Genomic DNA, 288358 nt, shown 5'->3' on the forward strand with positions numbered 1-288358 from the left:
TGTTGAGCTTTAAGCCAACTTTTTCACTCTCCACTTTCACTTTCATCAAGAGGCTTTTGAGTTCCTCTTCACTTTCTGCCATAAGGGTGGTGTCATCTGCATATCTGAGGTGATTGATATTTCTCCCGGCAATCTTGATTCCAGCTTGTGCTTCTTCCAGTCCAACATTTCTCATGATGTACTCTGCATATAAGTTAAATAAACAGGGTGACAATATACAGCCTTAACGAGCTCCTTTTCCTATTTGGAACCAGTCTGTTGTTCCATGTCCAGTTCTAACTGTTGCTTCCTGACCTGCATACAAATTTCTCAAGAGGCAGATCAGGTGGTCTGGTATTCCCATGTCTTTCAGAATTTTCCACAGTTTATTGTGATCCACACAGTCAAAGGCTTTGGCATAGTCAATAAAGCAGAAATAGATGTTTTTCTGGAACTCTCTTGCTTTTTCGATGATCCAGTGGATGTTGGCAATTTGATCTCTGGTTCCTCTGCCTTTTCTAAAAGGCAGATACTAATTTTGACTGGATGTGGGATGTAACCATGAAAACTACTCAAGGACTGAATGTTATACGTTGTTAGTTGACACTTAATGGAGTACCTAGGGTATAGAAAGTTTTAGAATGTTTTAGAAGTGTTATTAAACTAGTAATCCATATTAATACTTGTAATAGTGGTGATGATGAATAGAGGTTCATTTTCATGAAGTGCATACTAAAGATAATATTGTAGACTTAAACAATATTCATAACCTCAAAACTGAGTTATGTTTTATTCAATGGGAATTTTTAGACTTCAATCCCAGGAAGCAGCTTCTCAAGTAACCCTGAGGGAACTGCTCCAGGTGGTTAGGAGGGGACCTTGGTTATATAGAAGTTTTGCAACAAAGGGCAGGTAGTTGAATCATGAAAAGATGATTGTTAAAGAAAACTAGATATTCCAAGTGAAGAAATTTATCGCTTTTCTGTGTATGGGAAGATGCAAAAGTCTTGGTTCACTGAAAGCATTCCTTTGATATGGACCTCAGCTCTGTGGGGCCAGTATTGCTTTCAAATCCTGAGTTCCCTTTGGACACACCATAGCGAGTGGCTGTAGTTTGATGGCTGCTAGATGGCAGGTATTCTTTCCTTCCTGAATTTGCTCAGGGCTCACCAGCTCACTGTCAGTGGTAGCTGCAATCACTGATGACTACAATCCTTTGTTTACTGATAAGGCAGAAAATGATTCAATTTCTCAGTATCAAGGATGTAGGTATTAAAATATGTTGAATCAGTATATCAACAAAGCCAAGGTGGGAAGAATTTCAATAAGAAAGATGTAGAAAATGTCAGTAGCCATAAGGGATTTATTAAGAATATATGTTGCAAATTATGCATTGCAACTGATAGCAAGGTTATCAGAGACCATGGTGAGAAGAGTTGCTATGCAGGACTGGGGACAGAAGCCAGGAGCAGTTACCTGAAACATGTCTTAGGACCTAAACAATTACTTTTGTTCCACTGTTGTCATTGGAGGCACTCCTGTGGCTACCAACCTTTAATATCCTTATAGGACAGCTGCCTAAGAATTTGTGATAATTTTCACAGGAGTCTAAGGTCTTGGGCTAATAATTCAGCTCACTTAATTGATTCTGTGCTTGGTATTCCCAATTGGATCACAGAGATAGCACTGGAAGTCTGCATCTCTCAACCCTTTAATCAACAATCTGTATTTGACACACTCTTTTGATATCTCCTGTAGTGTGTGACTAATTACTGCTTGGTGCCTCCAGGCACTGAGAGACCCACCAGGGACTCCCTCTGTATATTTTAGCACAAACAGAAATTTGCACATATTAGCTTGCACAATCAGTTTTAGAAGCTTAACAGCTTTAGACATTTCCATCTCGAGCATAAAGGCTGCACCTTGTGACAGTTTTAAATGGTGCGTAAGGATGTTGAATGATAGGTGTGAACCGTTTCCAAAAAGCCAGAGCTGTAAACAGAAGGGCAGAGAGAGGGTGGTAACTAGAAGGACACACAAGAATAAGATAATTCTCTTTTCAACACAAGTAAGACTTGAGTACACTCTTAATGTTTTTGACACATTAATTAGAAACTTGACTACATTTTCAATATCAGGGAATTATAAATAACACATTAACTTGAAATGATCTTGTCATTTAGCTTTTCTCTTTGCTTTATTTGTATAACAAAAGAAGATTTACAGAAAGGACTTTTATGCTACTTTTATTTCTTTATTTCTAAAATTCTGACTCAACAGGTCAGCTTTTATGCAGAACAGAATCCATATAATTTTGCCGATTTAAGAAATTAACAATTGTAACATTTGTATGTTTGATAATGTAAATAAGACTGTTCCCTTAACATATATAGACTGCATTAAATAAAGCTGTTATTTCCCCCTCCCCAGCCAATTTCTCTTGAGATAAAAATTAGGGCAAGAGTTATGACTCAAGAGTTATGATTACTGAATTATTGCTGGCTTTTTAATTAATAACAGTGTTCCTAGGTTCATGTATTTGTGGGAATGATTAGAAAAATTGTAAACAATAGCTTTTTAACATGTTATTAATTGACTTCAAGTTTTTGAAGGTTTCACAAAGATATTTATGAAACTAGTTTGGAGGTGCCTAGGACAGAAATGTCAGTTAATAATCTGAAAGTATTTAAAAACGTTATCAGAGTGTTGACTTAAAAATTAGTCACAACCTGTAAGTAGACTGAAAGCAGAGAGTGTTTTGTTTGGTGTTTTATTTGAAATATTAGAACTTCAAGCCTGGGAGAAGGCATATGAAGTAGCCCCGAAAGACTGCTCCGAGGAAGCAGGAAAGGAATAGGGGTATATAGAAGTTCATAACAAAAAGGGCAGACCAGTCTGAAAAATCAAAGATTATGGTTAGGTATTAAGTAATTTAGCTTTCTTCCCTGCATGGGAAGATGTTAAGAGTCTGGGATTATTGAAGTCATTCCTTTCACATGCATTTCAGCTATCTGGGGCCAGCATCCTGTATTTTTACTGAGGTATTCTCTTTCTTGAATTCCTTTTGTTTTTCCGATTTGTTAAGTATATAGAACTTAAGAGTAGTTGTTGCCTTTTACTTGATATATTTTCCACATAGGACGTAACTGCACATAGTTCCTGGTAGATAAAGGCAAAGTCTTGCTACACCACAGGCCTTTTATAATCAAGCTCACATATGTTCAGGAACAATTAGGACTGTCTCTAAATATGTTTCCATTTAAAAGATTACATAATTAGTTTGTGATAATTCCTACATACGCTGTATCAGCTGAGATACATCTTTATTCTGGAAAACTTAAGTGTCCAAGGTGTCCCTGAAGGATGGTATTTCAGTCTTCAAGGCCAGTTTCTCAGCAAGCCTGTTTCCTCCCATGATTGTGTGTAACACATGTGCCTGTACTTACACATGCACACACTATTGATTTGTCTGTCTCTCCTGGCCAAGAAAGATAAAAAGAGCAGACTCTTCATTACTACATTAAAATACAGAGATAAAACACTGCCAGTATACAGAATACACTGCAGAGGCCAACTTTGGTATAAATTTATTTTTATTATTTATATTAATGTCTACATTTTATTTTCGTCACTGTAGAAAAGATTCAGATCTTTGACACTAATATTACATTTCATAAGGTTACATTTTGCTAGTAATGAATTGGATTCAGCATTAAAATCTTTTTACTCAATTTAAGGTACTTTGTGTATTATAATTCAATTGAGTTAATATATACAGTGTTCCTTTTTCAACTCCTATAAACATTTTCCAGACATTTAGAATACAATGTCCTATGCAGACTAAAGAACTGATTAACATTGCAGATTTCACATTACAATGCTCACTGTAAGGTAATTAAAATAATTTTATTTTCCTGCAGACTGACAAAATGTAAAGAATTAAGGCAAATAAGAAAGTGCCATCTCTTTACTTCTAAAGCTAACTCAAGCCCATAGATGCTTCTAGCCCATATATGCCTCTAGCAAGGTTGGTGTCAACCTTGGGTGACTTTTAAGTCACATATTTAAAGGCTCAGTTACATAATGAAGAGTGAATAAGACTACCCAAAACAAAGCTACTTATGCTTAGAACAAAAACAACACCGTGGATCTAAAAGGTTTTAAAATCCATAAACTGATGTAATTAAATGAGCCTATTTGTTGTAAACTTAGGTTCAGGATATCCTTGCCCATTTTTTTTAAGGAACAATATAAAGAAATATATCCAGATTTTCTATATAGTTTTGTTCTGCTTGGTTCATCGATTTAATTTCTTGCCTAATAAAAAACAAGCATTATAGCTCTGATATTTACTCTCAAAATGCCTCAAGGGAGGGTATATATGTATTAAAGATACCTAATAAACAAAATCACTACAGATTGTGACTGCAGCCATGAAAGTAAAAGACGCTTACTCCTTGGAAGGAAAGTTATGACCAACTAGATAGCATATTCAAAAGCAGAGACTTTACTTTGCCAACAAAGGTCCGTCTAGTCAAGGCTATGGTTTTTCCTGTGGTCATGTATGGATGTGAGAGTTGGACTGTGAAGAAGGCTGAGTGCCGAAGAATTGATGCTTTTGAACTGTGGTGTTGGAGAAGACTCTTGAGAGTCCCTTGGACTGCAAGGAGATCCAACCAGTCCATTCTGAAGGAGATCAGCCCTGGGATTTCTTTGGAAGGAATGATGCTAAAGCTGAAACTCCAGTACTTTGGCCACCTCATGAGAAGAGTTGACTCATTGGAAAAGACTCTGATGCTGGGAGGGATTGGGGGCAGGAGGAGAAGGGGATGACAGAGGATGAGATGGCTGGATGGCATCACTGACTCGATGGACATGAGTCTGAGTGAATTCCGGGAGTTGGTGATGGACAGGGAGGCCTGGTGTGCTGCGATTCATGGGGTCGCAAGAGTCGGACACAACTGAGCGACTGATCTGATCTGATCTGATAGTATCCTAATGCAAAAATGTTAAATGAACTAAAGGGGTATAACAATGTGAAAAACAAATCAGTATACTTTACTTCTATTTCATCAAGCATTTCAGTATTCCTTACATTGCACCTCTGCATTTTAATTCAAACAATATTATTTTATATCTGTTATACTCCAGATATTTCATGATTCACAATGAAGGAAGACCTGCCCTACCCCAGGTCAGTGATTGGTAGGATGGAAATTTAATTGTATATCATAATGATGGTATAAAATCTGTCACATTATTGTCATAGTGCTGTGTGTGCTAAGTTGCTTCAGTCGTGTCTGACTCTTTGGGACTCGATGGACTGAAGCCCACCAGGCTCCTCTGTCTATGGGATTCTCTAAGCAAGAATACTAGAGTGGGTTGCCTATTTCCTTCCATGCAAATAAAAATCAATATGTATACTGACAGGTGGTTAAAGTATTAGTTTAAAAGTTATGAGGAAAACTGACATTGTAGTTATAGTCAGAGGCAACATGGAATATAATAATAAACACATGGCTTAGATTTTGTAAAGCTGTAAAATTGTAAGGTTGGACAAAATTTTCAAGCTCACAAGTTAGTGAGGAGAACATAAAATAGCCACAGTACAATGTGGTAATGCTATATCCAATCCCACACAAGTAAACAAAGCTCTCAAGGGTGTGAAGAGAGATGTAAGATCAATGTTTTGCTAGTTATTGTTGCTGAAAACCTGGATCTTATTCACTGGTGCCAAATAGAAATGTGGAGACAGAGCTTTGGAGTAGAACAGAGAACTTTATTACTTTGCAAGGCAAAGGGGCCACACCAGCCTAAGGTCCTCAAAACTGTGCTCCCCAAAACCCAGAATATAGCAAATGGTCTTACAATGTCAGGGTGGAAATAAGCCTGTAGATAGGGCTGAAGTAATCTTGCATTCTTCTTTCCTTCTGGAGACACTGAGATTTTTAGGGCTGGTGTCAAGTGGTTCCAGATCAGGTTCTGGTGTCCTCCAGGGTATGGTTCCATGACCTTCTTTCTGTAATAAAAGATGCCCACAAAGGAAAGGAGGGTTGGGGAATGTTGTCTTGCAGAAGTAAACATCAGGTGCAATGTACAACTTTAACTAGAGGGCAATCACTATCAGAGTGCAATTAAGTAAGAAAGAGAAGGGGAAAAAAAAATATAGGAGACCAGCTGGATGGGTGGAAAGAATAAGAGCAAACATAATAGGGGTGTCTCAACCAGTTTCTGATACAGCATTATCTCCACCTAATAGGTCTGCCAGAGACTCAAATGAAGGATGTAAAAATAAGTGCATTACATTCAGATTCACATATCTTCTGCCATCAATATTTCCCAAATGAGGCTATCATTTTCCCAGGAATGAAAGTTCAAAATTTGGAGCCTTCTTTGTCTACTTACTCCTTTATTTATATATACAGTCTTGTACAATCTTAATTTATTTGTATTAATGCAGCTTATTAAATGTATGCTATTTTTAATGTATACAAACACAACTATAGTTCATGTTCTCTTAAACAAGTATTCATAGAGTAGTGTGTGTTAGTTGCTTAGTCGTGTCAACTCTTTATGACCCCATGGACTCACTGTAGCCTGCCAGGCTCCTCTGTCCATGGGATTCTCCAGGCAGGAAAACTGGAGTGGGAAGCCATTCCCTTCTCTAGGGGATCTTCCTGACCCAGGCATTGAACCCATGTCTAATTTAGATTCCTAAATTAGTTCATGAAACTTATGCCAGTCCTTTCTTCAGTAAGTTGTATATTTACTTCTAGTTCCTTTACTATTAATAGAGGAAATAAAACAATATGATTGCTTTAGTTTGCTTTACATATTAGAACCCATGGGGCCTGCTTCTTTGTCTTTTTAACTGTGGCATAATAACTCACAGTAAATGTGTACTGTAGTTTATGCAGGCATTTCTTTATTGGCTATTAATTTTTTTAACTGTTCCATAACACAATAAAACAATTATCACCTTTGAACATGCCTTCTAGTGTACATTATCACATTTCCCTAGGGTAAGTATCAAGTTTATTTTCTTGGGCTCCAAAATCACTGTATACAGTGACTACAGTCATAAAATTGAAAGACAGCTGTTCCTTAGAAGAAAAGCTATCACAAACTTAGTGTATTAAAAAGCAGAGACATCACTTTGCTGACAAAAGTCCATACATTCAAAGCTATAGTTCTTCCAGTAGTCATGTGAGAGCTGGACCATAACGAAGGCTGAGCGCCAAAGAATTGATCCTTTCAAACTGTGGTGCTGGAGAAGATTCTCAAAAGTCCCCTGGACAGCGAAATCAAACCAGTCAATCCTAATGAATATTCATTGGAAGGACTGATGCTGAAGCTCCAATACTTTGGCTACCTGATGCAAAGAGCTGCCACTTTGGAAAAGACCTTGATGCTGGGAAAGACTGAAGGCAGGAGAATAAGAGGGCAGAAGAGAACTGATGGTTGGATGCCATCACTGACTCAATGAATGTGAGTTTTAGCAAACTCCGGGAGATGGTAAAGGACAACGAAGCCTGGCGTGCTGTAGTCCATGGCGTCACAAAGAGTCAGACACGACATAGCAACTGAACAACAACAACAAAGTACTGAGGTGTGGCTTGGCTTTTTAAAAACATTAGTAGGTAGTGTGAAGCTGCTCTTCAGACGAACAATTCCAGTTTTAAAATCTTCAGTTCAGTCGCTCAGTCGTGTCTGACTCTTGTGACCCCATGAATCACAGCACACCAGGCCTCCCTGTCCATCACCAACTCCCGGAATTCACTCAGACTCATGTCCATCGAGTCAGTGATGCCATCCAGCCATCTCATCCTCTGTTGTCCCCTTCTCCTCCTGCCACCAATCCCTCCCAGCATCAGAGTCTTTTCCAATGAGTCAGCTCTTCGCATGAGGTGGCCAAAGTACTGCAGTTTCAGCTTCAGCATCATTCTCTCCAAAGAAATCCCAGGGCTGATCTCCTTCAGAATGGACTGGTTGGATCTCCTTGCAGTCCAAGGGACTCTCAAGAATCTTCTCCAACACCACAGTTCAAAAGCATCAATTCTTTGGCACTCAGCCTTCTTCACAGTCCAACTCTCACATCCATACATGACCACAGGAAAAACCATAGCCTTGACTAGACAAACCTTTGTTGGCAAAGTAATGTCTTTGCTTTTGAATATGCTATCTAGGTTGGTCATAACTTTCCTTCCAAGGAGTAAGCGTCTTTTAATTTCATGGCTGCAGTCACCATCTGCAGTGATTTTGGAGCCCCCCAAAATAAAGTCGAACACTGTTTCCACTGTTTCCCCATCTATTTCCCATGAAGTGATGGGACCGGATGCCATAATCTTCGTTTTCTGAATGTTGAGCTTTAAGCCAACTTTTTCACTCTCCACTTTCACTTTCATGAAGAGGCTTTTTAGTTCCTCTTCACTTTCTGCCATAAGGGTGGTGTCATCTGCATATCTGAGGTTACTGATATTTCTCCCGGCAATCTTGATTCCAGTTTGTGTTTCTTCCAGTCCAGCGTTTCTCATGATGTATTCTGCATATAAGTTAAATAACATTCCCTAATACATGATAATGCCAAAATTTTGATTTTTTTTCTTTTTCTTTTTTTTGCTTTTCTTTAATTTTATTTTATTTTTAAACTTTACATAACTGTATTAGTTATTAGTCCCAGTTAGAATAAAAACAACATGTATTATCCAACTAGGAATCTTTAAAAGGAGAAAGAAGGTGCTATTAACAATTTTCCTGGGGTAATAAGCCTAAACAAGGGTGGTTAGGACCAAACTAGTACATACTGTTACCACAGTTAGAACTAAATTTCCAAAATCCCAATCTTATTATTTCAATAACTGCTTAATTCTTTTTCTTTATAAACAGTATGTATAAAGTCCAGATGTTTCATCTAAAATATATAACTTTTCATGATGTGAATTTACCACCTTTGAATTCTAATCGCCTACTTCCTTCTGCTGTTTACTATGAATGACTTAGTCACTGTCGTCCCCAGGTTCTTCTGGCTTGGTTGGGCTCCTGCTGTGTGTCTTCTCTTCCCTGTCTGCCTTCCTGTCATGTCCAGTGTCAGTGCCCTACATTTCCTTAAAGGTCCAGCTTAATTCTACTTCCTTTAAGGAGCTTTTGAAGACTTTCCTATTCAGAATTACTTGCTTATAATGTTGTGCTCTATCGGCTACTACTCTTGCATTTTTATGTCTTCCTCTTCTGCTCTGGGGACAATATACATAGTGATTAAGATAATAGATGCTGGACTGGAATCCTAGATCTGTAATTTGCATGTTGGGCAAGTTACTTAATGATGCTGTCACAGAATCCTCGTGGTAAAATAGGGATAATACTTCCTAACACCTAAGACCTTCGTAGTGGTTAAATAAGTAATACATGTAAAGTACTTAGAAATAAGCACCTTACTGTACACTTGTAAATAATAAGATTTCTCTTAACTTTTGGTTTTCCCTGGAAGTAGGTTATAGCTTTTCTAAAATTCTCTTCAGCTTAGAAAAACAAACGTGCATCTATACCTACTATATCTGAATTATCTCATGGGGCCCCAGAATATGGAGTTGAAAGTTTAATTGGGGAATAGGCTTGGCTCAGGCTGATATATCTGCTACCAAATACTGTGCCCTTAATCTCTGCTTCTTTCCCTCCTCTCTAAAGTGCAAATAATAAAAACACATACCTTGTAAGTTTGCAGTGATAATTAAAATAAGTTTCTAGCATAGTACGTGGCAGTGCTAGTTAAATAAATAATAACTATAGACAATGTACTTTGAACACAGTGACTCTAGACACTGAGGTGAAAGATCTCTTTGTTTACTATCATCAACCAACCAACAAATATATAGGATGTTTAATTATCTACATTAACTAGAATGTAAACTCATCTAAAGGATTCACTGAAATCATTTGTAATGTTATGAAGCAAAATGTAGTGATTTAATAGAAGTTCTTCACATGTTTTCCTCAAAATTCAGTATAATGAGGAAGGAGTTTCCCTCTCAATCATATGAATATTACCAAATATTCACATTCAAAGGAAAACCTAAATCTGAGTGGCACACCAGAAGGCTTCCTGAAGTAACTTAAGATTCCCACAGTATTACAAGAGATTTAAGTAAATTGTGCCCACATTTACTTTTCTGATGTCATATATTTGTGGTATGTGTAGCACTTCTTCAACTTTATATACATAAAAAAGAATGGAATTATGTTTTTGACCCCAAACAGACTTTCATCATAATGAGAAACAAGTTGCATATCACACTGCCATTAAGTGACAACAATGTTTCTTCATAATAAGGGATAAAATTTGACAAATAGCATAATATCAAAGTTAAGTATTTTTTATGTTTTAAAATGAAACAACATGATTTTATAATTACCTTCTACTATGGCGATTCATGGGGTCGCAAAGAGTCGGACATGACTGAGCGACTGAACTGAACTGAACTGACAGAGAATAAAGTTGGTTTTGGTGAATGATTTTCTAAATATTTTTATTTTATATTGGGATTTAGTTGATTAACAATATTGTTAGTTTCAGGTATATAGCAAAGTGATTCAGTTATACATATACATGCTTCTATTATTTTTCAAATTGTCTTCGAATTTAGGTTATTACAGAGTATTGAGCAGAGTTCCATGTACTATCCAGTAGGTCTTTGTTGGTTATCTATTTTAAATATAGCACTGTGTACACATCAACCCAAAACTCCTAATCTTAAGTATCATTCAGTTCAGCCATTCAGTCTTCTCTGACTCTTTAGAACCCCATGGACTGCAGCACGCCAGTTTTCCCTGTCCATCACCAACTCCTGTGCTAGCTCAAACTCATGTCTATTGAGGAGGTGATTCCATCCAACCATCTTATCCTCTGTTGTCCCCTTTCTTCTCCTGCCTTCAGAATTTCCCAGCATCAGGGTCTTTTCCAATGAGTCAGTGCTTCGCATCAGGTGGCGAAAGTATTGGAGTTTCAGCTTCAGCATCAGTACTTCAAATGAATATTCAGGACTGCTTTCCTTTGGGATTGACTGGTAGTATCTCCTTACAGTCCAAGGGACTCTTAAGAGTCTCCTGCAACAACACACTTCAAAAGCATCATTGTTCAGTGCTCAGCTATCTTTATAGTCCAACTCTCACATCCATACATGACTACTGGAAAAATCACAGATTTTACTAGATGGAGCTTTGTTGGCAAAATAATGTCTCTGCTTTTTAATATGCTGACTATATTGGTCATAGTTTTTCTTTCAAGTAGTATCTTTTAATTTCATATTTCACAACACATGGAGATTAAACAACAGGTTTCTAAATAACCAGTAAGTTACTGAAGAATCAGGGCAAATTGGAAGTGGTCAAATAGGAGATGGCAAGAGTGAACATCGACATTTTAGGAATCTTTGAACCCAAATGGACTGGAATGGATGAATTTAACTCAGATGGCCATTATATCTACTACTGTGGGCAAGAATCCCTTAGAAGAAATGGAGTGTGGCCATCATAGTCAACCAAAGAGTCCAAAATGTAGTACTTGGATGCAATCTAAAAAATGACAGAATGATTTCTGTTCACTTCCAAGGTAAACCATTCAATATCACAGTAATCCAAGTCTATGCCCTAAGCAGTAATGCTGAAGAAGCTGAAGTCGAATGATTCTATGAAGACCAACAAAACCTTCTAGATGTAACACCGAAAAAAGATGTCCTCTTCATTACAGGGGACAGGAATGCAAAAGTAGGAAGTCAAGAGCTACCTGGAATAACAGGCAAATTTGGCCCTGAAGTGAAAAATTAAGCAGATCAGGGCTAACAGAGTTCTGCCAAGAGAACACACTTGTCATAGCAAACACCCTATTCCAACAACACAAGAAAAGACTCTACACATGGACATCACCGGATGATCAATACTGATATCAGACTGATTATATTCTTTGGAGCCAAAGATGGAGACGCTCTATACAGTCAGCTAAAACAAGACTGGGTCCTGACTCAGAACTCCTTATTGCCAAATTCAGACTTACATTGAAGAAAGTAGGGAAAACCTCTAGACCATTCAGGTATGTCCTAAATCAAATTCCTTATGATTATACAGTGGAAGTGAGAAATAGATTCAAGGGATTAGATTTGATAGACAGAGTGCCTGAAGAACTCTAGACAGAGGTTAAGAACAATGCGCGAAGGACAGGGATCAAGAAAAAGAAATGCAAAAAGGCAAAATGGTTGTCTGACAAGGCCTTAAAAATAGCTGTGAAAAGAAGAGAAGCAAAAAGCAAAGGGGAAAAGGAAAGATATATCCATTTGAATGCAGAGTTCCTAAGAATAGCAAGGAGAGATAAGAAAGCCTTCCTCAGTGATTAATGCAAACAAATAGAGGAAAACAATAGAATGGGAAAGTCTAGAGATTTCTTCAAACAATGAGAGATACCAAGTGAACATTTCATGCAAAGATGAGCACAATAAAGGACAGAAATGTTATGGACCTAAGAGAAGCAGAATATATTAAGAAGAGGTGACAAGAATATACAGAAGAACTATACAAAAAAGATCTTCATGACCCAGATAACCACAATGGTATTATCACTCAGCTAAAGCCAGACATCCTAGAATGCAAAGTCAAGTGGGCCATAGGAAGCATCACTACAAACAAAGCTAGTGGAGGTGATGGAATTCCAGTTGAGCTATTTCAAATCCTAAAAGATGATGCTGTAAAAGTGCTGCACTCAATATGCCAGCAAATCTGGAAATCTCAGCAGTGGCCACAGGAAAGGAAAAGATCAGTTTTCATTCAATCTGAAAGAAAGACAATGGCAAAGACTGTTCAAACTACCGCACAATTGAACTCATCTCACATGCTAGCAAAGTAATGCTCAAAATTCTCCAATCCAGGATTCAATAGTATGTGAACTTTGAATTTCCAGACATTCAAGCTGGATTTAGAAAGGCAGAAAAACCAGAGGTCAAATATTCAACATCTGTTAGATCATCAAAAAAAGCAGGAGAGTTCCAGAAAAACATCTAATTTTGTTTTATTGACTACGCCAAAGCCTTTGACTGTGTGGATCACAACAAACTGCACAAAACTCTTAAAGAGATGGGAATACCAGACCACCTTACCCGCTTCCTGAGAAATCTGTATGCAGGTCAAGAATCAGCAGTTAGAACTGGGCATGGAACAACACACTGGTTCCATATTGGGAATGCAGTATGTCAAGGCTGTGTTTTGTCACCCTGCTTATTTAACTTATATGCAGAGTACATCAGGCAAAATGCTGGGCTGGATGAAGCACAAGCTGGAATCAAGACTGCTGGGAGAAATATCAATAACCTCAGATATGCAGATGTCACCACCCATTTGGCAGAAAGTGAAGAAAAAAAGAGCCTTTTTAAAAAATTTTTATTTTATTTTTAAACTTTACAATATTGTATAAGTTTTGCCAAACATCGAAATGAATCCACCACAGGTATACCCATGATCCCCATCCTGAGCCCTCCTCCCTCCTCCCTCCCCATACCATCCCTCTGGGTCGTACCAGTGCACCAGCCACAAGCATCCAGTATCATGCATCGAACCTGGACTGGCAACTCATTTCATACATGATATTATATATGTTTCAATGCCATTCTCCCAAATCTCCCCACCCTCTCCCTCTCCCACAGAGTCCATAAGACTGATCTATACATCAGTGTCTCTTTTGCTGTCTCGTACACATGGTTATTGTTACCATCTTTCTAAATTCCATATATACTGTATTGGTGTTTTTCTTTCTGGCTTACTTCACTCTGTATAATAGGCTCCAGTTTCATCCACCTCATTAGAACTGATTCAAATGTATTCTTTTTAATGGCTGAGTAATACTCCATTGTGTATATGTACAACAGCTTTCTTATCCATTCATCTGCTGATGGGCATCTAGGTTGCTTCCATGTCCTGGCTATTATAAACAGTGCTGTGATGAACATTGGGGTACATATGTCTCTTTCCCTTCTGGTTTCCTCAGTGTGTATGCCCAACAGTGGGATTGCTGGGTCATAAGGCAGTTCTATTTCCAGTTTTTTAAGCAATCTCCACACTGTTCTCCATAGTGGCTGTACTAGTTTGCATTCCCACCAACAGTGTAAGAGGGTTCCCTTTTCTCCACACCCTCTCCAGCATTTATTACTTGTAGACTTTTGGATCGCAGCCATTCTGACTGGTGTGAAATGGTACCTCATAGTGGTTTTGATTTGCATTTCTCTGATAATGAGTGATGTTGAGCATCTTTTCATGTGTTTGTTAGCCATCTGTATGTCTTCTTTGGAGAAATGTCTATTTAGTTCTTTGGCCCATTTTTTGATTGGGTCATTTATTTTTCTGGAGTTGAGCTGTAGGAGTTGCTTGTATATTTTTGAGATTAGTTGTTTGTCAGTTGCTTCATTTGCTATTATCTTCTCCCATTCTGAAGGCTGCCTTTTCACCTTGCTAATAGTTTCCTTTGTTGTGCAGAAGCTTTTAAGGTTAATTAGGTCCCATTTGTTTATTTTTGCATTTATTTCCAATATTCTGGGAGGTGGGTCATAGAGGATCCTGCTGTGATGTATGTCGGAGACTGTTTTGCCTATGTTCTCCTCTAGGAGAACATAGTTTTATAGTTTCTGGTCTTACATTGAGATCTTTAATCCATTTTGAGTTTATTTTTGTGTATGGTGTTAGAAAGTGTTCTAGTTTCATTCTTTTACAAGTGGTTGACCAGTTTTCCCAGCACCACTTGTTAAAGAGATTGTCTTTAATCCATTGTATATTCTTGCCTCCTTTGACAAAGATAAGGTGTCCATATGTGCATGGATTTATCTCTGGGCTTTCTATTTTGTTCCATTGATCTATATTTCTGTCTTTGTGCCAGTACCATACTGTCTTGATAACTGTGGCTTTGTAATAGAGCCTGAAGTCAGGTAGGTTGATTCCTCCAGTTCCCTTCTTCTTTCTCAAGATCGCTTTGGCTATTCGAGGTTTTTTGTATTTCCATACAAATTGTGAAATTATTTGTTCTAGCTCTGTGAAGAATAACATTGGTAGCTTGATGGGGATTGCATTGAATCTATAAATTGCTTTGGGTAGTATACTCATTTTCATTATATTGATTCTTCCAATCCATGAACATGGTATATTTCTCCATCTATTAGTGTCCTCTTTGATTTCTTTCACCAGTGTTTTATAGTTTTCTATATATAGATCTTTAGTTTCTTTAGGTAGATATATTCCTAAGTACTTTATTCTTTGTGTTGCAATGGTGAATGGAATTGTTTCCTTGATTTCTCTTTCTGTTTTCTCATTATTAGTGTATAGGAATGCAAGGGATTTCTGGGTGTTGATTTTATATCCTGCAACTTTACTATAGTCATTGATTAGTTCTAGTAATTTTTGGTGGAGTCTTTAGGGTTTTCTATGTAGAGAATCATGTCATCTGCAAACAGTGAGAGTTTTACTTCTTCTTTTCCAATTTGGATTCCTTTTATTTCTTTTTCTGCTCTGATTGCTGTGGCCAAAACTTCCAAAACTATGTTGAATAATAATGGTGAAAGTGGGCACCCTTGTCTTGTTCCTGACTTTAGAGGAAATGCTTTCAATTTTTCACCATTGAGGATAATGTTTGCTGTGGGTTTGTCATACATAGCTTTTATTATGTTGAGGTATGTTCCTTCTACTCCTGCTTTCTGGAGAGTTTTTATCATAAATGGATGTTGAATTTTGTCAAAGGCTTTCTCTGCATCTATTTAGATAATCATATGGCTTTTATTTTTCAATTTGTTAATGTGGTGTATTACATTGATTGATTTGCGGATATTGAAGAATCCTTGCATTCCTGGGATAAAGCCCACTTGGTCATGGTGTATGATCTTTTTAATGTGTTGTGTTTTTAATGTGGATTCTGATTGCTAGAATTTTGTTAAGGATTTTTGCATCTATGTTCATCAGTGATATTGGCCTGTAGTTTTCTTTTTTTGTGGGATCTTTGTCAGGTTTTGGTATTAGGGTGATGGTGGCCTCATAGAATGAGTTTGGAAGTTTACCATCCTCTGCAATTTTCTGGAAGAGTTTGAGCAGGATAGGTGTTAGCTCTTCTCTAAACTTTTGGTAGAATTCAGCTGTGAAGCCGTCTGGACCTGGGCTTTTGTTTGCTGGAAGATTTTTGATTACAGTTTCAATTTCCGTGCTTGTGATGGGTCTGTTAAGATTTTCTATTTCTTCCTGGTCGAGTTTTGGAAAGTTGTACTTTTCTAAGAATTTGTCCATTTCTTCCACGTTGTCCATTTTATTGGCATATAATTGTTGATAGTAGTCTCTTATGATCCTTTGTATTTCTGTGTTGTCTGCTGTGATCTCTCCATTTTCATTTCTAATTTTATTGATTTGATTTTTCTCCCTTTGTTTCTTGATGAGTCTGGCTAATGGTTTGTCAATTTTATTTATCCTTTCAAAGAACCAGCTTTTGGCTTTGTTGGTTTTTGCTATGGTCTCTTTTGTTTCTTTTGCATTTATTTCTGCCCTAATTTTTAAGATTTCTTTCCTTCTACTAACCCTGGAGTTCTTCATTTCTTCCTTTTCTAGTTGCTTTAGGTGTAGGGTTAGGTTATTTATTTGACTTTTTTCTTGTTTCTTGAGGTATGCTTGTATTGCTATGAACTTTCCCCTTAGCACTGCTTTTAAAGTGTCCCATAGGTTTTGGGTTGTTGTGTTTTCATTTTCATTAGTTTCTATGCAAATTTTGATTTCTTTTTTGATTTCTTCTGTGATTTGTTGGTTATTCAGCAGCGTGTTGTTCAGCCTCCATATGTTGGAATTTTTAATAGTTTTTCTCCTGTAATTGAGATCTAATCTTACTGCATTGTGGTCAGAAAAGATGCTTGGAATGATTTCTATTTTTTTGAATTTACCAAGACTAGATTTATGGCCCAGGATGTGATCTATCCTGGAGAAGGTTCCATGTGCGCCTGAGAAAAAGGTGAAATTCATTGTTTTGGGATGAAATGTCCTATAGATACCAATTAGGTCTAACTGGTCTATTGTATCGTTTAAAGTTTGTGTTTTCTTGTTAATTTTCTGTTTAGTTGATCTATCTATAGGTGTTAGTGGGGTATTAAAGTCTCCCACTATTACTGTGTTATTGTTAATTTCTCCTTTCATACTTGTTAGCATTTGTCTTACATACTGCGGTGCTCCCGTGTTGGGTGCATATATATTTATAATTGTTATATCTTCTTCTTGGATTGATCCTTTGATCATTATGTAGTGACCTTCTTTGTCTCTTTTCACAGCCTTTTGTTTAAAGTCTATTTTGTCTGATATAAGTATTGCTACTCCTACTTTCTTTTGGTCCCTATTTGCATGGAAAATCTTTTTCCAGCCCTTCACTTTCAGTCTGTATGTGTCCCCTGTTTTGAGGTGGGTCTCTTGTAGACAACATATGTAGGGGTCTTGTTTTTGTATCCATTCAGCCAGGCTTTGTCTTTTGGTTGGGGCATTCAACCCATTTACGTTTAAGGTAATTGCTGATAAGTATGATCCCGTTGCCATTTACTTTATTGTTTTGGGTTTGATTTTATACACCGTTTTTGTCTTTCCTGTCTAGAGAATATCCTTTAGTATTTGTTGGAGAGCTGGTTTGATGGTGCTGAATTCTCTCAGCTTTTGCTTGTCTGAAAAGCTTTTGATTTCTCCTTCATACTTGAATGAGATCCTTGCTGGGTACAATAATCTGGGCTGTAGGTTATTTTATTTCATCACTTTAAGTATGTCTTGCCATTCCCTCCTGGCTTGAAGAGTTTCTATTGAAAGGTCAGCTGTTATCCTTATGGGAATTCCCTTGTGTGTTATTTGTTGTTTTTCCCTTGCTGCTTTTAATATTTGTTCTTTGTGTTTGATCTTTGTTAATTTGATTAATATGTGTCTTGGGGTGTTTCGCCTTGGGTTTATCCTGTTTGGGACTCTCTGGGTTTCTTGGACTTGGGTGATTATTTTGTTCCCCATTTTAGGGAAGTTTTCAACAATTATCTCTTCAAGTATTTTCTCATGGTCTTTCTTTTTGTCTTCTTCTTCTGGGACCCCTATGATTCGAATGTTGTAGCATTTAATATTGTCCTGGAGGTCTCTGAGATTGTCCTCATTTAATTTGTTTTTCTTTTATCCTCTCTGATTCATTTATTTCTACCATTCTATCTTCTAATTCACTAATCCTATCGTCTGCCTCTGTTACTCTACTATTTGTTGCCTCCAGAGTGTTTTTAATTTCATTTATTGCATTATTCATTATATATTAACTCTCTTTTATTTCTTCTAGGTCCTTGTTAAACCTTTCTTGTATCTTCTCAATCTTTGTCTCCAGGCTATTTATCTGTGATTCCATTTTAATTTCAAGATTTTGGATCAATTTCACTATCATTATTCGGAATTCTTTATCAGGTAGATTCCCTGTCTCTTCCTCTTTTGTTTGGTTTGGTGGGCATTTATCCTGTTCCTTTATCTGCTGGGTATTCCTCTATCTCTTCATCTTGTTTAAATTGCTGAGTTTGGGGTGTCCTTTCTGTATTCTAGCAGTTTGTGGAGTTCTCTTTATTGTGGCATTTCCTCACTCTGTGTGGGTTTGTACAGATGGCTTGTCAAGGTTTCTTGGTTAGGGAAGCTTGTGTCGGTGTTCTGGTGGGTGGAGCTGTATTTCTTCTCTCTGGAGTGCAATGAAATGTCCAGTAATGAGTTATGGGATATCTATGGTTTTGGGGTGACTTTGGGCTGCCTGTTTCTTGGAGCTCAGGGCTGTGTTCCTTGTTGCTGTAGAATTTGCTTGGTATGTCTTGCCCTGAAACTTGTTGGCCCTTGTGTGGTGCTTGGTTTCAGTGCAGGTATGGAGGCATTTGATTAGCTCCTGTCAATTAATGTTCCTTGGAGTCAGGAGTTCCCTGGAGTCAGGGTTTGGACTTAAGCCTCCTGCTTCCAGTTATCGGTCTGATTTTGACAGTAGTTTCAGAGCTTCTCCTTCTATACAGCACCATTGATAAAACATCTACGTTAAAGATGAAAAGTTTCTCTACCGTGAGGGTCACCCAGAGAGGTTCACAGCATTATATGGAAAAGAGAAGAGGGAGGAGGGAGTTAGATGTGACCCGAATGAGATGAGGTGGAATCAATAGAGAGAGTGGGCTGTCCAGTAATCTCTTCCTTATGTGCACTCCACAACTGGACCGCTCAGAGTTGTTCACGGAGTTATACAGAGAAGAGAAGAAGGAGGAAGGTGACAGAGGAGGCCAGGAGGATAAAAGGGGGGAATGAAAAGGAGGGAGACAGACCCAGCCAGTAATCAGTTCCCTGAGTGTTCTCCACTGTCTGGAACACACAGAAATTCACAGAGTTGGGTAGAGTAGAGAGGGGTTAGGGAGGAGACACAGGCGACCTGGTGGAGAGAAAGGAGAGTCCAAAGGGAGAGAGAGCAGTTAAGCCAGTAATCTCGCTCCCTAGTGAAAAATGGGTACTGAAGATTGGGTTCTTAAAGGTACAAAATTGGTAACAAATACATAAAAGCAAAAATTAAAAAACTAGAGTAGAATTTGGAATTTCAAAAATGTGATGTTAAAGAAAAGAAGTAGGAAAAAGGAAGAGAGAAAAAACGAACAAACAAAAACAAACAAGGTCACGAAAACTATAAAGACAATATAGGTACAAAATTGATAAATAATGCCAACAAGCAAAAGTTAAAAATCTAGAGTAGAGTTTGGAATTTCAAAAATACAATGTTAAAAAAAGAAGAAGAAAAAGAAAGAGAGAGAGAGAAAAAAACAAACAAGAACAAACAAAGTCGCATAAATTATAAAGAAAATACAGGTACAAAATTGATAACAAATACCAAAAAGCATAAATTAAAAATCTAGAGTTTGGAATTTCAGATATACAATGTTATTGAAAAGAAGAAGAGAAAGAAACAGAGAAAAAGAAAAAGAAAAAAGAAAAAAGGGTCACAGAAATTATATATATAAAAAAAAACTATAGGTACAAAATTGATAACAAATACCAAAAAGCTAAAAATCTAGAGTAGAGTTTGGAATTTCAAAAATATAATGTTAAAGAAAATAAGGGAAAAAAAAAGGTCAAAAAATTATAAAATATATATATATATGAGTGAAGTAAGCCAGAAAGAAAAACACCAATACAGTATACTAACGCATATATATGGAATTTAGAAAGATGGTAACAATAACCCTGTGTACGAGACAGCAAAAGAGACACTGATGTATAGATCAGTCTTATGGACTCTGTGGGAGAGGGAGAGGGTGGGAAGATTTGGGAGAATGGCATTGAAACATGTAAAATATCATGTATGAAACGAGTTGCCAGTCCAGGTTCGATGCACGATACTGGATGCTTGGGGCTGGTGCACTGGGACAACCCAGAGGGATGGTATGGGGAGGGAGGAGGGAGGAGGGAGGAGGGTTCAGGATGGGGAACACATGTATACCTGCGGCGGATTCATTTTGATATTTGGCAAAACTAATACAATTATGTAAAATTTAAAATTAAAATAAAATAAAAAAATATATATGAAGTTTGCTTTAAAAAAATGGGGTCTTTTTTTTCTTTTTTTTTGCAAAGTAATCGGTTATAAAAGTGAAAATTAAAGGAATAATAGAGGACTTAAAAATTTTTTTTAAAAAATTAAAAAAAAAGAAAGAAAGAATGATCGTAAAAATAGTAAAAATATATCTAGGACTTTCTCTGGTTTTGTTGTGAGTATTGCGGGTTCAGTTCATTTTTGGCTAGTTCCTTGGTCCGACTTATATTTCTCAAGATCTATAGGCCCTTCCTATGTAGTTGGTACTAACCACAGGGTTTTAATCTATTGCCTGTAGCTTCCAAGGCGGTTCCCTCTGTTATAGCTTCTTCTGTTTGCTAGTCTCTTCAGTGTCTGGTTTCCGCCCTGACACAAAGGGGACGGTGGAGGACACTTTTTTTTTTTTTTTTTTTTTTAGGCTCACTTGTTCAGTCGCACTGAAGGGAGGTAGGGAGGGATGCTGCAAACAAATAACACTGGCGTGTGCTCGCAGTGCCTCAGCCACACTGGGTCTGCTTCCAGTTCATGGCGCGTGTAGCCTCCCTGCCCATGCTGCTCAGGCTCTAGGTTGCTCCTCCGGGAACCATCCTTGGCCGGCCCTGGGCTGCCTGCACTTCCCAGGTCCAAGCCGCTCAGGTTCAGGCACTCGGGTAGTCCTCAGAGGCGCAGACTCTTGGTTGGGCCTGCGTTTTGTGCCCTTCCCAGATCCAAGCAGCTCAGGTGGTGAGGTGTTTGGCGCACGCGATTGCTGTGACTTATCGCCTCCCTGCCGCTCGGTTATCTAGGAGTGCAACAGGCGCACCTTCTCAGGCAGATGTTGACCGTCCAGACCCCCAGGAAGTTTTAGTTAGCAAAGAAGCCTGCTTACAGTTTTATAGATAATGTCTCTCTGGGGCTGCGATTGTCCCCTTCTGGCTCTGGCTGCCTATCACCAGAGGGGGATGGTCTGCCGCCGGCTATCTCTGTTCAGTCCTTTGTTCCATGCTCGGGCCTGGCAGTGTCTAGGTTAGGGCTGGCTTTTCACGTGGTAGATATCCCACAGTCTTGGTTTGCTAGCCCAAATTATTTCGCTCAGATAGCGCTTGGGGTATTCAGGCCAGATCCTTGCGATGCAGCCCGCGCCGCGCCTCCCTGCCCAGCCCCCGCTTGATAATAGCGGATGCATGCGTCTGCGTTGCTTCTCCGCTGGGGGAGTTACCATAGGGCTCGCAATGTGTGGGTTTTAATTGTTTATTTATTTTTCCTCCCTGTTATGTTGCCCTCTGTGCTTCCAAGGCTTGGCACAGATCCGGCAGTGAGAAGGTTTCCTGGTGTTTGGAAACTTCTCTCTTTTTAAGATTCCCTTCCGGGGACGGAACTCCATCCCTCCCTCTTTTGTCTCTTTTTTTGTCTTTTATATTTTTTCCTACTTCCTTTTGAAGACTTGGGTTGCTTTTCTGGGTGCCTGATATCCTCTGCAGGCATTCAGAAGTTGTTTTGTGGAATTTACTTGGCGTTTAAATGTTCTTTTGATGAATTTGTGGGGGAGAAAGTGTTCTCCCCGTCCTACTCCTCCGCCATCTTAGCTCCTGCCCCAAAAGAGCCTCTTGATGAAAGTGAAAGAGGAGAGTTAAAAAGCTGGCTTAAAACTCAACATTCAGAAAATTAAGATCATGGTACCTGGTCTCATCACTTCATGTCACATAAATGGGGAAACAATGGAAACAGTGAGAGACTTTATTTTTTGTGGGGCTCCAAAATCAGTGCAGATGGTGACTGCAGCCACAGAATTAAAAGACACTTGCTCCTTGGATGAAATGCTATGACCAACCTAGACAGCATATTAAAAAGCAGAGACATTACTTTACCAACAAAGGTGTGTCTAGTCAAAGCTATGGTTTTTCCAGTAGTCATGTATGGACGTGCAAGTTGGACTATAAAGAAAGCTGAGTACTGAATAATTGATGCTTTTGAATTGTGGTGTTGGAGTAGACTCTTGAGAGTCCCTTGGACTGCAAGAAGATACAACCAGTCCATCCTAAAGGAATATTCATTGGAATATATTCATTGGAAGGACTGATGCTGAAGCTAAAACTCCAATACTTTGGCCACCTGATGCAAAGAACTGACTCATTTGAAAAGACCCTGATGCTGGGCAAGATTGAAGGCAGGGGGTGAAGGGGACAACAGAGGATGAGATGATTGGATGGCATCACAGATGCGATGGACATGACTTTGAGTTGGCTTCAGGAGTTAGTGATAGACAGAGAAACCTGGAGTGCTGCAGTCCATGGGGTCACAAAGAGTCGGACATGACTGAGCAACTGAATTGAACTGTACTGCTGAATAAATAAAAAGGAAATAAAAAAATTCTAGAAAAAAATGACAATGAAAATATAACAACTCAAAACCTATGGGTTGCAGCAAAAGCAGTTCTAAGAGGGAAGTTTATAGCAATACAGCCCTACCTCAACAAAATAGCATTGTATAGACAACCTAACTTTACACCTATAATGACTGGAAAAAGAAGAACAAAAAACTCTCAAAATTAATAGAAGGAAATTTGAAATCATAAAGATCAGAGCAGAAATAATTGAAAAAGACATGAAAGAAACAGTAGTAAAGATAAAGAAAACTGAAAGCTGGTTCTTTGATAAACAAAATTGGCAAATGTTTAAACAGACTCATCAAGAAAAAAAGAGAGAAGACTCAAATCAACAAAATTAGAAATGAAAAAGGAAAGGTTACAACAGAAAATGCAGAAATACAAAGGGTTTTAACACATTATTATGAACAACTATATGGCAATAAAATGGATAACCTGGAAGAAATGGACAGATTCATTCAAGAAGAAATAGAAATAATGAACAACCAAATCACAAGAACTGAAATAGAAGCTGTGATCAAAAATCTCTCAAATCAAAGGCCCAGGACCAGATGGCTTTACAAGAGAATTGCATCAAACATTTAGAGAAGAGCTAATGCCTATCCTTCTAAAACTCTTCCAAAAATGCAGAGGAAGGAACACTTCCAAACTGATCCTACGAGGCCACCATCACCCTGATACTGAAACTAGACAAAGACAACACAAAAAAAGAAAGCCATAGGCCAATATCACTGAGGAACATAGATGCAAAAATCCTTACAAAATTCAGCAACACATCAAAAAACTTATTACCATGATGAAGTTGGGTTTATTCCAGGGATGCAAGGATTCTTCAATAGACACAAATCAATCAATGTGACACACAATATTAACAAATTGAAACATAAATCTCAATAGATAAAGAAAAAGCTGTTGACAAAATTCAGCACCCATAAATGATTAAAAATGTTCAAAAAATGGGAATAGGAGGAACATATCTCAACATCAGTTCAGTTCAGTCGCTCAGTCATGTCCAACTCTTTGCGACCCCATGAATCACAGCATGCCAGGCACCCCTGTTCAACACCAACTCCCAGAGTTTACCCAAACTCATGTCCATCGAGTTGGTGATGTCATCCAGCCATCTCATTCTCTGTCATCCCCTTCTCCTCCTGCCCCCAATTCCTCCCAGCATCAGGGTCTTTTCCAATGAGTCAACTCTTCACATGAGGTGGCCAAAGTACTGGAGTTTCAGCTTCAGCATCAGTCCTTCCAACGAACACCCAGGACTCATCTCCTTTAGGATAGACTGGTTGGATCTCCTTGCAGTCCAAGGGACTCTCAAGAGTCTTCAACAATACCACAGTTCAAAAGCATCAATTCTTCGGTGCTCAATTTTCTTCACAGTCCAACTCTCACATCCATACATGGCCACTGGAAAAACCATAGCCTTGACTAGATGGACCTTTGTTGGCAAAGTAATGTCTCTGCTTTTTAATATGCTATCGGGGTTGGTCATAACTTTCCTTCCAAGGAGTAAGCGTCCTAATTTCATGGCTGCAATCACCATCTGCAGTGATTTTGGAGCCCAGAAAAATAAAGTCTGACACTGCTTCCACTGTTTCCCCATCTATTTCCCATGAAGTGATGGGACCAGATGCCATGATCTTAGTTTTCTGAATGCTGAGCTTTAAGCCAACTTTTTGACTCTCCTCTTTCACTTTCATCAAGAGGCTTTTTGTTCCTCTTCATTTTCTGCCATAAGGGTGGTGTCATCTGCATATCTGAGGTTATTGATATTTCTCCCGGCAATCTTGATTCCAGCCTGTGCTTCTTCCAGTCCAGTGTTTCTCATGATACACTCTGCATATAAGTTAAATACGCAGGGTGACAATATGCAGCCTTGACGTACTCCTTTTTCTATTTGGAACCAGTCTGTTGTTCCATGTCCAGTTTTAACTGTTGCTTCCTGACCTGCATATAGGTTTCTCAAGAGGCAGATCAGGTGTTCTGGTAGTCCCATCTCTTTCAGAATTTTCCACAGTGTATTGTGATCTACACAGTCAAAGGCTTTGGCAAAGTCAATAAAGTGAAATAGATGTTTTTCTGGAATTCTCTTGCTTTTTCCATGATCCAGTGGATATTGGCAATTTGATCTCTGGTTCCTCTGCCTTTACTAAAACCAGCTTGACCATCTGGATTTTCATGGTTCACGTATTGCTGAAGCCTGGCTTGGAGAATTTTGAGCATTACTTTACTAGCGTGTGAGATGAGTGCAATTGTGCAGTGAAAGTGAAAGTGAAGTCGCTTAGTCATGTCTGACTCTTTACCTCCTCATGGACTGTAGCCTACCAGGCTCCTCTGTCCATGTGATTTTCCAGGCAATAGTACTGGAGTGGATTGCCATTTCCTTCTCCAGGGGATCTTCCCTACCCAGGGATCAAACCTGGGTCTCCCACATTGTAGACAGATGCTTAACTGTCTGAACCACCAGGGAAACCCTAATTGTGCAGTAGTTTGAGCATTCTTTGGCATTGCCTTTCTTTGGGATTGGAATGAAAACTGACCTTTTCCAGTCCTGTGACCACCACCGAGTTTTCCAAATTTGCTGGCATGTTGAGTGCAGCACTTTCACAGCATCATCTTTCAGGATTTGAAATAGCTCAACTGGAATTCCATCACCTCCACTAACTTTGTTCATAGTGATGCTTTCGAAGGCCCACTTGACTTCACATTTCAGGGTCTGGCTCTAGATCACTGATCACACCATCGTGATTATCTGCATCGTGAAGATCTTTTTTGTACAGTTCTTCTGTGTATTCTTGCCACCTCTTCTTAATATCTTCTGCTTCTGTTAGGTCCATACCATTTCTGTCATTTATTGAGCCCATCTTTGCATGAAATGTTCCCTTGGTATCTCTAATTTTCTTGAAGAGATCGCTAGTCTTTCCCATCCTTTTGTTTCCCTCTATTTGTTTGCATTGATCACTGAGGAAGTCTTTCTTATCTCTCCTTGCTATTCTTTAGAACTCTGAATTCAGATGCTTATATCTTTCCTTTTCTCCTTTGCTTTTCACTTCTCTTCTTTTCACAGGTATTTGTAAGGCCTCCTCAGACAGCCATTTTGCATTTTGCATTTCTTTTCCATGGTGATGGTCTTGATCCCTGTCCCCTGTACAATGTCACGAACCTCGGTCCATAGTTCATCAGGCACTCTGTCTATCAGATCTAGTCCCTTAAATCTATTTCTCACTTCCACTGTATAATCATAAGGGATTAAAGACCATATATGATAAGTCTACAGCAGACATTATTCTCAATGGTGAAAAACTGAAAGCATTCCCTGTAGGTCAGCAACAAGACAAGACTGTCCACTTTCACCACTATTATTCAACATACTTGTGGAAATCCTGGCTATAGCAATCAGAGAAGAAAAAGAAAAAAGGAGTCTAGATAAGAATAGGAGAAGTAAAGCTCTCACTGTTTTCATATAACTTGATACTGGTACATAGAAAATATTAAAGATATTATCAGAAAATTACTAGAGCTAATCAGTGAATTAGATTGACTACTTTTCTGTGAGTATGGTTTCAGTGTGTCTGCCCTCTGATGCCCTCTTGCAACACCTACCGTCTTACTTGGGTTTCTCTTACCTTGTGTGTGGGATATCTCTTCATGGCTGCTCCAGCAAAACGCAGCCTCTGCTCCTTACCTTGGACGAGGGGTATCTCCTCACCACTGCACTTCCTGACTTTCAACCTGGGATAGCTCCTCTAGGCCCTCCTGCGCCCATGCAGCCACCAATCCTTGGACGTGGGGTTGGTCCTCCCCACACTGAAACCATAGTCACAGAAAACTAGTCAATCTAATCACACTAGGACCACAGCCTTGTCTAACTCAATGAAACTAAGCCATGCCCTTGGGGCATCCCAAGATGGGCGGGTCATGGTGGAGAGATCTGACGGAATGTGGTCCACTGGAGAAGCGAATGGCAAACCACTTCAGTATTCTTGCCTTGAGAACCCCATGAACAGTATGAAAAGGCAAAATGACAGGATACTGAAAGAGGAACTCCCCAGGTCAGTAGGTGCCCAATATGCTACTGGAGATCAGTGGAGAAATAACTCCAGAAAGAATGAAGGGATGGAGCCAAAGCAAAAACAATACCCAGATGTGGATGTGACTGGTGATAGACAAGGTCCGATGCTGTAAATAGCAATATTGCATAGGAACCTGGAATGTCAGGTCCATGAATCAAGGCAAATCGGAAGTGGTCAAATAAGAGATGGCAAGAGTGAATGTTGACATTCTAGGAACTAGCAAACTAAAATGGACAGGAATGGGTGAATTTAACTCAGATGATCATTAGATCTACTACTGTGGGCAGGAATCCCTCAGAAGAAATGGAGTAGCCATCATGGTCAATAAAACAGTCCAAAATGCAGTACTTGGATGCAATCTCAAAAATGAAAGAATGATCTCTGTTCATTTCCAAGGCTATTCAATATCACAGTAATCTAAGTCTATGCCCCAACCAGTAACGCTGAAAAAGCTGAAGTTGAATGGTTCTATGAAGACCTACAAGACCTTTTAGAACTAACACACAAAAAAGATGTCCTTTTCATTATAGGGGACTGGAATGCAAAAGTAGGAAGTCAAGGAACACCTGGAGTAACAGGCAAATTTGGCCTTGGAATATGGAATGAAGCAGGGCAAAGACAAATAGAGTTTTGCCAAGAAAATGCACTGGTCATAGCAAACACCCTCTTCCAACAACACAAGAGAAGACTCTACACATGGACATCACCAGATGGTCAACACCAAAATCAGATTGATTATATTCTTAGCAGCCAAAGATGGAGAAGCTCTATACAGTCAACAAAAACAAGACCAGGAGCTGACTGTGGCCCAGATCATGAACTCCTTATTGCCAAATTCAGACTTAAATTGAAGAAAGTAGGGAAAACCACTAGACCATTCAGGTATGACCTAAATCAAATCTCTTATGATTATACAGTGGAAGTGAGAAATAGATTTAAGGGACTAGATCTGATAGACAGAGTTCCTGATGAACTATGGAATGAGGTTCGTGACATTGTACAGGGGACAGGGATCAAGACCATCCTCATGGAAAAGAAATGCAAAAAAGCAAAATGGCTGTCTGGGGAGGCCTTACCAATAGGTGTGAAAAGAAGAGAAGCGGAAAGCAAAGGAAAAAAGGAAAGATATAAGCATCTGAATGCAGAGTTCCAAAGAATAGCAAGAAGAATTAAGATAGCCTTCTTCAGCAATCAATGTAAAGAAATAGAGGAAAACAACAGAATGGGAAAGACTAGAGATCTCTTCAAGAAAATTAGAGATAGCAAGGGAACATTTCATGCAAAGATTGGCTCAATAAAGGACAGAAACGGTGTGGAACTAAGAGAAGCAGAAGATATTAAGAACAGGTGGCAAGAATACAAAGAAGAACTGTACAAAAAAGATCTTCACGACACAGATAATCACAATGGTGTGATTACTGACTAGAGCCAGACATCCTGGAATGTGAAGTCAAGTGGGCCTTTAGGAAGCATCACAATGCAGAAAGCTAGTGGAGGTGATGGAATTCCAGTTGAGCTATTTCAAATCCTAAAAGATGATGCCATGAAAGTGCTGCACTGAATATGCCAGCAAATCTGGAAAACTCAGCAGTGGCCACAGGACTGGAAAAGGTCAGTTTTCATTCCAATCCCAAAGAAAGGCAATGCCAAAGAATGCTCAAACTACCACACAATTGCCAGGCTTCATCAATATGTGAACTGTGAACTTCCAGATGTTCAACCTGGTTTTAGAAAAGGCAGAGGAACCACAGATCAAATTGCCAACATCTGCTGGATCATGGAAAAAAGCAAGAGAGTTCCAGAAAAACATCTATTTCTGCTTTATTGACTATGCCAAAGCTTTTGACTGTCTGGATTACAATACACTGTGGAAAATTCTGAAAAAGATGGGAATACCAGACCACCTGATCTGCCTCTTGAGAAATCTGTATGCAGGTCAGGAAGCAACAGTTAGAACAGGACATGGAACAACAGACTGGATCCAAATAGGTAAAGGAGTATGTCAAGGCTGTATATCATCATCCTGCGTATTTAACTTATATGCAGAGTGTATCATGAGAGACGCTAGACTGGAAGAAGCACAAGCTGGAATCAAGATTGCTGGGAGAAATATCAATAACCTCAGATATGCAGATGACACAACACTTATGGCATAAAGCGAAGAGGAGCTAAAAAGCCTCTTGATGAAAGTGAAAGTGGAGAGTGAAAAGTTGGCTTAAAGCTCAACATTCAGAAAACGAAGATCATGGCATCTGGTCCCATCACTTCATGGGAAACACATGGGGAAACAGTGGAAACAGTGTCAGACTTTATTTTTTTGGGCTCCAAAATCACTGCAGATGGTGACTGCAGCCATGAAATTAAAAGACGTTTCCTCCTTGGAAGAAAAGTTATGACCACCCTAAATAGCATATTGAAAAGCAAAGACATTACTTTGCCAACAAAGGTCCATCTATTCAAGGCTATGGTTTTTCCAGTGGTCATGTATGGATGTGAGAGTTGGATTGTGAAGAAAGGTGAACACAGAAGAATTGATGCATTTGAACTGTGGTGTTGGGGAAGACTCTTGAGAGTCCCTTGGACTGCAAGGAGATCCAACCAGTCCATTCTGAAGGAGATCAGCCCTGGGACTTTTTTTGGAAGGAATGATGCTAAAGCTGAAACTCCAGTACTTTGGCCACTTCATGTGAAGAGTTGACTCACTGGATAAGACTCTGATTGGGGGCAGGAGGAGAAGGGGACGACAGAGGATGAGATGGCTGAATGGCATCTCTGACTCGATGGACATGAGTCTGAGTGTAGTCCAGGAGTTTGTGATGGACACCGAGGCCTGGCGTGCTGCAATTCATGGGGTCGCAAAGAGTAGGACACGACTGAGCTAGTGATCTGAACTATTTTTTTAGATATAATGTGATTGTACACTTAAAAGACTACAGTATAGTAGTAATATAAAAATAACATTTATATGCACTGGGAAACCAAAATTTATGTGATCATCTGTATTGCAATATTCACATTTTTAAGGTGGCTTAGAACCAAACCTAAAATGTCTTTAAATTATGCCTCTAATATCATTCAGGAGTACTCATCCATATGTCATTATGTAATCATTCTATTTATCCTTGCAAAACTTTGTCATTTTGAAATTAGCTTTGTGTAATATTAATGCAGCTATTTCATCACTCTTTTGATTAGCATTAGAGTGTTACATTTTTCTCTTCCCTTTTACTTTTCATCTGACTTTTTATATTTAAAATGAGTTTCTTGTGGGCAACATATATTTGGGTCTTTTATAAAATCCACTCTGACAATATGAATTAGATCAATCACATTTAAAGTGATTGATATTTAATGGATTAATTAAATATTAATCTATACCAAATTTGTAATTATTTTCTATTTATCATAGTACTTTTTTTCTTTGCCAATCTTTTTCTTTATCATCTGGTTTTAACTGAACATCATTTATGATTCTCCTTTAACTCTTCTCTTAGATATCAATTATCAATTTTTTAATTTTTAAAATGTAATGTTTTCTCTTGAGTTTTTAATATATATTTTGACACTATATCACTTAATATGCCATTAGAAATTATATAAGTATTCCTAATTCATTTCTCCCATCCTTTATTCCATTTAGCATTCATTTATATTATACAAATGTTAGATAGAGTAAGTCAATATAATATTATTATTAATCAGTTATCTAATACTCTATTAATAAGAAAACCAAGAGAATTTATTTAACCTTTATTAGAATACACAGAAGAACTGTACAAAAAAGATCTTCATGACCCAGATAATTATGATGATGTGATCACTGACCTAGAGCCAGACATCCTGGAATGTGAAGTCAAGTGGGCCTTAGAAAGCATCACTACGAACAAAGCTAGTGGAGGTGATGGAATTCCAGTTGAGCTATTTCAAATCCTGAAAGATGAGGCTGTGAACGTGCTGCACTCAATATGCCAGCAAATTTGGAAAACTCAGCTGTGGCCACAGGACTGGAAAAGGTCAGTTTTCATTCCGATCCCAAAGAAAGGCAATGCCAAAGAATGCTCAAACTACCACACAATTGCACTCATCTCACATGCTAGTAAAGTAATGTTCAAAATTCTCCAAGCCAGGCTTCAGCAATACATGAACCATGAACTTCCTGATGTTCAAGCTGGTTTTAGAAAAGGCAGAGGAACCAGAGATCAAACTGCCAACACCCGCTGGATCATGGAAAAAGCAAGAGAGTTCCAGAAAAATATCTATTTCTGCTTTATTGACTATGCCAAAGCCTTTGACTGTGTGGATCACAATTAGCTGTGAAAAATTCTGAAAGAGATGGGAACACCAGACCACCTGACCTGCCTCTTGAGAAATCTGTATGCAGGTCAGGAAGCAACAGTTAGATCTGGACATGGAACAACAGACGGGTTCCAAATAGGAAAAGGAGTACATCCAGGCTGTATATTGTTCCCTGCTTATTTAACTTATATGCAGAGTACATCATGAGAAATGCTGGACTGGAAGGCCACAAGCTGGAATCAAGATTGCCAGGAGAAATATCAATAACCTCAGATATGCATATGACACCACCCTTACGGCAGAAAGTGAAGAGGAACTAAAGAGCCTCTTGATGAAAGTGAAAGAGGAGAGTGAAAAAGTTGGCTTGAAGCTCAACATTCAGAAAACAAAGATTATGGCATCCGGTCCCATCACTTCATGGGAAACACATGGGGAAACTGTGGAAACAGTGTCAGACTTTATTTTTCTGGGCTCCAAAATCACTGCAGATGGTGACTGCAGCCATGAAATTAAAAGACGCTTACTCCTTGGAAGGAAAGTTATGACCAACCTAGATAGCGTATTCAAAAGCAGAGATACTACTTTGCCAACAAAGGTTCGTCTAGTCAAGGCTATGGTTTTTTCTGTGGTCATGTATGGATGTGAGAATTGGACTGTGAAGAAGGCTGAGTGCCGAAGAATTGATGCTTTTGAACTGTGGTGTTGGAGAAGACTCTTGAGAGTCCTTTGGACTGCAAGGAGATCCAACTAGTCCATTCTGAAGGAGATCAGCCCTGGGATTTCTTTGGAAGGAATGATGCTAAAGCCGAAACTCCAGTACTTTGGCCACCTAATGCGAAGAGCTGACTCATTGGAAAAGACTCTGATGCTGGGAGGGATTGGGGGCAGGAGGAGAAGGGGACCACAGAGGATGAGATGGCTAGATGGCATCACTGACTCGATTGACGTGAGTCTGAGTGAACTCCGGGAGTTGGTGATGGACAGGGAGGCCTGGCGTGCTGCAATCATGGGCTCGCAAAGAGTCGGACACGACTGAGCAACTCAAGTGAACTGAATTCTGTTTCCAGCACTTTTCCTTTCTTTATGTATATCTCAGTTTCTGACATATCATTTTCCTTCTGCTCTAAAACCTTCTTTCAATGTTTGCTTTAGGACTGGTTTACAAATGATAAATATCCTCATTTTTTTTTGAGGGTCTATATTTCTCCTTTACATTAAGAAATTATATTTATTTATTTACTATGTTGTGTTAGTTTCAGGTGTATAGCAAATTGATTCAGTTATAAACATATATCCATTCTTCTCCAGATTCTTCTCATATAGATTATTATAGGATATTAACTACAGTTCCCTATATTATACAGTAAGTCTTTATCATCTATTGTATATATAGTAGTATATATATTTTAATCCCAAACTGCTAATTTATCCTTCCCCATTTTCTGTTTCCAAAACCTGCGAGTCTGTTTTGTTCTTAAGTTCATTTGAATCATTTTGTAGATTCCATATATAAGCGATATATATTTGTCTTTCTCTGACTTCACTTAGTACAATAATCTCTAGGTCTATCAATGTTGCTGCTTTTTAGAAAAACATAAATAAACAAATGTGACCTAATTAAACCTAAAAGCTTTTGTCCAACAAAGGAAACCATAAACAAAATGAAAAGCAACCCACAAATTGGAGAAAACAGCTCGTATAAAAGTAAAGCAGCTCAATATTAAAGAAAAAAAACAAAAACAAACCCTCCCAAACAACCCAATCAAAAAATGGGTAGAAGATTTAAATAGACACTTCTCCAAGGAAGACAAATATATGGCCAAAAAGCACACAGAAAGATATTCAGCATCACTGTTACAGAAATGCAAATCAAAACTACAATGAAGTATCATGTTATGGCTCAGAATGGCCATCCATGAAACGTCTACAAGCAATAAATGCTGGAGAATATATGGAGAAAAGGGAACCCTCCCACTCTGTTAGTGATACTGTAAATTGGAACAATCACTTTGGAGAACAGTATGGGGGTCCCTTAAGAAACTAAAACTAGAACTATCATACGATCCAGCAGTCCCACTCCTGAGCATATAGCTGGAGAAAACTATAAATTGAAAAGATACATGTACTCCATGTTCATTGCAGCATTATTTACAAATAGCCACGACATGGAAGCAGGCTAAATGCCCATCAACAGAGGAATAGAAAAAGAAGAGTTGGTACATATATACAATGGAATATTACTCAGTCATAAACACGAATGAAATAATGCCATTTGCAGCAACATGGATGGACGTAAGATTACCTCTTTTATTTTTAAAAGTTATTTTAAAAAATTACTTTTAATTGGAGGATACTTGCTTTACAATATGTGTTGTTTTCTGCCATACATCAATATGAATAGGTTAAGGTATCAGGGCAGGTACATATGTATACCTCCTTTACTTTTAGGGGATAATTTCAATGAAGATAAGATTCAAGACAGAAGTGCACACTGTTTATTCCCATTCTTCTGTAGGTAAAGTGATCCCCATCACAATTTCTTTCAAGAATTCTCTTTCTTTAGCTTTCTTCAGGTTGAAAATAACATGTCCAGATGTAGAATTTTTTTGTGTATATAGCCTCCTGGACCTGCCATTTGGTCTCTGTCATTAATTTTAGAAAATTCACTATAACTCAAAAGGAAACAAACAAATCCACTTTATAGATGGTTTTTGTTCAGTTGTTCAGTTGTGTCTGACTGTGACCCCATGGTCTGCAGCACACCAGGCTTCCCTGTCCTTCACCATCTCCTAGAGCTTGCTCAATCTCTTGTCCATTGAGCTGGTCGTGCCACCCTACCATTTCAGCCTTTGTTGTTCCTCTCCTACAACCTTCAATCTTTCCCAGAATCAGAGTCTTTTCTAATGAGTCGGCCCTTTGCATCATGTGGCCAAGTACTAGAGCTTCAGCACCAGTCCTTGTAATGAATATTCAGGACTGATTTCCTTTAGGGTTGACTGGTTTGAATTTCTTGCTGTCCAAGGGACTCTCAAGAGTCATCTTCACCACCAAAGCTCAAAAGCATCAGTTCTTCAGTGTTCAGCTTTCTTTATTGTCCAGCTCTCACATCCATACAAGACTACTGGAAAAACTACACCTTTGACTATATGGAACTTTGTCAGCAAAGTAATGTCTCTGCTTTTTAATATGCTGTCTAGTTTTGTCATAGGTTTCCTTCAAGGAAAGCGTCTTTTAATTTCATGACTGCTGTCACCATCTGCAGTGATTTTAGAGCTCAAGAAAATAGTCTGTCACTGTTTCCATTGTTACAAGTTGCCATGATCTTTGATTTTTTAATGTTGAGTTTTAAGCCAGCTTTTTCACTCTCCTCCTTCAACTTCTTCAAGAGGTTCTTTAGTTCTTCTTTGCTTTCTGCCATAAGGGTGGTGTTATCTGCATATCTGAGGTTATTGATATTTCTCCTGACAGTCTTGATTCCAGCTTGTGCTTCATCCAGTCGGGCATTTCACATGATGTACTTTGCATATACGTTAAATAAGCAATGTGACAATATACAGCCTTGACGTACACCTTTCCCAATTTGGAACCAGTCTGTTATTCCACTTCTGGTTCTAATTGTTGCATCTTGACCTGCATACAGGTTTCCCAGGAGGCAGGTAAGGTGGTCTGGTAATCCCATCTCTTGAAGAATTTTCCAGTTTGTCATGATTCACACAGTCAATGGATTCAGCATAGTCAACAAAACAGAAGTAGATGTTTTTCTGAAATTTTCTTGCTTTTTCTATTATCCAACAGATGTTGGCAATTTCACCTCTGATCCCTATGCCTTTTCTAAATCCAGCTTGAAAATTTGTAAGTCCTTGGTTCACATACTGTTGAAGCCTGGCTTGGAGAATTTTGAGCATTTACTTTGATAGCATGTGAAATGAGTGCAACTGCGTGGTAGTTTGAACATTCTTTGACATGGCCCTTCTTTGGGACTGGAATGAAAACTGACCTTTTCTAGTCCTGTGGCCACAGCTGAGTTTTCCAAATTTGCTGGCATATTGAGTGCAGCACTTTCACAGCATCATCTTTTAGGATTTGAAATAGCTCAACTGAAATTCCATGACCTCCACTAGCTTTGTTTGTAGTGATGCTTCCTAAGGCCCACTTGACTTCACATTCCAGGACGTCTGGCTCTAGGTGAGTGATCACGCCATCATGGTTATCTGAGTCATGAAGATCTTTTTTGTATACTTCTTCTGTGTATCCTTGGCACCTCTTCTTAATATCTTTGGCTTCTGTTAGGTCCATACAATTTCTTTCCTTTATTGTGACCATCTCTGTGTGAAATGTTTATTGGTATCTCTAATTTTCTTGAAGAGATCTCCAGTCTTTCCCATTCTATTGTTTTCCTCTGTTTCTTTACACTGTTCACTTACTAAGGCTTTCTTATCTCTCTTTGCTCTTTTCTTGCAACTTTGCATTCAGATGGGCATATCTTTCCTTTTCTACTTTGTCTTTTGCTTCTCTTATTTTCTCAGCTATTTGTAAGGCCTCTTCTGACAACCATTTTGCTTTTTTGCATTTCCTTACCTTGGGGATGGTTCTGATCACTGCTGCTGTACACTGTCAAGAACCTCCATCCAAATTTATTCAGGCACTCAATCAGATCTAAACCTTTGAGTCTATTTTTTGTCACTTTCACCATACAATATAAGGGATATGATTTAGGTCATACCTGAATGTTCTAATGGTTTTGCCTACTTTCTTCAAGTCTGAAATTGACAATAAGGAGTTCATGATCTGAGCCACCATCAGCTCCTGGTCTTTTTATTTATTTATTTAGTTTTTTTTTCTGACTGTTCAGAGCTTCTCCATTTCAGCTACAAAGAATATAATTAATCTGATTTTGGTATTGACCATTTGGTGATGTCCATGTGTTAAGTCATCTCTCATGTTGTTGGAAGAGGGTGTGTGCTATGATCAGTATATTCTCTTGGCAAAACTCTGTTAGCCTTTCCCTGATTCATTTTATACTCCAAGTCCAAACTTGCCATTATTCCAGGTCCCTCTTGACTTTCTACTTCTGCATTTCAGTTTCCTATGATGAAAAGGATATCATTTTTTGGTGTTAATTCTAGAAAGTCTTATAGGTCTTCACAGAACCATTAAACTTCAGCTTCTTTGGCATTAGTGGTTGGGGCATAGACTTGGATTACTCTTTTGTTGGATGGTTTGCCTTGGAAATGAACGGAGATCATTGTCGTTATTGAGATTGCACCCAAGTACTGCCTTTCAGACTCTTGTTGACCATGAGGGCTACTCCGTTTCTTCTAAGGGACTCTTGCCCATAATAGTAGATACAATGGTCATCTGAATTTATTTTGCCCACTCCAGTCCATTTTATTTCGCTGATCCCTAAAATGTTGATGTTCACTCTTGCCATCTCCTGTTTGACCACTTTCAATTTACCTTGATTCATAGACCTAACATTCCATATTCCTATATAATATTTTTCTTTACAGCATTGGACTTTACTTTCACCACTGGGCACATTCACAACTGTGTGTTGTTTCCACTTTGGCTCAGCCTCTTCATTCCTTCTGGAGCTATTTCTCCACTCTCCTCCGGGAGCATACTGGACACCCACCAACCTGGGGAGTTCTTTCAGTGTCATATTTTTTGCCTTTTCATACTGTTCATGGGGTTCTCAAGGCAAGAATGCTAAAGTGGTTTGTCATTCCCTTCTCCAGTGGACCACGTTTTGTCAGAATTCTCCACTATGACCTGTCCCATCTTGGGTGGCCCTACATGGCATGGCTCATAGTTTCATTGAGTTAGACAAGGTTGTGATCCATGCGATCAGTGTGGTTAGTTTTCTGTGATTCTGGTTTCATTCTGTTTGCCCTGTGAAGGATGAGGATAAGAGGCTTGTCTATAAGGTGGCGGAGTAGAAGGACGTGTGTTCATCTCCTGCTCTGAGTGTCTGGGAGTCTCCAGTGGAGGTGTGGATCAACAGTGGCCTACCACAGGGTCAGAGGCACTAACTACAGCAGTCCTTGGAGCCGTGATGTGCTGGCAAGTCCTTTTGAAGGAGGTCACCATTACCACCATTACCCTCGTTCAAACAAGCTGAAATCCACACGGAGACGAGGTTGAGGCTCATGTCCCCATGACCCGAATGGCAGGGATGCTTTTTCTTTCTGGAAAGAGAGCAGAGGATACTTTTGCAGGCCAATTAAGTAGGAAGATGGCTCTTCAACTCTTGCCTGAAGCCAATTCACCCTGACTGCTGGGCCCTCACAGGTGGAGACTTCAAAAATATATATATTAAAAAAAAAACCATATATATATATATATATATATATATATATATATGCTTTGTCTCTATCTTTACATATTCTAATTATACATATGTGTATCTATTTACACTGTCCCACAGTCCTTTGATGGTCTGTTCTATATATATATATATATATATATTTTTTTTTTTTTTTTCCATTTTTACTCTCCTTTCATTTTGTGTAGTTTCTATTGATGTATCTTAAAGCTCACTGATTCCTCAGTTGTGTCTAACTGGTGTACCAAAGGCATTTTTCATTTCTGTAATGTTTATGATTTCTATAGTTTTCTTTTAAATTATTTCTTAGAGTTTCTTTCTCTTTGCTTACATTATCCACCTGTTCCTTCATAGTTTCTATTTTTCCCATACAGTCTTTAATATTTTAATCATAAATCTTTCACATTTCCTACGTAGTTATTTTTATTTGCAAAACCTGCACCATATCTGAATCTTTCTGTTGTTTGTTTTGTCACTTCAGGCTATGTTTCTCTTGTCTTTAACATGCCATGTAATTTTTTTGTTGTTTAAATTTGTATACAGTGTATTGGATAACAGGAACTGAGACAAAGATTTTAATGTAGCTGTATGTTACTTTGGCTAGGAGTTGGGCCTGCTTAATTTCTGATACTTCTGTATGTGTTAGACTTTAAATTCTACTAGTTTCCTTAATTTTTCCTCTTCTCTTGTTTTCAAGCTTTCCTAAGAACTCTTCCATGTACTGAAGCTCTTTCAATGGTTCTACACAGGTTTTATCCTGGGGCCCTCTTAGTATGGTGGTAAAGCTGAGGGAAGAGTAAGTATTGTAAAATTTTACAATTAAATATCTGTCTTTTAATGAGACGTGCTCTGGATTGTGACATTCACATGTGTCTCTTAGTTTTCCCCATCCAGCATTTTAGGTAAGGTAGTTTTTTTTTTTTTTTTTTTTTTTTTTTTATATTTTATTTTATTTTTTAACTTTACAATATTGTATTGGTTTTGCCATATATCAACATGAATCTGCCACAGGTATACACGTGTTCCCCATCCTGAACCCTCCTCCCTCCTCCCTCCCCGTACCAGTTTTGTTATATGTGTGTGTGTTGAGAATAGACCTTTGTGTAGGCTCTAGGTGTACTTCACAATAGCTACATTTGCCCTCACTCTTCAGATCTATGAGTAACATTTCTTGACACTTGACTGTAAGAAGTGGGCAGGATTCCTGAAGTTAGTATCCATGAAAATTTTGGTGATCTCATCCCCTCAAGGTGGTGGAAATCAGGAATTTTTAACTCTCAGGCTAACCCACACTTAGCTTCAATCAATTTGACAAAATTACCGTTCTGTGTTACTTAAAGTTTATAGCTCCAAAACCTTCTGCTTCAGGTAAGCAGTTCTTGGAGGAACTCTCTGGATTAATCCAAATATCCAGATTTTGGAGTGATAAATGTATCCTGCAGACATGTTTTTCTGATGAGTTTAAGACTAGTCATTGCTTTCCAATTTATTAAGCTCTTTTCTTGTTTCAAGAATGGGAATGACAACTTCAAACTCTTTATATGTTACAGCTAAAATAAGTTGATTGGTATATTTTAATGTGAAAATATTTATATTGTTAAGAATTTTAGTGCCTTGAATTCCTCTATGTGATCCTAATTTACTTGTTTACATGTGGGTATTTTGCACATAATAAATTTTGATTGAATAGAATATATCTAATAATTCAATATGTAATTGAGAGAATTTTATATTTAAAATTTTATTTTTAAAGTATTTTTGTAGTGTAGAAATTTCTTTGTGAATTGTTCATAATAACATATCACTCATCTCTGAAAATTTTAATACTATGTGTTAGGATTTTTATAAGTAAGTAAATAATCTGGGACTGGTCACCACAGAAGCATTAATCACAAATTCATAATAAACAACATATTCATATACACTAGTGATGAGAGGTAAAATGCTATTGAGTGATAACCAATGTGATAGCAGAATTAGTTCAAAGATTAAAAAGCTCATATATTTCCTCTAAGATGGGTATTATTTGATTTCCAAATAATAATACAGAATATATTAAAATATTATGTTCTTATTAATATAATCAAGTGCTTTCATTAAAGAGCTTTGCAAAATAGTTGTGTACTATCTCATAAACAGAATTTGGTCTTATTATTCTTTCCATTTAAAAAGAACTAAAGGATGGACAAGATCAAGACAGCAGAGGAGTAGGACATGGAGCTCATCTCCTCCCAAAAATACATCAAAAATAGAGCTACAGGTTGTACAAGGCAGAGCCAAGATGGCAGAAAGGGAAGACATGCAGTCCATGTCTCCCCACAACTAGGTTACTTACCAGACACTGGTGGGGGACATCTGATAACCAGGAAGATGGCAGAAATTCCAGCAACCAGGTAGGATGTCAGGGGAGCAAGGAGAAGAGGGGAAGTGGAAGCCAGACAGGACCAGCACACATGAGGGGCAGCCGAGGGAGGGGAGTGGTTCTCACACCCAGAGAGGTACATTTGTCTCTGGGGATCTGCATAGGGAAGGAGGCACCCTCATGGGTTGGAGGGCCATACTTGGAGTTCGTTTCCCCTTATACACTTGGCCCAGGGAGCTACCTAAGGCTCCTCTGTCCTCCAGCACCCCTCTGCCTGAGTTGGTACAAGGGCCATGGTAGGGAAGTGGAGGAGGAAAATCTAGGCCAGCTGGGGGGACCTTTACTGGGTTGGAGGATCAGAGGAAGCGCTTGCAGTTCTGTGGCCCACTCAGCCCCAAGCAGCCTCCAGAGGCCCCAGGCCTAGTTCTTCACATTTTCCAGGGCCCTCTCCACCTATGGAGGTCCTGTAGGCATAACAGAGGCTCCCTCTGGAGTTAGAAGATCAGGGTAACCTGCCTGGTGTTCCCTGTCCACATGGCCCGGGGCACCTCCTGGGGCCCCAGGCTTGATCCTCTACATCCTGAGGCCAGAGGCACTTCAGACTCCCCTCTCGGGGTCTTTTCTTGGCATAGGTTCTGAATCTACATCCCACTCCCCCATAGCCAAAGTTTTTTCTGGTTTTTTTTTTCTTGTCCTTTCTTATTGGAGTTAGGTTTTGCCCTCTGGTGGTTGTTTCATATATATTCTGATTTTTTCCCCTAATATACCTGTTAGCTTTTACAATTTATTTTTTATTATGTTATTGTTCTGTCCACCCCCCTCTTTTTATTTTATTTTTTTCTGCACCCGGTGGCTTCCAGGGTCTGTTTATGGGATGGAAATTGGGCCTGAGCTCTTGTGGTGGGAGCTCCTTGGACTTGTTAGTCCAAGTCTGAACTGCTGGACTAACAGAGAATGTCAGGCCCCAGGGAATATTAATCAGAGTGAGGTATCCCAGAGGTCCACATCTCAATACCAAGACCTGGCTCTACCCAGCTTACTGCAAACTCCACTGCTGGAAACCTCAGTCAGAACAACTAATAAAACAGGAACACAGTCCCACTCATCAAGAAATGAGACAACAATAAATATGTTACAGATAAAGGAGCAAGGTAAACACATACAAGACCAAATAAATGAAAATGGAATAGGCAACCTATCTGAAAAAGAGTTGAATATAAAGAATGTACTATCATTCTTTTTCAAGAATGATAGTAAAAGATGTTCCAAAATTTTGAAAGTAGAATGTAGAAAATGCAAGAAACATTTAACAAGAATCAGGAAGAACTAAATAAAAAACAATGTCAAACAACACAATAACTAAAATTAAAAATACTCTAGAAGGAATCAATAGCAGAATAATTGAGGCAGAAGAATGGTGAGCTAATAAGTGAGCTGGAAGACAGAATGATGAAAATAACTGCTGAGGGACAGAATAAAGATAAAAGAATGACAAGATTGAGTATAGTCTCAGAGCCCTCTGAGACAATATAAACACACTAACATTTGATTTATAGGATACCAGAAGAAGGAGAGAAGGGGTCTGAGAAGATTATTTGATGGGATTAAAGTGGAAAACTTCCTTAACATGGGAAAGGAAATAGCCACCCAAGTACAGGAAGCACAGAGAGTCCCAGACAGGATAAAACCTAGGAAAAACACACCAGAACACATATTAACCAAAGTAACAAAAATTAAATACAAAGAAAAATATTAAAAGCAGCAAGGAAAAAGCAAAAAATAATATACAAGGGAATCCCCTATGGCTGTCAGGTGATTTTTCGGCAAAAACTGCAGATCAGAAGGGAGTAGCAGGATATATTTAAAGTGATGGAAGGGAAAAACCTTTAACCAAGATTACTCGAGCTAGCAATGATCTCATTCAGATTTGATGGAGAAATCAAAAGCTTTACAGTCAAGAAAAAGCTAAGAGAGCTCAGCACCACAAAAGCAACTGTACAACAAATGCTAAAGGAACTTCTCTAGCCAGGAATCAAAAAAGAAGGAAAAGGTCCACAAAAACGAACTCAAAACAATTACGAAAACGGCAATAGGAACATAAACATTGATAATTTTCAGATAATGTGTCTGAAAGTAAAAATGGAATTAATAGAATAACTGAGGCAGAAGAATGCGTAAGTAAGCTGGAACACAGATTGATGGAAATAAATGCTGAGCAGCAGAATAAAGATAAAATAATGAAAAGAACTCAGACCTCAGACAATATTAAACACACCACCAACAAACACTGGGGAGGATGTAGAGAAAAGGGAATCCTCTTGCACAGTTGGTGGAAATGTAAATTGATACAGCCACTATGGAGAACAGTATGGAGGTTCCTTGAAAAACTAAACATAGAAGTGCCATATGACCCAGAAATCCCACTACTGGGCATATTTCCCAAGAAAACCATAACTCAGCAAGACACATACACCCCAATGTTCACTGCAGCACTGTTTATATTAGGACATAGAAGCAACCTAGATGTCCATCGACAGAGGAATGGATAAAGAAGATGTGGTATATATATACAATAGAATATTACCCAGTGATAAAAAGAAAAAAATTCAGTCATTTGCAGTGATGCGGATGAACCTAAAGCCTGTCATACAAAGCAAAGTTAGAGAAAAACAAATATAATATATTAATGTATATATATGGAATCTAGAAAAATGGTACTGGTGAACCTACTTGCAGGGCAAGAATAGAGATGCAGACATAGAGAACGTACCTGTGGTCACAACTGGGGGAAGAAATTGGGGGACAAGTGGAGAGAGAATAGCATTGACACACACACACACACATATATAAATATATATATATATATATACACTGCTGCTGCTGCTGCTGCTGCTGCTAAGTCGCTTCAGTTGAGTCTGACTCTGGGCAACCCCATAGACGGCAGCCCACCAGGCTTCCGCATCCCTGGGATTCTCCAGGCAAGAACACTGGAGTGGGTTGCCATTTCCTTCTCCAATGCATGAAAGTGAAAAGTGAAGGTGAAGTCACTCAGTCCTGTCCGACTCTAGCGACTGCAGCCTACCAGGCTCCTCTGCCCATGGGATTTTCTAGGCAAAAGTACTGGAGTGGGGTGCCATTGCCTTCTCCAATATACACTGCTGCTGCTGCTGCTAAGTCGCTTCAGTCATGTCTGACTCTGTGTGACCCCATAGATGGGAGCCCACCAGGCTCCCCCGTCCCTGGGATTCTCCAGGCAAGAACACTGGAGTGGGCTGCCATTTCCTTCTCCAAGGCACGAAAGTGGAAAGTGAAAGGGAAGTCGCTCAGTCATGTCCGACTCCCAGTGACCCCATGGACTTCAGCCTACCAGGCTCCTCCATCCATGGGATTTTCCAGGCAAGAGTACTGGAGTGGGGTACCATTGCCTTCTCCGCTGATATACACTACCATGTGTAAAATAGACAGCTGGTGGGAAGCTGCTTATAGCACAGGGAGCTCAGTTTGGTGCTCTGTGATGACATAGAGGATGGAATGGGAGAGTGGAAAGGAGGCACAAGAGGGATGGGATGGGATACACACAGCTGATTTGCTTTGTTGTACAGCAGAAACTAACACAGTATTGTAAAACAATTATATTCCAAGAAAAAAAAAAATTACTGCCTGAGACACCTTCAGATCACCTCCAACCAAGTGATCGATCCACAAATATAAAGACTTAATGTATATTATTATATTTATGTTTTAAGGTTGGGGAAGGGAAGAAGCAGTCTTTAGTTATCTTCTATTGCACCCTCTAAAACTTGATGTAATAAACTATATGGGGAAAGAATCTGAGAAAAAATGGATCTATAAATAACTGAATTACTTTGCTGCACACTTGAAACTAATAAAACTTTATAAATCAACTACATGCGAATAAAAAATAAAAATTAAAAAAAAACACACAAAGGAAATACCTTGAAACGAATACACAATACAGTAATCTAGGAGTTTTTGTTTGTTTTTTTAATCATGATGCCTACATTTCACATCCATTAAATTAAATAATTCTTTGGCAGTATGGATTCTGTTACTTTGTTTTTAAAAATTGCTTATTTTGTTTTCTAACCAGCTCTGTTCAATCTGAATCAAAGGGATAACTGATCATCTTCATTATAGAAGAATATAAAGGCAGGAATATAACTAGGAAGATGCAAATTGTTCTGTCAGAGGCTGTTTAGTTCACTATTGATGTTTTATGCTATACTATTTAAATGGTTTTATTAAATAAATGAAGGAATGAAACAAAATTTCAAAACTACATAAAATAAAATTTATGTATTTTTTTATTATTTGACATTAGGATAAAAATTCTAACAATTTCCCAAAGTTGCATTAAAATGTTTTCCTTTTTTGCCGTAGAATCTAAATTTTATATCAGATCAGATCACATCAGATCAGTAGCTCAGTCGTGTCCGACTCTTTGCGACCCCATGAATTGTAGCACGCCAGGCCTCCCTGTCTATCACCAACTCCCGGAGTTCATTGAGACTCATGTCCATCGAGTCAAGTGATGCCATCCAGCCATCTCATCCTCTGTTGTCCCCTTCTCCTCTTGCCCCCAATCCCTCCCAGTATCAGAGTCTTTTCCAATGAGTCAACTCTTCGCATGAGGTGGCCAAAGTACTGGAGTTTCAGCTTTAGCATCATTCCTTCCAAAGAAATCCCAGGGCTGATCTCCTTCAGAATGGACTGGTTGGATCTCCTTGCAGTCCAAGGGACTCTCAAGAGACTTCTCCAACACCACAGTTCAAAAGCATCAATTCTTCAGTGCTCAGATTTCTTCACAGTCCAACTCTCACATCCATACATGACCACAGGAAAAACCATAGCCTTGACTAGACGGACCTTTGTTGGCAAAGTAATGTCTCTGCTTTTGAATATGCTATCTAGGTTGGTCATAACTTTCCTTCCAAGGAGTAAGCGTCTTTTAATTTCACAGCTGCAGTCACCATCTGCAGTGATTTTGGAGCCCAGAAAAATAAAGTCTGACACTGTTTGCACTGTTTCCTCATCTATTTCCTATGAAGTGATGGGACTGGATGCCATGATCTTCATTTTCTGAATGTTGAGCTTTATGCCAACTTTTTCACTCTCCACTTCCACTTTCATCAAGAGGCTTTTTAGTTCCTCTTCACTTTCTGCCATAAGGTTAACCAAAGCTATAAGACATGCAATCATAGTTTCAGAGATCATTGCAATATATCAATGATATGGAAGCTTCAAGAATTGGTAAAAGAAAAGATTTGTCATATATTCTATAGATGGCTAATGCTAAAATCATGGTGTGCAATGTTGATAAACCAATAGTTTCATCTACGTAAATATTAAATTTCTGTTAGGTAAAAAGTTAATGCATTAAAGTTAATGCTACCTAACAGAAATTTAATATTTATGTAGATAAAACTATTGGTTTATCAACATTGCATACCATGAATCTTTTCTTTTACCAATTCTTGAAGCTTCCATATCATTGATATATTGCAATGATCTCTGAAACTATGATTGCATGTCTTATAGCTTTGGTTAACCTACCAAAAATTTACTGACAAGCCTATGCCAAAGCAAATTTCTGTCACATTTTTTCCCTCCGTTCTTTTTCTAATACCTAGTTTAGAATGGACATTAATACCATTTTCCATTTTTTAAAAAGATTAAATGCTTGCAAGTCCTCATCAGGAAAGAAATTAGTTTTAGGACTAATAATGCTTTTGATACAAAGTGCTTTCTCCAAAAGGAATTTAATAATATTTGGAGTTTTTGAATGAGTTGCTTTAGGACTTAGGAATTATTTTTGCCAAGTTTTTAGGCTTATAAACAGAATTAAAGAAAAAAATATCTTAAACAGTTCAAAAATTGTGTTTAGATTAACAAACCAAGGTTATTTTCAGATGAATATATTCTGGGTTTTATCATGCTGAGTTTTTATTTTTTTGTTAGCACATTAGATGAATATATCTACAGATCTAAAGTGGTATAATACTGAATATATCTATAAGGAAGAAATCCTTTTTTTTAAAAAAAGTGCTTTTCTGAGACCCTTCAGAGAGTTTGGGACTTTTGGAGGCATGAGCCACCCTGTCTCCTTGCCTACATAAAATCCTTCCTCTGCTTCCACCCCCCCCAAAAAAAAATCCCTTAATATTGAATAACTTTTGATATTCTATATGGCTGCTTTTCAACATGCAAAAGGTGAGGAAAAATAAATCTCTGGGCTAAAAATTTCCTTTAGAGCCTTAACTATAATCAGAGTGAAATTTCCACCTGTCCAGAGTTCAAGACCTAGGGCGATAATTTTCTACCTGTAGAATATTTCCATTCCTTACAAATTACCAGTAGTACTGTTGACATTAACATGCATTAGTAAGAGGATGTATGCACTAGAGGGAGATGGGTGGAGTAGAAAATAAATGACTCTACTTCTCCTCTAATGTTAATAGTTTTAAATCTATCTCTTTTCTCCTTGCAATCATCTTTTCTAAATTCTGTCCCATCTTATACCATTTCCAAGTACTTTTTCATGGAAATAAATATGTACATAAAATAGAAGAAAATAAAGTATGTTGAATGAAACATAAAAGACAGTAAAACAGTAGGCCATCATTTAAGCAATTATGTTCAATGAATATATTAGAGCTTAGACTACCCAATTTGAGAATGGCATTGAAATATGTATAATATCATATATGAAACGAGTCGCCAGTCCAGGTTCAATGCACAATACTGGATGCTTGGGGCTGGTGCACTGGGACGACCCAGAGGGATGGTATGGGGAGGGAGGAGGGAGGAGGGTTCAGGATGGGGAACACATGTATACCTGTGGCGGATTCATTTTGATATATGGCAAAACCAATACAATATTGTAAAGTTAAATAAAATAAAATTTTAAAAAAAGGAAAAAAAATAAAACAATATAAAATAGTGCTTTCTTTATATAGAATACATTCAATGTTGTGTTTGTTTCCAAATAAATTTAAAATAAAAAAGGAGATAGTTACAAATAGTACATTTTTACAGGCTACATTTAATAGAAGACAATGCTAAATTAAGAAAAAATATATATTATGATCATTTAGGCCATGGTAGCTAGTTACCTGGTCAAATACTCATCTTGATATTGCTGTGAAGGTATTTTGTAGACATTATTTACATTTAAAATTACTGACTTTAAGTAAATCTTCAAAGACTGAAGCTTATTCAATCAGCTGAAAGATCTCAAGAGCAAGACCTAACATTTCCTGAAGAAAAAGCAATTGTGCCTCAAGTCTGTAATAAAAGTTCTGCCTGAGGCTCTAGCCTGCTGACCTGCCCTACAGATTAAAGTCTTGCCAGCCCCCATAACAGTATGAGCCAATTAATTAAATTTGCACTGGTCATAGCAAACACCCTCTTCCAACAACACTAGAGACAACTCTACACATGGACATCACCAGATGGTCAATACCAAAATCAGATTGACTATATTCTTTGCAGACAAAGATGGAGAAGCTCTATACAATCAGCAAAAAACAAGACTGGGAGATGACTGTGGCTCTGATCATGAGCTCCTTATTGCAAAATTCAGATTTAAAGTAGGGGAAACCACTAGACCATTCAGGAATGACTTAAATCACTTATCATTATACAGTGGAAGTGACACATAGATTAAAGGGATTAGATTTGACAGACAAAGTGCCTGAAGAACTATGGGTAGAGGTTCATAACACTATACAGGAGGTGGTGACCAAACCCATCTGCAAGAAAGAGAAATGCAACAATGCAAAATGGTTGCCTAAGGAGACTTACAATTAGCTGAGAAGAGAAGTGAAAGGCAAAGGAGAAAGGGAAAGATATACTCATCTGAATGTAGAGTTTCAAAGAATAGCAAGCCTTCTTAAATGAACAATGCAAAGAAATAGAGGAAAAGAATAGAATGGAAAAGACTAGAGATCTCCAAGAAAATAAGAGAATTGCAGAGGAAGGAAAACTCTCAAACTTATCCTACGAGGCTACCAACATCCTGATACCAAAACCAGACAAAGCTGCCATAAAATAGAAAAGAAAAGAAAGAAAGAAAGAAGGAAAGTGAATCACTCAGTTATGTCTGACTCTTTGCGGCTCCATGGCCTGTAGCCTACCAGGCTCCTCCATAGCATTGCCTCAAAAATGGGATTTTTGAGGCAAGAGTACTAGAGTGCATTGCCATTTCCTCTCCAGGGAATCTTCCTGACCCAGAATCAAACCTGGGTCTCCTGCATTGTAGGCAGATGCTTGACTGTCTGAGCCACCAGGGAAGTCTTTAACTAGAAAACTACATGCCAATATCACTGATGAACATAGATACAAAAATCCTCAACAGAATTCTAACAAACAGATCCCAAAAACATATTAAAAATATCATATGTCATGATCAAGTAGGCTTTATTCCAGGGATGCAAGGATTCAATATTCACAAATCAATGTGATACAAAATATTAACAAATTGAAAGATAAAAAAAACACATATGATTGTTTCAATAGATGCAGAGAAAGCCTTTGACAACATTCAACATCCATTTATGATAAAAACTCTCCAGAAAGTAGGCAAAGAAGGAACATACCTCAAGATAATAAAAGCCATATACAACAAATCCACAGCCAACATAATCCTCAATGGCAAAAAACTGAGAGCATTTCCTTTAAAATTAGAACAAGACAAGGGTGCCCACTTTCACCACTACTATTCAACATAGTTTTGAAAGTCCTATCCACAGGAATCAGAGAAGAAAAATAAAAGGAATCCAGATTGGAAAAGAAGAAGTAAAACTCTGTTTTCAGAGGACATGATCCTCTGAATAGAAAACCCTAAAGATGCCACCAGAAACCTACTAGAACTAATCAATGAATCTAGTAAAGTTGCAGGATATAAAGTGAATACACATAAATCCCTTGCAATCCTATACACTAACAATGAAAAATCAGAAAGAGAAATTAAGGAAACAATCCCATTCACCATTGCAATGAAAACAATAAAATACTTAGGAATAAACTTATCTAAAGATATAAAACACCTGTATACATAAAATTATAAAACACTACAAAAAAAATCAAAGATGACACAAATAGATGGAGAAATATATCATGTTCTTGGATTGGAAAAATCAATATAGTGAAAATAAGTATATTATCTGAAGCAATCTATAGATTCAATGCATTCCCTATCAAACTACCAATGGTATTTTTCACAGAACTAAAACAAATAATTTCAATATTTTTATGGAAACATAAAAGACCCCAAATAGCCAAAGCAATTTTGATAAATAATGGAACTGGAGGAATTAACCTTCCTGTATTCAGTCTATATTACAAAGCTACAGTCATCAAAACACTATGGTACTGGCACAAAGACAGAAATATAAATCAATGGAACAAAACAGAAAGTCTGGAGATAAATACACACACCTATGGGCACCTTATATTTGACAGGAGGCAAAAAATATACAATGGAGCAAAGATAGCCTCTTCAACAAGTGGTGCTGGGAAAACTGTCAACTGTGTGTAAAAGAATGAAACTAGAACACTTCCTAACACCATACACAAAAATAAACTCAAAATGGATTAAAAGCCTAAATGTAAGACCAGAAACTATAAAAGTCTTAGAGGAAAACATAGGTAGAACACTCTCTGACATAAATCACAGCAAGATCCTCTGTAACTCACCTCCCAGAGTAATGGAAATAAAAACCAAAGTAAAGAAATGGAACTTATTAAACTTTAGAGCTTTTGCACAATGAAGGAAATTGTAAGTAAGGTGAAAAGACAGTCTTCAGAATGGGAGAAACTAATAGCAAATCAAACAACTGACAAAGAATTAATCTCCAAAATATACAAGTAGCTCATGCAGCTCAATACCAGATAAGTGAACAACCCTATCAAAAAGTGGGCAGAAGACCTAAACAGACATTTCTCCAAAGAAGACATATGGATGGCTAATAAACACATGAAAAGATGCCCAACATCACTCATTATCAGAAAAATGTAAATCAAAACCACAATGAGGTATCATCTCACACTGGTCAAAATGGCCATCATCAGAATCTACAAACAATAAATGCTGGAGAGGGTGTGGAGAAAATGGAACCCTCTTAAACTGTTGGTGGGAATGCAAACTGGTACAGACACTATGGTGACGAGTGTGGAGATTCCTTAAAAACTGAGAAAAGAACTGCCGTATGACTCAGAAATCCCACCGCTGGGCATATACTGCAAGGAAACCAGAATTGAGAGAGACACATGTACCCCAATATTCATTGCAGCACTATTTACAATAGTTAGGGCTTGGAAGCAACCTAGAATGTCCATTGACAGATGAATGGATAAGAAGTTGTGTACATGCACACAATGGAATATTACTCAGCCATAAAAAGGAACACATTTGATTCAGTTCTAATGTGGTGGATGAACTTAGAGCCTTGTATACAGAGTGAAGTAAGAAAGAGAAAGACATATACTGTACATTAATGCATATATATGGACTCTAGGAGAAGGCAATGGCACCCCACTCCAGTACTCTTGCCCGGAAAATCCCATGGACGGAGGAGCCTGGTAGGCTGCAGTCTATGGGGTCGCTAAGAGTCAGACATGACTGTGCGTCTTCACTTTCACTTTTTACTTTCATGCATTGGAGAAGGAAATGGCAACCCACTCCAGTGTTCTTGCCTGGAGAATCCCAGGGACGGGGAAGCCTGGTGGGCTGCTGTCTATGGGGTCGCACAGAGTCAGACACGACTGAAGTGACTTAGCAGCAGCAGCAGAAGAAGAATAATACCAAGGATCCTACCTAAGGGGCAGCAAAGGAGACACAGACGTAAAGAACAGACTTTTGGACTCAGTGGGAGGAGGAGTGGGTGGGATGATTTGAGAGACTAGCACTGAAACATATATATTACCATATGTAATACAGATGACCAGTGAGAGACTGATGCATGAAGCAGGGCACCCAAAGCTGGTGCTCTGTGGCAACCTAGAGGGATAGGGTGGGAGGGAGGTAGGAGAGGAGTTCAGGATGGAGTGACACAGGAACACTTATGACTGATTCATGTTGATATATAGGAAAAAAACATCATAATATTGTAATTATTCTCCAATAAAAATAAAATTAAAAAAATATGAGTGACACTAAGGGAACATTTAATGCAATGATGAGCACAATAAAGGACATAAATGGTAAGGACCTGACATAAGCATAAGAGATTAAGAAATGTCAAATACACAGAAGAAATACACAAAAAAAGATCTTAATGACCCAGATAAATATGATGGTGTGGTCCCTCACCTAGAACCAGACATCCCAAAATGTGATGTCTAGTGGGCCTTAGGAAGCATTACTATGAACAAAGCTAGCGGAGGTGATGGAATTCCAGCTATTTCAAACCCTAAAGATGATGCTATAAAAGCACTGCACTCAGTATACCAGCAAATTTGGAAAACTCAGCAGTGGGCACAGGACTGGTAAAGGTCAGTTTTCATTCCAATCACAAAGGAGGGCAATGCCAAAGAATGTTCAAACTACTGCAAAATTGTGTTCATTTCACATGCTAGCAAGGTAATGCTCAAAATCCTTCAAGCTAGGCTTCAACAATATGTGAACCAGATGTTCAAGCTGAATATAGAAATGGCAGAGGAACCAGAGATCAAATTGCCAACATCTGTTGTATCATAGAAAAAGCAAGAGAATTTCAGAAAAAATCTACCACTGCTTCACTTATTACACTAAACCCTTTGTGGATCAAAGAGATGGGAATACTAGAACACCTTACCTGACTCCTAAGGAACCTGTATGTAGGTCAAGAGGCAACAGTTAGAACTGAACATGGAACAGTGGACTGGTTCAAAGTTGAGAAATGAGTACGTCAAAGCTGTATATTGTCACCCTGTTTATTTAACTTATATCCAGAGTACATCATGCAAAATCCCAGGCTGGATGAAGCACAAGCTGGACTCAAGATTGCCGGGAGAATTATCAATACAGTCAGATATGCAGATGACACCACCCTAATGGCAGAAAGTGAAGAAGAACTAAAGAACCTCTTGATGAAAGTGAAAGAGGAGAGTGAAAAAGCTGGCTTAGAACTCAACATTCAGAAAACTAAGATCATGGCATCCGGTCCCATCACTTCATGGCAAATAGACGGGGGAACAATGGAAACAGTGACAGGCTTTATTTTCTTGGGCTCCAAAATCACTGCAGATGGTGACTGCAGACATGAAATTTAAAGATGCTTGCTGCATGGTAGAAAAGCTATGACAAACCTAGACAGAGTATTAAAAAGGAGAGACATCATTTTGTTGACAAATGTCCTTATAGTCAAAGCTATGGTTTTTCCAGTAGCCATGTACGAATGTGTGAGTTGGACTGGAAAGAAGGCTGAGTGTCAAACAATTGACGCTTTTGAACTGTGGTGTTGGAGAAGACTCTTGAGAGTCCCTTGGACAGCAAGGAGATCAAACCAGTTAATCCTAAAGAAAATCAACCCTAAATATTCACTGGAAAGAATGATGCTGAAGCTGAAGCTCCAATACTTTGGCTACCTGATACAAAGACCCAACTGACTGGAAAAGAACCTGATGCTGGGAAACATTGAGAGCAGGAGAAGGGGGCGGCAGAGGATGAGATGGTTAGATGGCATCACTGACTCAATGGACATGAGTTTGAGCAGACTCAGGGAAATGGTGTCAGACAAGGCAGCCTGATGTGCAGCAGTCCATGGGCTATGCAAAGAGTCAGATATGACTGAGTGACTGAATAACAGGAAATTAATTAAATTTCTCCATCTTTCTTGAAATAACCCTCAGTATATGTTAATCTGATCAGCATAGAAAGAATCAGAAATTATGGGAATAAAGAGGCTTATCAAAGATGCTTTTAATTTACTGTTTGGGTGATGTTTTTAGCCAGTAAACCCAGCATTTATTGCGGAGGAAGGCTTGGTATACTGGTATAGTTAATTCTACTTAAAGTTCACTTTTAAAACCCAAATTGGTAATAGATATTAGTATTTTCTTGTAATTTGTCACATATTTTTAAATCATGACTAATGTTATGCTTACTTTCAAAATTATACATCTATATTTTATCTAGGGAAAGCAATTTAGCTTGTCCATTTTTGACACCTGTGTTAAAGTCAAGTCCATGACATTATTTGTGATAGCAAGAAAAGTAGAAACCACCTAAATGTCCAGTAAATGATGAATGGATGAACAAAGTATGGTATGTCCACACTATGAAACATTAGTTAGCAATACAAAGAAATGAGCTACTCATTTATGCTATAACATGGATATACCTGAAAATATTTTGTGAAATGAAAGAAGCTAGTCATAAAGGGCAACATATTGAATAATTTCACTTCTATAAAATGTCCAGTATATATAAATCCACAGAGACAGAAAATCAGTGACTTGCTGTCAGGAGAAAGAGAAGGAAATGGGGAGTGATTGTTAATGATTATGGGGTTTCTTTCTGGAGAGATTACAGTCTTAACTAGAGAGCGATTATATTGGCACTATTTTGTGAATGTCCTAAAAATGAACTGTACATTTTAAAAGGCTGAATTTTATATTATGTGAATTATATCTCAGTGAGGCTACTATTCACATAGTAATACAAACATTTTTCGAAGCATGGAAATTCCTGATTTCAAATTATATTACAAAGGTAGAGTAATAAAAAAGTGTGGTACTGGTACAAAGACAAATAGACCAATAGAACAAGATAGACCAAGAATAAACTGTCTCATATATGGTCAGGAAAAGGGTGCCAAGACCACAGTAGGAGGAAAGGATAATCTCTTTACCAGTGTTTTGAAAACTGAACATCCAGAAGCAAAAGAATAAAATTGGAGTTTTTACAATATTACAAAAATTAACTCAAGATGATTAAAGACCTAAATATAAGACTTAAAACTATAAAAGTGCTAGAATATAGGGAAAAAGCTTGATGACACTGGATTGACATTATGTCTTAGATATGTCACCAAACACAGTCTGTAAATAAAACAAATTGAACTGCATTAAAATTACAAACTTCTTCATATCAAAGGAAACAACCAACAAAGTGTAGAAATTCAACGTGTAGAATAGGAGGAAACATTTGAAAATCATGTTTGATAAGGGGTTAAATATGTAGAATAATCAACTCCTACAACTCAACAACAAAGCAACCTGATTAATAAATGAATAAATGTACACAGGGCTTGAATAGACATTCTCCAAAGAAGATGTGCAACAATCAAAACTCTTGTGCACTACTGGTGGGAATGCACAATGTTGCAGCCTCTATGGAAAACAATATGCATGGTTTTTGAAAAAATTAAAAATAGAATTGCCAGATGATCCAGAAATTCCACTTCTGGATATGTACCCCAAATAACAGTCAGTAGAATCTCAAAGAGATATTTGTACACCCATGTTTGTTGCAGCATTATTCACAATAGCCAAGAGGAGAAAGCAAACTAAATATCCACTGTTGGGTGAAAAAACAAAAAACTATCATGTAGACAATCAGTGAAATATTACAGGCCTTGCAAGAGAAGGAAATTGTTGTATATTACAACATAGATGAACCTTGAGAATGTTTTGCTAAGTGATAAAAGCCAGTCACAAAAAGACAAATACTGTATAATTCCATTTATATGAGATATCTTAAGTATGTCAATCTATAGAAATAGAAAGTTGAATGGTATTTGCCAGGAACTGAAAGGAAGAGAAAATGGGGAGTTGTTCAATGGGTACAGAGCTTCAGTTTTGTGAGATGGAAATGTTCTAGGGGTCTTGGTTGTACCATAATGTGAATATAGTTAATACTGCCAAACTGTGAGAAAGAAAGATAAACCAAAACCATATAATTATAAAAAAGTATGAAATATAGAGAAAATAAAATTCATAAGCAAAATCATCTACAATTGTACTGCCCCCAAACTAACACTGATTCAACTCTGACATAACACATAAGGTTTCTGAACAGGAGGGAATCTCCCTTTTTTCCATCTAGGGAAACAGGCTCAGAGAAGGGAAGTGCTTGAACTTCCCAGGTGGTGCTGGTGGTAAAGAACCTGCCTGCCAATGCAGGAGACATAGGAGATATAGGTTTAATCCCTGGGTTGGGAAGATCCCCTAAAGAAGGGAATGGCAACCCACTCCAATATTCTTGCCTGGGAAATCAACAGAGGAGCATGGAAAGAGAAGCTTGGTGGGTTTCAGTCCATGGGCTCACAAAGAATTGGACACAACTGAGCAACTAACACTTAACTAACATCACACAGATTTGATAACAGAGTCAGGACTAGAGTACATATAATTTGAGTTTCAGATAAAACCAATAATATTTTTACAATGTGTTATTTTTTTATAATATGAAGTTTGAAAATACAGAAAATTCTGAGGAGTATGGGGAGGGAGGAGGGAGGAGGGTTCAGGATGGGGAACACATGTATACCTGTGGCAGATTCATTTTCATATTTGGCAAAACTAATACAATTATGTAAAGTTTAAAAATAAAATAAAATTTAAAAAAATAAAAAAATAAAATGGATAACCAACAACAACAAAAAAAAACAAAAGGGAGATTTGACAAAAGTGCCTGAATGGGGTGGGTTTAACCAAGTTGTTTTTTTTTTTTTTTTAATATATTTTATTCCCACACAACTGTAAGAATGACATATTTTTTTCTTTGTTCCAAATTTATAAATGAGGAAACAAAGCCACCAAAAGATTAAATAACTAGCACTAGGCCCTCTGGGTGTTGTTGTTCAGTTGCTAAGTTGTGTCTGACTCTTTGCAAACCCATGGACTGTAGCATGCCAGGCTTCTGTCCTTCACCATCTCCCAGAGCTTGCTCAAACTCATGTCCATGGTGATGCCATCCAACCATCTCATCTTCTGTTATCCCCTTCTCCTCCTACCTTCAATCTTTCCCAGCATCAGAGTCTTTTCATAATAAATCAGCTCTTTGAATCAGGTGGCCAGAGTATTGGAGCTTCAGTGTCAGTCCTTCCAATGAATATTCAGATTTGATTTCCTTTAGGATTGACTGGTTTGATCTCTTTGCAGTCTACAGGACTCTCAAGAGTCTTCTCTAGCACCACAGTTCAAAAGCATCAATTCTTTGGTGTTCAGTCTTCTTTATGGTCCAACTCTCACATCCATACTTGAGTACTGGAGAAACTATAGTTTTGACTATATGGACCTTTGTTGACAAAGTGATGTCTCTCCTTTTTATTTTATTTATTTACTTTTGATATATATATATATATATATATATTATTTATTTTAATTGGAGGCTAATCACTTTACAATATTGTGGTGGTATTTGCCATATATTCACATGAATCAGCCATGGATGTACGTGTGTTCCCAATCCTGAACCTCCCTCCCACCTCCCTCCCCATCCCATCCCTCAGGGTCATCCCAGTGCACCAGCCCTGAGCACCCTGTCTCATGCATCAAACTTGGACTGGCGATCTATTTCACATATGAAAATATACGTTTCAGTGCTATTCTCTCAAATCACCCCACCCTCGCTTTCTCCCACAGAGTCCAAAAGTCTGTTCTTTACATCTGTGTCTCTTTTGCTGTCTTGCCCAAGTTTTAAATGTTGATTTACAAAAATGGATTCCAGGGCTTGTGAAACCACACGTTTATACAGTCTTGGTGGCCACTAAGAGGAATGAAATGACCAAATAAACACATTGCAAAGGCTAATCCTATGTCATCAGAAGGGATCTGTGCAAACGAGAGTCTTTGAAGCTTAATTTTCATTATCTCAACTAGAAATTTGCTCTGAACATTTCAGTAGCCCAGGTCTGCAATATCACTTTAGGAAATGGTGACCAAATTACTTGGAGATCTGGTCTTTATAAAGATTTTTATGTCAAAGGCAAAGTATTAATGACATAAGAATTCTTTTTATATGAATATATAACATTAAAATAAATCACTTACATGAATTAAGGGGGTCCAGTCAATGAAGACAGCATATACTAAATAAAATGAAAAGCAAGGAGCTTCCTGGTGATTAAGACTCTGCACTTCCACTGCAGGGGATGTGGGTTCCATCCCTGATTGGGAAAGTTCTGCATGCAATGAGGTGCAGCAAAAAAAAGAAAAAAATTAAAAGGTAAAATCAAGCTGTGTCTATATAATAAAAAATACAAACAAACACACATTTTTAAATATTCCAATGAAATCAGTAAAGTATGTTATGTATTTAGGTTGGTAGTTTTAGGTACTATATTCTGTTCAGTAATTTTACTACTTCACATTGAGTAAGTAATCTGTTCCCTATAAGCTTTGGTTTCTCCATTTGTAAAGTTATCATAATGCCAACTTCAGGGGTAATTACCACAGATATATGCTTATAAGTTTTTTAAAGGGGATACGTATACATATAAAATTGCTGGGACACACAGAAACTACTTAAAAATATTTAGGCCATGTGTTGAATAACTGTTAGTGATATCCTATACCTTTAACAAGGATTTAAATTTGATAATTTTTAAATATCTACATCCAGTTCAGTTCAGTCGCTCAGTTGTGTCCGACTCTTTGAGACCCCACGAATCGCAGCACGCCAGGCCTCCCTGTCCATCACCATCTCCCGGAGTTCACTCAAACTCACGTCCATGAAGTCGGTGATGCCATCCAGCCATCTCATTCTCTGTCATCCCCTTCTCCTCCTGCCCCTAATCCCTCCAAGCATCAGAGTCTTTTCCAATGAGTCAACTCTTCGCATGAGGTCACCAAAGTACTGGAGTTTCAGCTTTAGCATCATTCCTTCCAAAGAAATCCCAGGGCTGATCTCCTTCAGAATGCACTGGTTGGATCTCCTTGCAGTCCAAGGGACTCTCAAGAATCTTCTCCAACACCACAGTTCAAAAGCATCAATTCTTCAGTGCTCAGCTTTCTTCACAGTCCAACTCTCACATCCATACATGACCACTAGAAAAACCATAGCCTTGACTAGATGGACCTTTGTTGGCAAAGTAATGTCTCTGCTTTTTAATATGCTGCCTAGATTGGTCATAAATTTTCTTTCAAAGAGTAAGTGTCCTTTAATTTCATGGCCATAGTCACCATCTCCAGTGATTTTGGAGCCCCCCAAAATAAAGCCTGTCACTGTTTCCCCATCTATTTGTCATGAAATGATGGGACCAGATGCCATGATCTTAGTTTTCTGAACGTTGAGGTTTAAGCCAACATTTTCACTCTCTTCTTTCACTTTCATCAAGAGGCTCTTTAGTTCCTCTTCACTTTCTGCCATCAGGGTGGTGTCATCTGCATATCTGAGGTTATTGATATTTCTCCTGGCAATCTTGATTCCAGCTTGTGCTTCTTCCAGCCCAGTGTTTCTCATGATGTACTCTGCATATAAGTTAAATAAGCAAGGTGACAATATACAGCCTTGATGTACTCCTTTTCCTATTTGGAACTAGTCTGTTGTTCCATGTCCAGTTCTAACTGTTGCTTCCTGACCTGCATATACGTTTCTCAAGAGACAGGTCAGGTGGTCTGGTATTCCCATCTCTTTCAGAATTTTCCACAGTTTATTGTGATCCACACAGTCAAAGTTATAACTAAAATGAAATCAGACCCATTCTAATGATTCAAGAATATGACCAAATTTATTTTAGCTGATATAATCTTGATATTGTTATTTTCTTTTTTTAAGTCAAATCTAAAAAATACTCAAAAGCTTAATTCAATATGGCTTCATTTCAGAGGACAGGAAAAGAAAAGTATCTGTTATGGAAAACATTGGCTTTTTAAAATTGTATTTTGTATGTTGAAATGTTTATGACAGTTTTAGGGCTCTTTGGAAGTTTACTATTTACCACAAATCTACTGCTTATATAATGATGCATACTGTAATGAAATCATTCAGGATTGAATCCTTGAGTCAGCCTTGAAGGAGACTGTTGACAAAAATGCTAAGTGAAATCATCTCTTATTTCTTATCTAATATAGTGTAACTTGTTTAGAAAAAAATCTTTTAAACATATACCAATATTTTTTAACTTTCTGGTCCATAATAAATATTTGCTATGAGTCTAGCTATCTGAATTTTGTCTCCATCTCCCTAAATACATAAATGACACATAACTGGCATCATTTGACAGATTAATTGATGACTTTTACTGTATGCCACTTTTTGGATACTCTTAGCATTCTGTTGAATATTCAGTGCCATTTCTCAGAATTTAGAAAAATACACTTTCTCTGAAGTTCCTTTGCTTCTTTTACTCAGTCTCTTTTATGATCATATGACTTTCTCTTTAAAACACATGCTCTTCTGAGCAGAATCCTCAGTTTTTATAGTCACTCTAAAATGTAATTACATGTAATTATAGTACTGACATATATTCTACACTCTAGATCCATAGAGAGACGGACACAGAAAGGGAGAAACAGAGTGATTTTAGTATGTACCTAGCATTTTGCAGGTCTTTGCAAGCATTAATATATTTAACCCTTACAAGAACTCTGTAAGAATCATAATTGTATGACTATCAGAGAAGAACTAAAGTTTATTCAAGTTGTGCACAGTCATACACATGCATAATAGTAAGGTAGATAGCAGAAGTGTGAACATAATTATTTTTGATGCTAGGTCATGAGAATTTAATTAAGATATTCTACTGCCTCAGAATGCCTCACCTAGCTTTAACCTATATGAAAAAAAATCTTTGTTTACCACATAATCTGAAATCTATAAACATATTTCCAGTTACTATTTATTGCTTACTATAGACATCTAATTAGTTATCAAGACCTAAAAATAAAAATACAAATATTAATACAGAGACTGTTGAAAGAACTATAAATATATTAACTTCTTTAATCACCCCAAAATCCAATGTAGTGGGTAATATTTTCATTAACATCGTATCATAAATCATCTTTTCCAGACCCTTAGTTGTACTGCTATTTACATACTCAATGATTTTCACGTCTCTAGCTCTCAGCTTTCCGCATGTTTCTGGATTCAATTTCATTGCTACCTACATGACACCTACCTTAATTTTCATTTCTGGGTCCCTATTTCAGTGAATATTGCTATAATTTGCCAACTGTTTAACACCACAAACTTAAGTAAGTATCAGTCACTCTTTTGTGTCCAACTCTTTGCAACCCCATGGATGGAAGCCCGCCAGGCTCCTCTGCCCACGGGATTCTCCAGGCAAGAATACTGGAGTGGATTGCCATTCCCTTCTCCAGGAGATGTTCCTGACCTTGGGATAGAAACCGAGTCGTCCTGCATTACAGACAGATTCTTTGCCACCTAAGCCACCAGGAAAGCTAAATTTCCTTCTCTGTATCACATCCCCAACTCAATACCCTTCTAGTCTTGTATGCTTTTTACTCCACTTTACAAACCATTCCACTTCTTTTCCTCCCTACTACTATCAAAAGTTTCCTAGAGACATGTCAACTCTTTCTTCCACTCTATAGTTCTACACATACATTTTTTCAATTTGCTCTCTACCCAAAAGGTGGAATAAATACTTTAAAACATAAAAAGGTAAGTTTACTCTGCTGCTCATGTTCAATTGTTTTAAACTACACTTAGAGGAAAATCCAACCTCCTTAATCTGACTTCCAAATCTAAAATCACTTGACCTTTGCTTAGAAATACAACTTGTACTATTCTTTTTATCCACTCTGACTTTATTTTCTGTTCCTGAAACACGCTGTAGTGGTGTTAGTTGCTCAGTTGTCCAACTCTTTGCAACCCCATGGACTGTAGCCTACAAGGCTCCTGTGTCCATGGGATTATCCAGGCAAGAATACTGCAGTGGGTTGCCATTCCGTTCTCTACAGGATCTTCCTGACCCAGGGAATGAACCTGGGCATACTGCATTGCAGGCAGATTCTTTACCATCTGAGCTACAGGGAAGCGGAAACATGCTGTTCAGTTCAGTTCAGTCACTCAGTCGTGTACAACACTTTGCAACCCAATGGACTGCTGCACACCAGGTTTCCCTGTCAATCTTCAATTCCTGGAGCCTACTCAAACTCATGTCCATTACATTGGTGATGACATCAAACCATCTCATCCTCTGTTATCCCCTTCTCCTCAGGCTTAAATATTTCCCAGCATCAGGGTCTTTTCCAATCAGTCAGTTCTTTGCATCAGGTGGCCAAAGCTTGAGCATCAGTTCTTCCAATGAATATTCGGGACTGATTTCCTTTAGGATGGACAGATTCAATTTCCTAAGAGACTCTCAAGGGTCTTCTCCAACATCAAAGTTCAAAAGCATCAATTATTCAGTGTTCAGCTTTCTTTAGAGTCCAACTTTCACATCCATACATGACTACTAGAAAAACCATAGCTTTGACTAGATGCACCTTTATTGGCAAAGTAATGTCTGTGCTTTTTAAGATGCTGTTTGGTTGGTCATAACTTTTCTTCCAAGGAACAAGCGTCTTTTACTTTCATGGCTGCAGTCACCATCTGCAGTGATTTTAGATCGCCCCCAAATAAACTCTGTCACTGTCTCCATTGTTTCCCCATTTATGTGCCATGAAGGAATGGGACCAGATTCCATGATCTTAGTTTTCTGAATGTTGAGTTTTAGGCCAACTTTTTCACTCCCTTCTTTAACATTCATCAAGAGGCTCTTTAGTTCCTTTTTGCTTTTCTGCCATAAGGGTGGTGTCATCTGCATACCCGAGGTTTTTGATATTTCTCCTGGTAATCTTGATTTCAGCTTGTACTTCATCCAGCCCAGCATTTCACATGATGTACTCAGCATAAAAGTTAAATAAGCAGGGTGACAGTATACAGCCTTGACATAATCCTTTCCCAATTTGGAACCAGTCTGTTGTTCCATGTCCAGTTCTAACTGTTCCTTCTTGACCTGCATACAGATGATTTCTCAGGAGGAAGGTCAGGTGGTCTGGTATTCCCATCCCTTTAAGAATTTTTCAGTTTGTTGTGATCCATGCCGTCAGAGGCTTTGGTATAGCCAATAAAGCAGAAGTAGATGTTTTTCTGGACTCTCTTGCTTTTTTTTCAATGATCCAACAGTTGTTGGCCATTTGATCTCTGGTTCCTCTGCCTTTTCTAAATCCACTTTGAACATCTGGAAGTTCACAGTTCACAAACTGTTGAAGCCTGACTTGGAGAATTTTGAGCATTATTCTGTTGGTGTGTGACATGAGTACAATTGTGTGGTAGTTTGAGCATTCTTTGGCATTCCCTTTCTTTGGGATTGGAATGAAAACTGACCTTTTCCAGTTCTGTGGCCACTGCTGAGTTTTCCAAATTTGCTGGTATATTGAGTGCAGCACTTTCACAGTACCATCTTTTAGGATTTGAAATAGCGCAATTGGAATTCCATCACCTTCACTAGCTTTGTTCATAGTGATGTTTTTTAAGACCCACTTGACTTTGCAATCCAGGATGTCTGGCTCTAGGTGAATGATTTCACCATCGTTATTATCTGGGTCATGAAGATCTTTTTTGTATAGTTCTTCTTTGTAATCTTGGCACCTCTTAATATCTTTTGCGACTGTATGTCCATCCCATTTCTGTCCTTTATTGAGCCCATCTTTGCATGAAATGTTCCCTTAGTATACCTAATTTTCATGAAGAGCTCTCTAGTCTTTCTCATTCTTTTGTTTTCCTGTTTCTTTGCATTGATCGCTGAGGAAGGCTTTCTTATCTCTTCTTGCTATTCTTTGGATCTTTGCATTTAGATGGGTATATCTTTCCTTTTCTTGTTTCCCTTTCGCTTCTCTTCTTTTCTCGGCTATTTGTATGGCTTCCTCAGACAACCATTTTGCCCTTTTGCATTTCTTTTTCTTGGGGATGGTCTTGATCACTGCCTCCCAAACAATGTTATTAAACTCCAACCATATGTCTTTAGGCACTCTATCAGATCTAGTCCCTTGAATCTATTTGTCACTCCTACTGTATAATCCTAAGGGATTTGATTTAGGCCATACCTGAAAGGTCAAGAGTTTTTTCCTACTTTCTTCAATTTCAGTCTGAATTTTGCAATAAGGAGTTCATGATCTGATCCACAGTCAGCTCCCAGTCTTGTAGTTGCTGACTGTATAGAGATTCTACATCTTTGGCTGCAAAGAATATAATCAATCTAATTTCAGTATTGATGATCTGGTGATGTCCATGTGTAGTCTTCTCTTGTGTTGTTGGAAGAGGATGTTTGCTATGACCAGTATGTTCTCTTGGCAAAATGCTATTAGCCTTTGCCCTCCTTCATTCTGTACTCCAAGGCCAAATTTGCCTGTTACTCCAGGTGTTTCTTGACTTCCTACTTTTGCATTCCAGTCCCCTACAATGAAAAGGACATCTTTTTTGAGTGTTAGTTCTAGAAGGTCTTGTATGTCTTCATAGAACCTTTCAATTTCAGCTTCTTCAGCATTACTGGTCGAGGCACAGACTTGGATTACTGTGATATTGAATGGTTTGCCTTGGAAACAAACAGAGATCATTCTGTCATTTTTGCGATTGCATCCAAGTACTGCATTGCAGACTCTTTTGTTGGCTATGTTGGCTAGTCCATTTCTTCTAAGTGATTCTTGCTCACAGTAGTGGATGTAATGGACATCTTAGTTAAATTCACCCATTCCAGTCCATTTCAGTTTGCTGATTCCTAAAATGAAAACCACAGTCACAAAAAACTAACCAATCTGATCACGTGGACCACAGCCTTGTCTAACTCAATGAAATTATGAGCCATGCTGTGTAGGGCCACCCAAGACCAAGGGTCATGGTGGAGAATTCTCACAAAATATGTTCCACTGGAGAAAGGAATGGCAAACCACTTCATTATTCTTTCCTTGAGAACGCCATGAAAAGTATAGAAAGGCAAAAAGACAGAACACTGAAAGACAAATTCCCCAGGTCGGTGAGTGAAGTCGCTCAGTCGTGTCCGACTCTTTGCAACCACATGGACTGTAGCCTACCAGGCCCCTCTGTCCTTGGGATTTTCCAGGCAATAGTACTGGAGTGGATTGCCATTTCCTTCTCCAGGGGATCTTCCCAACCCAGGGATTGAACCCGGGTCTCCCACATTGTAGACAGATGCTTTACCATCTTACCAGGTTGGTAGGTGCCCAATATACTACTGGAGATCAGTAGAGACATAGCTCTGGAAACAATGAATACATGGAGCCAAAGCAAAAACAACACCCAGTTGTAGATGTGACTGGTGATTGAAGTAAAGTCTGATGCTGTAAAGAGCAATATTGCATTGGAACCTGGAATTTTAGGCCCATGAATCAAGACAAACTAGAAATGCTCTAACAGGAGATGGCAAGAGTGAACATCAACATTTTAAGAATTAGCGAACTAAAATGGACTGGTTTGGGTAAATTTAACTCAGATGAAACATCCCAAACTTCACTTAAATACTGCAGTCTCTCAGGATCTTTGAAAGACTGGTTCTAGGATCCCTGCAAATGCCAAGAGTCTTGGATGCTCAAGTCCCTTTATAATATGATATAGTATCTTCATATAACCCTGCACACATCCTCCCATATCCTGTAATTAATTCAATCCATTGTGAAACTACCTTCAATAGTTTTAAATATAATGGTAAATCTATGGACACAGTTGTCAGAATATGATAAATTCAAGTTTTGCTTTTGGAACTTTCTGAATTTTTTTTTCTGAGTGTCTTTGATCCTCTGTTGGTTGAATGCATGAATGCAAAGCTTGCAGATAGGGAGAGACAGGTGTATAGAGCTTATTTGTTCTTCTTCTTATTGTAATTATAATATTTCCCCCCTACCGCATATATGTTGCTTGGCTGGTTCCTTGTCTTATATATTTCAACTAAAATATCATTCCACATAGAAACCTTCCATAACATGATCTTTCTGCATCACTAATATGATTTTTTTGAGCACTGCTTAAAATTCTGCATTATCTCTCCATTGATTTCAGAATAATCCCCAGATTAGCACAGCAAGATACTTTATAAAGTAATCAGTGTTGAAACTTTCTTTTTGCATCTCCTGTAATTCTCTGAAATACTCTAATTTATTTCAACCATCCTCAAAAACTGTAGTTCACTGAATACTTTCTGATGTTTCAACTGTCATATAAACAACTTACATATAAACAACTCAGAAAGAGCTTTTGTTTTTCGCTATACTTTGTTTTATAGACTTGCTTACCTACAGTTGCTATGAACTCCTTAAGAAAGAAGCCTCACATGAAATGGATATAAAGTTTCAGTTATTCAAGATGATTAGGTTCTAGAAATCTGTATAACATTGGGCCTATAGTTAATAATATTTATTTTATACTTAAAATTTTGTTAAAAGGATAGATCTCATGATGTGTTCTTACTGCAGTAAAACCCAAGAAGTTTTGTTTATTCTATGTTTGGTAAAATATGTGGTACAATATATGAGCTTGGCAATATTTTAAAACAAATTAATAATACTTCTTGTCAATATAGCTAAATACTGGGCTCAGCTACTGGATCAAGGGTGAAGAATCTGTCTGCCAATGAGGGACACATGGTTCAATCTCTGAGTTTGGAAGATCCCCTGGAGTAGAAAATAGCAACCCACTCTAGTATTCTTGCTTGGGAAATCCCATGGACAAAGGAGCCTGGCAGGCTACAGCTCATGTGGTCACAAAAGAGCTAGACATGACTTAGCAACTAAACAACAGCCAAATACCAACCTCAAATTGTAAGGTCACCTGTGGTATAGCTTGGTTATATTCCTCCTAACTGATCTCCTATATTTATCAAGGTTTACTCACATATTTCTTTTACTCCTGAATTACAACTACATGAAAATACAAAAAAGGCAGGTTGGCAAAATCTGTCATTACTCAAAGAATAAAATGATGATGTTAGAATGTGTAGAAATTATTTTAGAAACACTGCTTAAGAATAATCTGGACCAGTGTTGAACCCTTTTGAGATATCTCCCTCCACTCTGTAGGTTGTATTTTTGTTCATTTGATCATCTATTTTGATAAAATTTTCTTAAATTTTTAGAAAGATAAAATCTACCATGACTGAATTATAAAGAAAGAGGAAGTCTCAACAAACCACATCAAAAAGACTGAAGCAGTAATCAAACACCTCCCAACCAAAAAAAGACCAGAACTAAAGTGGAAGCCATAATGCTTTCTGATTTCAAACTATATCTCAAAGTTACAGTAACTAAAACAGTATGGTACTGGCATAAACACAAACACATAGACGAATGGAACAGAATAGAAAGCCTAGAAATATATATGTATGTATGTGTGTGTGTATGTGTGTATGGAACTGATAGGAAAATGTAGAAGGTAAAAATTTTTCAAACAATGCTTCAATCTTTACCCTTGTCAAATTTAAATAACCTTGGGAGATCATCTAACTTTTTTCTTAACCAAGAATAAAATTTTGTGTCTTGCCTAATATGCTTACTATTATTAAAAACGACAACAACAAAACCCTCTTATCAGTCAATAACAAAAAAGGCAAAAAGAGAAAAACATTAAAAATGGGTTATCTACTTCAACAGAAATCTCAAAATCAAAGATATATAAATTGCAAGTAAGCATATGAAAATGTGTTCAAAAGTATTACTCCTAAGGGAATGCAAGTAAAATCTATGGTAAGATACGACAATCTACCTATTAGAACCACTAAGTTTTAAGGAGTGACAGCACCAAATATTAGCAAAGATATAAAGAACTTTGAATGCTCAAACACTGTTAGTGAAGGAGCCAAATAATATATCTTTTACTTAAATTGTTTGGCAGCTTCTTTTACTATTAACATATGTGTACACCGAGTCAGCAATTCTATTCCAAGGTAGAATTTGCCAAAGTGAAAAGAAACACTTACATGTGTATAAAGTTTTCACAAGAATGATCAACAGCAAGACTATCAATAATAATCAAAGTATTGGAAGAGTGCAAATGTCCATCAACAAAAAAATACACTAATTGTGAATTTCATAAAATGGAAAATTGTTTGTCTGGTAAATACAAGAACATAAATGGATTGCAAAAACATTATTTTCAAGGATAGAAATCAGACACCAAAGAGGGCACAATATATGATTACATTTAAATTAAAGTAAGCAAAATAACAAAGTAATAGGAATCATAGCAATGGTTTCCAATGGAGGTGTGCATACTAACTGGAAGGGGATAAGAGGAAGCTTCCTTAAGTGACGTGAAAGTTGCTCAGTCGTGTCGGACTCTTTGCAGGAATTCTCCAGGTCAGATTACTGGAGTGGGTAGCCTTTCCCTTCTCCACAGAATCTTCCCAACCCAGGGACCAAACCCAGGTCTGCACATTGTAAGTAGATTCTGTACCAGCTGAGCCACAAGGGAAGCCCCTTTCTTAAGTATGGAAGGTATTACATAGTTTGGTTAAAGTATTATTTTATGTGGCAGAGTACATTTTGTCAACATCCATTGAGTTGTGCCCTTTAGTTAAGTTCAGTCGCTCAGTCATGTCCTACTCTTTGTGACCCCATGAACCACAGCACTCCAGGTCTCCCTGTCCATCACCAAGTCCCAGAGTCTACCCAAACCCATGTCCATTGAGTTGGTGATGCCATCCAACCATCCCCGCCTCTGTCATCCCCTTCTCCTCCTGATCTCAATCTTTCCCCGCATCAGGGTTTTTTCAAATGAGTCAGCTCTTCACATCAGGTGGCCAAAGTACTGGAGTTTCAGCTTCAACATCAGTCTTTCCAAAGAACACCCAGGACTGATCTCCTTTAGAATGAACTGGTTGGATCTCCTTGCAGTCCAAGGGACTCTCAAGAGTCTTCTCCAACACCACAGTTCAAAACCATCAATTCTTCAGCACTCAGCCTTCTTTATAGTCCAACTCTCACATCCATACATGACCACTGGAAAAACCATAGCCTTGACTAGACGGACCTTTGTTGGCAAAGTAATGTCTCTGCTTTTTAATATGCTGTCTAGGTTTATCATAACTTTACTTCCAAGGAGCAAGAATCTTTTAATTTCATGACTGCAGTGACCATCTGCAGTGATTTTGGAGCCCCCCAAAAATAAAGTCAGCCACTGTTTCCACTGTTTCCCCATCTATTTCCCATGAAGTGATGGGACCAGATGCCATGATCTTAGTATTCTGAATGTTGACCTTTAAGCCAACTTTTTTACTCTCCTCTTTCACTTTCATCAATAGGCTCTTTAGTTCTTCTTCACTTTCTGCCATAAGGGTGGTGTCATCGGCATATCTGAGGTTATTGATATTTCTCCTGGCAATCTTGATTCCAGCTTGTGTTTCTTCCAGCCCAGCATCTCTCATGATGTACTCTGCATATAAGTTAAATAAGCAGGGTGACAATATACAGCCTTGACATACTCCTTTTCCTGTTGGAACCAGTCTGTTGTTCCATGTCCAGTTCTAACTGTTGCTTCCTGACCTGCATACAGGTTTTCAAGAGACAGGTCAGGTGGTCTGGTATTCCCATTTCTTTAAGAATTTCCCACAGTTTATTGTGATCCACACAGTCAAAGACTTAGGCATAGTCAATAAAGTAGATTTTTTTTTCTGGAACTCTCTTCCTTTTTTGATGATCCAACGGATGTTGGCAATTTGATCTCTGATTCCTCTGCCTTTTCTAAAACCAGCTTGACCATCTTGAAGTTCATGGTTCACGTATTGCTGAAGCCTGGCTTGGAGAATTTTAAGAATTACTTTACTAGCATGTAAGATGAGTGCAATTGTGCAGTAGTTTGAGCATTCTTTAGCATTGTTTTTCTTCGGGATTGGAATGAAAACTGCCATTTCCAGTCCTGTGGTCCCTGCTGAGTTTTCCAAATTTGCTGGCATATTGAGTGTAGCACTTTCACAGCATCATCTTTCAGGATTTGAAATAGCTCAACTGGTATTCCATCGCCTCCACCAGCTTTGTTCATGGTGATGCTTATTAAGGCCACTTGACTTCACATGTCTGGTTCTAGGTGAGCTATCACACCATCGTGATTATCTGGGTCGTGAAGATCTTTTTTGTACAGTTCTTCTGTGTATTCTTGCCACCTCTTCTTAATATCTTCTGCTTCTACAGAAATGTCCCTACCATTTCTGTCCTTTATTGAGCTCATCTTTGTATGAAATGTTCCCCTGGTATCTCTGATTTTCTTGAAGAGATTTCTAGTCTTTCATTACTTTCTTCTATTTCTTTGCATCAATCCCTGAGGAAGGCTTTATTATCTCTCCTTGTTATCCTTTGGAACTCTGAATTCAAATAGGTATATCTTTCCTTTTCTCCTTTGCTTTCTCTTCCCTTCTTTTCACAGCTATTTGTAAGGCCTCCTCAGACAGCCATTTTGCTTTTCTGCATTTCTTTTCTTGGGGATGGTCTTGATTCCTGTCTCCTGTACAATGTCACAACCCTCCACCCATAGTTCATCAGGCACTCTGTCTGTCAGATCTAGTCCCTTAAATCTACTTCTCACTTCTACTGTATAGTCATAAGGGATTTGATTTAGGTCATACCTGAATGGTCTAGTGGTTTTCTCCACTTTCTTCACTTCAGTCTGAATTTGGCAATAAGGAGTTCATGATTTGAGCCACAGTCAGCTCCCGGTCTTGTTTGTGCTGACTGTATAGAGCTTCTCCATCTTTGGCTGCAAAGAATGTAAACAATCTTATTTCAGTGTCGACCATCTGGTGATGTCCATGTGTAGAGTCTTCTCTTGTGTTGTTGGAAGGGGGTGTTTGCTATGACCAGTGCGTTCTCTTGGCAGATCTCTATTAGCCTTTGCTCTGCTTCATTCACTCCAAGGCCAAATTTGCCTATTACTCCAGGTGTTTCTTGACTTCCTACTTTTGCATTCCAGTCCCCTATAATAAAAAGGACATCTTTTTGGGGTGTTAGTTCTAGAAGGTCTTGTGGGTCTTCATAGAACTGTTCAGCTTCTTCAGCGTTACTGGTTGGGGCATAGACTTGGATTACCATCATATTGAATGGTTTGCCTTGGACACAAACAGAGATCATTCTGTCGTTTTTGAGATTGCATCCAAGTACTGTATTTCGGACTCTTTTGTTGACTATGATGGCTACTCCATTTCTTCTAAGGGATTCCTGCCCACAGTAGTAGATATAATGGTCATGTGAGTTAAATTCACCCATTCCAGTCCATCTTAGTTCACTGATTCCTAGAATATCAATGTTCACTCTTGTCATCTCGTGTTTGACCACTTCCAATTTGCCTTGATACATGGACCTAACATTCCAGGTTCCTATGCAATATTGCTCTTTACAGCATCGAACCCTGCTTCCATCACCAGTCCCATTCACAACCAGGTATTGTTTTTGCTTTGGCTCCATCCCTTCATTGTTTTTGGAACTATTTCTCCACTGATCTCCAGTAGCATATTGGGCACCTACCGACCTGGGGAGTTCATCTTTCAGTGTCTTATCTTTTTGCCTTTCATAGTGTTCATGGACTTTCCTGGTGGCTCAGACAGTTAAGCATCTGTCTACAATGTGGGAGACCTGGGTTCAATCCTTGGGTAGGGAAGATCCCCCGGAGAAGGAAATGGCAATCCACTCCAGTATTATTGCCTGGAAATTCCCATGGACAGAGCAGCCTAGTAGGCTACAGTCCATGGGGTCGAAAAGAGTTGGACATGACTGAGCAACTTCACTTTCACTTTTCATACTGTTCATGGGGTTCTCAAGGCAAGAATACTGAAGTGGTTTGCCATTCCCTTCTCCAGTGGACCACTTTCTGTAAGACCTCTCCACCATGACTTGGCCGTCTTGGGTGGCCCCACACAGCATGGCTTAGTTTTTTTTTTTTTTCCTTTATTTTTTAACTTTACAATATTGTATTGGTTTTGCCATTTATCAACATGAATCCGCCACAGGTATACACGTGTTCCTCATCCTGAACCCTCCTCCCTCCCCGTACCATCCCTCTGGGTCGTACCAGTTCACCAGCCCCAAGCATCCAGTATCGTGCATCAAACCTAGACTGGTGACTCGTTTCATATATGATATTATACATGTTTCAATGCCATTCACCCAAATCATCCCACCCTCGCCCTCTCCCAGAGTCCAAAAGACTGTTCTATACATCAGTGTCTCTTTTGCTGTCTTGTACACAGGGTTATCATTACCATCTTTCTAAATTCCATATATATGCGTTAGTATAGTGTATTGGTGTTTTTCTTTCTGGCTTACTTCACTCTGTATAATAGGCTCCAGTTTCATCCACCTCATTAGAACTGATTCAAATGTATTCTTTTTGATGGCTGAGTAATACTCCATTGTGTATATGTACCACTGCTTTCTTATCCATTCATCTGCTGATGGACATCTAGGTTGCTTCCATGTCCTGGCTATTATAAACAGTGCTGTGATGAACATTGGGGGTCCATGTGTCTCTTTCCATTCTGGTTTCCTCAGTGTGTATGCCCAACAGTGGGATTGCTGGGTCATAAGGCAGTTCTATTTCCAGTTTTTTAAGGAATCTCCACATTGTTTTCCATAGTGGCTGTACTAGTTTGCATCCCCACCAACAGTGTAAGAGGGTTCCCTTTTCTCCACACCATCTCCCGCATTTATTGCTTGTAAACTTTTGGATTGCAGCCATTCTGACTGGCGTGAAATGGTACCTCATAGTGGTTTTGATTTGCATTTCTCTGATAATGAGTGATGTTGAACATCTTTTCATGTGTTTGTTAGCCATCTGTATGTCTTCTTTGGAGAAATATCTATATAGTTCTTTGGCCCATTTTTTGATTGGGTCATTTATTTTTCTGGAGTTGAGCTGTAGGTGTTGCTTGTATATTTTTGAGATTAGTTGTTTGTCAGTTGCTTCATTTGCTATTATTTTCTCCCATTCTGAAGGCTGTCTTTTCACCTTGCTTATAGTTTCCTTTGTTGTGCAGAAGCTTTTAAGTTTAATTAGGTCCCATTTATTTTTGCTTTTATTTCTAATATTCTTGGAGGTGTGTCATAGAGGATCCTGCTGTGATGTATGTCGGAGAGTGTTTTGCCTATGTTCTCCTCTAGGAGTTTTATAGTTTCTGGTCTTATGTTTAGATCTTTAATTCATTCTGAGTTTATTTTTGTGTATGGTGTTAGAAAGTGTTCTAGTTTCATTCTTTTACAAGTGGTTGACCAGTTTTCCCAGCACCACTTGTTAAAGAGATTGTCTTTAATCCATTGTATATTCTTGCCTCCTTTGTCAAAGATAAGGTGTCCATAGGTGCGTGGATTTATCTTGGGCTTTCTATTTTGTTCCATTGATCTATATTTCTGTCTTTGTGCCAGTACCATGTTGTCTTGATGATTGTGCCTTTGTAGTAGAGCTTGAAGTCAGGCAGGTTGATTCCTACAGTTCCATTCTTCTTTCTCAAGATTGCTTTGGCTATTCGAGGTTTTTTGTATTTCCATACAAATTGTGAAATTATTTGTTCTAGCTCTGTGAAGAATACCATTGGTAGCTTGATAGGGATTGCATTGAATCTATAAATTGCTTTGGGTAGTATACTTATTTTCACTATATTGATTCTTCCAATCTATGAACATGGTATATTTCTCCATCTATTAGTGTCCTCTTTGATTAGTTTCATTGAGTTAGACAAGGCTGTGGTTGTGCCCTTAAGATTTGTTTATTTTTATTGTATGAAATTTACCACCTCCCACCCTCTAAAACTCAATCAGTTATAATGGTTTGGCCAAAAAGTTCTTTTGGGTTTTTCCATAGGATGGTGTAGAAAACTCACACAAACTTTTTGGACAATGAAATATTTGTTTTTAAAGTTCATCTATTTTGTTTATTTATTTATTTATTTATTTTTTAAATTTTATTTTATTTTTTAAACTTTACATAATTGTATTCGTTTTGCCAAATATCAAAATGAATCCGCCACAGGTATACATGTGTTCCCCATCCTGAACCCTCCTCCCTCCTCCCTCCCCACACCATCCCTCTGGGTCGTCCCAGTGCACCAACCCCAAGCATCCAGTATCATGCATTGAACCTGGACTGGCAACTCATTTCATACATGATATTTTACATGTTTCAATGCCATTCTCCCAAATCTTCCCACCCTCTCCCTCTCTCTCAGAGTCCATAAAGTTCATCTATTTTGAACAGCATAGAGTTGATATTCTGAAGAAGGACAAAGGCAGAAGATTCTCCAAGTTTAAGTGACAGAGCTGAGAATCTGGGAAAACCAAGGGGGCTAGAATTTATAAGGCTGAGTTCTGGAAATGAGAGCTGCACAGAGTTAGAACTCCAAAGACCTTCAACAGGTGGCCCTTTAGTATTCATCAGAGTATTGATAAAATTTGTGATAAAACCACCCAAGACGTGATCAACTTGTGAGGAAACCACCCAAGATGTGAAAGGATTAGGGGGAACAGTACCTGATATTCCCTGGAATAGTACTTAGAATAGTTCCTGTTGCCAAGAACCAGGCTAAAAAATTACGTAACTCAAGAACTTTGGCTAGAGTATTCAAAACTGTCTTGCCATTATAGTGGGGAATAATTAGTCTTAAACCAAATGCTATTCTGGTTTTACCTAACAAATCTTAAAACCAAGACCTAAAATGTCAAACTTTATTCAAGTTACTTTAATGTGTTACAGAACAAAGAAGATAAATGGGAATACAAAATATTCAGGACCCTAAAATTCTGAATTTATAATGGCTAGCATTCAATTAAACTATAAAACATGTAAAGAAATAATAAGACCTATGAAAAAGAAAAAATACAACCAATCCAAACTGATCCATCACTGACACATATGAAACATACAGATATGCAATCCACAATATCAGAAGTTGAAAGAACTAATGTATTAATATTATTTTGCTAGGGCCATAATAACAAAATGCCACAAATGTGGCACAAATTAATGCCACAAATGTGTGGCTTAATGAACAGCAATCTGTTTTCCCACAATTGTGGAGACCAGAAATCTAAGATGAAGGTGTTAGCAGTATGTTTCCTGGTGAGACCTCTTTTGCTGGCTTATTGAAGGTGGCCTTATCATAATGTCTTGACATAATCTTTCCTCTGTTGTTCAGTCACTCAGTTGTGTCTGATTCTGTGACCTTATGAACTATTGCATGCCAGGCTTCCCTGTCCTTCACTATCTTCTGGAGTTTGCTCAAACTCATGTCCATTGAGTTGATGATGACTGTTCCTCTATTCACATGCATTTCCAGTGTCTCTTGCTTTTCTTAAAAGGACACAAGTCAGATTGTCTCCTAATGGCTCATTTTAACTTATTTTTAAAGCCCTGTCTTCAAATGCAGTCACTTTCTAAGTACTAGGGGTTAAGGCTTAAATATATGTTTTAGAAGTGAAGAAAACAACAGTTTAGTCCGTAACAAGTATATTACATAACAACGGGTTCATTTAAAAATGTTTCATAAAGACATATAAGAAAAATGTTGCACATGTATCTGCAAGTATGTATGCATGTGCATATATACATATATATATGTATATTAGGTATCTCAAATTGAAAATATGCCTGAGATGAAAAATTAGATGGGCAGATTAAAGACAGATTTTATATCAGGATGAATAAATTTTATGAAAAAAGTAGCATGTAGGGCTGGTGCACTGGGATGACTCAGAGGAATGGTATGGGGAGGGAGGTGGGAGGGGGGTTCAGGATTGGGAACACGTATACACCCGTGGTGGTTGCATGCTGATGTATGGCAAAACCAATACAATATTGTAAAGTATAAAAACAATAAAAAAAAAGAAAAAAAAAAGAAAGATATAAACAGAAATAAGTTACAAAAACAGTTCAGTTCTTATTGTTTCTCTTTGTTAATCTGGATGAAAAAAACAAATGTGAAGTAAAAAGTTCAAGTTCATTATATAGAAGGTATTAAGGAACAGCCTTTGGTTTTCCAGAATATAGTATTCTATGACAGCCTTGTAAATTTATCTCTCAAGGCTATGAAGAACGTTTATCATAAGAACTGCGATCTGACTAACAGCTTTAAACAGAAAATCCCAAGTACTGTTTTGGAACAAGCAACACCCTAGACTGGGCCCAATTAATGTTGAATTCCAGTTCTAGCATTAACTTGTTGGAAAATGTAGTCGTCACTTAGTATCTCTGAAGCCTAAATTTTTATTGCTAATAAGGTAATCATACCTAGCTCATAAGCTTGTGAGATGGATTAATAAAGCAACATATTTTACAGATGCACTCCAGTGCCTGGTTTAATTTATTAACAATCATTTCTCATTAATAATTGGGGTAAAATGCCCAGGAAAACAAGTTTTTAACCAGATAGCTTTTTTTTTTTGGGGGGGGGGTGGAAAGGTATGACAAACCTAAACAGCATACTAAAAAGTAGAGACATTACTTTGCCAACAAAGATCTCTTTAGTCAAAGCTATAGGTTTTCCAGTAGTCATGTATGGATATGAAAGCTGGACCATAAAGAAGACTGAGTGCTGAAGAAATAATGCTTTCGAACTGTGGTGCTGAAGAAGACTCTTAAGAGGTCCTTGGACTGCAAGGAGATCCAACCAGTGCATCTTAAAGGAAATCAGTCCTGAATATTCATTGGAAGGACTGATGCTGAAGCTAAATCTCCAATACTTTGGCTACTTGAGGCGAAAAGCTGACTAATTGAAAAAGATCCTGATGCTGGGAGAGATAGAAGGCAGGAGGAAAAGGGGACGACAGAGGATGAGATGGTTGGATGGCATCACCGACTCAATGGACATCAGTTTGAGAAGGCTCTGGGAGATGGCAGAGGACAGGGAAGACTGGTGTGTTGCAGTCTATGGGGTCACAAAGAATTGGACATGACTGAGTGACTGAACAACCACCAGATAACATAAAAATTAAGACACATAGCAATTTCCAAGTATTGAAAATGGAGAATGCAATTTGGAATAATACATATATTGCTACAAAATATCAAACATACAAAATAAGCTTGAAATTTGAAGAAAAAATATAACTTGCATTACATGTATAGTCACGCAGTTTTTTTTAGTATCTTCCAAAGATCTTTATGAGTAAAACAGGCTAAGAAGAAACAAGAAATAAAGTGTAATTAAGAATTAAGATCATCAATGTAAGAATTCAGATTGTGAACTATTATTTTATTGGAAATATCTCCAAAAATAGAGAAATAGTCACACACATATATACATGCAATAATAAACACAAGTGAGTTGCTGAAGCTAATAGAGAACAGATCTCCATATAATGGAAGATATATTACGTGATCTTAAACTCTAAAAGAGGAGATCTCCACTTAACTTGTAGAATTAAATAAACAACTAATTTGTATATCACATATTAAAACTGAAAGCTTAACCCCAGAAATGGAGGGGTAGAGAGAATTCAAGGCCTCAGCAGGTCTTAACACAGGCTAGAAAGAGAGGCAGTGTTAAATTGCAAGAATCAGGAATCAAAGCAAAAAATAAGATGCTGACAGGCCTAGAACTGAGGAAACTTAATTGTGGAAGGCTAAAGTTGGCCTGTGTTGGCAGAGATAACGTAACTCCTCTGAACAAATTTAGAAATAAAGAATCTAACAAATCGGGCCTGGGAGGAGTGTGGTGTTTCCTTTAGTGTTGGAATGAGTGAAAATGATGAAAATGACAAAACTAATTGCTTGGTCAGGATTGTTGCCAAGGGTGAATATACTACGGAAGGTTTCACTTCTTTGTTTTACCATGGTAAATCAGAATAATAAACTTTCCCTATAATGAACAATTTAAGGGGTCTGTAAAATACGATGCTATTTAAAATCTTCTCATTTGGCTACAATTCAATAGTTGGAGTCAGCCTTCAAACTGAATAAAAACATTCCTATTTGGGTTACAGAAGGGAGAACAGTGACTCTTAAGCATAGGAAGCAAGAGACAGATTTTCAAAGACAATGGGGAGATAAACTGAGACAAGCTCATGTACAGAAACATGGGCTGTGGTGCCCTGAGGGTGTGGTAGAAGGAAAAGTGGCTTGAGATGAAGATGCCAAGGATCTGAGAGGACACAGATATGTCATTTCTAACAACAAAGACAACATGTGTGAATATATGGATAGATGTGATGTAGATAGATGCACTCAGCCTTCTACTCATAAGAAAGAATAAAGAGGAGATCACAGCAGCATGGAGCTTCCTGGGTAGCTCAGCTGCTAAAGAATCTTCCTGCAATGCAGGAGACCCTGGTTTGATTTCTGGGTTCCCTGATGGCTTAGACAGTAAAGAATCTGCTTGCAATGCAGGAGACCTGGGTTTGATCCCTGGGTTCAGAAGATCTCCCGGAGGAGGGCATGGCAACCCACTCCAGTATTCTTGCCTGGAGAATCCCCATGGACAGAGGAGCCTGGCGGGCTATAGTCCATAGGGTCACATAGAGTTGGACATGACTGAGCGACTAAGCACAGCACAGCATCATGACTGTAATTGCGATGTACATGGATCCCATGATTTTCAGCAAAACTGTTTTTTTTTTTTTTAAGACAGAAAATGATGAAATGATAATGTCTGGATGGTGGCCATGAAGAAGGTCTATACAGATCATCTTCTGGCACAGTGCTGTGTGTGGTGTGAGTTTCATTTTGAGATGTTTTTAGGGATCCTGGCCAGTTGAAGTGAGAGGATGTATCCAGGGAGATTAAGGCTGATCACAAATTCAGCGTCACAACCATACAAGTGGCAGGGTTTAGTAGGGAGAGGAATAAGGGAGGAGTGGGGATGATGTGGTTAAGAACTGATAGAAATTGTCTTAGGGATTGGGTAGTCTCACAAGAAACACATAAGGTATGGCAGGGACTTTCCTGGTGGCCCCATGGCTAAGACTCTCTGCTCTCAATGCAAGGGGCCTGGGTTTGATCCCTGATGAGAGAACTAGAATCCACATGTTGCAACTCAAATAAGAGTTCACATGCCGCAACTAAAGATCCCATATACCTCAACTAGAAACTAAGTCCCAGCACAACTAGCTATCTGAATGAAAAAATGAGTGAATAATTGAATAAATAAATATTAAAAAAGAAAAGTATGGCAGCCTCCTGATAACTGTTCTTTGTTGCTTCATCTTCTTGGAATAATTCCTTCAACCCTGCAGTATTTTCACATATTCAGAAGTTTTCATTTGCTTCTTAGTTCCTTCCATCTGATTGTAAAATTAGCAAATTTCAACATACAAAATACAATTTTTGAGGGATATACTTTAGCATGTAAATCTACTTGGATTTTTGGAATCATCGCCAAATAACTATCTCTTATTCATTCTTTGTGAGTGGCTGTGCTGGAAGAATGTGATTTAAAAACGATGTTCTCTATCTGATGTAAAACATACATCTTCCTTTACATTTTGAAGAAAATCAGTGTCATCACCAGAATTTACAGTTATACCTTTATGAGCTATTTATTGCCACCATATTCTATTGCTTATGGTAGGTTACTTGGTAAATTTAAGTGACATAATATTTACTGTAGTTGCACATGTATACCTGTGGCGGATTCGTTTTGATGTTTGGCAAAACTAATACAGTGTTTCAGGTTTAAAAATAAAATAAAATTAAAAAAAAAAAAAGAATGTCATTTTCAAAAATCCCTAGTTATCTTTTTAGTACAGTGTAAATGTACAAAGAAAACTCAATAAGTACTATTGAATCTATCCTTGTGATATAGGAATTTCCCAACTATCCCCAAACATTTTTTCTACTTTTTCTCTTGTTTGAACATATTTATATATGCACAGACATTCATTTTACTAAGGATAAAAATCCTTAAAATCACCAAAGACAAGGTAGATTGCTTGTTCTATGTGGACACATCCTATATGCATTTAATCCTGGAAATATGCTTTAATTGTGTGAAAAAAAAAAAAAAAAGGCTCTCAGACTTCAAGCTGAATGTTTCTTTTAAATCAGAAACTGACATATGAAATGATGAAACATGGGCTTGGGAATTCTCTTTATTTTTTTACTTCTTCAGAAAAATGCCTCAGGACTTTTCTATTGCTGTTGCCACTTTCAACTTGGATAGCCACTGGGGAAGAGTTGAAAAGAGATCTCATCTAAGTCAATGCTCATTTTTTCATTATTTAACTCCATTGTCAGCTATTTCTTTCCTTCAGGAGATTATTTTCCCAAATTGTTCTTCTGACTTATAGTTAAAAGACCAATGTTTCTACAGTTACAAGTTAAACAGGAATTTCATAAATGCCCCAAAAGTGTTAAAATTTTTATCTTTTGCTTTTTTGATGAATCAACTATACTAAAAATGTGTAAAACCATTTACTGAGAACTTTGTATGTGATAAGCATTTTGCTAAGCGCTTACATATTTTTCTTCTAAGCTGTGATTGACAGAAATGCAACTAAGATTAGTTTACACAAAACTGGAAATTTATTGGCTTAAAAAAACCAAATTGGGCATGAAGATATAGGCTTTCTTAAAAGCAAAGTTAAAGGCAAGTCTCATCAATGACTAGACTCTGGGATTTAGCAGTGATCAGGAGTCTGTCTCAGTTTCTCATCTCTATCCTTTTAAGCAAGTCAGAGTCTCTCTTTTCACAGAATGTGTTTTCTCCATATGATAGGAAACAAAGTCAATGGCAACTTCTGGCTTTTATAACATATCTTCAGTTCCCAGGGCAGAACTCTTTCTTCTTTTTAGTTCAAAAGTGTCCAAGAAAAACTTTGATTAAACTAGTCTTGTTTATATGCACACATGTAAGACAAATCACTGGTGTATAGAATCTGTATCATATATTACAATGTTGAGTATGCTTATTTAATCATGAATTTAAATGGAGAGTAGGGAGATACTTAACATAAAAGGGTTGAGTTCACTACACACAGCTATTCAAAAGGTAGTTTATATATTTCTTACTTATTTACTACCTTTTCTCTCTTTATGTGTTATCACTTTTTACAGATTATAAGACTGAGGATCACAAAATATTAGATGATGTTCAGGGACATATTGCTGATAGGTAACTGAGATTTAATTCAAGTGGGTGCTTTAAAGTTCATATGCTTATCTGCTGATATATATATATATATATATATATATATATATATATATATATAGAGAGAGAGAGAGAGAGAGAGAGAGAGAGAGAGAGAGATATGCTTCCCAGGTGGCACTAGTGTTAAAGAGCCCGTCTGCCAATGCAGGAGACGTAAGAGATACAGGTTTGATCTCTGGGTCAGGAAGATCCCCTAGAGGAGGGTATAGCAACCCACTACAGTATTATTGCCTGAAAAATCTCATGGACAGAGGAGTCTGGCAGGCCACAGTCCATTGGGTCACAAAGAGTTGGACATGACTGAAATGACTTAGCGTGTGTGTGTGTGTGTGTGTATATATATATATATACATACACACACACACACATGAATATATAAATATTTAATGTCTCAATAAAAATCCAGCAATAGACTACTCTATTAGTCTTGATCCTCTAAAAAACTGAAACTAATACAAGGATTAACATGTTCATATATTATTTGAAAGGTTCAAAACAAAAGCACATGTAAAAAGTCAAAGAAAAGAAAGTTCAGAGGCAATGTAAAAAACTATGTTACTGTCTAGGCTAATGCTTCCGGTACACTGCAATGGAAACAGATCATCAAAAGGTACATTTACTTGGCATATAGGACTTCTCGGAAAAGATGACTGGGAGCAACTGTCTTTTGGAGTACTTATGGAAAAAAAGGAAAGAAAGAGGATTCCCTGACAAACTTCTCCATTTTTCCTAATTTCTTATTGGTTAAACTTTACTGCATAGAAAGTTAACTTCTCTTGTCATCTAATTTGCATCATATGGCCACTTAAGTGACTGTCCAGGATGTCATATACCATGATTTCATATACATTTCTTCCAAGTTTGAAAATTTCAAGAAGACACACAAACAAAACACAGAGTATAAGCTGGTTGGCTGTGCTTTGCTGTCCTTGAACAAGTGATTATGCCATGGCTGTGGCTGCATGGTCTAGAAATGACATATTCAGAAGGAAAGGCAGTTAAGAAAACTAATGCAGTCTACTTCTTGCACCACTCAAATCACTCATGCCCTTCCATAAAGGATAGATTTCATTTAAAAATACTGAGCCTCCATCTTTTGTAAGAATAAGGAAGTCTTTACTCCTCCCTCATAGAAGAAGCACACATTCTTTGAGTTAGAGCCCAGTTATTATCCCCAGGAAGATTCTAGTAAGAGAGTTACTGAAACAAGATAAAAATCTCTGCTGCTCTATCTGGTCTTAAAATCATAATTAACATTCATCCTCCTTCGTCTCTACCCATTCTGTATTCTCCTCATTTTCTGCTAATATTTTTGATGGTCTTTGATGGCTTACATAAACCAGGTCTTCATTCCTAAGATTTAGGATTTTTGTTTGTGCTGACCTCCTTGTACTGTGGTTGTTGCTGCTGATTATTGGTGTCCTTCCAAACATGGAAATACAAAGAAAAGCACCAGTGAAGTTCTAAACATTTATGGTTAGCTTTGTTGAGTAGGAACAATCCTAGTTTTTTTTTTTTTTTTTTTTTTTTTTTTTTAAATCAGGATCTATTATTTAACCTAGCAGTGTTAAGTCCTTTCTTCAAACATTTTTCTACAACATGGGGTGCAAAAAAGTGACCAGATAGTGGTTACAACTTCAAGCTTGGTATAACTTTTATTACATCCCCTGCAGGAAGTCTCATTTTCCTAGGAATCAGAAACTTTTATCAAGAGCCAGAGTTGCAGAACAAGGAAGCATAGATTTCATAAGAGGGTAAATAGTGCACTGGTGTGTGATGACAGGGGTCAATCCTAATCACAATTATTGGTTCCCAGGCAACGTATGCTAGCAACAGAAACCACAGTACTGTGTAGCCATAGTTGGTTTAAAGATTATACTGCAGCCTGAAGGAAAATGCCTTAATTCAAATTTTTTTCTCAATATTGATACTGAACTATGTCTTCAACAGATCATTCCATTTTTCCAAAAGGTTAACTCTTTCTGGGTCATGAGACCATTGTTATATTTTTGCAGTAATATGAGTCCCTTGGATTGAAGGACTTGTATTGAAGGATTGTATAGCATCTTATGGATGGCTAAAGTGAAAGTGAAAGTGAATTCGTTCAGTCATGTCCAATTCTTTGTGACCCCATGGACTGTAGCCTATCAGGCTCCTCCCTCCATGGGATTCTCCAGGCAAGAGTACTGGAGTGGGTTGCCATTTTCCTTCTCCAGGGGATCTTCCCGACCCAGCGATCAAACCCTGGTCTCCCGCATTCTAGGCAGATGCTTTAACCTCTGAGCCACCAGGGAAGCCCAGCTAAGGCTTTTCAAATTAAGGCCTAGCATGGTGATAACTGTAAAGACACTGGAAATAAGAAAGGAAACCTATATCTGGAGATTTTAACAAACTGACTCAATGGATCTGAGTTTGAGCAAACTCCAGGAGATAGTGAAAGACGGGGAAGCCTGGCATGCTGCCGTCCATGGGGTCCCAAAGAGTCAGACATGAATTAGCAACAGAACAAATAAGAATAAACTGTAGTCCTCTTTTGTCCCTTCCTTACCACCCACCTCCTTGGTGACATGGTTTGGAAATTATCATCCTGTAATCAGGTGGTAGCTTGTTAAGCCAATAAATTTTGCTTTATTGAATGATCAGTATTGATGTCTTCTCTGGCAGGTTGGGGTGAGGGAAATGCAGTAATACAGTAAGTAGTAGGCCAGCAGTATAGATCACCCTTAACATATGATTTGCTTGTACATTCCAAACTTGCCCAAGTCCACTCCTCAGTAGCTAATTTCCAGCTCATATAGTTTGGTGTTGCAACTATCTTCCCACTCAGAATACTAATATACCTCTGACTACAAAGTCCCTTGGTGTGCCATGGCCAGAAGCTAAGGCTTAATCAAAAGACAAGCTAAGCCTTAATTCAAAAGAAAAACAGGAGTTCTTTTACGAACAGGAGACTATATTTTTTTCTGGCTGGAGACTGAATAGCCTGCTCCTTCCCAATATTCTATCACTGGAACCACTGGGTCATATGACACATAAGTCAGGCAACCGTGCACTGATAGCCTGACCTACTTTATCTTTCTCTGGGTCTTACTCAGATTTGCCAGTTTTCTTGGTTGCCTAATACAAGTCTAGAGCAATAGTCCAAATTTTTTTTTTTAATTTTATTTTATTTTTAAACTTTAAAATATTGTATTAGTTTTGCCAAATATCGAATGCTTTCAAAATCTGAAGTAGCTCCAAAGGTATCTGCCTCCTTTTTTAGTGGTAGACAGTACAAATCAAACAACATTGTTTTTTATCAAAGTGGATATGCTGACATACCCCAGATCCCTGACTCTCTAAAAGCTTCCCTAGGAATACCATGATCTATTAGCCACTGTCATGGGATTCCTGTGGATCTAGTTTCTCTGACTGTCACTTTGACTCTGTGACCCTTTTGGTGATTATGTCTACCTTTCTTCTGATGGTTAACTACTGTCACCCAGCTTTACCATTGCAGGATTCCATGATTCTCACTGATACTAAAGAGTACAGATCTTTGGCAGTATCACTTATTAAGATCTTTAGCTTACAATAGAGAGTTACTATTGTTGCTTTTGTAGAAAGACCAATTCCCTCCACACAGCACATTATTAACTGCCTTGGTGAAGGGGATGTCCTGTGGACACTTCTGGGACACCTAGGGACAGGTTTCTCTGTGGCTATGTCAATATTATTATATCTACTCCCATAAGACAAACCTAGAAATTGTATTAAAAAGCAGAGACATTACTTTGCCAACAAAGGTCCATGTAGTCAAATCTATGGTTTTTCCAGTAGCCATATACGAATATGACAGTAAGACCATAAAGAAGGCTGAACATCAAGGAACTGATGCTTTTAAACTGTGGTGCTGGAGAAGACTCTTGAGAGTCCCTTGGACAGAAAGGGGATCAAACCAGTCAGTTCTAAAGGAAATCAACCCTGAGTATTCACTGGAAGGACCAAGGCAGAAGCTGAAGCTCTAATGCTCTGGCCACGTGATGTGAAGAGCCAACTCATTGGAAAAGACCCTGATATTGGGAAAGATTGGGGGCAGGAGGAGAAGGGGTGACAGAGGATAAGATGGTTGGATGGCATCACTGACTCAATGGACATGAGTTTGAGCAAACTCTGGGAGCTAATGAAGGACAGGGAAACCAGGTGTGCTGCAGTCCATGGGGTTGCAAAGAATTGGGCACAACTCAGTGACTGAACAACAACAACAATATGTGTTTACTGGGTTCTTCCCAGCATTGGGCCTAAAATTTCTTTTATATGTTGTTTTTTTCCCCTCTGCAACAGTTTTCTACTTCTTTTCCCCAATAGATCATAGAGTAGACATTAGTTATAGAGCTAACTACACACAAGTATCTTACAGGCACTATGGTAGGGGAAATAATTACCCTTTATTTACCTGAGGGGAGGCTAAACTCTTCAGGAAAGGAGTATAACACTGATTTTTACAGCAAGGCATGTTCAGGATAACTTGGACCATCCCCAAACCTCCATCCCATGTCTTGGTCCTAACCTGTCCTGACCAGATGCCTGAAGTGTACATAGAAAATCTTTTGCGACTGTCCAGTTAGTCTAATTTGCAGCTTTACTATCATTAGAATCTTGGACTTTTGCTAAATTTCAGGTGATATTTTAAGGCAGTTTCTCTTGAGGCTGCAATAGATAAGGCTTTCCTTTAAAGGTGTTATAGTGACCTTCTGTCTTTTAAAGGATATTCTGAGTGAGCAACTGATTTTTCTGAGTTTATTTTCTTTTCCTAAATCTCTAGTTGTGTCTGAAGCATAGATTATTCCATAATCCTAAATTTCCATGTCAATTTACACACTACTCTCACTTGTTAATTTATTTGTCAATGCCTTGACTTCTTCCTTCAAGTCATCCTACTTTTCCACAGGTGAAAAATTAAGGGTGATATTACTACACAACAGGAGTTATTAGAGTCTTTTGTACTGAAGATAGTGGTGTTGCTCTTTCTTTCAGATAAATGGACAATCTAAATAAAAAAATTCCACCTTAAGAGTAAATATTTTATAGAACCATGCCAATCCAATTAACTCATATCTTCTAAGATCCAAAGACAAGAGGTAAGATGCTGAAACTTTATATGAAGCAACTGGAAATTTTATGTTTTCTTGATGTCTACTGCTTCAGTATAACCCAGGTAAAGGTCCAGCAGGACATTTAGTAGGTCTGTTTGTTCAGCGTGCAACACTTTTTCACACAGGCTACATGGAGTAGCCATGCTTTGCAGAAGTCCATGGTAGTAAGGAAGAAATGAAACAAAATCCTTCATTCCATCCCATTTTCTATTGGATAGAGTTCATCTCACGGAACCTTTTTGTTCTTACAGGTTGTATTATCTGGCACTTTACATTGCTGCTTATGGCACTAGATCCTAGGTCATAAGATATGTTGTTTCTTCTACCACCTAGAAGTGATGGGACGCTGGAAACTCCCCAGCTGGTTGAGCCAAATGCACTTTCAGGATGAGTGACTGATTAGCTCCCTCTGGTACTTGCTGGACAGGTCTGTAGGTAAATAGGATATTGGGTATGTGTGCATGCTCAGTTGTTAGGTTGTGTCTGACTCTTTGTGACCCATGTAACCCGTCAGGCTCCACTATCCATAGGTTTTTCCAGGTAAGAATACTGGAGTGTGTTGCCATCTCCTTCTCCAAGGGATCTTCCCCACCTAGGGACCGAACCCAGCATCTCCTGCATTGGCAGCCAGATTCTTTAACACTGAGTCACCTGGAAAGCCCAAACAGAACACTAAGGCAGGAAAAAACTACTGGAAGAAATTGAGGATTCATGCAAGACTTTTGTCTGAAATAACCACCGCCTTCCTGAAATTCTGTTCTTCACTACAATTATTTTTGGAAAGCATTAAGATTACACATTTCTGTGTCCTTCACTGGACTGTGAGTTTCTGAGGGGAAGAACTTAGTTCTGTATTCATCTTTGTACTTGTAGGGAGTAGCACAATTCCTGGTAGCACAAAGTTCATTCTCAAATAATAATAGTTTTTATAAGCAATACAGGAAGCTTTATAAAGATAGTATGGTTTCCAAAGCAACCCATTTTTAACCTTCCTTACTCAAGAGGAGAATTCTCTTCAAGAACATTCATATTATATATTCTTAAACTGAATAGTAGGTTATTAAGTCCATGGCTCCAGGACTCACCCTTGATTCATACTGAGACCCAAGGAAGTCTCATAACACTTGCCCTAGCAATCCAGAGCCAAGTTCAGATAAAGCCAGAATTCTTAACAGGGCATGTGTATAGTAACAAAAAAACAGAATGTCATTTAAATGAAGAATAAATTGAAGTTAGCTTAATCTCATAATTATGCCCTGCAGTATCTAGAAAAATAAGAAGGAAGGGTTCACTATGTCAGGTGAATGTATGCTCCTTGGTTCTGTCTCATCACAACAAAGATTTTGAGTGATGGACATTAAAGCCCTCAGCGTGTCACAGTTCTTGGGTCTTGGACAGACCATCTCATAGCTCTTAGACAAATCAGCGTTACAGCTCCGTGTTATAGCTCTATTTTATTTAGAAAATAGCAGGAAAATCCATCCTCGAGGCTTGAGGGCATGTCAACCCAAAGACATGAAAAGAGTGCCCCAGTGCATGGGTGAGAATGAGAGAGCACGCGCTTTGGCTCCTCTTTTTATGTTTTTTCCTCCCCCTGTGGACCTGCCCTATGTAAATTGGGCTAACCAGGAGTGCTATTTATTCTACCTGAGGTCCTCACGCAGGTCCTCGGACCTTCCTTTGACTTTCCTTTTTTTTTTAATCTCTATATTTATTTATTTATTTTTTTAGGTTTAATTTGTATTCTTTTTTTTTAATTTAATTTAATTTTATTTTTAAGCTTTACATAATTGTATTAGTTTTGCCAAATATCAAAATGAATCCACCACAGGTATACATGTGTTCCTTTGTTTTATTTTCATGGGCTTTTCCCTTCATTGCCTTTTAGCCACCACCATTTTGGACTCCTGTTTCCTATTCTAACTACCTAACAACTGAAATAAAAATTATTGGATAATCATGAGCATTCATGGAGACCAGAATACAATTTTAAAAAGCTATTTACTTTATCCACTAAACCAGGCCATCAAATTCTGAATCTTTTGACTGTTTTTATTTTTTCTTTCCTTCCATTTACTTTCTTGGATATCCCTCTCCACCTTCATTGTCTACACCTGTCTGCATGGGGTCAGCAATTTCAGTTAATTGTTGCATGGGATATCTCTGACAAGGTGGGAAGGGAAACAGAAGATTTTTCCAATGTGGATGTCAAGGAGAGGAACTGGAAGAGGATTTTACATTCCTCAGGTCTTGTGGTCTACAAAGGTTCACTGGCTCTTCAGAGTGAAACCCCACACCCTTTTCTTCCTAATGATAATTGCTTCTTACACTATTACTTGGTGATTTTGTGTTAACAAATTCTTCAATTTTCCCCCATTTAACCTAAAACCTGCTTCCTAAAAATGGTGGAGAAAGCATGAAAAGAATAAGGTCAGCTGCAATGAGAGATAAATGAATACAATTCTGTATTGCTTCACCTATTCTATTTTTAAAAAGGTTTCAGGTAATGTAAATTTGAATAATTTTGTATTTGGCATATTTATGGTTGATAAGCTAATGACAGAAATTATTAACCTCAGAGTGCTTTAAATACAGGCTTTGCTTTATGATTAAAAACCTTAAATATTTGTATAATATTCTATATTCTGAATGTAGATTTTTCTATCTGAGGTAGAAATTGGGATTATAAACTTGAAATACAGATTTTATGTCCCTGTCTTCATACTTAATTCCCTCAATCCATGATGCTAGTGAAAGGTTGTTGCTGAACCACAAAAATGCCAGGATTCTTCACCTCTGGAGGAGAAGAATTCAATCTGGGGCCAGAGACAAGGCTTGATTGCTCAGAGCTTTTGTGTAATGAAGTTATATTAAAGTATAAAAGATAGAGAAAGCTTCTGATATAGGCATCAGAAGGGGGCAGAAAGAGTACCCTCCTGCTAGTTTTTAGCTGGATGAGAGATAAGAAAGCCTTCCTCAGCAATCATTGCAAAGAAATAGAGGAAAACAACAGAATGGGAAAGACAAGAGATCTCTTCAAGGAAATTAGAGATACCAAGGGAACATTTCATGCAAAGATGGGCTTGATAAAGGACAGAAATGGTAGGGACTTAACAGAAGCAGAATATATTTAGAAAAGGTGGCAAGAATACACAGAAGAACTGTACAAAAAAGATCTTCACGACTCAGATAATCACAATGGTGTAATCACTCACCTAGAGCCAGACATTCTGGAATGTGAAGTCAAGTGGGCCTTAGAAAACATCACTATGAACAGAACTAGTGGAGGTGATGGAATTCCAGTTGAGCTATTTCAAATCCTAAAAGATGATGCTGGGAAAGTGATGCACTCAATATGCCAGCAAATTTGGAAAACTCAGCAGTGGCCACAGGATTGGAAAAGGTCAGTTTTCATTCCAATCCCAAAGAAAAGCAATGCCAAAGAATGCTCAAACTACCGCACAATTGCACTCATCTTACACGCTAGTAAAGTAATGCTCAAAATTCCCCAAGCCAGGCTTCAGCAATACATGAACCGTGAACTTCCAGATGTTCAAGCTGGTTTTAGAAAAGGCAGAGGAACCAGAGATCAAATTGGCAACGTCTGCTGGATCATGGAAAAAGCAAGGGAGTTCCAGAAAAACATCTATTTCTGCTTTATTGACTATGCCAAAGCCTTTGACTGTATGGATCACAATAAACTGTGGAAAATTCTGAAAGAGATGGGAATACCAGACCACCTGTCCTGCCTCCTGAGAAACCTATATGCAGGTCAGGAAGCAACAGTTAGAACTGGACATGGAACAACAGACTGGTTCCAAGTAGGAAAAGGAGTACGTCAAGGCTGTATATTGTCACCCTGCTTATTTAACTTATATGCAGAGCACATCATAAGAAATGTTGGGCTGGAAGAAGCACAAGCTGGAATCAAGATTGCTGGGAGAAATATCAATCACCTCAGATATGCAGATGACACCACCCTTATGGCAGAAAGTGAAGAGGAACTAAAGAGCTTCTTGATGAAAGTGAAAGAGGAGAGTGAAAAAGTTGGCTTAAAGCTCAACATTCAGAAAACGAAGATCATGGCATCTGATCCCATCACTTCATGGGAAATAGATGGGGAAACAGTGGAAATTGTCAGACTTTATTTTTTTTTTTTTTTGCCTCCAAAATCACTGCAGATGGTGATTGCAGTCATGAAATAAAAAGATGCTTACTCCTTGGAAGGAAGGTTATGACCAACCTAGATAGCATATTCAAAAGCAGAGATATTACTTTGCCAACAAAGTTCCATCTAGTCAAGGCTATGGTTTTTCCAGTGGTCATGTATAGATGTGAGAGTTGGACTTGAAGAAAGCTGAGCACTGAAAAATTGATGCTTTTGAATTGTGATGTTGGAGAAGACTCTTGAGAGTCCCTTGGACTGCAAGGAGATCCAACCAGTCCATCCTAAAGGAGATCAGTCCTGTGTGTTCCCTGGAAGGACTGATGCTGAAGCTGAAACTCCAATACTTTGGCTACCTCATGCGAAGAGTTAACTCATTGGAAAAGACCCTGATGCTGGGAGGGATTGGGGGCAGGAGGAGAAGGGGATGACAGAGGATAAGACGGCTGGATGGCATCACTGACTCGATGGACATGGGTTTGGGTGAACTCCGGGAGTTGGTGATGGACAGGGAGGCCTGGCATGCTGTGATTCATGGGGTCACAAAGAGTCAGACACAACTGAGCAACTGAACTGAACTGATACAGTTACTAACAGTCTGTTAATTAAAGAAATGTCTTAAAACTCAGAGAAAGGCACCAGGCCCCTCATCCATAATATGTATTTTGGGATAATCTTGGCACCAGGTGAGTCATCCATGCCATAAAAGGATTGATTTGAATCTTGTAGAAAGGCAGATTACCATGCAAATAGTTTCATTTACATAGATTAGGGTAACAATGTCTGAGTATAACATACTGGTTTGTCAAGTGGGTTCTGAGCCATTAGGCTGAACCAACTTGAAGACAGAGTCTGGGGTAAATGCATAGTACATTAATATAGCATAAGACAAACATAAGAAAAATGCATTGGTTAACTCAAATTTGAGAAAAGTTAAGTTCAGGTGGAACCAGGTGTCATTATGGCAACACAGTATTTTAAGAGAAACCTCTTTTTAAGTTTGTATAGAGAAGGGGAAAAAAATATATCACTAGTTTGTTTCCTCCTGCATCTTAAGAGAGAGAGAAAAAATATCTGACATTTGCAGCCTATTTCCTCTGTTTGGAGACCCCTGGCCTTCTTGCCTTTTACCCTCTCACTAGCAAATAAGTATTCTATCACTGCTTTCCTGTTCTGTATTCAGAATGATATAAAATCAGGTAGGCAGGTTATTAATGAAATAAATTATAGCTTTTTAATTGATGGTTACTACTACCTCAGGTCAGTTCAGTTCATTCCCTCAGTCATGTCTGACTCTTTGCGACCCCATGAAGCGCAGCACACCAGGCATCCCTGTCCATCACCAACTCCCGGAGTTCACCCAGACTGATGTCCAATTAGTCAGTGATACCATCCAGCCATCTCATCCTCTGCCATCCCCTTTTCCTCCTGCCCCCACTCCTTCCCAGCATCAGAGTCTTTTCCAATGAGTCAACTCTTCACATGAGGTGGCCAAAGTACTGGAGTTTCAGCTTTAGCATCATTCCTTCCAAAGAAATCCCAGGGCTGATGTCCTTTAGAATGGACTGGTTGGATCTCCTTGCAGTCCAAGGGACTCTCAAGAGTCTTCTCCAACACCACAGTTCAAAAGCATCAATTCTTCGGCGCTCGGCTTTCTTCACAGTCCAGCTCTCACATCCATACATGACCACTGGAAAAACCATAGCCTTGACTAGACGGACCTTTGTTGGCAAAGTAATGTCTCTGCTTTTGAATATGCTATCTAGGTTGGTCATAACTTTCCTTCCAAGGAGTAAGCGTCTTTTAATTTCATGGCTGCAGTCACCATCTGTAGTGATTTTGGAGCCCAGAAAAATAAAGTCTGATACTGTTTCTCACTGTTTCTCCATCTATTTCCCATGAAATGATGGGACCAGATGCCATGATCTTCGTTTTCTGAATGTTGAGTTTTAAGTCAACTTTTTCACTCTCCTCTTTCACCTTCATCAAGAGGCTTTTTAGTTCCTCTTCACTTTCTGCCATAAGGATGGTGTCATCTGCATATCTGAGGTTATTGATATTTCTCCTGGCAATCTTGATTCCAGCTTGTGCTTCTTCCAGCCCAGCATTACTAGCTGCTTCTAAATTGCTTACTTGCCCTTTATATTGAATTGATACAAAAATATAGATAAAAAGTTATATCTATAATGTAAGAGATTAAAGATCAATTAATGACATGAAAACCTCTGGAGAGAAATATTGTTTGCTAATTGAGAAATTGTTGATTCCTCACATAAGCTTAGACATAAAACCGTAAAGCCAAGCTGGAAAGAAGAAACAGGAAAAACGTGTTCTTTTCATCTCTGTGTTCCTGTATGAAGAGAAACTTGCTAGTTCCTTCTTTATTATGCAGGGGCATTCTTTCAACTTGGTAAACCCTTTTTTTTCCCCTACTTGACTTTTCACTTTCAATATCAGTTTGTGAGAGAACTTACATTGAAACAATCTGCTTGAGGTTATAATGTGTGACATTTCTTATAGAATCTCTTTAAAACATCTACTTTGTAAGTTAAGAGTCAGAAGAAGAAGATGTAGGAAAAGAGCATTCTGAGGACTAAAGTTCCTTTAACCAGTCACATCTACCAAACACACACACACACAAACACACACAAATGTATCAGGGAAGTCAGACATCTGGGATCTCACCTATGGAAACAATCCTCTAAGATTCTGAAGTACCCAGTAGGTGGCTCCCCTTCATAAGAGACATAAATGTTAGATTCTGACAATACAACTTCTCTTTTATTTGTATAGCCCTAAAATGGTAGCTGTTTCTTGAAATTACTACCTCTGTATCACTTCACTGTTTCTGTTGCTGCTGCTACTGCTAAGTCACTTCAGTCGTGTCCGACTCTGTGTGATCCCATAGACGGCAACCCACCAGGCTCCTCTGTCCCTGGGATTCTCCAGGCAAGAATACTGGAGTGGGTTGCCATTTCCTTCTCCAATGCATGAAAGTGAAAAGTGAAAGTAAAGTCGCTCAGTCGTGCCTGACTCTTAGCGACCCCATGGACTGCAGCCTACCAGGCTCCTCCTCCGTCCATGGGATTTTACAGGCAAGAGGACTGGAGTGGGTTGCCATTCTGTTAATCCTTTTCAACTCTTTTAACCTTTGCCCAGCTTCTTAAAGGTCATCTTTTTTGGTGGTAGTTCTAGAATGTCTTGTAGATAATCATAGAACCTTTTAACTTCAGCTTCTTTGGCATTAGTGGTTGGGGACAGACTCGGGTTACTGTGATATTCAATGATTTGCCTTGGAAACAAACAGACATCATTCTGTCATTTTTGAGACTGTACCCAATTACTGCCTTCCAGACTTTTGTTGAGTATGAGGGCCACTCCATTTCTTCCTAGAGATTCTTGCCCATAGTAGTAGATATAATGGTCATCTGAATTAAATTTGCCCAGTCACTGATTCCTAAAATGTTCACTCTTGCCGTCTCCTGTTTGAAAACTTCCAGTTTACCTTGATTCATGGACCTAACATTCCAGGTTCCTATGCAATACTGTTCTTTACTTCCATCACCAGTCATATATCCACAGCTGAGTGGTGTTTTTGCTTTGGCTCCATCTCTTTATTCTTTTTGTAATCGTTTCTCCACTCTTGTTCAGTTGCATATTGGGCACCTACTGTCCTGGGCAGTTTGTCTTTCAGTGTCCTATCTTTTTACCTTTTCATACTGTTCATGGGATTCTCAAGGCAAGAATACTGAAGAGGTTTGCCATTCTCTTCTCCAGTGGACCATGTTTTATCAGAACTCTCCACCATGACCCATCTGTCTTGGATGGCCCTACACAGAATGGCTCATTGTTTCATTGAGTTAGACAAGGCTGTGAACTATGTAATCAGTTGGGTTAGTTTTCTGTGACTGTGGTTTTCATTCTGTCTGCCCTCTGATGAATAAGGATAAGAGACTTATGGAAAAGTCTCTCCCTGATGGCAAAGAGTGGGAGAAACTGGGTCTTGTTCTAATGGGCAGGGCCATGCTCAGTAAATCTTTAATCCAATTTTTTGTTGATGGGTGGGGCTGTGTTCCCTTCCTGTTGTTTGGGCTGAAACCAAACTGTTGACCCACCTCCACTGGAGATTCCTGGACACAAACAGGCAAGTCTGGCTCAGTCTCTTGTGGAGACACTTCTCCTTTCTCCTGGCTCCTGGTGAGCGCAAACTGCAGAACAATTATACCAAAGAAATTTTTGCACTGTTAAGAAAGTTCTAGGACCCACAACAGATTTCCCAACCTGGGCACCTGGCAAAGGGACACTGAGAACGCCCAGGTAATTTGACTTTGGAGGCCAGTGGGATTTGATTACAGAACTTCCACAGGACTAGGGAAACAGACTCTTGGAGGATACAAACAAAACCTTGTGAGCATCAGACAATACTACAAAGCTACAATCATACAAACACTAGGGTACAGAGACAAAAACAGAAATATAGATCAATGGAACAGGATAGAAAGCTCAGAGATAAACCTACATGCCCATTGTCACCTAATCTATGACAAAGCAGACAAGAATATACAATGGAGAAGACACAGTATATTCAATAAGTGGTGCTGGTAAAACTGGACAGTTACATGTTAATGACTAGAACACTCCCTATACCACATGCAAAAATAAACTCAGAATGACATAAATGTAAGACTAGATACTTTAAAACTCTTAGAGAAAAACATAGAACAGTTTTTGACATAAATCACAGCAAGGTCTTTTATGACCCACCTACTAAAGTAAGGAAAATAAAAATAAACAAATAGGATCTAATTAAACTTTAAAGCTTTTGCACAGCTTTAAGGAAAGGAAACCATGAACAAAATGAAAAGACAACCCACAGAATGGGAGAAATATTTGCAGATGAAGCAACTAACAAGTGATTAATCTTCAAAACATACAAATAGCTCATTCAGTTCAATTTAGTCGCTCAGTCGTGTCCGGCTCTTTGCGACCCCATGAATCGCAGCACACCAGGCCTCCTTGTCCATCACCAACTCCCGGAGTTCACCCAGACTCACATCCATCGAGTCAGTGATGCCATCCAGCCATTTCATCCTCTGTCATCCCCTTCTCCTCCTGCCCCCAATCCCTCCCAGCATCAGACTCTTTCAGGCTCAATATTTGAAAAAAAAAAAAAGGCACAACAATCCAATCAAAAAATATGCAGAAGATCTAATCTCTCCAAAGAAGACATACAGATGGCCAAGAGGCACATGAAAAGATGCTCAACATCACTAATTATTAAAGAAATGCAAGTCAAAACTATAATGAGGTATCACCTCACACTGGTCAGAAATCTACAATGAATGCTGGAGAGGGTGTGTAAAAGAAGATCCCGTTTAAACTTTTGGTGGGAATGTAAATTGGTAGAGCCACTATGGAGAAAAATGGAGGTTCCTAAAAAACTAAAAATAGAACTACCATATGACCTAGAATTTGACCATTACTTTACTAGCATGTGAGATGAGTGCAATTGTGCGGTAGTATGAGCATTCTTTGGCATTGCCTTTCTTTGGGATTGGAATGAAAACTGACCTTTTCCAGTCCTGTGGCCACTGCTGAGTTTCCCAAATTTGCTGGCATATTGAGTGCAGCACTTTCACAGCATCATCTTTCAGGATTTGGAATAGCTCAACTGGAATTCCATCACCTCCACTAGCTTTGTTCGTAGTGATGCTTTCTAAGGCTCACTTGACTCCACATTCCAGGATGTCTGGCCCTAGGTCAGTGATCACACCATCATGATTATCTGCATCATGAAGATCTTTTTTGTACAGTTCTTCTGTGTATTCTTGCCATCTCTTCTTAATATCTTCTGCTTCTGTTAGGTCCATACCATTTCTGTCCTTTATCGAGCTCATCTTTGCATGAATATTCCTTTGGTATCTCTGATTTTCTTGAAGAGATCCCTAGTCTTTCCCATTCTGTTGTTTTCCTCTATTTCTTTGCATTGATTGCTGATGTTCAAGCTGGTTTTAGAAAAGGCGGAGGAACCAGAGATCAAATTGCCAACATCCACTGGATCATAGAAAAAGCAAGAGAGTTCCAGAAAAATATCTATTTCTGCTTTATTGACTATGCCAAAGCCTTTGACTGTGTGGATCACAATAAACTGTGGAAAATTCTGAAAGAGATGGGAATACCAGACCACCTGATCTGCCTCTTGAGAAATTTGTATGTAGGTCAGGAAGCAACAGTTAGAACTGGACATGGAACAACAGACTGGTTCCAAATAGGAAGAGGAGTTCGTCAAGGCTGTATATTGTCACCCTGCTTATTTAACTTATATGCAGAGTACATCATGAGAAATGCTGGACTGGAAGAAACACAAGCTGGAATCAAGATTGCAGGGAGAAATATCAATAACCTCAGATATGCAGATGACACCACCATTATGGCAGAAAGTGAAGAGGAACTAAAAAGCCTCTTGATGAAAGTGAAAGTGGAGAGTGAAAAAGTTGGCTTAAAGCTCAACATTCAGAAAACGAAGATCATGGCATCCGGTCCCACCACTTCATGCGAAATAGATGGGGAAACAGTGGAAACAGTGTCAGACTTTATTTTTATGAGCTCCAAAATCACTGCAGATCGTGACTGCAGCCATGAAATTAAAAGACGCTTACTCCTTGGAAGGAAAGTTATGACCAACCTAGATAGCGTATTCAAAAGCAGAGACATTACTTTGCCAACAAAGGTTCATCTAGTCAAGGCTATGGTTTTTCCTGTGGTCATCCATACATGTGAAGAACTGTGAAGAAGGCTGAGCGCCGAAGAATTGATGCTTTTGAACTGTGGTGTTGGAGAAGTCTCTTGAGAGTCCCTTGGACTGCAAAGGAGACCCAACCAGTCCATTCTGAAGGAGATCAGCCGTAGGGTTTCTTTGGAAGGAATGATGCTAAAGCTGAAACTCCAGTACTTTGGCCACCCCATGTGAAGAGTTGACTCATTGGAAAAGACTCTGATGCTGGGAGGGATTGGGGGCAGGAGGAGAAGGGCAGGACAGAGGATGAGATGGCTGGATGGCATCACTGAGTCGATGGACGTGAGTCTGAGTGAACTCCGGGAGTTGGTGATGGACAGGGAGGCCTGGCATGCTGTAATTCATGGGGTCACAAAGAGTTGGACATGACTGAGTGACTGATCTGATCTGATATGACCTAGAAATCCCACTCCTGGTAATACAGCCAAAGAAACCATTAATCATAAAGATACACTCAACCCATTGTTCACTGCAGCACTATTTACAATAGATAGGACAGAATAAACCTAAATATCCATCAATGGAGGGAATGGATAAAGAAGATGTGATATATATGTAAAATGGAATATATATCAGTCATAAAGTAAAATGAAATAATGCTATTTGCAGTGACACGGATAGACCTAGAGATTGTCATAGTGAGTGAAGTCAGACAGAGAAAGACAAATATATCGGGCTTCTCTGGTGGCTCAGATAGTAAAGAAACTTCCTGCAATTGCCAGAGACCTGGGTTTGATCGCTGGGGTTGGGAATATCCCCTGGAAGAGGACAAGGTAACCCACTCCAGTATTCTTGGCTGGAGAATCCCAATGGACAGAGGAGCCTGGTGGGCTACAGTCCATGGGTCGCAAAGAGTCAGACATGACTGAACAATTAAGCACAGCACATATTTGGAATCTAAAAAGAAAAAAATTATACAAATGAGTCTATTTACAAAACAGAAATAGAGTCACAAACATAGAAAACAAACTTATGGTTACCAAGGGGGGAGGGCAGCAGGGAAACACTGCAAAGACTGGGACTGACATATATACACCCCTATATATAAAATAGATTACCAAGAAACTACTATATAGCACAGGGAACTGTATGAAATACTCTATAATGATGTATATGGGAATAGAATCTAAAAAAGGGTAGATGTATGTATTTGCATAGTTGATCCACTTTGCTGTACAGAAGAAACTAACACAACATTGCACATCAATGATACACTAATAAAAATTATGAAATAAAAAAATAAAGGAGTACCTTCCATTCAAACCAAGCATCTCATTGTTAGCTACTCTATAACACTGTCTATTGAAATCTCCATTTTAAAGTTCTGCAAGTATCTCAAACTGATCAATTTAAAATTAACTTTTCCTTATGCTCCTTCCATTAAACTTATTCCTTTAGCTTTCTCTCTGCCAATAAACAGCATCATCATCCACTTAGTTATTCCAATCAAATATCGAGATTATTAGTGACTCTTTAAGCATCAATCATGAAATATGTGACTTCTATCCTTAAGTAGCCCTAAAATCTGTTTACTTTTTCCATCACCAATTACTACTTCTATCACATTCCTTGCCTTGATTGCTAGGGGAATTTCCTAATTGTAATTCGTGACTGCAGGTGTTATCTCATTAAATAATTCTCCATTTTGCGTTTGCCACACAATTAAAAGGTAGTGTAATCACATCATATGCTGCTGCTGCTGCTGCTAAGTCACTTCAGTCGTGTCCAACTCTGGGCAACCCCATAGGCAGCAGCCCACCAGGCTCCCCCATCCCCGGGATTCTCCAGGCAAGAACACCGGAGTGGGTTGCCATTTCCTTCTCCAATGCATGAAAGTGAAAAGTGAAAGGAAGTCGCTCAGTCGTGTTGGACTCTTAGCAACCCCATGGATTGCAGCCCACCAGGCTCCTCCGTCCATGGGATTTTCCAGGCAAGAGTACTGGAGTGGGGTCACATCATATACACTAGCTTAAATCCTTTAAGCATCAAATTCATGCTTGTTTCTTCGATTGTCTGGGTCAGAAACATCCATATATAAAGTTCTAAAAAGACAACAAAACTGAAGTAGAACTGTTCCTGTGAAAGTTTATACCGGCTGCCTGGGTTTGAATCTTAGCTGTACCACTTACAATATGTGTGACCTTAGGGAGCTTACAACCTACTTATTATGTGTGTGTGTTGTGTGTGTGTGCATGTAAGTATATTCATCTACAGTATGAGAATAAAAATGATATTTACTTCATATGATTGCTATAAATTTAAAATAGTTATATAAATATATGTACATCTATATATAGTATTTAGAACATCGCCTAACAAGTGACAATGGCTTGATATCATTAAACAATGTGTAGCTGTATGTAGCTTTATATGTTTACATATATAAACATATAGAAATATACAGTAAACACAACTAATTCCCAATATTCATCTTAGTCAACTGTTAGGGGAATTTGGCATAGTTGGTTGCTCGCGTCTTCAAACAGTTTCTTCACTTGGCTTCTAAACTACTATCTTCACTTAATTTTCATTCTATTTCTCAGGTTTCTACTTCTTGATTACTATTTGCTGGCTTTCCCTCATCTTTTTGAGTTCAAAATTTGGAAATGCTCTAGAGCTCGATCCTTAGCTTCTGTTTTCTATGCCTATTACTCTATGTGATATAATCTTTATACTTTAAATCCTTATGAATATGTTTGACATATTTCATTTCAACATTTCAAACAAATCTCTAAGATTCATATATGCTTGGCGAGTTGGACTATAAAGAAAGCCAAGCGCCAAAGAATTGATGCTTTGAGCTGTGGTGTTGGAGAAGACTCTTGAGAGTCCCTTAGACTGCAAGGAGATCCAACCAGTCCATCCTAAAGGACATTAGTCCTGGGTGTTCTTTGGAAGGACTGATATTGAAGTGGAAACTCCAATTCTTTGGCCACCTGATGCAAAGACCTGACTCATTTGAAAAGACCCTGATGCTGGGAAAGATTGAGGGCCAGTGGAGAAGGGGACAACAGAGGATGAAATGGTTGGATGTCATCACCAACTCAATAGACATGGGCTTGGGTGAACTCCAGGAGTTGGTGATGGACAGGGAGGCCTGGTGTGCTGCAGTTCATGGGGTCGCAAAAGGTCGGACATGACTGAGCGACTGAACTGAGCTGAACTGGATAGACTTAGATAGATAACTATTCTTTTTTTTCACTTGTGGTAGGAAACTTGTGGATGGAAAAAGTAAACAGATTTTAGGGCTACTTAAGGATAGAAGTCACTTTTCTTACTGTGTCTAAAAGTTAGCTCCCCATACTTTACCATTCCAAACCTGCTAACTCTGCAGTCTGATTTGGCTACAGATTGGAAAACTCATGAGAGAGAACTGAAGAGTATTGATGAAATTTTATTATATGTATTTTAAAATAGGTAAGATGTACTTTAACATGTGTTCAGATTTTTATTGAACTGCTGCTTTAATCTGTTCAGACTGCCATAACAAAAAACACATAGACTGGGTGGCTTATAAAGAACACACATTTATTTCTCACAATTCTGGAATCTGGGGAATCTAAAATCAAGCCCTCACCAGATTTTGGGCCTGGTGAGAACCTGATTATTAGTTTATAACTGGCCATCTTTTTGATATTTTCTTAAAAGACTGAAGAGTGGAGAGAGATCTCTGGAGTATCTGTTTTTTTTTGTTGTTTTGTTTGTTTGTTTTGGTGGGTATTTATCTGGGATTGAGGCTCAAAGCATCATACACAGGGAAATGTCTCTTGGATCTTTGGTGAATGCTTAATATTACATAGGGATTTCTTTCTAACTTTTTATTTTCTGTTGAGGTATAGCCGATTAAAAACGTTGTGATAGTTTCAGGTGAATAGCAAAGGGACTCAGCCATACATACACATGTATCCATTCCCCACTAAGGGCTTCGCAGGTGGCTCAGTGGTAAAGAATCTGCCTGCTGATGCAGGAGACACGGGCTTGATCCCTGGGTAGGGAAGATCCCCTGGAGGAGGAACTGGCAATCCACCCCAGTGTTCTTATCTCTAAAATCCCATGGACAGAGGAGCCTGGGGGGCTTCTGTCCACAGGATCACAGAGTCAAGAGCCAACTAAGCATGCATGCTTACATTCTCCAACAAACTCCTGTCCCATTCAGGCTGCCATAGAACATTGGTTCTCTAAGTTGGAGCCTCTTTTATAAGAGTACTAATCACATTCACGAGTGCTCTGCCCTTTTGACCTAATTACTCCAAGAGTCCCCACCTCCCCACCCCCTAATACCATTAGAGTGGGATTAGGTTTCAGGACAGTTTTTTGGGAGGACCATAATCATTTGTTCTTCAGCAAATATTGTATCTAATTTAATCTGCAAAGTATTTTCTATAGCTATAAAGAAATCAGTTGTTCTAATAACACAATAATAGTGGAAGACTTTAATACCCCACTCACACCTATGGATAGATCAACTAAACAGAAAATTAACAAGGAAACACAAACTTTAAACGATACAATAGACCAGTTAGACCTAATTGATATCTATAGGACATTTCATCCCAAAACAATGAATTTCACCTTCTTCTCAAGCGCACATGGAACCTTCTCCAGGATAGATCACATCCTGGGCCATAAAGCTAGCCTTGGTAAATTCAAAAAAATAGAAATCATTCCAAGCATCTTTTCTGACCACAATGCAGTAAGATTAGATCTCAATTACAAGAGAAAAACTATTAAAAATTCCAACATATGGAGGCTGAACAACACGCAGCTGAATAACCAACAAATCACAGAGGAAATCAAAAAATAAATCAAAATTTGCATAGAAATGAATGAAAATGAAAACACAACGACCCAAAACCTGTGGGACACTATAAAAGCAGTCCTAAGAGGAAAGTTCATAGCAATACAGGCACACCTCAAGAAACAAGAAAAAAGTCAAATAAATAACCTAACTCTACACCTAAAGCAATTAGAAAAGGAAGAAATGAAGAACCCCAGGGTTAGAAGGAAAGAAATCTTAAAAATTAGGGCAGAAATAAATGCAAAAGAAACCAAAGAGACCATAGCAACAATCAACAAAGCCAAAAGCTGGTTCTTTGAAAGGATAAATAAAATTGACAAACCATTAGCCAGACTCATCAAGAAACAAAGGAAGAAAAATCAAATCAATAAAATCGGAAATGAAAATGGAGAGATCACAACAGACAACACAGAAATACAAAGAATCATAAGAGACTACTATCAACAATTATATGCCAATAAAATGGACAACGTGGAAGAAATGGACAAATTCTTAGAAAAGTACAACTTTCCAAAACTCGACCAGGAAGAAATAGACAATCTTAACAGACCCATCAGAAGCACGGAAATTGAAACTGTAATCAAAAATCTTCCAGCAAACAAAAGCCCAGGTCCAGACGGCTTCACAGCTGAATTCTACCAAAAATTTAGAGAAGAGCTAACACCTATCCTGCTCAAACTCTTCCAGAAAATTGCAGAGGATGGTAAACTTCCAAACTCATTCTATGAGGCCACCATCACCCTAATACCAAAACCTGACAAAGATGCCAAAAAAAAAGAAAACTTCAGGCCAATATCACTGATGAACATAGATGCAAAAATCCTTAACAAAATTCTAGCAATCAGAATCCAACAACACATTAAAAAGATCATACACCATGACCAAGTGGGCTTTATCCCAGGGATGCAAGCATTCTTCAATATCCACAAATCAATGTAATACACTATATTAACAAATTGAAAAATAAAAACCATATGATTATCTCAATAGATGCAGAGAAAGCCTTTGACAAAATTCAACATCCATTTATGATCAAAACTCTCCAGAAAGCAGGAATAGAAGGAACATACCTCAACATAATCAAAGCTATATATGACAAACCCACAGCAAACATTATCCTCAATGGTGAAAAATTGAAAGCATTTCCTCTAAAGTCAGGAACAAGACAAGGGTGCCCACTTTCACCATTACTGTTCAACATAGTTTTGGAAGTTTTGGCCACAGCAATCAGAGCAGAAAAAGAAATAAATGGAATCCAAATTGGAAAAGAAGAAGTAAAGCTCTCACAGTTTGCAGATGACATGATCCTCTACATAGAAAACCCTAAAGACTCCACCAGAAAATTACTAGAACTAATCAATGACTATAGTAAAGTTGGAGGATATAAAATCAACACCCAGAAATCCCTTGCATTCCTATACACTAATACTGAGAAAACAGAAAGAGAAATCAAGGAAACAATTCCCTTCACCATTGCAATGGAAAGAATAAAATAATTAGGAATATATCTACCTAAAGAAACTAAAGACCTATATATAGAAAACTATAAAACACTGGTGAAAGAAATCAAAGAGGACACTAACAGATGGAGAAATATACCATGTTCATGGATTGGAAGAATCAATATAGTGAAAATGAGTATACTACCCAAAGCGATCTATAGATTCAATGCAATCCCTATCAAGCTACCAACAGTATTCTTCACAGAGCTAGAACAAATAATTTCACAATTTGTATGGAAAAACAAAAAACCTCGAATAGCCAAAGTGATCTTGGGAAAGAAGAATGGAACTGGAGGAATCAACCTACCTGACTTCAGGCTCTACTACAAAGCCACAGTTATCAAGACAGTATGGTACTGGCACAAAGACAGGAATATAGATCAATGGAACAAAATAGAAAGCCCAGAGATAAATCCATGCACATATGGACACCTTATCTTTGACAAAGGAGGCAAGAATATACAATGGATTAAAGACAATCTCTTTAACAAGTGGTGCTGGGAAATCTGGTCTACCACTTGTAAAAGAATGAAACTAGAACACTTTCTAACACCATACACAAAAATAAACTCAAAATGGATTAAAGATCTAAATGTAAGACCAGGAAGTATAAAACTCCTAGAGGAGAACATAGGCAACACACTCTCTGACATACATCACAGCAGGATCCTCTATGACCCCCCTCCCAGAATATTGGAAATAAATGCAAAAATAAACAAATGGGACCTAATTAACCTTAAAAGCTTCTGCACATCAAAGGAAACTATTAGCAAGGTGAAAAGACAGCCTTCAGAATGGGAGAAGATAATAGCAAATGAAGCAACTGACAAACAACTAATCTCGAGAATATACAAGCAACTCCTATAGCTCAACTCCAGAAAAATAAATGACCCAATCAAAAAATGGGCCAAAGAACTAAATAGACATTTCTCCAAAGAAGACATACAGATGGCTAACAAACACATGAAAAGATGCTCAACATCACTCATTATCAGAGAAATGCAAATCAAAACCACTATGAGGTACCATTTCACTCCATTCAGAATGGCTGCGATCCAAAAGTCTACAAATAATAAATGCTGGAGAGGGTGTGGAGAAAAGGGAACCCTCTTACACTGTTGGTGGGAATGCAAACTAGTACAGCCACTATGGAGAACAGTGTGGAGATTCCTTAAAAAACTGGAAATAGAACTGCCTTATGATCCAGCAATCCCACTGCTGGGCATACACACTGAGGAAACCAGAAGGGAAAGAGACACGTGTACCCCAATGTTCATCGCAGCACTGTTTATAATAGCCAGGACATGGAAGCAACCTAGATGTCCATCAGCAGATGAATGGATAAGAAAGCAGTGGTACATATACACAATGGAGTATTACTCAGCCATTAAAAAGAATGCATTTGAATCAGTTCTAATGAGGTGGATGAAACTGGAGCCTATTATACAGAGTGAAGTAAGCCAGAAGGAAAAACACCAATACAGTATACTAACGCATATATATGGAATTTAGAAAGATGGTAACAATAACCCTGTGTACGAGACAGCAAAAGAGACACTGATGTATAGAACAGTCTTATGGACTCAGAGAGAGAGGGAGAGGGTGGGAAGATTTGGGAGAATGGCATTGAAACATGTAAAATATCATGTATGAAACGAGTTGCCAGTCCACACGATACTGGATGCTTGGGGCTAGTGCACTGAGACGACCCAGAGGGATGGTATGGGGAGGGAGGAGAGAGGAGGGTTCAGGATGGGGAACACATGTATACCTGTGGCGGATTCATTTTGATATTTGGCAAAACTAATACAACTTTGTAAAGTTTAAAAAGAAAATAAAATTAAAAAAAAATAATAATTAAAAAAAGAAAAGTAAAAAAAATATATATATATATATATTTGAGATTATTAGGCCTAAACCAATGGAGAGGAAGAAAATGCATTAACTGAGTTCTTTCTAAAGAGACCAGAAAAAGCAAACTTTGCAAATGGTCAAAAATCCCCTCAAAATTTCTTTATGAAGAAATCATTTAAAGATAGACATAGTGGTCCGCTTTAAAGCTGCTGCTGCTAAGTCGCTTCAGTCGTGTCCTACTCTGTGTGACCCCATAGACGGCAGCCCACCAGGCTCCCCTGTCCCTGGGATTCTCCAGGCAAGAACACTGGAGTGGGTTGCCATTTCCTTCTCCAAGGCATGAAAGTGAAAAGTGAAAGCGAAGTCACTCAGTCGTGTCCGACTCTTAGCGACTCCATGGACTGCAGCCCACCAGGCTCCTCCGTCCTTGGGATTTTCCAGGCAGGAGTACTGGACTGGGGTGCAATTGCCTTCTCCATCTTTAAAACTAACAACCAATTTTGCCTTCACTGTTGGATAGATAGCTGTTTGTTTGGCTAAGCACTAGATGAAATAACCAAAGGTCTTGTTTTAACAATAAGTAATCAACATAATGAGATGTTCACATTATAAGAGATACATAGGTACTGGAGAAATAAAATTTCAGTTCATATAATTTATGAACTGATCATATTTCCTATGTCACACTTACTCTCAGGCATATTCTCATTCCTCCCTCCTACCCTGTCTCACTGATTAATTTTTTGCAAGCCAAATATAATTGAATTTCCTAAGTGAAAGATGATTATGATATAAATATACTATAATGCAAATCAGACCATCCTAAAAGTCAGACATGGAAACACTTTACCTCAGACATTTATGCAGAATTATTATTATTATTACAGCATGCATTTCCCTCTGTTAAATTTATTTCTGCTTCCTAGGTTTTATCTTGCTTTCATCATCACTGTATTTACTGCCAAAATAAATACTTTGACTAATATAGAGTGTAGGAGTATTAACAAAATTTAGAGCTAAATAATAAGATGCTCTTCTATAAGACTCTTATCTTAATTATTCATAGTTGTTTGTATTCCACTGAGCCTAAAGACATATGTTTATTTATTTTCCACTAACTATAAAAAGGAATGGGTTTCCAAAAAAAGACAAGTCAGTAGATACAGGATTAAGAGCGGTAGCTTGAGATAATTAGACCAACGTCAGAAAACCCAGTGTTGTTTCCTCTTCTCATAGGTCCAATTTCCAATCTAATAAAACATTATTTTCAGACTCCTACAGAAAACTCTTTTCTAAACACTGACAAGAAAACATATGGTCCAGAGTTGTCATCAATCTTCTGAATCTATGGGCCTCTAAGAGTGAAACTAAATAGGCCTAGAATATATCAGTCTGTAGCACTGTGGAACATTTTCCAAAAGCATGAATCAAAGCACATACACTAAAGATGTTCTCCAATTTGCATGCATGCATCTTCACTGTGATGTTGATTAGGCTGTTGGAAACTAGATACTTTATACACGAACAGATTTCCTTTTAATTTGGATTTTAAAGGTATAAAACACAAAAGAATTATGTAAAAATTTAATGGTACTTGAAATTATTTCCAACTTCTTATTCTTTTCTCTTCTAGTCTATTGGCTTTAAAATACAAAATATCTTTCTAATCAGTTTTTCCTTATTAACTTATCAGATCAGATCAGTTGCTCAGTCATGTCCAACTCTTTGCGACCCCATGAATCGAAGCACGCCAGGCCTCCCTTTCCATCACCAACTCCCTGAGTTCACTCAGACTCACGTCCATCGACTCAGTGATGCCATCCAGCCATCTCATCCTCTGTCATCCCTTTCTCCTCCTGCCCCCAATCCCTCCCAGCATCAGAGTCTTTTCCAATGAGTCAACTCTTCACAGGAGGTGGCCAAAGTACTGGAGTTTCAGCTTTAGCATCATTCCTTCCAAAGAAATCCCAGGGCTGATCTCCTTCAGAATGGACTGGTTGGATCTCCTTGCAGTCCAAGGGACTCTCAAGAGTCTTCTCCAACACCACAGTTCAAAGGCATCAATTCTTTGGCGCTCAGCCTTCTTCACAGTCCAACTCACATCCATACATGACCACACGAAAAACCATAGCCTTGACTAGATGAATCTTTGTCGGCAAAGTAATGTCTCTGCTTTTTAATATGCTATCTAGGTTGGTCATAACTTTCCTTCCAAGGAGTAAGTGTCTTTTAATTTCATGGCTGCAGTCACCATCTGTAGTGATTTTGGAGCCCAGAAAAATAAAGTCTGACACTGTTTCCACTGTTTCCCCATCTATTTCTCATGAAGTGGTGGGACCGGATGCCATGATTTTCGTTTTCTGAATGTTGAGCTTTAAGCCAACTTTTTCACTCTCCACTTTCACTTTCATCAAGAGGCTTTTGAGTTCCTCTTCACTTTCTGCCATAAGGGTGGTGTATTCTGCATATATGAGGTTATTTATATTTCTTCCAGCAATCTTGATTCCAGATTGTGTTTCTTCCAGTCCAGCATTTCTCATGATGTACTCGGCATATAAGTTAAATAAACAGGGTGACAATATACAGCCTTGACGAGCTCCTTTTCCTATTTGGAACCAGTCTGTTGTTCCATGTCCAGTTCTAACTGTTGCTTCCTGACCTGCATACAAATTTCTCATGAGGCAGATCAGGTGGTCTGGTATTCCCATCTCTTTCAGAATTTTCCACAGTTTATTGTGATCCACACAGTAAAAGGCTTTGGCATAGTCAATAAAGAAGAAATAGATGTTTTTCCGGAACTCTTGCTTTTCCCATGATCCAGCGGATGTTGCCAATTTGATCTCTGGTTCCTCTGCCTTTTATAAAACCAGCTTGAACATCAGGAAGTTCACAGTTCCCATATTGCTGAAGCCTGACTTGGAGAATTTTTAGCATTACTTTACTAGCGTGTGATGAGTGCAATTGTACAGTAGTTTGAGCATTCTTTGGCATTGCCTTTCTTTGGGATTGGAATGAAAACTGACCTTTTCCAGTCCTGTGGCCACTGCCGAGTTTTCCAAATTTGCTGGCATATTGAGTGCAGTACTTTCACAGCATCATCTTTCAGGATTTGGAATAGCTCAACTGGAATTCCATCACCTCCACTAGCTTTATTCGTAGTGATGCTTTCTAAGGCCCACTTGACTTCACATTCCAGGATGTCTGGCTCTAGGTCAGTGATCACACCATCGTGATTATCTGGGTCGTGAAGATCTTTTTTGTACAGTTTTTCTATGTATTCTTGCCATCTCTTCTTAATATCTTCTGCTTCTGTTAGGTCCATACCATTTCTGTCCTTTATCGAGCTCATCTTTGCATGAAATGTTCCTTTGGTATCTCTGATTTTCTTGAAGAGATCTCTAGTCTTTCCCATTTTGTTGTTTTCCTCTATTTCTTTGCATTGTTCGCTGAAGAAGGCTTTCTTATCTCTTCTTGCTATTCTTTGGAACTCTGCATTCAGATTTTTATATCTTTCCTTTTCTCCTTTGCTTTTCACTTCTCTTCTTTTCACAGCTATTTGTAAGGCCTCCCCAGACAGCCATTTTGCTTTTTTGCATTTCTTTTCCATGGGGATGGTCTTGATCCCTATCTCCTGTACAATGTCATGAACCTCATTCCATAGTTCATCAGGCACTCTATCTATCAGATCTAGGCCCTTAAATCTATTATTAATTTATACTTTAGGCTAATTGAGATTCTACATAAGTTTTAAACTAATCTGTAGTGACAGAAATCAGTATTTATGAAATTATTTTCATATGCAGGAGAGTTAAGAAGTCAGTGTGAGAAAGAAAAAAGATGAATTGCTCTGAAATATCCTCTTTTGGTAAAATGATATAGACTAAGGAGTTTGAAGACAGGGGTTCAAGTACAAATTCTGCCATTAAATGTACATGTAAAGGAAGTGGCCTAATTCTCTGCATGTGTTTCTTCAAGTAAATAAATGGATAAATGTTTTCTTTTGGAAGATGTTTCAGGACTGTTACATAAATGAAAATTTATAAACTGTGTGCAGTTATTGTTTATAATATAAATTCTGTAACGTTAAAAATAATTACAGAAGGGAATTCTTACTGAGTCAAGTTGTAAGAATTATGGACTGGTGCTACGGAATTACTTAAGAAAATTTGTCTTTCTTAGCTAACAGGAACCTGGAATGTTAGGTCCATGAATAAAGGTAAACTGAATGTGATCCAGGAGGAGATGGCAAGATTGAACGTTAACATCTTAGGAATCAATGAACTAAAATGGACAAGAATGGGCAAATATAATTCAGATGGCCATTATATTTACAACTTTGAGTAAGAATCCATTAGTAGAAATGGAGAAGCCCTCATAGTCCACAAAAGAGTCCAAAATCCAGTATATATGTGCTCAGTCACTAAGTCATGTCCAATACTTTGTGGTGCTATGGACTGTACCTGCCAGGATCCTCTGTCCATGGGATTTTCCAGGCAAGAATACTTGGATGCAATCTTAAAATTGACAGAATGATCTTGGTTAATTTCCAAGCACACCATTCAACATCACAGTAATCCAAATCTATGCCCAATCACTGATCCTGAAGAAGCTGAGGTTGACCGGTTCTATGAAGACCTATAAGACCTTTTGGAACTAACCTCAAAAAAATATATATATATATATGTGTGTATATATATATATATATATATATATATATATATATATATATATTATTTTCCTCACAGGGGATTGGAATGCAAATGTAGGAAGTCAAGAGATACTTGGAGTAACAGGCAAGTTTGTCTTTGGAGCAAAAAATGAAGCAGGGCAAAGGCTAACAGAGTTTTGCTAAGAGAACATGCTGGGTATAGCAAATGCTCTTTTCCAACAACCCAAGAGACAACTCTACACATCAGTTCAGTAGTTCAGTCATGTCTGACTCTGTGATCCCAAGAACTGTAGCACGCCAGGCCTCTCTGTCCATCACCAACTCCTGGAGTTCACCAAAACCCATGTCCAGCAAGTCAGTGATGCCATCCAACCACCTCACCTCTGTCATCCCCTTCTCTTCCTGCACTCAATCTTTCCCAGCATCAAGATCTTTTAAAATGAGTCAGCTCTTCGCATCAGGTGGCCAAAGTACTAGAGTTTCAGCTTCAACATCAGCCTTTCCAAAGAACACCCAGGACTGATTTCCTTTATGATAGACTGGTTGGAACTCCTTGCAGTCCAAGGGACTCTCAAGAGTCTTCTCTAACAGCACAGTTCAAAAGCATCAATTCTTCAGCACTCAGCTTTCTTTATAGTCCAACTCTCACATCCATACAAGACCACTGGAAAAAACATAGCCTTTACTAAACAGACCTTTGATGGCAAAGTAATGTCTTTGCTTTTTAATATGCTGTCTAGGTTGGTCATAACTTTCCTTCCAAGGAGCAAGTGTCTTTGAATTTCATGGCTGCAATCACCATCTGCAGTGATTTTGGAGCCCAGAAAAATAAAGTCTGACACTGTTTCCACTGTTTCCCCATCTATTTGCCATGAAGTGATGGGACTGGATGCCATGATCTTCCTTTTCTGAATGTTGAGCTTTAAGCCAACTTTTTCACTCTCCTCTTTCACTTTCATCAAGAGGCTCTTTAGTTCCTCTTCACTTTCTGCCATAAGGGTGGTGTCATCTGCATATCTGAGGTTATTGATATTTCTTCCGGCAATCTTGATTCCAGTTTGTGCTTCTTCCAGCCCAGCGTTTCTCATGATGTATTCTGCATATATGTTAAATAAGCAGGGTAACAATATACAAAATTGATGTACTCCTCTTCCTATTTGGAACCAGTCTGTTGTTCCATGTCCAGTTCTAACTGTTGCTTCCTGACCTGCATACAAATTTCTCAAGAGGCAGATCAGGTGGTCTGGTACTCCCATCTGTTTCAGAATTTTCCACAGTTTATTGTGATCCACACAGTCAAAGGCTTTGGCATAGTCAATAAAGCAGAAATAGATGTTTTTCTGGAACTCTCTTGCTTTTTCGATGATCTAGTGGATATTAGCAATTTGATCTCCAGTTCCCCTGCCTTTTCTAAAACCAGCTTGAACATCTGGAAGTTCACAGTTCATATATTGCTGAAGCCTGGCTTGGAGAATTTTAAGCATTACTTTACTAATGTGTGAGATGAGTGCAATTGTGTGGTAGTTTGAGCATTCTTTGGCATTGCCTTTCTTTGGGATTGAAATGAAAACTGACCTTTTCCAGTCCCGTGGCCACTGCTGAGTTTTCCAAATTTGCTTGCAAATGCACAGCACTTTCACAGCGTCATCTTTCAGGATTTGAAATAGCTCAACTCTACACATGGACATCACCAAATAGTCAATAACGAAATCAGACTGTTTATGTTCTCTGCAGCCAAAGATGGAGAAGCTCTAAACACTTAGCAAAAGCAAGACCAGGACCTAACTGTGACTCAGATCATCAGCTCCTTATTGAAAAATTCAGCCTCAAATTGTAGAAAATAGGGAAAATCGCTAGGTCATATTCAGTTATGTATGCTGAGTCACTTCCGTCATACTAACTCTTTGGAACCCTATGGACTTAGGCTCTTCTGTTTATGGATTCTCCAGTCAAAATAACTGGAGTGGAGTGTCATTTCTTTCTCCTGGGGATCTTTCTGACCCAGGGATCTAAACTGCATCTCTTATGTATCCTGCATTGGCAGGCAGGTTCTTTACCACTACAGCCACCTGGGAAGCCCTAAATGACCTAAATCAAATCCCTTATGATTACAGAGTGGAGGTGAGAAATAGACTTAAGGGATTAGATATGGTAGACAGAGTGCCAGAAGAACTATGGATGGAGGTTCATAATATTGTACAGGAAGCGGTGACCAAAACCATCCCAAAGAAAAATAAAGGGAAGAAGGAAAAGTGGTTGTCTGAGGAGGCCTTACAAATAGCTGAGGAAAGAAGGAAAGTGGAACTCAAGTGAGAAAGGGAAAGATATAACCAACTGAATGCAGAGTTACAGAGACTAGCATGCAGAAACAAAAAGGCCTTCTTAAATGAATGAGGCAAAGAAATAAAGGAAAATATAATGGGAAAGATTAGAGATCTCTTCAAGAAAACTGGAGCTATCAAGGGAACATTTCATACAAGGATGGGCACAATAAAGGACAGAAACAATATGGACCTAATGGAAGTAGAAATGTTATGAAGAGGTGGCAAGAATATACAGTTATACAAAAATGGTCTTAATGACCCAGATAATTGCAGCAGTGTTGTCACTTACCTAGAGCCAGACATCCTGGAATGTGAAGTCAAATGGGCCTTTGGAAGTATTACAATGAACAAAGCTAGTGGAGGTGACAGAATTTCTGCTGAGCAATTTCAAATCCTAAAAGATGATATTCTTAAAGTGCTGCATTCAATATGCCAGCAAATTTGGAAAACTCAGCAGTGGTCACAGAACTGGAAAAGGTCAGTTTTCATTCCAATCCCAAAGAAGGGCAATGGGAAAGAATGTTCAAGCTACTGAACAGTTATGCTCATTTCATATGCCAGCAAGATTATGCTCAAAATCCTTCAAGCTAGCGTTCAGCAGTATGTGAACTGAGAAATTCCAGATTTACAAACTGAGTTTAGAAAAGGCAGAAGAAAAAGAGATCAAATTGCCAATACTGGTTGAATCAGGGAGCAGCAAGGGAATTTCAGGAAAACATCTACTTCTGATTTATTGACTACTGAAGTCTTTGAGTTTTGTGGATCACAACAAACTATGGAAAATTCTTAAAGAGATGGGAGTACCAGACTGCCTTACCTGTCTCCTGAGAAACCTGTATGCGGGTCAAGAAGCAACAGTTAGAACTGGATATGGAACAATGGGCTGATTTAAATGTGAAAGGAATAAGATAAGGTTGTATATTATCACTCTGCTTATTTAACCTCTATACAGAGTGCATCATGTGAAATGCCAGGCTAGATGAATCAAGCTGGAATCAAGATTTCAGGCATAAATATCAACACCCTTAGATAAGCAGATGATACTACTCTAATGGCAGAAAGTGAAAAGGAACCAAGGAGCCTCTTGATGAGGGTGAAAGAGGAGAGTGAAAACGCTGGCTTGAAACTCAACATTCAAAAAACTTAAGATTATGGCATCCAGTCCCATCATTTCATGGCAAATAGAGGGGGGAAAAGTGGAAACAGTGACAGATTTTATTTTCATGTACTCCATAGTCTCTGAGAACAGTAACTGCAGTCATGAAACTAAAAGATGCTTGCTCCTCAGAAGGAAGGCTATGGCAAACCTAGACAGCGTGTATACCTGTGGTGGATTCATTTTGTTATTTGGCAAAACTAATACAATTATGTAAAGTTTAAAAATAAAATAAAATTAAAAAAAAAATCAGAGACATCACTTTGCTGATAAAAGTCCATACAATCAAAGATATGGTTTTCCCAGTAGTCATGTATGAATGCAAGAGTTGGACCATAAAGAAGATTGAAAGCCAAAAAGTTGACACTTTCAAATTGTGGTGCTAAAGACTCTTGAGAATCCCTTGGCCTCCAATGAGATCAAACCAGTCAATCCTAAAGGAAATAACCTCGAATAGTCATTGGAAGGAATGATGCTGAAGCTGAATCTCCAATACTTTGGCCATCTGATGGGAAAAGCTGATTCACTGGAAAAGACCCTGATGCTGGGAAAGACTGAAGGCAAAAGAAGAAGGGTGTGGCAGTGGAGGAGGTGGTTAGATAGCATCACTGACGCAAGGGACATGAATTTGAGCAAACTCTAGAAGACAGTGGAGGACAGAGGATCCTGGCATGCTACAGTCCATTTGGTCTCAAAGAGTTGGACATGACTTATCAACTGAAGAACAACAAACAGCCAACAGGAGCTTCTATGTCAGGTAAAATATAGAACAAGAAGATATTTTGTATGACTTTTAAGGATACAGTGGCAACTGCAAAATTTTATTTGGAAAAAATAAATTGATCTTTGGTCATGGATATCCCATGCTTTGTTACCTGATAAATATATAATTTTATTGTTTCATATGAGCGAAATCCAGTAATGATTGCAATGTATTATTAAAAATAGTAGGCAACATCCTTCTAAGCACTTGGGTTAACAGCTGCCATTTTCCCCTACTATCAATAAATGGGATCTCATGCCTTCCTTTCTTAGTCTCTCCCTGCTCCAGTGTTTAGAACCAATCTTGATCTTAAACAAGAACTTTTTAAACAGTAGTATAAGGTTGTGTTTAACAGTATGAGTTTGAGAAATACAGAGTGTATATTTTATATTGCCATTTTACTTACATTGGTATTAGTTAATTTTGCTCTGGTAGTATATGGTCCTCAAATCTCAGTGACTTATAGTAACAAATTTTAATTTCTTAGCTGAAGCTGGATTGTGAGTCAGCTAAAGGCTCTACCTCTGAAGTGGGACCCTTGGAATTGTCCATATAAAGATCATACTTTTTTATGGCTACATGTTTAAGCTTATGCTGCATCTTAAGTTTCCACTGGACATGTTATTTATCTACCTGCTCAGAATTCACTGATCAAGACATCACATGGGCAAGTCAAGTCTCTTGGATAACCATGAGTTTTGGACTTCCAAAATGTGTTATCTTCCAATAGGAGGCAAGGAAAAGTCACAAGGCAATGGGAAGGGTTAGAAAATCTTACAGAGAAGGGACAGAGAAAAAAACTGTGGACAAAATACAGGAATTTTGCTGGCATCTATTACCATATGTTAGATCAACAAATTTTCTGGAACTTCTCAGGGTTATTTTATAACCCCTTCTGCCAACCATTTGAAACTTTCTTAATGGAAATTCTTCTGAGTTCACATAACTGGACATATTTTTTACTTTATCCTGATAGATAAGACTTGATAAAGACTAGATTCATACAATTAAATTAGAGATATCAAAGGAACATTTCATGCAAAGATGGGCACAATAAAGGACAGAAATGGTATGGACCTAACAGAAGCAGAAAATATTAAGAAAAGGTGGCAAGAATACACAGAAGAACTATACAAAAGAGATCTTAATGACCCAGATCACCATGATGGTGTGATCACTCACCTAGAGCCAGACATCCTAGAATACGAAGTCAAGTGGGCCTTGGGAAGCATATACAATTCCAGTTGCTGCTGCTGCTGCTGCTGCTGCTGCTGCTAAGTCACTTCAGTCACGTCAGACTCTGTGCGACCCCACAGACGGCAGCCCACCAGGCTCCCCCGTCCCTGGGATTCTCAAGGCAAAAACACTGGAGTGGGTTGCGATTTCCTTCTCCAGTGCATGAGAGTGAAAAGTGAAAGTGAAGTTGCTTAGTCATGTCTGACTCTTCGTGACCCCATCCATGGACTGCAGCCTACCAGGCTCCTCCATCCATGGGAGTTTCCAGGCAAGAGTACTCGAGTGGGTTGCCATGGCCTTCTCCTGGAATTCCAGTTAAGCTATTTCAAATCCTAAAAGATGATGCTGTGAAAGTGTTGCACTCAATATGCCAGCAAATCTAGAAAACTCAGCAGTGGCCACAGGACTGGAAAAGGTCAGTTTTCATTCCAATCACAAAGAAGGGCAATGCCAAAGAATGTTGAAACTACTGCACAATTGCACTCATCTCACATGCTAGCAAAGTAATGCTCAAAATTCTCCAAGCCAGGCTTCAACAGTATGTGAACTGTGAACTTCCAGATGTTCAAGCTGGATTTAGAAAAGGTAGAGGAATCAGAGATCAAATTGCCAGCATCTGTTGGATCATAGAAAAATCAAGAGAATTTCATAAAAACATCATCATCTGCTTTTTGATTATCACAAAGCCTTTGACTGTGTGGATCACAATAAACTGTCGAAAATTCTCAGAGAGATGAGAATACCAGACCACCTGACCTGCCTCCTGAGGATATCTGTATGCAGGTCAAGAAGCAACAGTTAGAACCAGACATGGATCAGCAGAGTGGTTCCAAATTGGGAAAGGATTACGTCAAGGCTGTATACTGTCACCCTGCTTATTTAACTTCTATACAGAGTACATCCTGTGAAGTTCAGTCTGGATGAAGCACATCTGGAATCAAGATTGCTGGGAGAAATATCAGTAACCTCAGATATGCAGATGATACCACTCTTATGGCAGAAAGAGAAGAAAAACTAAAGAACCTCTTGATGAAAGTGAAAGCAGAGGGTGAAAAAGTTGGCTTAAAACATCCAGTTGCATCAGTTCATGGCAAATAGATGGGGAAACAATGGAAACAGTGACAGACTTTATTTTCTTGGGCTCCAAAACCACTGCAGATGGTGAGTGCAGCCATGAAATTAAAAGATGCTTGCTTCTTGGAAGAAAAACTATGACCATCCTAGAGAGCATATTTTAAAGCAGAGACATTACTTTGCTGGCAAAGTTCTGTCTAGTTAAAGCTATGGTTTTTCTAGTAATCATGTATGGATGTGAGAGTTGGACTATAAAGAAAGCTGAGTGCTGAAGAATTGATGCTTTTGAACTATTGTGCTGGAGAAGACTCTTGAGAGTCCCTTGGACTGCAAGGAGATCCTTCCAGTCAATCCTAAAGGAAATCAGTCCTGAATATTCATTTGGAAGGACTGATGTTGAAGCTGAAACTCCAATACTTTGGCCACCTGATGCAATGAACTGAGTCATTTGATAAGACCCTAATACTGGGAAAGACTGAAGGCAGGAGGCGAAGGGGAAGACAGAGAATGAGATGGTTGGAGGGCACCACCTACTTGATGGACATGAGTTTAAGCAAACTTTGGGATTTGGTGATGGACATGGAAGCCTGACATGCTGTGGTCCATGGAGTTGCAAAGAGTCAGACATGACTGAGACATTGAACTGACTGAACTGATCCTGGAAGACCTCTATCTTTCCCAATCTGCCCCAGAAAATGTAATTTCCATAGTACAGATAACACAAGTACACTATCATGCACATTTTGACTGATGCTTCCTCTTTCTATTCCTGTTTTCTCCAGGCATGTCTAAGTACTTGACTGATTATTCAATGCTGTATTTAATATTTATTTTCTGAGGAGGATGATAGGAAACTTATGTTTATTTGAATATTGATAACTTAAGGTAAAAACATTTATATTTTTGATATATAAAAAAACATGTGAAATTCATATGCCTCATCTAGATTTTTGGAGAAGGTGATGGCACCCCACTCCAGTACTCTTGCCTGGAAAATCCCATGGACGGAGGAGCCTGGGAGGCTGCAGTCCATGGGGTTGCGAAGAGTCAGACATGACTGAGTGACTTCACTTTCACTTTTCACTTGCATGCATTGGAGAAGGAAATGGCAACCCACTCCAGTGTTCTTGCCTTGAGAATCCCAGGGACGGGGGAGCCTGGTGGGCTGCCATCTATGGGGTCGCACAGAGTCTGACGTGACTGAAGTGACTTAGCAGCAGCAGCAACAATCTAGATTTTAGATAAACATAACTTTGATGAGGCTTTACTCAGGAACAAAGTATATGAATGTGTAGGCAGTGTAGTGGGCTGAATTATGGCCTCCCCCCTCCTTTCCAAAAGACTGTCTATATTCTAACTTCCGCAACCTATGAATATGACCCTACTGGCAAAAAGGTCCCTGCAGGTGTAGTTAAATTAAGGATCTTGAGATGAGACTATTCTGCATTATCTGATGGGCCCTAAACCCAATGACATTTATCCATATAAGAAATGGAAGAGGAAAAGAAAGAACAGAGTAAGAGGATACATGAAGGTAGAAGCAAAGGTGGGAGTTATACAGCCACAAGGCAAGGAACACCAGAAGCCACTAGAAACTGGAAGAGTCCAAGGAGGATTCTCCCCTAAAGCTTTCCCAGAATACATCCCTATTGACAAAAACATTGTGAATTCACTTGTCTGGCCTCAAGAACTGCAGGAGAATACATTTCTGTTCTTGTAAATCACTTGGTTTGTGCCAATTTATTACTGGAGCCACGGGAAACTAAATATAGGTACCATATAACCATTTTCAAGGAGGAGACTAATTTCTAAATCCTCTAAATACAGGATGTAATAACAAATGTCACGTTTTAAACATATAAATGTAATTAGGTAGACTTGCTGCTTTTTATACCCTGCATTGTACTGTAAGTTTAATTTCCTCCTATGGATTAAACAACATAAAATATTTCATATTATATTTACATAAATATTATCAATAATCTACAACATGGGGGTTAATCCTGTCTTCAGCACCAGTGATGGAATATATTCAACTAATTTATTTTAGAAATTGGGTTTGCTATTGTTAATAAAATTGAAATAGAAAATCACAACTAGCTGTTGAGCAACTGTTGACAGGAGGATGCTGGAACCCACCAAAAAAGATACACCACATCCAGAGACAAAGGAGAAGCCATGGGAAATGTAGGAAAGACATAATCCTGATAAAATCAAATCCCATACCTGATGGGTGGGCAACCCACAAACTGGAGAACAGTAATACCAAAGGAGCTCCCCACTGTTGTGAAGATTTTGAGTCCCACGTCAGGCTTTGTAGCCTGGGGGTCCAACAAAGGGACTACTGCTACTGCTACTGCTAAGTCACTTCAGTTGTGTCCGACTCTTGGAAACCCCATAGATGACAGCCCACCAGGCTCCCCCATCCCCGGGAATTTTCTACATTTGCTACATTATAAATGTGTAGCCATTACACTAAATGGAAGTATGTAATGTTAATTTTAGCCAGTCTTGTTTGATCACATGTATATTAGTTCCATTTTTTGAGAAAATTTATCTTTTTTTCTATTTTGATTGTTCCTAATTTACAAAATATTTACTTCATGTGTTGGGAATCTTCTGACCCTTTCTTCTCATCAAGTCCCAAACTCTATCTTCTTTAGATTTCATAGGTTTAATTGCATTTTAATCCTACACATTGAGCTGGGACTACAAAAAGTCTGCAGGAACATATTTTGTTAAACCAGTGGCTTCAGTGTAGGTGCAAGTGATTAAAAAGCATGTTCCATAGAAAATTTCAAGGGAGGTCATTAAGACCAGAGCATTGCTGTATTCTCAATGATTATTCAGATGGTACCATGTACAATTAGCCATATACTAGGGGAAAGCCGATTATTTCTGCTTGCTTCCTGATATTGGAATGGTTTGCATTTGACATCGTGCCATTTAACTGTTAAGAAAACTCTGAGCTGTAAAGTTTTGTCTTTTTGCATTTTACTGACCATCTGAGACCTAAAGTTAAATTTAACAACTTATTTTCTGAGCATGCATCTTTCTGTTTAAACTGATTCTATATTCATGGAGAATTTGTTTGACTTTTTTCTACTTTTTTTCTTTCAAATGTATTTCAAGTAAATACAATTTTATTTTTTAATGTGTGCAAGTAATGTCAGTAAAAATTCTTTGAATAATGGACTTGTAATTGACTCTGAAGGCTAGTGTACTCTAGTATGTGAAAGATAAGAACATTAAAATTGACATCCTTTAAATTCAAAATTTTATTAAAATAACTTTAATCATCACTAAATGCAGTGAGGGTTTGAAGGGTTTAAAGGTTATTGGGACATGCACTTAACAGGAAAAGATCCTGAGGTTAAGTCTAAATGCTTAGTGAAAATGGTCCATTTTGTAATATTAATGATAACTACCCACTAAAAGTCTACTATGTCCAAGTCAACTCTTTATGTATCTGCTACTGCTGCTGCTGCTACTAAGTTGCTTCAGTCGTGTCCAACTCTGTGTGACCCCATGGACGGCAGCACATCAGGCTCCCCCACCCCTGGGATTCTCCAGGCAAGAACACTGGAGTGGGTTGCCATTTCCTTCTCCAATGCATGAAAGGGAAAAGTGAAAGTGAAGTCGCTCAGTCGTGTCCAACTCTTCTCGACCCCATGGACTGCAGCCTACCAGGGTCCTCTGTCCATGGGCTTTTCCAGGCAAGAGTACTGGAGTGGGTTGCCATTGCCTTCTCTGCTTTATGTATCTAATATAATCCAGTCCTTACAAAAGTCTCGCTTGGAAACTCATTTTTTAGTAAGAATAGGGTAAAAACAAAGAAAGAGAAAAATGGGCCAAAGAACTAAATAGACATTTCTCCAAAAAAGACATACAGATGGTTAAGAAACACATGAAAAGATGCTCAACATCACTCACTATCAGAGAAATGCAAATCAAATCCACTATGAGGTACCATTTCACACCAGTCAGAATGGCTGTGATCCAAAAGTCTACAAATAATAAATGCTGGAGAGGGTGTGGAGAAAAGGGAACCCTCTTACACTGTTGGTGGGAATGCAAACTAGTACAGCCACTATGGAGAACAGTGTGGAGATTCCTTAAAAAACTGGAAATAGAACTGCCTTTTGATCCACCAATCCCACTGCTGGGCATACACACTGAGGAAACCAGAAGGGAAAGAGACACATGTACCCCAATGTTCATCGCAGCACTGTTTATAATAGCCAGGACATGGAAGCAACCTAGATGTCCATTAGCAGATGAATGGATAAGAAAGCCGTGGTACATATACACAATGGAGTATTACTCAGCCATTAAAAAGAATACATTTGAATCAGTTCTAATGAGGTGGATGAAACTGGAGCCTATTATACAGAGTGAAGTAAGCCAGAAGGAAAAACACCAATACAGTATACTAATGCATATATATGGAATTTAGAAAGATGGTAACAATAACCCTGTGTACGAGACAGCAAAAGAGACACTGATGTATAGAACAGTCTTATGGACTCTATGGAAGAGGGAGAGGGTGGGAAGATTTGGGAGAATGGCATTGAAATATGTATAATATCATGTATGAAACGAGATGCCAGTCCAGGTTGGATGCATGATGCTGGATGCTTGGGGCTGGTGCGCTGGGACGACCCAGAGGGATGGAATGGGGAGGGAGGAGGGAGGAGGGAGGAGGGTTCAGGATGGGGAACACATGTATACCTGTGGCGGATTCATTTTGATATTTGGCAAAAGTAATACAATTATGTAAAGCTTAAAAATAAAAAAAAAAATTAAAAAAAAAGAAAGAACCTTTTTATCAAGATATTTCATAGGTTCACAAAATATTAAGTAGTTGTAGAATAATTTTCAATAAAATATCTCAATAATTTAAAGAATTTATAAGTGAAATAAACAGTTTAGGTAAGTTTTCTGAAGCAAATATGTATAGATATTTAATTATTACTGGGATATAGTCTTATAGCTGGTATTCCAGTTATGAGGCCTGTGTCACAAATTGCCTAGCACGACAAGGGGAGAGGAAAATAATTCTGCTAAATAAGCTGTGGCTCTATCCATGCTGAGAAGAGATAAAGTGAAAACTGCTCTTTGATTCCCAGAAAGACATGTTATTAATTGAATTAAGTTTATTTCTTTAAGCTATATCTTAGCTAGACAAAAATTGTGTCATTTTCCCTTCCAATCATTAGTTGGTATAGTTCAGAGAACTACTGAACAAAACTTCCATCCTAAAAGCAAGTCAAATCAGCAAAGCAGAATACTTTAGGTACCACTGTTTTATTTTGGTGAAATTTATGGATATATACACAGCCTCATGTAATCCAGAGAGTTTGCAAAGAGAGCAGCTATAAATGATGTCTCAAGCAAAAGAAAAAAAAAAATTCTTTGTATTACATGTAGTGGTTTAGAAAAGGTTACTTCTATGCTAACTAACAGATGCAAAAATGGTACAGGTAAAGTCTCCCAAACCATTCAGTACATTTTACTGAACCATTCTAATTAACATTTAATGACTATTCTTAAAATTGAATTTTTCAAATATAAGTAATACTGTCTATGTAATAGCTGGAGAGAAATTTTAAGTGTGGATCAATTTCCTTTATTTGCCAGACTAAGAATACTTTCATTAACTGAGAAGAATACATCTGAAGATTCAGTCTGAAGCACTGTCAATAATCATACTTTCCCGGCACCCTGATTTCTTCTGTACTGTATAATGTTTATTACTTTTATTACTTTTCTTTATCTGTGTCATTTCTTTTTGATGAATTCACAGTTATTTTCTCACATGAAATAGAAGTTAGTGTAATAAAAATAATTCCTAAGAATTTTTAAAACCTGCCTTTAGATATAGTTTGGCTGCTTTATGGATTGTGCACCTAACTTCAACTCTCTCAGCTTCACTTTACCAGTTTACAAAATGAGAACTGTCAATCTAGCTCACAGTATTATTGTAAGAGTCTACTGGGATAAGTATTGGGAAATTGCTTTGTTAATTATAACATGCCACATGATTGCAGGTAAGTAGTAATATCATGTTTAATAGTGATTGTGTCCATATGACCTTGTGCCTGTAGCATCTCTCAGTGGTCTCCACACTAGTTGTGTTCATCCATCCACTGGCCCCTGGAGTGTCATGCCTGATACAACCTATTATTGTTGCAGGCTCTGTTTCTTCTTTCATCAGCTTTGAGACACTTGGCTCCAAATGGCAATTGCCTGCTCCATTGGTCTGCCAAAAGATACAGTTTCCTAGCAGTCAATGTCTGTGTCTGTTTGAAGTTCTTTCACAGTGAAAACTTAGGAATGTTTCATCAATCTTCCCTGCTGATAGCGATTCTACTTTAGTCCAGCATTCAGAAAGTGAATGGGTATCTTGCTGACATTGAACCTGCACACATGTCCTGCCCAGAGGATCTATGCTGCAGCCTGCAGAGTTGCAATATGGTTAAGCTAAATTCATTCTAAGAAACCATTCTAGCACATCCTTGTCAAGTTCATAACACCAAGCCTTGCATGCATCATGTACTAATTTACGAACTTCTTATGGGCTCATGTTGCCTAATAAAGTGCTGAACTCACTGTGAATATTTATTTAAAAATTGGTTTAATTGATAATTTATATAACAAAATGGTAAATATCAGAAGACCATCTTGAACTTGGAAATAATAAAAATGACATTTATTGAGCACTTACCATGTCATATATTTTAAATTATGCTCTATGTCATAACTTCTTTTTATTCCCTTACTTTATTACTATACAGTTTTTCTGATAAGGAAACTTAGGCACATGGGGTTCAAGAAATGTGCCTCAAAGAGCTGACAAATAATATACGCTGAATTTGAAAGAAGCAGACCTGCCTCTGAATCTGAGCCATTAATCACTCCACCATTATATCATACCTTTTAAACATGAGGGAATGCTTGTTAATGGAGAGATGTCTAAACATTGGATATATACTTGAGAAATAAAGTATTTATATGAACCTCTCTTCATATATACCAACCTAGACAGCATATTCAAAAGCAGAGACATTACTTTGCCAACAAAGGTCCATCTAGTCAAGGCTATGGTTTTTCCAGTGGTCATGTATGGATGTGAGAGTTGGACTGTGAAGAAGGCTGAGCGATGAAGAATTGATGCTTTTGAACTGTGGTGTTGGAGAAGACTCTTGAGAGTCCCTTGGACTGCAAGGAGATCCAACTAGTCCATTCTGAAGAAGATCAGAATTTCTTCAGATTTTGGGGTTTTCTTTGGAAGGAATGATGCGAAAGCTGAAACTCCAGAACTTTGGCCACCTGATGTGAAGAGTTGACTCATTGGAAAAGACTCTGATGCTGGGAGGGATCGGGGGAAGGAGGAGAAGGGGGTGACAGAGGATGAGATGGCTGGATGGCATCACCGACTCGATGGACGTGAGTCTGAGTGAACTCCGGCAGTTGGTGATGGACAGGGAGGCCTGGTGTACTGCGATTCATGAGGTCACAAAGAGTCGGACGCGACTGAGCGACTGAACTGAAGAGAGAATTAGTGTCCTAGAGCTGTTTCCAGGACTATGAGTCTTGTAATTATGTGTGTGTGTATTGGGGTACTGTGTAATTTGTGGCATTAAAATATTCAATGCTACTTATTTTCTGAGGAAAGCTATCTCATTGTTTTTATGGAAGGGGTTAAATGAAAGTACATAAAATAACATAATAATATAACCACTTTAATACACTAAAGAGTATCATTTGGGGGAGATGACCACCTGTTTAAGTCAACTGGGAGAGGGCTTTCTCTTAATTCAGTAAGACCACCACCAGTAGCTATGATATTAAAGTTTACCATTAGCTCATCTAGGAGATGAGGTATGAGGAATGAATGTGATCTAGGTTAGTAACAACCTGAATCTGTCAATAACATCAGAAAGAATCACTGGAGTCTGGGTCGCTGGTGACTATGGGAGCCCTGGAGTAGCAGTAATGACATGCAGTAGTGTAGCACTTCCCAGTGTCAGAAATGGTGGTACCATCAGCAGTCATATTACAGATTTTATGTGATACAAGAGAGCAGACATCAGCACCAGTAAAACAAAGAAATGTAAAACTTGTTTAGGGAAATGTGTGAACAACTTGGGCTTCCCTAGGACCCCACAAAGAAGAGGAAGAATAAATTGTGTTGGGTTTCTGATATCTCACAGCTGGAGTGCTCAACAGTAAAATCTATATTCTCTATATTTCCTATTTTATCTCTTATATTAACTATATACAAATATCAAAATCCTCTTACAAGTTGAGAAAGCAAATTTTATATATACATATACATATGTATAGCATTAAAGGTTTTGGCTCAGAGGTTAAAGCGTCTGCCTGCAATGCAGAAGACCTGGGTTCGATCCCTGGGTCAGGAAGATCCCCTGGAGAAGGAAATGGCAACCCACTCCAGTATTCTTGCCTGGAGAACCCCATGGATGGAGGAGCCTGGTGGGCTACAGTCCATGGGGTCACAAAGAGTCAGACACGACTGAGCGACTTCACCCCAGCCCATAAATACACACACACACACACACACACACACACACAGTAGGGAAAAAGGGAAAATCTGTATGCTATTTGATCTTGCTTTTGTTTTTACATAGAATTGGATTAATTTACCCAGCAATATGAAGCTACATTATAATCACACACACTTAGTGTGCAATCATTCACAGAAGAAATCAGATCAGGGTAAAATTCCTTTAAAATCAATATTAGTAACACTAAACATGAGATTAAAAAAATTTTATTTCTTAACAACCTCAAAAATAATCCAAGACAAAATGTATTCCCTTTTGATAGTAAATTATTGCTGTTTTTGTTGAAGCATATTTAAGTATTACATTATCAGTATTTTTTTTTCTAGGTTGCTTGCAAGATAAGTTAAAATGTGGCAACCCAACGCCCCTATTTTTCCAAATAACCACAAAAGGATAAGTACTATAAAAGACATAAGCATGCAACAAGCCAATACAATTGCCTATATTATTCTTTGAAAAGGCCTTTTTTTTTTTTTTTTTTTTTTTTTTTGGTAAATGTTGGTATCCTTGGTCTTTTTCAAGTAGAAGACCCATAATAAGGCAACCTGTTTGTTCAGAGGAAAACATGGATAAGAATAGCAAGACTTAGTAAGTCTATCTTGACTTCCTGAATTCATATGATAAGTAAAAACAATTCTCAACTTTACTAATTTTCAATGTTGAATAGGACTATGCAATTTAAATAAGAAAGGTAGAAGTTATGCAGCTACTACTAAAATTTATATACCCTGTATTGAATCAGTTTCTGTGAGTGCATAGTGCCAGACATAGTTCACAGAGTTTTAAGTTAAACCTTAGAAACAATATAATCAACATTAATCAGAGGTACCCTTATACAAATACAAAAAACATGGGGTTTTAGAGAAAGGAAACACTAGTTTTGGATGGATAGGGTCTAGGAAGTTTACTTGGAGGAGATAACCTTTGAGAAAAAATTTGAAGGCAATTTGGGGTTTCCTTAGTAGCTATGGATTAACCCTAGCTACCATATAAAGATGAATGGAAGTCAATTTATGAAAATATATAGAACATCTGAAGTGAAATTGGAATACAAAGGCTTTAAAAACACAAAACTATGTATTTTAGCTCTAGTATTTCTAGTTCTGTGATCTGGGATAATTACAAAACTCTTCTGCATCATAGTTATTTTCTCCTTCTTAAAATGGAGACAAAAAAATAAGCCTGACTTGCATTGCTGGTTCTATAGGGAGGTTACTTAGTACTATAGTGTTGCTGGCAACGCATACACTGCAAGGTATACAAATCATAATTGATAGATTTCCAATGAAATTAAGACTATTAATTTAATTTGTATGATACATTCTATTTTAAACAACAAAAACATATTTTGTGGCTATTTTAAACAAAGCCATCAGAGTCAGAAGGATGAATATAAAATATGAGTGAATTTGGACTTTATGGATAATACTATAATAGGCAGAATTATGGCTCTGCAAAATGTTTTAATCCCCTGAATTCAGGAGTATGTTATTTTATATGACAATGGGGATTGAAGCTGCAGATGAAATTAAAGTTGCCAATCAGCTGACCTTCATGACGTTTTCCTAGATTATATGGGCATGTCCAATGTGATCATAAAGAGTCCTTAAATGTGGATGAGGGAGACAGAAATCTGTGTTAGATGGATGTGATTTGAAAGACTCAACCAGCTATTGCTGGCTTTGAAGATGGAAGTGTAATGTGAGCCAAGGAAAGCAGAAGGCTAGAAGCTGGAGGAAAAAAGCCAGAGTTTTGCCTAGAGCGTCCAGGAAGGAACACAGCCCTGACGACTCATTGACTTTAGCCCAGTAAGACCTATTTCAGACTTCTGACTTTTGGAATTATAACATAATAAAGTCGTGTTGTTTTAAGCTACTAATTTGTGGTAAAATGTTAGAGTAGTTAAAAACTAACAGAAATACTGTATCTGAATTTGTAACATTGCATGCCTGGCATCTAGCACACTATCAGTCTCTACAATTATTAAATATTTTTTTTTTAACTTTATTTTATTTTTAAACTTTACATAACTGTATTAGTTTTGCCAAATATCAAAATGAATCCGCCACAGGTATACATGTGTTCCCCATCCTGAACCCTCCTCCCTCCTCCCTCCCCATTCCATCCCTCTGGGTCGTCCCAGTGCACCAGCCCCAAGCATCCAGTATCGTGCGTCGAACCTGGACTGGCAACTCATTTCATACATGATATTTTATATGTTTCAATGCCATTCTCCCAAATCTTCCCACCCTCTCCCTCTCCCACAGAGTCCATAAGACTGTTCTATACATCAGTGTCTCTTTTGCTGTCTTGTACACAGGGTTATTGTTACCATCTTTCTAAATTCCATATATATGCGTTAGTATACTGTATTGGTGTTTTTCTTTCTGGCTTACTTCACTCTGTATAATAGGCTCCAGTTTCATCCACCTCATTAGAACTGATTCAAATGTATTCTTTTTAATGGCTGAGTAATACTCCATTGTGTATATGTACCACAGCTTTCTTATCCATTCATCTGCTGATGGACATCTAGGTTGCTTCCATGTCCTGGCTATTATAAACAGTGCTGCGATAAACATTGGGGTACTCGTGTCTCTTTCCCTTCTGGTTTTCTCAGTGTGTATGCCCAGCAGTGGGATTGCTGGATCATAAGGCATGTCTATTTCCAGTTTTTTAAGGAATCTCCACACTGTTCTCCATAGTGGCTGTACAAGTTTGCATTCCCACCAACAGTGCAAGAGGGTTCCCTTTTCTCCACACCCTCTCCAGCATTTATTACTTGTAGACTTTTGGATCGCAGCCATTCTGACTGGTGTGAAATGGTACCTCATAGTGGTTTTGATTTGCATTTCTCTGATAATGAGTGATGTTGAGCATCTTTTCATGTGTTTGTTAGCCATCTGTATGTCTTCTTTGGAGAAATGTCTATTTAGTTCTTTGGCCCATTTTTTGATTGGGTCATTGATTTTTCTGGAGTTGAGCTGTAGGAGTTGCTTGTATATTCTCGAGATTAGTTGTTTGTCAGTTGCTTCATTTGCTATTATCTTCTCCCATTCTGAAGGCTGTCTTTTCACCTTGCTAATAGTTTCCTTTGATGTGCAGAAGCTTTTAAGGTTAATTAGGTCCCATTTGTTTATTTTTGCTTTTATTTCCAATATTCTGGGAGGTGGGTCATAGAGGATCCTGCTGTGATGTATGTCAGACAGTGTTTTGCCTATGTTCTCCTCTAGGAGTTTTATAGTTTCTGGTCTTACGTTTAGATCTTTAATCCATTTTGAGTTTATTTTTGTGTATGGTGTTAGAAAGTGTTCTAGTTTCATTCTTTTACAAGTGGTTGACCAGAGTTCCCAGCACCACTTGTTAAAGAGATTGTCTTTAATCCATTGTATATTCTTGCCTCCTTTGTCAAAGATAAGGTGTCCATATGTGCGTGGATTTATCTCTGGGCTTTCTATTTTGTTCCATTGATCTATATTTCTGTCTTTGTGCCAGTACCATACTGTCTTGATAACTGTGGCTTTGTAGTAGAGCCTGAAGTCAGGTAGGTTGATTCCTCCAGTTCCATTCTTCTTTCTCAAGATCGCTTTGGCTATTCGAGGTTTTTTGTTTTTCCATACAAATTGTGAAATTATTTGTTCTAGCTCTGTGAAGAATGCTGTTGGTAGCTTGATAGGGATTGCATTGAATCTATAGATTGCTTTGGGTAGTATACTCATTTTCACTATATTGATTCTTCCAATCCATGAACATGGTATATTTCTCCATCTGTTAGTGTCCTCTTTGATTTCTTTCACCAGTGTTTTATAGTTTTCTATATATAGGTCTTTAGATTCTTTAGGTAGATATATTCCTAAGTATTTTATTCTTTCCGTTGCAATGGTGAATGGAATTGTTTCCTTAATTTCTCTTTCTGTTTTCTCATTATTAGTGTATAGGAATGCAAGGGATTTCTGTGTGTTGATTTTATATCCTGCAACTTTACTATAGTCATTGATTAGTTCTAGTAATTTTCTGGTGGAGTCTTTAGGGTTTTCTATGTAGAGGATCATGTCATCTGCAAACAGTGAGAGCTTTACTTCTTCTTTTCCAATTTGGATTCCTTTTATTTCTTTTTCGGTTCTGATTGCTGTGGCCAAAACTTCCAAAACTATGTTGAATAGTAATGGTGAAAGTGGGCACCCTTGTCTCGTTCCTGACTTTAGAGGAAATGCTTTCAATTTTTTTACCATTGAGGATAATGTTTGCTGTGGGTTTGTCATATATAGCTTTGATTATGTTGAGGTATGTTCCTTCTATTCCTGCTTTCTGGAGAGTTTTTATCATAAATGGATGTTGAATTTTGTCAAAGGCTTTCTCTGCATCCATTGAGATAATCATATGGTTTTTATTTTTCAATTTGTTAATGTGGTGTATTACATTGATTGATTTGCGGATATTGAAGAATTCTTGCATCCCTGGGATAAAGCCCACTTGGTCATGGTGTATGATCTTTTTAATGTGTTGTTGGATTCTGATTGCTAGAATTTTGTTAAGGATTTTTGCATCTATGTTCATCAGTGATATTGGCCTGTAGTTTTCTTTTTTTGTGGGATCTTTGTCAGGTTTTGGTATTAGGGTGATGGTGGCCTCATAGAATGAGTTTGGAAGTTTACCATCCTCTGCAATTTTCTGGAAGAGTTTGAGCAGGATAGGTGTTAGCTCTTCTCTAAATTTTTGGTAGAATTCAGCTGTGAAGCCGTCTGGACCTGGGCTTTTGTTTGCTGGAAGATTTTTTATTACAGTTTCAATTTCCGTGCTTGTGATGGGTCTGTTAAGATTTTCTATTTCTTCCTGATCAAGTTTTGGAAAGTTGTACTTTTCTAAGAATTTGTCCATTTCTTCCACGTTGTCCATTTTATTGGCATATAGTTGTTGATAGTAGTCTCTTATGATCCTTTGTATTTCTGTGTTGTCTGTTGTGATCTCTCCATTTTCATTTCTAATTTTATTGATTTGATTTTTCTCCCTTTGTTTCTTGATGAGTCTGGCTAATGGTTTGTCAATTTTATTTATCTTTTCAAAGAACCAGCTTTTGGTTTTGTTGATTTTTGCTATGGTCTCTTTTGTTTCTTTTGCATTTATTTCTGCTCTAATTTTTAAGATTTCTTTCCTTCTACTAACCCTGGGGTTCTTCATTTCTTCCTTTTCTAGTTGCTTTAGGTGTAGAGTTAGGTTATTTATTTGACTTTTTTCTTGTTTCTTGAGGTGTGCCTGTATTGCTATGAACTTTCCCCTTAGGACTGCTTTTACCGTGTCCCACAGGTTTTGGGATGTTGTGTTTTCATTTTCATTCGTTTCTATGCAAATTTTGATTTCTTTTTTGATTTCTTCTGTGATTTGTTGGTTATTCAGCAGCGTGTTGTTCAGCCTCCATACAATTATTAAATATTAAATAAAAGAAGGTGAATGCATTTATTTGCATGAATCAAAAAGTGTAACTTTTTCTCTTAAAGACTCAGTAACCAAGTCTTAAATGGAATTGACCCACATGAATTTGAAATTTCTTCCTCCAGTATAGTTTTAAAATCCCTTTTATTTATTTAGGTATATCGAGTATTAAAGACAAGAATTTAGGGGGTGGGGGATAGAAAAGAAAAGGTAATGTGGCCTAGTTTGGTCTTTGGCAGTCATGTCACAATATTTGTTGTTATTTCTGATGAATCATTCTATGGGTACACTTAGGTATGCATATGCACACAAGAATATTGCAAACCTACATGAAAATATCATTTGGGTATATTTCATAGTTCACACTGTGTGCGCCAAAGGGCTGTCCCATCACTGAGCCACTAAGCTCCAAAGAGATTTATTAATGATACATGACTATCATAGCATCTGCAAGACCATTTCCAACAAAAATTCCATAGGTTCTAATTTGGCTATTAAAGAAATTTCATCGACACTCACAGAACACATCAAGCTCTAGCAGATAAGGCAGGTCCCAGGAATTTGTTTCTTATAATAACCAAGCAGCTGTCTTGATGAATCAGCTTCATTCATAACAACATAATGTGCTTTGAAGTTCAAGAACCTTTACCCCAAGCAGTTTAGGAGTTGTACTTTTTTTTTTTTTACATTGAAAATATTATCTATGAGGTGTGATTTCTGCATGCCTGTCATCCAGGTTAATAGACACTCACCACACAGAAGCACACAGCACTGGAATTCCCAGACCATGTGATCACAGGTCAGGGTTTACCATTTAGGGGGCCCTGGTAAGGTAATGAGTGACAGTCACCAGATGGAGTCTCTGACACTGGGAGATGATGGAGAGTCCCTCCCTGAAAAGTGATCATATTTTTCCTTAACAAAGAGAAGCAAAGGTAGGACTCCTTCTGGGAAGTCAGTTAAGGCTATATTAGTTACTTGTTGCTGTGCTATGTAAAAGAGAAGTATTTTTGTTGCATGATGAACAAAATGGTAAAATATAAATCATGGGCCATATGGTAGTTTTGGCCACATGTGTGTCAGTTAAGGTATCAGGGTGTATTGTGTTACTTTTCTCCTGATTATCCAGGTGGATGGAGCTTCCCTGGTGGCTCAATGGTAAGTAATCTGCCTGCCAATGCAGTAGACATGGGTTTGATCCCTGGGCCAAGAAGATCCCCTGGAGAAAGGAATGGCAACCCGTGCAAGTATTCTTGCCTGGGAAATCATGGACAGAGGAGCCTGACAGGCTACAGTCCATGGGGTCACAAAAGAGTCAGACATGACTTGGTAAATAAACAACAAAAATCCAGGTGGATTCCTTCAGTCAAAATCCATAAATCAGCATGAGTAAAATTTCCCTTAACTGGAACAAAAATATCTGATGGTTTCTCCCAATATCAACAATTAGCTCCAGATCTAAGGGAGATAGCTAAGAGTCTTAAACATTAAAAAAATATATTGTATGAAATGAGTTGCCAGTCCAGGTTCGATGCACGATACTGGATGCTTGGGGCTGGTGCACTGGGACGACCCAGAGGGATGGAATGGGGAGGGAGGAGGGAGGAGGGTTCAGGATGGGGAACACATGTGTACCTGTGGCGGATTCATTTTGATATTTGGCAAATCTAATACAGTTATGTAAAGTTTAAAAATAAAATAAAATTAAAAAAAAAAAAAAAAAAATATATTGTAGTTTAGTTGTTTTACAATGCTGTGTTAGTTTCTTCTGTGAAGAAGTGATTCAAATACATACACACACCCCCACTCTTTCTTAGAGTTCCTCCTCATTTAGGTCACCACAAATTATTGAGTAGAGTTCCCTATGCTAACCAGAAGGTTTGCATCAGTTATCTATTTTACACATCAGATCAGATCAGATCAGATCAGTCGCTCAGTCGTGTCTGACTCTTTGTGACCCCATGAATTGCAGCACGCCAGGCCTCCCTGTCCATCACCAACTCCCGGAGTTCACTCAGACTCACGTCCATCGAGTCAGTGATGCCATCCAGCCATCTCATCCTCTGTCATCCCCTTCTCCTCCTGCCCCCAATCCCTCCCAGCATCAGAGACTTTTCCAATGAGTCAACACTTCGCATGAGGTGGCCAAAGTACTGGAGTTTCAGCTTTAGCATCATTCCTTCCAAAGAAATCCCAGGGCTGATCAGTATATATATGTCAATCCCAATCTCTCAGTTTGTCCTCTCCTTCCCCACTTGGTAACCATAAATTTGTTCTCTACATTTGTGACTCTATTTCTGCTTTGCCAGTAAGTTCATCTGTGCCATTTTTATAGATTCCACATATAAGCAATATTAAATATGTTTTTATCTTTCTCACTTACTTCACACTGGAGGACAGTCTCTGAATTCATCCATATCTCTACAAATGGCACTATTTTGTTCCTTTTATTGTCTGAGTAATATTCCATGGCATATATGTATATTTTCTTTATCCATTCCTCTTTAGAAGGCTATTTGGGTTGTTTCCCTATCCCAGCTATTGTAAATAGTGCTGCAAAGAACATCAGGGTGGATGCATCCTTTCCAGTTACGGTTTTCCCCAGATACATGTCTAGGAGTGGGACTACTGGGTCACATGGTAGCTCTATTTTCAGTTTTTTAAGGAACTTCCATTCAGTTCTCCATAGTGGCTGTACCAATTTACATTCCCAGCAGCGGTCTAGGAGGGTTTCCTTTTCTCCACACCAACTCCAGCATTTATTTGTAGATTTTTTTGATAATGGCCATTCTGACACATGTGACATGATATCTCATTTAGTTCTGATTTGCATTTCTCTAACAATTATCAGTGTTGAGTACCTTTTCATGTGCTTTTTGGCCATCAATTTGTCTTCTTTGGAGAAATGTCTACTTGGATTTTCTGCCCCTTTTTTCACTGGGTTGTTTGTTTTTTTGATATTGAGCTACATGAACTGCTTGTGTATTTTGGAGATTAATCCCTTGTTGGTTGCTTCATTTGAAAATATTTTTTCCTGTTCTGAGGGTTGTCTTTTTGTTTTATTTATGGTTTCCTTTGCTGTGCAAAAGATTTTAAGTTTAACTTGCTTCCATTTGTTTCTTTTTATTTTCATTACTTTAGGTCATGGATTGAAAAAGACTTAGCTGCAATTTATATTTATAGTATCCAGCCTTACAGGCTTCCCAGGTGGGTCAGTGTGTAAAGAATCTGACTGCACTGAAGGAGACTTGGGTTTATTTTATTTTTTTTTTTTTTTCATTTTCTTTATTTTTTTTTTTTTAATTTTATTTTATTTTTAAACTTTACATAACTGTATTAGATTTGCCAAATATCAAAATGAATCCGCCACAGGTATACATGTGTTCCCCATCCTGAACCCTCCTCCCTCCTCCCTCCCCATTCCATCCCTCTGGGTCGTCCCAGTGCACCAGCCCCAAGCATCCAGTATCGTGCATCGAACCTGGACTGGCAACTCATTTCATACATGATATTTACATGTTTCAATGCCATTCTCCCAAATCTTCCCACCCTCTCCCTCTCCCACAGAGTCCATAAGACTGTTCTATACATCAGTGTCTCTTTTGCTGTCTCGTACACAGGGTTATTGTTACCATCTTTCTAAATTCCATATATATGCGTTAGTATACTGTATTGGTGTTTTTCTTTCTGGCTTACTTCACTCTGTGAGACTTGGGTTTAATCCCTAGGTTGTGAAGATTCCCTGGAGGAAGGCACGGTGACCCACTCCAAGATTATTGCCTGGAAAATCCCATGGACAGAAGACTCAGCAGCCTACAGTCCACAAAGTCCCGAAGAGGTGGACATGACTGAAGCGACTGAGCACAAATGCACGCATACATCTAGCCTTACATTACAGTATTTAATCCATTTTTGAATTTATTTTTGCATATTATATTAGGGAGTGTTCTAATTTCATTCATTTACATGTAGCAGTCCAGTTTTTCCAGCAATACTTATTGAAGAGACAGTATTTTCTCTATTGTATATTCTTGCCTCCCTTGTCATAGATTAGGTGACCACAGGTGAGTGGGCTTTCTATTCTATTCCACTGATCTGTATTTGTTTTCAGGCCAATATCATACAATCTTGATTATTGTAACTCTGTAGTATAGTCTGAAGTCAGGGAGTTTGATTCTTCCAATTCAGTTTTTCTTTCTCAAGATTACTTTGGATATTTGGGTCTTTTGAGTTTCCGTACAAATCGTAAATTTTTTTCTAATAATTTGCCTCCCATTCTCCAGTTTCTCATGTCCTGTAAGTGTATACATTCCTATTTTAACAGCAATATACAAGCTAGAAAGACTAGGTACATACTGCAAAAATAATGTTTCAGAGTTAGGGACTTCTTGGCATCTCTCGGAGAAGGAAACAGCAACGCACTGCAGTATTCTTGCCTGGAGAACCCCGTGGACCGAGGAACCTGTCAGGCTACCGTCCATGGGGTGTTGGATATGATGTAGCAGCTAAGCCACCACCCCTATTAACTTGTTTAGAGAGACCTTTATCAGGTGGTCTGCTCTAGCAGTTCATTTTCTCCAGGTTTCCTTGTGTGGAAAAGTGACAGCTCTCCTATCAATCGTTTCCTTCCCAACAGAGCCCATTCGTGGTTACCTCCAAAGCAGAGGAAGGAGACAGGCAAGAATGGTCACTAACCAAAACAACTGCCTTAATTTCTTTAAGACTCACCTAGAGCAAGTTAGAGAATGATATTTACACTTATGAAGTTTCTATGAACAGAAAACAAAACTGTAACTTAATTTTGGAATTCAATTTTCTAGAATTAGCTTAATTCTTTCCTATAGATAATGTTTAAAGGAAAACTATTGCAAAAAATGACCTAGAAAACTAATATGAATTTATATTAATAAAGTTAATAACTCTTTCTATATGGAAATAATAATTGTATGCGAACATCTTTGCATACTTGGAAAAAATAACAAAACTGTAAGATGTTTAAAAATTTTTTTGTAATGTAGTGTGTGTCATTTGTGCAGATACTCTGTTTTTCTAAAAAATTAAAAATGCATATATAGGGGGAAGGATGCAGGAAGGCATAATCAGGGAGTTTGGGACAGACACTACACATTGCTATATTTAAAATGGATAACAAACAAGAATGTACTATATAGCACAGAGAACTCTGCTCAATGTTATGTGGCAGTTTGGATAGGAGGGGAATTTGGAAGAGAATGGATATTCCTATATGTATAACTGAGTCCCTTTGCTGTCTGCCTGAAACTATCACAACATTGCTAATCAGCTATACTCCAATACAAAATAAAAAGTTGAAAAAATTAAAATGCACATATAATGATGAAAATTAATTGTTTAATCATGCCCCATGAAGAGTATGAAAAGGCAAAAGGATAAGACACTGAAAGATGAACTCCCCAGGTCAAGAGGTGCCCAATATTCTACTGGAGAAGAGTGGAGAAATAACTCCAGAAAGAATGAAGAGACAGAGCCAAAGCAAAAACAACACCCAGTTGTGGATGTGACTGGTGATAGAAGTAAAGTCCAATGCTGTAAAGAACAAAACTGCATAGGAACCTGGAACGTTAGGTCCATGAATCAAGGTAAATTGGAAGTGGTCAAACAGGAGATGGCAAAAGTGAACATCAACATTTTAGGAATCAGTGAACTAAAATGGACTGGAATGGGTGAATTTAACTCAGATGACCATTATATCTACTACTGTGTGCAAGAATTTCTTAGAAGAGATGGAGTAGCCCTCATGCTCAAAAGAGATTAATATTAAAATGCATTACTTGAGTGAAATCTCAAAAACGACAGAATGATCTCTTGTTCGTTTCCAAGGCAAACCATTCAATATCACAGTAACACAAGTTTATGCCCCAAACAGTAATGCTGAAGAAGCTGAAGTTGAATGGTTCTATGAAGAACTACAGGACCTTCTCGAACTAACACACCCAAAAGATCTCCTTTTCATTATAGGATACTGGAATGCAAAACTAGAAAGTCAAGAGATACCTGGAGTAAAATGCAAATTTGAACTTGGAGTACAAAATGAAGCAGGACAAATGCTAAAAGTTTTCCCAAGAGAACACACCCATCATAGCAAATACCCTCTTCCAACAACATAAGAGAAGACTCTACTCATGGGCAACACCATATGGTCAATACTGAAATCAGACTGATGATATTCTTTGAAGTCAAAGATGGCAAAGCTCTATACAGTCAGCAAAAACAAGAGGGGCTGACTGAGGCTCAGATCATGAACTCCCTATTGCCAAATTCAGACTTAAATTGAAGAAAGTAGGGAAAACCACTAGACCATCCAGGTATGACCTAAATCAAATCCCTTATGATTATACATTGGAAGTGACAAAAGATTCAAGGGATTAGATCTAATAGACAGAGTGGCTAAAGAACTATGGAAGGAGGTTCATAACATTGTTCAGGAGGCAGTGATCAAGACCATCCCCAAGAAAAAGAAATGCAAAAAGGCAAAATGGTTGTCTGAGGAGACCTTACAAATAGCTGAGAAAAGAAGAGAAGTGAAAAGCAAAGGAGAAAAGGAAAGATATACCTATATGAATGAAGAGTTCCAAAGGATAAGCAAGGAGATATAAGAAAGACTTCTTTAGTGATCAATGCAAAGAAATAGAGGAAAACAATAGAATAGGAAAGACTAGAGATTTCTTCATGAAAGTTAGAGATACCAAGGGAATATTTCATTCAAAGATAGGCACAATAAAGGACAGAAATGGTATGGACCTAACAGAAGCATAAGATATCAAGAAGAGGTGGCAAGAATACACAGAAGAAATATACAAAAAGATCATCATGACCCAAATAACCACAATGGTGTGATCACTCACCTAGAGCCAGATATCCTGGAATTTGAAGTCAAGTAGGCCTTAGGAAGCATCACTATGAACAAAGCTAGTGGAGGTGATGGAATCCCAGTTGAGTTATTTCAAATCCTAAAAGATGATGCTGTGAAAGTGCTGCACTCAATATGCCAACAAATTTGGAAAAATCAGTAGTGGCCACAGGACTGGGAAAGGTCAGTCTTCATTTCAATCCTAAAGAAAGGCATTGCCAAAGAATGTTCAAACTATCTCACAATTGCACTCATCTCACACGCTAGCAAAGTAATGCTCAAAATTCTCCAAGCCAGGCCTCAATAGTACGTGAACTATGAAATTCTATATGTTCAAGCTGGATTTAGAAAATGTAGAAGAACCAGAGTTCAAATTGCCAACATCCTCTGGATCATCAAAAAAGCAAGAGAGTTCAAGGAAACCATCTATTTCTGCTTTATCGACTACACTAAAGCCTTTGACTGTGTAGATCACAATGAACTGTGGAGAACTCTTAAAGAGATGGGAATACCAGACCACCTGACCTGCCTCCTGAGAAATCTGTGTGCAGATCAAGAAGCAACAGATAGAACTGGACATGGAATAACAGATTGGTTCTAAATTGGGAAAGGAGTATGTCAAGGCTGTATAATGTCACCCTGCTTATTTAAGTTATATGCCAAGTACATCCTGTGAAATGCTGGGCTGGATAAAGTGTAAGTGGAATCAAGATTACCAGGAGAAATATCAATAACCTCAGATGTGCAGATGACACCATACTTATGGCAGAAAGTGAAGAAAAACTAAAGAGTCTTTTGATGAATGTGAAAATTCAGAGGAGCGTTTAAAGGTGGCCTAAAACTCAACATTCAGAAAACTAAGATCATGACATCTGGTCTCATCACTTCATAGCAAATAGATGGGGAAACAGTGACTGACTTTTATTTTCTTGGTCTCCAAAATCACCACAGATGGTGACTCAGCCATGAAATTAAAAGACGCTTGCTCCTTGGAAGAAAAGCTATGACCAACCTAGATAGCATATTAAAAAGCAGAGACATTACTTTGCCAACAAAGGTCCATCTAGTCAAGGCCATGGTTTTTCCAGTGGTCATGTTTGGATGTGAGAGTTGGACCATAAAGAAAGCTGAGCGCCAAAATATTGATGCTTTTGAACTGTGGTGTTGGAGAAGACTTTTGAGAGTCTCTTGGAATGAGAGATCGAACCAGTCAATCCTAAAGGAATTCCATAGCGAATGTTCATTGGAAGTACTGATGCTGAAAATGAAGCTCTCTTTGGCCACCTCATGCAAAGAATTAACTCATTGGAAAAGACCCTGATGCTGGGCAAGATTGAAGGTGGGAGAAGATGGGGACAACAGAGGATGAGATGGTTGGATTGCATTACCTACTCGATGCACATGAGTTTGTGCAAGCTCTGTGAGTTGGTGATGGACAGGAAACCTGGCGTGCTGTAGTCCACAGGGTCAGAAAGAGTTGGACACTACTGAGTGACTGAACTGACTTTTGAATTGTCAATAAATAGTACAATTCTTTTTCCCTTTGAACAGTGATATAACTCCCTGAGAGTCCGGGGCTACTAATTGGTTTCTTATTTTTTCAGAAGTGCAGGAAAATTGAATATTTTAAGTTAACACCTAAAAACTACTACGTCCTTAAAAATAAAAATGAACTGATGAAACAATAATGACATTCCTGTATTTGCTTAATAATATCTCAGTTGCTTAAGAGTTATTAACATATAAAATGAAATTAAGAGTGTATTTCAAATAATTTCTATTTATTCTGGCCTTTTCTGCTTCTTGATAAAATTGTAGATTTTTTTAATTAATGTATAGTGTTTTAACATTTTATGTGTATGATGTATGTGTATTTTTATGTGAACAATCCTAATTTGTTTTCATTTTTATTTTTTGCCTTTTTTTATGAGAGGATAATTGCTTTACAATATTGTGTTGGTTTCTGCCATATTTTGACATGAATCAGCCACAGGTGTACATACGCCCCCTCCCTCCTGAACCTCGTTCTCATCTCTCCCCATTCTACCCCTTTAGGTTGTCACAGAGCACCGGGTTGAGCTCCCTGTGTCACAGAGCAAATTCCCATTTGTTATCTAGTTTACATATGGTAATGTATATGTTTCCATGCTATTTTCTTAATTTGTCCCAACCTCTTCTTCCCTCACTATGTCCACAAGTTCTGTTCACTTTGTTTGAGTTTTCACTGTTGCCCTACAAATAAGGTTCATCAGTGCCATCTTTCTAGATTCCATATGCATGCATTAACAGACAATAGTTATCTCTGTGACTTACTTCAGGCTGTATAATAGGCTTTAGGTTCATCCACTTCATTAGGACTGACTCAAATGTGTTCGTTTTTATAGCTGAGTAATATTCCATTGTATATGTGTGACACAATTTCTATATCCATTCATCTGTCAATGTAAATGTTATGTAGGGAATCTATTGTTATTTTTTAAAAACTAACTTTTAATTTACATCTAAAAACACAACAAAAAAGTTGAATTCTAATAACTTCTATTGATTCTCTTTAGTATGTGGATATGTTTCTGAGCCAATATCTTGTGCAAAATGATTATTTTGTCTTCTTTTCTATAATGGTTTGGCTACTTCTTACATCCTATTTCAATTATTTGACACTTCAATATGTGATTTAAGATCTTTTAACTGGCATTTTACATCATTTAACCCTGGACTTTATTATTCTTCAAATCCCAATCTATTATTTTACCTCCCTAAAATATGTACAAAGTATTACCTTTTTTTTAGTCTTATATTTTAATTTTTTTTTTTAAAAGTTCTATTATAAATGCTCCTTCTTTTGTTTGATACTATTTCCAAATCATACAAATCATTCAGATATATTAATTTTTTAAATATCATTTTCTTATTTCATTTTAATATTAAACCAACAAGACAAATAATTATTCATAGAAATAACAGAATTTTCAAAGAAAAGTAGCAATGTTTTAACACATTAAGTGGATTGTTAAGTACCTGATGCCAGATCTACTGAAATTCTAATAAAATTAAATTTTATTTAAATCTCAAATATAGTACTTTAACACATTCATTGCTCTATACTACTTATTTGAGAGACTCCATTCCAACTCATAACAAAAAACATTAATATTTCTGTTGCAAATTTTGAAAATATTTTTATGATATTTTCAGTGAAACTATTTGACCATGATAGTCTAATTTAATGTTATATGACTTCTCAGCAATCAGAATGCTTACAAAGGAAAAATTTTAATCTACACATTTCCTTACACATAATGAAATTTTATCATAAAAAATCTAATAATGTTATTTGAAAAGAACATTGTCACCTATCAGCTTTTATTTTGTTGTTTTTAACATAATATATATTATTAAGAGACAAGTTCTGCAGACTGGATTCAAATTCTGGCAATGTCATATCCTTGCTCTCTTTAACACTACTCAAACTCTCTGTGTCTCAATTTCCTCATTATTAAAGAATGAATAATAGCAATGACTGAATCATACACTTATTATGAACATTAAGTAGTAAGACATATATTTTCTAGGACAAGGCCAGGTATATAAATTACATAATTATTTATTAAAAATAAGTAAATAAGTTTAAATCAGTTTGAGAATATCTTAACAGTTTAAGGGGACTCTGAAAAACTCAATGCCTTGCTCACTATATCTAAGATATCTAAAATAATGCACTCTTACTATCACATACATGAGCTTTAAACAGGAAGGACATTTTATTATCTCTTAGTCCATAATAATCTGAACTAAAGTATTTGAAAATTAATCAGTATGCAAAGGTTTTGAACTTTTTCTGTAGATATATTATAATTCATATTTTAAAATATTAACATTAATGTTCTATAGATATATTGTTTTATTATAATGCTGTTAATCAATACTAATAATATTAACTATAATACTATTATAATACTAATACAATAGTTAAAAAGTAAAATGGATTTTTGACCTTTTCTGTAGATATATTGTTTTATTATGCTATGATTTATTTTATTACTACTAATATTATACTAATATATAATAATATAATATTAATGTTGTAACTATAATACTATTTTCTATAGATATTTTAATACTATTAATATTATAATGCTAGATATTATTTTATTATCTATCTCTCTTCTACTATATTTTCAAATAAGATATAATTGATATATAACATGGTAGTTTCAGGTTCACAAAGTAATAATTTCATAAATGTATATGTTGCAAAATGATCACCATAGTATGTCTTATTAACATCTAACTCCATACATAGTTAAAACTTTTTTCTATTGATGAGTTTTGAGATATACTCTCTTTACCAACTTTCAAATATATAATATAGTATATATTACCTGGAAAATTCCATGGATGGAGGAGCCTCGTAGGGTACAGTCCAACTTGATGATGGTTTTATTTGCTGTACAGAAGGTTATAAGGTTGATTAGTTTAAATGTGTTTATATTTGCTTCTGCTGCCTTTGCTTGTAGTGTTAAATCCAAAAATTAATTACCAAAACTGATGTCAATCTTATCAACTATGTTTTCTTTTAGGAGTTTTTTGGTTTCAGATCTTATATTCAGTTTGATTCTTTTGTTTGCAGTTCTCTAGCTTTCACAACACTATTTACTGAAGAGGTTTTATCCCACTGTATATTCTTATCTTCATTATAGGTTTATTGTCCATAAAAATGTGGATTTATTTCTGGGCTCTCTATTCTGTTCCATTGATCTATGTGTCTTTTTTTATGCCACTACCATGCTGTTCTGATTATGACATTGCTGTTCAGTCACTCAGTCATGTCTGACTATTTGCGACCCCATGGACTGCAGAAAGCCAGACTTCCCTGTCCTTCACCATCTCCCAAAGTTTGCTCAAACTCGTGTCTGTTGAGTCAGTGATGACATCCAACCGTCTCATCCTCGGTCATCCACTCCTCCTCCTGCCTTCAATCTTGTCCAGCATCAGGGTATTTTTCAATGAGCCACCTCTTTGCATCAGGTGGCCAAAGTATTAGAGCTTCAGCTTCAGCATCAGTCCTTCCAATGAATATTCAGGGTTGATTTCCTTTGGGATTGACTGGTTTGATCTCGTTGCTGTCCAAGGGACTCTCAAGTCTTCTTCAGTCCTACAGTTTGAAGGCATCAATTTGGCATTCAGCCTTTTTTATGGTCTAACTCTCATATCCATACATGACTACTGGAAAAACCATAGTGATGATTATAAGGACCTTTGTCAACAAAGTGATGTTTCTGCTTTTCAAGATAAACTTAACTTTTGGAATAATTCTAACGTCATAGGTTCATTGATACTTGTTTTGGTTTGCCTTTTCTTTTCACAAATTAAAAAAAAAAGACATTCCAACTTTCTTACATATCAATGTTGAAATCTTTGTATTAATTTTTTAATTTTGAAGAAATTTATACAAATATATATGTATATATAATGAAAATGACATAGCATGGAAATAAAAGTAATGCCCTTGTAGCTACTGGGCAATTTAAGGAAGATGGTGATACCAATATTGTTGAAGCTTTGGGTATGCTCCTCCAACAACTTCATACCTTCACAGGTAACCATGATTCTAAACTGAATACTCTATCGTTCCCTTACTTTTATTCATAGTTTTACTATATACGTATATATCCCTAGCAATATATTGTCAGTGGGACTTGTTAGGATAATATGTACTTATATCTGTTAGATAAACTATTTTCCTAAGAAATTTTTCATAATTTATGATCTTAAGTACTACTATGGGATCTTCACTTTAATACATAAAACCAATGTTAAAAAACACACTGTAGTGAATATAAAAGTTGCATTTAATAAGCTTTGAACATGTCAAAAATCATGTTTAATTTACTGCTATGTGACTGTTAGATTCACAGCATGAATTCTAGAAAAATAAATTATGCTTTATAATCAGTTTAACAAAATAAAAAAATAATTGTCATAATTATTTGTCTTCTATTATACTGCTGCTGCTACTGCTGCTAAGTCGCTTCAGTCGTGTCCGACTCTGTGCGACACCATAGATGGCAGCCCACCAGGCTTCCCCGTCCCTTGGATTCTCCAGGCAAGAACACTGGAGTGGGTTGCCATTTCCTTCTCCAATGCATGAAGGTGAAAAGTGAAAGGGAAGTTGCTCAGTCGTGTCCGACTCTTCGCGACCCCATGGACTGCAGCCTACTAGGCTCCTCCATCCATGGGATTTTCCAGGCAAGAGTATATGAGTGGGGTGCCAGTGCCAAATTTAATAGTTATCTGTTTATATCCTGATCCATTACTAATTAGAGGATTGCATGTTACTTTCTTTTCTACTAATGCATTTCATTTCATAACTAAAAGTTGTCTTTTTACTATTTTGATAACTTTGATCTTCAATTCTGACCAAACTCTCTCTGAAAAGCTACTTATATTTTACTCTCACAATCCTTCTAAATCTATTCTAATCTTTAGAAGTATCACTAATAGCTATTCCTTTCCATTTCACCCAGTTAATTACATCTCCCCTTTTGGATCATTACATTTCATTCTCTGGCCTTCTTTTATTTCACTGTCCATTTATCTTTACCACTGAATGCTTAACTCAAGCTCCCTAAACTGCTCCCCTCATTTTATATAATAGCCAGCTACTTGGTCTTTCTCTGTACACACCTTAACCCCTGAAATGCATTGCTTTTGTAGAGGTAAAGTGATTTTTTTAAAAACAAATTTTAAAAAGTTCTCATCTATTATTTAAAACTTCTGAAACTTTACCAGCACATTTAAAACACATAACCTTACATTACATGGCTGTTACTTACTTCTCTGACTGCATCTCTTTCCAATACTCCTTTACCACTATAATCTAGTCCCATTAGCAGTGCATTTATAGTCCTTGATGAATCCAATATAATTCTTACTTTAAAGCCTTTAATATATTGTTTTTTTCATTTGCCTGTAAGAGTCTTCCTTATCTATCTCACAATGCTGTCACCCTCATGTTGTTTGACCTCAGCTTAAATGCCACCTCCCTAGAGAGTTCTTCTCTAATCCCCATATCTAAAATAGCCACCTAGTCATTATTTACATTGCAATCACATTCACTTACTTATTTTAAATTCTCTAGAAAATACATGCTTCTATTTGATTTTTTCTTGATTATTTTATAGACTTATATACCTGTTTATTACTTATGCATTTTACAATTAGTAAAGGGTTTTTAACTTGGAAGATATATGTTACTTTTTTAAACAAATACTAATATGAAGTAGAAGCGAAAAGCAAAGGAGAAAAGGAAAGATATAAGCATATGAATGCAGAGTTCCAAAGAATAACAAGAAGAGTTAAGAAAGCCTTCTTCAATGATCAATGCAAAGAAGTAGAGGAAAACAAGAGAATGGGAAAGACTAGAGATCTCTTCAAAAAAATCAGAGATACCAAAGGAACATTTCATGCAAAGATGGGCTCAATAAAGGACAGAAATGGTATGGACCTAACAGAAGCAGAAGATAATAAGAAGAGGTAGCAAGAACACACAGAAGAACTGTACAAAAAAGATCTTCACAACCCAGATAATCACGATGGTGTGATCACTCACCTAGAGCCAGACATCCTGGAATGTGAAGTCAAGTGGGCCTTAGAAAGCATCACTATGCACAAAGCTAGTGGAGGTGATGGAATTCCAGTTGAGCTCTTTCAAATCCTGAAAGACAATGCTGTGAAAGTGCTGCACTCAATATGCCAGCAAATTTGGAAAACTCAGCTGTGGCCACAGGACTGGAAAAGGTCAGTTTTCATTCCAATCCCAAAGAAAGGCAATGCCAAAGAATGCTCAAACTACTGCACAATTGCACTCATCTCACACGCTGGTAAAGTAATGCTCAAAATTCTCCAAGCCAGACTACAGCAATATGTGAACTGTGAATTTCCTGATGTTCAAGCTGGTTTTAGAAAAGGCAGAGGAACCAGAGATCAAATTGCCAACATCTGCTGGATCATCGAAAAAGCAAGAGAATTCCAGAAAAATATCTATATCTGCTTTATTGACTATGCCAAAGCCTTTGACTGTGTGGATCACAATAAACTGTGGAAAATTCTGAAAGAGATGGGAATATCAGACCACCTGATCTGCCTCTTGAGAAACCTGTATGCAGGTCAGGAAGCAACAGTTAGAACTGGACATGGAACAACAGACTGGTTCCAAATAGGAAAAGGAGTACGCCAAGGCTGTATATTGTCACCCTGCTTATTTAACTTATATGCAGAGTACATCATGAGAAACGCTGGACTGGAAGAAGCACAAGCTGGAATCAAGATTGCCGGAAGAAATATCAATAACCTCAGATATGCAGATGACACCACCCTTATGGCAGAAAGTGAAGAGGAACTAAAAGGCCTCTTGATGAAAGTGAAAGTGGAGAGTGAAAAAGTTGGCTTAATGCTCAGCATTCAGAAAACAAAGATCATGGTGTCCAGTCCCATCACTTCGTGGGAAATAGATGGAGAAACAGTGGAAACAGTGTCAGACTTTATTTTTCTGGACTCTAAAATCACTGCAGATGGTGACTGCAGCCATGAAATTAAAAGACGCTTACTCCTTGGAAGGAAAGTTATGACCAACCTAGATAGCGTATTCAAAAGCAGAGACATTACTTTGACAACAAAGGTTCATCTAGTCAAAGCTATGGTTTTTCCTGTGGTCATGTATGGATGTGAGAGTTGGACTGTGAAGAAGGCTGAATGACAAATAATTGATGCTTTGAACTGTGGTGAAGACTCTTGAGAGTCCCTTGGACTGCAAGGAGATCCAACCAGTCCATTCTGAAGGAGATCAGCCCTGGGATTTCTTTGGAAAGAATGATGCTAAAGCGGAAACTCCAGTACTTTGGCCACCTCATGCGAAGAGTTGACTCATTGGAAAGGACTCTGATGCTGGGAGGGATTGGGGGCAGGAGGAGAAGGGGACGACAGAGGATGAGATGGCTGGATGGCATTGATGACTCGATGGACGTGAGTCTGGGTGAACTCCGGGAGTTGGTGATGGACAGGCAGGCCTGCCGTGCTGTGATTCATGGGTCGCAAAGAGTCGGACACGACTGAGCTACTGAACTGAACTGAATATGAAGTAATTAAGCACAACGGAAACTGAATGATTCTGCAAGTAGACAATGTTGATTAAAATAGTATTTACCTTAGTTTGTGTTAGAATTCCTCTTATCCTCATATATAATAACAAATAATTGAAAATCCTACTACTTAAAAGGCTTACTTATCACTTATAATGCTCTAATCACTTTTTAAAGAACTTTGCATGTGGTAACTCATTTTAACCTCAAATCAATAAATGAAGTAACTGTTATTATTATCCCAATTTTACAAATAGGAAACTGAGGTACAGAGATGTTTCGTAAGCTGCAAAACTAATCAATGACAGAATCAAAGACCAAATGCAGGCAATTAGACTCCAGAATATGTATTTAAACAATATAACAAATCTGTCTTTACATGTATATTTGGCTAATACTCCTAGTTCCCTGATCTTTAAATGTTCAAAGCTTTCCACATGATTTCCTCAAATGCCTAAATATTTTTATTTTCTCATTTTCCAGGTGACTCAAGCTAGTGCAGGTTGTTTCTCTCTCTCTTTTTCCATCCTGTTTCTTTGCTTTTCTGTAACTTGATTTGGAAGTATGGCATCTTCAATGGGTTTATACACACACACACACACACACACACACGCAGACACATACAGGCTGTCTTCCTCAAAATGAGACTTAACAATGCTGGCCATGAATCATGCATGTGGAATAATTATTCTAACTTAGGAGAAAAGAGAGACATAAAGAATTAAGTAATTTGGCCAGGAGATGAATTCACATCTGTTATTTTACCTCTAGTGAGTCTCTCTTAGTGACTATATTGCAGTGGGAAGGTAAAACTTGTAAAAAATAAAGTTAATTAAAAGTACCAGGAAGAATAAATATACATATTACCAATTTTCATATATATGAATCTATATTATACATGTATGTATATATTTGTGGGTATATATAAAATATATAATAGATACATTGAGTAGGATACTTCAATGTCTCTTTCACTCTTTGAGAAATCAGGCAGACAAGAGATAAATGAGTTTGACTGAACACTTATATCTCAAACCTTAAATACTACAGAGGAAAACCATTAGCCAGACTCATCAATAAAAAGAGAGAACACATAAAAAAATAAAATCAAAAATGAAAAAGTAGAAGTTAAAATTGACACTACAGAAATACATACTGTAAACAACTGTATGCCAATGACATGGAAAAATTCCCAGAAATGTGCACTCTAAAGACCAAACAAGGAAGACATAGACAGTATGAACAGAAGAATTACCAGGACTTAAATTGAATCAGTAATTAAAAAAAAACAACAAAAAAACATCTAACAAACAAAAGTTCAAGACCAGATGACATTACAGAGGAAATTCAACAAATGTTTAGAGAAGATTTAACATCTATATTTCTCAAACAATTCCAAAAATGCATAGGAAGGAGTACTTCTATACTCATTCTAAGAAGCTGGTATCACCCTGAAACCAGAACCAGACAAAGATATCACACATAAAATACAATTACAGGCATCACTGATGGACATAGATGTAAATTTCCTCAACAAAATATTAGAAAACAAATTCAACAATACATTAAAATGATCATATACCAAGATCCAGTAGATTTATTACAGAGATCCATGGATTTTTCAAATCAGTGAATTAATTAATGTGACATATTATATTAAAAATGAGGACTAAAAACTATATCATCTCAATATATGTAGAAAAATATTTGATAAAATTCAATATCAATTGGGCTTCCCTGGTGGCTCAGTTGGTAAAGTGTCTGCCTGCAATGTGGGAGACCCAGGTTCGATTCCTGGGTTTGTAAGATCCCCTGGAGAAGGAAATGGCAATCCACTCCAGCACTCGTGCCTGGAAAATCCCATGGATGGAGGAGACTGATAGGCTACAGTCCATGGGGTTGCAAAGAGTAGGACACTTCTGAGCGACTTCACTTTAATATCAATTAATAGCAAAAAAACTACAGAAGTTAGGCATAGAGTTACTGTATCTCAACATAATAAAGACCACATGACAAGCCCAGAGCTAACATCACACTCAACAAAAATTTGAAAGCATTTCCTCTGAGATCAGGAATAAGACAAAGATCTCAACTCTTGCTACTTTTATTCAACATATTATAGTTTTATTGTAATAATTTCTTTGGTATTCTTGTTCTGCAGTTTCTGGGTTGTCTACTCTCCGGCTCTATGGTGGGGCTAATGACAGCCTCCTCCCAGATGGCTTATGCTACACACCATGTGTCCAAGGTCTGCTGCAGCTAGAGCCTCTGTCCCCATGGCAGGCCACTGCTGACCTGTGCATCTACAGGAGACACTCACTCACTCACTCAGTCTCTGCAGGGACTCTGGATCCTGGTGTGCACAAATACTTGAGAAAAGAAGAGAAGTGAAAGGCAAAGGAGAAAGGGAAAGATATACCCATCTGAATGCAGAGTTCCAAAGAACAGCAAGGAGAGATAAGAAAGTCTTCTTCAGTTATCAAAGAAAACAAATAGAGGAACACAATAGAATTGGAAAGACTAGAGGTCTCTTCAAGAAAATTAGAGATACCAAGGGAAAATTTCATGCAAAGATGGGTACAATAAAAGACAGAAATGGTATGAACCTAACAGAAGCAGAAGATATTAAGAAGTGGTGGCAAGAATAAAGAGAAGAAATATACAAAAAAAAACCTTTATAATCACACCCACAATGGTATGATCACTAACCTAGAGCCAGACCTTGTGGAATGCTAAGTGAATTGGGCCTTAGGAAGCAGTACTACCAACAAAGCTAGTGGAGGTGATAGAATTCCAGTTGAGCTATTTTAAAACCTAAAAGATGATGCTGTGAAAGTTCTGCACTCAATATGCCAGCAAATTTGGAATGGGATGGTACTGGCACAAAAACAGATACATAAATCAGTGGAACAGAACAGACAGCCCAGAAAGAAAGCTCACACACTTATGGTCAATTAATCTATGACAAGGGGTATACAATGGAGAAAAGACAATCTCTTCATTAAGTGGTGCTGGGAAAACTAGACATTTACATGTAAAAGAATGAAATCAGAACATTCTCTAATTTCATATACAAAAATAAACTCAAAATGCATTAAAGACCTATATATAAGACTGGAAAGCCTAAAACTTCTAGAAGAAAACATAGGTCAAACACTCTTTGAGATAAATCTTAAGAATATTTTTTGTATATATCTTCCCAGCTACAGGAAACAAAACCGAAAATAATCAAACGAGGCTATATCAAACTAAAAAGTTTTTGCACAGCAAAGGAAATCATCAACAGGACAAAAAAGTCTACTGAATTGAATAAAATATTTGAAATGATATATCCAATAGTAGTTTATATTCAAAAGATATAAATAACTCAATCTCAATAAAAGAAATATTCCAATTAAAAAATCGGCAGAGGACCTGAATAGACATTCTTTGAAAGAAGATATCCAGATGGCCTACAGACACAGAAAAAGATGCTCAACATCATTAATTATCAGAGAAATGCAAATTAAGGCCATAATGAGATATTACCTCATAACTTTCAGAATGGCTATCATCAAAAAGACCACAATAGGAAATGTTGGCTAGAATGTGGAGAAAAGGAAAACCTAAATCACTGTTGTTTGGAATACAAACTGGTATAGACACGATAGAAAAAGATTATGGAGGCTTACCCACAAACTGAAAATTGAAATTGCATATGCCCCAGCATTTCCACTCCTGGGTATCTAATAGCAAAAACGAGAACATTAATTTGAAAATATATACACACCATAATGTTCATAGCATCATTATTTATAACTGTCAAATATGGAAATATGGAAGCAACCTAAGGACCCATTATCAAACACATGGATAAAGACCTGATATGTGTGTGTGTGTGTGTGTGTGGGTAATGGGATACTTACTCAGCCATAGGGAAGAGCAAAGTTTAATGATTTGCAATCACACGGATGGACTTGGATGGTATATATGCTAAGTGAAATAAGTCAAAGAAAGAGAAATACTGTATGGAATCAATAATGTGTGGAATGTAAAAATAATAAAACAAGGTAGTGAATATAACAACAACAAAAAAAACAGACTCACAGATATAGAGAACAAAATAGTGGTTATGGATGTGAATAGAGAAAGAGGAACAGACATGATAGAGATAGAAGATTAAGAGGTATAAACTACTATGTATAAAATAAATAAGCTACAAGAATATAAATACAGGGAATACAAGCAATATTTTAGAATGATTATACACAAAAGTGTTATTCACTTAATCCTGCTTGACTCTCTGTGACCCCATGGACTGTTGCCCACCAGGCTCCTCTCTCCATGGAATTCTCCAGGCAAGAATTCTGGAATGGGTAACCATTCCCTTCTCTGGGGGATCATCCCAACCCAGGATCGAATCCAAGTCTCCTGCATTGCAGGTGGATTCTTCACTTGCCGAGGTCCAGACCCAGCTAATCCACGGTATTTGAAGGAGAGACGGCTAGGCGACCTATTCAAATGTTAATTAGAGATGTAAAGAATAATAAAAAGAGGATAGCTCAGTAGGAAAATTCAGTGGAGAAAAGAAGCTGAGTAGCTTGGTTTACGCGGGAGACCAATAAAACTTCAAGATAAGAAGTTTGCACCACTTACGTAGGCCGCAGGCGTCCTTCCGTTCTCCCGAAGGAGAGGAGACACTGAGGCTTCCCCGGTCGGATCTTAGAAGCCCAGCCATAATTAGTAAGCATGGTGGGTTCCGCGCTCCAGATGGAGACTCAGCTGGAAGTTAAAGGGAAGAATGACATGGGGAGACCAAGCGTTGGTAAGCAAGGCCCCTAGCTTTATTTTTAACAGGGGCTTATATACCCTAAGTTACACATAGAGGATAATAGGGGATGCAAAGTCAGCAGTCTTTGATGCTTATCAAAAACCAGAGTTTCTTTCCTGCAAATTTATCGTATACAAATGGTTTAGGTGATTTACATCATCTTCTGGCCAGAAGGCCTATTAACATTTTATGACTCTTGACAAGGACTTATCAACAAAGACTTATTTTCTCTAAGAGTAATTATTTTAAGGTTTGGTGCCATCTTCCGAAGATAAAATTACATTCCTATAGGGCGGATGTGTAATGGGTTTACAAAGGAAAGAATTTATTACCTTAAGGGTCTAAAGTTACTAACACCAAGGCCACTACTTATTTTTTCTACATACCAACTATTAATTAATACATATTCAAGGATACAATTCAGGGGATGTGGAAACTTGGCAACAAACATTGGCTCATCAATGAAATCTTTTACTAGTTTTATTCTGACAGTTTCTAACTCTCTGAGAGGCTCTAAGCTATTTGAATATCTTAAGCTTCCCGTGCCTCTCGAGGCTGGGAGACTGTAAACAATCATTTTGATATTTGGCAAAACTAATTCAGTTATGTAAAGTTTAAAAATAAAATAAAATTAAATTAGCCACTGGCAAAAAAAAAAAAACAAAACAATCGTATGCATAGCTGTAGGTGTCTGGGTAAACTTGTCAGGCGAGTTAGAGAGCCATCTGAGGGGTTTGGATTTAAACACTCCTAATTGCCCAGGAACTTTATTAATTGGAGCTGTAAGTTAACTCTTTGACAGAGAGAGCGAGATGGTGGTAGGGGACAGCCCCCAGTAAAGTCAGAGGTGAGAGCACAAAGCAATAAAGTAGGCAGACTCTGGTTTTTGGGGGTAGATGCTCGAGAATATCCGGGGGCACTCCCGAGGCTCGATCCCGCCTTTGCGTATGCCGAGCCCCCTTCCTCATGACCTTTGTCACGAGTGGAATGTCTCTCACCGGCTCCCGGCATTCACTGTCTGAGCCACAAGAATATATAGTATAGCAAAGGGAATATAGCCAATATTTTAAAATGATTATACACAGAATATGAACTTAAAATTTGTTAGTCACTATGTTGTACGCCTGAAACATATAATATTGTAAAACATCTGTACCTCAATAAAAAGGGAAAAATACAGGGGAAACAAATATATCTATATACTGTTTTCATATATATGAGAACATATTCATTATTATAAATGTATTCATATACAAATGTATATGGTTTACATATATTTTATATATGTATGTATACACAAACACATGTGTATATGAACATGAGTGTATGCTCAGTCATATCTGACTCTTTGAGACCCATGGACTGTAAGCTTGCCAGGCTCCTCTGTCCATGGAATTTTCTAGGCAAGAATACTGGAGTGGGTTTCCATTTTCTACTCCAATATGTGTATATAAACCCATTTTATATATATATATATATATATATATATAGTGAAATATTTTAATGTCTCTCACTTTTTTAAAGATCAGACAAAAGATAACTCAGCTTGAATGAACAGTTATATCATAAAATTTAAGTCCTACAAAGAAAAGTTTTATTTGGCATGACCTAATTATTAATGTAGTATATATCAAGTCTCTTGGAAAGACTGAAGCCTTAAGTGTAGAAATAATATAAGCCATATTGTATAAAAACAAAGCAATAAAATTGAATTTAACCACAAAACAATATACCCAAACCATTTCTAACTACTTGGAAATAGTGAAAATAACACTTCTGTAAGTGACTCTACAGCTTAATAAAGTATAACTACTGTAGTGGTCACTATTTTTCAAAAAGTAATAGAGACTGCTATCTAGAAAATAATTGAATTCAAGCTATACAAATGGAGAAACCAGTGTATGCTTATAAATTTCATTACAGAGGATGGAATTATGGACATTAATAAACACACATCATTTTACTCAAAAAAGGAAAATATATAAACAGGGCTAGAGCTAAATTAAAAATAATTCTTAATAGATTACTTTTAAGATTTAGTTTATTTTAAAAATCCAATAATAAATCACAAGCTGTGATAGTTAACTTTATATATTAACTTGATTAGACAATGGGACTTTCAGGTGTTTGGTGAAACATTATTCCATATGTGTCCATGAGGATATTTTTGGATAAGCTTGATAATTGAATTCATTGACTGAGTAAAGCAGATTGTCTTTCTTAATATGCATAGCCCTCACCCAATTAGTTGAAGGACAAATAGAACAAAAAGGCTGATCCTCCCACAAATGAGAATTCCTTCTACCTAAAAGTTGTCCATCCTCTCCAGTCCATCTGCCCGATAGACAACTATCCTGTCTTGTCTTCCCATTTAAACTGGAATTATACTATGGGTTCCCCTGGGTCTACACCTTGTTGGGCTACAGATTTTGGGACTCTGCAATCTCTGTAACTTAATGAACCTATACCTATTTCAATATTTATCTATGAATCTATCAATATCTATGGGGGGGGGGCAGAGAAAGAGAGAGGGAAACAAGGAAAGGAAGAAAGAGAGGAAGGAAGGGAAAAAGAAAATGACTACAGCTGTTAATCTCTGGAGATACCATATTAATACAAAGTTTTATCTCGAGTAATTCTGGAGAAATAGGATTTTACAGATGAGTGTTCTGAATTAGTTCTCAGGTTTCTGGAACTGACCTGTAATGTGATTAAATTTTAAAACACTAATGACTCTATTTCCAATAGTAGAGAGAGCACTGATAGTCCACTGTGCAATCTGTCAATATATATTTTCAAAATACCTCAACTGGGTAGTCCCAATCAACCACTCATAAGCAGCAAGGAACTGGATTACTCTGTAGTGATACTTTCGAACATTTCTGGAAAACTAACAAATATAATGAGATTAGCTGTTTATTTCTACTGTCCCTGGACAGAATGAAGAAATAAAAAGATGAGCTCAGAGGTTTGAATTCCTATCTAAGGCATCAAAAAAAAAAAAAAACAAAAACAAAACAAACATGAGGCTTCTGTGAGTGCACAAAAGCACTAATAGTGAATGGTGTGTTGGGGGATTGTGGAGAGAGTAAGAAAGGGTGATGTGGGGATGAAGAGAAGGATGGAAGGAGGAATTGCAGGAGAAAATGAACTAAAAATGCCCATAAAGTTTAACTATCACATTAAGTCACTGAATATAATCTTTGATCCATTAATTAATATGTTTATTGCCATATTGTTAAATATTAGGTGAAATTTATCAAAAATGAAATTTGGGCTAGTAGGGGAAATGTTAGTGATAAGCCATTCTATCTGACCATAATTAAATATCTGTGGCAGTTACATGGGCTTCCCAGGTGGTGCTAGTGATAAGTTTCCCTGGTGGCTATTTCAAAGCAATTTTAGTTTGTGGAAATAAAACCAAATAAACCAAATAAACTATCACCTATATATTTTCTTTGTCAGGCATCTATACAATTGTATATAATTTATTATTATGAATCACATTCATATAATTCATATATAATTCATATTATGATAAAAGGCTTGCATAGTTACAAATTTTTCCTGCTACCCTTTTATTTAGTTCAAGGTTGGAGTTAGTCTTCACTCAATATTTATTTTGCACAATAAAATGACATAGAATTAAAGGATGTTAACACTAGAGGGAATTTAAGAGATTACCATTCCATTTGTCAACAACAGGTGTAAATACTGAGATCTAAAGGAGCAGTGCTTTGTGACGAGTTTATAGGAACATGTAGAGGTTGCCTACATAGAAAGTGTGTGGGTACTATAGATGATAATACAGAAAAGTCTGTTTATGAGATAGGTTGAAAATTCATCTGAAACGATACACCATTGTTGTTGTTGTTCAGTGGCTAAGTTGTGTCTGACTCTGCAACTCCATGAACTGAAGCACGTCAGGCTTCCTTGTCCTTCCCTATCCTCCTGATATTCATGTCCATTGATTGAGTCAGTGATGCCATCCAACCATCTCATCCTCTGTTGCCCGCTTCTCCTCTTGCCCTCAATTTCTCCCACTATCAGGGTCTTTTTTTCAATGAGTTAGCTCTTTGCGTCAAGTGGCCCAAGTACTGGAGTTTCAGCACCAACATATGTTGGGCAATAAATTCAGTTCACAGGTAAAGAGCATTCTTTCTAACCTTAGTTGGAGTAATTTCCTGCAAGTGTTGGTTGGCACTGTTTGTGGCTTTTGGTGCCATGAGCTTTGCTGTACTTGGCTGACTATTATAGTTTCCTCAGTAGTCATTCTCAAAGAAAAATGAGTCTAGAAGGCATGTAAGATCACCACTCCAAAGAAAGCTATAGAGTTCAACCAACAGTCACAGGGATTAATATATAGGGATGAATAGAGACTTGCGTGGCTCAGCACAAAATAAAGGCCAGCAACTAAAATATTTCAGTAAACAGCTCTTATCATCATTCTTCTGCTCTTTGTCCTAATGAATTTCAGGGCCTTTTAGCTTCGAAATATTCAAGTCACAATACTAAAATAAAAAACTCCTCAAATCACGTATTTAGAATTCAGTCTTTGTGCACTGTATGCTTTCTGCAAAGTCTAAATAATAATATTTGATCATTACTTAAAAAAAAGCCATTATTGATATATATGATTTCTGTTAGAAGATGTTATTTGATTAGTTTATGTTGATGGAGGATTCTTATTTTCACAGAAATACACCATAGGTAACGGTATATAAACAACAGAAAATAAAAACATTATCAAGATCTCTTACTCAATAAATTGATTTTTCACAGGATCCTATTTAAAGTCTTGTTCTGGGACGAAACCAGCAGTATTTTATAAAGCAAACACTGTCATGTTTAAGAAATCAATCTTTCAGAGAAAGAGAAAGACATGAAAGAAACTATTTGATGCAAAGCTGAGTTTTACTATTGTGTTTCAGGTCAATGGTTTTATACAGTACATGAGCAAACTCATCACCCCTTGTCCACTTCAATCATGGAGAGATATGGTGTTGGTATATACAAAGGAAAAGGACTTGAAAATGTTCTGTAATGCTAGTTCGTTCAAAGCTTGTGGAGAAATCATCTAAAAATATTTTATTTGTATGTGGGATTCATCAATATGATTAAATTTTCTAGAAAAGAATAGTTTTCATAAATTATTTTAATCTTTTCCATTTTTCACTTTTAAAGAGCATACAGTTCTATGATCTGTTTGTTTCCCTGTCTATGTGTAATATTTCAATTTCTATTTAAAAGAAAATCCTTTATAAGGACACATGGCTTTAGGATAGCAAAGAGGAAAGAAAAAACATTTTTTTGAGACTATAGATATTAAATACTGGTATTCTGAAGCCAAAGATAACTAACAGATAAACACCAGTAGGAAATGAATATACATTACTAAAATATAATGTTTGTTATGACCCAAATTGAAATAATATTTACCTAAGGAAATCAAAGAAACTTTCTTCAGGAAGGCTTGAAAATAAAAATCTTCAAAAATATCTGTTTTTTTAAAGAATCCAATTTTCTCTGCTTATAAAGACCAAATAAACACATCTACTATTTTGAAATGTGAAGAAGTCATACAGGTAAAATTACTTAGACCTCTTCAAGTATTACACACTTTAAGATTATAATGACTATAATAATATATAAAATAAAATATTAATTATTAACTTTAATAGTTGAATAGTATTTTATAATTCTAATTATTTTCACATTCACTATCTTAAAATTTCACCCAAAGTAATTCTTCATTGTAGGAAGTAGGGTAATACTTATTTTCAAATTATAAAGAAGGAAATTTCGAATCCAATTTGAGATTGTTCCTACCCAGACCAAGGATCACTGCTATTGTGAAATAAGACCAAACCTTTGGTTATGACAAAGCACCAATTCAGCTTACAAAAAATACTAACATACATTTGCAATCTGACAAATGGCCAGACATCTCTGCATTTCCTTTCCAAAAAGAAAAAACAAATGAAAAGAAATACATTTCTTAATAGTAGAATACAACACATTTGCTCTGAGTATGTCCGTTATTCAGTAAGTGTGGTGGTCATTAAGACTGTTCTCATTAGTCAGCTGTCTCCTTCCAGTGACAAGGCTGTGTTAAACTGTCCAACAACTTATATACGTCTATGTGACTTTTTTCTTAAGACATATAAGTAGAAATGGTGAGTATAACACTCAGAAAGAAGCATTAAGCAACATTACATGCTTTTACATATATATATATATATTTTTTTTTTTAATTTATTCCCCTTGGAAGGGTGAGTGGCAATATTAGAGATGGTGGCTGTTCTTTCAAACTAGACTGGCATTTATATGATAAGCAAAGCACCTTTCTACCACACATATACATGGGAATATGCAGTAAAATTAAATTTTTGCTGTTGTCTCCTTGCAATTATATAAATTAAATAATGAGTTTACATAGATTTGTATAAACACGAACACAATCAGTATACAAAACACTTTCCATCACCTCCAAAATTTTCCTCTTGATATTCACTTTGTAGTCAAACACTCATTCACCCTAACCACTGGAAACCATCAATATTTCCTCTGGTCTTATAGTTTTATCTTTACTAGAATGTCATATAAAAAGGACCTGGAGGAGGGCATGGCAACCTACTTCAGTACCCTTGCCTAGAGAATCCCATAGACAGAGGAGCCTGGTGGGCTACAGTCCATAGGGTCACACAGACTTGGACATGACTGAAGGGACTAAGCAGCAGCAACAGAAATCAGATAGTGCATAGCATTTTGAGACTGGCTTATTCTTTTAGCATAACGTCTTTCAGAGTCACCCAGGCATTATGTATTATTAACAACTCATTTCTTTTCATTGAGGAGTTAAGTATTTCATTGTATGAATGTATCAGTTTCTTGATCCACACATTTAGGAAGGATATAATGATGGTTGCCATTTTTTGGTGGTTATGAATAAAAATCATGTAAAGCTTATTTATAGGCTTTGATTTGAACATGAATTCTCATTTCACTCCCCTATATAAGTGTGGGGTTTCTGTGTCATATGGTAAATGCATATGTCATTTTATAATAAAGTCTAAAACTTTTCTATAGCAGTTATACAATTTTGCATTTGTACTGCCAAAGTATAAGTATGCTTTTTACCCTCCATGTTTATATTTTTACAGTGCTTTTCTTACAATTGATTTCTAGTCTCATACCATTGATGTCAGAAAAGATGCTTGATATTATTTCAAACTTTTAAAATTTATTGAGACTTGTTTTGTGACACAGCATGTGACCTATCCTGGCAAAAGTTCCATGTTCACTTGGAAAAAGTGTACTGTGCTTCTTTCAAATGGACTGTTATATATTTCAGACATATATATCTACATAGTTAGTTAGTTGGTAGATATGGTCTAATATATCCCTTGAGGCCAGTGTCCGCGCAATTATTTCCTATCTATATGATCTGTCCATAGAGATAAGTGTTAAATTTTTCACTAGTATCATGTGACTATCCCCCCTTTCATCACTATATATATTGTATAATGTATTTACATTGTATATAAATATTATATATGTATTTATATAACCCTATGTTGAAAAATCGGAAAAGGCAATGGCAACCCACTCCAGTACTCTTGCTTGGAAAATCCCATGGGTGGAGGAGCCTGGTAGGCTGCAGTCCATGGGATTGCTAAGAGTCGGACACGACTGAGCGACTTCACTTTCACTTTTCACTTTCATGCATTGGAGAAGGACATGGCAACCCACTCCAGTGTTCTTGCCTGGAGAATCCCAGGGACGGTGGAGCCTGGTGGGCTGCCTTCTATGGGGTCGCACAGAGTCGGACACGACTGAAGCGACATAGCAGCAACATGTTGAAAAATATCTTCTTTCTTGTAGAACAGATTCCTTTATGTAATGTTCTTTTTCTTTCATAAAGCAGTCTTTTATGAAGTCTAGATTGTCTGTTATCAATTAACATTGAAATCAAGATTGCCAGGAGAAATATCAATAACCTCAGATATGCAGATGACACCACCTTTAAGGCAGAAAGCGAAGAAGAACTAAATAGCCTCTTGTTGAAAGTGAAAGAGGAGAGTGAAAAAGTTGGCTTAAAACTCAGTATTCAGAAAACTAAGATCATGGTATCCGGATGCATCACTTCCTGGCAAATAGATGGGGAAACAATGGAAAGAGTGAGTTCAGCTCAGTTCAGTTTTTCAGTTGTGTCCAACTCTCTGTGACCCCATGGACTACAGAATGTCAGGCTTTCCTGTCCATCACCAACTTTCAGAGCTTGCTCAAACTCATGTCCATAGAATTAGTGATTCCATCCAACCATCTCATCCTCTGTTGTCCCCTTCTCCTCCCGCCTTTAATCTTGGAAAGAATCAGGGTCTTTTCCAATGAGTCAGGTCTTCACATCAGGTGGCCAAAGCATTGGAGTTTCAGCTTCAGCATCTGTCCTTCCAATGACAATTCAGGGCTTATTTCCTTTAGGGTTGACTGGATGCCATTCAAGGGACTCTCAAGAGTCTCCTCCAACACCACAGTTCAAAAGAATCAGAGCTCAGATTTCAGAGCTCAGCTTTCTTTATAGTTCAACTTTCACATCTATACATGGCTACTGGAAAAACCATAGCTTTGACTAGACAGAATTTTGTCAACAAAGTAATGTCTGTGCTTTTTAATATGCTGTCTAGATTGGTATAACTTTTCTTTCAAGGAGCAAGCATCTTTTAATTTCATGGCTGCAGTCACCATCTGCAGTGATTTTGGAGCCCAGAAAAATAAAGTCTGACACTGTTTCCACTGTTTCCCCATCTATTTCCCATGAAGTGATGGGAACAGATGCCATGATCTTCATTTTCTTAATGTTGAGCTTTAAGCCAACATTTTCACTCTCCACTTTCACTTTCATCAAGAGGCTTTTGAGTTCCTCTTCACTTTCTGCCATAAGGGTGGTGTCATCTGCATATCTGAGGTTATTGACATTTCTCCCGACAATCTTGATTCCAGCTTGTGCTTCTTCCAGCCCAGCGTTTCTCATGATGTACTCTGCATATAAGTTAAATAAACAGGGTGACAGTATACAGGCTTGGTGTACTCCTTTTTGTATTTGGAACCAGTCTGTTGTTCCATGTCCAGTTCTAACTATTGCTTCCTGACCTGCATATAGGTTTCTCAAGAGGCACATCAGGTGGTCTGGATTCCCATCTCTTTCAGAATTTTCCACAGTTTGTTGTGACCCACACAGTCAAAAGCTTTGGCGTAGTCAATAAAGCAGAAGTAGATGATTTTTTTGAACTCTTGATGATCCAATGGATGGTGACAATTTGATCTCTGGTTCCTCTGCCTTTTCTAAATCCAGCTTGAACATCTGTAAGTTCATGTTTCACGTACTGTTGAAGCCTGGCTTGGAAAAATTTGAGCATTACTTTGCTAGTGTGTGAGATGAGTGCAGTTGTGCAGTAGTTTGAACATTCTTGGGCTTCCCTGGTGACTCAGATGTTAAAGAGTCTGCCTGCAGTGCCCAAGACCTGGGTTTGATCCCTGTATCAGGAAGATTTCTTGGAAAAGGAAGTGGCAACCCACTCCAGTATTCTTGTCTGGAATATCCCATGGATGGAGGAGCCTGGCCAGCTACAATCCATGGGGTCACAAAGAGTCAGACACAACTGAGCGACTTATCTTTGAATATTCTTGGGCACTGCCCTTCTTTGGGACTGGAATAAAAACTGATCTTTTCCAGTCCTGTGGCCACTGCTGAGTTTTCCAAGTGCTGGTATATTGAGTGCAGCACTTTAACAGCATCATCTTTTAAGATTTGAATAGCTCTGTTGGAACTCCATCACCTCCACTAGCTTTGTTTGTAGTGTTGCTTCCTAAGAACACTTGAATTCATATTCCATGATGTCTGGCTCTAGGTGAGTGATCACACCATCTTGGTTATCTGTGAGAAACAGTTAGAGATTTTATTTTTCGGGGCTCCAAAATCACTGCAGATAGTGACTGCTGCTGTGAAATAAAAAAAAAATGCTTCTTCCTTGGAAGAAAAGCTATGACCAATCTAGACAGCATATTAAAAAGCAGAGACATTACTTTGCCAACAAAGGTCCATCTAGTCCAAACTATGGTTTTTCCAGTAGTCATGTATGCATGTGAGATTTGGACTATAAATAAAGTTGAGTGCTGAAGAACTGATGCTTAACTGTGGTATTGTAGCAGACTCTTGAGAATCTGTTGGACTGCAAGATCAAACCAGTCAATCCTAAAGGAAATCAGTTCTGAATGTTCATTAGAAGGATAGATGCTGATGCTGAAACTCCAATACTTTGGCCACCTGATGCAAAGAACTGACTCACTGGAAAAGCCCCTGATGCTGGGAAAGGTTGAAGGCAGTAAGAGGAGGGGACGACAGAGGATGAGATGGTTGGATTGCATCACCAATTCGATGGACATGAATATGAGCAGGCTCCAGGTCCATGAGGTTTCAAAGAGTTGGACATGACTGAGCGACTGAACTGATATTGTCTGCTGTAAGTATTGTTACCCAGCTTTCTATTTGTATCCATGTGCATGTAATATCTTTTTTTATATATGCTCATTTTCAGTCTAGATGCATTTTTAGACCTGAGGAAAGTCTCTTGCAGGTAGCAAGTATGTGTTAAACACTGTTTTCAAAATTTATTTTAAAAAAATAAAATATTATATCAAAGAAGTCAGTTAATTAGGGTAGTTACATTTAAAAATTAAGTAAAAATCAATTAAAATCACTATAATTAATAACACCATTAATAAAATAAAACAGCTTAGTTGAATAAACAAAAATATTGAATCAGTCCAACAATTTTCCCAAGCTATCCTTCTGAGACAAGGATAAAGCTTTGGTACTGAAATAAGACAGTACTTATGAGAAATATTTCTATTGAGAATACCTAACAGGCTGGTTTATAGAGAAGGCAATGGCACCCCACTCCAGTACTCTTGCCTGGCAAATCCCATGGGTGGAGGAGCCTGGTAGGCTGCAGTCCATGCGGTCGCTAAGAGTCGAACATGACTGAGCGACTTCACTTTCACTTTTCACTTTCATGCATTGGAGAAGGAAATGGCAACCCACTCTGGTGTTCTTGCCTGGAGAATCCCAGGGACGGGGGAGCCTGGTGGGCTGCCATCTATGGGGTCGCATAGAGTCAGACACGACTGAAGCGATTTAGCAGCAGCAGTAACAGGCTGGTTTATGATACTGGTATGAAATCTAACAACTTAAAAATGTCCTAATTAGAAAACAAAGTAAGCAGTAATCCAAAGAGATACCAAAGTTTAAAAATTACAAATGAACCTCATGAATAAAACTGAAAAACAAGGAGTGGGTTTGGAAAGGATGATAAATATTTACCCTGGAGTGAGGTACCCTGGTTGCAAGCCTGAAGTATGTGATTTAATATAGAGGTATTAAAGGTGTGGTGATGTTATGGATAATTTTGATCAATTGTAACATTGTGAAACAGTAACAGCAATAGGACATCTGGAAGCTCTTAAATATTTGATAAATGGAGGTTGTGACAAAGATTTTCTCCTTGAGTAAGCTTGAGACAGGTTTCTCTGTGCCTTTTTTTTTTTTTTTTTGTCTAGACCTCATCCTTGGGCCTTATCTTTAATCTGCTCAGCCCAGTTTGAATAAGAATCCTGCTAAGTCAGTTTTGCAAGCATCTCCATAATCTTGAGATCTCACAGTACTTATCTATCCACTGAACTCTCCTCATTCTGCTCATTGACTACAAGTCACCTGCTGCTTTTCCTGCATTTGGAATTGAGTCCCATCTCTCTCCCTTATTAGGATAGTCTTAACACCTAATACGATAGTCCTGAATAAAGTCTTCTTTATGATACTTAAAATGTTAGAATGATTTTTTCTTTAACAATTGAGGCTTTCGTCTAATAAAATCATAAAACTCCACAGAGAGTTTTGCATTGAGCGTAGTCCAAAAGTGGTCTAATGAAGAAGAATGTCACATAACTCTTTTCATGCTCTAATCTCCAGCATTTTGCAAAATTCTAGAGTAAGACCTACATAGAAGGATAACTAGACTTCATAGAATTATACATTTTTAACCTGAGTTATGAAAACAAGCACGGTATATGCAAACTTACAGTTAAACAATTTGTCCTAATATCCCTCATAATCATTTGCAACCATAACAGAGCCAACAGTCAATAAAATATATGTAAGAAAAAAACATCCTTTATTGATCATAAAGTCTTAAGTTTGCTTTAATGTATTTTTTCATGATTCTTTCTCCTAGAATAAACACTTCCACCTTTTACTTGTTATTGGGCTCTGCATGCAGAACATTCATTTTAGGTACTAGGCAGAGTTGAAATAAAGAGTCATGGCCCCTACACTCTTGGAGCAATTTAAAAGAGGCTTTTAAACTTGATTTATCTAATGCTGGAAAGAAAATCATGGTATTCTGGAATCCAGACTAAGAAAGTATATTAAAGACAGGAGAGTGGCCAATAGTTTTAAATACTCTGATTAGTCATTGATGAGATCAGCCTGGTAGAATGGTAGTTAAGAAAGCCTAATTGGAGTATGCTTGTGAGAAATGAAAGAGAAAAATTGGAAAAGTGAAAATAGACAATTTATCTGAGGAATTTTGCTAGGGAGATAACTAAATAAATGGGGCAGCAGTTGGTGTGCAAAAGTGGGGAGAAAGGAGTCAGGATAAAATTTATTCAGTTGTGGTGTCTTCATTTTAAGATGGAAAAAACACCAGCATGCTTTAAAATGATGAAACAAATATAGTAAAGTGTGAAAGATAATCATGTAGGATTTCAATAGGGAAAATTTTTGGAGTAATGGTCTGGAGTAGATAAGACCCTAAATTGGGTTTACTGCATAAATGAAGGGACTGACAATACATAAATGCATGCATATGTCATCTAAAGTAATTGGAGGAAAAGCAAAGGAATAGGATGAACATTTTTTTTTAATAATTTTATTTTTAAACTTTACACTATTGTATTGGTTTTGCCAAACATCTAAATGAATCCGCCACAGGTATACATGTGTTCCCCATCCTGAACCCTCCTCCTTCCTCCCTCCCCATACCATCCCTCTGGGTCGTCCCAGTGCACCGGCCCCAAGCATCCAGTATCGTGCATCGAACCTGGACTGGCGACTTGTTCCATATATGATATTATACGTATTTCAATGCCATTCTCCCAAATCATCCCACCCTCTCCCTCTCCCACAGAGTCCACAAGACTGTTCTATACATCAGTGTCTCTTTTGCTGTCTCGTATACAGGGTTATTGTTACCATCTTTCTAAATTCCATATATATGCGTTAGTATACTGTATTGGTGTTTTTCTTTCTGGCTTACTTCACTCTGTGTAATAGGCTCCAGTTTCATCCACCTCATTAAAACTGATTCAAATGTATTCTTTTTAATGGTTGAGTAATACTCCATTGTGTATATGTACCACAGTTTTCTTATCCATTCATCTGCTGATGGACATCTAGGTTGCTTCCATGTCTTGGCTATTATAAACAGTGCTGTGATCAACATTGGAATAGATGTGTCTTTTTCAATTCTGGTTTCCTCAGTGTGTATGCCCAGCAGTGGGATTGCTGGGTAATAAGGCAGTTCTATTTTCATTTTTTTAAGGAATCTCTACACTGTTCTCCATAGTGGCTGTACTAGTTTGCATTCCCACCAACAGTGTAAGAGGGTTCCCTTTTCTCCACACCCTCTCCAGCATTTATTACTTGTAGACTTTAGGATCGCAGCCATTCTGACTGGTGTGAAATGATACCTCATTGTGGTTTTGATTTGCATTTCTCTGATAATGAGTGATGTTAAGCATCTTTTCATGTGAATGAGGGGAATCGAGGGTATTCTCAGCCAGTGACCAAGAATTAAGGAATGTGTTTGGATATTTTGAGATTATGTATAAAACCTAGATAGAGGACAATGTACTCCAAGGGCTAAAATATAAAATAGCCTTGCTTTTTCTAATCCCCATGGTGACTGCAGCCATGAAATTAAAAGATGCTTACTTCTTGGAAGGAAAGTTATGACCAACCTAGATAGCATATTCAAAAGCAGAGACATTACTTTGCCAACAAAGTTGTGTCTAGTCAAGGCTATGGTTTTTCCAGTGGTCATGTATGGATGTGAGAGTTGGACTGTGAAGAAAGCTGAGCACTGAAGAATTGATGCTTTTGAACTGTGGTGTTGGAGAAGACTCTTGAGAGTCCCTTGGACTGCAAGGAGATCCAACCAGTCCATTCTGAAGGAGATCAGCCCTGGGATTTCTTTGGAAGGAATGATGCTAAAGCTGAAACTCAAGTACTCTGGCCACCTCATGCTAAGAGTTGACCCATTGGAAAAGACTCTGATGCTGGGAGGGATTGTGGGCAGGAGGAGAAGGGGACGACAGAGGATGAGATGGCTGGAAGGCATCACTGACTTGACTGATGTGAGTCTGAGTGAACTCCAGGAGTTGGTGATGGACAGGGAAGCCTGGCGTGCTGTGATTCATGGGGTCACAAAGAGTTGGACCCGACTTAGCGACTGAACTGAACTTTCTCTTCCCACCATTTCTCCCAAATTCTCCAAATGAGACAAAATAGAAAGTCTGAGCCAATCTGTCTGTCTGTCTCTCCTTCCTTCTCTTAACTGCCCCTAATCACAGTGAAGAGGTAATAAGACACAACAAAGTAGGTTACTCCTCAGTGGAACAGAAAAAGGAGGTGAGGCAAAGCGGACAGGTAACAATCCCTACTAAAAGAAAAGAGGGAAGCACAGAACTGCCAGGAAAAGCCAGACAAGCAGATCTATGGTAAATAGATATCGAATTCTGTCACTTGAAACAAATTTTTTTTTTTTTTACTGTCATGTCTTAGATACATGGCTATCTTATTAACTAATACCACTTCTTGATTATAAAGTCATGTGTGTGTGTTTTAATCGCTCAGTCATATCTGGCTCCATGCAACCCCATGGACTGTATGTAGCCCACCAGGCTCCTCTGTCTATGGGATTCTCCAGACAAGGAAACTGAAGTGGGTTGCCATTCTCTTCTCCAGGGTTATAAGGTCATATTACCAGCTAAAAGGAAGCAAAAGAGACACTGATGTATAGAACAGTCTTTTGGACTCTATGGGAGAGGGAAAGCGTGGGATGATTTGGGAGAATGGCATTGAAATACGTATAATATCATATATGGAATGAGTCACCAGTCCAGGTTCGATGCACGATACTGGATGCTTGGGGCTGGTGCACTGGGACGACCCAGAGAGATGGTATGGGGAGGGAGGAAGGAGGAGGGTTCAGGATGGGGAACACATGTATACCTGTGGTGGATTCATTTCGATATTTGGCAAAACCAATACAATAGTGTAAAGTTTAAAAATAAAATAAAAATTAAAAAAAAAGAATGAAAAAAATCATACAGGAAAATAAATAAATAAATAAATAAAAGGAATAGATGTCTTTTCAATTGTGAAAGACCAGCAAAACTTTAGTGTCTTTATGTTTTGAGTTTGTTCTGATTCAACTTTGATTTTCCAGTGAAATTACCAGGGACACAGTCAGAAGTAGTGTATAATTCAATTTTAGGGACTTGAGTCTTACTGCTACTGTGTGACTGCAGTCTAAATAATTTCAAATGCCCTCAGTTCAGTTCAGTTGCTCAGTCATGTCCAACTCTTTGCAACCCCATGAACTGCATCATGCCAGGCCTCCTTGTCCATCACCAACTCTCGGAGCCTACCCAAACTCATATCCATTGAGTCGGTGATGCCATCCAACCATCTCATCCTCTGTTGTCCCCTTCTCCTCCTACCCTCAATCTTTCCCAACATCAAGATCTTTTCAAAAGAGTCAGCTCTTTACATCAGGTGGCCAAGGTACTGGAGTTTCAGGTTCAACAATCAGTCCTTCCAATGAACATCCAGGACTGATCTCCTTTAGGATGGAGGGTTCTAAATTAGTACAACATGATGGTGATTTTTTCATAATTTTAATCTTGATACATATTTTCTATTTAGTTTCCTGTTAATTATTAATATGCATATTTGAATTAACTGAAAGATTTCAATAACTTTAAGGAGAGGCCAATGACTTCTTTAAATTTTTTTATAGGTCTAGTGCCTAGTATATTTAACAATTTCCAGTTGAACTATTAATAAAAGAAAAGCATTTTAAAATACAATGATGGTGGTTTAGTACAGGAATTTTAGTTAATATTGGGCTTTGAATATAGACAGTCTGAATATGCTGTTAAAAATAATTATAGTATAAGTAGTGTTATCCCAAGTATGTTATGGTCATTTGATGACATTATTATGACAACCACACATACATATTTGTAAGACTCATACAAATGGAGTCTTCTAGAAGGGGTAGTACACAATTTTCACATGCAAACATGGCACTTCGGGTTTCTGACATGTATTTTCTATGCCATAGAGAAGTGGGAATACTGGTATACATGATATCCATCCTGAATTTCCAAAAGGAGTTGCAGAGGAAAATAACAATGTCTTTTCTAATACATATGGAATAGTCAGTGTTTAAAATTTAAAATTTTACTTTTCTTTCCCAATATAAACTACTCCATTCCACATTAAAAATTAAATTATCCTTTATGGAATTGTGAAAAAAAATTCTAAAGGTATCTCAAATATTTTTAAAAGCCTGCTGTTACTGTGGTTATCTGATTCATATCATAAATAGCTGTGCATCTCTAAGTATGAAAAAAAAAATCTTGGGATAGAAGTGAAGCACCTACTTAAAGCAAGATCTTCTGTCCAGTAGCTGTGTCTGAACAGAATAGTGATGAGCCCCAAATGGAACACCCAACAATAATCACTGTATATACACCAGTCCCCAGTGAGCTGTATATTAATGTCTGGCAATTCATGACAGAATTCCTAATTTCATAGCAGCTCTGCTGCTGCTAAGTCGCGTCAGTTGTATCTGACTCTGTGCAACCCCATAGACGGCAGCCCACCAGGCTCCCCTGTCCCTGGGATTCTCCAGGCAAGAACACTGGAGTGGGTTGCCATTTCCTTCTCCAATGCATGAAAGTAAAAAGTGAAAGTGAAGTCACTCAGTCGTGTCCGACTCCTAGCGACCCCATGGACAGGCTCCTCTGCCCATGGGATTTTCCAGGCAAGAGTATTGGAGTGGGGTGCCATTGCCTTCTCCCCATAGCAACTCTAGGCATGAATAATGATTTATTAAGGTAGTCAGTAAAATATTCCTAAACACCAAATTGGTTTTTTTTTTTTAATTTTCCTATTCTGCTTTAGGAGATTAAAGAAAGCCTGTATTATGATACTAAAAGATACTGAATGAATCAACACTTGGCATCATATTAAGTTCTATTTAATATAGTCAAAGTTAATATCTATATTTATACTCAATTTTTTTATTGCTAGGATAAAAACTAATGGTAGGAGTAAGGGTCCCTTTCTTAATTTTTTTTTTTCTTTACTGTCTATCTCCAAGTTTAACCTCCACTCTCTCCCTGCACAACTCCCTACCATCTGCCTTCATGATGGCAGAATCTCTGGAAGCTTTTCTGTTTTCATGAATAATTTTAAATTAAGAGATTTTAAAAAATATATTTAATATGAGCTTCTGGTATAGAGAAATACCTTCTCTTTCACCAGACTTGAAGGGAAATATTTTTTTTCCCTCAGACAGACATATATCTGACAGATACAGATGAAATAAATTTACATTCATAACCATACTATTGAGATAGAAGATGATTTTGAAACTGAACCACAAGAATTGATGGTACTATATCTGAAGGCTTATATCTTCATTCTCCATTCTCCATTATCTAAGCAAGTTCATTTCAGTTCAGTCATTCAGTCGTGTCCGACTCTTTGTGACCCCATGAATTGCAGCATGCTAGGCCTCCCTGTCCATCACCAACTCAAGTCTTCTATTCCTATTTCAGCCCCTTGTCTGGTAGTCAGGCACATCTTCAGATCAAGATGAACATATTTAGTTCTCCAAAGACTGATCCATCATCTCAATTCTTTTCTACTGTTCCCCCCATAGGAAACAGAATAATGCCCTTCCCTCAAAAATGTTCACATCCGAATGTTTGCAACCTATGTTACCTTACATGGTAAAAGGGACTTTGAAGATGTAATTCAACTTACTGACCATAAGATGGGGAGATGACTGTGGACAAAATTTAATCACAGGAGTTATTATTTATTTATTGCTAAAAATAGAGGACATTTTCCAGACTATGTTCAGAAAGATGTGAGATGAAAGGAAGATCAGAAAAATGCAATACTGTTGACTTTCAAGATGGAGGAAGAGTCCATGAGCCAAGGAATGTGAAAATCTAGAAAGGGCAAGGAAATGGAGTTTACCTAATTTCTTCAGAAAGGAATATAGCTCTCTAACTCTTACATTTTAGCACAGTGAGACCCCTCTCAGACTTCTGATCTACAGAACTGTAAGTAGTAAACTGATAATTCCTAAGTTTCTGATAACATATCCTAAAGGAAAAGAATTTCTAAGAATAAACATTGCCTTTTTTCCTGGCATTAAAATAAAATCCTGTATTTTAAAGATACCTCATTTGAATATTCTATACTCTGTGGATAAATTAAGAACTTTTTATTTCCATTTCAAAATGTGCTTTTCCTCAGGATACCTTTAAATAAAGATTTGCTCTGATGAATTTCAAATATAATGTTATTAATATTTAGAAAACAATGTAGTTATGTGGACTTTTTTGTATCTCACTTGTTATTTAAACAAAAATGCACCAATAATTCTGTTTATGTTAAATTCTTCTTAAACTTGGATATAACTCTCATGCACTAACTTTGTATTCAACTATATCTTTTGGGTAGATAAAGGATTATATCACAAATGGATAAATGAACAGAGGAATTAAATGAATGCTTAGTTATGTATTATAACTAAAAAATATTGCACTACCTTCTGAGTCATCTTAGAAAGGTCCAAAGGTCTGTGTCTCACCAATGAATCTCTTTTACCAAATACAGTATCAAATATAGGAATAGTCATTAAATTAGTTTTGAATAGTTACATTTTGTTTACTTTGATCAAATTTATATTATACTATTATTCAAGTATGCTTATTCTATGTATATACACAGGCTTATATAGTTTTAAAGTTGTACAAAATAAAAGTCTGTGTATATATAAGGACAGTCCATTAATATCTTGATTATTGGACTGGATTAATTATGTTTATTTGATATTAACAATATAAATCATTTTTCTGAGCATGAAAAGAACTACTCATTTCAGAATATAAAACACTGATTGATTATATCTGTATACCTCTTTCCAATCTCTGTTTCATTTATTTTGTCTCTTATTTCCTTCCTCCTAAAATTTTGAGCTACAATTGCTCTTTTTCTAGTTCCTTTAAGTGTAAACTTGACTCTGCGGTGATTTTTCCCATTTCTTGAAGTAGGCCTGTGTTGCTATGAACTTCTGTCTTTGAACCATTTTTGCTGCAACCCATAATTTTGTTGTCATATTTCTTTCATTTTTCTCTAGATAGTTTTTATTCTCCTCTGATTTCTTTGATGATCCATTGGTTGTTCAGTAGCAGGTTTTTTAATCTCTATGTTTTTGTAGTTTTTCCTATTTACTCTTATGATTGATTTTTGACCTGAAGTGTGTCACTCAGTTGTGTCCACCTTTATGACCATATGGACTGCAGCCCACCAGACCCCTCTGTGTGTGGAGTTCTCCAGGCAAGAATATTGGAGTGGGCAGCTACTCCCAGTTTCATACAATGTGGTCTCAGAAGATCCCTGATAAAATTTCAATCTTCATAATTTACTGAAACTTGTTTTGTGACCTAATGAGTAATCTAGTCTAAAGTACTTTCCGTGTGAACTAAACAATGTGTATTCTGTTGCTTTTGGATGGAATGTTACCTTTATGTCTATCGAATTCATCAGATCTAATTATTCACCTAAGTTTATTTCCTTATTGATTCTCTGTAGAGATGATCTACCCATTGGTGTAAGTACATGTTAAAGCCCCCTATCATATTACTGAAAATTTCTGTTTTGGTCCTTTAATATTTGCTTTACATATCTTAGTGTTGCTTTTTTGGGTGCATATACATTTACAATGTTATTTCTTCCTTCTGGATTAATTATTTTATCATTATATAGTACTCTGTCTTTTTTTAGTCTTTGTTTTAATATCTATTTTGTTGGATATGAGTAGAGCTAATCCAGCCTTCTTTTTATTTCTATTTGCATGAATTATTTTTTTCCAAACTTTCATTTTCTGTGTCCTTTCTTTTGAAATAAATGTTATAGGCAGCATACAGATGGATCTTTTTCACCATTCAGCCACTTTTTGACTGACAAATGCAGTCCATTTACACTTAAAGTAAATACTGATAGGTATAAAATTACTGCCAGTTTGCTAATCTGTTTCCTGTGTTTTTATTGGTAATTCCTCACTGTTATTTTCTTCTCTTCATTCTTCCCTTGTGATTTGCTGGTTTTCCTTAGGATTATGCTTAGATTCCTTCATCATTTGCCCTTGTGCATTTAATAGAAGATTGGAACCAGTATGTTGTTCCATGTCTGGTTCTAACTGTTGCTTCTTGACCTGAATACAGATTTCTCAGCAGGCAGGTAAGGTGGTCTGGTATTCACATCTCTTGAAGAATTTTCCACAGTTTCTTGTGAAGTATATATATATTTATTTGAATTTTATATATATGAATTTCCTGTGTCTATATTCAACCTTCCCTCCAAGAGTATGGATATTAAAAGAATTGACTATAGTTAAAAAATACAAATACAAATAAATCAACAGTAAATATATTGTTAATGAGGATCTACATTTGGAACTAAAGTAAACCAAAACGAAAGTAACACATGTCTTCTAGCAGCCTCACTAATTTACTGATAAACCGTTGAATCCCTATAAAACAAAGCAGTTTTGAGCTAACAAACTTCAATGTTCCCTCCATTTTCTCCTGGTCTCTCTCAACAGTAATTTTCCTGTCCCACTACTTAGTATTTATTCTAATTGTGCCAGTCTCCTCTTGGTCACCTACTGATACTCCTCTGCTGTTAAAGATTTTGCTCATTTTACTACATGACCAAAGACTGCAAGAAGATGAAAAGCAGTGCTGAAGTGTACTTTCTCTCCAATGTATTGAGCTTTTTCAGAACTGCTCAGGCCCAACAGTGATACTTATAGGTCCTTCTATTCATGAAATAGGGAAGGGATGGTTTTCATGTTTATAACATATATACACATGCACATATTTCCAAGTTATTGGAGTAGATACACTTATGTGAAAATGTATGCACTTTACTTTTCTTCTATGCAAACAAGAATCATAGTTTATTCATCTTTGAGTTCTGTTGTTTAGTAGATTGCTTTGCACAGTGTGAAAAGCTATAATCTTGTCAGATAAATGTGAAATATATGTACCCACTTAGCACAAAACTATTGCTTCAATAATCTTGGTCACATTTTACAGGAGTTCTTTGAGATAAGAGTTAAATATACTGTGTCTCAATTTCTTTTACTTTATAAATGGATGCAAGTACATTATTTTTATAGATTCATTTCTAGTGAAAATCTTTGGATCTTTACATTTATCTCACTACTACTACTGCTGCTGCCGCTGCTTAGTTCCTAGACTCTTCTTTAATGTGTTCCAGATGAAACTTTTCCCTTATGAAGCTAAAAATGATTATGTACACTTATGAAATCAGTATGAATATCACAATGAGTCTGGAACATTTTGATTTTCTACAAAAGTAGTTTTTGGTTTATTAATAAAACCTATACAGAGAGCCTGATAATAGTTTTCATTAATTACCTGAAATATTTGGCACATTTATTTGGTGGTCCAATTGTCTGATGAAATTCTAGTAGACTGTGGTTCATGGAAACCTTATCTTGCATCCTAAATATTAATAATCCCTAGTAACAATTTGCAAGTAAAAAAGAACTTCAAAATGCTTTGACAATGAATCTAGTCAACTCATCACTTTGCTTCTGAATCCCTAAACATTTCATATGCTGAAGAATTGTTCTTGCAAATCCATAAAAACATTATTCTCAATTGACAATTTCAGCAGATATCATATCTGGGAAAATAACAACTCTTCAGAATGCTGACCCTGATTTTTACTTCTGGTTCATTTTTACTTCAGTGTTCATAAATTGTCTTATTGTAATGATTCATAAAATATTAAAAATACTAAATAATAAACCCATAATATAAAGGAACACAAAATTTATGGTTCACTTTATCTGTATAAGAGTTACCTGAAAAATATATAAATAAAATTGATCAGAATATCCCAAAATAAGTGACAAAACATTTTGTGCTTATCTCTTTCCCCTTGTATTTTGTTATTTCATATTTCATCTGCCTTTCCATAAGTCCTATAAGTAATTATCCAGATTTACTCCAGATAGTCTAAATCACCAGATGATCAAGACAGAAATCAGATTGAATATATTCTTTGCAGCCAAAGATGGAGAAGCTCTATACAGTCACCAAAAACAAGGAGAGAGGCTGACTGTGGCTAAGATCATGAACTCCTTATTGCCAAATTCAGACTTAAATTGAATAAAGTAGGGAAAACCACTGGACCATTTAGGTATGACCTAAATCAAATTCCTTATGCTTATACAGTGGAAGTGAGAAATAGATTCATGGGATTAGATATTATAGACAGAGTGCTTGAAGAATGATGGTCGGAGGTTTGTGACATTCTATACGAGGTGGTGATCAAAATCATCCCAAAGAAAAAGAAATGCAAATAGGCAAAATGGTTGTCTGAGGAGACCTTGCAAATAGCTGAGAAAATAAGAGAAACTAATGGCAAAGGACTGATCTCTTTAGGATGGACTGGTTGGACCTCCTTGAAGTCCAAGGGACTCTCAAGAGTCTTCTCCAACACCATAGTTCAAAGGCATCGATTCTTTGGCACTCAGCCTTCTTCACAGTCCAACTCTCACATCCATAAACGACCACTGGAAAAACCATAGCCTTGACTAGACGGACCTTTGTTGGCAAGGTAATATGGCTGCTTTTTAATATGATATCTAGGTTGGTCAACTTTCCTTCCAAGGAGTAAGCGTCTTTTAATTTCATAGCTGCAGTCACCATCTGCAGTGATTTTGGAGCCCCCAAAAATAAAGTCTGACACTGTTTCCCCATCTGTTTTCCATGAAGTGATGGGACCAGATGCCATGATCTTTGTTTTCTGAATGTTGAGCTTTAAGCCAACTTTTTCAGTCTCCTCTTTCACTTTCATCAAGAGGCTTTCTAGTTCCTCTTCACTTCCTGCCATAGGGTGGTGTCATCTGCATATCTGAGGATATTGCTATTTCTCCCGGCAATCTTGATTCCAGCTTGTGCTTCCTCCAGCCCAGCATTTCTCATGATGTAAACTCCAATACTTTGGCCACCTCATGCGAAGAGTTGACGCATTGGAAAAGACCCTGATGCTGGGAGGGATTGGGGCAGGAGGAGAAGGGGATGACAGAGGATGAGATGGCTGGATGGCATCACTGACTCGATGCACATGAGTTTGGGTGAACTCTGGGAGTTGGTGATAGACAGGGAGGCCTGGCGTGCTGCAGTTCATGGGGCTGCAAAGAGTTGGACATGGCTGACTGACTGAATTGAAGTGAATGGCAAAGTAGAAAAAGAAAGATATACCCATTTGAATGCAGAGTTTCAAAGAATAGCAAGGAGAGATAAGAAAGCCTTCCTCAGTGATCAATGCAAACAAATAGAGGAAAACAATACAATGGAAAAGACTAGAGATTGCTTCAAGAAAATTGGAGATACCAAGGGAACATTTCATGCAAAGATGGCCACAATAAAGGACAGACATAGTATGGACCTAACAGAAGCAGATGTTAAGAAGAGGTAGCAAGAATACACAGAAGTTCTATACAAAAAAGATCTTAATGACCCAGATAATCACGATGGTGTGATCACTCACCTAGAGCCAGACATCCTGGAATGTGAAGTCAAGTGGGCCTTAGGAAGCATCACTACGAACAAAGCTATTGGAGGTGATGGAATTCCAGTTGAGCTGTTTCAAATCCTAAAAGGTGATGCTGTGAAAATGCAGCACTCAACATATCAGCAAATTTGAAAGACTCAGCAGTGGCCACGGGACTGGAAAATTTTAATTTCAGTCCCAAAGAAAGTCAATGCCAAAGAATGTTCAAACTACCACACATCTGTACTCATGTCACATGCTAGTAAAGTAATGCTCAAAATTCTCCACACCAGGCTTCAACAATACATGAACCATGAACTTCCAGATGTTCAAGCTAGATTTAGAAAAGGCCGAGGAACCAGAGATCAAATTGCCAACATACACTGAATCATTGAAAAAGCAAATATAGTTCCAGAAAAATATCTACTTCTGCTTTATTAACTATGCCAAAGCCTTTGACTAGGTGGATTACAACACAATGTAGAAAATTCTTAAAAAGATGGGAATACCAGACCACCTCACCTGCCTCTGAGAAATCTGTGTGCAGGTCAATAAGCAACAGGTAGAACTGGACATGGAACAACAGACTGATTCCAAATCGGGAAAGGAGTATGTCAAGGCTGTTTATTGTCACCCTGCGTATTTAACTTATTTGCGGAGTACATCATGCAAAATGCAGGGCTGGATGAAGCACAAGTTGGATATAAGATTGCCAGGAGAAATATCAATAACCTCAGATATGCAAATGACACCACCCTATGACAGAAAGAAGAACTAAAAAGCCTCCTGATGAAAGAGGAGAGTAAAAAAGTTGGCTTAAAATTCAACATTAAAAAAATGAAGATCATGGTATCTGGCCCCATTACTTCATGGCAAATGGGAAATAATGGAAACAGTGAGAGACTTTATTTTGGGGGGCTCAAAATCACTGCAGATTGTGACTGCAACCATGAAATTAAAAAAAAAAAAGCTTCCTCTTTGGAATACAAGCTATCACTAATTTAGACAGCATATTAAAAATCAGAGACATTACTCTGCCAACAAAAGTCCATCTAGTCAAAGCTATGATTTTTCCAGTAGTCATGTATGGATGTGAGTGTTGGACTATAAAGAAAATTGAGTGCTGAGGAACTGGTGCTATTGAACTATGATGTTGGAGAAGACTCTTGAAAGTCCCTGGACTGCAAGGAGATCAAACCAGTCAATGCTGAAGGAAATCAGTCCTGAATGTTCATTGGAAGGACTGATGCTGAAGCTGAAACTCCAGTTCTTTGGCCACCTGATGCAAAGAACCAACTCCTTGGGAAAGACCCTGATGCTCTTCAACATTGAAGGCAAGAAGAGAAGTGGACAACAGAGGAGGAGATGGTTGGATGGCATCACCAACTCAGTAGACATGAGTTTGAGCAAGCTCTAGGAGTTGGTGATGGACAGGGAATTCTGGTATGCTGCAATCCATGGAGTTGCAAAGAGTTAGACATGAGTGACTGAACCGTACTAATTCTCCAGCTGATTAATCTAATTCCTTGAGCAATTATTATATAATTCCTCATTAGAAATGACACATATCTTCATTTGGGAATAATTTTATTTGGCAACTAATGGACTACTACATCTGGTATGTTACAAGCAAAGCAGGATATTAGGCACCGGTATTCTTTGTTTTCAGTCTGTTTCCTAGCATTCCCGAGCCCTTGGTCCAGGGAGACTGTCTGACCCTTCATTTTCTCTTATTTCATCCAGTATGAGCTAGAAAAAAAAAAGACTGTGATTTGGCAGATTAGCAGCACCTGTTATGACTTTTTCAATGTTGGTCATTGAGCAGACTACACACAACCAATGTTTTGGATTGGATTCTTCCAAAGGGCTGGATTCTTCACGGTGCATTCACTTTAAGACTCAAATGTGCAATACTATTTCTCTGTTTGCTGCATTCTCAGTTTTTTGTGATCCCTGCTGATGAATTATTTAAAACCTTGAAAGTAATGACTGGAATGATACTTTCTCTTAAATCATCAAATCATCTTAAATCTCTTAAATCATCAAAATTCACTTTTCATTAGAGTTAAGTGTTTAGAAAGCAACTTAATTATGCTAGATCCTGCCCTAAAACTAGTTTTTTTTTTTCTTAAAGCAAGAAAATATACTTTGTTCTTATTGCATGGTTCTTTTATTATTTTATTCTTCAGTGATTTTGCTTCAAGACATTTTATGCATTATAACCTTTAGTAATGACATGAAATTCTTGCAAGATGATTTATTAGGAAGGCACACTTTTACCTTTAATATGTCAAAGAATCATATTTCTAGATAAAACATCTTTTTAGGTTTTCTTCTAGGGGAACAGACATAGGAAGTTATGCTGTCTGAATGATGGTCACTCAGTGGTGGTATTTCACTAGGAAACTCTTTTCTTTTAAATGATTATTTAATGACAATGTGATCTAGTTCTTGTGCAAAGGAGAAAAAATTAGGCATCTCTTACCAAAAGAAAAAAAAAAAAAACCTAATTCTCTATAACATAGAGATGAAAGTATAAATAAATCAATTTCAAATTATATGAGACTATATTAAACTATGAAAGAAAGGTTAAGAGCACAGGATATAAAATTTAGGGACCAGGATGATCAGAGTAAAGAATTTTGAACCGGGTGTTAAAACTAGTAGTTGAAAATATGTAGCTGACTCTGATGGAAAGTCTAGAGCAAAGAAGTAAAATCAATAGTTCTCCATGCAAAGGTGGTTAGAAAATTATCTGCTCAGTTGTTACTGAGGTCCTCAGTGAAGAACAGGGGCAAAGTTTGGGTGTTTTAGGTACAAACAGGAGAGTTTATATTGAAACCTTGTAGAATATCAATTTTTAAAATTTTGGATGAAAAAACAGGGACAAAGAGGACTAAGATGTGATAAAACAGATGAGAGAATATTTAGTAGAAAACTGTCAAAGGCCACTGAATGTTGGAATGGTGGGAAGCATATTCTGATGTAAGATGTGCTCAGCTGTATCAATGGATGTGGGAAATTAGAGTCTGAAAAAAACACTAGTGAGTGTAGCAACCAAAAGCTTAGTATAACCTTACTGATAAACATTTTCAGTAAAGAACAAATTAGACTTCTGTGAAATATCTAGTCTTTCAAGTCTTAAGTTGTAAAGATTACTTCTTTTTATGTTCCTACAGTTTCACTATAACAATAACTATTGTCCACAGTCACTGCTTCCTCATGGTGGACACTTTTGCAAGCACTGTATAGCTTTATGCTCTGAAGGCCATTGGCCTCCACACACACATGCATACATGATGTGGATTAAGCAGAGATACCGTATAAAATAAAAATCTATCCCTGTACTGGTTCACATTATTATCTTCTTCATTACAAAGAATATATACTATTCACATCTGCTCACCATATACTCTCCCCTGTTCTCCTATAACAGCAGCTTGTTGTTGTTTTTTTTTTTTTTCAAAATTTCATATTATTATTCCTTTACATAAGTATACATTAGATTTGATTATTGATCTTTTACATTATTCTTATATATTAATATTAAAATAAAATTGAGTTAAGCTTATTTTATCTCTATATTTGAACTGTATTTCTAATAGGATGTATTTCTAAAACAGTAATGATTAAGGTGTATGTGTATCTTAGTTGACAGTTCATAAGGGTTCTACAACTCACATTTCCACCAGTAATTATAATGAATTCAATTTCCCCACCTCACCAGCCTGCTTTTTTCATTACATTTAAATTTTCACTAGTGGGACACATGTTCTATTGTTGTTTTAACTGCACATTTATTTGATTCATATTGGGATTTATTCTTACTGAAAATTTAGTTTTCTTCTTTTGTGAGGTGCCTGTTTCTATTTGAAATTGATTTATAAGACTTACTTAGGTATTATAGTTATTTATTTATTTAGTAAGTGAACAGACAGTAACAAAGTTTTCTGAATTAAAGACTTATTTTGTATAAAGGATTTGTCCTTGGTGACTGTAGAAACTACCATAATCAGGTAACTACTTGCACTACTGTCCTCCATGAAAATCAGGATACAGGCAAGCACACACAGCAAAATCTGCTCAGTTGTTACTGAGGTCCTCAGTGAAAATTAAAATTTGTCTTGAATTATGAAATGAACTTTTCACATATTCTCAGTGCCATCTTCATTGATGCTTGTAAGAGTGTATATATATATATATATTTATTCATACTGTGATAATGGATATATGCTTAATTTTAATTACTAATTCTACTTGTGTATTTGGCATTATTTCCTATAGCACATCATGCTGTGAAATACATTCACACTGAGCTAATTCTTCCCATTCACATTAATGAAAAGAACAGAAACACATAATTTCTTATAAGAACAGTAAGAGCCAAGTGCTAAAAAAAAAACTGCTTTCACTTACATAGCTCTCTTAAGTAATTTTTCTACTAGCAAGTCAAATATTCAATCCACTGCATCAGAGAAACAGAATTCAATCTTTTATTTGATATAATTATTTCCCTCTCATGAACTTTTTGCCCCTGGCATATTTCTTGCTACGAATGTAAAATATTTTAATTCATTTATCAAAGAATTAAAAATGCTACAGATGTACCAGTGTTCACAGTAATTATGAAATACCAAGCAATATATGAAATATCAAAATTAAATCACGCAATCCTTAGATTCATAAAATCCAGCAGGGACATTATGGTATTTCAGTAATTACTTATTTCTAACTGCAAATAATAAAGACTCAAGTCTTAGAGAAGTAAATATTTATTATCAGATTTTTTTTCTCTCTCCCAGTATCACTTCAATGGAATAGATAAATTCAACACACAATTCACCATATGTTAAACTCTCCTTACCTTAACTGTCATTGCCTTGCTGATGGCAAAGCTAGTTAAATATGCAACTAAATATGGAAATCTCCTTTTTAAAATGAGGAAGAGACCACTAGAAAATGTTATAGGTCGAATTAGAATAAAAAAATTTTAAAGCTGTATTTCTTCTGTAAATATCGGTAGCATTGTAACTAACATAAGAATGACTCGATCTAGACTCATTCATTTTGAAAAGCCCATCCTAGATAAAAATACAACTTTTATATAAGTAAATGGGTTTACTCTTTCGAAAAATGCATCAAATAAAAACAATTTCAGTTATTATAATCAGATGCTCCATAAGACAATTATTTTCTTATCTGCTTACTATGATTTCCTACTTTCCTAATAAGTCATCTGAAGAAAAGCCAAAATGATTTGCTAGTATGCACATGTTGTTATTGTTGACTATGGAAAAAAATGTTTTTTAAAAATAACATTTTCATGGAATCATAAATGATCATTTAGCAGTTTTAGTAACAAAACTTTAAATATTATGAATTAATATTTCAAATTTCTAAAGGGATCTTAGTAATAACAGACCTGTGGCTGGGGCAAGAGAAGTTAGGCATTCACTTCAGGTGCAGGATTTAGGATGGGGCAAATAACTCAGCTTTCAAGATGAATGTCTAAAATGCAATACTTTAAAAATCCAACTTAATACAAAAGATCAATGAGGAGCAAAATACAAAATTTGTAAATAAAGAAAAGGTCTGATTCTGCATTTGCATAACTCAACTACACTCAATTTCCTGTACTATTAATCAAATACACTCAATGCTGGCACAACTAGAACTGGAAAATTTGATTTCCTAACATTACACTACAAAGCCAGGTTTTTAAAAATCATGATATTTTGTGGTAACAAAAAGAAAAATAAAGAAGGATGGGTGATGATTTTGTATCTATCAATACTGAGATTAGACAAAAATGGTTCTCCAAAGAGAAATTATTCTCAAAAAGATTAAATGCAATAAAATTCATTGATTACTATCTTTTGCTTTCTCTTCATTGATTCTTCCAATACAAACTAACAGTTCACAGGCATAATTTATTTATATTTTAAATATGTCATTTATTTATATCATCAATTTTATATTGGATATCATTTATTATTCACTAATATTTATGTGGTTAACTTCTGTTTTGTGCTTCCCTTGAAGAAAACGAGTACGTCAAGGCTGTATATTGTCACCCTGCTTATTTAACATATATGCAGAGTACATCATGAGAAATGCTGGGCTCGAAGAAGCACAAGATGGAATCAAGATTGCCAGGAGAAATATCAATAACCTCAGATATGCAGATGACACCACGCTTATGGCAGAAAGTGAAGAGGAACTCAAAAGCCTCTGGATGAAAGTGAAAGAGGAGAGTGAAAAAGTTGGCTTAAAGCTCAACATTCAGAAAACTAAGATCATGGCATCTGGTCCCATGACTTCATGGGAAATAGATGGGGAAACAGTGTAAACAGTGGCAGACTTTATTTTTTGGGGCTCCAAAATCACTGCAGATGGTGACTGCAGCCATGAAATTAAAAGACGCTTACTCCTTGGAAGGAAAGTTATGACCAACCTAGATAGCATATTCAAAAGCAGAGACATTACTTTGCCAACAAAGGTACATCTAGTCAAGGCTAAGGTTTTTCCAGTGGTCATGGATGGATGTGAGAGTTGGACTGTGAAGAAAGCTGAGTGCTGAAGAATTGATGATTTTGAACTGTGATGTTAGAGAAGACTCTTGAGAGTCCCTTGGACTGCAAGGAGATCCAACCAGTCCATCCTAAAGATCAGTCCTGGGTGTTCATTGGAAGGACTGATGCTGAAGCTGAAACTCTAGTACTTTGGCCACCTCATGTGAAGAGTTGACTCATTGGAAAAGACTCTGATGCTGGGAGGGGTTGGGGGCAGGAGGAGAAGGGCACGACAGAGGATGAGATGGCTGGATGGCATCACCGACTCGATGGACATGAGTTTGGGTAAACTTCGGGAGTTGGTGATGGACAGGGAAGCCTGGCATGCTGCGATTCATGGGGTCGCAAAGAGTCGGACACGACTGAGCGACTAAACTGAACTGAATAATTAAACTTTAACTGAGAGAACCCTCTGGAAATTTCTGCCATGCACCAGTCAGTAAGTAACCAAGAAATGTCGTCAAATCACCTACAGTAGCAGCAAATGTTAACTCTAAAATTGGTTTAGGAGTTGGTGGAACTGCTTAACAAGGTCAAATAAGGCATATTTTGAAGATACCCATTTCCATAAAGCATTGATTCTATCTTTATCTTTAAATCCAATTAGCAACTATTTTTGTGCCACTGCATAGTATATTTGTCCTTTTGACAAAACTATACTATTTGTTTAAAATGTTTACTGAAGTAAAATTTATTCAGAATTGTTTAAAAGTAGAAAGTTGCAGATTTAAGAAATAAGAGAACTCAGGTTAGGAATATGCTAAGCACGGCAATCTTATTTTAGTAAAGAGTTACTAAAACAGAGTCTGTAATGAAAAGCAGAGATAGTAGAAATAACCTACTGAAAGCAGATGGTTGCCATAGTGATGAGATACATTCACTCTTGTGTTGATTGAAGGGAACTAGCAGAGGCCACAGAGGATGGATATCTTTGGGAACCTTTTTTCCCCAACTTTTCTGTCCTAGTAAAAGATGGAGAGATTGAAGGTCAGAGAGAGCATGAAGATATTACAAATGAGAAAATTCTTCTTTAACCCAGCAATTATTAGCAGAATTAACTCCAAAATTAGGTGGTTCAAATGATGGGACAAATATTTAATAAAAATTTAATAAAAGTTGAGCTGGTGTGGCCAATAGATTCTACCTTGAGTATTATTCTTAACTGATTTGGTCATAGATGCCATAATGCAGTTTAAAACAGATAAGCCACTGGTTTCTGGAAACAAAGGTGCAAGTATTCCTGTTAGCTTTTGGAATGTGAGCCAGGGAATAGCACACAGGGATCAAAATGCTTTTCAGTAAAAGAATCAACAAAACAAAACTATTGGTGCATAGAAGAATCTATAACCCTAACCAAATTAGTAATGTCTATAACCCGTGCCTTGAGCCTAGAGCTATTCATACCCAAAATACCAGCATATAAAATCATAAACAGAAATATCAGACTTTATTAAAGTGAGAAAGTACTTCAACAAATAGTTTCTTTGGACTACTACTTGTATTTTCACTATAAAATCAATTTCTCTTGAGTATATACTTGTGGAAATATTTTATTATTTTAAATTTATTTATTTTAATTGGAGACTAATTACTTTACAATATTGTATTGGTTTTGCCATACATCAACATGAATCCACCAAGGGTGTACATGTATTCCCCATCCTGAACCCCTCCTCCAACCTCCCTCCCTATACCATCCCTCTGGGTCATCCCAGTGCACCAGCCCCAAGCATCCTATATCCTGCATTGAACCTGGACTGGTGATTCGTTACTTATATGATATTATACATGTTTAAATGCCATTCTCCAAAAAAAAAAAAAAAATGCCATTCTCCCAAATCATCCAACCCTCACCCTCTCCCACAGAGTCCAAAAGACTGTTCTATACATCTGTGTCTCTTTTGCTGTCTTGTATACAGGGTTATCGTTACCATCTTTCTAAATTCCATATATATGCGTTAGTATACTGTATTGGTGTTTTTCTTTCTGGCTTACTTCACTCTGTATAATAGGCTCCAGGTTCTTCCGCCTCATTAGAACTGATTCAAATGTATTCTTTTTAATGGCTGAGTAATATTCCATTGTATATATGTACCACAGCTTTCTTATCCATTCATCTGCTGATGGACATCTAGGTTGCTTCCATGTCCTGGCTATTATAAACAGTGCTGCAATGAACACGGGTACACGTGTCTCTTTCAATTCTGGTTTCCTCAGTGTGTATGCCCAGCAGTGGGATTGCTGGGTCATAAGGCAGTTCTATTTCCAGTTTTTTTAAGGAATCTCCACACTGTTCTCCATAGCGGCTGTAGTAGTTTGCATTCCCACCAACAGTGTAAGAGGGTTCCCTTTTCTCCACACCCTCTCCAGCATTTATTGCTTGTAGACTTTTGGATTGCAGCCATTCTGACTGGCGTGAAATGGTACCTTATTGTGGTTTTGATATGCATTTCTCTGATAATGAGTGATGTTGAGCATCTTTTCATGTTTGTTAGCCATCTGTATGTGTTCTTTGGAGAAATGTCTATTTAGTTCTTTGGCCCAGTTTTTTATTGGGTCATTTATTTTTCTGGAATTAAGCTACAGGAGTCGCTTGTATATTTTTGAGATTAGTTGTTTGTCAGTTGCCTCATTTGCTATTATTTTCTCCCATTCTGAAGGCTGTCTTTTCATCTTGCTTATAGTTTCCTTTGTTGTGCAGAAGCTTTTAATTTTAATTAGGTCCCACTTGTTTATTTCTGCTTTTATTTCCAATATTCTGGGAGGTGGGTCATAGAGGATCCTGCTGTGATTTATGTTGGAGAGTTTTTTGCCTATGTTCTCCTCTAAGAGTTTTATAGTTTCTGGTCTTAAGTTTAGATCTTTAATCCATTTTGAGTTTATTTTTGTGTATGGTGTTAGAAAGTGGTCTAGTTTCATTCTTTTATAAGTGGTTGACCAGTTTTCCCAGCACGACTTGTTAAAGAGATTGTATTTTCTCCATTGTATATTTTTGCCTCCTTTAAAGACCTATATATAGAAAGCTATAAAACACTGGTGAAAGAAATCTAAGAGGACACTAATAGATGGAGAAATATACCATGTTCATGGATCGGAAGAATCAATATAGTGAAAATGAGTATACTACCCAAAGCAATCTATAGATTCAATGCAATCCCTATCAAGCTACTAACGGTATTTTTCACAGAGCTAAAACAAATACTTTCACAATTTGTATGGAAATAAAAAAATCCTCAAATAGCCAAATCAATCTTGAGAAAGAAGAATGGAACTGGAGGAATCAACCTGCCTGACTTCAGGCTCTATTACAAAGACACAGTCATCAAGACAGTATGGTACTGACACAAAGACAGAAATATAGATCAATGGAACAAAATAGAAAGCCCAGAGATAAATCCATGCACCTATGGAAATATTTTTGAAAATTTTATCTTTGCATTGGGGATATATGTAGACCTATGATTCATGTTGAAGTTTGACAGAAAACAACAAAATTCTGTAAAGCAATTATCCTTCAATTAAAAAATAATTAAAAGAAGAATACATTTAATAAGTTAAATTAGTTTTGATTGAGAAGTTGATTTGCGTCTGGGAGAGAGAAGAAACAGACCTAACATAAGAAAAATGAAATAAACTACACTCTATTGAAAACAAAACTAATGTCCAAGGAAATTTAGGACTCTGAGGGGATAGAATATGATATATGGATTTGCTTATCAGGATATTTTCTAGTAAGCATACCTGTATTGAGTTTTCAATAAAGAATAATTTTATATGGAAAATGACATAATAATGGTTTCCAAACATTGTCACATCTTTCCTTCAAGAAAAAAATAATGCAGAACTAAAATATACAAAAAGATAAATGCAGAACTATCCCAGTTGAATCAAGAATGGAGGAATGGGTACCTCAAATACTCAGATCATTTTGCAACCACTGCTCCTCCTCCCACCAACTCACAACTGGCTTTGTGATATTCCTTTTGATAAGAATCACTGGAAACCAACTTAGACTGGAGTTTGGACAAACTCTCTCTATATATGAATGTCAGACTAGTTTTTAATAACTGAAGATATTAATATCCAACAATAGCTTCCTTTTAACTTCATTTTAGCAAATGAATGATAATCAAAAAGAAAGCAAAAACAGGCTACTATGTGGAGACCATGTGGACACAGAAATAACTCAGAACAGAGAGATTTATTAGAAGGCTAAACATTAATCCAGGAAAGAAGTGGCTGTGTTCTAAATCATGATAGAAATCTTGGGACAAATGGGACAGAAGAATGAATAGGTTCAAAAAAATATTTGGATGATAGGACTCAGAGGATTAGATGGTTGGATTTCTTACTGGCTATTGGAAAGATAAGGAGGAGGAATAAGTAAAGGAAGAATGGATTTTTGGCTCAACAGTGGAGTGAGTGATACTAATCCACAACATAATAAATTTAGGCTGAGTGATTTGAGTTTGACACATGCTGAGTTTCTGAGGTCCCTGAGAAATTTTAAGTGGAGATGCTGAATTCATAGAGTTTTAGGTCCATATATCAAGTAAGAGCCAGAAGAATGCAGATATACAGATATATATATCTGTATATATGTATACACACACACATATATGTATATATGTATATAGCTGACAATTGAAGCAATGTAAATTGATGGTATCAAGTTGAATGTAGAGAGTGAAACTGTAAGGAAAATAAAGGTAGAGCAAAGGAGAGGAAAATAATAGAAGGGGATTTATAGAAGATCTTTGTTGAGTAGAGAGCATGAGATGAGGAGCCTACTCATAAGAATAAAATGGTAGTCACAAAATATGTTCCTCCAGAGCTATTCTTACTCAGGTGAATATCCTTTTAAAACTTTTGTTTCACTACTAAGCATCATAAGTCCAGATACATAGCAATATTATTTACCTTCATGAACATCCAAGACAAATACTAAATAATTGGATAATGAACTTAGATTACTGAAAATCAAAGGCTATGTCTCCATTTCTAGATATTCTAGGTTCAGAAATGATTTAGCTCCTTTTTGACTGGTGAATGTGATTGGAAATTCTATTAAATACTGGCTTTTGTTTATAAATTGTAAGTCAAAATCCAATAATGTAACTACTATAACAGATTAGAATCAAATAACTGTGTTTAATCTATAAAGATAATTTAAAAGATAAAAAAAAAACTCAAAAACATTGGCTTTCCAAAAAAACAAGTTCTATTGGAAGAAAATCTGGAGTAAATAAATCAAAATTTGAACTGTACCAGAGCAATTCAAAATCATGATGGTTGGCCACATAGTTTTAAGGCATAAATAATAAGAAAGCAAAACACATTAAACACAAGATTATAGAAATAATTTTTCAAAGGGAAGAAATAAAAAAATAAGAACTCAAAGTTTAATTTCTTTACAAATTATTTTAGTAAATTGGACTCTAGGTGTCTCAGGCATAGCAGATTCCTACTGTGTACCAGAACAGTGCTTTCCAGCCATCTGTCTTCCATTAACATGATCTCTTTACAACTGTTATTAAAATTTAGTATTGTTAAAACTATCTTATAGGTTAGAAAACTAAGGTTAACAGAAATGAAAATTACATAGGAAGTAAATAATGCAGCAAAAAATTTCACTTTAGTGTGTTACTTTTCCATTCTAAACAGAAAAGTGGTTGTCTTCAATTTCTTCAGCAGTGTCTTATAACTTTTGGAGTAGATATCTTTTGCCTCTTTAGGTAGGTTTATTCCTAAGTATTTTTTTTTTCGTTTTGACCCCAAAGTAAATGGAATTCTTTCCGTAACTTCTCTTTCTGATACTTTGTTCTTATATTATTAACTTTTTAAAGTTGTTACATCATTATTTGTTTCTAGGTTTACATATATTTAACTAATCTACCACAGTGGGATAATACAGTAATTATGTTAATACAAATAATTTCTCCCATTTTGCATGTAAGAGATCAAAACATGTAGCCCAACAGATGCTAAGGGCTGAGGTCTAGGGAAGGAATCCATAGCACGGCAGATAAGGAAATAAGCAGATAGCATGTTCTAACTGGGCTATCTTCCTGTCCTTAGTAATATGCCTAATAAACTCTGTCACCCAACTAGATGTGGGTAAAGGAGTTCTGACAGGAGACTGACATTACCAGGGCACAGAATAGATTAGAGAAATGTGGAAAATATATCTCAGAAAGGGTAAACAAAAAATATTCAACATAACTGCTAATTGCAGGGATGTGATACTCTGAATATTTTATGCACTAATGATGTCATTTCACATAGTCCACAAAGATTATCTCTTACATTATTTGAAAATAAGATAGCTTTAGAAGATTCTTTCATTCATTAGGCTTTAATTTACATAATATAATTAGTTCATACTCTTATTGGTATTCTGACTTGCCATAACAATCCTTCATTTTCAAACACTTCTTGTATGTTTCTTTTAAATTTTGGCTGCATAATTTCCACTTAACCTCTGCACCCATGTTGCTCTTTCAATTTCCATAATCAACTAACCATAATTTCTCTTTTGAGTAATGTTCTGTCCATAATCCTGATTGGTTTTACTTTATTTATAAATTTTAACCTGTTCTGTATTGTCCCCTTGTGTCACATAAAATTATGAATCCAGAAGAAAACAAATATTTCAAGAGATAATTTTTCCACAAGTCACTTTTTTAGATAACTAGAATGAGATATGTTGATAAAAAATGTTCTCCAGAAGACAAACCATTTAAATGAGATATCCATCATCTAGTAGTCAGTTGTACTCCTATAGTGTCTTAAGGGATATAGTTAATCTCAGATAAATATACATATATTCTATTTAATGAAATTTTAATGTATATCTTCTCAACATATGTGCTATCTCAATATTTTTCAAATGAGTAAACTGAAACATAAATCATATGTATGCCGACAATCAGCAAAAAAATAATGATGAAATACCAATTCCAACCAGATTTACCATCTCAATAGTTTACACACACATCACTGTATTTTAAGGCTTGTGTACACAGACTCTTATCATCTCACTTTTAGAGGATAAAATATTAGTCTTTTATTTTTGCATTATAAGAAAGTCCTGAGTTTCTAAATATTTTTAACTTATCAGTCCTTTACAAGGAAATAACTGGACAGCAGAAATATATAACAGGTCAGCATTTATAGGACAGCATTTACAGGAGACCATGGCATGATAAGAACAATAATCTGAGCTTGCAACTGTTGCCATCCAGCATATAGGAAATACAAATAGAGCTGATATTTGGGAAAAGGATATATGCTGGCAAACCTGGGTTTAAATTACAAGCAGTTGCTAATGCTTTTCATTGGGCTTTTCTCAGGAAGTTTTTTTTTTTTTTTTTTTTTTTTTCTCATTAAAAGCAATTTGACAACTCAACATAACAGGTAGGGCAAACAAATGACTCAGGTCTAGCAACAGAGGGCAGGAACCATTTCTGTAATCAAATGGAAATCTCAGTAGCATTACGAAAGTAAGGAGAGCATCTGCATTTGAATTTTGCCAAAAAGACAGATGCTTTTGGAACAGCCCCTTCCACTGCTGGTGGCTAAATCCCAGTAGGGTACTACTGTAATGCTATTCTGATTATATTTTATTATTTTACTCATAGGCATGTTTTACTCAGAATATTGCAACTTCAATGGAAATTAAATGGCATGTGTTCACATTGGACTTTCACTGGCAGTTCCAGTTTATGTGAAATATTCTAGTCTAAGAAGAATTTGATCCCAGTCTTGCTGAAAACATTCCCCTTTTTTAATTTAGCTCTAATACTTTAACATACAAAGGTTTCCTGCCTGCCAATGCAGGAGATGCAAGTTTGATCCCTGGGTCAGGAAGATGCCCTGGAGAAGGAAATGGCAACCCACTCCAGTATTCTTGCCTGGGAAATCCCATGAACAGAAGAGCCTGGTGGGCTACAGTTCATGGGGTCGCAAAGAGTTGCACACCACTAAGTGACTGAGCACCAGCACAGAGGCCTCAGTTTTACATACATAAAAGAAAATTATTCAAACAGAAACCAACAGGACCCTGTAAGGCCTTCTTGGGAACAGACTGCCTTCTCCCAACACACATACAACCCCAGGTCCCCTAGCTCTTGTTTTTAGAAAAGCTTTATCCTCTTCTGCCTTCCCTGAGTTACAAAGAGCAAATTTAATAAGAAAAGTGAGAAAAGGCAAAAATAAAGGAAAGCACTCAAGCAAGACAAAATAATAATAGTTTAGCCATAAAACAAAGTTCAGGACCCTTAGTTCCTCCTCAAAGGCCATAGATAATATATTGAGCCATGTCTTCAAGTTATTTTGCTGATACTAAAACCCCCATCAGGTAGAGGAGGTTAACTGCATACTGAACACCAACACAAAGACCCCACACCAGGTACAACCAGAAGGCTGATGTCTGAGAATCCTGAATCATCCTGTTACCTCACCCCCAGCCAATCAGAGAACTGTGCATGAGCTGATCATGCACCCTACAACCCCTCCATCACATTGGCTTTCAAAAACACTTCCCCCAAAGCCATCAGAAAATTTGGGTCTTTTGAGCACAAGCTTTCCATTCTCCTTGTTTGGTACTCTGCAACCAACACTGTACTTTCCCTCACCACAACCTGGTGTCAGTAGACTGGCCTTGCTGCATGTCTGGTGAGAAGGCTCAAGGTGGTTTTGTAGAAAGCCTACAGTCACTAGACATAAGAAGTTTCTTAACATTGTAAAACTATGTCAGAAACACTGAGCAAGAAGTTATATTTATTAAGGACTGTGCATGCATTCTCAAGTGGCAGGGGACCAGCTGAACAAGCTCCAAGGACAGGCGTGAGTTGCTGCTGCTATCTCAGATTCCAGAGGTGGGCACAGATCCCTACTATTGCCAAGGGTACCATAAGTGGGTGCTGGTCATGCCTCCTCTTGCCCAGGAGACTGCATGAACCATCAAACACCCTGAACACTCCCTGTCAAAGGGATAATGACCAGCATATGCCAAGGAAAGAGATGGCTAACATCCAAAATAAAAGTAGCCCTCACATTAAAAAAAATAAATAAATAAACCCACATAAGCTACTCAGGGATATTCCTGACTGGAAAAGCCCTCCAAGACTATAGTAAAGAACTATTTTCCCTAAACTCACAAGTGAAAGCCACTCAGCCATGTCTGACTCTTTGTGACCCCATGGACTATACAATCCATGGAATTATCCAGGCCAGAATACTGGAGTGGGTAGCTTTTCCCTTTTGCAGGGGATCTTCTCAACCCAGGAATTGAATCAGGGTCTCCTGCATTGCAGGCTGATTCTTTACCAACTGAGCTATCAGGGAAGCACTAAACTCACAAAGTATGAGAAATAAAGGTAAAATAAAGAAGGAGATGAACCACTCCCAGCTAAAGGATCAAGAGAATTTCCCTGAAGGAACAAACAATTAAAAAGACATCTTCATACTAACAGACACTGAGTTCAAAAAAAGAATGTAAATACTGAGGGAATGAAGAAAAGCTATCAGTAGAAATACAGATTACTATAAAAAACTATAAACTATAAGGAGGAACCAAGAAAAATTAGAAAATTCTTTTGCCAAGTTAAAAGCTGGTATATGGGCAATGAAGCAGAATGAGTCATGCAAAAGCAAAAAGGTTATCCAGAAGGTAGAATAATGGAAATTACACAATCAGAATAGCAGACAGAAAGCCAAATGAAAAGTTAAAGCACTATAACAGACCTATGGGATAATATAATGTATGCCAATCTACAAAGAATTCTAGAAGGAGAATAAAAAGGGGATCGAAAATGTATTTAAAGAAATCATGGCTGAAAATTCCCCAAACCTAAAGAAGGAAAAGGATATCCAGACACAGAAAACACAAAGGATCCCAAGGAAGATGAAATCAAACAGACTTACAAGACAGATTAAAAAAAAAAAAAAAAGTCAAAAGTTCTAAAGGCAGCAAGAGAAAAACAGAGTCAATTGCAAGGAAATCTCCCTAAGGTTATCAGCTGAATTCTCTACAGAAACAGTGACAGCCAGAAGGGAGTGGAAAAATTTATTCAAAGTCTTGAAAGGAAACGTTCTGTGGTCTAGAATATTCTACACAGCAAGACTATCATTTAGAATAGGAAAAGAAATAAACACTTTCTCAGACAAGCAAAAGTCAAAAGAATATACAATAGCAAACCTACACTAATAGGAATATTGAAAGTGAAAGTGAAGTCGCTAAGTCGTGTCTGACTCTTTGCGACCCCATGGACTGTAGCCTACCAGGCTCCTCTGTCCATGGGATTTTCCAGGCAATAGTACCGGAGTGGATTGCCATTTCCTTCTCCAGGGGATCTTCCCAACCCAGGGATTGAACCCAGATCTCCCGCATTGTAGACAGATGCTTTACTGTCTGAGCCACCAGGGAATATTGAAAGGTCTTCTCTAAATAGAAAAGAAGCAAGAAAATACGGGAAAAAGGAAATTACATTTGTAAAGTAAATCACTTAAACAAGCCAGTATACAGATCAAAAGGAAAAAAGACTATATAAGAAAGCAATGAAACACAAAGAAAGAGCAAAAGTATTATCATAAAGATGTAAAAAAGGATATTAAAATAATGAAATGTGGATGAGAAAGATTCACAAAAACCAAAAGGAATAGAACACAAGCTTAAAATAAAAGGAAACCTCCAAACCACACACACACACACACACAAAAGGAAAAAAAAAGGCAGAGAAACAACTGGAAAACAAGTTTTAAAATGGTTAATACATACATATGTATCAATAATTACTTTAAATGACTGAATACTACAATCAAAAGACATAGAGTGGTAGGTAGAATTTTTTTTTTAAGTCTATAATATGCTGGCTCCCATGGACCCACACACACAGATTAAAAGCGATGGGATAGAAAAATACATTTCATGTGAACAGAAAGGACAAGAAAGTGGGAATTGCAATACTTACCAGAAAAAATACACTTTAAAACAAAGGCCATGAAAAATATAACAAAGGATACTAATAATAAAAAAGATCAGTAAAAGAGGAGGCTTTACAGTCATCAACATATATGCATCTAATGTGTGTGTGAGTGTGTTTTAATCACTCAGTTGTGTCTGACTCTTTGTGACCCCACTGACTATAGCCCACCAGACTCCTCTGTCCATGGAATTCTCTAGGCAAGAATACTGGAGTGGGTTGCAATTTCCTTCTCCAAGGGATCTTCCCTACCTAGGGATTGAACCTGGGTCTCCTACATTGCCAGCAGATTCCTTACAATCTGTGACACCAGGGAAGCCTAATGTAAGAGCACACAAATACATAAAATAAATACTAACAAACAAAAAGGGAGAAATTCATGGGAATACAGTAAGAGTAGAAGACTTTAATAACCTACTCACATCAATGAACAGATATTCAAGACAGAGAAATAAGGCAATCAGTTCAGTTCAGTCATTCAGTCGTGTTCAACTCTTTGAACCCCATGGACTGCAGCACTCTAGGCTTCCCCATCCATCACAAACTCCCAAAGCTTGCTCAAATTCATTTCCATCAAATCGGTGATGCCATCCAACCATCTCATCCTCTGCCATCCCTCTTATCCTCCTGCCTTCAATCTTTCCCAGAATCAGGGTCTTTTCCAATGAGTCACTTCTTCACATCATATGGCCAAAGTATTGGCATTTGAGGTTCAGCATCAGTCCTTCCAATGAATATTCAGGACTGATTTCCTTTAGGATGGACTGGTTGCATCTCCTTGCAGTCCAAGGGATTCTCAAGAGTCTTCTTCAACACCACAGTTCAAAAGCATCAATTCTTCAGCACTCAGCTTTCTTTATAGTCCAAGTCTCACATCCATACATGACTACTGGAAAAATCATAGCTTTGACTAGACGGATCTTTGTTGGCAAAGTAATGTCTCTGCTTTTTAACATGCTGTCTAGGTTGATCATAGGTTTTATTCCAAGAATGAGCATCTTTTAATTTCATGGTGATCTGCAGTGATTTTGGAGCCCCCCAAAATAAAGTCAGTCACTGTTTCCATTGTTTCCCATGAAGTGATGGGACTGGATGCCATGATCTTAATTTTCTGAATGTTAAATTTTAAGTCAACTTTTACACTCTCATCTTTCACTTCCATCAAGAGGCTCTTTAGTTCTTCTTTGCTTTCTGCCATAAGAATGGTGTCATCTGCATATCTGAGGTTGTTGATATTTCTCCTGGCAATCTTGATCCCAGCTTGTGCTGGATAAGGCAGTAGAGATCTTAAATGATACAATCTTAAGTGAGACCTAAGATATTTTCAGGACATACGAAAAACAGAATACATATTGTTTTCAAGTGCACATGGAACATTATCTAGGACTGACCACATACTAGGACACAAAACTAACCTCAACAAATTAAAGAGTACAGAAATTACTTCACGTATCTTCTCTGACTTAAGCTAGAAATCTATCACAGAAAAATAAATGAGAAAAAAATGATTATATGGAGACTAAACAACATGTACTAAAAACCCAATATGAGCAAGAAAATCATAAAGGAAATTTAAAAAAATAACTTAAGACAAATGACAATGAACATGCAACCATACCAAATCTATGAGAAACAGCAAAAATCAGTTCTTAGAAATCCACAGCCTTCCAAGAAAGATGGAAGATCCACTCCATGCATGAATGCTAAGTCACTTCAGTTGTGTTCAACTCTTTTTGACCCTATGGACCATAGCTCACCAGTCACTGCTGTCCATGGGATTCTCCAGGCAAAAACACTGCAGTGAGTTGTCATTTTCTCCTCAAGGGGATCTTCCCGACCCATGGATTGAACACACATCTCCTGCATACAGGAAAATTCTTTATTACTGAGCCTTCTGGGGAGCCTAGCTTCACAGATGAGTTCTACTAAATATACAAAGAAGAAATTATATGGATCCTTCTCAAAGTCTTCCAAAAGAGGAAGAAGACTCCCAAAGACATTCTAATAAAGCCACCATCACCTAGATAACTAAACCAGACATAGATACCACCAAAAAAGAAAACTAAAGGCCAATATTTTTGAATAGAGATGTAAAAATTCTCAATAAAATGTTTGCAAACTAAATCCAACAACACATAAAAAAGATTACACACCATGTCCAAGTGGGATTCATTCAAAGTTAATAAGGATAGTTCAACAGAAATCAATGTAATATACATCAACACAAGTCAAAAACCACATGATCATCTCAATAGCAAAAAGGCATTCCACAAAAGTCAACATCCATTCATGATAATAACTCTTTCCAAGTGGGTATAGAGTAAACATATCTTAGTATGGTAAAAGCCATGTATAACAAATCCACAGCTAGTATAATACTCAATGATGAAAAGCTGAAAGCCTTCTCACTAAAATCTGGAACAAGACAAAGATGACTATTCCCACAACTTCTATTCAACATAGTATTGGAAGTCTTAGCCACAGCAATTAGGCATGTAAAAGAAATAAAATGTATCCAAAATGAAAGGAAGCGGTATAATTGTTACTATATGCAGATAATACTATATATAAAATATACATATATATAGGATTAAAATATGTGATACTACATATAAAAAATCCTAAGGAATCTACACAAAACATATAAGAACAGATAAACCAATTCAATAAAGTAGTAGGCTACAATATTAATGTTAGGAAGCCAGTTGTATTTCTTTACCCTAAAAGAAAAATACCAGAAAATGAATATTAAAAATGAGTACTTTTAAAACCACACCAAAAATAAAATACTCAGAGAAATCTGATCAAGGAGGTGAATGAATTACATGCTGAGAGATATAAAACATGAAGAAAGAAAACTAAAGATGATTCAAAGAAATGGAAAAATATCCCATGCTCTTGGATTAAAAAATAATAATGTGAAAATGGCAATACTATAATTTACAGATTTAATGTTGTCCCTCTCAAACTACCCAGGACATTTTTCACAGAACTAGAGCAAATAATCCAAAAAATTCATATATGTTGCCAAAACAATACAAAGAAAAAAGAACAAAGCAGGAGGCATAACACTCCCATACTTAAGTCAACAATACAAAGCTACACTAATCAAAATAGCAGTATTGGTTAAAAAAAAAAAAAAAAAAAAAAAAAACAGACACAGACATTGGGATCAATGGCATAGAACAGGAAGCCTGGAAATAAACCCACACACCTATTTTCAATTAGTCTTCAACAAAAGAAGCAAGAATATAAAATGGGAAAAGAACCTCCACAAGTAGTGGTGGGAAAGTTGGACAGTTGCAGGTAAATCAATGAAGTTAGAACATACTCTTATACCATGCACAAAAATAAACTCAAAATGGCTTAAAGACTTAATATAAGACATGAACCATAAAACACCTACATAGGCACAATATCCTGTGACATAATTGTACTAATGTCTTTGTTCACTTGCCCAAGGCAATAGAAATAAAAATAAACAAATGGGACCTAATCAAACTTACAAGCTTTTGTACCTTAAAGGAAATCCTGAAGGAAAAAAAAAAAAAATGGGATAAAATATTTGCAATCAATGTGACCAACAAGGACTTATCTCCAAAATAAACAAACAGCTCATACAACTAAAAGCAACAACAAAATAAACAGCCTAATTGACAAATGGGAAGAAGATATAAATAGACATTTCTGCAAAGAAGACATGCGTATGGCCAATAGGCACTAGAAGACGCTCAACAGTATAAATTGCTAGAGAAATGCAAATCAAAACTACAATGAATTACCATCTTACACCTGTCAGAAGCCACCACTAAAATGTCTACAAATAAATGCTAGAAAGAGTGCAGAGAAAAGGGAACCCTCCTATACTGTTGGTGGGAATGTATAATAAGTTGTAAAACAGTATGGAAGGTCCTCACAAAACTAAAAACAGAATTACCATATAATCCAGGTCATGGGCATACATCCAGACGTAACTGTAATTCAAAAAGATACATGCACCCCTGTATTCATGAAAACACTATTCACAATAGCCTAGACATGGAAAAAATCTAAATGCTCATTGACAGATGAATGGATAAAGATATGGTACTTATGTACAATGGAATACTGCTGCTACTGCTAAGTCACTTCAGTCGTGTCCGACTCTGTGCGACCCCATAGACAGCAGCCCACCAGGCTCTCCCGTCCCTGGGATTCTCCAGGCAAGAACACTGGAGTGGGTTGCCATTTCCTTCTCCAATGCATGAAAGTGAAAAGGGAAAGTGAAGTCGCTCAGTCGTGTCCAACCCTCAGCATCCCCATGGACTGCAGCCTTCCAGGCTCCTCTGTCCATGGGATTTTCCAGGCAAGAGTACTGGAGTGGGGTGCCATTGCCTTCTCCACAATGGAATACTACCTAGCCATAAAAAAGAATGAAATCACACCATTTGCAGCAATGTGTAAGAACCAAGAGATTACCACACTAAGTAAGCAAGAGAAAGATAAATTCCATATGATATCACTTATATGTGGAATGTAAAATATAGCACAAATAAACATATTTGTGACACAGAAACAGACTCAAGACATATAAAAAAGACTTGTCATTGCCAAGGGAGAGGGAGGAAGAGGAATGCACTGGGAGTTTGTGATTTGTAGATGCATACTATTATATGGTCAACACCAAAGTCAGATTGATTATATTTTTTGCAGCCAAAGATGGAGAAGCTCTATACAGTCAGCAAAAACAAGACCAGGAGCTGACTGTGGCTCAGATCATGAACTCCTTATTGCCAAATTCAGATTAAATTGAAGAAAGTAGGGAAAAGCACTAGACCATTCAGGTATGACCTAAATCAAATCCCTTATGATTATACAGTGGCAGTGAGAAATAGATTTAAGGGCCTAGATGATAGATAGAGTGCCTGATGAACTATGGAATGAGGTTCGTGACATTGTACAGGGGACAGGGATCAAGACCATCCCCATGGAGAAGAAATGCAAAAAAAGTAAAATGGCTGTCTAGGGAGGCCTTACAAATAGCTGTGAAAAGAAGAGAAGCAAAAAGCAAAGGTTAAAAGGAAAGATATAAGCATCTGAATGCAGAGTTCCAAAGAATAGCAAGAAGAGATAAGAAAGCCTTCCTCAGCAATCAATGCAAAGAAATAGAGGAAAACAACAGAATCGGAAAGACTAGAGATCTCTTCAAGAAAATTAGAGATACCAAGGGAACATTTCATGCAAAGATGGGCTCAATAAAGGACAGAAATGGTATGGACCTAACAGAAGCAGAAGATATTAAGAAGAGGTGGCAAGAATACACAGAAGAACTGTACAAAAAAGATCTTCACGACCCAGATAATCACGATGGTGTGATCACTGACCTAGAGCCAGACATCCTGGAATGTGAAGTCGAGTGGGCCTTAGAAAGCATCACTACGAACAAAGCTAGTGGAGGTGATAGGATTCCAGTTGAGCTATTCCAAATCCTGAAAGATGATGCTGTGAAAGTGCTGCACTCAACATGCCAGCAAATTTGGAAAACTCAGCAGTGGCCACAGGACTGGAAAAGGTCAGTTTTCATCCCAATCCCAAAGAAAGGCAATGCCAAAGAATGCTCAAACTACCACACAATTGCACTCATCTCACATGCTAGTAAAGCAATGCTCAAAATTCTCCAAGCCAGGCTTCAACAGTACGTGAAACATGAACTTTCTGATGTTCAAGCTGGTTTTAGAAAAGGCAGAGGAACCAGAGATCAAATTGCCAACACCCACTGGATCATGGAAGCAGCAAGAGAGTTCCAGAAAAACATTTATTTCTGCTTTATTGACTATGCCAAAGCCTATGACTGTGTGGATCACAATAAACTGTGGAAAATTCTGAAAGAGATCAGAATACCAGAACACCTGACCTGCCTCTTGAGAAATTTGTATGCATGTCAGGAAGCAACAGATAGAACTGGACATGGAACAACAGACTAGTTCCAAATAGGAAAAGGAGTACATCAAGGCTGTATACTGCCACCCTGTTTATTTAACTTATATGCAGGGTACATCATGAGAAACTCTGGACTGGAAGAAACACAAGCTGGAATCAAGATTGCCGGGAGAAATATCAATAACCTCAGATATGCAGATGACACCACCCTTATGGCAGAAAGTGAAGAGGAACTACGAAGCCTCTTGATGAAAGTGAAAGTGGGGAGTGAAAAAGTTGGCTTAGAGCTCAACATTCTGAAATCAAAGATCATGGCATCCGGTCCCATCACTTCATGGGAAATAGATGGGGAAACAGTGGAAACAGTGTCAGACTTTATTTTTCTGGGCTCCAAAATCACTACAGATGGTGACTGCAGCCATGAAATTAAAAGACGCTTACTCCTTGGAAGGAAAGTTATGACAAACCTAGATAGCATATTCAAAAGCAGAGACATTACTTTGCCAACAAAGTTTCGTCTAGTCAAGGCTATGGTTTTTCCTGTGGTCATGTATGGATGTGAGAGTTGGACTGTAAAGAAGGCTGAGCGCCAAAGAATTGGTGCTTGTGAACTGTGGTGTTGGAGAAGACTCTTGAGCGTCCCTTGGACTGCAAGGAGATCCAACCAGTCCATTCTGAAGGAGACAGGCACTGGGATTACTTTGGAAGGAATGATGCTAAAGCTGAAACTCCAGTACTTTGGCCACCTCATGTGAAGAGTTGACTCATTGGAAAAGACTCTGATGCTGGGAGGGATTGAGGGCAGGAGGAGAAAGGGACAACAGAGGATGAGATGGCTGGATGGCATCACTGACTCGATGGACGTGAGTCTGAGTGAACTCCGGGAGTTGGTGATGGACAGGGAGGCCTACAGTGCTGCGATTCTTGGGGTCACAAAGAGTTGGACACGACTGAGAGACTGATCTGAACTGACTATTATATTTAGAGTGGAACAGAGCCAGAAGATATTCAGAAGAGGTGGCAAGAAAACACAGAAGAACTATCCACAAAAGATCTTCAGACCCAGTTAACCATGAAGGTGTGATCACTCACCTAGAGTCAGACATCCTGGAATGTGAAGTCGAGTGAGCCTTAGGAAGCATCACTACAAACAAAGCTAGTGGAGGTATGGATTTCCAGTTGAGCTATTTCAAACCCTAAAAGATGATGCTGTGAAAGTGCTGCACTCAATGTGCCAGCAAATTTGGAAAACTCAGCAGTGGCCACGGGAATGGAAAAGGTCAGTTTTCATTCCAATCCCAAAGAAAGGCAATGCCAAAGAATGCTCAAACTACCACACAATTGCACTCATCTCACATGCTAGCAAAGTAATGCTCAAAATTCTCCAAGCCAGGCTTCCACACTACATGAACTGTGAACTTCCAGAAGTTCTAGCTGGTTTTAGAAAAGGCAGAGGAACTAGAGATCAAATTACCAGCATCTGGTGGATCATCGAAAAAGCAAGAGGGTTCCACAAAAACATCTACTTCAGCTTTATTGACTATGCCAAACCCTTTGACTCTGTGGATTACAACAAACTGTGGAAAAATTTTCAAGACATGAGAATACCATACCACCTCACCTGCCTCCTGAGAAATCTGTATGTAGGTCAAGAAGCAACAGTTAGAACCGGACATGGAACAACAGACTGGTTCCAAATTGGGAACTCAATTGAGAAAGGAATATGTCAAGGCTGTATATTGTCACCGTGCTTATTTAACTTATATGCAGAGTACATCATGAGAAATGCTGGGCTTCATGAAGCACAAGCTGGAATCAAGATTGCCGGGAGAAATATCAACAACCTCAGATATGCAGATGATACCACCCTTATGGCAGAATGTGAAGAGGAACTAAAAAGCCTCTTGATGAAAGTGAAAGAGGAGAGTGAAAAATGTGGCTTAAAGCTCAACATTCCAAAAACAAAGATTATGGCATCTGGTCCCATCACTTTATGGGAAATAGATGGGAAAACAGTGGAAACAGTGTCAGACTTTATTTTTCTGGGCTCCAAAATCACTACAGATGGTGACTGCAGCCATGAAATTAAAAGACACTTACTCCTTGGAAGAAAAGTTATGACAAACCTAGATAGCATATTGAAAAGCAGAGATTACTTTGCCAACAAAGGTCCGTCCAGTCAAGGCTATGGTTTTTCCTGTGGTCATGTATGGATGTGAGAGTTGGACTGTGAAGAAAGCTGAGCGCCGAAGAATTGATGCTTGTGAACTGTGGTGTTGCAGAAGACTCTTGAGAGGCCCTTGGACTGCAAAGAGATCCAACCAGTCCATTCTGAACGAGATCAGCCCTGGGATTTCTTTGGAAGGAATGATGCTAAAGCTGAAACTCCAGTACTTTGGCCACCTCATGCGAAGAGTTGACTCATTGGAAAAGACTCTGAAGCTGGGAGGGATTGGGGGCAGGAGGAGAAGGGGACAACAGAGGATGAGAGGGCTGGATGGCATCACTGACTCAATGGACGTGAGTCTGAGTGAACTCCAGGAGTTGGTGATGGACAGGGAGGCCTGGCGTGCTGCAATTCATGGGGTTGCAAAGAGTCGGACACGACTAAATGACTGAACTGAACTGAACTGAACTGAAATCACTACAGATGGTGATTGCAGTCATGAAATTAAAAGATGCTTGCTCCTTGGAAGAAAAGTTATGACCAACCTAGATAGCATATTAAAAAGCAGAGACATTACTTTGCCAACAAAGGTCTGCTTAGGCAAAGCTATGGTTTTTCCAGTAGTCATTTTGGATGTGAGACTTGGACTATAAAGAAAGGTGAGTGCTGAAAATTGATGCTTTTGAACTGTCGTGTTGAAGAAGACTCTTGGGAGTCCCTTGACAGCACGGAGATCCAACCAGTCCATCCTAAAGGAAATCAGTCCTGAATATTCATTGGAAGGACTGATGCTGAAGCTGAAACGCCAATACTTTGGGCACCTGATGTGAAGAAGTAACTCATTGGAAAAACCCTGGTGCTGGGAAAGACTGAAGGTGGGAGGAGAAGGGGATGACAGAATGGTTGGATGGCATGACTGACTCAGTGGATATGTGTTTGAGTAAGCTCAGGATTTTTGATGGACAGAGAAGCCTGGCATGGTGCAGTCCATGGAGCTGCAAAGAGTTGGACACGACTGAGCGACTGAACTGAACTCTGTAGTACAGAGAACTATATATCCAAACTCCTGGGATAAACTATAATGGAAAAGAAATTAAAAAAGTGTGTGTGTGTATGTGTGTGTGTATATGTATATACGTTTACCTGAATCACTTTGTAATACAGCAGAAATTGTAACAACATTATAAATCAACTATATGAATAAGAAAATATGGTACTACACACTGTTAATATTATCCTGTAATGATTAATTTATTTTGAAAGATACCTCTCATGCCTATTTTTTTCTCTCTCAATTTCTCTCTACTCTCAGTGTTTGTATAATAAACAAACCACACAATGAAAAAGTACTACAAGAGACCCTGAAGCATTTCTAATTACAAAAACATTTACTATGTTCATCCTGAATGCAATATAATTTCACCCCAGCCAGCCTTTATTTAACATTATCACTTAAGTGTTTCACACCTACTACTAGTCTACAATAGTAGTTCAGTCAGTTATTAAACACATACTGAGTCAGCCCTTAAAATGTTATACATAAACATTTCAGAAGAATTATTGCCAAACAGAAGGTAAAAATCTGTCCCTCCTTGTTTTACGTCTAAATAACATATGCTTTTTCCTTTAGTAAATGTTAATATTTACTGAGAGTTACTGATCATGAACCATGTGCCATACAACAAATACAAGTGAATCAGTTGAAGGTTACAGTACCTGAAATGTCATTTATTCCAAATTCATAGATTAAAAGCAAATATGGAAATACTACTTCTGTTGGGATTTATATTAGTTATCTATTAGATAGATTACCCCAAATCTATTAATCCACATAATAGATTTATTATTCCAAAAAAAAAAAAAAGTGGCTTAAAACTACAATTATTATCTCATAGTTTTCCTGGGTTAGTCATCTGTGTACAGGTTAGTTCTGTCTCAAGGTCTTTCATATGAAGGCAATATGAGGAGTGAAGTCTTATTTAAAGTTCACCTACAAGCAGAATTGTTGGTAGAACTTAGATCCTCCTGGGTGCCAGCCAGCAACATCCGTTCCTTGGCATGTGTACTTTCCATAGAGCATCTCACTGAAACCTAATCCCTGAAATAACATCCCATCACTTGCTGTGTTCACTGGAAGTGAATGAAGTGAATCACTAGACTCAGCCCACACACAAGGGGGAGAGGATTTACAAGCATTTGAACACAGAACCATCTTAAATGTTGTCTATCACATAATTGCAACAGAGAAAAGACTAGCACTGGGTGAAACTCTGAGTTTCATTTTATGAACACTTCTAGATAAAGAGGTTGTACATTTTTGTCAACTTTTATATTAACGGGAAACATTTGGAAAATTAGGATTACAGCCAGTTTTATATTTTACCACAATTTCAAATATAGGAAAAGGGGCCTTCTTAATGCTTTTCCTCTTGATTAGAAACATAATCATTTGGGCTCCAGTGATTTCCCAAAACTACATGTTTCATGTAATTGCTTTATAATTACATAAATGTAGTAAAATCTAATAGAAATAGAGCCAGAACTACAGATGATGAGTAAAACGGAAATTAATATTTTATAGCTACTTTGTAGATTCCCATCTGTTTGGTCTCTTTAGTACTGTTAATTTGTTGACTTTGCTTATTATTTGAATTTTAAAGTAAAAATTTATGCTATAGTAGGTAGGTTCTACTAAATTTTCAAGTTGTTTTCCTGAGTTCAGGCAGTGTTTTAGAGTTCTTTTACTGATAGTAGGGTATCTAATATCTATTTACATATAGAAAACAAAATTGTATTTATAGCTATATGAACAAACTCCAAATCTTACTGCATTTGGGAAAAACATAACTCCTATGGCCCTGTCAAAGCCCCTCATGTCATCCTGGTTCACATTATTACTCTTTTTATGAACCTATATGTGGTCCTAGAACTTTAAAATATATAATACATGAATATTTCTAATACATAATATTGTTTGTATTTTAGGTCAAAAGTTTTGCCTTGTTAGTGCTATTAAAAGTTAATGCATTTTTTCCCAAACTATAAAAAATCTACATTTTTAGAAGTTTCTACTTTTGTGAAGTTTTCTAAAACTTAACAGCACTAATTTGTTATACTATTTTTCTACATTTAAGTCTTTGGATTGGGATAACATTTTTTTTTTTTTTTTTTTTTTTTTGTCCTTAGCACCTGAATGAAGAGTAGAAAAATTTGCTGAGATTACAAAGTCCGTACACAGAACAGGCCAGGAACAAGGGCTGGAAAGGATCAGAGAATGACTTAATGTATTGAATATGAGAAGTTTATTGGATAGTAAAGTGGAGACACTGGATAGGATATTGAATATGAACATGAATTTAAGGAAAATAAATATAGTCAATTATCACCACGCAAATAAATATGTAGCCATTAGACCTGAAAGAAGAATTTTTAGTATTACTACATGTATACAGAAAACTAAGATCATGGCATCTGGTCCCATCACTTCACAGGAAATAGATGGGGAAACAGTGTCAGACTTTATTTTGGGGGGCTCCAAAATCACTGCAGATGGTGATTGCAGCCATGAAATTAAAAGACGCTTACTCTTTGGAAGGAAATTTATGACCAACCTGCTGCTGCTGCTAAGTCGCTTCAGTCGTGTCCGACTCTGTGCGACCCCATAGACTGCAGCCCACCAGGCTCCCCCATCCCTGGGATTCTCCAGGCAAGAACACTAGAGTGGGTTGCCATTTCCTTCTCCAATGCATGAAAGTGAAAAGTGAAAGTAAAGTCGCTCAGTCGTATCTGATATTAGCAACCCCATGGACTGCAGCCTACCAGGCTCCTTTGCCCATGGGATTTTCCAGGCAAAAGTACTGGAGTGGGGTGCCACGACCTTCTCCTATGACCAACCTAGATAACATATTAAAAAGCAGAGACATTACTTTGCCAACAAAGTTGTGTCTAGTCAAGGCTATGGTTTTTCTAGTGGTCATGTACGGATGTGAGAGTTGGACTGTGAAGGAAGCTGAGCATCGAAGAATTGATGCTTTTGAACTGTGGTGTTGGAGAAGACTCTTGAGAGTCCCTTGGACTGCAAGGAGATCCAACCAGTCCATTCTAAAGGAGATTAGTCCTGGGTGTTCATTGGAAGGACTGATGGTAAAGCTGAAACTCCAGTACTTTGGCCACCTCATGCGAAGAGTTGACTCATTGGAAAAGACTCTGATGCTGGGAGGGATTGGGGGTAGGGGGAGAAGGGGACAATGGAGGATGAGATGGCTGGATGGCATCACCAACTCAATGGACATGAGTTTGAATGAATTCCAGGAGTTGGTGATGGACAGGCAGGCCTGGTGTGCTGCGATTCATGGGGTCACAAAGAGTCAGACACGACTGAGTGACTGAAGTGAACTGAACATGTATACAAGTCAGCAAAGGGTTCACTGCCTGATGCACATAGAAGCCAGTACTATGGCACTGGCTTTTAAGAAAAGAAAAGGCTTATTGAAAAAGTGACTGACAAGAAGACAGAAGGCAAGGCTCAAATCCATCTCCATGGTAATGAATTATAAGTGGATATTTAAGGGTTAGAGTTTTGAAGTGGTGAAGAAAGGAGACAATAGTTGGTTACAAAATTCAAGGAAGTGCTGTGAAGTCCTTATACATGGGTACAGGCAGGTTTCATGCTTCTTCAAGAAGCATACGTGCAAATTTAGGGGGTTGGTATTAAACATGTGGGGGAATTTGGGGCTGTGACAACAGAAGGTCACCTATGGACAAGCAAGTATATTCTGCAAAGACTTGGTTCTGAAACATTGGTTCCATTCCCAGTTTTAGCAAGTGGAGGGTTTTTTAAGCCAGCTGTTTCCTTATTTGCTGTTCTGTAGAAGAAGCTCAAGAATTTCTGTAAGTCACTACTTTCTGTTAACACTATGAAAAATGGTTTCAACATGGGCTTTTTAATCCTATGGGAATGGTTTCACATAAAAGATGGAGAGACAACACAACTAAGAGATAAGATTAACATTGTTAGAGGACTGAGAGTAGCATCTGAGAAGACAAGCTAAGGATGTGCTTCAGGAATGAACAGTTGTGGGACTTGCCTGGGGGTCCAGTGGTTAAGAATCTGCCTGCCAATGTAGGGAACACAGGTTCAATCCCTGATACGGGAAGATTTCACATGCCTCAGGTCAACTAAGCCCCTGCACCACAATGCTGAGCCTATGCTCTAGAGGCCACAACTTACAATTACCGAGCCTGTGTGCTGCAACTACTAAAGCCTGTGCACCCCAGAGCTCATGCTCTGCAATCAGAAGCCTGTGCACTCCAACTAGAGAGCAGCCCCTGCTTGCTGCAACAAGAGAAAGTTCACCCACCACTACCAAGACCCAGTGTAATCATAAACAAACACACAGATTAAAAAAAAAAAAAAGCAATCATATAATTTGCTGCATCCAGGTAATTAACATGAAAACTGAAACTTGATCTTGAATATAATAATATGTCCTTGTTGACACTGATAAAGTATATTTCATTGTTCTAATGGGGCCAAAATTCTTATTGGAATGGGATGAAGGCAAAATAAGAGAAGACAAAATAGGGACAATAGTATAGATAAATGTATTTAGGACTTTTAGTATAAAGGTATCAGAAAAAAAAGAAAAGAATGGTAGTTATAGTGAGATATTTGGTTAAGAGGATTTAAAGAAAATGTCTCTTTGTAGTCAATAAGATGAAGGACATTTATTTACAGTGACAGATTGTTTTTTTAGTTCTGTGGTATTGATTAATGTGTAAATATGGCAGATTCTTTTGAAATAATAAGAGTGGAAGAAAGAAATAAGGAAGAAAGATAGCAAGCTTAGAAAACTCTCAAGGAATATTTGGGTGAGTAAATCCAAGAACTATACAATGGAGTCTGATCAGATCAGATCAGTCGCTCAGTCGTGTCAGACTCTTTGCGACCCCATGAATCTCAGCACGCCAGGCCTCCCTGTCCATCACCAACTCCCTGAGTTCACTCAGACTCACGTCCATCGAGTCAGTGATGCCATCCAGCCATCTCATCCTCTGTAGTCCCCTTCTCCTCTTGCCCCCAATCCCTCCCAGCATCAGAGTCTTTTCCAATGAGTCAACTCTTCACATGAGGTGGCCAAAGTACTGGAGTTTCAGCGTCAGCATCATTCCTTCCAAAGAAATCCCAGGGCTGATCTTCAGAATGGACTGGTTGGATCTCTTTGCAGTCCAAGGGACTCTCAAGAGTCTTCTCCAACACCACAGTTCAAAAGCATCAATTCTTCGGCGCTCAGCCTTCTTTACAGTCCAACTCTCACATCCATACATGACAACAGGAAAAACCATAGCCTTGACTAGACGAACCTTTGTTGGCAAAGTAATGTCTCTGTTTTTCAATATGCTATCTAGGTTGGTCATAACTTTCCCTCCAAGGAGTAAGCATCTTTTAATTTCATGGCTGCAGTCACAATCTGTAGTGATTTTGGAGCCCAGAAAAATAAAGTCTGACACTGTTTTTACTGTTTCCCCATCTATTTCCCACGAAGTGGTGGGACCGGATGCCATGATCTTCGTTTTCTGAATGTAGAGTTTTAAGCCAATTTTTTCACTCTCCACTTTCACTTTCATCAAGAGGCTTTTGAGTTCCTCTTCACTTTCTGCCATAAGGGTGGTGTCATCTGCATATCTGAGGTTATTGATATTTCTCCCGGCAATCTTGATTTCAGCTTGTGTTTCTTCCAGCCCAGTGTTTCTCATTATGTACTCTGCATATAAGTTAAATAAACAGGGTGACAATATACAGCCTTGACAAACTCCTTTTCCTATTTGGAACCAGTCTGTTGTTCCATGTCCAGTTCTAACTGTTGCTTCCTGACCTGCATACAAATTTCTCAAGAGGCAGGTTAAGTGGGTGGTATGGTATTCCCATCTCTTTCATGGAGTAGACAACAGCAAAAAAATTTTTAAAAGGCTGGTTCTTTAAAATGGTATGATTTATAAATCTTGGTAGGCATTATTAAAATTCATAAGAATAAAGGAAAATATAGTGAACAAATATCAGAATAAATAATGTAAAATAGATTCTGACATATCAGAGATGTATAAAATGATAAAATAATACTATAATAAATTTAATCTTTACAAATTTGCAACTATACTTGAAAGGAAAGTATTTACGTAAAATTATAAAATAGAAAAATTCACAGGAACACATAAATCATGAGTAAGCTACTTTTTAGTAAGTAAAAATAAATAAATAAATAAAATGTCACTGCCCCACCTTAGTCCTGTGTGTTTCTTTTTTTTTCCTGGTAAATTTCACCTAATAGTCAAGTATTACATAAACCCATTGTATTGCACACTATATTTTTTTAAGAAGCTTGTGTAGCATTTGAAAGCCATAATAAAAGTACAAGAATAGAAAATCAAAGCTTTTTTCACTTATGGACATATATTCAAGCATTTTAGATAAAATTTTCAGTTAAGTGAATCCCATAGTTATTAAAAATGCTTTGTAAATTTAAGCAGAAAACACGGGCTAAGAAAACACACCCACATGTGAAGAAGAGCAGGAAGAAATCCAGGCAGCAAATAGAGCAAATAAAAATTCTCAGTTTGGGAACACCTTAAAGCATCAAGAAATCCAAAGAAGGGAAATACAGTGCCGTCTGTCAGGCACTGTGGAGTAATAAGCTTCAGGTAATCGGCAGCATTAACATCAGATTGTGTTCCATGTCTTCAATGTGTCTACATTTTTGCAAAGCAGAGTTTTGGGTGACGCTGTAATAAAAGGAAGTATCCTGAGACAAGCAGTGTGGAAGGGGAAGTGAGAGTGGTGGCCTCCAATTTAAACACAAGACATAGCAAGTGCACAAAATCCAATAGCCACACATATTTCATTGGAGAAATGCAAAAATGCTTCCAAATGACAATTCTTAGGGGTTATATATGCTCCATGTCTTCCTGTAGACTGGCTAGATTTTGTTGGTCTTATATCACAGTCACATTCTTTCCTGCATCCAGATTTGCTTTCCCCCTGCTTTTCTCTCAGGTCTTGATTCCTTCATGCCACATTCCATCACAGTATCTGTTTCCTGGATCCCAATCTAACACAACAGGCATCAGCTTTAATGTTTATGACATAAAAGAGTATCTGTTTTCCTAAGCCTCACAAAGAGAATGTGTCATCATGCTTTTTACTTTTAATAAACTCTGGATATTATTGTGTACAAACAGGTATCAGCGAATTAGACCAACTGCCAGGAGTAGTTTTTCTAAAGAAAAATAAATACATGTATGTGTGAGTGTATATATATGCTAGCATCTCTCTTCAGCATATTTTTACAATCCCCTCCCAGTTCAAACTACCAATTTACAACACCTTATATTTTACACATTTCATTATAAACGATGGAGGCTTTAAACTGGCAGGTGGGAACATCCTGCTTTCAAATGCAAGCTTTTCCCCCAATTTGGTTCAGCACTATCATCCCAGGTATGTATGACATACCTTTGAGTGAGCTTGAATACTTTTTGTGTATCTGAGGACAAATTTTATATGTATTTTTTGTAAATTGTCTGTTAATATCTGAGGAGCCTGACATGTTTCAGTCCATGGGGTTGCAAAGAGTTGGACAGGACTTAGCAACTGAACAACATAAAGAGGTAACTGAGGTAGAGAGGAGCATATTATGTTGTCCAAGATCAAAGAACTAGTAAGTGGTAAATTCTATAATCTACACTAGTCACTAAGCCCTTACTCTTTTCAGTTAATAATTTCACTTTTGAACACTATTGTTAAGACAAAATGTCTGCATTTCGCCATTCAGTGTCCCAGAAAGTAAAAGTCGCTCATTCCTGTCTGACTCTTTGCAAGCCCATGGAATTTTCTAGGCCAGAATACTGGAGTGGGCAGCCTTTCCCTTCTTCAGGGGATCTTCCCAACCCAGGGATTGAACCCAGGTCTCCCGCATTGCAGGGGGATTCTTTACCAGCTGAGCCACAAGGGAAGCCCAAGAATACTGGGGTGAGTAGCCAATCCCTTCTCCAGCAGATCTTACCAATCCAAGAACTGAACCAGGGTCTCTTGCAATCCACTCCAGTACTATTGCCTGGAAAATCCCATGGATAGAGGAGCCTGGTAGGCTACAGTCCATCGGGTCGCAAAGAGTCGGAAATGATTGAGCAACTTCACTTTCACTTTCACTCTTGCATTGCAGGGAGATTCTTTACCAACTTAGCTATCAGAGAAGCCCCTCAGGATACCAAACAACAGATAAACCAGCACAACAAACAACACTGATTGTAGGGTCAGTGTACCAAACAACAGATAAATAAAATCTTCTGTACCTGGCTGTGGAGCCTTGCTATTTTCCTCAAAAACTGGCATGATATCTGATATTCTATTGCTTGGATTATTTTCAGGTAAGGGGTGATTACTTATTTTACCCTTCTAGGTGTGTATGACTTCAGATTTGAGTTAAAAGATAAGGGTTATAGGAAACTGAATTGGGTAGCAAAGTGGTTCAATAATGATATTAAAACAGTCCCATGTAGAGCCAAGGAAAATGGGAATGATTATACTGGAGGGCAAAACAGAAAGTTAGCTAGGCAGAGAGTAAAGCCATAATATCAAATCAAATGCTCTGGATTTAAAGGTAGAATGCAAATGCTAGCTTATCTGATGGAAACCAGACACAAAACTTAAGTAACTATGAGGTACCACTACAGTCCTGGGAGAATGGCCAAAATACAGAAAACTGACAGTGACAAATTCTAATACAGACATAGAACAACAGGAGCTGTTACTCATTGCTTATGGGAATGCAAAATGGTACTTTGCTTTGAAAGTATGGTTTTTCTTACAAAACTAAACATAATCTTACCACATTATTAAGTAATCATGCTCCTTGGTATTTACCCAAAGGAATTGAAAACCTATATCTACACAAAAATGCACATGGATGTTTATAGCTTTCTTATTCAAAACTACCAAAACTTGAAAGAAATCAACATGTATTTCAGCCAGTGAATGGATAAATAAATTGTGGATAAATAAAGTATCCAAATAAATTGGATAAATAAAGTATCCAAACAAGTCTGGATACTTGTTCAATGCTAAAAAGAAATGAGCTATCAAGTCATAAAAATATACAAAGGAAACAAATGCATATTAGTAAATGAAAGATCAACTAAAGAGGTTGCCTACTTAATGATTCCAACTCTATAACACTCTTGAAGAACAAAACTTTGGAGATTTCAAAAAGATCATATGTTGCTAGGCATTACAAGTGAAGGAAAGATAAATAAACAAAGCACAGGGGACTTTTAGGGCTTTGCTTATTTACTCTGTATGATACCACAAAGGTGATTACATGTCATTATACATTTGTCTAAACCCATACACGGAGAATGCAATGGCACCCCACTGCAGTACTCTTGCCTGGAAAATACCACAGACGGAGGAGCCTGGTAGGCGGCAGTCCATGGGGTCGCTAAGAGTCAGACACGACTGAGTGACTTCACTTTCTCTTTTCACTTTCATGCACTGGAGAAGGAAATGGCAACCCACTCCAGTGTTCTTGCCTGGAGAATCCCAGGGACGGGGAAGCCTGGTGGGCTGCTGTCTATGGGGTTGCACAGGGTCGGACACGACTGAAGTGACTTAGCAGCAAACCCATACAATGTGCAAAATGAAGAGTGAACCATAATGCACATTATGAGCTTTGGATGGCAATGGTGTGTCAATATAAGGCTGTATATTGAAATGTGTACCACTCTAGTGGGGGATGTTGACATTGAGGTAGGCTATTCATTTTTGGAGGCAGAGGCTATATTACAAAATCTCTGTTCCTTCCACTGTGAACCTAATACTGATTTTTAAAATCCTATTTTGAAAACAAAAAACAAAAAACAAAAACACAACTATTATGTAAATTTGGACACGAGATTTTTCTGTGGTGTCAGTGTAGCTGCAGGGGCGTTTTCTGGGATAGTCCAGGACTTGACTTTAAGTGGGATGACATCTTATATGGGCAACAATTCTTTGCAATGAAGTCCTTATGTGGGAATAAAGAAACTGAGGCCTAGAGAGGTTATGTACCTTCTATCAAGTGACAAATCTATTTTATGGTAGTCCTTATCTATAAAAAAAAATATGCAGTGTTTCATATGAGAACTGTCACTGTCAGCAATGACTGCATTATAAAAATGCTAAATAAGCAAATTTCACCCTTCACAGCTTGGTGAAGGAACTTTACTAAAATTAATTGACAATCAAAGGTCACTGTAATAATGTATTATAAATCCAAAATCAAAGTGTGTTATCTCTAAATTCAGTATTTCAATTTTTCTATATTTTATTTATATCAAAGAATGATATTCCTTCAATAATTTCTTCAATAATAATGAGGTCAAATGAATTTGTAAAACAAAATACTTTGTATCGCATTCTTGGAGATTCACAATATACATCAATGTTAAAGGAAATAATATTTGGTACTGTGAACATATCTACAGTTAGCTCTCAATCACTTAGCTAGTAAAAAGAAGCCTTTTGTAAAATTTTGTCACTATACTTGGTTATATATACAATTTCCCAAATCAGGAGCAGAAGATCATGAATTTTTAATCATGTTCAGGCTCTGGGACCACACTTTGCAGTCAAATCCTGGCAATAGTACTCACTAGCCATGCGACTCTGGAAAAATTTCTTAGTTCTTCTAGGCTTTAAAAGTATCTACAACATAGAAATAATAATTTGATATACTCCAGAATTTTGAGAATTAAATTAGCTAATATTTATAAAAGATGATGAACAGTTTCTGGCACAGAGCTATCACACAATGCATGTTAGCTGGCTGGAGTTATCATCCACAAGCAAGGAAGGAAGACACCAGAAGGTGGAGTCTTCCTTTGCTAAGTAGATATTTGCACATTTATCTTTTTGTAAAATCATTTCTTTGTATCTTTTCCTCAATATTATTTTTTCCTGGTCATTCCTTTCCCCTTGTCTATTGTGAGACACAGAGTATGCTGCTGCTGCTAAGTCACTTCAGTCGTGTCCGACTCTGTGCGACCCCATAGATGGCAGCCCACCAGGCTCCCCAGTTTCTGGGATTCTCCAGGCAAGAACACTGGAGTGGGTTGCCATTTCCTTCTCCAGTGCATGAAAGTGAAAAGAGAAAGTGAAGTCGCTCAGTTGTGTCTGACCCTCAGTGACCCCATGGACTGCAGCTTTCCAGGCTCCTCCGTCCATGGGATTTTCCAGGCAAGAATACTGCAGTGGGGTGCCATTGCCTTTTCCGACACAGAGTATGGGCATAGATAAATTTCAGTTGAGTTCAATTCAGTCTCTCAGCCGTGTTCAACTCTTTGTGACCCCATGGACTGCAGCCAGGCCTCCCTGTCAATCACCAACTCCTGGAGTTTACTCAAACTCATGTCCTTTGGTCAGTGATGCCATCCAACCATCTCATCCTCTGTCGACCCCTTCTCCTTCCACCTTCAATCTTTCCCAGCATCAGGGGTCTTTTCCAATGAGTCAGTTCTTTGCATCAGTTGGCCAAAATACTGTAGTTTCAGCTTCAGCATCAGTCCTTCCAATGAATATTCAAGACTGATTTCCTTTAGGATAGACTGGTTGGATCTCCTTGCAGTCCAAGGGATTCTTAAGAGTCTTCTTCAACACCACAGTTCAAATGCATCAATTCTTCAGCATTCAGCTTTCTTTATAGTCCAAGTCTCACATCCATACATGACTACTGGAAAACCATAGCTTTGACTAGACAGACATTGTTGGCAAAGTAATGTCTCTGCTTTTTAATATGCTGTCTAGGTTGGTCATAACTTTTCTTCCAAGGAGCAAGCATCTTTTAATTTCATGGCTGCAGTCACCATCTGCAATGATTTTGGAGCAGAAAAAGTAAACTCAGTCACTGTTCCCATTGTTTCCCCATCTATTTGCCATGAGGTGATGTGACCAGATGCCAAGATCTTAGTTTTCTGAATGTTGAGTTTTAAGCCAACTGTTTTCACTCTCCTCTTTCACTTTCATCAAGAGGCTCTTTACTTCTTTTCTTTCTGCCATAAGGGTGGTATCATCTGCATATCTGAGGTTATTGATATTTCTCCTGTCAATCTTGATTCTAGCTTGTGCTTCATCGAGCCCAGCATTTCTCATGATGTACTCTACATATTAAGTTAAATAAGCACAGTGACAATATACAGCCTTGACATACTCCTTTCCCTATTTGGAACCAGTCTGTTGTTCCATGTCCAGTTCTAACTGTTGCTTCTTGACCTGCATACAGATTCCTCAGGAAGCAAGTCAGGTGGCCTGGTATTCCCATCTCTTTAAGAATTTTCCACAGTTTGCTGTGATCCACACAGTCAAAGGCTTTGGCATAGTAAATAAAGGTGAAGTAGATGTTTTTGCTGAACTCTCTTGCTTTGTGATGATCCAACAGATGTTGGCAATTTGATCTCTGGTTCCTCTGTGTCTTCTAAATCCAGCTTGAACATCTGGAAGTTCATGGTTCACGTACTGTTGAAGCCTGGCTTGGAGAATTTTGAGCATTACTTTACTAGCATGTGAAATAAATTTAGATAAATTTAGGATGCATGATATAATAATCTGAGATTGAGTGAAGAAGAAAAGAATGAGACAAAAGAGAAAAGTGAACATGTATGATCAGATGAAAAAAGACAGACATGGAGTTGAATGGATAATTTCATGGAGTTGCAGCATTACAGGTTCATAATTACTAGTTCTGAAATATCCAACATCTACTCTACAAGATAGGCTACTTGTATATTCATAGAATAGTATGAAACAGATTTTTTAGAAATTATTAAACTGATTTTCACTTCCTTATGAGTGAGCCTTGATTTGAGTTTCAGCATCCTGCCATAGTCAGTACCAAGCAATATTACAGTCCCTATTTCACTTACTTTTTTCGTTGCTATGAAATAATTTTGACCATTATAAAATACCATTTGCTATAAGAATGGTTCTTGTTTTGCATAAGTAATACTATATCATGGGGCATGCTTATTTATTGAGTTTCTTCCTAATTTACTTTCTATTATTTTGCATTCCAAACTGCTGAAAGATATGGTCCTTTTCTGATTATAGAAGTTCAACTTTCTTTTTTCTAGTGAAATTCAGCACCAGTATGGGGATATGACAAAATATATACAAGCAACATTATGACATAGTAACATGATTAATATAAAGTATTGATTAATTTGAAGGCAACAAGATATAAGGAACAACTGAAAAGTAGATTTAAGAAGATACTTAACAATGAGATTCCTGGGAAAATTATCACCTTTGGAAAAAAAAGATTATCAGAGTAGAGACTACAGAAAAATTTTCACAGTGTGGAAATAAATATGATAACCGTCTAAAGTTAGTCAGGTTGAGAAGCTGTGTTAAAGGAAGTCAGACAGATGGTAATGAAGACAGTATTCACAGACACAGAAAATGACTCAGACACCAGGTAATGGAAAGAACAATTACACTTAATAGCAGACAGCAGCGTAGGCGTTAGCTGCGACTTGAACAGAGAAGAGATGCACTATTCAAAACTGTTTTTCTAACTTGCAAAATATATGAGAAAAAAGGAAAAATGGAATTTATTCTATTATAGTGAAAAATCTAATATTCAGATCAAAAGACAGCATGGCTTATTGGAGAATCTAAATACAACTATATATTTGACATTTTCTTCCAAATGTCTATATTTTAAAGACACTACAGCTTACTGTAAATGTAACATACATTAGTAGAAATTATATACTAGAACAAAGCTTACTTCAAAAGTAAAATATAATTGAAAAATAATACAGTGGATTTCAAAGACTTAGTATTAAAAATGTAAATCATTTCACTTATAGTCTTTTTTTTATTATAAGTTGAATTGAAAAATATCTTTGACATATTAGGTTAAATAAAATATATTATAAAATTTACTATTATCTGTTTTCTTTTACTTTTAAAAGTGTGGTTAACAAAAAAAAGTGAAATTAAATAGGTCTAATTATCTTTCTATTGGTCAGAGCTGATAGAGATGGTGGTTTGAAAACCATCATACAGTTTCTTGGGAGATGATTTTGTCTCAGGACACCAAATTTAGACCTTAACTGTGACAATCAAGAAACTAACAAAGGCATCTGGATAATACTTTAGAGATCCATACATTAATTACATGTTTACATTCTATGCCTGTATTATTTATGCATACTATAGTAACTTTGAGCAACTGAATCAATTAGATTTGAATTTTAGTCCTACCACTTCTAACTTCTCTGAGATTCTTAAACTGTCTAAACCTATGTATTTGTCAGTTAATTATATAGAAAAGGCTGTTGGTATTTTATGACTGCTGGTGGAAAGTTTTAAGAATTTAGGTAATAATCAAATTGTGTTACAGTTAATATTAAGAATCATTACTATTAGTATTAAATAATGATTTGTATTCATAGAAACTTTAGCTTTTTCCTGAGCTTATGAATACCTGGAATGGTTGGCAAAGTCTATTCATGTCCTTCTTTTATTTTTTTCTACCAATGTTATGAAGGGCACAGCAGAGAAATCATCGGTTAGAGCATGAAGGTAAAGTTATCTTGTATTCATCTTCCCTTCAGGAGGAAATATTGAAATGCTAGTTGCTGTGCTGCCTGATACAGTGTGAAATCATTTATTGCCCATTGGGATTAAGAGACCTGCTGATGTGTTGCCTTTTCTGAATATAACTTTCCTAAGAGAGCTGCTGCAACACAGCCATCTGTTTGGGTACCATGGCTTAGACATATTTTAGAAGGCTATTTATCTTTTCCCTGATTTGTCAACATGGACACTTACGTCCATATACCAAAGTGTTTTGCTCAGAGCAGCCAAGTCAAGAGAGCATCGGATTTAGAGTCAGCAGACCTAGTTTCTACTCTAAGCTCGGCCACTGATGAATTCTGTGACTTTAGAAGAGTCATTTAATTTCTCCTGTCCTTAATTTCTTCATGTATACAACAAAGAATATGAACTGAATTTTTAAAACATCTTCTTCAAATATAATTGCCTAAACTTCTTCATATGTTTGAAATGAAAATGCTGTGTTATTTTATGCTTTTTCTGTTATCTTACTGATGTTGCCTATTTTGTCTCTTTGGCATTTACTGATTGATTCAATAATTATTTGAAGGCTTGTTTTTGATAGTGCTATTAGTATTAGGAAAATAATATTAAAAATATATCCTTGTGAACAATGTAGTCTAGTGAGAGAAAAAAACATTAATCCAATATTTACATACAGTGCTATCTATTCCCATATCCTAGGTACATCAGATCAGATCAGTCGCTCAATCGTGTCCAACTCTTTGTGACCCCATGAATCGCAGCACTCCAGGCCTTCCTGTCCATCACCAACTCCCGGAGTTCACTCAGACTCACGTCCATCGAGTCGGTGATGCCATCCAGCCATCTCATCCTCTGTCGTCCCCTTCTCCTCCTGCCCCCAATCCCTCCCAGCATCAGGGTCTTTTCCAATGAATCAACTCTTCACATGAGGTGGCCAAAGTACTGGAGTTTCAGCTTTAGCATCATTCCTTCCAAAGAAATCCCAGGACTGATCTCCTTCAGAATGGACTGGTTGGATCTCCTTGCAGTCCAAGGGGCTCTCAAGAGTCTTCTCCAACACAACAGTTCAAAAGCATCAATTCTTCGGCACTCAGCCTTCTTCACAGTCCAACTCTCACATCTATACAAGACCACAGGAAAAATCATAGCCTTGACTAGACGAACGTTTGTTGGCAAAGTAATGTCTCTGCTTTTGAATATGCTATCTAGGTTGGTCATAACTTTCCTTCCAAGGAGTAAGCGTCTTTTAATTTCATGGCTGCAGTCACCATCTGCAGTGATTTTAGAGCCCAGAAGAATAAAGTCTGACACTGTTTCCACTGTTTCCCCATCTATTTCCCATGAAGTAGTGGGACCGGATGCCATGATCTTCATTTTCTGAATGTTGAGCTTTAAGCCAACTTTTTCACTCTCCTCTTTCACTTTCATCAGGAGGCTTTTGAGTTCCTCTTCACTTTCTGCCATAAGGGTGGTGTCATCTGCATATCTGAGGTTATTGATATTTCTCCCGGCAGTCTTGATTCCAGCTTGTGTTTCTTCCAGTCCAGCGTTTCTCATGATGTACTCTGCATATAAGTTAAATAAACAGGGTGACAATATACAGCCTTGACGTACTCCTTTTCCTATTTAGAACCAGTCTGTTGTTCCATGTCCAGTTCTAACTGTTGCCTCCTGACCTGAATACAAATTTCTCAAGACGCAGATCAGGTGGTCTGGTATTCCCATCTCTTTCAGAATTTTCCACAGTTTATTGTGATCCACACAGTCAAAGGCTTTGGCATAGTCAAGAAAGCAGATAGATGTTTTTCTGGAACTCTCTTGCTTTTTCTATGATCCAGCGGATGTTGGCAATTTGATCTCTGGTTCCTCTGCCTTTTCTAACACCAGCTTGAACATCAGGAAGTTCACGGTTCACATATTGCTGAAGCCTGGCTTGGAGAATTTTGAGCATTACTTTACTAGTGTGTGAGATGACTGCAATTGTGTGTTAGTTTGAGCATTCTTTGGCATTGCCTTTCTTTGGGATTGGAATGAAAACTGACCTTTTCCATTCCTGTGGCCACTGCCGAGTTCTCCAAATTTGCTGGCATATTGAGTGCAGCACTTTCACAGCATCATCTCTCAGGATTTGGAATAGCGCAACTGGAATTCCATCACCTCCACTAGCTTTGTTCGTAGTGATGCTTTCTAAGGCCCACTTGACTTCACATTCTAGGATGTCTGGCTCTAGGTCAGTGAGGGCACCATCATGATTATCTGGGTCATGAAGATCTTTTTTGTACAGTTCTTCTGTATATTCCTAGACCCTAACTAAGATGAGGGCACACCAGGAGAAATGTGTACTGCTGTTGGACAGAGCACGGAAAGAGAACCTATTTCTGTGGACAAGCACAGCTGTGCAGAAGTAGCTGAAAGCAGAAAGTGGAACAGGAACACAGAAAACTCTCAAGCCACCCCAGGTCTAATGCTAAGCACAAGGTAACAATAACATGTTGCTTGAAGAATTTGGATCAACAGAATGTGATCACAAGATATGTGGCCACTTGTAACCATAAAAACTGGCCCTGAATTGTTTTCTATTCTCCTTCTCTTTGTACTGTTTTAATATTAAATATGTACTGTGACTCTGAAAGACACATGGTAAGGATAATATAGGTATCTTCCATCACAACAGAATACGTTTGTCATGTCTTGGATGAGAAGAATCAATAGATTGAAGACATAAATGAACTTCATATGAGCTTAAAATAAACTTCTGTTATGACTGTGCCATCACACAATTTTGTCTGTTATAAAGCAATAGTGCCTTCTTAATTAATACAAAAATGGTAAACTGAAGTGAAATGTTTTTACAGTATAATCATAAACTATGTGGAATTGACTTAGCAATCAGATATATGTCTAAGAAATTTATATCATGGCTCAGAAACATCTCAACTCCTTGGACAGTGACGATACCTCATTTAAAGCTGTTGCCCTTGTCCTAACTTAGTAGACTGACCACATGGCACTAAGTTCCAGTTCAAGGAAATGTGAAAATTAAAATGATAGTATGATTTACTTTTATTTTCTACCTCCAGAAGATATTTTATGAAATAGATAAGATCAAAGAAAACAAAGAGTTCTACTATTAAGAGACTCTCAAAAGTTTGGAAAATTCTGTTTCTGGCTTTCTAACAGTCATATTCAAGCAACAGATTTGAGCAACAGACTCTCAGGGAAACAAAATCACACAGCCTTGTGCAAAGCTCAGATTAAGAGTTTTTCTAACTTCACTTCAGTCGGTTCAGTCGCTCAGACGTGTCCGACTCTTTGTGACCCCGTGAACTGCAGCACGCCAGGCCTGCCTGTCCATCACCACCTCCCGGAGTCCACCCAAACCCATGTCCATCAAGTCGGTGATGCCATCCAACAACCTTATCCTCTGTCGTCACCTTTTCCTCCTGCCCTCCATCTTTCTCAGCATCAGGGTCTTTTCCAATAAGTCAACTCTTCGTATCAGGTGGTCCAAGTATCGGAGTTTCAGCTTCAACATCAGTCCGTCCAATGAACACCCAGGACTGATCTCCTTTAGGATAAACTGGTTGGATAGCCCTATTATTTCAGATAACTTTGATGTTTTCAAATGTATTTGGCATTAGAGAGAGAGAGAATAAAGAATTTAGGATTAGCATTAGGAAAGAATTTTGAATATGGTTAGGTGGTTCCTGGCACATTACATGGATCTGAAGCTCAGTGTCTTTGAGGAATTTTCTTGTCAATACATTACAGCCAATTAAAAAATGAATTGCTTATTTTAATCCTAAATCAATACTCAACCTCCAAATTTGAACCTGTAAGAAATAAACCCTAAAAGCTTGGAAACCCCCAAAGAAAGACATACCCTAGAAGTTATTTCATATACACACACACACACCCACACACACACAAACACGGATAATAATGTAAAAGGAACAGTCCCATAGGATGGTAGAAGGCTTTGGAGTACAGTGTACAACTGAGTTACTCTCAGAAGACAGATTTAGGATCCTGTTATGCCAAGGCTGAGAGATTTTCCACACTGGGTCCAGCAATGATTTATTACTGCTATGATTCAGTGACTGCTGTACATTTCCAAGTATTTCCTTTTATGTAGTGGTAGTTTTTTATTACTATGAATCTTGGCATAACTCAATTTTTAGAAAAGCTTTTTAGAAATAGTAGTCTGGGAGTTTTACTAAATTTGTTTACTACAGCTCAACTATCTATAAAATAGATTCTTTTCTGTTTTAAATTTTGGTAAAATAAAGCATAAAATTTGCTACTTTAATTATTTCAAGTAAATATTTCAATGGTCTTAAATATATTCACCTTCCTTCCAAGGAGTAAGCGACTTTTAATTTCATGGCTGCAATCACCATCTACAGTGATTTTGGAGCCCCCAAAAATAAAGTCTGACAGTGTTTCCACTGTTTCCCCAATTATTTCCCATGAAGTGATGGACCAGATGCCATGATCTTAGTTTTCTAAAGCTTTAAGACAACTTTTTCACTATCCTCTTTCACTTTCATCAAGAGGCTTTTTAGTTCCTCTTCACTTTCTGCCATAAGGGTGGTGTCATCTGCATATCTGAGGTTATTGATATTTCTCCCGGCAGTCTTGATTCCAGCTTGTGCTTCTTCCAGCCTAGCATTTCTCATGATGTAATCTGCGTATAAGTTAAATAAGCAGAGTGACAATATACAGCCTTGACATACTCCTTTTCCTATTTGGAACCAGTCTGTTGTTCCATGTCTAGTTCTAACTGTTGCTTCCTGACCTGCAAACAGGTTTCTAAAGAGGCAGGTGAGGTGGTCTGGTATTCCCATCTCTTTCAGAATTTTCCACAGTTTATTGTGATCCACACAGTCAAAGGCTTTGGCATAGTCAATAAAGCAGAAATAGATGTTTTTCTGGAACTCTCTTGCTTTTTCCATGATCCAGCGGATGTTGGCAATTTGATCTCTGGTTCCTCTGCCTTTTCTAAAACCAGCTTGAACATCTGAAAGTTCATGGTTCACATATTGCTAAAGCCTGGCTTGGAGAATTTTGAGCATTACTTTACTAGCATGTGAGATGAGTGCAATTGTGTGGACTCATTTGGGATTGGAGTGAAAACTGACCTTTTCCAGTCCTGTGGCCATTGCTAAGTTTTCCAAATTTGCTGGCATATTGAGTGCATCACTTTCCCAGCATCATCTTTCAGGAATTGAAATAGCTCAACTGGAATTCCATCACCTCCACTAGCTTTGTTCATAGTGATGCTTTCTAAGGCCCACTTGACTTCACATTCCAGGATGTCTGGCTCTAGGTGATCACACCATCGTGATTATCTTGGTCATGAAGATCTTTTTTGTACAATTCTTCTGTGTATTCTTGCCACCTCTTCTTACTATCTTCTGCTTCTGTTAGGTCCCTATCATTTCTGTCCTTTATTGAGCCCATCTTTGCATGAAATGTTCCCTTGGTATCTCTAATTTTCCTGAAGAGATCTCTAGTCTTTCCCATTTTGTTGTTTTCCTCTATTTCTTTGCACTGATCACCGAGGAAGGCTTTCTTATCTCTCCTTGCTATTCTTTGGAACTCTGCATTCAGATGCTTATATCTTACCTTGTTTCCTTTGCTTTTCACTTCTCTTCTTTTCACAGCGATTTGTAAGGCCTCCCCAGACAGCCATTTTGCTTTTTTGCATTTCTTTTCCATGGGGATGGTCTTGATCCCTGTCTCCTGTACAATGTTACACTTACTCTTTGGAAGAAAAGTTATGACCAACTTAGATAGCATATTGAAAAGCATAGACATTACTTTGCCAACAAAGGTCTGTCTAGTCAAGGCTATGGTTTTTCCAGTGGTCATGTATGGATGTGAGAATTGGACTGTGAAGAAAGCTGAGCGCCGAAGAACTGATGCTTTTGAACTGTGGTGTTGGAGAAGACTCTTGAGAGTCCCTTGGACTGCAAGAAGATCCAACCAGTCCATTCAAAAGGCGTTCTGTCCTGGGTATTCTTTGGAAGGACTGATGCTAAAGCTGAAACTCCAATATTTTGTCTACCTGATGCGAAGAGTTGACTCATTGGAAAAGACTCTGATGCTGGGAGGGATTGGGGGCAGGAGGAGAAGGGGACGACAGAGGATGAGATGGCTGAATGGCATCACTGACTCAATGGACATGAGTTTGAGTGATCTCCAGGAGTTGGTGATGGACAGGGAGGCTTGGTGTGCTGTGATTCATGGGGTTGCAAAGAATCGGACATGACTGAGTGACTGAACTGAACTGAAATATATTCACATTGTTTTGTGATTTAAAAATCACTACAGTCCAACTCTAAACTTCTGTCATCTTCCTAAACTTAAAATTCCATAACCATTGAACGATAACACCCCCAGCCCTGGAATCTATCATTTGCTTTCTGTCTCTATGAAGCTAAGTTCTCTAGGTACCTCATGTAAGTGATATCATACAGTATTCTTTTATGACTGGAATATTTTTCACAATGCCAAAAGAGATTAGCTGTACCACTTCACACTCCCAGCAGCAATATAGGAGGGTTCTGGTTTGTCTGCAGCGCCATCAACACTTGTTATTTTCTGTTTTTTTCTTTGTTTTCATTAATAGCCATCTTACTGGTTGTGAGGCATTGCGTCATTGTGGTTTCAGTTTGCATTTTACTAGACATGTTGAACATCTTTCATATGTTTAGTAATCATTTACATAACTTTCTTGGAGATATGTCTATTGAAGACCTTTGCCAATTTTGTAAAGGAGTTGTCTGAGATTTTTTCTTTTCTGATGTTGATTATTGTAGGAGTCTCTGGATATTAATTCTTTTTCAGATACTTGGTTTGCAAACGCTTTTGTTTTCCTGGTTGATATTCAGTCTTTTGATAGCACTCTTTGATGCACAAGTTTTCAATTTTGAAGTTTATCTTTTTTTAAAAAAATATTGTTGCCTATGCTTTAGTGTCAGATCCAATAAATTATTGCCAAACCTAATGTCATGAAGTTTTTCTATGATTAAAACTAGAATACTGAAGATTACTACTATTACTGTAGAACTGTACACTTCTCTCTTCAATTCTGTCGATGTTTTCTTCATATATTTAGGACTTCTGATATTTGCTTCTGATATAATTTTTGTATCTCCTTGATGGACTGATCCTTTTATATAATTGATCATTTATATACAGCATCCTTTTTTCTCTGTAGAAACAATTTTTTACTGAAAAGTTTTTTTTTTTTTCCCCTGATTATAGCTACACCTAATCTCATTTAGTTACTATTTGCAGGTAATATCTTTCTCTATTCTTTTACCTTCAACCTATGCATGGCTTAAATATAAAGTGAGTCTCTTGATTCTGATCAAGATGCAAGTGGACATGAAGTTCACATCCTCCCACAAACAAACAAAATCCATGTACAAGTGGAAAAAATCTCATGGAAAATTAATTGGAAACTGGAAGAAGAATTTCTGTACAAAGAAAGCTGCAGAAAAGATCTCCATGTAACTGGGTAAGATGGGGGGAAAGAGGCATTTTATTGGAAACTAAATCTTTGGGAGAAATATGAAAGGAAGAGAAGATCCACATGACTGAACTCCCATCCTGGGGAGCAAATAAGTCAAGTCAAGATCTGGCATCCTGGTCCTAGGGTCCTGCATGGAAGTGACAAGTCCCCTAACCTATTAAGATAACTGCAAGGACAGACAGAAGGACAGGAGAACCCTAGATCCTAGATCCTATTTTTGAGGTGTGTGCATACACTGGCTTGCCAACAATCAAGGCCAAGAAAGCCTTGTGTGATGGTGACTGCCAGCTCACTGCAATTCTCAATCCAAATGGAGTAAACACACTGGCCCTGCTCACTATACAACACAGCCTGGTGCAAAATCTGGGCCCACCAAACCCTGAGAAATAATCTAGCCTAGCTATGCAGAGAAGGACCACGGAGGCCTTGAGTGTGATCCTGGTGTAGTCATGGTACACACTGTCAGAGTGCACACAGTGGGGTACCACAGCAGTGCAAGACCGTTAAGTACTGAATATTGGGCAGACAGATCCTGGGAGAGGACTTAACCTAGCTACACAGAGATAGCCCAGGAGGCCTATAGTGTGATCTAGGAAGGGCAATAGTAGCCATTGTCTGCACACTTGGGCATATGCAGCAACTTCTATCCCAGTGAGAGTACTCCAGATTTGCCATTACACTTTGCAGATAAGCACTACATTTGGTGCAGACAGATCCTGGGAGAGTGAAAAAGTAGGCTTAAAACTCAACATTCAGAAAACTAAGATCACGGCATCTGGTCCCATCACTTCATGGGAAATAGATGGGGAAACAGTGGAAACAGTGGCTGACATTATTTTTCTGGGCTCCAAAATCACTGCAGATGGTGATTGCAGCCATGAAATTAAAAGATGCTTACTCCTTGGAAGGAAAGTTATGACCAACCTAGATAGCATATTCAAAAGCAGAGACATTACTTTGCCAACAAAGGTCTGTCTAGTCAAGGCTATGGTTTTTCCAGTGGTCATGTATGTATGTGAGAGTTGGACTATAAAGGAAGCTGAGTGCCTAAGAATTAATGCTTTTGAACTGTGGTGTTGGAGAAGACTCTTTAGAGTTCCTTACTACAAGGAGATCCAAACAGTCCATCCTAAAGGAGATTAGTCCTGGGTGTTCATTGGAAGGAATGATGCTAAAGCTGAAACTCCAATACTTTGGCCACCTGATGCAAAGAGTTGACTCATTGGAAAAGACCTTGATACTGGGAAAGATTGAGGGAAGGAGGAGACGGGGACGACAGAGGATTAGGTGATTGGATAGCATCACCGACTCTATGGACACGGGTTTGGGTGGACTCTGGGAGTTGGTGATGGACAGGGAGGCCTGGTGTGCTGCAGTTGATGCGGTCGCAAAGAGTCGGACACGACTGAGCAACTGAACTGAACTGATCCTGGGAGAAGGCTGCCAGAGAGTCAGCCCAAATTTCTGGTGGCAGTACAGCCACCTCAATTCCTACAGCCACAATTCCCTGATCCTCAGGCTCAGCCTCTTCCACACTGCAGTCCTGCACTGGATCTGGGATTAACAAACTAGAGAAAGGGATGTGACCTTGGGCTTCTTATGGATGGAACTGTAGGTGCCTATACAGGCAGCACAAAAGTCATCTCTGATGGCAGGGACCTCACTTGCTTCCACAATTACCTTCTTGGGGCAGGACGTGCACTCAAGGGCAAGGGAGTATGACTGAACCTGATCCTCAGGGGTTTGCTTCCAACAGCTGGGAAGGAGATTGCACCCATGACAGGGCAGGGTCAGTCATGGAGCAAAAAGGAAGCCTTGTATCACACCTGGTACATAAATCAGATACTCCCAACAAAAACCACATCTCCTATCAAGAGGATAATGGACAGCACACCCTTAGGAAAGACCTAGCTTGTGTCCTACCAAACGAAGCCCTCATGCCAAAACCACTGGACACATACAGTCTACACAGGGATGTTGTATATAAAGCAAATACTAACAGACATAAAAGGAGAAATTGACATTAATACAGTAATAGTAAGAGACTAACATCTCATGGACATTAATGTACATTACTGTGTCATTATCACTTGGCTGGCTTGTTACTACATATATCATCCTTCTTTTCTTTCCTTTGTAAGTGATTAGTCATTTTACCTGGAAGATTAACAGATTTAGGTTACTTTTTTCCTTTAATCTATTAGTTACATACATTTATGTCAACATTCATCATTTCGAGTAAAATTTAACAAGAACTAAAGTGAATCCTTTTAAAATGTTGATTTTAGTTATCTTTGAATTCTAGAGACATTTCCTTGATTATAATTCTAAACATTAGTTCAGTTTTATTCTTGAATTTTCTTCACAGATATTCTCATGATACTTATGATAAGTCTTTGCTCCCCACGTTTCAAAACTATGCCTATCTCTCATGTTTTTCCTCTTCTATTGTATGTAATTATCTTCTTTGCTTTTATTCCTTTCCTCAAGTTCCCTTGAGGAAAATATACTTTCAAATTATTCTCCCTTGATAATTTTTAAAATTAGTCTTTGTTTTTATCTTTTCTTTGGATTTTTTCCTCAGACAATTTTATTTCAAATTTGTGTGTGTGTGTACTTTACAGCCTGAAGAGATAATACACCTGTTAGCCAACAATGACTATATGCCAAGCACTGAGCAATAGACTCTGGGATATGCAGAAATAAATTATTACAAATGGTCCTTGATGCTGAAGAACTCACATATAGTTTGGAAGGCAGACATGTAAATAAATCATTATAATGTAATATTAACCATTATAGAATTTTTAAAAAATAATCCATATACTAAAAAATTCAAAAATGTAAAGTGTATAATTCAATGGTTTTTAGGATATTCATAGAATTCTTCAATCATCATTCAGACCATTTAACTGTCCCACACACAAAAAAAATGTGCATTAATAATTACCTGCCATCCATCTTTGGCCCCAGATAACCATTAGTCTACTTCCTACCTCTAAAAATTTGCCTATTCTGGACATTTCAATTTATGGAAACATACAACATGTTGTCTTTTGCAACTGGCTTCTTTAGCTCAGTACATTGTTTAAGATTAATTCACGTTCCCTGTTTTTAAGCTTATTTATGAATCACTTATACTCTAAGTTGTTGACTCTGATTCATAGTGTTCCTTCATTTTTGCCACTGCTTATTTAATGTTATTTATTTTATAGAGTTGTATTATAATTTTCTTCTGCTTCATAACTGTGGCTGGTGTGTTTTCATCTACTGAAAGGTTTTGACAGTCAACTTCTCCTTGTAGTAGATTTGAAGTGGATGCAATGTGACTTTTCCTGTATATTTTAAAAGTACCTTTTATTGTTCTTAAACATTAATTATAGCAAATTGTATACAGATGAGGCTGAGTGGTTTGAATGGCTTGACAAGATTCTTCATGCAAGTTTACCATATTTGTATAGCACAGTGAAGCTTCTTTACTAATTGTTGACTTTTTCCTGTATTTGCATTGGAGGTTAGGAAATAGTATCTCTTTGATGCTATGATATTAGTGTTTCTGAAAGTTCCATGTTTGTCACTGCTTCCCCTCTGTTTCTCTCTTCATTATCAAGTTTCTAATAATGCCTCCTCTTAAAGTGGCCTCTATCATCCTCTCAAATCTTTTTCACATTTTTACATTTGACTGCACATATGGTCTAGTCTTTCCTTTGGGTTCACTAATTGTCATTGTTCTGATCCACAGGCATTTACCATGTTCCAATTTTTCTGTCACTCAGTGTCAAACTTACTCCTTGAACCATGTGCTATCTGTGTCTCCTACTGCAAGGATTCTGTTTCTCAATCTATTTCACAGATAATATTCCTGTTACTTTGCTTAGAAAAAAGATTACAGAGTGGGCTACATTGGTTTTGGATGTTTTCTTCTACATGTAAATTGGACTTTTTAGAAACTGTGTCTCCTAATGATGTTCTAGGCAAGAGTTATAAGTGGAAGTCATGTGGAAAAACTTTATATTTAGGAGGCAATGGCTATGCTATCCAATATTTTCTTTAAAATTGGATATTTCCTCTCATTTGTTTGCAAGTCAAATTAACTGCGGTAAGTAAAGTAAATGATACTATAAACAATAATTTTACCTTCATGTCATTTCCCTAGTATTTGACTTATTTTACTTTAAGCCAAAAAACATTAATTTCAGCTAAATTTTTGACGTAGAGATCGCTAGTCTTCATTGTTATATCTATTTTTCCTTTTCTTGTACAAAAGAGACTGCAGTATGATATTTATTTTAATTAGACAGGGTCATGTGATTAATTCTCATCATTAAAATGAGTGGGAGAAATGTGTTTTTTCTAGGCTAAGACAGAATACAAGTCATCTCAGAGTTCTGTTCTCTTACTCCTCCCCTGCAAAGATGATAATGGATAAGGCTTTACCTCTAAAGAGTGGAGTCATAAAATGGAAATTATTTGAACTTCCATTGAGCTTCCACATGGAAGACATATTTTGCTAATAAATATCTGAAACTGCATTGCAATTATAATGAGCAAGAAATACACTTTTGCTTTGTCTAACCACTGAGATTTGGCAGAATAACAGGTACTACAGCATAGGCCTAAATTATTATGATGCATATAGAAGTTGAAATAACCTCCTTAGACCAAGAATAGGTATAGAGGCTTCCATGTTTCACAGGGAGAAAAAAAAAAAAAAAACTTAACCAGATAACTCAAATAATCATTAGACTGGTGAAGTTCTTTAGTGGAAAAAGGTAAAGCAAAGTCCATATACATAACACAATTAGGAAACTGAAAACTTCTTTTATCCTTCTGAAAGTCATATTTGTTATACAGAAAATTTACATAAAATAATATTATTTAAAGTAAAAGTCTTCTATTTATTATCTTAAAGATATGAACAGCCAGCAATATTAGTAATATTTTACAAGACCTTTGCAGATACTCACATTTGTAAAAATCACTAATATATTCAAAGCCTCTCATAAAATATTATAAGAAACACAAACTGTTTCGAAAAGCAAGGCAGGAAATATTAATTTGATTTAGTTGATTTTAAATTAATATTTTCTTATAAAATAAATAATATTCTGTAATTTAATGATTATCATAGTTATATTAATTATGAGCTGAACTGTCAAACCTAAAACTTGCTGCTGTATCCTGTGTACTATGTGCTCACTACAAACATCATGAATATATATTTAGAAACAGATTTTCTTCCATTTTTGAATGATTTAATTCTAACTGAAATTTATTCTGCCTATGGCTCATCTCTGTGTGTTACATTTCTACCTTAGTAGGGAATACTTTCTCAGTTACATATTCAACTGATACCTCCTTTTCTATTAACTTCATATTATGCAAATTAAAATGGTTCTTAAAATTCTTGAACCAATCTTTGCTCACAGATTTGGTTGCTTCAAATACTGTGCTGGTACCTGCAGCACTTGTGGCTACATAGAAAGATTCTTTTTTTTTTTTAACAGGCTTCTGGCTTCTTCCTAAATTATATTTGCATGAGAGTCATATATTTCCTGTGCACATCTTCATAATACACATTATCTTTTTAACTCTCATAAATTCTTTTAAGCTGTAAACAACTATATGTGCAGGCTAGAATATTTTATGAAAAAATTCTCTATTTCTATATAGAGCATGAGCTTTCTGAGTCACAAGCAGACTTATCAAAACCTTCTAGATTCTAGTTAAGAAGCTTTGCTTTGCCATTTCATTTTTGTATCTTGCAAGGAGACTATCTTGCTTTTCTAGGTTATTCTAAGAAATACATATTATTATTCATAATTTTTTACTTACAACCCAGGGAACCAAATAAGAAATAAATAACCAAATAAGCAACCTGTGATGAAACATAGATGGTATGAAGATTTACTTATTAGTTAAGCGAAATGATCCTATAATAAAGCTGCAGGTATTCTACCAAAATTTACAAATATATAAGTATCACATTACAAACACATATGAGCACTTAAACACACATACATTCTAGAATTCCTAAGTCTCTGCTCAATACTAAAACAGTTGTTTCTATTGTTCTCAAATACCAAGAATGTATTTGTGTATTTGTATTTAATGTACTCTTTTAATACAAGCTCGGTAGATTTCAAACTATTCTCATCCCTCTAACAGAGAGGGGTAAGCGAGTAGGCACTTGTTTATGTTCCCTAACTCCTGAGTCCTTCTATTGGAAGGACTGATGCTGAAGTTCCAATACTTTGGCCACCTGATGCAAAGAGCCGACTCACTGGAAGACTCTGATTCTGGGAAAGATTGTAGGCAGGAACAGAAGTGGGGGACAGAGCATGAAATGGATCGATGGCATCACTGACTCAATGGACATGAGTTTAAACCAATTCCAGAAAACTCCAGGAGACAGTGAAGGACAAGGAAGCCTGGAGTCCTGCAGTCCATGTGGTTGCAAAGAGTCAGACACAACTTAGCTACTGAACAACAATAACTCTTGAGCTACACCAACCAAGGCTTCCCTTGTGACTCAGCTGGTAAAGAATCTGCCTGCAATGTGGGAGACCTGGGTTCAATCCCTGGGTTGGGAAGATCCCCTGGAGAAGGGAAAGGCTACCCACTCCAATATTCTGGCCTGGAAATTTCCATGGAGTATATAGTCCATGGGGTCGCAGAGTCAGACACAACTGGGTGACTTTCACTTTAACACCAACGAAAGCTGGACTCTTACCTATTTTACATATTTGTTTTACATAAAGAAGGGGAAAACCAACAATTAATTGACCATGGAAGCCATTTGACACAGCAATGATACTATTAGTTTTTATTTCGGCTCCGTATTATATTAATTTAAAAAGTAGACCTTCCTACCCTAAAATTTGATCACCAATAAGAGAGTCATAGAACTCACAATTAGTTGAAGAATAATTTTTTCCAATATTTTTCAAGATGGTTTTATGACCCAAATCAGGAGTAGCAATATCTTTGTTTCTTAAATGGAAATTAAATACATCAAGGTTTTTAAACATATACTTTATTCTAAGCTCTCTTTTATTTTGCAAACTTAATATAGAATAGATTTGAAACTATTCTTTTGCAGTCAAATGTTTTCAAACAGGTTTAGTTAGGCTATATTTTTTCTGTCTTATACAAATACATTCTTCAGCCTTCTGTAAATACATTCCACTGAAGCAAATCATACCTTCCTGGTGAGGCTTCTAAATTTTTTCCTCTTGTGCAGAATCAACGAGCTGAACAACCTATCATCTACAATGTCTTTTCAGAATTTATTATGCTAACAATCCCATTCCCCATATGCTATAATAACATTTGTAAAAGTATATAAATTAATGAGTATGAGTATATCAACTAATGGATTCCTGAGAAGTTTCATTATTCATGTGAAGACTTGTCCTAAGACGTGAGGGGTCAATTACTTGTAATATATTATTCAGTCGGTTACAAGTTACAAATTTGTTTCTTGGCAAAGTCATTCTCTATTCTAGACAATGGTCCCCAAACATAAACTTGTACTTATGTCAGAACCTTTATAAATATTTACATACTTGCCTGATTAATTATGGTTTTTATTCAGCACTTCGGCAGTTGTTTCACAATATTTGACAAGTTCTCACAAATGATTAGTTTGAAAATAAATATTTGAGAATGTTTGTTCCAAACAAATGTTAACTATCTGAGCTTGATATCAGGAGTCAGAAGAAACAGAATCAACATAGCTAGTCATTTCAAATTTTCTTTTCTTGCATCTATCTTAGATCACCTTTTAGCTTTTTTCCCATGGGCCACCTACTTCAGAGTTTGAGAGTTCAGCAGTTTGATTAATAAGCAGTTTCTGGTCACTTGGTCCTCCCACACTCAGTTAAGAGGATTCAGTGGGGTCCAGAATACTCATAGTCCTCAGCTGAATCCTTTTTATTCAAGTATTCCAATGTTGGGTGGGGAAAGGGTAATTTTCATTTAGCCATTAAGTGAATGCTCTTATTATTCCTAATATTCCCTTTGTTTTCTCAAGGCATATAATTATAAAAATTGTTTTAAGGGCCACATAAATTAACAGGGTACATCCTTTCTCAGATATACAAGGGCTCCTTATCCTGATGAAGAAAGTAAAAGGAAAGAAAATAGACACCATTTCACATACCATTTCCTTCACATATTTAATCCTCTATATAACCCAGTCTTTATTAACCAAGGTTTGCATTTGAGGAGATATGTTTCCCAAGAGTATAAGTAACATCAAGTTCAAAAAGTCAATAAACCACAGAAATGAGATACCAATAGAGATCTCACTGATGCCAAGTCCCACGAACTATTACATTATGCTGCCTTCTCCACCAAATATGGTGATAATAGTGAAAGAATGGAAACCTCTTATATAATGCTAAATTGTATTCATTATTTGATTAGTGTCTTGGTAAAACTCATGCTATAAATATCTTGGGTTTCCCTAGTGGCTCAGCGGTAAAAAAAAGAAAAAAAATCTGCCTGCAGTGCAGGAGCCACAGGAGATGCAGGTTTGATCTCTGGGTTAGGAAGATGCCCTGGAGGAGGGCATGGCAACCATGCCCTTGCCTGGGGGCATCCAGTATTCTTGTCTGGAGAATCCCATGGATAGAGGAGCCTGGCAGGCCACAGTCCATGGGGTCGCAAGAGTTGGACACGACTGAAGGGACTTCACACATAAATATCTGGAATGTTTTTAGAAACCAACATTAAAATCTGTAGCTATTTTATTTTTAAACTATATCTTCACTTTTGGATTCCATGTACTAAACAATTATTATATCATCATATTGTGTTCTCAATTTCTTAGAAGACTAAATAATAATTTTAATATTTTAGGAAAATGCAGGGTTAGTAGTATTTCAGGAAAATTTTGAGATGAATTTCAAGGGAATGGGTGAAATAATCTGTAAAGGATTTTCTTAAAAAAGGATATTCTTAGAACATTTAGAAATAAGAAAAAAAAACCTGTTAGCTTTTACTATAAATATATAAGATTCTTCACATGCTCATGTCTATCAGATAGGCATATTCAAAATAACATAATACAAAGTTTATCAAATTATAAAATATTTATGATGTTTGATACAAAACTTGGAGTGCCTTGATAAAGCACATCTTTATATTATGTTTAATACTAATGTTCACCTAGAATTTAGTGCTATGCTTGAGGGTATCATTTAAGCCATCTCTAAGAAGAAGGAAATGGCAACCCACTCCAGTGTTCTTGCCTGGAGAATCCTAGGGACGGGGGAGCCTAGTGGGCTGCTGTCTATGGGGTCACACAGAGTCAGACACGACTGAAGTGACTCAGCAGCAGCAGCAGCAGCAGCAAGAAGAAGGAAATGGCAACCCACTCCAGTATTCTTGCCTGGGAAATCCCACAGACAGAGGAGCCGGTGGACTATGGTCCAAAAGGTCACAAAAGAATCGGGGAGGGAGGAGGGAGGAGGGTTCAGGATGGGGAACACATGTATACCTGTGGTGGATTCATTTTGATATTTGGCAAAACTAATACAGTTATGTAAAGTTTAAAAATAAAATTAAAAAAAAAAAAAAGAATCAGACACCACTTAGTGACTAAACAACAACAGCACTGTTTAGAGGGTTCTTCTTTAAACTCATGTTTCTTTATCATAAATACCAACACTATGTAAGTCTGCTCAAACCAATACTTTCCATTTGTTGATAATCCACATTAGACTACTGTAACCTATGCAATCTTATGGTAGCAATTAGACTTTGAAGTCTAGAAATCATTCGCTTCATTTTTCCTCTGTAAAGAGTTTTCATTCTCATTTCTTTTCTTTTTTAACTATTCTCTTTATCCCATTTGCTTTTCATATTTCTGTCCACTTTCCCAAAGAACTATGCTTAAGCAAGACATTATGCAGCATTGGAGACATACAGGGATCTCTATCAGCAGACACAAAATGTACATTAGCCCATGTCAGCTCTACTCACACCATCAAGTGGAGTGCAATTACAATAATTAAATTTAAAACACTTCAATTATAAATCCTGACAGCGATTCAAATATTGGTTTACAGAAGTCTCTAAGTAGATACTTCTTGTCATATAAAGGAATAATCTTTAAAAATTAAAGTTAATGATAATTTTAATGAAAGAAACTCTCTAGATACACTCTTTAACCATGTAAGTTCAATTTGGAATAAATGTGAATGATTAGAAAGTTTTCATTTTAGATTAAACTAGTCCTCTGGACTCTGTGATTATTGCTGCATTTATGCCTGGTTTAGTTCCCAAACCAGCTGCTTCATGACTAACTACTGTAATAACTTTTATAATGCATTTTATCACTATAGTCAAATACTAGGCTCAATAAGCAAGCAAAAGAATCACACAGTGTTGAGAAATTAATGACTGTTATTTTGCAATGAATAGATTGTTTTAATATATTTTGTATTAATGTTCAGCATTTTTACCATACAATTTAAAGTAACATTTTCAGATTAACCATTGAATATAAATACAACTATCTAACAAAATATAATGTATAGAAATGTAATTTATATTTTTGTTAAAATTGGAAACAGATATTTACTTTTAGAGGAATAGGGGTCCTAGGTTCTATTACAGATTATAGTATTCTCCTCTCTAGCTGCAATTTTGGGTAAGCCATCATTTATTACTCTTTTCTAAATTCTACAGCAATAAAATGAGGCATATAAAACTTTTTAATAAAAGTTCTATAATTTAAATTATAAGCCGTTTGAAAAAAAAAAAACACTTTTAGAATGCAAATAAATCAGCCAAAAGCTAATTTTGTTCAGCTACCTTTTCTTTTGTTATTTCATTTTAACCTTTTGTTTACACAGGCAAGTACTGTTTCTGTTTCTTTTGTATCTAAAGAGTGTCCATTATTGACATAAATTTGGAACAACTCACTTGCATGAGAAAAAGTGCAACAGAAGGAAAGGCACTTAACAGCCAACATTTGCTATGCCTATTTTTTTTCCCTCTAGCATCAGGAATATAAGCCCTGGCTTTTCCATGGAATAAAAGGGGAAAGTAAATACACTGTAACTTCTGACTCTTGTCTCTTATACTGCTGCTACTGCTAAGTCACTTCAGTCGTGTCCGACTCTGTGCAACCCCATAGACGGCAGCCCACCAGGCTTCCCCGTCCCTGGGATTCTCCAGGCAAGAACACTGGAGGGTTGCCATTTCCTTCTCCAATGCATGAAAGTGAAAAGTGAAAGTGAAGTCCTCAGTCGTGTCCGACTCTTAGCGACCCCATGGACTGCAGCCTACCAGGCTCCTCTGCCCATGAGGAGGGCAAGAGTACTGGAGTGGCAAGAGTACTGGAGTGGGGTACCATTGCCTTCTCCATTAGACATCTTCAGATGTCTAATATACCATAAATCTCTCTGCTTTTGCTTATGATATCTATTAGGTCTGTGCTCATTTCAGGAGTCTCTAGGGAGGAATCTGATCCAAACTGATTCAAATGGCAGGATTAATTTTCTTACCTTCCTTACTTGTGGTAAGGACCCATTTCCTTGCTAGCTCAAAAGATTGGTCTTTGCTCCTAAAGGCCACCCACCTTCTTTCTCATGTTTCCATATATTCCCACTTCCTCCAAAAATGTTAGGTGAAATCTCATGCTTTATGTTAATACTCCCTTCAGGTGTACCCTTCTGATGGATTCCCCAAATAAAAGGGAAATAAGATTTTTTTTTTTTTTTTACCAATGTTTAGTATTTTCAGTATACAGTGTTTATATATATTTTGCTACATTTATCTTCTGTATTTTCTATTTAAGAAAACCATTTACTCAGAGCAACTATAAATTAAATATGCTCTGCTGTTTTAAGCCACCAAGTTTGTGGCTATTTTTTTTTTATAGATGCCTCCAGAAATTAATATATCATGTATATAAAATTCTAGAGGAGGCAAAACTAATCTATAGTCACAGCAGATGTTGTCTGAATCAGGGATTAGGGAAGGGCTGCCTGAAAAGTGACACACAGGAACTTTCTGGGGAGATGAAAAATGTTTTATGTTTTGACTGTGGGTAAGGGCTTCCCTTGTGGCTCAGCTGTGAAGAATCCACCTGCAATGTGGGAGACCTGGGTTCGATCCCTGGGTTGGGAAGATCCCCTGGAGAAGGGACCAGCTATCCACTCCAGTATTCTGGCCTAGAAAATTCAATGGACAGAGGAGCCTGGCTGGCTACAGTCAGTGGGGCCACAAAGAGTCGGACACAACTGAGTGACTAACACATTTTCACTGAGCATAGCTGAGGAATCAGTTTACTATTCTAAAATTTTTGCAAGGGAGAGTGAACAACTGATTCTATCAATAATTTGAGGAACATTTATTAACTTCTGAGTGCATGAAATGTCAGCATATTTGCTTATCTCTAAATCAGGAGGCCATCCAGTTACTGACATTAACATGTGGGAACAAACTCTTATATTGGATTGTGGAGGATATAAAAACAGCACACAGACATGGATAAAACTGTGAAGCATTGTAAGAATAAAGGGGAGAACTTATCTTGATTCTGTTACTTTAATGTTTAGAGTCACACTACATTTTGGCATAACTATAAAAATATATATCCATATACATAATTTTATAAGTTAAAGCAACCATTTCACTGACTAGAACTATGAGAAAGAGGAAAGTCCCATAGTTTCCAGAATTTGAAAACTGCCTTCATAGTATAACTTTTGCTAATGATAACATGAAGACCTTTGCCCTAAACTTTAGTATACAGAGTTCGGACTTGGGCGTGTGTTCATATTCATGGGCATCTTAATATCTTGGCCCTAATATGTGTTTTATTTTTATTTTATAAAGTATGCATATAATGTTGGGAAAAAAGGGACAGGATCAAATTTATAATGTAACTGGAAAAGCTGACCAATTGGCTGCCAGCTTTATTTCAGAGGAATGCACTTCTCAGATTAAATGATATATGGTAAAATCATACTAGTGACTATATATGTTAGCTTAGTGAAGACATTGAAGCACATAGGTGGGTCCTAACAGAGGGACGAGCATATTCAGAAGTCAAATGAAACAGAGTTAAATGACTATAGTACTTTTAACTAAAAAATTCAATATTACTGAAGAACAGAGTTCTAGATGTGGAGTTTTTGAAAGATATATCTGGAAAGATATAAGAATAAGAAAATAAACCAAAAGAAAGAGTTATGATAAGATTTATACTAAGAGCAATGAAGGGCTCAGGAGTTTTCATCATGGCAACAAAACACTTAGCTCTTTCTGTACTGCAGAAATTGAAGGACTTTCAATCTTGGGACCTACAGTCGACTTCCTCAAATATTACTGAGTATAGAAAGCAGCAGTAGACTGAAAAAGATCAAAGCTCCCAAGACTGTCAGAGGTTATGCGTATAGTTTGAAGCCAAATCCCTGAAGGATAGACTGACGTTGATAAGGCTATAGAATCAGGCTATGGAAACTGAGTGTTATTACCTCTGAAAATGCATTATCCTTTTTCCTTATAATGAAAACCTTTTTTTTCTGTTTCAGAAAAGCTACTCACTCATTTGATAGGTAATTTACCTCAACCTACAGAAATGAACCTGAAACCGACTGGCCAGAGTATTCATAATAACCTCATAGTGAGACAGATAAATTAAGCAGTTATTTGAAGCAATTAAGATGGATGCTGAGGAAGGATGTTAGCTTTTATTACTCTTTGTCAGCTAAAAGAGCAATTTCTGCAATAATTTGAACAGAAATTAATTGATTTTAAGTTACTCTGAGAGTCAGTGATGTCACCACTGTAAGTACCCTAAGTGACGTATATACTAACGGAAAAACAAACTTACTTGACATCAGAATTCAGTAACATTTTAGTGAATTATAAAAATCTCTCTACTTTCATATAAGTATATGTATATATGATGAACTCAGTTTAACATACAACAAAAATAATACAGCATGTTAACTAGAGGCAAAGTAATCATTAGTTGACACAAAGAGTATCCATCATGTACTGAAATGCAGAAACGAGATGAACTAATACATTTTAATCATTTGAATCACAACCTAATGGTATACATAAATATTTAAAGTACAGGCAAAAATCAATGAAATTTATTGTTGTGTGTTTATTTAAGAACCTTCATTCTTGCCTTTATACTGAAGTCCTATTTTAGCATTAGGTCAGAAATATTTTGTCCTAAGGCAGAACAACTGTTCAAATGTGTTATTTGCATTTCATATTAAGATTAATGCAGAGGCCTTAGGATTTTGAGTCTTCTGTGAAGATTGCTTTGAAAACCACTGCATTCCAAGTGACATATCTCACTCTCATTCATGAATTAAATATTATATGTCAACTTTGCAATGAGGCATGCAGTGAATATACCTGAACAGTTCACTGTTTGGTTAGAAGAAGCACTTGGGAAATGTATGTTATGGCAGGGCTCCCCAACCTCTGGGAACTAATGCCTGATGATCTGAAGTGGAGTTGATGTAAAAATAATAGAAATAAAGTGTACAAGAAATATAATGCAGTTAAATCATCCTGAAACCATCCCTCCCACTGAACCATGGAAAAATTTTCTTCCATGAAGTCAGCCCTGGCACCAAAAAGGTTGGGGACCACTGTTTATGGTATCAACATAATATTTTTTTTCTATTTCCCAAGAGAGTTAAATATCTTCTCCAAAGTTGTCACCACATTATGGGCTCCAGAGGTGAACATAGGCTGCAACTATGAGATTCACGAGCAGGCAAAAAGCACTGCCCCCACTAAACTGGGAAAGCATGGACAGCAGCTGCAGCCTAGGAGACCCACAAGCAGGTGCCAAGTGCTGCCCTACCATCCCAAGAGTGCACAAGGGCTGCTGTAACTGCACACCCCATATCAAGGGGATAATGGCCAGCACACACCGAAGAGAGACAGCAAGCACCCAAACTAAAAGCAGGCCCTCTATTCGAGAAAAGATGATGAAGTAAAATGACTTGAGCTCAAACTCATCTTCCCTCAAGAAAACACCAAAATCACAACTAACTGCTGAACAACCATCTCACCCACACACACACACACCCACACACCCCCACACCCACTGGAATTTATAAAAAAGAATACTTCACATTCAAAAGACAATGAAGGAGTCACATGAGATGGTAGGAGGGGTGCTGTCACAACATAATCAAATCCCACACCCTCCAGGTGTGTGACTCTCAAACTGGAAAACAATTAAATTATACAAGTTCTCCCACAAGAGTGAGAATTCTGAACCCTATCAGGCTCACCTGAGGGTCTGGAATCAGGAGGAGGAACACCCAGATTTTGAAAGCCAGTGGGGTTTGAGTGCAGAAGGTTCAAGGACTGGGGGAAACAGAGGCTCCACTCCTGGAGGGCATACATAAAATTACAGACACTAGGATCCAGCACAAAGCAGTAACTCCGTACAGTGAAAATGGCTAGACTACCCAAAGCAATTGGAGAAGGAAATGGCAACCCACTCCAGTGTTCTTGCCTGGAGAATCCCGTGGACGGAGAAGCCTGGTAGGCTGCAGTCCATGGGGTCACACAGAGTCGGACACGACTGAAGCGACGCAGCAAGCAACAGCAACCCAAAGCAATACAGATTCAATGCAAGCCCTATCAAATTACCAATGGGATTTTTCATAGGACTAGAACATTTTTTTTAATTTGTATGGAAAGACAAAAGATCCTGAATAGCCAAAGCAATCTTGAGAAATAAAAATGGGACTGGAGGAGCCGGGCTCCCTGACTTCAGACTATACTAAAAAGTTACCTTAATAAAACAGTATGATACTGGTGCAAAAACAACAACAAAAATATAGATCAATGGAATAGGATAGAAAGTCCAGAGATAAACCCACACACCTATGGTCACCCAATCTGTGACAAAAGAAGAAAGAATACACAGTGGAGAAAAGACAGTCTCTTCAATAACTGGTGCTGGAACAAGTGGACAGCAACATATAGAAGAATGAAATTAGAATATTCTCTAACACTATACACAAAAATGAACTCAAAATGAATCAAAGACCTAAAAGTATGGCTGGACACTATAAAAATCACAGAGGAAAACACAGAGCACTCTTTGACATAAATCACAGCAATATCTTTTTTTTTTTAATCTACCTCTTAGAGTAATGGAAATAATACCAAAAGTAAACATATGGGACCTAATTAAACTTACAAGCTTCTGCACAGCAAAGGAAACCATAAAAAAAAAAAAGACAATCCATAGAATAGGAAAACATATCTTCAAATGAAACGTCTGACAAGGGATTAATCTCTAAAATATACAAACAGTTCATGCAATTCTGTATCAAAAAAATAAAACATTAAAAAAAAAATGGGCTGAAGACCTAAGTAGACATTTCTCCAAAGAAGACATACAGATGGCCAACAGGAACACGAAAAACTGCTTGACATCACTAATTTATCAGAGAAATGAAAACCAAAACTACAATGAGTTATCACCTCACACCAGTCAGAATGGCCATCATCAAAAAGTCTACAAACAATAAAGGGGCTTATTGGAGAGGGTGTGATGGAAAGGGAACTGTTCTACCCTCTTGGGGGGAATGTAAATTGGTACAACCACTATGGAGAACAGTATGCAGGTTCCTTAAAAAACTAAAAATAGGACTATCATATAATCCAGCAATACCACTCCTGTGTATATATCAGAAGAAAACCATAATTTGAAAATTATACATGCACCTCAACGTTCGTAGCAGCACTATTTACAATAGCCAAGAAAAGGAAGCAGACTAAATCCCCATCAACACAGAAATGGATAAAGATGTGGTACATATATACAATGGAATATTAGTCATAAAAAGAATGATATAATGCCATTTGCAGTAACATGCATGGACATGGAAATTATCATACTAAGTAAGTCAAACAGAGAAAAACAAACATCATATGAATTCACTCATTTGTGGAATCTCATTTTAAAAAAATGGTACAAATGAACTTATTTACAAAACTTCAACAGACTTACAGATATTGAAAACACACTTATGGTTACCAAAGGGGAAATGTGGCAAGGAGGGATAAATCAGGAGACTGGGATTAACATATACACACTACTATATATAAGATTGGAGAAGGAAATAGCAACCAACTCCTGTATTCTTGCCTGGAAAATCCCATGCACAGAAGAGCCTGGAGGGCTACAATCCATAGTATTGCAGAGTCAGACAAGATTGAAGCGACTTAGCACGTATATAAGATAGATAACTGACAAGGATCTACTGTATAGCTCAAGGAACTCAACTCAACTCAATATTTTGCAATAACCTGCATGAGAAAAGAATCTAAAAAAGAATGAATATACATATAACTGAATCACTTTGCTGGACACCTGAAACTAACACAACATTGTAAATTAAATATACTCCAATAAAACTTTAAAAAATGATAATAAACCTATTTCTTTTGGAAAAGTCAAAAAGAAGATATTCAATATTTTGAATTACATCAAACATGATATTCTCTTGAAAACTCACTAAAAGTAATAAACACTGAGTAAATGTTAATAGATCTATTGAATCAATGACAGTGGGAGTCTATAAAAAATATTTACCAATTTTACTCAAGTCCGTATGGCACCACAAAGGGTAATAAAGGCAATAAACACAAAAGCAATATCAAGTATCCTTCTTTTAACTTTAGATAATCTAGTCTATTTATAAGTAATTACTAATAGGACTGCTGTACAGAAAAATAACACTGAACTTGGTTTTCTTTTGATTTTAAGGATCCATGGAATATTAATTTCAGTGGTTATGAGAATATCACACTCCTATGATTCAAAGTTCAACCAATCACAAATCAAATCAGGACATCCAGAATGTGCTGGGTTTTCTGTTTGTTCAGAACGTCAGTGTCACTGGGACCCAGTCCACATCAATCACCGTAAAGTGCTTCAGGTACTATGCATACATACCTTGGTCCTGGTGGTAGAACCTGCAATACCTTGTTAACTGGCTCCTGCTCTTCAGCATGCCCTCCCAGAGAACAGTTAGACCCATGGATGAGAGATCCTTTGCAGAAGTCCAGGAATCCAGTTGAGTAGCTCCATCAAACTGTTGGAGGTTAAAAAATACATACGTATGAATTTGGATGCATTGGAAAGGGAAAGAAGGCCAGTTTGACTTTACCTGCACAACCCCTCCCCCAAGGCAGCACACATTAGTGCTAAAGAAGACCACCCTGGACCATGATTTCTCACTTGGGGAAAGTGAAAGTATGAGAATGAGTACTCAAGATTCCCCAGGCAAATGAGTTGCAGTCCCAGAGGATCATTTCTTTTTCACCTCATCCAGAGAACTGAGTCATGAGCTGTACTACTTGGGGCAGGGAAGATGCTGGGAGAGTGGCAGAGGGCACTGAAGGGATGTGGATCCAGAAATTGTTAAATGCCTCTTGTGCACCATCAAGAAGCCCATCCAAGAGCCCCTGGAGAAGGCTTAACTGTGATTCTTCCCAGCTTGCCCATGGGCACCCCCAGTGCTCTGTGCAACTCACCCACACACCCTCTAACGGTGTGGCCAGTTCCCTGTACATACTCTTAATGGCAGGAAGAATAAGCTTTGGCAGATGGCTAGTAAGCATTGCAGAAAATCAGCCACAATCTGCAGACCAGGAAGCAACCACAAATTTGAGCTTTAGAGTTACCACTGGAAAAGTCAAAGGGAAGCTGTCAGCAACCCACCTGGTGAACTGCAAGATGGAAAGAAGCTTAAAATTTTTGCCAAAAGAAGAAGCAAGAAGTATGACCCAGGTGTAACCACAGAGAGACTGAGGAAGCCTCAGAATCCCCAGTACAGCAGTGGGAAGGTATTTTTTTCCCTAAAGTCAGCCAGTAAAGACTGGAGAAAGTGCCTGCAACTTCTAATGGAAGGACAGCAGCTGCAAGAACTTTAAGGAAAAAAAGAAACATGACCCCAACAGGGGATCGCAGCAATCTTCTAGTAATCAATTCCCAAAACATCCTGATAAAGAATTAAAAATAGCTGGGTTTTTCTCTTGTGGTGAGAAGATCCACACTCGTAGCAGCTTTAAGCATACAAAAAGTATTAACTAGTCTCCATGTTGTACTGTCACATCCCTATTATTTACTTATTTTATAACTAGAAGTTGATTCTGTTTCTTTCTTGTCCTTGCTCGGGTACTCGATTGCACATGGTCAGAAGGGCCCAGGAAGCTGCTGACATCACGCTGCCCTGCGGCAAGAAGGCAAGGGCATGGCTTCCCACTTTCCAGTAGCAGGGGTCCCAGAGGACTTCAATCAGCAAGCGCAGCCGCACGCCCTTGCAGACTGCAAATTGGAGGCCTGTAGGAGGAAGCCCTGCCTCTGCACTCCACCACGCTCCACCACCCGCCCCTGGGCGGCAGTGCAGCCACCCCCACCGCCCCCTCCAGCGAGCCCCGCGAGAAACAAGCCTGATCTCCAGCCCCTGTGGAGCTGGAGCCTGAGCAAGAAACCAGGCTAGAGCAAGCCTGACCTCAAAGAAGGCTACTGACGGGGCCGAAGTAGCACTGACCTCGGTTCCTCAAAGAAGCCCAAATGCTATTATGCAGGCTGTGAGAAAGTCTGGGGCTGAGACCTCACCATGTATAGGAACCTTTGCCGGCGGCAGGAGTTCCAGAAGTTTGTGCATCAAGAGAGTTGGCGCGGCCCCGCCTCACTGGGCATGCGCAGGAAGTTGCGAGGCCCACCTGCGGGTAGCTCCTCAGAGCGGTGGACAAGTACCACCTGAGCAAGCCAACCAGCCAGCCGCTGCACCCCGGGGTGGGGGGGGGGGGGGGGACCCGCACCCACTCTCTGTTGCTGCAGCCGCTCCCACGCCAGCAGCCCCAGCTCTCTGAGAGCACCATTCTCTCTGGCTGCCAGGCCACTGGCCTGTTTTCTTGCGGTAACCCAGCCCTGCCAGCCTCTTCGAACTGCGTGGTCCCCGCCCCTCATCCCGTCGGCCGAGGTTGGAGGCCCCTCCCCGCTTGTTGCAGCCTTGAACAGGTGTGCTTCCTTCCTCTAGGGACTTCGTGTATAGAGGAAAGAGAACTTTATGAAGTCAACAACAAGGAAACCATTATCTACACCCCAGGTGTCAAAGTAAACTTGCAAAACAGCAACAACCACAGAAACTCCATACACAAATAGCACAGCAGGCATATCCACGAAGGTGAGAGTCAGCCGTGTTAAACCCTGTCATCTCAGGGATGGACATGTTCCAGAAGTCAGAGGTCAATAAGGAGACCACCCTCACCTCCACTCCACCCTTGCCCCCATCTTACTCAGGAGAGTGTGTAATTTCCTTGGTTCTCTTCTGCCTCTCGGCAACAAAAATTTGAAGTGACAGAGCAGTGTTACAGCTCAGTTTTATTTAGAAGGTAAAGGAAAATACATCCTTGAGGTGTGAGGGCATGCCAACCCAAAAGACACAAAGAGAAGAGAGACTCTGGCACAATTTTGGCTCCTCTTTATATATGCTTTTTCTCCTCCCACTGGGCCTGCCCTTTGTAAATTGGACTAGCCAGGAGTGCTGTTTGTTTTACCTGAGGTCCTCATTCCAGTCTTCGGACCTTCCTTTGTTCTGTTTTCAGAGGCTTTTCCCTTCTTTGTCTTTTAGCCACCACCATTTTGGACTCCTTTTCCCTGTTCTAACTACCTAACACTCTGAACTTAAGATTCTGGGGTTTCTTTTGTTTCAAGAGCACAATGAGGGCAAAGCCGGCAGACTGCTGCAGGTAGAGCTTAGTGTCTGGCCTGCTGGTCAATGGATCGGTCAGCTCGGAGGAGACATGGTCACTGCCAGTTGTGCTTTCAGGACAGATCCCTAGGCTTAGCTGCATCATCCCAGGAGTCTGTCAGATGGGTAGCCTGACTGAAGACTGTCATTTTGGTCCACAATTGTCATGGTGTGCAGCATAGCAAAGGCCACTGGGGTATGTATGCTGGCACCTGGAGGCCACTGAGGACTCTGGGACCAGGATCTGGACTTTCAGACTTTACAGATAGATGTTCTTTCCACAAATCTGTCTTAACTGCATGAGCCTTTCCATATGTAATGCATGGGGGGTCTTGTTCTTGACCATGAGAGAATTCCAACATAAACACAGCTGGAGGGGATATATCCAGCTCCAAAAAGGTCCACCCATACTTTCAGCCAGGTAGCTGGGGTGGCAAGGCACTCCAAGAGTACTGGCTGATAGACCTCGTGTAGCCCACTGCAGACATGGGATGCTTCTTTTGGCTGTTATTAAATCCACCTGGCACAACTGGTTGGCCCTTCTATTGCTTTTCTTCATAGTCCAGGAAAAGCAGGTTTATAATCTTGTTCTCCTCAAGTGGGATGAAGCTCTCAGTGATTATGTACTTGAACCTGAGTTCCTAGGTCTCCTCATTCTTTGCCTTCTTCAGGTTCTGCTACATGTGGATATACTCATCATGCTGGCTCCAGGTCTCTGCCTTCACAACCTGCTGTTTGACTTGGAACTTCATGAGTTTCTTGGGTCTTACTTCCATGTCCTGCTGCATGGCTGTGTATATAGCCTGAAACTACATTGCCTCCTCATATCAGATCATCACCTCCTGCTGTATTTCCTGCTCATGGTATTTCTGCTCTGAAGTCTCATCACTCTTCAGTTTCAATGTCTTCTACTTCTCTTTGGTGTGATTCTTGATGTTCTTGCCCCAATGGAGAAGCTCACTTTCCATGGCCTTGTACTTGACTGCAAGCAGTTCTGTGGCCTTCTTCTCCTGCCATAGGTCTTGCAGCATCCTCTCCTTCATCCCTAGCAGCTTCTGCCTGTTCTCACTCATAAGACTGCAGTCATCCTGGCTGGTCACCTTCTCTTCCATGAGCCACTGCTTCTACACCTGAAGGTAATTAAACATGTTTTCATCCAAGGCTAGCTCCAGGAGGCTGGGGCAGGTGGTTGTGGTGGTGGTTGATGTTGTTATCCACCTCTTTGACCTCCCAGACTTTGATTACTGGCCCTTCCTGGTAACCTACCAGGGCTGACATGCTATGCTATGCTATGCTAAGTCACTTCAGTCGTGTCCGACTCTGTGCGACCCCATAGATGGCAGCCCACCAGGCTCCGGCGTCCCTGGGATTCTCCAGGCAAGAACACTGGAGTGGATTGCCATTTCCTTCTCAAATCATGAAAGAGAAAAGTGAGAGTGAAGTCGCTCAGTCATGTCCGACTCTTAGCGACCCCATGGACTACAGCCTACCAGGCTCCTCTGTCCATGGATTTTCCACTGGAGTGGGGTGCCATTGCTTTCTCCGAGGGCTGACATAGTGCTTTCTATACTGCTACTTTTTATGTTAGTGTTCTTTATGCTGCTGCTCTTCCTCCATAGCCAGTTTTCCAGCATCTCCTTCTTCTCCAGATGAGACTTCAAGTAGGTGATCTCCTGGAATTCATACAGCAATATGTCCTTGGGGTTCTCATGCACTCAGGGGTTGTTCTTGATTTCCTTGTCTTTGTTTGCCAAAGCAGTGGTTGGAGAGGCTCTTGTTGTAGCCAGTAAGAAACTGGCACCTGTGTGGCCACTATGATGATCTTATCTTTGCCCCCAGGAGGGTTCTAGAGCAGCCAAATCAGCTTGGTATCCTAATAGGGGATGTGGGTGCTCCTGTTGCCCACCAGGACAGTGATTACATTGCCCAGGAAAGACAGAGAGAGGTTTATTTTGGAAGCTTCCTTATGCCATTCTCTTCCACCACCTCCAGTGTCATCACTACCCATGGACTGTGTGGCTGTCCCTTCAGTTAAGTAGAGATCTGCTTTGTTCTACCTCTTGCTCCTGGTCAGGTTCAACAAGGTTGAGTTTTTCCAAACAGCTGTGGTCCTGGACATCACAGCCACTGTACCCCATGGTTGTGAGGAAGTAGAGTGGGAGCAAGAGCTGATTTCATCCATGTGTGTGTTGCCCATGACCTGAGTCTGCTCTCATAGGTTCATCATATGCTGAATCTCCTTGACATTCTTGGCTACAAAGGAGGAGAGATCCTTGATGTAGATGCCTCATCATTCTCCATCAGCTCTAGGTTCCTGCTGGACTCCTTGGAGACCAGGTCTCAAATCTCTTCTAGGTATATCTCTAGGTGGGAGGACTGGACCAGGCACTGCTGAGAGTAGGAATGCAAGAAATAGAGGAAGTGCTCAGAGGTACTGGGGATGACCTTGTCACCTGGATTCTATCCAGGCCCCCTGCGTGGTATGTCCTGCCAGTGCCTATCTGGCCATAAACAAATACCATGCCATTGAAACCCTGAAATAGTGAGTCTACTGAGGCTCTCACATTTTCATCACATAAGTCTCTGTTTTGAGCTGCCATCATGCATGGTATTAAAGTTGAAGCTCTTGGAAAGCTATCCTGGGGCAATGCAGGGGTTTCACAGAGTCACCTGGCCAAGTCTTACATCCATGTCAGGGCTTCACAGCTGGCAGTAGTGGTAAAGCACCCGCCTGCCATTGCAGGAGACATAACAGATGTGGGTTCGATCCCTGGGTCAGAATGATACCCTGGAGGATGGCTACTCCAGTATTCTTGCCTGGAGAATCCCATGTACAGATGAGCCTGGTGGGCTACAGTCCATGGGGTTGCAAAGAGTCGGACAACGCCCGAAGTGACTTAGCACACAGCACAGGATCTAATAGTGAACACCAGTCATCCCTTTAGCCAGAAGGTGGCCCTGGGCCATCACCTTCAGGGCTGGCCTTGGTTTTACTGGCCATCTTACTGCTCTGTCCTTTTATCACCCCCATCCCACTCCACAGCCTGGGTGGACCTACTGTTCTCTTTAGGTCTGGATCATTGGGACTGACCCAGTGGGCCCCCATAGTGCCACTCTTCAATCTGCATACCGACTCCTGGGGTGGGGATTCTGGGAGATGGCCTTACCAGTTCAGCAAGCTGGGCCTCCACAGCTCTCCAGTCCTTACAAAATTAAGGAGAGTCCATGGAAGCCACAGGAGTTGTGTTGGCTGAATGGCTGTCCCAAGAACCCACCTCATACTGGGGCAGAGAGAATTCTGCCATGTTGCCAATTCTAGTGTTGCTGTGGCAACAGTAAGATAAAAGAGAAAAATGGAATGGGTGACAGACCAGTCCTCTCCTCCTGTCCCTCCTCCTCCTCCTCTAAGGACCTGGTGGGGGCTGCTGGTTCTGGACACCTGGGGGGGAGTCCCACTTCTCACATGGGCAGAGGCTCACATGGAGTCCTACCCTCAAGGTGGGAGAATCATTCATTACAGCGAGCATGGCTGCTCTAACTCTGCCTCCCCTTTATCACCACTTGGAGAAGAAGTGAGAGAAGGGGATGGGGCAGGGAACAGGGGCAAACCTAAAAAGTTCCCTAAAATCTTTTAAGGAAGTTTAGAGCTATAAACCATAAGAAAACAGAAAAAGACAATTTAATGAAATTAGAAAAAAAATACACAAATAAAAGAGAACTTTACCATAGAGATATACTAAAACAAATCACAGAGAATCCTAGAGAGGAAGAGTACAGTGAATGAACTGAAAGATGGAAGAGAAAGCATCAACAGAAAGCAACAGAAATGCACCCATTACAATAGAATGGATCAAGCAGAAAATAGCATATATAATGTAGAGGACTGGACCTTTGAAATAACTAGTCAGAGGAAGAGTACAGTGAATGAACTGAAAGATGGAAGAGAAAGCATCAACAGAAAGCAACAGAAATGCACCCATTACAATAGAATGGATCAAGCAGAAAATAGCATATATAATGTAGAGGACTGGACCTTTGAAATAACTAGTCAGAGGAAAATAAAGAGGAGTGAGAATAGCCGGTGTGATATACGGAATATCATCAAGAGAAACAGTCAGTGAACTATTGCAGTCCCATAAAGGAAAGAGAGAAGGAAGGGAAAGCTTATTTAAAGAAATAATGGCTAATGACTTTCCAAATCTGCAGAGAGTTTTGGATATACAATTTCATGAAGCTCATAGGTATCCAAGAAAATCCAGTGAGAATTTTTCCAGGACATTTTTAATAGAGCTGTCAAAGTCAAAGCCAAAGCAAGATTCTTAAAATTATCAAGAAGAAGGAAGCATATAACTTACAAGAGAACTCATATAACACTATCAGCAACTTTTCAGTGGCAGAAACATCAGAGGCTGGGAGAGAACAGGATGATATATTCTATATGCTGAAAGGAAAAAAAAAACAACTGCCAACCACGGATGCTTATCTGGTAAAGTGGACCTTTAGAAATAAAGAAGAGATGAAGACTTGCCCAAACAAACAAAAGCTGGGAAATTTCATCATGCAGGCAAGGCTAGACCTGCCTTGACTGGGCTTCTCAGGTGGTGCTAGTGGGGGAAAAAAAAAAAAAAAACAACCCTGTCTGCTAATGCAGGAGATATAAGAGAAGTGGGTCTGATTCCTGGGTTGGGAAGATCCCCTGGAGGAAGGCATGGCAACCCACTCTAGTATTCTTGCCTGGAGAATCCCATGGACAGAGGAGCCTGGCGAGCTACAGTCCATAAAGTCGTGCAAGAGTCAGACATGACAGAAGCAACTTAGCAAACATGAAGACTTACCTTACAAAAAGTGTTGAAAGGAATTCTTCAGACAAATGAAAGGATGCCAATTAGCAGCATGAAAACATATGGAAACACACAACACACTAGTAAAGGTAAATACATAGTAAAAATCAGCATACTCTACTACTATAATATAGTAGTATGGTGGTTTAGTTGCTAAGTCATGTCTGACTCTAGTGACCCTATGGACTGTAGCCCACCAGGCTCCTTGTCCATGAGAGTTCTTGAGCAAGAGTACTGGAGTGGGTTGCCTTTTCCTTCTCCAGGGTATCTTCCTGACCCAAGGATTGAACTTGTGTCTCCTGCACTGAAGTTGGATGCTTCACCGCTGAGCCACAAGGGAAGTCCATATAGTAGTATGTTAACCACTTAAATCTAATGCAGGTATCTCCTGCTTTCCAAAAGCTCCCTTTACAACACTTCATTTTTATGAAAGATCTACTATTTTTTTCCTAAACAAAAGAAATCCATAGAGATAATTTCTCTTTAATGAAAAAGTAATTGCTTCTTCACTTCATGCCATTTCAGCTTTAAAAAGTTTTCATAGTAACATTCTACTTTTTAATAGTAGGGGAAACCTGTACAAAGATTAAAGGAAAAAATTGTTAAAAATAACTACATTTACTATAATTTCTTAATGAATATACAACATAAAAAGAAGTAAATTGTGAGAATCGAAAACATAAAAAGGGAAAAAATTAGAATTTTTGTCTGTGATCAAAGTTGTTAGCATAAAATAGTTATATCTGTATGATGTTTTGTGTAAGCCTCATGTCAATCACAAAGGATAAGCCTAGAGTCAATACACAAAAGATAAAGAGAAAGGAATCAAAGATTATCATTAGAGAAAAGTAAGAGAGGAAGAAATGAATAAGAAAATTAGAAAATAGCTAAAAACTAATTAATAAGATGTTATTAGTAAGTCCTTTCCTGACAATACTTGTTCTAAATGTAAATAGATTGAGGTCTCCAATCCAAAGGATAGGGCTGCTGAATGGATTAAAAAAAATAAAACAAGAGCCAGCTATATACCACCTGCAAGAGACTCACTTCTGCTTTAAGGAAACATAGGCTCAGAGTCAAGGAATGGAAAAAACTATTCCATGCATGTGGCAACCAAACGTTAAACACTTTTTAAGCCATGCATTATATATATATATAAAATATATATAAATAAATGTTCTGGTCTTTTAAATATTAACTGATTACCAGATGGTAGAGTTATGAGTCATATCTTTTTTTATTTTAATTTTTAAAATTTATTTATTTTAATTAGAGGCTAATTACTTTACAATATTGTATTGGTTTTTGTGATACATCAACATGAATCTGCCACAGGTGTACACATGTTCCCAATCCTGAACCCCCCTCCCACCTCCCTCCCCATACCATCTTTCATCATAAAAAATATTTTCTAATGTCATTAAGTTTTTTAAGAAATAGAGCAAAATCAATGCCTGCCATTGTCAAAGGAAACTCACTTGAAATATAGATGATATTTTTAAATCATATGAGAATTATACCTTCTTTTAGAATATATAATTATGAACAAAAAATATTAATTACCTCAGTAAGATACTTTGAAAACTGCTAGTTTTAGATGTAGCTGGTGCTGCTGCTGCTGCTAAGTCACTTCAGTCGTGTCTGACTCTGTGCGACCCCATATACGGCAGCCCACCAGGCTCCTCCATCCCTGGGATTCTCTAGGCAAGAACACTGGAGTGGGTTGCCATTTCCTTCTCCAATGCATGAAAGTGAAAAGTGAAAGTGAAGTTGCTCAGTCGTGTCAGACTCTTAGTGACCCCATGGACTACAGCCTTCCAGGCTCCTCCGCCCATGGGATTTTCCAGGCAAGAGTACTGCAGTGGGGTGCCAGTGCCTTCTCCGTTAGATATAGCTATGAAATGCTAAACCAAATAAGTTGGTTCCAACTTGGACTTAATTATTTCTTTTTTCCCTTCATAAAATAATTGCCTAGAAAAAACTGTTTCTCACTGCTGTTTTACAAATGTCTCTGTCAACTCCAATGATAGAATTTCTTTCTCCAACTGAAGGAGTCTTAAAATATACAAGTCAAGCTGTGTCTAAGAAATGTGTAAGAGTTTCATTTTAACCTGTGGTTCATTGCAGTATGCCAGTAGCACGTCTGTGTAGTTTTGCCTTCCTCTTTTCCATTATGTATTTCAGAACAAAATAAAAAGCAAAATAAATAAACAGTGAAAGAGTAAACCATATGCTTGTCTTGAGTACCTGAAAGGATTTAAAGAATTGATCCATCTTATGTAGCTGGTCTAAAGATACAGAATACTAGCAAAGAAGGGAAAACAGGGTATCTTCATATGCAATAGCAAATTTTGCATTATGGAGAAAGTAGAATGATTCAGTATATGAGGTGACTTTATAACAGGTACTACAAAATTAGAAATACTGAAAAGAATGAGTTGGCATTATTATGTATCAAAGTGAAAGTGAAAGTTGCTCAGTCACATCCGACTCTTTGTGACCCCATGGACTATACAGTCCATGGAATTCTCCAGGCCAAAATACTGGAGTGGGTAACCATTTCCTTCTCCAGGGCATCTTCCCAACCCAGGGATCGAACCCAGGTCTCCCGCATTGCAGACAGATTCTTTACCAGCTGAGCCACAAGGGAAATCCAAGAATACTGGAGTGGGTGTGTATCAGGAGACTGCCATATACCCTAATCCTGCTTTTAACCATTCATTCTTCCTTGTGAGCTACATATGCTCACATATGCAGCATATGTGAAAACATATGCAGAAGTATAGAAGTCAGAGCCAGCTGAACAGAGTAACAATTAACTGGCTATGACTTTGGTGGCAAACTTCAATGCAGAGTGTCTTTACCTCAATTCTGTAAGCTCAAACAGCATATAATTACAAATACTGAAATTCTCCTTTATCTAAGTGCAAACTAAAGTCTCAAATTATAAGTTTGAGAGATGGACAAAAAAAAAACCGAGTATCCAAGTGTGGAATCAATAAAGAGCCATACACATAAGTCAAGCAGATGGCATTAGTTCTGCAATCAAGTGAATACACTCACATCCTATGCATTTTTGAAAAAGGAAAGTGGGTAGTGGCCAATGAGGGGTGCTTGTACAATTTCTTGTCCCAGAGAGTGAGTTTTTGGTTATTATCTGCTCCCCTTAGGATTGGCCATATGTTTATTATTCAGGGATTTTCCAAAAGCCAGTGATATATTTGGCGTCTCCAGACAAGTAGTAAATGAGGGGAAACTAAAATAGATTATAAGTAAAGCAACACTGAATACAAAGAAATAAAAATTTACCAATTGTAATAAACACCTAAGACATTTGTACAAAGTATTTAAGAATGGAATCAAGGATATTCTGCCCAAGGCTTTGTACCAGACTCATGTGTTTACATAATTATTCTATCAAAACCTCAAGAAAAACATAATTCCATTTCTATTCAGATTCTTCATCAGAATGCAGAAGAGATGCTTTATTTTTATGTAAATTCAGGATATCATTAATAATAAAAACTGACATATATACAAAAGTTAATTTCTAATATAAATACTAGTAACAACTCCTAAAATAAAATTTTAGCAAGTACAATCCACTAGTATATTAAGAGAATAAAATATCAAAACCAAGGTGATCTCATTAAAGGCACCGAAAATAGGCTTCAGTATTAGAAAGCGTATTAGTTTAATCCAAAGGCAGAAACCACAATATTTATTCATAATTGTTAAAGATGACATTTGATGCATTAAAAAATGGATTCCAAATAATATTTCTTAGAGAAAATCTTTTATGTGATAAATTGATAGTATAAAATTTAAACATCTCTATGCTAAAATTATTTTTAAAAGGCAAAATATTTCCTATATATAAAATTAATGAAAGAAATATTTTTATTTCCTAGATTACCTGGAAAATATAACCCAAGAGAAAATTATAATATGCTAACACTTTATTAAGGGAAGGGGTATAGCTTCAGTAAAGCAAAAGTGAAGGACAGAAGTGAGTGAGGAAGGAAAGAGAGGAAAACAGAAATGGGTGCAATACTAAAGAGATGGTGACTTATTCAAAATTATATTGTATTTGAAAGTCTCATGTGGTATGTTCAGAGAAGTCATACAAATTATTGTTTTAGCTGTTTTCTTTCATAAAAAAACTAGTGATTTGAGATGTTGCCTTAATTATATCTTTAATTTTTGTATCTATTTTAATTAATCTCTATTTTAAATTTTGTTCTACTGTTTGGCCTGCCTGTTTTTGTTGTATTTAACACTTATTTACTGTTTTAATTGTGCTTGGTTATATTTGTGCTAGTCCACTGATTTTGTTCTTTTGAAGAATTCTGTAATATTTTAATTTTTAATTAAAGGACAATTATAATACTGTGTTGACATATAATATATATGTACATATTATATATATAAGATTAGGTAATGATAAGTTAATTGTGCAATCTGAAAAAAAAGTGAGAAAAGTTATGAGTTATACACTAATCTTAAAAACAAACATTCTCTAATGTTAGTACAGTTCCAATAGTTTAAATGTCCAACAATGGAAAGATACAGTGATATACAAAGGTTGTAGACATTTAAAATTAGAAAATCATGGTAAACATTTCCAATTAGGTAAATATTTAGAAAAAAGTAACCATAGACTAATACCCATAAACACTTTAGACATAACTTTTAAGGTAATAAAGGGTATCAGAAAGACAATGTCCTTCACTATGCATCCTAAGATAATATTTAAAGATAGGAATCATACCTGTAGAAAGCATAAAAAAGAATAGTATGAAAAGCTGCCATTCCCCATCAGAATGGGGTCCTCAATGTTTGCTAGTCATTGGTGTTTCTTGTACAACAGTATCAGGCACTGTGTCCTAGATAATAATGCACTGAAATCTTTCACAGATGCCAAATAAGTATTCAAAATATATTTTCCCTCAACTAACTGCGTATAATACTATGGAGATGTCTGCCAAGGATTTGTCTAGACTGGACATGCCTTACTAAGATTAAGAGACAAGACTTTAAAATGAATTTAAAAACTTCCTCCCTGGAATCTAATAGAAAGGGATAAGGACTCAAATAGAAACTTCAGTGACAGGTTTGAAGGATGGCCAAATGAACAAAGACAGCATTGTCACTGTTTATAGAAGTCATGAAATATACCAGAAAATAATGATTTCAACACAGTTATTACTGACTTGTTTAGTGTTTTTGAGATTGAAGTCTATCATTGTATTCACAAAAATTCTATCATTTGGAATTTTGTATCCCAACAAAATCCATTGAAAATACTTGTTTTAGAAATGTGAGCCAATTAAGTTTTAAATGATGATCATTTAATGATTGGAAGTAATAACATTTAATTTTCAATTAGAATGTTAATTTTTAGATGGAGATATAGCAAGCCCATTCACTGTCACTCAAGCATTCCCCAAACCCTCAAATTATGCAGTGAAGATGCCAGCTATAAAAATTGTTGCTGACTGAGTTGGAGAGATTTCTTTCACATTATACAAGAAGTATGAAAATAAAAGTTGTATATCAGGGCTGATGCTTAGTTAATTCATATGTAACATTATTTTCTTTGGATTATTCATAAAATTAATTTTATTTGATTTCAGTTGTGAAATTATATCAGAACAAAATTAAAATTATGTTAAAAAATTTAAAACCATTTCTGTATATTATAGAATATATTTAAATTATTTTATAGATTTAAATCCTTTTAAAATTAATTAAAATTTATTTTTTAACTTGAGAGAAAAAAATAGATAAAACATTATATCTTTATGTTTCATTAATTTTCTGGGTAAAGATTTATCCCAGTCAAGAATATAAGCCTGTAAGTGCAAGAATAAAAGAAAAATGATGAGTTTAATGCGAGTATTCTCTAAAGTCAAATGAAAAAATTTTTTTCCTTACTTTCCTTTTAATATTTACCTATTTGAAAAGTTCCATTTATTAATGGCAGACATATTTATTAAAAACCTTAATTATGTTTTGTTTCCCTGCTAAATAAGATTCTTGAGGAGAAAATGGGAGTAACTAATCTTAGCCAAAAGTGTCATTTGTGTATAATGGTGTGATTCATGGATACTTATTATAGTTGCCCAGTCTCTCAGGCATGTCCAGCTCTTTGCAACCCCATGGACTGCAGTATGCCAGGCTTTCCTGTCTCTCACCATCTCCTGAAGCTTACTCAAAACTCATGTCCATTGAGTCAGTGTTGAAATCCAACCATCTCATCCTCTGACATCTCCTCCTCCTGCCTTCAGTCTTTCCCTGCATCAGGATCTTTTCTGATGATTGAGCCAACGTTGTTCATATTATGTTGCCAAATTACTGGAGCTTCAGCTTCAACATCAGTTCTTCCAGTGAATATTCAGTATTGATTTCCATACGATTGACTGGTTTGATCTCCTTACAGTCAAAGGGACTCTCAAGAGTCTTCTCCAACACCACAGTTGGAAAGCATGAATTCTTTGGTGCTCAGCCTTCTTTATGGTCCAACTCTCACAGCCATACGTGACTACTGAGAAAAGTTATAGCTTTTACTATACAGAACTTTGTTGGCAATTTTAGTATGCTGTCTAGGTTTGTCATAGCTTTTCTTCCAAGGAGCAAGCATCTTTAAATTTCATGGCTGCAGTCACTATCTGCAGTGATTTTGGAGCCCTGAAAAATAAAGTCAGCCACTGTTTCCATTGTTTCCCCATCTATTTGCCATGAAATGATGAGACTGGATGCCATGATCTTCGTTTTCTGAATGTTGAGCTTTAAGCCAACTTTTTCACTCTCCTCTTTCACTCTCATCAAGAGGCTCTTTAGTTCCTCTTCACTTTCTGCCATAAGGGTGGTGTCATCTGCATATCTGAGGTTATTGCTGTTTCTCCCTGCAATCTTGATTCCAGCTTGTGGTTCATACAGCCCAGTATTTCACATGATGTACTTTGCATATAGGTTAAATAAGCAAGGTGACAATATACAGCCTTGACATACTCCTTTCCCAATTTGGAACCAGTCTGTTGTTCCATGTCTGGTTCTAACTGTTGCTTCTTGACCTGCATACAGGAAGCAAGTAAGCAGTCTGGTATTCCCATTTCTTTAAGAATTTTCCACAGTTTGTTGTGATCTACACAGTGAAAGGTTTTAGCATAGTCAATGAAGCAGAAATAGTTGTTTTTCTGGAATTATCCAGTTTTTCTGTATTCCACCAGATGTTGGCAATTTAATCTCTGGTTCTTTCGCCTTTTCCAAATCCAGTTGTGTAATCTCGAAGTTCTCAGTTCACATACTGTTGAAGCCTAGCTTGAATGATTTTGAGCATTACCTTGCTAGCCTGTGAACTATATAAAAATTTTGAATATTTTAAAGATAATTTTCAAGGCTGATATAATAAAATTAAATTTCCCCATTTCTAAGTCTAATCATTCAGTCTTAATTTGACTAGAAATCATAACGTAGAAAGACTTTACAGATAAATCTGTTAAAAGTTATTTTTATTTAGAATTCTCTTCCAGATAAAATATATTTAATTTAATAATATTTTATTTTGTTCTGTAGCTTAATTCAAGAAGTGTTAAAGTATTAAAAATGATATTTGGAATTAAGGAATCTTTATAGATATTTTACCTGAAATACATTGAAACAGTCAGCTGAAAACTGAAAATATTATGCCAATCTGTAAATCTCAATAAATTAGAGCTAACATAGATTTATAAATGGTAGTTGGCATCATATTTGCTTGTTGTTAGATTGTTATTTGTGTTCCAAGGCACAAGCTACTTGTCAACCTATTATACATGATGTGTAATCAACAGAGCAAATGAACAAGCCAATCTGGCATAATGTCATAGTATCTTAAAATATATGTGAAAGTTTGGTATATAGACCATAAATATTTTTGTAGAAATGGGCTTTTTTGTTCTTTTTCTGACACTATTATTTTAAACAAGGATATAATAACTCATACTGTAGGAATTTTCTTCTTAACTGGAGTTATCTACCTGATATATTTATGCTGACTGGGAGTTTGCATATTTTTAGCTATGATGTGATACTTTGAACATCTTCTGACACAACATGCAGGCATGCATGCAGGGCATCATCGCTCCCTTTGTTGTAGGGTAATCTTGAAAGGGTGAAAATTCTGGATAAGTGTTTTCAGAGTAACAATATGGGCTTCCAGATACATTTAAAAATACCCAGTACTAATGATTAGAACCAGGAAAAAATCATATTACAAAACAGGTGTACTTTCTCTAAATGGCTGGAGTTCAGGTCTGTTTGGATTAATATGCATTATACGTACTCTGCAGATTAAGCTAAACCACCTGGGAAATGGATGGCCAATGAAGCACTTTATCTGCACACTGCAGGTACCTTGAGTAGTTTGCTACCTACAGCATAATTATAATTCTATTTTGATGTAGGCAGTGGTACAGTAGTTAAAATCATTTTCATTTCTTCCAGAATTTCCTGCAGAGAAATGCAAGCTGATGCAGTCTATTTTAAAACAATATTGTTTACCTGAATATAAGCCATAAAATCTAACCATAATTTGGAACCAGCTAGTATATCCTTCAATAGAAAAGGGAAGAATTATTATCTGTGTTGATGAACAGGTACATAATTAAATATAAATATTGTGAGAGTCCCTTGATACTTTGTTAATGAGATTTGTTTGATGCCTTTTTATATCAAAATTGCTCAAAGGTATTTGAATTTTTTAAATATATTTTGATTTTTCCACACATTTGAATGAAATGTAGAGTTGAAGCAATTAGGGAGTAGATGGAAAAATGTACCTTGACATCAGTGATTTAGACATTAGTGATTTAGACATATAAATGCATGTACACATGCATTGAATACAAGTTTATATACATGTGTAAATATTTTACATGAATATAAGTTTATATACATGTGTAAATATTTTACATATACTCAAATTTGAGTAATTTAGATAATTTTATTTTGATTTTAAAAGTGTACTTAGGAAATTTGCTGTGTGTATATCAGAATAGATTCACAAAAATGTGTACATCAAAATCCCTAGAATATATGGATATGTTACATTATACAGCAGAAGAGATTTTACAGTTGTCATTAAAAGTTACAGACCTTAAAATAGAGATATTATCTTGGATTATCTCACTGAGTCCAATCTAATCACATGAGTCTCTAAAGGCAGATAACTTTCTAAACTGGAGTCAGATGTAACAGGATGAATATCAGAGAGATTGAAAGCAAGAGAGCAGCTTGATCCACTGTTATTGGAGGGCATGTGGAAAGCATGAGAAAGACCACAGATAGTATTTAGGAGCAATGACAAATCTTTGCAATGACAAATCTTTGACAGCAAAGGAGACAGATGGGGACCTCAGTCCTGCAGTCACAAGGAAGTAGAATCTTCCAAACAACTTTAATGACTTTAGAAGCAGATTATTCTCCTGATCTTCCATTAAGAAAGGCAGCCCTGCCAACACTTTGATTTCAGCTTTATGAAACCCTGACCCACCCTAACTTGTGACCTACAAAATCTGTGAGATAGTAAATGTGTGTTGTTTTAGTCCACTAGATTTGTGGTAATGTGTTACTGCAATAGAACACTAATATACATGTTTTAACCTGACAGTTGGACAGAGATGTAAGTTAGTCTTTTTTTCTCTTTGTTTTTTACCTAATTTTTATGTTAGTTCCTCCGCACTGTGTAAGGATATTTTATTTGATAATTACCTGTGAGAATATGGCCCAAATGGAAGACCATCCTTAGTAACTACTGTTTCTACTTCTCTGTTAGTTCCACCAGGGCAACTCCTATACTGGACCAAGATAGGTGACTGCATCACCACACTTTCTTGCCTAATCATCTTGATCACACTCTGGAAAATCTATATATTTTTTTCAGGATGAACTGAAGGCTAGCAACAAGAAAGAAATAAACAAAAATAAAGAAATGCATACATTACTAGGGAAAAAAATCTTTTTAAAAATTTACCTGCAGTCAGTTTGGATGGCCCCATTAATAGACTTTCCAGTCTTAGTTCTTTTAATCTTTTAACTTTGAGAGTGAGTGTGTTAGCTAAAACCCAACCTTGGTTTGGAATATATGATTTCCATATATGGTAGGTTTTCTCAAATTTGGAATTTTTGTCTCATTACTGTCTTCAAGTAAGGTTATTTTGTATACATCTGTAAGGATGGTACTGTGGCCATGTAAGGCTTATTGTGTCATCTTGCCCTCAAAAAAAAATTATTCTGTCTTCCACCCAAAGATGTATACTCTCAACTAAAGCTTATATAATATGACAGCCATAAAAGTGTGCTTTGCAGATAACTGGCAAACAGAGAACCAATGTGGGAATGTAGCCACAGTCTATAGCTGTGATTGTGTGAAGGGTCCACCTCCGCCTATCATCTCGGCCTGGGCATCCTAGAAAGTCCTCATCAATGAAACAGCACCATGGTAATACAAGGACTCACTATTCCTGGTCAACTAAGGAGTTGCAGATGTTTTGAGGTTTTTCATACCCAATTCTCCTTTCTTTCCCCTATCCTTTAAGAGATTGTTGTTGTTTAGTCCCTAAGTTGTGTCTGATTCTTTTATGACCCCATGGACTTCAGCCTACTGGGCTCCTCTGTCTATGGGATTTCCCAGGCAGGAATACTGGAGTGGGTTGTCATTTCCTCCTCCAGGGGATCTTTCTGACCCAAGCATCAAGCTTGTGTCTCCTACATTGCAGGTGGATTCCTTACTACTGTGCCACTGGAGAAGCCCTGCTTTCAGAGCTTATTTGCTTTCCTTGTAATCCTTTTTCTCTTTCATTTGGCTTAATCTACATGATACTACTGATCATTTGTAAGAGATTATGGTCTGAATGTTTCTGTCCCCTCAAAACTTGTACACTGAAATGTAATCCCCAGATTGGTGGCATTGGGACGTGGGAGATGATTAGGTTGTGAGGGTAGTGTCCTCAGGATGTGATTAGGGGTCTTATAAAAGAGGCTCAGGAGCCCTCTGGCCCCGTCCACCCTGTGTCAGTCAGTCAGTCAGTTCAGTCGCTCAGTCGTGTCTGACTCTTTGCGACCCCATGAATCGCACCACGCCAGGCCTCCCTGTCCATCACCAACTCCCAGAGTTCACTCAGACTCACGTCCATCGAGTTGGTGATGCCATCCAGCCATCTCATCCTCTGTGGTCCCCTTCTCCTCCTGCCCCCAATCCCTCCCAGCATCAAAGTCTTTTCCAATGAGTCAACTCTTCGCATGAGGTGGCCAAAGTACTGGAGTTTCAGCTTCAGCATCATTCCTTCCAAAGAAATCCCAGGGCTGATCTCCTTCAGAATGGACTGGTTGGATCTCCTTGCAGTCCAAGGGACTCTCAAGAGTCTTCTCCAACATGACAGTTCAAAAGCATCATTTCTTCGGCACTCAGCTTTCTTCACAGTCCAACTATCACATCCATCCATGACCACTGGAAAAACCATAGCCTTGACTAGATGGACCTTTGTTGGCAAAATAATGTCTCTGCTTTTCAATATGCTATCTAGGTTGGCCATAACTTTCCTTCCAAGGAGTAAACATCTTTTAATTTCATGGCTGCAGTCACCATCTGCAGTGATTTTGGAGCCCCCCAAAATAATGTCTGACACTGTTTCCACTGTTTCCCCATCTATTTCCCGTGATGTGATGGGACCAGATGCCATGATTTTCGTTTTCTGAATGTTGAGTTTTAAGCCAACTTTTTCACTCTCCACTTTCACTTTCATCAAGAGGTTTTTTAGTTCCTCTTTACTTTCTGCCATAAGGGTGGTGTTCTGCATATCTGAGGTTATTGATATTTCTCCCGGCAGTCTTGATTCCAGCTTGTGTTTCTTCCATCCCAGCATTTCTCATGATGTACTCTGCATATAAGTTAAATAAGCAGTGTGACAATATATAGCCTTGATGAACTCCTTTTCCTCTTTGGAACCAGTCTGTTGTTCCATGTCCAGTTCTAACTGTTGCTTCCTGACCTGCATATAGGTTTCTCAAAAGGCAGGTCAGGTGGTCTGGTATTCCCATCTCTTTCAGAATTTTCCACAGTGTATTGTGATCCACACAGTCAAAGGCTTTGGCATAGTCAATAAAGCAGAAATAGATGCTTTTCTGGAACTCTCTTGCTTTTTCCATGATCCAGTGGATGTTGGTAATTTGATCTCTGGATCCTCTGCCTTTTCTAAAACCAGCTTGAACATCAGGAAGTTCACGGTTCACATATTGCTGAAGCCTGGCTTGGAAAATTTTGAGCATTACTTTACTAGCGTGTGAGATGGGTGCAATTGTGCGGTAGTTTGAGCATTCTTTGGCATTGCCTTTCTTTGGGATTGGAATGAAAACTGACCTTTTCCAGTCCTGTGGCCACTGCTGAGTTTGACAAATTTGTTGGCATATTGAGTGCAGCACTTTCACAGCATCATCTTTCAGGATTTGAAAGAGCTCAACTGGAATTCCATCACCTCCACTAGGTTTGTTCATAATGATGCTTTCTAAGGCCCACTTGACTTCACATTCCAGGAGGTCTGGCTCTAGGTGAGTGATCACACCATCATGATTATCTTGGTCGTGAAAATCTTTTTTGTGCAGTTCTTCTGTGATTTCCTGCCACCTCTTCTTAATATCTTCTGCTTCTGTTAGGTCCATACCATTTCTGTCCTCCACCCTGTGAGGGCACAGCAAAAAGGTTTTGATCATACACAGAATCTGATCATACACAGAATGTGATTTTGCTTTGGTCTTGGACTTCCTAGCATCTAGAACTATAAGAAATAATTTTCTATACTTCATGAGCCACCCAGTCAGTGATAGAAATTGACTATGACTATGACTATTTCAGGTTTTCTTTTGGGGGTAGGAGAAGCACAAAGTTGAAAAGTATGTTTAATGATTAGGATCAATCCGTGCAAATATATTTTTCCTCAGGATTTAACTTGCCTTTGGGTTTAATCATGCTAATGGTCCATGTACATGTGGCCTTAAAAAAAAAGATGCCATTTTTTCTTTTAAAGCATGACTTTTTCACATCAGTTGCTTTCCAGTGATCAATTGCATGTGCATATATTTTCAGTGGATTTGGTCCAACCTAGACTGCATTCCTTTTTGTGTTGAAAAATGTCTGAATTCCCATTTCATTTCTAAAGAGAGCAAGACTGATGAATCCTAGTCAAATTAATAGTCAAGTTAATCAGTTATCTTTATCTACTCAGATAGTCCGTTTTTATGTCATGATTAATTTGTTGAGTGGAATCTCTTTTCTGAAGGAAGTAATTTTCTGACATTAAATTTTTTTTGTTCTAAAAGTTAATGTTGCCATATATTTCAATATCAGCAACAGACTTAATTTCTAATAATAGAAGTGAAAAAACATTTTGCCCTACAACCAAATATAGTATATAGATTATTTATAAATATTCTATTAACTAAAATACTACATAGCTTGTGTCAGCCCAAGTAGTATACATTAAAATCTGAATGAATATTTGAAAAGTGTGGCATAATGGCCATCTAAATAGTATAATTCTTATGTCCAAAACTATTGTATGTACTTGTGATTTCCTCAAGAAAGAGTGATCCTTAGTTTTATTATACCTCTTGTTGTTCAGTCACTCAGTACTGTGCAACTGTTTGAGACCCCCATGGACTGTAACATGCCAGGTGCCCTGTCCTTCACCACTTTCTGAAGCTTACTCAAACTCATATCCATTGAGTCAGTGATACCATCCAACCATCTCATCCTCTGGCATCCCTGTCTCCTGCCTTCAATTTTCCCCAGCATCAGGGTCTTTTCAAATGAGTCAGCTCTTAGCACCAGGTGGCTAAAGTATTGGAGCTTCAGCTTCAGCATCAGCATCAGTCCTTCCCATGAATATTCAGGACTAATTTCTTTTAGGATTGACTGGTTGGATCTCCTTGCAGTCCAAGAGATTCTCAAGAGTCTTCTCCAACATCACAATTCAAAAGCATCAATTCTTCAGTGCTCTGTCTTTTTTATGATCCAACTCTCACATCCGTACATGACTACTGGAAAAAGTATAGCTTTGACTAGATGGAACTTTGTCAGTAAAGTAATATCTCTGCTTTTTAATACATTCCCTAGACTTGTCATAACTTTTTTTCCCCAAGGAGCAAGCTTTTTTTAATTTCATGGCTGCAGTTACATCTGCACTGATTTTGAATCACAAGAAAATAAATAACTCAATAGAAAAAAATTGGATTATAGGACTATGTTAAAGAAACTTTACAAATTATTTTATTGAAATGTATTTGGCATATAACATTATGATTAAGATGTATGCCATGTTGATTTGATATATTTATACATTGCAGTATGATTTCTATTTTAGAGTTAGATGGCATCTCTGTCACATTATATAATTGTCATTTTTTTTGTTGCTGTTGTGGGAATAATTAAGATCTAGTTTCTTAGTAAGTTTGACGTTTGTGATACAATACAGCTGACCCTTGAATAACATGGGTTTAAACTTCAGGAGTCTACTTATACTTGGATGTTTTTCAGTAGTAAATGCTGCAGTACTATGTGGTAGTGGTTGGTTGAATCTGAGGATGCAGAGGAACTGTGGAGAAAAAGAGTAAACTATAAGTTTTATGCAGATTAAACCTCACATTGTTAAAGAGTCATTATTGGTGTCCATTTCTTCCATTCTTCAGTCCCTGTCAACTATAATTTTTCTCTATATTTAGGAGTATATTTAGGAGTTCAGCTTTCTTAGATTACACATGCAAGTGATACCATGCAATATTTATCTTTATCTGACTTCCCTCACTTAGCATAATGTCCTCAGGGTCCATCACTGTTGTTGCAAATGGCAGAGTTTCCTTCTTTCTCTTGGCTGAATAGTATTCCATAGTATATGCCACATCTTTTTCTTCTTCTTTTTTTTTTTTTCTTTTTTGCTGACTGTGCCTCACAGCTTGCATGATCTTGGTTTCCTCCCTGACCAAGGATTAAACCTAATGTGTACTTAGGTTGTTTGCACAATAGTTATTGTGAATAAGTCTATAATAAATATGGGAATGCATATATCTCTTCTATAACCTATTTTCATTTCATTTGTATATATATCCAGAAATGAGATTGGTGGATCGTATGGTATTAATGGTTACTTTTTTGATTTTTTGAAAAAAGTCCATATTGTTTTCCACAGTGGCTGAACCGATTTACATTTCCACCAACAGTGTACAAGGGTTGTTTTGCATCATTTTTTAATACCTGTTCTAATATTTCTTTGTTTTTCTTTTTTTGTAAAGCTTTAGGTCATGGTAAATTTTATGTGACTGAAATAAGATAGATGTAATGTCTTCTAGTTTTTTTAAGAATACCCTTTACATTCATTAAGAAAAAAAGATGGTGGTAGTTCATTCTCTCTCTCAGATGCTGATAATTAGAAACAAATATTTCAAAGACAAATTAGCCCTTTATATCTAGCAATCAGGCCAACAGTGTTATAATAATTATTACAATAAAATTGAAAGCTTTATTATGTAGGGTTTAAAAAACATACCATCTTTGAAATGGAAAATATATTTCTTATATTCCCAAATCACCCTCTATGATTACTGAATCTCTTAAAATTTTTCTTCTATTTAATTGCAATAGATCACTAAGGACTTTATGTTTATATCTTTGATTTATTGATGTCTAATTTCACAATTTCTTCCGTATTAAAATGAATTGTCCAGCTAACATGTATTATAGTACCAGTTAGAATCAGTCTGTAAAATCATCCTTGCATATCACAGTCACATTTGCCACAGTTTGTATCTTTTGTGATTATGTTTCTATACCTGTATTAACATAATGGATGTGTAGCCCACTAGAGAATGTTTTAATTTACTGAAACTTGTTACCATTAACAGGAAGTGTCAGAATAATAAAGTAGCTGATTCTGCATTTCTGTAGGGACCTTAAAAACAAGGTCCTTCATCTAACAGAATAATTTATCTTATTCATCTTTTTGCTAATGTCAACTTAAAAAATATTCACAACCTAAAAGTTGAGAGTTATGTTTTATTTGCTAAGAATTTTTAGGACTTCCAGCCTGGGAGATAGCATTTCAGGTAACCCTGAAAGAATTGCCCCAAAGAGGTGAGGGGAGGAGCCAGGTTACACAGAAGTTTTGCAACAAAGGGCCAGTAGTCTGAACATCAAAAGATTATTGTTAGTTAAAAGAAATCAGATATCCCAATTCAAGGAATTTAGGCACCCCACTCCAGTACTCTTGCCTGGAAAATCCTATGGATGGAGGAGCCTTGTAGGCCGCAGTCCATGGGGTCTCTAAGAGTCAGATACGATTGAGTGACTTCACTTTCACTTTTCACTTTCATGCATTGGAGAAGAAAATGGCAACCCACTCCAGTGTTCTTGCCTGGAGAATCCCAGGGATGACGGAGCCTGGTGGGCTTCGTCTATGGGGTCGCACAGAGTTGGACACGACTGAAGAGCCTTAGCGGCAGCAGCAGCAGCTTTTCCAGGCATGGGAAGATGCAGGAGTCTGGATTCCTGATATCATTCCTTTCACATCCATCTCAGTTATCTGGGCCCAGTATCATTGTCTTTCGCATCCCGAGTTACTCAGAGCTCACAGTAGGGAGTGGCTGCAATCTGATGGCTACTAGATGTCAGGTATTCTTCTCCTTGAGTGCCCTTAGGACTCAGGAACTCACATCGGAGGGCTAGAATCACTGATGAGTGTGACATCCTTGTTTACTGATATGGCAGGAAATATTCCCTTTCTTACAAATATACACATTACCAATAAATTAGATATCTCTCAATATAGTATTGCAGTGTTATCAGTGGTTTCTCTTGTTATACTAAGGATACATCTTAGTGGTTGGAGCAGAGACTTAAGACACATGAAGTAGCTCAGAAACTACATTGCTGCACACAATTGTCTATAAATTTGATGTGTTGAGCTATAGAGGCATTAATACCAAAAAAAGGATAATATATTTAAAGTCCCTGATTACTGTGGCATCTGTACAATGCCACAAATTCAAAACAAAAATCAATTCATTTTATAAGGATAAAAGAAAGATTCATTCTCTTCCTTTGTACTTAGAAGTTAAGTAACATACCTTTCAGGAAACTCACAATAAAAATAGAAATGACAGTAAAAACAAATGATGGTGCTATCATAATATTGACTGTTTAGGAAGTTCATACTTTATCTCTTTTAATCCCATTAAGAGAAGGATTGCTGTTTCCATTTTAGGAGAATATTGCAGTTCATAAAGGATTAAAACTTGGGTATGGACACAAAGCTAATAACAACAGCTAAGACTGAAGCTTTGGTTTGTATGTATTAAATTATGTCATCCTACTCTGAAAATATTATTTACCTGATTATAAGTAAAAAATTATGTAAGTTATTTTACATTATTCATCCACTTTATACGTGGGATGCTTTTAAATCTTTAACTAACTGAGTTTGAACACTGTCTTTCTTCCATGAAAAATATATAAGAGGATTGATAAAGAAAGAACTCACTAGCCTTGTAAGAAGTGATAGGTAGCAAAGGACAGATAATCACAAGTTTTGAGTATCATATAAGTATTTTAAAGCCAGTTATTTGAAGTATATTAAATAAGAATCAGATAGATATCTAATTTCCACAAATAAAAAAAATCAAAAACTATTTAATATATAAAATGATTTTAAATAGTTTAAAAAACTGTGTTAATAAGGGTAAGGCCTTCTGCTAATGGACATGAAGACAAGGCCAGATTTCTCCTCCTGCCATAAAACTGGCAACAAAGCAAAAAACGTATGAAATAATTTTATTCAGACCCTGGACAACAGGCAATGCATCAACTGTGATCCCTAAGAGAAGAGAGACTGTGGTAAAACCTGTAATCTGGGGTAAGACATGGACCTTTCCTCTTTAAGGCATTTTCCAGGGGACAGTGCAAAGAGGGGAATCTCAAGCTAAGCAAAAAAGCTTTACTGAGTTGTTCAGTTCAGTACAGTTCAGTCATTCAGTTGTGTCTGACTCTTTGAGACTCCATAGACTACAGCATGCCAGGCTTCCCTGTCCATCACCAACTCCCGGAGTTTACTCAAATTCATGTCCATTGAGTCGGTGATGCCATCTAGCCATCTCATCCTCTGTCATCCCCTTCTCCTCCTGCCTTCTATCCTTCCCAGCATCAGGGTTCTTTCCAGTGAGTTGGCTCTTCACATCAGTTGACAAAATTATTGGAGCTTCAGCTTCAGCATCAGTCCTCCCAATGAATATTCAGGACTGATTTCCTTTAGGATTGACTGGTTGAATCTCCTTGCAGTCCAAGAGGCTCTTAAGAGTTTTCTCCAACAGCACAGTTTGAAGGCATCAGTTATTTGACACTCAGCATTTGTGGTCCAACTCTCACATCCATATCTGACTACTGGAAAAACCATAGCTTTGACTATATGGACTGGCGAATGGAATGGCAAACCACTTCAGCATTCTTGCCTTGAGAACCCTATGAACAGTACAGCATGTTACTTTGATACATTTGTGTGCTGTAACATGATTGCCAATATAGTGAGATTTATTAGGTATGATAATTCAGAGTTGTGGGAGTTCTTAAAAAATATATATCAATCAATCCTTGGGGAATTACTTTCAATCCAAGGTGAAACCTCGGTTATACCTGCAAATCCTGATCTTAAAGAAATAGTTACAGAAAATAAATAAGTACATGTTTATTAAAGCAGAAAGACTTTATTAAAGTTTAGCATGTCCCCATTTAGCAGCCCTAATATAGCAAATAAACTCTGCGGACCTAAAATTTTTTCTCAAACCTGAAGCTAAAATCCACTAACTGTGAAAAGCTCTCTCCATGGCTTTTGAGGTATTTTTTATCTATCGAATATTCTATCAAGAAATCCTTTTAAGTTAGTAGAAACTTGTAGTGAAGATCTGTAGCTGTACAGATAAATTATTACACCTGGGAAATTGTTATAGTTGTCATAGTTGTAGGTAACATAGCTTAAGAGCTCTTTAAAGATATACAGTAAAGAAATATGATCTGTTTTGTCCATTTCTATGTTTTAATTGATCTTGTTTGAATATTTGCAAATTTGATTGGCAAGGATGGATGACATATGCCTAGTTTACACCTTCTTCACCTCTGGTTTGAATCCAAGAACCACATGGTTAGAATGGCTTATTAAAGAATTTTATTTTCTGTACAAATTCCTCATTAATCAAATTATTGTTTTTAAAATTCTATTTTTACTACATGACAAATCATCTTTAGAAAATGTATTCCAAGTTGTTGTTTCTAGCAACTGACATTTAAGTCAGTAAACATATTGGATTGTGGAACATAATCAGCTCTCTTTGGGGAGAATAAAGCAAAGGAAGCTGATATTTCTATAAAAATGAGAAGTTTTGAATTTCTACATTTTAGGGAGCTACACATGGCCTTGAGTAAATTATTTAACCTACCTGAATTTTGGTGACTTCATTTATAAAATAAAATTAATGCCAGTTCCATAGCTTATGTTGAGGAATAAATTAGAAAATATTTGTCAAGTGTTTACCACTTTCCCCAGCATATGTTATATGCTATATAAATGTTAGCTATTATTGCAACTATAATAAAATTCTGCTCGATTTAATTATTCAAAAAATTAAATTTGATATTCTCTAATGAGCCTATATTACTTAAATCTTTTGTTACTTTGATTTGAAGATAAGAACAATTGTATTAAATGGTAGTTGAATTGATATCTTGAGTAACTAAGGCACTAAATTTTGAGAGATTAATAAAAATATATATTATTTAATATTCAGTATATGTTATGATTAATAGATAATATTTGTTAAATTAACAAAATAAAACATGTGGCTTAAAAGTGAAAATAATAGCTGATATATGTGTTTAGAATGAAATGTTCATAAAATAAACTTGGATGGAAATAGAATACTAAAAAGACAGTTTTACATCTAAAATCTATTAGCATTTATTTTGGAAAATAGTGAAAATGGTTATCTTAGCATCTACTAGCAAGCAATAAAATGCAGAAAAGCAATACAAGATCAGAGACAGGAACCCAGGTTTTAGTCCTCATCCTTTTCCTTACCCCAAACTTTTCCATTAACTATGCAGCTTTATCATGTTCTGAAAGTGTTTTGTTTTTCTAGATTTAGTCTCCTCACATGAAGGAACAAAGTGAAAATATTAATTCTAAAGAATTCTAGGGTAACTTTCAGTCTAAAATATCTTTGATAAACTTTCTGATGAATAATACTCAGGTCCAGGCATAGATCCCAGGAGTTTGGTAAAAGTTAAAGAGAGATACTAGAACCAGAGAAAGACTTGCAGGAAAATTGTAATTAAGTTATTTGGGGATAGGTAACTTAATTGATAGTTTTAAAGTAAGTTATTGAGAAAAATAAATGATTTCCAAAGTATCAAACTACAGAAAACAGTATCTCCAAAGCTGACTACAATTTTATATTTAATTATCTTCGGCCTATAGATAATATATAAGCTGAACAAATAGACTAGCTTATTGACTTGGGCAATGCAATTATATGATCTGTACCTCAATTCCTTTTGTGTGTGTGTGTGTTTTTTAAATTGTGTACTATTCATTAGTAGATGAGAGTGGAAGTGTATGTTATTGAGTGTGCATGAAATATGGTGATAGAGATGATGCTAATTTATAACATAAAAATTCAACAGCTGCTAGTTATTATCTGTCTCTAGACTGTGAGCTTATTTTTTTCAGGCAGAAGGAGTGAGAGTTAGTTTGGTTCATCATTGTCATGAGAATTTAACCTTTCCCAGAGTAGGGACTCAATAAATGTTGCAAACTCACGGACTTGGCTCTTTGCATTGCTCGATTTTAACTCTGGTCCTGCAGCTTTTGAAATTTCCATGATTCTATTTTTATATGAAATTGTGATTTGAGACTGTCAGCCAAGACTAATGAGAATAAGATGAAAAATTTTATTAACTTTTAAACAGGCTCTTAGCCTTTCTGGAGAGCCACTGGTGATGAGTCATCATGCTATTTCAGTGTGACTATCAAGTTTGTGTTCAGAATAGAATCTCTAGTTGTGACATGCCTCATTTTTATAACTTTTTATATAATGCTAAAATGATAATTTAATTTATATAATATCCCAGAAGAGAATACGCCTGAAGAAAAGAGCAAAAGAAATTTAGGAAAAAGAAATATTACTGCTGGAAAAGAACTGCGTAGCTTCATAAGATAAATGCAGTCTTCAACAACTTGCTGTCAAATAAAGCTATAAATTAGTCATTATCAGACTCAGATTCTAGTTCACATTAATTTAGTAACTATTTTGGACAAATTGTTATCCTATTAGAAGCTCAGTTTCCTTAAGAGGAAGATTTTTCAAGCCGACAGTTTCTAATATCCCTCACAGCACTGTTAAGCACAGACACTGGAGAAATTTTCATTGTATTCTGTTCTCCTTGGGAAAGACTACCCACTCCAGAATTCTGGCCTGGAGAATTCCATGGACTGTATAGTTCATAGGGTCGCAGAGAGATGGACATGACTGAGTGACTTTCACTTACTCACTTACTCCTTGTTATTCATGACAACTTGTTTGGTTGAGAAAATAATTCAGGCTTACAGTACAAACATACATTCTAAAATCATACTTTCTAACTTTAAAATTTTTATTTATCACTAGTGAAGAAAAATTTAATTCGTGTATGAGAGATTCTGTTTCAAGACTTTTAAACTTTCAACCATTATAATAAATTGACTCTTAAAGATATATTATGTAAACATAGTTTGGTCATGTTTTTTGGGTAGTGCTGGTGGTATCATATAAGAGTCATATAATAAACACAGGCTAAATTCCCTTTTTGTAGGAATTTAAGAATTATTCCTCTATCTTTTTTGGTAACACACTGTACGTATGGAGTAAGAGCCTCTGAAAAATGTGACTTTTATTTCAAGATTTAAGCCAATGTCAACCTATACAAAACACAGGTATACATAATATAAAGCTGTTTATAGGCCAGATTTAAAATATTTGGTGCCATTCAGATGTACTCAATGATGGTAAGAAAATAATTAGAGCTATTTGAGAATAGTGCTAGGTGAAGCATCTCTAAATGCTAGCCAGTTCACCTAGCTCATGCCCAAACTGTAGACATGAAAATAATTTCTGTTGCCAACTTATCTGAGGCACTATGTTTTACTATGTAAGAGATTTTCACAATTATAACTTGAGTTTACAATAGCAACATTAAGATTAGTACACATGTAAACTTCCTGTTGTAACAAGTTGTCTTCTTTTTAAAAAATGCCTTTTTCACACAGTGGATAATTTTACACTGAGCACAGTGAACGCTTTATATTACCAGTACCTTAGATTATTTATTTATTTTATTATTTGGCTGTAGCAGGTCTTGTTGCTGCCCATGGGCTTTCTCTAGTTGTGGTGAGCAGGGGCTGCTCTTCGTTGTGTTGTGCGGGCTTCTTATAGTGATGGTTTACTTGCTGCAGAGCACAGGCTCTAGGCTGTGGGCTTTCTTAGCTGCAGCTCAGGGGCTCTAGAACACAGCCTCAGTAGTTGTGGTGCACAGGCTTAGGTGGCTCTGCAGTGTGTAGAATCTTCCTGAACCAAGGATTGAAACCATGTCCCCTGCATTGCAAGGTGTATTCTTAACCACTGAATCACCAGGGAAGCCCAATGTTACCTGCGATTTAAAAGCAAACCTTCCAGGCTGAGTGGAATGAAGGATTCATGGAAAGACCATTATTAACAATGAAAAACGAATTATTAACCTGAAACATTTCTCTGAGGGATCCATGATTATATTCACTAGGTCTACAAAACAACAAATTGAGTCAGAAATGGTATTCCCTCCCATCTGAACCCAGCTGATCACATGTCACATATAGCTATTGGCATGTACCTAATTTCTGGCTGATATACCTAATTTCCTCAGCTATTCAAGAAAGCATTTTGGATGCAAGTTTCTATACTATTGTAGAAAAATAACTTAGCATTTACTCTGATTTAATATACCTATATATTTGTTTTTGTTAGTGTATTTTTAATTAGGAGATATATGCATAGAATAGTGAGTAAAATCTTAATGAGCTAATGCCTAATATAAGAACATAGTCATTTACTACCATCTTGTCCATAAATTAAGAACTTTCCAATAACCCTAATGCTGTTTTGGGGGATATTTTGGTTTGGTATTTGTGATCACATCACATTTACCTACCACTCCTAAAAGTATTTATTATGTTGACAATTGGATTACATTTTTTTACTTTGTTTTAGATTTACTCTTTGTATGTATCAGATCAGATCAGATCAGATCAGTCGCTCAGTCACGTCCGACTCTTTGCGACCCAATGAATTGCAGCACGCCAGGCCTCCCTGTCCATCACCAACTCCCGGAGTTCACTCAGACTCATGTCCATCGAGTCAGTGATGCCATCCAGCCATCTCATCCTCTGTTGTGCCCTTCTCCTCCTGCCCCCAATCCCTCCCAGCATCAGAGTCTTTTCCAATGAGTCAACTCTTCACATGAGGTGGCCAAAGTACTGGAGTTTCAGCTTTAGCATCATTCCTTCCAAAGAAATCCCAGGGCTGATCTCCTTCAGAATGGACTGGTTGGATCTCCTTGCAGTCCAAGGGACTCTCTAGAGTCTTCTCCAACACCACAGTTCAAAAGCATATCCCCTATCAATGTCTAGTTTCTGACTCAGAAGTTTGTACAAATAGAATTATACTGTACACATTCATGTTTGTCTTTTTTTTTTAAACTCTATTTAATGTTTACTACAGCCATCTAGTTCTGTTATGTGACTGTTGTTCATTCAATTTCATTGTTTTAACAATGAATGATGATTATGATACTGCTCTCATATTAACTGTAGATATTATTATTAAATATATCAAGTTGAGTTTATTTGAGATGAAGCTCAGATATGAATCTCTGTAATCTGGCTCCAAGTACTGAACTCTTAATCATTTTAATGGAGGCCATCTCACTATCTATTTCATAGTAACATGTTGCCCATTCTTTTATTGGTGGAGACAAGTTGTTTCTGCTTTTCTTGTGATGACTAATGAGGTTTTCTATACTCTTATACAAATATCCTAGTTTAAATGTATGAGAACTTACCTAATGTATAAATTTATGACTGAAATTGATGGAATGTAGTGTATGCAAGAATGCAGATTTATTAGATGACTTCAAACATTTTCCAAAGTGGTGATAATAGTTTAGATACTTAAAATAGCATATGAGTATTTCCCTTGATCTACATTCTAGTCAAATTAGAATTTTAAATCTGTTCCCATTTGATGTATGTGGAATAGATTTACATGGGGATTTTAATTTGATTTTTTACTGACTTGTTTACATCTTCACATTTCTTAGTTGCCTAGTTGGGTTTCCTCTTTTGTGAAGTGGCCCTTTAAGACTTTTGCCTATATTTAAATAGATTCTTTCTCACTTCTCTAATTAATTGTAGAAGTTTTCAATATATTTTAATTGTCAGTTTGTAAATATTTTTTCACACAGTGTTTTTTACAGTTTTTGTAAAAGAATGATTTGTAATGCTATTGAATGGATTAATCTTTATTTTATAATTAATAACTAATTGTGTTTAGTTTTAAGAAATTGTTTCTTACCCTTAAGTTATGAAAATATTTTATTACTTTTTAAAATATTCATAATTATTCTCTTGTAGAGCTCTGATACACAAAAAATAGATTTTATGTATAGTGTACAGAAGAGACAAAATTTAATTTTTTACATATATCAGTAGTATTTGAAGGAGCTTTTTTAAAAAAAGTCAAATGATTGCTAGTGCCTCCTCTGTCATATATAAAATGACCATCTGTGCATGGAACTGTTTCTATTTATATGTCATTGTTTTTATTAACATCTAATCTTCTCCAGGGTTTCCTTGGTTATTATCCATTTTAACCACCAAATGAACTTTAACTCAATTTTCTAGTTTTCCCAATTTGCATTTTAAAGAAATAGTTTATAGCATAGCTATTAATTATTAGTAGCTGTATAATGACACATAATTATGGAAAAGGCAAGCCTAGATATATATCTTAGACGATTCAGAGTGTTATAACAGAATGCCATAGATTGGGTGGCTCATGAACAACAGAAATTTATTTTTCAAAGTTCTAAAAATTGAGAATTCCAAGATCAATGTTTCAGCAGATTTGGTGTCTGATGAGAGCTTGCTTCCTTGTTCCTAGATGACTGTCTTTTCACTGTATTCACATGGCAGAAAGGACAAAGGACCTGGACTCCCCTTTTTTTTTTAATTTTTTTTAAATTAAAAAAAATTTTAACTTTACAATATTGTATTGGTTTTGCCATATATCAACATGAATCCACCACAGGTATACACGTGTTCCCCATCCTGAACCCTTTTCTCTCCTCCATCCCCGTACAATCCCTCTGGGTCGTCCCAGTGCACCAGCCCCAAGCATCCAGTATCGTGCATCGAACCTGGACTGGTGACTCGTTTCATATATGATACTATTCATGTTTCAATGCCATTCTCCCAAGTCATCCCACCCTCTGCCTCTCCCACAGAGTCCAAAAGACTGTTCTATACATCTGTGTCTCTTTTGCTGTCTCGTATACAGGGTTCAGAGAAGGCAATGGCACCCCACTCCAGTACTCTTGCCTGGAAAATCCCATGGATGGAGGAGCATGGTGGGCGGCAGTCCATGGGGTCGCTAAGAGTTGGACACGACTGAGCGACTTCACTTTCACTTCTCACTTTCATGCATTGGAGAAGGAAATGGCAACCCACTCCAGTGTTCTTGCCCGGAGAATCCCAGGGATGGGGAAGCCTGGTGGGCTGCCGTCTATGGGGTCACACAGAGTCAAACACGACTGAAGCGACTTAGCAGCAGCAGCAGCATACAAGGTTATTGTTACCATCTTTCTAAATTCCATATATATGCGTTAGTATACTGTATTGGTGTTTTTCTTTCTGGCTTACTTCACTCTGTATAATAGGCTCCAGTTTCATCCACCTCATTAGAACTGATTCAAATGTATTCTTTTTAATGGTGGAGTAATACTCCATTGTGTATATGTACCATGGCTTTCTTGTCCATTCATCTGCTGATGGACATCTAGGTTGCTTCCATGTCCTGGCTATTATAGACAGTGCTGCGATGAATACTGGGGTACACGTGTCTGGACTCCCTTTTATAAGGGCACTAATCCCATTCATGAGAGCTCCTTCCTTATGACCTAATAATTTTCCAAAGTCTCCACCTTCAAATATTGTTATGCTGGGAATTATGATTTCAACATAAAATTTTTGGGGGGATACAAACATCCACTCTATTGTGTTATACACCAGATCTCCCAAATCAAGTCATTCTTGCATGCAGAATATATTTATTCCACCTCAATAGAAAAGTCTTAATTCATTCCATAATCAACTTTAAAGTCTTAGTCCAAAGTCTCATCAAAATATCATCTAAATCAGATATGGATGAGACTCAATGTACAATTTATCCTGAAGCAAACTGCTTTCCAGTTGTGAACTGGTGAACTGAAATAAGTTATGTACTTTCAAAATGCAATAGTGTAACAAGCATAAAATAGGCATTCTTATTCCGAATGAGAGACACAGGAAAAAAAAAAAAAGACCAACAATTCCCTTATAATTCACTAAACCTTGAGGCTCAAGAATAATCCTCCTTGTCTTGACTTTACTCTCCAGCCACCCTGGGGTGGAAGAACCATCTTCTGGACACACATTGCAGGGGCAGTCCTGATCATTGTAGCCAGCTGGTCATCCCTGCCCCACAGCTTGGGTGGCCCTGACTCTACAGTGCCTTTGTCCCCAGGTCCTACCTCCATGGTGTTTCTCTGATACAGTCCCGTTTGGAAGCAGTTCTGTGCCTGTGTTGCACATCTGTTAATCCAGGAAGCTCTATTCTTGAAACAAAGGTAGGGAGAGACATACCCGCAGGGATTATGTATCTCCTTAGTGGAGAAATGATGCCATACTGAATCTACTAAAATTTGCTTTTTGCACCCTCCAGAGAGGTGGCCACTGTGGCCCATCTCATAACAGGACCTACAAGAATCTCACTTGGAGTGACCAAGGAGCATGGAACCAGAGTGCAGGGAGCCTATGATGGGAGGCATTGCTAGGCCATACTCACTGAGGTCCCACAGGCACTGGCAGCCCCTCTTTGGAAACTGCTCTGCTTCTTTGCACTCTGGGCCTATGATGAGAGTGACAACTTGGGTGATCTTTGAATTGTCTTCAGGGTCATTCTTCCACATTTTAAAGAATAGCTCCTGGCTTCTGTTGATATGGCTGATCCATACTAATCTCACTGTAAAAGGATCCTTGGGTGCATCTTTAGTGTTCTCATATTTTTGGAGTACTGATAAGCTGAGAATTTTCTAGCTCCTTAAATTTTACTTTTCTTTGGATTAACAATTCCATCTTTAAGACACTGCTCTCTTCTTGAATGTTACTGGAGGGAATTGGGAGAAAACAAGCCATATTCTCAGCACTGCTTAGAAGTGTGTGCTCAGTCACTTCAGACATGTTCAACCCTTTGCAATCCCATGGACTGTAGCCTGCCAGGCTCCTCTATCCATGGAATTCTCCAGGCAAGGATACTGGAGTAGGTTGCCATTTCCTTCTCCAGGGATCTTCCCAACCCAGGGATTGAACCTGCAATTTGTATGTCTCCTGCATTGGCACTTTATCTCTTAAAGACCCCACCCTACTAGTGCCACCAGGGAAGCCTCAGCTAAATATTCAGTTTCATTGCTCACATTCTATCATCCACAAAGGACAAACATAATTCAGCCAGGTTCTTTGCCAGTTTATAACTAAGATTAATTTTCCTCTAGTTTTCGGTAACATGTTTCTCATTTTCATCTGAGACTGCATCACAATGGCATTTGCCATCCATATTACTACCATATAACTATTACTACTTAGATGATCTCTAGGAAAACTGAGGCTTTTTTTTAGCTCTTGTCTTTTCTTTCTGAGCTCTTGTTAGAATCATTCATAGCTATGTAAGATTTTTCTAGCATTCACCTCAGAACTCTTCCAGCCTCTACCCATTACCCATTTCCAAAGCTGCTTACATACATTTAGGTATTTATCTTATAGTAACATCCCACCTCTTGGTAGCAATTTCTGTCTTAGTTGATTCAGGCTACTATAATAGAATACTGCAAACTGAGTGGCTTTTAAACAACAGAAATTTATTTATAACAGTTCTGGAGGCTGGGAAGTCTAAAATCAAGTTACTAGCAGATTCAGTGTCTGGTTTCTAGGTCATATACAGCCATTTTTTGCTGTGTCCTCACATGGCCAAAAAGTCAAGGATGTCTCTGGACTCTCTTTTATAAAGGTAAGGTGGTTTAGTGGCTAACATATGTGACTCTTTGCGACCCCATGGGCTGTTGTCCACCAGGCTCCTCTGTCCATGGGGTTTTCCAGGAAAGAATACTGGGGTGTGTTGCCACTTCTTCTACAGGGGATCTTTCCCACCCAGGGATTGAACCTGGGTTTTCTGCATTGCAGTTTGCGCAAATTCTTTACCAAGTGAGTCACCAGGGAGGCTCTTATAAAGACATGATCCTGTTCATTAAGGTTCTACTCTCTTTACCTCTTAAAGACCCCACTTCCAAATATAATAACATTTTGTATTAGGATTTCAACATACAAATTTGGAGGGAGGCAGAAATACTCAGTCCATAGAGACATCAAAATCAAGGACTAACTTATATAGTTACAGGGTCAGACTTTATTTTTGGGGGCTCCAGAATAACTGCAGATGGTGACTGCAGCCATGAAATTAAAAGACGCTTACTCCTTGGAAGGAAAGTTATGACCAACCTAGATAGCGTATTCAAAAGCAGACATTACTTTGACAACAAAGGTTCATCTAGTCAAGGCTATGGTTTTTCCTGTGGTCATGTATGGATGTGAGAGTTGGACTGTGAAGAAGGCTGAGCGCCGAAGAATTGATGCTTTTGAACTGTGGTGTTGGAGAAGACTCTTGAGAGTCCCTTGGGCTGCAAAGAGATCCAACCAGTCCATGCTGAAGGAGATCAGCCCTGGGATTTCTTTGGAAGGAATTATGCTAAAGCTGAAACTCCAGTACTTTGGCTACCTCATGCAAAGAGTTGACTCATTGTAAAAGACTCTGATGCTGGGAGGGATTGGGGGCAAGAGGAGAAGGGGACGACAGAGGATGAGATGGCTGGAGGGCATCACTGACTCGATGGACGTGAGTCTGAGTGAACTCCGGGAGTTGGTGATGGACAGGGAGGCCTGGCATGCTGCGATTCATGGGGTCATAAAGAGTCAGATATGACTGAGCGACTGAACCGATAATTCTTTAGACAATCATTTAGTTCCAGTGTTTTCCCGAGCTACAAGTCGTTTTCCTTATTAATGAATCAACTTGCAAATACAGTCTTATACATGAGAATGACAAATACAAATGGGAAAATGATAGAGGAGTGGTTTATGCAAAAAATAAATTCAATTTTATGTGACCATTGAGTAACACCAGGTGGCGCTACTACCTTTAACACCAGGGTAAGGAACCTGCCTGTTATTGTAGGAGACATAAAGAGATACGGGTTCAATCCTTGGTCAGGAAGATCCCTTGGAGAAGGAAATGGCTATGCACTCCAGTGTTCTTGCCTGGAGAATTCCATGGACAGCAGAGCCTGATGGGTAACAGTCCATGGGGTCACAAAGAGTCAGACTCTCCTGAGCAACTAACACACACACACATTGACTAACACCAAACTCATTGGATACACTCTTATTTTTAAGTATTAAGAGTGATCACAAAATCTTAAAGATTCCTCATCTTGACTAAACAGGAGGAAGCCAGTCTCCTTTTTTTTTTTCCCCCACACACATTTACTTTAGAAAACCTTGAAGTACAGATTCTTTCTCTATTCTTTGTGATGTAAATGTTCTCCTAATACTTTGCCAGTTGTACAACTCTGGAGTATCTTTCTGAAGGACCTGGGTTATCTTTTCCAAAATATTCATCAAGGAAGATAAAGCCTACCTCTTTCTGTCTCTGAAGGAGACTAGGAACCAAACTTTGGTAAGTGCCAGCTGGCAAGAATAGATGGCCTAATCACCTTGACCCATGTCCCTCTTTCCCCCTAGTATCCTCAAGTACTTTTTCACTAGCTCAGGCAAGCACTTAAAAGCTCATGTATTTCTCTAATAATTAGTGATGTTGAACATCCTTTCATGTGTTTGTTAGCCATCTGTATGTCTTCTTTGATGAAATGTATATTTAGTCTTCCACCCATTTACTCAAGGGGTGAAGGTTCAATCCTTGTCAGTTGCAATGAGTTATCTCCTCACACCAGTCAACATGGCCATCATCAAAAAATCTACAAACAATAAATGCTAGAGAGGGTGTGGAGAAGAGGGAAACCGCCTACACTGTTTTAGGGGAATGTACAGCCACTATGCAGAGGAGTATGGACGTTCCTTAAAAAACTAAAAGTAGGGCTGCCTATAATTCAGCAATACCATCCCTAGGCATATATCCAGAGAAAACCATAGTTTGAAAGGATACATACACCCCGATGTTCCCTATAGTAATATGTACAATAATCAGGACATAGAAGCAACTTAAATGTTCATCAACAGAGGAATGGATAAAGTAGATATGGTACATATATGCAATGGAGTATTAGTGCAGGAAACACAGGAGATGTGAGTTCAATCCCTGGGTTGGGAAGATCCCTTGGAGGAGAAAATGCAACCCACTCCAGTATTCTTGCCTGGAAAATTCCATGGACCCCAGCCTAGTGGGCTACAGGCCATGGGATCACAAAGAGTCAAACACGACTGAGCATGCACAAACACATTACTCAGATAAAATGGAATAAAATAGTGCCCTTGCAGAGATGTAGATGGACCTAGAGATTTTCATACAGAGTCAGTATGTCAGTAAGTCAGTCAGAAAGAGAAAAACGAATATTGTATAATATTGCTATATGTGGAATCTAGAAAAATGGTATAGATGAACTTATTTGCAAAATAGAATCACAGATGTAGAGAACAAATTTATGGCTATCATGGTGGGGAGTGGGACAAATTCGGAAATTGGGATTAACATGTATACCTTGTGTTTGTGCGTGCTCAGTCACTTCAGTTGTGTCTTACTCTTGGCGACCCTATGGACTGTAGCCTGCCAGGTTCCTCTGTCCATGGGATTTTCCACAAGAATACTGGAGTGGGTTGCCATTCCCTCCAGAGGATTTTCCTGACCCAGGGTTTGAACCCAAGTCGCCTGTGTCTCCTGCATCTCAGGCAAATTCTTTACTGCTGAGCTACCAGGGAAGCTTTGTACATATACTGTGCTGTGCCATGCTTAGTCATGTCCAACTCTTTGCTACCCCATGAACTGTAGCCTGCTGGGCTCCTCTGTCCATGGGGATCCTCTAGGCAAGGATACTGAACTGGGTTGCCATGCCCTCCTCCAGGGGATCTTCCTGACCTACCATATATAAAATAGATAGCTAATGAGAACCTACTGTGTAGCATAGGAGACTCTACTCAGTGATCTGTGGTGACCTATATGGGAAGGAGATCCATATATATATATACATATATATATATATATAAAATTTACTTTGGTGTAAAACAGAAACTAACTCAAAATTGTAAAGCAATTATATTCCATTTTTTTTTTTTTTAAAGGGCCTGATCCCATGCACCTTTTCTTTCTATGGGATAGAATTCAATCTGTCTTCCCTATTGTACTAGTCTTGAATAGCCAGTTTAACTTGTCTGGTTCAAATTCTCTTTCTATATATTCAGAGGATGTTTAATTAACAGTCATCTAATTTTGTCAGAAACAAGACATTATAGCTAATTTGAAAATTATAAATTTATTTGCTTTAACTTAGAGAAGCAAATTTCTAGGGAAAATAACTTTGAAGTAGTTGAATATAGTTAAAATTTAAAGAAATTGAATAATGAATTTCTCTAGCTGTGACTTAACATGTTGTAATGAAATTTGTAAGACACTGAAGATAATATTAGCTCAGCAATGAATATAAGTTCTCTCCAGCACTGGAAAACTTTTGACAGTGTATATAAATCTAGTCTACATTATCATGGAGTTTAAAAATGTGCATTTTCATCAGGGTCTCAGTATGCTATTTTTGTTTCTGAGGAAGCTGAAACTGGCTGTTATTAACTATGGAGAGAATCAAGGACATCTGTTTATCTAAGAATATTAGAAAAGAACTTAGGCAGAATTGATGCAATTTTCAATTAGGCTGTTTTCTTATTCATAAGCACTTTCTACAAATGTAGGAGACACAGTGTAAGAGACACACAGATATCTTTGAAATTGTCAAAATATGAGCTTGAAATAATTGCTCTTCTTTTTCTGGTCTTACTTTTTAGCATATTTGTTTGTGTGTCTTCATAAAGTTACACTCACTGGTGTGCTGTAAATGTTTAACAATTTGCTCTTAGGAAGGAAAAACCCCTAATTTGTAGTGTCTGCCAATATTCATTTTATAGACATCCAAGCTTCCAGAGATATTGCTAATGAGGATTTGGGAAGAAATTCACAAAACCAACTCTTCCAAACTGCTGTGAGCCAATTTTAGCACACCTCTGGTTACATACATAGTTTTTAATGTTACTGAATTATCTACTAATTATCAATTAATTCTGGTTATTTCTCCTTGGAGATACTAGACTGAATTGAGCTTTCTTTCCTCCTTGTGGTTGAATGAGCCGTTATGATTACTTCTGGTCAGTAGATGATAGCAGAGGTATTGAATATCACTTTCAGTCTAGATTATTTAACTGCCTTTGGAAGACCCTCCAGAACTCTCTTCCCTCTTCCAGGTGAGCATCTTCCAGATTGTAGTTTGTCATCACCTTCAGTCCTAGAGTAAAGATGAAAAGCATGGAAGCACAATTAATGTATGATAGACATTTGATATGAATGAAAATTAAATCTTTGTTATAGTGAACATAAATGTCAGGGTGTTTTGTTATTGCAGCATTACCTAACCTATCCTTTCTGATAAATTATATATTATCAATGTTTATAAAATGTCTTTCCATTTATATACTTTAAAATACTAAATGTCTTATGTCAGACATTGCAATTTGTTAAAAAGTGTATTTCTAGATTTCAGTTAGTCAGCCCTCATTTTTCTATAGAGTCAAAATGTCAAGTCAGTTTCTTTCTTTCCCTCAATTCTTGTCTCGTCAACAAAAATTTGGAATGACTGATTAATTACAGATCAAGCTAGCAGGATTTCTCAGCTCCTGTCTTCTTGTAGCAAGATTCAAAACAATAGATTGGTTACAACTCAGTTATAGGTCAATCAGATCTTTTATTAAACAGAAAGTGGATAGTACACTCCTGAAATGTGGGAATGGGCTGATCCTGAAGGAGTGGCCATGATCTGTCTTGGCTTCCCTTTTTATACTCCCTGTCTCTTCCTCTTGGTTTTGCTTTGTGCAAAATGCAAATGGCCATACCCTCAAGGCCAATCAGGGAAGAGGCATGTCTGGGCACATATAAAATAGGGCTTTTACATATTTATCAGGGTTGGGATGGACTGAAAGTTTTGATTGACAGTTTCAAATTACATAACAAAAGGCTCTAATTCTGCATGTCTTTCCCATCATTCCGTCTGTTATAATCAGATGTATGTATGTATAGAATATTTATGAAACCTTAATGGTCTCCTAGCTGCATAAAGTTACTTGAGGACACAGCTGTGCATCAAGGGCACATGTGCCTGAGTTGGAGAAGCCCCTGTGGTTGATTTCTATCCACTGAATGTTCTTTTAGGGCACATGTACAAGAGTTAGAAAAGTCTTTGTGGTTATTTGTGTAGCATATCTGTGAGCTCTCCTGGGCTTCTCTGGGGTGGGGTTTAGAACTGCTTGTATCCTTTTCAGCGAGGCCACCCCTCATTGCTCATGCCTAACTTTCTACCTAGCAAAATGGCTATATCGTCAGAACCCAAAACAAAAACAAAACATACAAACAAACCAAAAAAAAAACCTGGACCCATCAACAAGGGCAGTAAAGGATATTTTCTTTTCCCTTTCACATTTATCTTCCCTGGTCTTTGAGATTTTTACCATTCCCCTAAGGACTTTTGTTTTCTTCTGCCAACATAATTAGCTTGTTTACTTAATTCCCTTTCACTTTTTCACTATTGTTCCCATTTGAAGTCAACACAACTTTTCTTTAAAAATATTTATCTTTGAATCCTAAAACAAATTTGATTATCAGAAGCATAGTCATCTAGATTCATATATTTTCTTTTTTGATTTTCAATGTTGTGTTAATTTATGCTACACAGCAAAGTAATTCAATTATAGGAATTCTTTTTTATATTCTTTTCCACTTTATTTTATCATAGAATATTGAATATAGCTCCCTGAGCTATACAAGAGGACCTTATTGTAATCCACCCTATATGTAATAGCTTGCATCTACCAAACCCAAATCCCCACTCCATCTCACTCCCCCCACCACCTCCTTGAGCAACTACAAGTCTGTTCTCTGTGTCTGTGACAGACTCCTATTTTCAATAACCTCCTGAGCCTTTGCATTTCTAATAAAATTCTAGAGACTTACTTCTTTAACTTGTGAAATTGTATGTATCTTTAAAAGATAGTTTCTTCTCATACTAGCTTTATGCATTCATTGATACATATTTTCACGCCCTATGACTAAAACCCCAGTTAAGTGTGAAGTGAAGTGTGAAAGTCGCTCAGTTGTGTCAGACTCTTTAGTCCATGGAATTTTCCAGGCCAGAATACTGAAGTGGATAGCCTTCCCCTTCTCCAGGGGATCTTCCTAACCCAGGGATCGAATCCAGGTCTCCCACATTGCAGGCAGATTCTTTACCAGCTGAGCCACAAAGGAAGCCCAAGAATACTGGAGTGGGTAGTCTGTCCCTTCTTCAGGGGATCTTCCCGACCCAAGAATTGAATCGGAGTTTCCTGCATTGCAGGCATTAGCAAATGTGTCTTAAAAATCTGTGGACTCCAGGCAAGTTTTACTACCACAGCTCCATCCTTAGCCTTAGATGCAGTTGCTAACAGGGAAAAGAAACACAGTTTGGAACAGGTGTTCAGGCACTGCCTATCAATAACTAATGCAATCATACATTTAAATTTCCATTTCCCTTTCTCACTGTTGTTCCCATTTTGAATTCAAGAAAAATATTCTTAAAAAGATTTCTACCATGTATCATCTTCCTAATCTCATACAAATTTGGAGGAATTAATTATTTCTAAAAATACTTTGTAGCTATCTGCTGAAAAAAATCTTAACACAAGAAATATCCAAGATCAAAAAAAAAAAAAAAAATCCAAGATCATCACAATCACTGTGACATGTATATGTCCAACAATACATGATGGATTGAAAAAAGTCATATACCCATGCAATGTTATATTATTCAGCCATATAAAGGATGAACCCTGAAAATATGCTAAGTAAAATAAGCCAGACACAAAATAACAAATATGATTCTACTTAAATTGAGTATCTAGAAGAGGCAAATTCATAGAGACAGAAAGTAAAACAGAGATTACCAGAGGCTGGAGGTGTGGGTAAATAATGAGTTACTGCTTAGTGCATATAGAGTTTATCTATGGGAAGATGAGAAAATTCTTAAAACACAATGTAGTAATGTTAACATATTTAATGTTGTAGAATTGTATACCTAAAATGTCTAACATGGAAAATTTATGTATGTTTTACTGCAAAAAAATATATATAGTGGAAAATGTCTCCCCACCTCTGAACATCCCATACCACAATCTGGTAATCACTCATTTTCCTCTGTCCTTGTAAAGTGTATTCCCCATTTTATTTAAGAATAAACACTGTCATGTTTTAACATTAGAAAAGTAATAAATGGTGCCAATTTCAGCATCAAGAAAAAAAAAAAGAGAAAATAAAAGGGAAAAATGCTCTTATATAACTAGCTATACTACTTAGCTATGTTAGACCCAGCAGTGTCTAAGTTGACTCAAGACATAGAAACCACACAGTGAGTAAAACAGAAAGTACTTAATATAAAGAAACTCTGTTGCCTTATAGCTGAGGGAGAGGAAAAGGAAAAACTTGAGAGAACTGACTTCCCTACTCCTGAAGGCTGGGATCCCAATTCTAGGTGTCTGAAATATTCATGGATTTGCATAGCCAGAACTAGTTTGAAGTCATTGGGCAAGAAGTAAGCAACCTTCAAAGAGCAAGAAGGGCACAATTCATCAGTAGATGATGGTGCAGTTACCAAAAAGGGGTAGTGGTTTGGAAAGAACCCTCTGGACTGCAGGCAAGCAGTTCAGGGACATGCAGAAGGAATCAGATTGCCAGTGTGGATAGAAGGTCTCTCAGGCATTGATTTCAGTGTCAAGAGACCACATGGAGGTAATCACTAGACCACGTTGGGCTACAATGTCACCAGGTGAGCATGCTTGCTAGTCATAGGCTTGGGCAGAACTCCACTTGATGTCTTTATCACCCCCACCGGCCCATCACTGACTCGATAAGCAACAGCTCAAAACCTAAGGCAAAGCTTTTCTTTTTCAGTACCTTCTAGTGTCCTCTACTGAGAAAACTTACTGTATGTTGTGCTCACTATGAAGGAGAGACGGTTAAAGGAATTCTGTATATTATGGGAAAGTGTATGTATATACACATGAATATTTAATATATGCATACACATACATGAATATTTCCTGGTGGCTCAGGTGGTAAAGAATCTGCCTGCAATGCAGGAGACTAGGGTCTGATCCCTAGATTGGGAAGATCCTCTGAAGAAGGGAATGGCTACCCACTCCAGTATTCTTGCCTGGAGAATTCCATGGACAGAGGAGCCTGGTGGGCTATAGTCAGTGGGATCACAAAGAGTTGGATATGACTGAGAAACTACCTGTATATGCTATATATTACATATATATACATGTATTATATACACATGTGTATATACTATATGTGTGTGTATTTTTAGCTGAGAATCAATAAATTGTTAACTAAGACAGATAATATGACAAAGCTTCCTGCATCCTCCCAAATTCAACTTAAACACTGGGATTGATCTGTACCCTTCTGCTCCATGAAAATATTGAAACAGAGGAACGTTTTCCCTTTCTGATTTCAAGAATCTTTTAAGGTCACATGAATAATGAAATTCATGTGACAAACTTTTTCTATCCTATTTCTATTGTAATTTTACAAACACAGGGCTGTTTCACAGGTTTAGAATAATTGACATTATAAGGAATAGCATTTATCATACGAATAATAATCTAAGTTGTTTATCATACAAAGCCAGCAGTTAAACCTTTTTTATGCTCTTGTAAGAAATCAGATTCATAATTCTACGTGAAATAGAATCTATTCTTTGTGATTTTTAATTGTTCCACAGCTTATAATGAGGATCTCATACATCAGGAGATTTCTCTGTATACTTGACATGGAACTAGAAGCAGCAATTTATGAAATAGTCAAAGAAATAATGGGATTGGAAGCTAATGTGTACTGGTTGCATACATTTTAAGACATAAAGTAATATGAACAATCTGCTCTTTATATAGAAGTATAATTTACATAGGATAAGCATAAAATTCAGTATCTTTAGTGAATTTATAAAGCTATGTAGCCAGAACATCATTTAGTTTTAGAACATTTCCATTACCTTTGAATGTTCCCTTGTGTCTTATTTTCAGTCGATCTCCAATCCTATCCTCAGCTCCAGGCAACTATTGTCTCTATAGGTTTGCCTGTCTAGGAAATTTAATATAAATGTAGTATCTTTTGTATTTGGTTTGTTTCATTCAGCATAAGGTTTTTGATGTTTATCTATGTTAGACCATATGTCTGTAGTTCCTTTTTATTGCTGAATCATATGCCTTTGCAGTCATTTGTAAAATTTTATTTTGATAGTATAAAAAGTTGTTGCAGTATAATTTTGTTATTCCTTCTCTTTTTGCTATCATTGTCATATAAATTACATCTTTATAAATTACAGTCTTATCAATATATTTAAAATTTATTGCATTAAGCAGTTGACTTTTATATCAAATAGAAGAAATTAATTATAAAAAACATGCATTTATACTCTTTTGTATTTGTCTATTAATTACCTTTATGGGTACCATTAATTTCTTCTTGCAGATTTATATTCTAACTAGTGTCTTTGATTTCAGCCTGGACAATTTCTATAGAATTTCTTGCAGAGAAGCCCAAGGCAAGAACACCTTGGCTATTCTTCCTGGAAGTCTGAGAGGTTATCGTGAACAAATTCTTATGAATTTGTTGTTTGTCTGGTTTATTTCCAGAGCCCCAAAAATGTCTGTCCTTGGCAATTTTGTTGAGTATTTTAGTTGCTTTGAGAAGTTAAGACACATAAATCTATTCACTCTACTGCAGTCACCATATGTTTGTTTTAACCAGGATTATAATTCTAATATAAATTAAAGAAAATGAATAAAAGTTATCCATTTTACCTCTGGCTTGTAACTTTATTCCTAAACTGCTTTATTGTTGTCGGGTTTCTAGGTGACAAACAATACCATGAATAGGAACTTATGTAAAATTGTTTTCCATTTCATTCATAATGTAGTTTAACCAAAGATAATATAAATAACATTTCATGCTTGAATGTAGAATATTGGTGTTTGTCACCATGAGGTATAAATAATGTGCTTTGGCAATAAAAGAAACATATATGAAATCCACAGTTAATTTATACAGGATTAAAGAACAAAAATACAAATTCAAATTCAGACATTTCTCGGGTATAATATTCATTATATGAGATGCAAAATAAAACACAATAATATTCATAAATTAGTTATACAAATAATGTGGTATATAAAAAGAATCATTTTGATCATTGTTTAAAATTATCTTAAATAGCCCTTCTAGCATAAATTTCTTCCTAAATTCATGCTGTGATAGGTGCTGCTTTTGTGTGGTACCACAATTCCCTGAATTTACTTCTATCTTTATTACAGTGCAGAGAGTTTTAGTATGTACCAGGCTCCTGTGTCCATGGGATTCTCCAAGCAAGAGTACTGGAGTGGATTGCCATGCCCTCTTTCAGGGGATCTTCCCAATGCAAGGATCGAACCTGTGTCTCTTAGTCTTTTGCACTGGCAGGCGGGTTATTTACTAGTGCCACCTGGGAAGCCCTGGCATAATCTTAATATACATGAATAACAAAAGTGCTTAGAAAACTTCAAGTAACAAAACTTCATCTAAATTATGACACAACATTTGACAAAAACTCCAGAGTCCATTTTATTCTTAAATATCCAGTGAATTTTGTATAACTATGGTTTGATGGGAAATGATCATCTAAAGGATCATTGGCGTCTGATTTGGGGTATTTTCAAAGATTCTACTTCTTTTGTTTTTTACTTATAAAT

The 288358-nt window shown here is 37.5% G+C and overlaps 1 protein-coding gene and 1 pseudogene across 16 annotated transcripts; both read right to left on the bottom strand.

The window, feature by feature from the left end:
* Nucleotides 1-5447: 5447 nt before the first annotated feature.
* Nucleotides 5448-243489, bottom strand: LOC129657824 (uncharacterized). Of its 16 annotated transcripts, none has more exons than XM_055588452.1 (7): nt 243054-243425; nt 241176-241314; nt 181796-181915; nt 150185-150310; nt 149221-149274; nt 57004-57134; nt 5708-5998 (listed from the first exon to the last, which is right to left on the bottom strand). In XM_055588452.1, exons 1-7 carry the CDS (start codon nt 243195-243197, stop codon nt 5852-5854), a joined length of 861 nt encoding a protein of 286 aa, XP_055444427.1. In that variant the 5' UTR covers nt 243198-243425; the 3' UTR covers nt 5708-5851. The 16 variants fall into 16 exon arrangements, with proteins under 16 accessions (XP_055444437.1, XP_055444433.1, XP_055444428.1 ...); XM_055588454.1 differs by having other exon boundaries at nt 243050-243196; XM_055588451.1 differs by having other exon boundaries at nt 242951-243176.
* Nucleotides 243490-245064: 1575 nt separating this feature from the next.
* LOC129657072 (kinesin-like protein KIF3C) lies at nt 245065-246672 on the bottom strand (annotated as a pseudogene).
* Between the last annotated feature and the right edge of the window lie 41686 nt (nt 246673-288358).

The sequence above is a fragment of the Bubalus kerabau genome, chromosome 7 (assembly GCF_029407905.1).
Source record: "Bubalus kerabau isolate K-KA32 ecotype Philippines breed swamp buffalo chromosome 7, PCC_UOA_SB_1v2, whole genome shotgun sequence".
Classification (NCBI taxonomy): domain Eukaryota; kingdom Metazoa; phylum Chordata; class Mammalia; order Artiodactyla; family Bovidae; genus Bubalus; species Bubalus kerabau.

Bases quoted from the DNA above. Each gene is read 5' to 3' on its own strand.
- LOC129657824 (XM_055588451.1), bottom strand. From the start codon at position 243,109: ATGGTGCTCTCAGAGAGCTGGGGCTGCTGGCGTGGGAGCGGCTGCAGC. The intron at 150,311-181,795 runs GTAGGTTATTTC...TTTAACTTCCAG, and splicing joins ATGGCAACCATCTGCTTTCA to CTGAGTCTCCATCTGGAGCG. The intron at 149,275-150,184 runs GTAAGTGGTGCA...TTTTGCTATTAG, and splicing joins GAAGGACGCCTGCGGCCTAC to ATACCCAGGAGTGGAAATGC.